Here is a 288,358-nt window from a genome sequence, read left to right as displayed (position 1 = left end):
CCACATGAAAGAGACTCGCTTCAATCAGGAATACCCATTGTGGATTATATGGACTTATGTTTAAACCAGTTACTCTTTGGTGGTTTGTTGGCTATGCCAGTCACTTTCTCTTCTTTCAACTATTGTCCTTCCTCCATCCAGCGGACAGAATAAATCTAGGTAATCCAGGGATGAGGGCTCGTTAAGATTGAGAAGATAGAAACAGGGGGCCTAATATGTTATTAATTTCTCACCTAGAGCTTTTATTTCACTTGAGAGTTTTTGGTTCCCTGTGTTATTCAACAGTCATCTGCTAGAAAGCTGTGTTATTGCCACACGCTTGTGGTGGCATGTACAGCTAATTCTTTTTCACTTCCGTAATGTCACCTAAATGAAATGTCACAGTTTAGAATCATTTCCATGTTAGAAATCTATGAAGAATCCAATCCATAGGCCCCACAACTTGTCAAGGAAATTAACACTCTAAAGACAGTATCGATATTATACAATTAAAATGAGAGCTCTTAACGTATTTAATTTCCCCCCGACCTGACTTTCTTCAGTCATTATGGACAAAAAGTATGAATTCATTACTTGCAAATAGCCTGGATTGCTTAATATATTCTAGAAGGAACGAAGACACCCCCTTGCGTGCACATGCACACACATACATTCTAGCATACGTGTCTCTCTAGCAAGGGCAAAAATAATAATGAAGGTAAAGATAAACAACTATAGTAAGTTGTTAACCATGTAGACTCAGTATAGCGGAATTATAAATGTATTTTTAGTCTATATGTTTGATTCTGAAGGCTTTCTCATTCTATAACACTCATGATGAAGAAAGAAAGGGAGGGAGGGAGGGAGGGAGGGAGAGAGGGAATGAAGTAGGAAAATCAAAAGATTGTTCAATCTCTCCGTGTTACTTACTATAGAAAGGATCCCACGTTTTCCTCCCTATAAACGTGTATAAGGAGTCTATTTGGGGGTGTTTGGGATTGTTGTGTTTTTAAAAATTTAACAATCATAGCTCTGAAGCTTAATCACTTGTATGTGTTACAAGACCAGATGGTTCAAGTGGGTGTTTGTTTACAAGCTCTTTGCATAAGGTTTTTAGCTGCTTTTTAGACCAAAGCTGAGTATTTCAACGAACAAAGGAGGCAATGAGGAATCAATGAGAAAGCACTGGATTTCATAGGTCCCTGGGCTGCTAGCCTTCACTCTGCCATCACTCTGTGCACTTTTACAAGGCTGTATTTAGGGCCCAAGAAACAATAACATATGCTTAATGTGCTTTGAGTTCTTTATGGAACTCTGCCAGACTTTGGAGGAGAAAGGTGTCTATCACGGACTCGATGCTATTCGGAAAGCTGTCAGTAAGCCAACTAGAAAAGAACAGAGCACGCTGCCTTCCCAACACCTTCCCCATCCTGAAACTCGAGAATTTAATGGTTCCTGTTTCTACTGGCTTCTTGAACTGTGCTGTTCTGACCAGCCACATCCACCTCCTGCTCCCTCCTTCTGGATGCGGATGAAAAAAGAGAAAAAAAACTTTCGTGGTGACTCCCCCATTCTTTGTTTCCTGTCCATTAACCACACAGTCACTATCTGCGCGGACACAGAGGATGCAGGTTTATTTACTGCAAAGTCAGTCACATAATACTAACGTTTCCTTAAAGGAGAATGAAAGGTTGCATCAAGGCACGAACTTTCATGGTTTTGAAAAGATGAGAGTGTATTTCTTGTTCTCTGGATGAGAAAGACCCCTTCTCCCAGTCACCATCTGTGCTCACACTTACCTTCCTTTGATGGAAACGAGGCAGTCAATGCTTGCTTAACTTCATTCTTAATAAGATTAATAATGATGAGCACGGTTGGCACACCTGGCATTAATATCTTACATCATAAGCTGTCTGTCCTTTATGGGTTACCCAAACCACTAACTTTCTTATCACCATCCAATCAGTTCCAAGAAATAAGGTGTCTGAGGTGAAAAAGGCAGTACGGGAATATCTGAGCATCTCAACGAGCTTGCCTCTGTCATAGTCTACAACAAACTAGCCAGAGAGTACAAGCTAACAAAAATGTGTTTGAGCTTTATCATTTCATGCCTTTAATTCACCTCTTTTATTAGTTTGGGGGTAAAAAATAACTCTTTCATTAATTCCTTTGGATTAACTCAGCCAAATGTGGTATCATTTGACAGTGTCTGTAGGATAAGGGATGTGTTGGATTCACTGTTAATTCTCCAGAGAGCCACGCAGTTTCTAGCACATAGCAGGTGCTCCTGAAAGTATAGTGAATGAATGAAGGAATGACTTACTAGACAGGGCTCTTCTCTTCCAACTGTAATGAACTCAAAGCTTAATTTAACATATGTCATTAGCCTTTACAAAGTAAAGTTAAAGCATCTTGATAAGTTAGCACATTCATGATTTATGTGACTGTTTGGCCCGTTGTTTATAGCCTTTAATAATGGGGAGTGCATCTGGTCAAATTCAAACAGACTTGAAATACTGTCTTGATTATCAACAAAAGAAATCAAACTTAGCACCTACACTTGTCCATGGCACCAGTGGCCACCACAGGCTAGTTGTTATGGATTGAGTATTTGTGCCCGTAAGTCAAATTCTTATGTTGAATTATAACACACAATGTCACAGTGGTTTGGAGGTGGAGACTTGGGGAAGTGATTCGGTCATGAGGGTGGCCCAAGAGAGCTCCCTTGCCCCTTCTGCTATGTGAGGTTACAGTGAAAAGACAGCTTTCATAGGAAGGAGACTACACCAGATATCCACTCTGCTGGCATCATGATCTTGGAATCCCCAGTCTCTAAAACTCTAAGAAGTAAACTTCTATTATTTAGAAGCCACCCAGTTTATGGTATTTTGTGAGAGCAGCCCAAATGGACTAAGACAGTAGTCAACCCTCCACAAAACTCGTCCAATGAATGACTAAACAACCGCCGGCTTCATATCAAGATAAAGACCCTGCCTGAGCGAAGATTATGCCAACCTTGATTCCTGATTTCCTAACTATCCTTTCATTACTGGGAACCATGATGATTTATTTGTATTTGTGACATAACATTCGTGGTCCTGAGAAACAAGAATGTTTAAAATCAAGACGTGATTCCTCTAATCATCTCCTTCTAGCAAACATGGGGAAAATCTAGCAAGGTCTTGGCACACATGGCTCTCCTTATCTGCAGACCCAAGGAGAGTAGGAACACCAGTAGTAGCCATGAAATATCACTCATAGTCACTATTTATGTTTTATATACTGTCAGCAGCATGGTCATTTAGCATCAGACACCGTTCCCCAAGGCACTTAGATGATGCAGCAAGTGTCAATACTGATGTTACCATTTATAGGCCAATAAACACCCTTTGAACAATATTAGTAATGTTAAGCTTAGGTAGCACTCCTAGTATTAATGCCTTAATACAGATATATTGCTATAAGCATAGTTTACAGCACGGAACATAAACACAAATCCAGTGATAATAATAAATCACTTTCTTGACTGCTTAGAAAACATACTGCCGAAGTGGGCTTTATGCATTACACAATGGAGCAGAAGGCAGCGATATATATTTAAATTTTCCATTTTTAAGCTGTCACTCAAAAACTTTTCATACTTTTTTTAGCTATTGATCTTACTGGCTTGTGATAAGACTTCAACTGCTTGGTTGGGCTGTTTTTAGCTTCTGCTTCTTATTAAAAGAGCTAAATCAGGAATCAAAAAATGCTACTAATTTAGTATTTTTCAATAGAAATGAAAGCTAAAAACAGCACCAAAATAGTGTAACTCTCTTCTTGTATTGCCCTAGAATCCCACATTTAATTACCATGTGGTGTAGCATAATAATGGGTATAATGAAGCCATGTATCACTATATATATATGAAAAGAAAAGCTTGTATTAAATGTGCTAAAATAATTATTACAGGTTTTCCAATACTTTCCATTAAATACTTTTGTACAGTATTATACAGATACTATGTATACACACACATATACGTTCTGTACCATATATTGGTTCTGCATGTGTGTATATACAAAGGGAGAGGTTCCACAGTTTTATTTTCCCCCCATTTTCTTTCATTTGCAAGGAAACATCCATCCTTAATGTTCTGGCTACCCCTTACTTACAATCTACAGGCTGCGTCTAAACAATCAAAACAGCATCAGCAGAACAGCTGGGGTGGTTGACCAGTTAGCTCCTCAAGCAACTCATGCAAGGCCTCTGAATACACACAGTTTGGGCTTTGAGTGGCAAATTCTGTACCACAATCAGAAAACTTCCCAACATTGATTTTGGACTCAGCACCTTGTTCTCTCAAACCCATGTCTGCTCTCCCATCAGACTTTCCATGAGCTGTTTGGCAGACTGTGATTCATGTCTCCCCTCAGTGCTCGGCCCCAAAGTTCAAGGCTCAGCGTGGACGAGGCAGTGGCCCTCCTAGTTAATTGCCCATATTTTGCAAAGGGCCGCATGGAAAGGGGAAGCCACAGCCTCCAAGGCCAGGATCCATAATAAACATTCCCATGACGAATGAGTCGCATGGTCGTGGTCGGGGATCTTAGGGTAGTCCCGAATCTTTCTTGCCCACTCCGGACGGAGCACTAGGTTTGTTTTGATTCCCCATGGTGCCTTCCTCTGATGTCCTCACCAGAAAGGGTGGGGGCAGCAGCTATCAAACAGCCATACGATTTATTCTCAGCAGCAATAGCAGCTGGCATTCTAGTTAACTGTCATTATACCCACCTTCTGAGAGGAGCGGGAGAGCTTGGAAAATAGCAAAATTGGTTTAAAAAGTACATATTAACAAAGGGAAGGAAAGATGGTTTTTTCCCCTTTTAGTGTCACTAAAAACATCACTCCTCTAGCAATATTTCTCATTTACTTGGCAATGCCTATTGTCAATCATTTGAAACTTCCCGCAGCATTTCAAACTGAGCCCCAAATATTTCCTAGCACTGCTCTGGTGCCAGCTCCTAGCAGGTAGACACCACCAAGAGCCATCAATTTTCTACAGAGCTCGCGGTTTCCTTTCTGTCCCCCTCCTTTCCACTAATGCTACTGCTTCTCTGAACACTGACTCACAATCCCTCACATTGGGCCACGTTGGTTTGTCTACAATCTGCATATGGATATGTATGTGGGAGTGCACACACCCAACCAGAGAGGCACATTTCCATTTCTCCTCCACATAAATATAGTGATGAATTGGCCACTCTGAGCTTTTCTGACAGCTGGGCGCAATGGTGGCTCCAGTGACCAGGGATGTCCGGGTTCCTCCTTGCAGAAAGGTATTCAGCGCACGTAATAATTATCCATCCATCTCGTTCACACTAAAGGCATGGCAATGCAATTTTAGCCTTATAATCAAGACCATATGACAAAACCCAAGGCCATTAGGGACCAATTTCGAGTATTCTCTGCAAGACAATGATTTTCCAACTGCACTTACATATGCTGAATAGTTACCTCTGCACGACCGCACCTGCTCTCATTTATGTAACCCCCCCTGTTTTCCGAAGCCTCTCTGAGTAATGCCATAGAGCAAAGTTTTAAAGGCTTGCTGGCTTTTTCTCCCCCCCTTCATTATTTTTTTTTTTTTCATTTCCCAAAGCATAGTATGAAAATGCTGAGGGTACAATGTCTGCTCATACCATGAGCAAATTTCAGGATTTGCTTTGCTCCCTTCCTTCCTGCCTTTCCCCTCTGCCCTGACTCCCTCAGCCTCCCGCTCGGCCCCGCGTGCTGGCCTTTGAACTGAAGCATGGTCTTCCAGGCCCATAATTACTTCACGTGTACTTCTGACCTCAGCACTTCGGGTTCAATGACATAATAATGTTGTCTCTGAAAGGACGTGATGTCATCATAAATCAAAGAGCTGTACGAGCACAGGCTCCGGAGAAGAAATGCCAAAATTATTTTAAAATAATATAAAACGTAGCTCCACTATTCTTTCAAGTCTCATTTTAAAATGCTTAGAGCAATGAATAAACCCAAGCCCTTTTTCAGATACAGTTGTAAATACTAAAACCAATAACATGGGCCATCCTCAACGATGGATCGATTTGGGGGGCAATGAAAAAAAATCATAAGACCAGGAGGAAGGAAAACATTGAAAAGCTTATGAAAAATGAAAAAATGCCCCAGACACTACATTTTACTGTCAATACTTAGGATTCTCTACTGGCTCCGTGCTCAACCCTGTATTTTAATTGCTAAAGGGAAGAGAAATTATCTCTAAACAACAATTAATTGTCATCTTGGTTCTTTAGCTTATGAGTAAGGTTGCATCATAACATCTATCTCTGGACATTTTTCTAAAATCATGACTTAACGCACTTGTTAATATGAGTTCCATCATTATTTTTTTTAAATTGCAAGACTGCATGGATAAAAAATGCCATAAGTAATAATTCAGTATAATAACATTTTTTAAAGACATAACTACAGCCCTTCTCCACTGAAGAAGTATCACACATTGCAGGTGGCCATTTTCAGGAATGTTCTGTGAAGGCACTCCGCAACAAATCCCTCTCCCCGCCCTGAAGCCATCAACACCTAGTTCAGGCTGCTTCATTCTATTCTCTGGAAATACCACTGTCACTCCTCTTACTTGCTGCTTAATTTAACATGATGAATCTTGGCCTGTTCTAAGAAAACAAGAGTGAAATGTATGAGGCAATTTTCAATACAATTCACTCAAAAGTTCCTAATTCCTTTGATCAAGGCCTGTGTAAATAGGGGACCTATAAAATGAGTCCATGATCATGCCTGAGTGTTCCGCCGGTCGAACAATATTCTGATTATCTAATCAGGTTCCGAATGTTTATACAATGTATGCCTCAGAATATCAAGGATGCCGTATATAAATGGATACAGTTCATGTTAATATATGTGCTGTTTCTTCAATGAAGGTGCTTGCCAGCTGACAGGCAGAGGAGAAAGTTATGACATCTCAGTAGTGCTCCTGCCTCAGCATGTGTGAACTTAGCTGTTCATCTGATTGTCACCTCATTGGAATTACTTGCATTGGCAACAGCACATGGAGTTGGTTTTAACTTAAATGTGACTCTCCTAAAATGCCTTCAAAAAGTATTGCCCTGTGGAGCTTCCCTGGAAATAAAGCCATTGTGTACGTACAAGCCGGCCTGTCACATGCTTGACAGCGCAGTTATGACCAAAGAAATCGTCAACTTCTGAAAGCTAACAGAGGTTGGTGTGAACAATTCCTGTGTCATTCATGTGCCAGTCAACTACCTGTCAGATGTTTTCAATCAAGGAATAAACAAAACTAAAATTTTAAACCAAATTGAAAAAAAAAAACAACAAAATAAATAAAAACAATGAAACCCTGGTATTCTACCATCATCTTAAAATTACACTTTTAATCCTAATGGTGGCAAAGATTTCCAGATTATAAAGACAGATTATGAAAAGCACTGTATCACTGGGATGCCAAAAGTATTGAGCAATGGATAAAACTGATGCCCAAGACACTAGAAGTGGAAAAGGCTCAACTAGATTCTTACCCTTCTTGGCTGAACTTTGGGGATACTGCTTTCTTTTTGCTCTCTTCCTCACTAGTTACTTCTTCCCAGTCTCCTCTGTTGATTATTCCTCATTGCTCCATCCTCTAGTTGTTAAGGAAGCTAAGCGCTTGGACCTCTTCTTTCATCTTCTGCACTCACTCCCTAGGAGGTCACAGCGAGACTCCACAGTTTTGAATACTGTATATATGCTGATAAATTCCAAATTTATAATTTAGCCAAGATGTCTCCTCTGAACTTCAGACTTATTTCTCCATCTTCCTTCTCAGGACAACTCATTTGGATGTTTACTCTGCATCTCAAAATTAACACTTCCACAAAATTTTCTATCTTCTGGTTGCTCAGACCAAAAACTCGAGAAACATCCTTGACTCTTTCTTTCTCTCACACCACTCATCACAATCCATATGGTTCTTCCTTTAAGTTATATCTAGAGCCTGCTGAGTCCTCATTGCCTCATCCTTACCACCCTGATCACACCACTATGGCCTCTCTCCTAGACCACTCCGATGACATCCCAACTGGTCTCCCTATCTCTATACTGGTCCTCTTCAATTTATACTCTATAAGAAGCCAGAGTGATACTATCTTCTTTTTCTAAACTAAAATATTAAGTTACTAATTAATTAGTGCCTACAATATAGATAATAAAAGTATAAATTGATGAGCTTTGACAAATGTATACATCCTTAAAACCATCTCAATCAAATTATAGAACATTTCTATTGCCCCAGAAAATTTTCCTTATGTCCCTTTCCAGTCAATTACCTCTCACACAAAGGCAACTAGTGTTCTATTTCCATGATCAAGCTTAGTTTTGCCTTTTTCACAAGTTCACATGAATGGAACATACATCACGCATGTTTTGGTGCCTTGTTTCCTTTTGCATAGTATAATATTTATGAGATTCACCAACGTTGTTGAGTGTATTAGTAGTTCATACCGTTTTATTGATGAGCAGTATTCCACTGTATAAATAGGCCATAATTTGTTCATTTTTTATTGATGGGCATTTAGAATTGTTTCCAATTTTTAGCTGTTATGAACAAAGATTCTATGCAGATGCTGTGCAGTTCTTATTCTGAACCTATGTTTTCACTTCTCTTGGGTAAATACCTGAGTGCAGGCTTGCTGGGTCATAGGGTAGACATTTTTAATTTCATAGAAACTACCTGTTTTCCAAAGTGGTTGTCCTATCTTATGCACTCACCAACGATGAATGAAAGTTCAGACTGCTTTACATACAAACATTCGGCTGTTGTGGATGGGGTGTTGCTGCTTGCTTGTTTGTTTCAATTTTTGCCATTCTAGTGGGTATGAATGGTATCTCACTGTGGGTATAGTTTACCTTTCCCTGATAACTAATGCTTTTGAACATATTTTATGTGATTGTTGACCAATGTGTCTACCTTTTGATGTATCTGTTCAAGTCTTCTGCCCATTTTAACAAGTGACTTGTTGAAAGTATGTCAGATCTTGAAACTCCTCCGCTCAGAGCAATCCAAGTTGTCAGCTCACTTAGTAAAAGCCATAATCTTTACAACCCCCACTAAGAGACCACACAACTTGCCACCAAGGAACGCCACGATCTCATCCCAACCACGGCTCTGCTTGCTCTAGCTGCTGCAGCCGCCTCTGTCCTCAACAACCTAGCAGGTGCCATGCTTCATTGTGCCCTCTGCAGGAACGTTCCCACCCAATATTTCCACCTGCCTGTTTACTCACTTCCTTTAGTGCCTTTTGGAATATTCTGCATGCAATAGCAGCCACATCTTCAGCATTCTCTCTTCCCCTTATGCAGTTTCACTTTTTTTCATAATACTTAGCATTAAGATTTGATTATTTTTAAACTTATTTTTTTACTTACTTTGCTCCTTCCCTCCTTTCTTCCTTCCCCCTCTCCCTTCTCTCTCTCTCTCCCTTCTGTCTCTCCCTCTTTTTCTATTGTCTATTGTTCATCTTCCTCTACTAAAATGCAAGCTCTATGAGAACAGGAAATCTTTGTTTGCTACTGTATACCAATTCATTCCACAAACATTTTGTTTGTTACCATATCCCCAGATCCCAGAACAAATTTTTAACTGTCTAAAAGTATTGAGAAGACTGCTTGCTTGGACTGTTTGCAAACGTCAACACATGAAATTGTAGTCTTCAACTGTAAGTATTTCTCTTCAAAATGTGCAAATAAATCTATTTAAAAGGAAAAAAAATCCCTTGTAACTATGCTTCCAAACACAAAGCTAAAATCTATGACGAGTTTTTTTGTTCAAAATGAGGCTAAGTAAACATATGAACCAGACTTTTTAAAATAAAGTGAAAAATTTAAATAATTTATATATAATATATACAAAATACGTGTGTGTGTATATATATATTATATATATATATATATATACTTATATATAAAAAAATATATATATTTTTTAAGTAGGCTCCAAGCCCAGCATGGAGCCCAACACCAGGCTTACCGGGCTTGAACTAATGACCCTGAGATCAAAATCGGAGCTGAGATCAAGAGTTGGATGCTTAACGGACTGAGCCACCCAGGCACCCCAAGAACTTATATATATTTATACACATACATGTACATACATGTATAGAGAGTTTATTAAATAAAATAATAATAAAATAGATAAATAAACTAATTTTACTGAGTGCCTACCATATGCTAGGAACTATTAATCCTCATAAGAACCCCATGAAAGACTATTCCCTCTTTACAATCCATATTACATATGTATATATACATATGTGTGTAAAGATTTAATTTGAATTAGAAATAAAACATTAAAGAAACAAGTCTAGAATATAAAAAAACACAATTCTAATCCCTTCGAGCTTTTAAAAATTTAATATCCACATGCTTTTATAAAATTATCATAACATACATATTTTTATAGTTTTTAAATTTTATTTTTGTAGTAGTTAATATAAAGATAATTTATGTATCACATATGTATATTATCAAACATACACATCTAATGAACTCTCATGAATCTCCCATCCGGCCTGAGGAAAGGGCATTGCCAAGGCAGTGAAAGCCATCATGGACTCTTCCTCCGCCACATTCAGCTCCATTCCTCACCAGAAGAAAATGCTATCTTGAATTGTGTACATATCATTCCTTTGTTCTTTTAGAAATCTTACTACAAGATGTGTCCCTAAACAATGTGTTGCTGAGATTTATTTCTATGTGATCTTTCAAGATAGTATCATGCTGCATGAGTCCTCTCTGGTTGTTTTTTAAAAATGTTTTATTTATTTTTTCAAGAGAGAGAGAGCGAGAGCACGAGCAGGGGGGAGCAGCAGAGGCAGAGGGAGAAGCAGACTCCCTACTTAGCAGGGAGCCCAACATGGGGCTCGGATCCCAGGACCCCAGGACCACGATCTGAGCCAAGGTAGACACGTTTAACAGACTGAGCCACCCAGGCGCCCCTCTCTGGTTGTTTTTTGTTTTCTCATTAAATGTTATGCTTCCAGGATTCCCATATATTGATACATAACTGTGGTTCATTGATTTCACTGCTCTATCATATTCCACTTTATGAACACACCAAATTTATTTGTCCATCCTTCTGCTGACTTCTATAGTCATAAGGACTTATTGTAAAACTAACGTAAGACAGTATGACATTTATGGGGCACCTGGGTGGCTCAGTCAGTTAAGCGTCTGACTTCAGCTCAGGTCATGATCCCAGAGTCCTGGGATGGAACCCCGCATCCGTCTCTCTGCTCAGTGGGAGGAGTCTGCTTCTCCCTCTCCCTCTGCCCTTCCCCCCACTTGTGCTCACTCACACTCTCTCTAATAAATAAAATCTTAAAAAAAAAAAAAGACAGTATATTTATACAAGGATAGACAAATTGATCAGTGGAACCAGAGAACTTAGAAACAGGACCACGCCAGATGGTAACTTGGTATCTAACAAAAGTAAGCTGCAGATCTGTGGGGAAAGGATGGACTCTTTCCATAAATGGTACTGAGATCATTGATTACCCTTAAAAGAAATCCTACCTTATACTATACACAGCAGCAAATTCCAGATGGATTCAAAACTGTGAAAAGCAAACCTCTGAAACTTTAAGAAGATAATACAAGAGAATGCCTTTATGACCTTCAGTTAGGAAGAAGATTATCTTTGACAACAGAGGAAGTGCTAATCATAAAAGAAAAGATTGGTAAATTCTATCTAACTAAAGGTATGAAAATCTTTTCGTCAAAGGATACCATTAAGAAAGTAAATGGAGAAGCCACAATTCTTAGGCAATGTTTACAACACATGAAATCTATTTCTAATTAAGGATTTCTTTTTTAAGTATAGTCCCATCTTCCCTGAAGTCATCGCTACTCGAGTACCTTACTGTTTCTTTGTCTATTTCTTCTTAGTGCTTTGAGGAATAGGCACTCCACAAACACCGTTGATGAGCAGACTTTTATTTTAGGCTCTTTTCTGTTGCAGTTATGTAAAATTTTACCTTGGTTTAAACTAAGGCTACCAACTATAGGTGGCATTGTTGTAACATACATCATGTTCTCAATTACCTGTATGACAGCAAAGACTGATACTAGTAAAACTTCATTTAAGTTTTTTAATTCAATTGAACCAGAAGGTCATTGAACCTTCAGTAATTGCTACTGAAAACCATTTGGCTAAAAGAGAAACACACACACACATATATACACACAGAATAAACTGTGACATAATCTTCACTACAGATTATTCACTTTAAAAGAATCACCTAGTACGGTTCTTCTTACAAGATCATTATTGCAATTATTTTACCTAATGCATTTGTTAATGATTCTAAAGTAAGAGTCAAACTTGGCCTCATGTATACAATCCAATAAAGAAAAATTGGCAGTGCTTTGTTCTCTTTAGTTCATGTTTAAGCTTTGTTCTAGTTCTAAACGGTGGAATAAACACAAAGGGATGGACAGAGCTAGAGAGGGGGAAGGAAGCAGCTGAAGGATGTGGGCAAGCAGCCCTCGTACCTCAGATGGGCAGCAGTGCCAACCCCAGGCTGGTGACTGCCGCGGGAGGTCCCGGTGTCGTCCACGTACCACCAAATGTTGGGGACCTGCTTAGTTCCACCTGACCGGGTTCCTTCTGCGTAAGTCTTTGCCTTTTTCTGATTTCCTCTGTTTTCATTCTAAGAAGACACGGCTTAGTAGACCTAAGCGCTTAAAACTCCCTTGTCTGTGAATGTTTAAAAACATGTTCCCACACGAAGGCACGACAGACAGAGGGATATAAATGAACATGTCAACCTAGATATTCACTCTGTAAAGCCCGGCCTCTGTCACCTCATCCATTAGATCTTAGGTTCCCGCAAGCAGGGACCTTCTTTTTTTAGTTAAATTGTAAAAGTCACTGTTAGGCTAACAAATCCTGGGGTTAAACAACAAAGCCAGCAACACGCCACAATGCACGAATAAAAGTACGCCGTGGAAGGAGTCCTTGACATCTAATCATTCCAAAGTTTGGGTTTTTTTTTTTTTTTAAGACACTGTTATTTCAGGGCTATGTAGCCAATATTACGCTTGGAAACCATATAGCCCAGAAAAGCACAGTGACATTGAAGGCAGGTGTGGAAAACAGCAACTGAGAAAACATACATCAATATGACATGATGGTCGTAAGCCAGAGAAGAACCAGGTAGACTACCACTCTTCTTGTGTACTGAGGTTGGCTCCTGATATCGGGAAAACAACTTGGGGTTTTGAAACGCAGACACCTGGGTTCAAAACCCATCTGCGTCATGTATAAGCCACGTGACTCTGAGTAAGTTCTGTCATCTTTCCAGGCTGTTCTGTGAAAGGGAAGGAAATAACACTCAGCACCCTGAGTTGTTCAAAAATTCAATGAGATGACATGCTTAAAATACTTTGTAAAGTGTAAGGCACTATATAAATGTGATTCATCTAGGTAAAGAATAGTTATCAAAACAGATTCTCCCTGAGGAAAGGACGAAGAGAACAGGCTTATTAAATTATAGCAAGAGGAATTTATATTAGGCAGCAGGAAAAGCACCCTGACCGTGGCACCGGCTGTAAAGGAGGGAACAGAGTTGCCTTCTGAGGTAAAAACCACCATCACTTGAGGGAATTAAAACAATCTTGCCTAGAGATAGAGGGATAGAATATGTGACACTTTCTGGTGCCACCCAGGATAAAAATTGGGCTCAAAGTCAATAAAATTCCTTAGCCAGTTCCGTCTTCTAACGACAGCCTTCTGTTGGGTTTTCTGGGACCCTGACGGCATCAAACCATATAGTTCTATTTACTGGCTCTCTCTTGTAAAAGTTGAATGAACACCTGTCTAGCCCCTACCATTACTCCCAAATGAAGCATTTTTAAATGAGTCACCAACCTCTAAAAGTAATTTGATGAAAAGCTGGCAAACGTTAAACACGCAGGGCTGTCCTTAGCAAAACTCAGAGAAGAGGAAAATTGCAATGCTCTCTGATTCTTCCCACAAGGGACAATATGGACCCACTCTGTGCAGGGTTCTAGGGAATGTACTGGGAAGACCGAGGAAAAGCTGAAGTAGACACAGCCTCTGCTGTCGAGGAGTTTCATTCCAATGGAGGGGCAGACATTACTCAAAGCCACGTTATTGAAAATAAGTGCCTTGAAAGTGTATAATAACGGGATTTGACCAACAAGATGAGGTGACAGAGCAGATATTTGGGGAAACAGTAGGTATTAACCAGGCAAAAACTGGAGATTTCTATGCAGAGACAACAGCAGGTGCAAAGGTTCCGTGGCAGAAGGGAGTATGTTGAGTCCAAAGATCTAAAAGAAGGCAGCCGGGCAGGTGCACAGGGCGGGGAACAGGGGTGAGAGAGGTTGGTAAGGCCAGACCAGACAGGGACTTTCAGGCCGTGTTTAAGATTTTGGTCTTCCTCCTTAGAGCAATGTGAAGTCACTGGTGCAATGTAGGTTAAGAAAAAAGAAAATCGCAGGACCTAAGAATTGCTTAAGAAGGGACAGAAATGGCCTTAATGCTTTTTGATAAAATGTAAGAGGATCAAAAACCACTGATGGTTCCTTAAGTCACAGGTGCGCTGCCAGCACCCTTATCTCCTCGCAGAGTGGACCATGCCGCCCGATCATGTCCATTCCTGTGCGCCAATGGCAACTCTGATGAGCAAGTCAGTCGTCCCCCACAGAAAGTGAATGATGGGGCCGTGGGGAGTGTAGGTGCTGGCAGTACATCATGGAATATGCAGTTCCTAAACCAGAACGAATGGGTGTCCAGAGGAACGAAGGTAGCAGCTGACACTGAATGCGGACCACCATGTGTCCACCTAACCCTACAGGGAGGCTTGGAAGGTGAAATCATCATCCACACTTACTCCTCTCTGCTCTAGATAATGGCTCTCTATATTACAAATGTTCCTACTATTAGTACGTCTGTATTTATAAAAGGAGAAGAGGAAAAAAAAAAAAAACTCTGGCAGGGAAATAATAACAAAATGTATGATCCACAGAGGTGGTGGGAAGATATAATGTTATTTTACATATTTGATATAGAGCCTAAATTAAGCCATAGAAAAGAGGCCATGAATCTTCAAAGCCTCATTATCAAGCCTCCCTAAACCTCAAATACAGAAAAATACATTTCATAAACAAAGACCCAATAGGATTTTAATAGTACAATAAATTTCACAGACATTTGCACTAATCACATTTCATTATTTTTTTAAAAAGAAATTCCATTTGATGGAGAGTCAGATTTTGAAAGAGGGTACAGAATATCTTTTAGGGAGCTAGCTTTGGACTAATTGTGAAAATGCAAGTCAAATTTATTATGGACACATCAAATATCATGCAACTGAAAAGTCATACACATGTCCCCCCTCCCCCCTTCTCAGATTCATTGTGGCAGGGTTCAATCACCGAAATCTCTCACAACATATCTTTCCTCCTGAATGACAGGAAACTCAGACCTCAGTTAGAGTTGTCAGCCCCTAAGGTATTTGGTGATCCTGGATGCCTTTCAATAGCTCTATGTTTTTAATGTGTAGATGAGTTTTCTAGGGCACATTTCCATCTATTCATTACCTGATTTGGTTGAAGACACTCTAGCTTGAATGCCATCACCACAATAATCTCATACCCAGAGAAAAAGATACATTTATCCAATATTACCCTTAGACCAGAGCAAGGGCTCTTATCTGAGCCCTGCACTTGAACAGGCCCTTCTCTGGTTATGCCCTTTTCCATAGCACAAGAAGTCTATAGGGTCATGGGGATATGCCCACCTAGAGTCTATGTCCAACCTCTAGACCCTCTAAGTCCTGGGACCCTAGAATTCTCTAGCCCTATGACCCTAAGCCTGATGGGTTCCTCCCAGTGGCTGACTGTGCCGTCAATGGTACATTCCTAGGCTCGAAGATAAGCCAAAGAGTGACTATTTCAATGGGTATGAATGTGTAGACTGGAGTATTCATTCACGTGTGCACAAGGCACTAGGAGTTACTGGAAGGAGCCAGGAGTGGAAAGAGAAGGGAGTCAGGAGAGGAGATGGAGGTCCAGAGACAGGTCTTGTCACATTACCACGTTCTAGGGCATTACTCCAAGAAGTGTGAGGACTGCACCTCAGAACCTGGCCTTCCAGGTCACTCTGAGCAGCACTTTGCAAAGCAGGATGTGCTGCCAGAATAGGCGGAGGTCTTGTTAAAATGTAGATCCGGACTCAGTAAATCTGAGGTAGGTCCTCGAAGTCTGCAACCTCGAGATTCAATAGGAGTTATTCTAAGAAGAGGGGAGAGTAAGAGTAGGAGAACATTTCTTGCAGAAGGAAAAGTGGATGGCAGCAGCATTTAGCAGCACCCCTCACAGTGAAATACTCAGGCGCTAATCTAACAAAATGTGTACAATGATCTCTAGGAGGAAAGTTACAAACTCTCATAAAAAGAAATTGAAGGACTAAGTAAATTAGGAGAGATGTCCCCTGTTCATTCAGGGGCCTCAGGAAGATGCTTAAATGAGGGAACTGGAGCGGGGATGTGCGGAAAGGAGGGAAATTTGCAAAGAAGAGTGTTAAATCTGAGATGGAGAACGCCTTTCCAAACTGAAATGGGTGGATTCCTCTGAGTCTGGGGGAAAGTGAGAAGGGCACATAAAAGAATCAACACCTTCTTTATTTCAAATTAAAATGCATCCCTTTCCCTACCCCAGATTCTAATTCAAACAGCTCCAATCCCATAACCCTTCACCAAAATCCAGTTTGATTGAGCCACTGATGGTGATTTTTTATAAATTTACTCCTTCAGGTGTTGCAAGAGGCAGCAAAGTGCCGAGAACCACTCACAGAAACATTAGTGAAGCCACTGAAAGTTTTACTATCAACTGGAAAATCCACAAATAAAAATGAAGATGAGAAAATGCATCACTAAAAATCTAATGCGCAGTTGGCTAAATGATAAACCAATTTGAATTAGTGAATACTAATTGAAAAACTGCATGACAAAGTATTTTCCCATTAAAACGCGAATTTGCTAAAGGCATTTTCAATTATTTATCATGCTTCAGTAAAAAGCTTCACACATCCTAACAACACAGTGTCTTCTTCAACTTTGCCTACTGATCGAATTTTTAGCACAACAGCACCTAGCCCAAATGACTTCAAAAATTATATGCCAATGACCTTGACAATGTTCTTCAATTTTTATGAGGTTCTTTTTTTTCTCTCTCTCTCTCTAAAGTCCTCATACCTAACTGAACAGATGCTTTTAACTTGATAACCTAATTATTATCTATGAGTGTTAATATTTTTAACCTTATCAGGGTTATCTGCATCCCAGAAACTCACAGTTCACTGGACTTTACTAGACAAGTAGAATATTTAGAATTTTAACCATCTAAAAGGACATTTTAGATGAAGGACTATCTCCCTTTGAAGTTCACAAATATTTGAATGTCCTTTCAATTGCTTAGATAACTTACTCTTCTCAAAATCAGGGCAGAGGTGACTGCTGGGAGCCAAAATTGTAGATTCCAAGCCTACAGGGAAGGGAATATATTTGGAACATAATACCCTGTTGGTACTCAATAAATGTTTATTAATGAGCCCCATTTTTTGACCCAGGCATGGAGAATAAATCCAAGGAAGGAAGATTATGCAAATAGACAGAAAGGTCACCCAGCCCTACATGGGGGTGTGGCCCAGGGTGGGGGCAGGACCAAGTCATTCAGGTGACAGGACATTCTCCTGGGTGTATAGCAGTGACCTCAGCAACCCCCATTCCAATAGTTATCTATTCCACTGTAAAGTAACATAGAAGGAACATTTTAGTCCGTGGCTGCAAAAACTGCTGTTTGAGAAAAAAATATGTAAAAAACGATCTCTCCTCATAACAGCTTAAAGAGATTCTTGAGCCAGAAGATTCTTGATGGAGAATAGAGTGAAGAGAATCAAAGCGCGACCTATAAGAACCATTAGTAATTGGTATGTCCACATCGTGTAACTGCAGGATAAGGGAGAGCTCTCATGAAGCCAGGCTTAAAAACATCTTTTCAGTGAACAGATTTATCATGAAAGTGACATGTTCGAAAGAATTACAAGGACTGGGAATTCACAGGCTCCAAACTGATGACATCAGGCAAGGGCTACTCCAAAGGCAAAATTAACAAAACAATATCACCTTCTCGGATATAAAAAAAAAGAAAAGCCACGAAACAGTTACCAAAATGCCTTCGAAGATTCATATGTCCTTTCTCTCCAATACTGCCGAGAAAAATGTCTGTATGATTTGGCACCAGTCATTAGCTATCTAAAATTATTGTTTTTAATCTAGTAAGTAAAACCGAAATTTGCTACAGTTTATTTTAATAAAATATGTATGATACTTCAGGAAAATAGCTAAATAGCTCTGATCTGAACGTGAACAATGAAACTGAACTAAATGGATATCTCTCCAGGAGGACGTACAGCTCAACACGCACGCGCACGCGTCTGTCACGTCTAACATTAAACTCTATTTCATAGACGTTCCTTCTTCTAATTGAAATCTTATCTGAGGTAGAGATTACCTCTTTTCCTTCAGCTACACTCACCTTTTCTAGCCTGAAGGCCCACAACCTGTGAATTATTAAACAATCATATTTGTAGTGGCAAATTGACTTTTGAGAGAATCCATATTGATTGAGATATTCAAGACTAATGATTTTGAGGTTAAGGTGTTTAGATATTATTACCTCTGATGAACTAAATTGGTAGGGCTTTTTTTTACCCTATTTATAATATTTTCCATTAAAAGACAGTCCAACTTGCTCTTCAGCCCTGAATCCACTCATCAGACCAAGAAGTGTGCCTAGTTGGCTTTCTCAACTGCAAAAGCATTTGATATGCCAAAGCAATGCCAGTCATTGCCCACACCCATAAAATGGTGGTAACCGTGATAGGTTCGTTAGCTGGTTAGCATTCTAACTCTCAGCAGTCAAAGTCATGTTTTTAATTGTTGGTTAGGCGAATGGGTCTTGCTCTAATTCCACACATTTCAGAAGGCATTCCTAAACCACAGATAACTGTCAGTGGAGTACATAAGAGTCACTACATGAGAGTGCAGTGGCCCAAACTGGGTAAATCAATTGCTAGTTACCAGAAAAAAAGAACACCAAGTTCATGGCCAGATGCAGTTTACTGTAGGTCAGCACCTCTGTCTTCATGGACAAAAGATAGTGCATGTTTACCTACCATAAGAATTCCTAACAATAGTATCTCAGATGTTTTGCATTGACTTAGCTCCTCAAAGGACTCTTCGGATAACTGAAATGCTGAAACCCCAGAAGCTACGGTCCTAGCACTTAATAAGGAAGATTATCTTTACGACACCAATTCTGTGTGAAATCTGAGTGTCTCTGCTCTGCCACTGATCAGCTATATAAACTTGGTCAGAGTATTTAATATCACAGGCATCTGTTCCTTAGTTTGAATGATGAGTTAATACCTATTGCCTAAGTTCAACAAAATAACATAGATAAAACCTTTCCAATTTTTAAAGTACAGTAAAGTGCACATCTATGTTTTTGTTGTTATCCCCAACAGAAGAGTGAGAAACTGTCTCAGGTTTTCAAGGTTGTGGGATGAGAGCCTGCAGTTCAAAAATTTTCTTTCCCTCTTACCCCATATCCAAACCACCACCAAATCGTGTTGGCACCTCCTTTCAGAGACTGCAATCACTTCTCCCCACCTCCAGGTGTACCTCAAGGGTCCAAGACACTGTCCCCTGTCCCCTAGATTCGTACAGTTGCCTCCTAGGGGGTTTCTCTGCTTCTGTCCCTGCGTTTCCTCAGTCTACTCCTTACACAGCTGCTGGAATGATCCTTTAAGAAGTAAGTGAGATCATGTCACTCCTCTCATCAAAATCCTCCAAAAACAGGCTTCGTCTCATTCAGATACAAGTCAGAGCCATGTCAGCGACCCAAATGACCCTACACATGTAGACCTGGCCCTATTTCTTCCCCGTCATCACCTCTTACTCTTCTCTCCCTGGCAAACTTCCCTCCAGCCCCATTGCTGACCTCACTTTCCTTGAACGTACCACGCACCTCCTTTCCTCAGGATGCTCGTATCTGCTGTTTGCACTACCCAGAAGTGCCCTCCCCACCAGCCACATAACTGCCCTGGCAACTTCTTCAGGTCTCTTTGCAAACATCATCTCAGTGGAGTCCTCCCTGACCACCCTAGTGAAAAGCGCATCTCCACCTTCCTTCCCTCTCTCTAGTTTTTCCTATCATCTGACATATTGCCTATTATCCTTCTTTGTTTACTTTCTTCCTAGATGTAAGCTCAATGTGGGCAGAGCTTCTGTCTCCTTTATTCACTGCTGTGTGCCCAGGAGAATGCTGGATTCATAAATGCATGTCAAAGAAGAAAAGAAAGAAAGAAGGAAGGAGTGGATTCCAAATCTGGCTCTGCATTCTAACAACATCTTGATTTTCATGAACCAGTAAATGCATGCTTGGTTTTTAACGCAGTACGTGATCAGGCAGTATCCAAACCTATGTTGCCCTAAGTGTCCCCACCCCACTGGTTACAACACTGAAAATCAATCACAAACCCTGGTGTAATTCCTGCACTTAAAGCTAAAGTGGAAAGAAATGATTATCATAATTACACTCATTAACATTTCTGTTTATTTAAAGAAAAAAAGTAGGTAATTTCCAACTATGTTCATCTTTCCAAAAAAAATTGCTAACTGCCTTGAGCCTCTGAAATGCCTGATGTGACAATAACCTGAACTTGACCCTTGCAGATAATTCATTTTCCAAAGGGGAAAAAAAAATAGCACTAAAAAGATCTCAACATTTCTTAAACTGAGAATCATAATATTTTTATTCCTAAACCACATATACATTAGTCTCCAAAGTTCTCAAGGTAAAGAATAAAAAGGCTGGTTTATAATTTTTTAAACAGAAAAATGGGCAGCAGCACTTTAAAACTTCTCAGTTGGAAAGGGATATTTTTGGTCAATGATCTATTTTTATTTCTGCTCTGCTGTTTCTCGAGGAGTCCAATGACAAGGACCTGTCCTTCAAAGTTTTAGTCTGTGGGCACAGAATTAGCATTTTCAATTACTTTCCCTGGATGAAGTATACAAGTTTTTTTCCCTTCCCACCCCCCTCCATTCTTTCTCTTCTTCTCTTCCCTCAGAGGACAGGGACGGTGGTTTCTGGGTTGCCCTTTCTTTTTTTCTTTTCTGTTTTTTCAGAATTATCTCAGCAGGCTACAAACATACTTTAAAAAGTAATTTATAAATTTCCCTCCCCCCCGAAAATAGGAGCTGCGGATAGGACTTAGACGTCATATGATGTATGCTTAAACAGTCGAGGCTATCTGCCTTAGTTAACACGTTTGTTTTGTGTCGTTCTGAATCAGCGGACGTATATTTTTGTTTCTCCTATTGATTCTGCAGCAAAGCTAGTTAATGTCATTACCTTGGATAATATACTTGGAACTGTTACCCTTTCAGACATTTTTAATAAAAACAAACATCAACTGGGGACTCAGAAATGAGATCAGATTGTTTATCAACCAAGGAACCAAGGAACTGTTCTACTTCACACTCTTCTTTCAACGTCCTATCTTGTACCACCTTCTTCATACAACAATCTGGTTGGATCAGGAACAGATATGGAAAGGGGGGAGACGAAAAGAAGCAGATTCTGTTTTGTTTTTGGTAAAACCAGTAGCCCAAAGTGGGCAAATCAGAAAGTGCAGAACATGAATTTGTCTCGCCAATTCGGTGGATGATGTTGGAGGGTCCTTCCTTTATTCTGGCCTTGATGTCTATCTAGCCAGAGAAGGAAATTATGCTCAAACACTTTGGAAATAGTGCCCGTTAAAGGAGGCACCCACAGAATTTGGGGAGTGTTCAGTTCTTTCTAGTATTCTGCTGCTCTACTTTTAAGCCTTGAGGGGAGGTGCTAGAGACACAGAGGTCTGGGATCTAACCTCTTCAACTGCAAAGAGCCCTCCTTAGATTAAAAAACAAACAACTGATGGAATATGCAGAACACCACGTACACTAATGGAAAAGGACCACAATTTGTTGAGCACCCACTACTTGCTGGGTGCTTTGTATAATTCTACTTCAAAGAACAGATACCTGGGACAAATCACCTTAACCCCTTCTACTAAAAAGCTCAGCATCAAATTGTCTTACCCTATGACAAAGACTGCAGAAAAGGCTGCTGTCCATGATAGGTCCAACCATTGTCTGTAAGTTCATTAGCTCTGCAATTCTCTCAGGGCTGAAGTCTATTTTTTAGCATGTTTCACCATCTATCTAATGCCAACTAATAGAAACATCCAATTCAAGTTACCTGGAAAGGTCTATCCAAGAAAATTGCTAGTGCTAACACAAAAAGTATGAAGAAGTTGTTAGGTGTGGAAGATGTATAAATATGTGAAATATAAATTACTTTAATAATTCTAAATTAATACTTACTTGAAGCTATAGGAGTATAATCTAGAATGTCAACAGAGAAAATGCTCTTAAAAGTGTGTGTGTATACAACACACATAGTACTTCCTTCCCCCATCCACTCCAGCACACCCAGGTTAAAAGAAAAAGAAGTTGAAAAGAAGGAAATGAAGACACTCCTCCAGGAGGCTGCAAATGTTTAGCTCTTGGGTGAATCTGTAAACCATGTCAGTGCCACTGGCTGTTTGATTCAGTTTACCTTTGGCAGGTGTAACCTTCATAACCCAGTGTCTCCAATGGTCTGACATTTACTTGGCAATATCTTTTTAAAGCAATAGCCTTCAATGTTAAACACCTCTTAATTATGGGCTCATTGAACAAAGGTAGCATTCATCCCTTCATTTCACAAAGACAGGCAACGGCAGCGGTGGTCGCAATTTTTATTTGTAGGAACCTAACTGCCACTTAGACTCATTTTTATTACTCTTCAATAATGAGGATTATGTTTTGTTTTGTGCTTAAATGATGGGTTGTACTCAAATGAATCTGTCTTTCCTCCTTATTACTCATATGACTTTCATAAAGAAGGAGAGAGAAAGAGTGTTTAGGCACATTCCATTCTGTGTCCAGCCTTAAATCAAGTGCCCTAGAGGGGAAGTAGGTGAATCCCACCCCTCTATTAGTTTAATCACAGTGGACTCCAGAGTACGGAGCATCTGGAGTGAAGACAGAATTATTTTCTACTTATACTATGCTCAGAACGGTTACATTTATATTCTTAAAAGGGTTAAAGGCAGTGAAATGTCATTTCCTTCTCTCATGTCTGCTTCTTACATTGTTTGGAGAAATGATACTTGATCCATTACTGGCTTAAAACATTTTTAGACGAAACTTTCTTTGCAATCTTCTAGACTAACACATTTCCTCCCTTCTGCTAGGGCACTAGATGTTATCTGCCAAGCCTTTGCAGTCAAGTTCTAATGTAACTCAATGATATTAGGAGGAAAAACTCTTACCAATTGGAGACTACACAAACAAATTTTCCAGTGAGGACTTGTGCTTCTGTTTTTAACCTAAGAAATGAAGGGACAACTTCATGCAATTTTCAACTATACTGTTAGTCTTACTCGTACTTCCTATTTGGAGACCCTTCTACACGGAACGTAAGAGCTGAAAAGTTCCTTAAAATTTGAGAGTAAGTACAAGGCCAAGGTCCCAGAGCTGGCCGGTGCCTGGCCCTCCAAGAGTCTAGGTGTCCTGACCTCCTACCCAGCCTTTCTTCATCTGGGAATTACTTATAATGCCAGGCACTTGCAACCTCCTCATTTGTTGGGTGAGAATAATTTACCAATGGGATGAAGGGGAAACAAGACATGGAGAAGTCAAGCCCCTTGCCTAAAACAAGGATTGGTAAAAAACTGCTGCTGGGCCAAATCGGACTCCCCTGATCTCCACCTCCCACCTGCACCTGCTTTTCAAATAAAGCTTTATTGGGATACAGCCATACTCATTACTTTACATACTGCCTAAGGCCATTTTTGTACTGTAATGGCAGAGCTGAAGAGAAAAAGGAAAATACTTACTATCTGGTCTTCACAGAACAAGTTTGCTAGTTCCTGGCCTAAGGTACACAGTCGGTGTCAAACTCTGTATTAAAACCCAGATCTCACTCTTTCTATACAGAGAATAAAACACCATCTATTCAAATGTGCTACCCTAATCCTACCAGAATCAGGAAGGATCTCCCGGACACTGCGTGCTGTCTCTGTAAAGTCAAATGCATTATCTATCTTTCGATATCTATCCACATTCTTAACCCCATGGCCACCCTGTGTCTCCGTTTCCCAATGCCACGTGACATGCTTCTGAATGCCAATCTCTTCAATGACAGGGCAGAAAGAGCCATCTCTACACACATACCCCATCGTGCCCCAGTAATGGACAGCTATGTTGTATTGAGTAAGAAATTTTTTGTGTATCAAGTAATGAAATGAAAACCATGGGCTATTTTGGCTTCTTGAAGAAGGAGTTCAAAGTCCCTTTCCTTTAGTATTCTCTTCTCCATTTCTTTCTAGAGGAACACATTTCTGGAGCTGACTTGCTACATGCTTAAAGGGGTGAACCACTCCAGGAGCTGAAGGCCACAGCAAGCAGGTGCACATGGGCTGGGTCTCTTCTCCTTCACTCATGTGATCTGACAGCCCACCCTAAAGAAGTTTGCTCCCCTGCTTTGTCTCCCTTTCCCTTCCCTTCTGTCTTGTCTTTTCTTCTGGAAGCTAGCCAGGTAGACTCACAGATGTAGCTTAGACTGGCTTGACTTCGAAAACTGAAAAGCTCCTCTAGCTCTCCCCCTTCCCTGGTACTAGCTCCTCTGGCCCCAGTTCCTGAGACCCCATGATGGGGACATGCCAGACAGGCCTTTCCCTGAAGGGTGTTAATGTGTAATTCAGGATAGGCCTTATGGGGCATTAAGTCTCTCCTCTGAACTTACTTTTTCTGCTCTTGGATTGGGCACTAACCACACAGCCGCAATATGGTATTACAGCATTACTGCCACCCCTGTCCCTACTCTAACCTATGATTTGCCAGTCATACATATCCCTTGAGATTCTCAAAAGACAGAAAGCTTGCTCATTGCCAGGAGTCTTCAATCCTTGGGTTACCTGGACATCGTACGGAGAGATAACACAGTATAGGATAGTGGATCCAGGACATCTGAATTCAAAATCCAGAATCAGTCACTTACTAGCTGCTTGACAAGTCACTCAAACTCTGTGCCTGTTTCCTCCTGTGTAAAAGGGGGATAACAAGAGTCCCTATCTCAAGGTATTGTGAAAACTAAGGTTAATAGATTCAAAGTATTTAGAACTATGACTGGTGACATATTAAGAACTAGAGTAAGTGTTTGGTAATGGGGTAAAAATTGAAATTTTATTTTAGGGGAAAACTGTCACCAACACATTAGGCAGATAGTCAGCTGTCCAGTTTCAGAAGAGGGCTTCACAGTGATTTAATGCTACTGCACACGTGTCACTGAGCCCCAAGTTCTTTTAAAAATAATTCCTAAAGCCCCATAACCTCCAGAAACAAACAATCCAATGTCTGAAATGGACATCTCCCAAGGGAAGCTTCTAAAACATCACATTGCTAAACCCAAGGACTTTGCTGTACAAAACTGTTGTTTCCCCTTCTTTCTTTCCACCCAATGGAAAGCCTAACTTTCTAGTCCCAAATCCCTTCTTACGTGAAGTCCTTTTAATAACCCCATCTGTGGCATACTGAAACCCTATTTGTCCCTCCGATTTGTGTCTCTCCGATCGGTGAACTTGTGTAGTACTAATGCTTGCCGCCTTCTGCATTCCACCGCCATGCACGGAATGATCACCTTGCTTAGTAAAATTCATCAGCTGAGACCTCCAGGTCTACTGATGCCTCTTTTTCCAACATGGTCTGTTGTTTAACTTGGAGTCATGTGTGTCCGACTGTCTTTTAGACATCTCCAGCCATGCCCCAAAGGAACCTCCAACTGAAAATGCTGACAAAATTAAACTCACAATGTTTAAGCTAAGTCTGTACCATTTTTGTATTCCTCCTCAAATTAATGGCACCATTGCTTACTGATTTTATTTTTCAAACCAGCAATATATCCTCAGTCTCTCCCATCTCCTCTTTTCCCATCTAATAAACCACCAGCCTCATCCAGTCTAGTTATTGACAGACTGCTTCAAAGTCTCTCCCACCTCTCCAACTCCACAGGCACCGCACCAGGTCACACTCACATAATCTCACTCAGGACCACTCTAGTCTTGACCACTTCCCCAACCCCTTCCATCCATCATCCAAGGTGCTGCTTCCCTACCTCAAAGGGACTACCTTTCCACTGTCTGACATTACTTCAGTGGTATCCTCACTCCTTCAAATAAACCCACATCCACCTGCGTGGTATGTAATGTCCATGATAACGCTACCATAAGCTGAACAATCATGGCTCCCCCTCTTGCCTACACTCCATCATCTTCCATTTTATGCTCCAGCAACACAGAACCAGTGTCGTTTCCAAAATAGTTCAGGTGGTCTCCTGTCTTACACATGCTTTTCTCTCATCTTGTAATCCCTTTTCTCATCCTGACCACAGGAAAACTTCTATTTATCATAAAGTCACAGCTCAAATGTTACCCATTTGAACCCCTTCCTGACTCTACTGTTTATTGAGTAACTACTAAGACAGCCAGATACCATTCTAGTCACATGAAAGCAATCTGGAGAGATAGGGATGCCTTTTCCTCCATGCCACCTCTGGCCCTAATGCATCTTTCTATCACAGTAATGTGCACGTCTGTCTTTCCACTCCACCATAATTTACCACAATGCTCAATAAAATACATGTTGAAAGAATGGAAAAGTACACTTTGTCTCTTCAACTAATTTGTCATCTGGTTTCATTGGATTTTCCAAAGGACATAATCTAATACAGGGCATATGGTCAACAGTACAGGCTTTGGAGTCAGACGATCTCAGTTCCAAATTTGGTCCCACTATTCACTAGCTATGGGACCTTGGGCAGGCTACTTATCTTCTATAAAATGGAGACAATAGTGGTACCCTGTTTCATAGGGCTGTTGGGAGGAATCAATGAGGTAATATACAGATATTACTCAAAACAACACCTGCCTCAAAGCAACTCTTCAATAAATGTCATCTGCATATAGAAATTGTGGAAATAAACAAAAATTAATTTCGTGGTTCAAGTAGTCACTTCCTTAACAATTTTTACCTCCCATAGGATTTCTGATTGCGTTGAACTTAAAGAGTTAAACACACACACACAAGCCTTTTTCCAACCAAGGCCTGTCATCTGAGGATGAGGGTCGGGGAAGGGAGTGCTGCTGGTTATGGATGTTAAATCAACAATTTTTTCTTACAACAAACCCCTGGCACCCTGTTCTCACCATGTCATGGCCTGTGATGACTTAGTGTCTCCCAAGCATGACCAAGCGATTAGCAGGGCTATGTCTGTGCATCTCGACAGTAATGGGAGCTCTCTTTCCATTTGCCATGTATTGAAGCCTGAGCGCTTCGCTGCCTCGTGCATTTTCAGCTTGATGAATTCATTATTCTCCATAGTTTTCTCCTCCCTCCTTCAGAGAAAACCTTTCCCTAAAATGCCAGGATTTTCCCCCCATTTTAAAAATGGGGTGTTTTTCTTTAAACACAAAACTTTGATATCAAGTCTATAACAGCTTACCTGTACCCAACACCACTCTTCAGAAGAAGAAAATAATGAAATGCAAGTTCTCTGATACAAATACCACAGTACTGCCTTTGAGAGAAAGCACACAGGTGAAGCTGGGTATTTTCTAACAGAAAAAAAAAAAAAAAAGGTCTTTTTTTAGATTTGCAAAGGAACAAGGCAAGTTATTTGTCCTAGATGGGCAATGATATGCTAGTCTAAACAACAGACCTGAGACCTTATCTCCCACTGTTTGCTTTTTTTCCCCCATAAATAAAGCCCAGCCATGTCTGGAGCACATCCTTCCCCGTTTCCCCATTCAGAGAGTGTCTGACCATCTTGATACTGTACTCATGGACACGGATGCATTTGGAGGGTGACAAGGGCAGTTTCTGAAGAGCCTGTGGTTTTATAAAGCACTTTCAGGAGAAAAGGGAAGGAAAGGAAATTATCCTAATGGAATGGAATAGTAGCTAGTCAAAGAACATCTTACTTCAAACTAATCTGTAGTTTCCAAACTTACTCTTTTCAGTCGTATGACTGGCTTTCAGTAACAAGAGAACTACAGGGGAGAACTCTACTCCATGACAAGCAATAGACAAAAAGCCTCTTTCTAAAATTTCTGAATCAAGACCTAGAGTTTAATGGACAATAAGGACTCTGCCTATATAAAGGGTGACAGGCTCTGTTCTTTCCAGCCACCTGCAGATGCCCAGGTCATAATCAATTTTATCTTCATACACACAAGATAACATGAACCATCAGAAAATCTTATCTGAGGGTAATGAGGATTACGGTTAAAAGCTCTGGCCCAGGGTTAGCCTACCTGAGTTTGAAACCTGACCAGTTCAGGGACCTTGAATGGATTATTTAGCTACGCCTCTGCTTCTTTGTCTGTAAAATGGGAATGTTACTACACACCTGATATGTCACATGGTGATTAAATGAAACAATACATGAAATGTGCTTAGCACCTATTTAGCTACTATTAAAATTAGTATCAAACACAGTGGCATTGATTATTTTTTCTTTCTGGGTTATTTCCTGATATATCTTCATATATTTATTTTCTCTTTTCAAAAGCAAATATACATCTTTCTGGATGAAAAAAATTGTTATTAGCCAGAATTATTCTTATTTTACCCAAATATGAATAAGAGGACCCTTCTCCTGTGGAGGTTTTATACATACATAAATAAAATAAATAAAATACATATATATAAAGAAAATAAATGATATATATATTATATATTTTAAGAATCTACTCCAAGAAGTTGGTAATACATGACAGCAGTGTTTTTTGCAATGAAAGCCAGATTATTACAAAAAAAGCTTCCTTCTACAAAATGATATTAAAGAGATCCTGTCTGCTAATTAAGTTTCTTACCTACAGCAAAGCTTTATCCCCCCGAGGGTGAAACTATCCCAAAAGGATATCTCCTCCATTAGGCAAAATAACCCCATATCCTGCCACACTTACAGGCACAACCTTGCTGTGGTTACACAGTGTCTGATGATGATGCTTCCGATCTAAATATAGGGTCCCGGTGCTGGGGGAGGGGCTGAGAATAATAAGAAAGGAGAGTAGGTGGAGACCCATGCGCTAAAAATAACCAAAGAGCACGACTACGTTTAGAGTCTCCCATGTGTAGGATTCAAGCAAATCTCATGCTTTGTTTCCGGAAACAAAAGAAACAAGAGCTATGTCCAGGTTTCTCTGAACCTCTGGCAGGAACATACATTTTTTTGTATTTTTTTCTTTTGAAGAACTGAGAGCTCAAAAGAAATCCCTGTGATCATTTTAAGACCTTCTAATTCCCCAACCGCATCCACACCACACTTAGGGAATGACCTGCTCACGAGCTGGCACTAGCTTCCGGAAAACAGTTCCCCACACATAAAAGTTTCATTGGGTGAAGTCTTAACAAGCAGAGCACATACTGCAGTTTCCAGTATCTGTTTCTCTCACATCTTCAAGATGGATGCTTTTTACAATGTTTTGGCAGAAACAGCATCTGTTTTGGGGATGACACCTGAGAATTTTAACCGTTCCTAGAATGGAAAAGTGCTGACCAGAGGAATGTTTACAGAGAGTCTCTGTGCAGTGAGGATGGCCCAGGTATCTTTGTCTGCTCCAGAAAAGCACAACCAACCAACGTCACTGAAAATCTCTGGGCTGACTCCCCTCAGCATTTTTCTAGGCTATCTGCTACAGAAGAGAATCTCTTATTGAGCCCCCTAGAGAATTCTCTGCATAAGCCGGGGCTATTCACAGATAATATCTGGTGACAAATCTGCCTTCCTGTCAAACTGAGAGAGGTCTACATGCCAAGTGGATCTGTGGAGTCCCAAGAGAAGTTTGGGACCATAACCCAGTGAATGAATTCCATTAATACATATATGTAGCTTTTCCATCTGTGACATAAATGACATTTTTAACTTGCCTATTTCTGAAGATTCTTTATTAAATAATAAATTCAAGAATAATTCCATACAAATCACCAGTGTATGTAACTATTATTCTCTGTGATTACAACGGCTTCCTCACAGGCAAAAGTGAGGCTCCAATTTCAAGATCGTGGTGGAGTTTGCGAGTGTGGGCCCTTTAATGGCAGGTCCAGATCCCAAGGTTACTTTCACAAAACCAAATCTGTCAAAAATCACTTGGAGAGAGTCTGTGAATGACTCTTAACGTCAACATGCATTTATGAGTATCAGAGGCTGATGAGGTAGGGCAAGAAGTTCTTTTGAACAGCTTTATAAACCACCTTTTGGTTTTTCCCAACCCTACAAGAAAGGAACCTTGGTAAAGAGATTCTTTAGCTAACAGAGGTGACTTTCCTCAGAGAACCTCCACACACTGGAAGAGGTAGGTCAATATAACTCAGAATAATGTTCTAGAAACTTCACCCTCATACCCATGCTGGAAAAGGAAGAATGGTGCAAATTTATCCAAGTATTTCAAAGGCAAACTTGCTTCCCTGATAACTAAATTCCAGTCAAAGGCTTTATACCTTCCTATGATGGAAAAATCCTCCCCACCCCTATATTTTTCATATAAATGATAAGCTGATCACATTTGGTTAATAAACTGCTTCTCCATAAAGCTAAATGGGATAAAACTCACCTCTTCCATATTGTAGAATGTAATAGTGGTCAAGCCTTGCTTAAAAGCCATTTGTCTGGTGTCATTTATGGTATCAGCTACCATAATCTTATCACTCACTTGTTGGGGGGGTGCTGGTGGGAGGGGACAGCCCTCAGGACAACTGAAGGCAAGCCCTAAGGGGGTAAATTCATTAAAACCTTTCCCTTAGACTTGATCCAGAAGAATCAGGTTGGATAGGAGAGGCTGCCACATAGAGACAGGCAATGATTTGGGAAGCAAAGGGTTAGGCAAGATCCGTACAGATGTATACCAGTCCTTGGGAGCCAGAATATAGGTCTCCCGGACAGGATATGAAATAAGTAAAGAGCATGATAGCTTCTAAAAACTGTACTGTGGGCAAAGGCAGTGGAGCTAAGGGGAATCTAAACTTGAGGTCTCCTTACCACGGAGATCCCTCCCAAGGCCCTTTGTATACACAGTTAGATATTTCGGTGACAGTTCCTAAGGCAAGAAATTTCAACGACGACTGAACTCCAACTTTCCCTCCACACTCTCCTTGGTTGGATGGCTTAGGAGTGGCCGCAGGCATTCTTGGCATTTGGCCAAGAGACAGATGAGTCGGTAATATGTTTAGCTTGAGTTTAATGTTTCTAACTATGTGGCTCACAATCATTTCCACATATAGTTAAACTACTGTTAGTCATCCCATGCAGGAATAACCTACCTACAAGAGGGCTCCCACCACTCCATCAACCATGGGTACCAATATGTCCGAGAATGCAGGGCCAAGGGTCATATAGAGATGTAAAGGGTCCTTTGGGGGCACTGACTATATGTGGCCATGGAAGAAAAATAACGTTTGAAATGTCTGAAACAAGTTGTAGTCTAGAAGATTCTTCTAAATCTCATAGCTCATATATGAAAGAAGCTTGAGTTTTTCCAAAAACTTGACAACAATCCTTAAAATTTGCATAACATTGCCAATAATGAGTACTGTAACTGAAAGAAGTTTTTTTAAAAATTATCAATAACAAAAAGCAAACTTCAGTCAACATGCTAGAGAAAAGACTAAATTATCTTTCTATTCTCTCTCTAGAAAATGATATTACAAATTCTTTGTTGTCATATGAAGAGGCAATCAAAGAGCATGAAGCCATAAAAAGCAGGAAAAACTGTTTTATAGAGGAGTGTCAAAGAGCTAATTAAATTTTTGTTATTTTTCTGAATTTTTAATATTTTAATATGTGTAAGCTTTGCTAAATTTAAATTTTGTTATGATTTCCCTTCTCGCGCTGAACAAATGTTCACTTTTGTAGCTAATTTTGCATTGTTAATCTTCTATCCTTTCTCTAGCATTGTTGTGTTCAAGACAGGGAGCATGCAGGCATGTTTGAACCAAAAATGTAAAAAGCCAACAGCTCATAAAGAGGCAGAATGCTAGGGCACCAGTGACTCTCCAAGGGGAGAGTCACCATTGCTGCCGCCTGGTCGAGCTTCCCCTTCCTGTTTGAAAACAGGTTTCCAGTGCTAAAGGTTTAGAACATCTTAGCGTGTGTGTCTTGTTATAACGGATGTGATTCCACTAAAATCATACTTCCTCTTTGAGGAGAAAACTGGATTTAGGGAGAAAAGGCCTGTGAAGGGATGTAGAAGGTTTTTATCTAAGCTGTCCATCTAGGTCCTATAGAAAAAGTCCAGGTGCAGAGTTTGATGAAGACACTCATTTCATGTCTACCTTTTTTTTTGTTTTTGTTTTTGTTTTTGCCATATGGGCTTAAGACCAGGACATTGAGCCAAGGTACGCCATGGATAGAGCAGAGGCTACCAGTGCCCTGCCTCTATCCCTTCTCCCTGACCAATTTGGTATAGGCTGCCTCAACTGCCATCACTTCCCTTTTTTTTCTGTTTTTTTGCCAAAAGGCATTCTCTGGCCACCATGACAGTTTGCTTGCTTGCATGGTGATGTGCCAAGGAATCAAACTCCCACCGCAGCCCTAACCAAGAAATGACAGAAGAGCTGGTGTGCGAATATTCCACCTCCTTCACTTCTTGGTGGATCACTCCAAGGCTTCCCAGAGTTTTCCAGCAGGACTGAGCTCTGCTTATAACTTCCTTGATTACAAAACCTTTTATTGGCTACCTTCCCTTCTCTGTCTTACTTCTTCACTTTTCTACTGAGATCACTTCCCAAATAAACTACCTGCCATTGAATCTTTGTCCTGGGGTCTGTTTCTGTGGGAATTCAAACGACGGCTCTAGGGTATTTAAGCCTCAGCAAAGAAAACACATTTGGAAGAGAATAAAGACACACCCGGAGTTGCCTAATTACTACGACGTTACTAATTATAATTTCGCCCAGAAGCTGCAAGCATCCATCATCATCTTTGCTTTCTAGTCACCTTGACTCAGAGACTTCAAGGGGAAAATGACTGACCATCAGCTATTCCATGAAAACTATAGAGACTTTTTGGACTATCTGTGACAGATTATTTCATCTCCCCCTGATTTCTGCCCAGGATCCCTCATACTTGCCCTTTACTTCCTTCCCTGTAACTTTCAACACTCAGGGCGGGCCTCTGCCTATAGATACAGGGAGTAGATAACAAGCCTACTGCCCCCCACCTCCTGCTTGCTTTACGGGGCTTTCTTTAGCTTCCTTGTGTGTCCAGCACTTGGTTCTGGCCGCCTTCTTAATTGCTGCCATTTTGTTTGGGAATCCCTTCTCTCAGATCCAGGGGTTCTGATTTGATGGCTTGACTACTCAGTTCATACCTGGCTTCTCTTTGTGGGTCACTCTTTGGGTTCGGTAACCTCACACATGTACCTTTCCCTGGCTAAGATTCTGATCCTTACAACTGCTACTCTTAGTATCTTCCCAGGGGACCTATGCCTTTGGGGAGCAGAATCAGACACTTCTGGGCAGCCTTCTCCTTTATCCCTAATAACTTGCTGCACCTCAAGAAGAATGTCTGAGTATTTATTCAGATAAAACCGAACGAGAAAATAGATGTGCATAAAGAACAAGAAAAAGCTTCAGTATGCAATTTTGGAGTGCCTCAAGTTTTTGACTTCATTCAAGGGAAGGCCAAGAGTTAACTGTGGTCCCTCAGCCATAGCTCTCAATTGGAATGGCAACAATCACACCTCCGCCATGATACTGGAAAGTTGATGTTGCAAAGGGAGTCCTTGCCTGCCCAAGAGCCTACTGTTTGTATTTCATTACTTGTCTGAAAACTGAGGCGTAGGTAATTCCTGTCAATAGATGAAATTAAACACCAGACACCAGTATCTTTTCATTCAAAAAGAGAGATTTCTAGATTTACCTAATGCATCGCCCTCTCTCCAGTTAAATTCATTAAGCAATATATGAAAGTATGATTTTTTGAGATACCACCAATCAAAAAACTCAGCCCACATCCTTGATAACATGTATACATGAGTGTGTTTAAATGCAGCCTCTAATTCCCTTCCTCCCCCTCTGAGGTGTACTCATTATTCACTGTGCCCAAACATTCAGGGATGGCTCACCTCTTCCTTCATATTCAGGGAAAAGAGTGTTCCTGCAGCTAGCTTGCTGCTTCCCGGCAGTGAGTCTTAATTTCCATGAGCTTCCACTATGCCTCAACAGCAGGTACTTAGAAGACTGGGAAGAACTGGTGAGAAGAAAGGTATTCTGTATCAGTAATTGCTGGGATGTTTGAACAATTGCCTGAAGTTTACTTTCTGAGAGCAGTGGTCTGGCTTTAGCCTAGATGAATGATGTGTGAGGTGGTGAGGTTCAGGGGGAAAGGAGACATCCTGAGCCTTTTATAATGACTCTTCGTTGGAATGTGGATGATTAACAAGCTACATAAATAACCTACAGCAACATGAAGAAGATCTCTGTCGTATCCAGCAAATTCTCTTAAAACTCTCTGAATTCACAAAGGAATGTCACTATTAGAGATTTTGCCAGCAGGGGTCTACTCTTGGTTCAAGCCATCCAGATTTTGTCAGTAGTGTCAGCAAAGGATATGACCTGAAGAATAGCATGAAGGTCAAAGATGATGTCGCTAGAGCAGTGGCTTTTAATCAACGTGCACCCCCACTCTAGAACATGGATGCTTTGTAACCTGAATCAACGAGTCCTACTGTTAAAGCTGAACAAATAATACCCCTTCCCCAAAAATTTTTTTAAAAAGTTTTTAAAGGTTAAAAGTATACATAATTAAAAGTAATCAATGCAAATGACTTAGCCCCATCCATATGGTTCTGTTAACATTTGGCACATAATACTACCTTCGTATCATCAAGTTTAGAAAAAATAATTAATTACATGTGTCACTATTTCATATGGTCCTAAAAAGAGCCCCACGTGCTCTGCCATCTAACATACATTAGACGCCTTGCTCTGATTTCACATTTTGACTCTCCTTAACCAAACCGTCTTGAGTCCCAAGGGTTTTATGGTTGGTACTTGCTGCTCCGACCATGCATCACCGCTACACCTCATTAATTCAGCAAATATTCCTTGGGAGCCCACTCTGGGCCAAGCGCTGGGCCTACAAAGGTGAATAAGCAAAGTTCCTGCCTTTTCAAGGCTTACACATATAATAGGATCCACAGCCAACGAATATGTAAATGCATACCCAATAGAAAACTACAGAAGAGGATAGAATAGAACAGAATGTTCCTCTGAAGAGCAAAAACCGGAGAAGGAAGGTAGCGTGGTTAGCCATCGTATGTTAAAGCGAGGGCGAGCCTCTCTGAGCAGGTGCCATGTCCGGTCCCAAACCTGAACTACAGACTTTGCAAATAGCAGGAACAGAGCCTGGAAAGCAAATTCTAGGTGTGTTTTATTTGTGCCATGGGTTACACCCCACGTGCCTCCCACGTGCAAATCACTTTCCCCAAATTCTATTGCATGCCAGCGCTGAAATGCACCTAGGCTGAGATTCTCATCCCTAGCTTTCCCCAGACAGGGTGTGATGGGCTGCTTACAACGGCCAAAGGATAACAAAGGTTGCCAAGTGAACTTTGGATTCCCATGTAGTCTGGATTTTTTAGACCAAATGAATCAGTTGGACCTGATGACCTCACTGAATATGGGAGTAGGGGCTTCACTTGGGCCACACATCCCTAAACCACAGAGAGTGCTGCAGTTTCCAAGCTGTCAGTCTGGGTGACTCCCATTCAGCAATATTTAACTACTTGTGACATGAGATTCTGAAAGCTTTTGGAAAGTCTTATTCACTAATGGAAAAGCCTCTTACATATTTTATAAAACTAAACAAGCATCAAAGTTAACACTCAAATGCAACTTGTTTTTTTCTACACTCTCCAGAGCCTTGTCAGCATATAAGTCCTTCCTGCAGTTTCTATTCAAACAGTGCAAGAGTCCTGAATTATTAAGGGAAAAAATAAGATTATAAGCTTCCTGAGGGCAAAGTCTCAATTTTACATTTTTATTTCCCCAGGGCATGACACGACATAGGTAGGCAAGAAATTTTTAATTGTAAAAAAGTGGGGGGGGGGAATCTCAAGATATTTAACCACACAAAGCAATTAGCTTTTGTTGATTTTCCTTCGAAAAGGACTAGCTATCTCCAAAATTAAACTGTAACTGAAAAGATCTTTCTATATACAGATATAGAATTCCAGTATAAGTGTGCCCTAAAACAAAAACAAAAACAAAAACAAAAACAAAAACAAAAACAAAAACAAAAACCTTCCTAATATATACTTTATAGACTCCCAAATTTTCAAAAGGGCATGCAGGCTTAACATATACCATTATTATCAAGGATAATGATGACAGTATTTGTAATAAAAGTGATGACTGATTAAGTGCTAACCGTGTGCCCAGCCCTGTGCTGGAAGCTTCTCTATACCCTTCCCTCTTCACGTTACTCAGGCGGGCACTGAACCAGAGCACCTCTCACATCAAAGAGGCTTCCCCTTATGCAGAATAGCACGACCAGTCGGTCCTCCTCACTTGACCTGGCTCTAGCACCCACCTGCCCAGGTTTTACATATTCATTTGTTCAGTTGTGTATTCGATCTACTCAACCACTAGAATGTAAGTTCCATGAGAGCAGGAACTCTGTATTATTTACTTTCTTCAGCAATTAGTAAAAACTCAATACCTACTTGATGAGTGAATGAATATATGAATGATTTCATTCACGCTTTAAAACAAGTCTGCAAGGTAGTACGTTCAGCCCCAAGGGACTGCCCCTCATATCCTCCAAGTCCCGCATTCTTCTCGATACCCCACACTGACGAATGTTGAACACACAGACAAGGTGCGGGGAAGCCATCCCTCCCTTTCCCCTCCCTCCTTCTCCTACCTTTCCTTGACAGAGCCCAAGCCTCCGGTTCTCTCTTCACTGGCACATTCTCAGAGGAATCAATGAGCAAAGTCCACACAGATTAATCATTCCCCGTGTTATTTTTAAATAACTTATTTGCAACCCAAGAAAGAAAGGTTATATCACTTGGAGTTTGGGAGCAGAGACAGTTGAATTTATGAGCCATCTCTGAGTCACCTGGAGCATCACTGCAGCGTGGACATGGCCTAAGGCACGGACCGGAATCGGAGAAGTTGATTGCTGTGAACTCACCGGGAGCTGATGACGGCACGTCCAAGGTTAAGGTGACGGATTTTCCTGTACCGCAGTCTTGCCCATTTATATCCAAGACCCTCCACCTCTGAGGTACCCTGTTGAATGACTCACTCCTGGCTACATTTGTGCCTCAAAAAATATTGGGTAGAGATTGCGCTCACCCTGGCTCCTGTTCCACAATGATCTCACTCCGGCTCCTGGTCCATAATGATGAGGTTCTGCCTGAATTATAACCTACGGCACATTTTCAGTTACTTCTTTCAGAAAAAAAATGCACTTTTATCTTCCTTATATTTTAAATTTTATCTCCAGGTAAATATCACTTTTTCTCCAATATATTTTTATTTCATGGGTATGATGGATGAAAACAGGAGCCAATGTTTTAATTGCTCTAATAAAATGAATCATCTTTCATGCGCATTCTACTCCATGCAAAGATTTTTTTCTTAAGTCTGTAAGTGCATTTCTGAGAGATCTTAAATGTAAGCATATCTGAGCTTGCTAACTACATTTCCCATAGTAGACTATTTAAAATGTATCTGTAAAGTGGATTATGCATCTCAGGGGACTGGTAATGGGCTACGGAGTCACTCACTTTGAAGTCACCAGTTCAGATTTAGTCCAGACTTTAGGCCGTGAAAAAAAAAATCACTATAACTGACTGGCTTACTTTTGTGGAAACGGGTTAGTGGCTCCTCTCCAGTAGCCCCTGTAGTATCCACATCACAGGCACCACCGGCATCTCCTAGGCATTAAATGACATCCTCCCAGGGATGGGGCCACTGGAAGATATGTATCTCCATACACAAACACACACATGCACACACACACGTGCACATTGTGAATGGACAAACATGAATAAACACATGTGCACACACACACGCACGCACGCACATCCTGGTACAACAATTTTGACTGAACTCATCCATAAGGGACAGTAAGAAATCTCTTTTAACCATTTATTTGACAACACGCAATTCAATCCAAACTGCTCAGCAGCGTGAGAATATGTCCACAGCTGTCTATGGCCCTGCTCTAGCTGTGAGGATTTCTGCAAACAGACGAGAGCACCTTCAGAAGCCAGCCCTGCTGTTCACTGTGATGAAATAGAAGATGGCATTAGCCTTCAGGGATGTCAATCTGGGAGCTTTTAGAACACTGGCCTGTACTTAAAGACCAAAGATAACTGAGATGACTCCTCAGAAATACCTTTCCTCAGAGCCCAAGAGACTGAATGCCATTCTTGACCCCCTACTCTTCCTTCATCTCTTGCATCCAATACATCAGCATGGCCTGTGCCTCTAACCTCCTCATATACCCTCAGTTCCTCGTCCCATCCATGCTCACCATCATCACCCTGGGCAAGGTACGTACTGCCTTCTCTCCCCTTCATGACTACAACCTCCTTACTGTACCCAGCTGTGATTTTGCTCCACCCATTCTCCATCATACTTCCAGAGCATCTCTCCAAAACACCACTGCCCTGTTTAAAATTCTTCGGTGGCTCTTCGTTGCTCCAGGATGAGCTCCGTACTCCTTAGCATAGCCAGTAAGACCTTGATGGTTTCACCCCCATGGCCTCCTTCCCTGTATTCACATCCCAGAAACTATATGCCTCAGCCATGTTGTTCCTGCAATGCTTCCAACTGCCAGATATGGATTACTGCCTTCCACCACGTTTCCTAGTTACTAATAAATTATCCTTCCTAACTCAGAGTAACTATCATTTCTTCCAAGGAGCATATCCTGATCCTTCCAAGTTCTGGGTTGGGTGCCATTCTTACACTCTTTTCACAGCCCTTACCACACTATAGTGGAATATTATCTCCCTTAGGAGGAGTCTAGTCTTACTCACTGTTGAATCCCTGGTCACTAATATGGTATCTAGAGTTTAATTCATTTTAATGAATAAATCAATGAGGTCAGACTTTTAAGAATGGCTTATAGCATTTTTTTTCTCTTTCATAGGTACATTTTCCCATACTTTTGGTTCTACTATAAGCCAACCTTATATTTTGACCAAATTCTATTTTGTTTTTATTTTTATTGTTGTTATAAGGCCTCTCCGCATATAAAGCAGAGGATGACAGAAATATAGAAGAGACCGGGGTCTCCAGTCAAAGCCAAAATTCAAAAGGTAGGTCCCTATGGAAAGTCAAACAATAGCCTTTTGGGGAGCGTTTTTATTGACATTTTCTAAAAGGACAGTTTATCCTGTGCTTGAAGGGTTTTAGGCAAGGTCTTACCTGAAGATAATGGAATGGATGTGATGAACGGTTGTCATAAACAAATCTGAGCAAGGTTTTGAAATGAAGGTGAAGCGTCTGGAATGGTCCCTTACATGATTATGTCTCTGCTTCTTTGGACTTTACAGGGAGGGAAAAGAAGGATGGGTAGGGAAGGAGACAAGAGGATGTATTCTTGAATAGATAGTGTAAGATGTACATATGCAGAGGACTGGAAGTAGAAATGTAAGTTCTAGGGGAGATCATGGGGGAAAAGTGGGAAGCAAGAAGAAAGTAAGGCGATGAGAGGAGGAAAAAGTAGATGACAGGGAGAAAGGTAAGATCCAAGTGAACAGAAGAGTAAAAATTAAGAGATGCATAGATGTATCAGAGAAGAAGTGAAAAAGAACAGTCAGGAAGACAAGAGAGGGGAAAATGTAATATAATTTGCACATAGTAAGGTCCTTATTTTGACAGATGAATAAACAAATGAGTGAAGGGAAGATGAGAAAAAGTCAAGGAACATTCAAAAATATTTGGACTTTGATTTCAGTCTATCATGTTATGCATTCACTACACCCCCGGAATGCTGGGCTCTCCCCCCGCCCAGACAACAGAAGGGAACATCCTATTTTATATGACTACTGAGAGTCTAACGTGATTAGGTCTGAATGCTGACATCATTCATTCATTCACTTAATCATTTTCTTAACCAACAGTTACTAAACACTCTCAGTGACCAGACGCTGTACTAGGTGTTAAGAATCCGACTGTAAGACCTATATTACCTATGCCCCCAAGGAGCTTGTAAAAGAAAGCATTAAATCTCTTTTTTCAAACTGGAAAGAATCTTCTACTTTATATTGCACAGCCTACATAATCTGTGAAAAAAAAATATCCAAATCAAAAGTAATAGTATGGCTTGGCCAAAAGCCACAGGAAACAGGGGCATTTTTCTCAATAGAATTAGATGACATTATGACATGTGCCCATTTAGAATGGAGCTGCAAATCATAAAAATGCCAAAAACGTGGAGAAGAAAAACATTAAAGGAGCTAACAGTAGAATATTAAAGACAGACATAATTAAAGAGAGAAAGGCATAATAAATACAGGGTACTTTAAACTCTCTCTGTCATAGGGTTCTACTGCAGTTTGACTCCCAATCCCATTAAAGTCATTCTAAATTGATTCCCTCGGTATAATGAGCCCCTCTTGATAACACCAAAACACTTGGCCTCTCAAGAGCTCCTTCAAGGCGGCCCTGCAGAGCCTGCCACCAGCAGCATATTCACGCAGGGAGGCAGCAGCCACTTCACTTGACAGCCCTGAGGACAGAAACACAAACCCATGTCCAGCTTCTCCTCCCTGGACGTTCAGACTCTCCTTTTGCTGTTCAGCGGGGCACAGACGAGAGACTGAGATGCGTATTTCAGTAACACGCTTCTGAATCCCCAAGCTTTGAGGTTTTCTGGCTACGGATGCCTTAAACTTGAAGAGTTGTGCCATTACATCACAGGTTTCTTATAAGAAACACCCCTTGCTAGTTTTTATATGAGCGACAGACTGCAGCTTCACATCCACCATGAATAAAAGGGAGAATTTATACAATTTCCTCACCGAGGTCATCTCTCCTCTATCCTTGGATAATTCTAGATAGAGAGAAACGTGGAATAAGAACAGAGGGATTCCCAATAGATTTTATAAGCAACGCCAGGCTCTTCCACCCTACAAAATGCCAGCGAATGTGAGGGACACACAGTATAAGTCAGTGGGACACCCAAGAAACCCAAATTATCACATTACCATTTTCCTGGACCCCATTAACCTTGAGAGAACTGTAAAGGTCATCAGTTTACATGGCTAAATAGCTTCCAGCTATTTCTCTAAAAATGTAGCACCAACAGCTCCTTCACCTATGCTCAGTTTTTTCCCCCTTTTTTAATCACTAAAGGTATTTGCATGAAAACAGGATCTTTGTTTCCTACAGATTGATCCACTTGCTATTTAACCGATGCTGCTTCTCCACCTTTAGTGACATCATAGTTCCTGCTAAGGAGCTAATTTTAATATCACAAAGGATTGTGATTTCAAGTGGAAGCCGCTACCCTCTTATGAAACAAAGGCCCTGTTTTCAAGCAATTGTTTCTTATAATAAAATGCACGGAAAGCTAAATACCTCAAATGTAAAATAGATGATTTAGCTGAAGGACAGACACCAGCCTGACTCTCTGCCTTAAAGCTGCAGGAAAAAGTTAGGACAAAGAAAAAAAGAGAAAAAGAAGGAAAGAAACTAAAAATGAACTTCCAAACGTTAACATGCTTTTTCTACACCTTTGCCAGTGTTGTTTGCCTCCCAACATGGGACAATTATATTCGTACTATTTTACTATACTATCCTCATTTCGCTGGGATTTTAAAATCTAAAGTCTAAAATCGGTTTTGTAAATGGCCTATTTTACCTAGACATTACTTCATTTTTGCAAATATAAAGCCACTTATAATATTTTCTATTGTTCCATTATCCCTACATAATTTAGCATTTTGCTCACATTTTATTATTTATATCATCACAATTAAGAATTAGTTTTCAGTGATTTTAGGCTCAGCAGTGTGCGTATATGAGTATACCCTTAATCACTCTACTTATAAGAGATAAGTGGAAATATTCCTTCATACAGCATGAAATAAACCAGATCTCCTAAACCCCAAGGGATTTAGAATGCATTTCAACACCTTTATATGATTTATGACAAAATTATAAATGACCATTAAGAGAATCTGGGTGATATCCAGTCTCTGAAGCAGATTTCACAAATGATAACCAAACATGGACACTCACGTTTGCATGGTTCATGCAACCCGGGAACCTGGGCTGCAGCCAGTGTACCATTTCCTCCTATCCTGAGTGCTACTCAAATAATCATGCGTGGCGCGGTCTGTTACCCCTGATTATTTGTGACTCTTATGGTGGGTTGGGTACAGAACAGGTCAGAAAAGAGAAGGGAGTGGATCTGACTCTTGTGTGAATCTACTCAGTTTTGCCCTCTCTCTTGACCACAGAGTCCCCATTACCTCGGATAAAGGAAAAACTGGGGGAAGACAAGAGCTGCTACTGGGTTCACACCTCATCATTATTAAACGAAAGCAAGCTCAAATGCACCAGCCGTATCAACAGCACAGTTTAGATGTATGTGAAGATATTAGTCATTATATGCACAGTTTTTAAAGCTGATTAAATCAAAAGAGCCATTAACGCACACTTAAATGCTCGGAACTGTGTTCCATGCTTTACACACATGATCTCATACTTAACAATAACCTTGCAAGGTATTCTCATCTCTGCTATGAAGATGATGTGCCTGAGGCCTCGAGGGGTTGACCTGCCCAAATTCACATAGCAAAGTGGGGGCACACTGGGATCCAGGCCAGCCCATGTCCATTTTTCTTCCTACCCCAAGTAGTAAAATGCTGAACTACTTCAACTAATGAAAAATATCTCATATCTAATGATAAATATCTCATATTTTACTGAAACTCTAACGACTGGCTTAAAACCTTTTTAGGCTCATTGATTCATCCGGCAAACATTAGTTGAGTAGCTACTCGGTGATGATTCAAGAGTGGTTGGGAATCTTGGATCAAGGGTCCTTCCTAGCTCCTGTGGTCCTACTGAGGCAGACTACTTGCCTCTAGTTCCTTCTTCTGTAACATGAAGAGAACAGACTAGATCATTTCCATGTTTGCTCCCAAAGGGGTAATACCTCTTCACGCCTCTGTTCTAATACCCAAATAATATCTATAATCATTTTGTAGCAGGTATATCGATATCAAGCTATTGTAATTCACAAACAGCATTCCATGGAAATGTGAGTTAAATAATTACTTCATTACATGAGTTTAATCTTTTCCATACATCTTGTACTCAAGTTTTTCACATCTAAAATGTGCTAAGTTGATTGCTTGGTGTTATCCGCGTGCTGCTAAATGCCTACTTTAAGATAGATAAGTGAGCAGTTACTATATTAGTTCCCTTGGGCTGCGGTGACAAAGTGCCACAGATGGAGTGGCTTAAGCATAGACATGTATTGTCTGTCACAATTCTGGAGCTTTGAGGTCCAAAATCAAAATGTCACCATGGTTGTTTCCTTCACAGGGCTGTGAGGGAGAATAGGTTCCATTCTTCTCTCCTAGCTTCTGGGGGTTCACTGGCAATCTTCAGAGCTCCCTGGCTTATGGCAATGAAAACTCGTCTCCACATGCCATTCTCTCAGTGCCTCTCTCTGTGTCCAAATTTCTCCCTTTTTTAAGGACACCAGTCATATGGGCTTAAGACCTACCCTCAACACCTCATCCCATCTTGATCATCTACAAAGGCTCTGTTCCTGCTTAAGGTCACATTCTGAGGTATTGGAAGTTAGAACTTCAACATTTGGGAGGGGGATACAATTCAACCCAAAACAGTTATCTCCTATATAGTTTCGATTTCTGTAGATGTTTCATAAATTGGAAAAGCTCAGTTGCCTCTCACTGTATTCATAGCAAATGAAGGACCATGGAGGGACAGCTCACTGGAAACTCACAGAGGTGAAGGCAAGACACAGCTTCAGGGTGAGGGACAGCGGAAGCTCAGCAAAGCACTCAACTCACATGGGGAGGGGGATGCACTCTGTTCCCACTCCATGGAAATTCATGCGGTTCAAAATCCCAGCCTCGAGACTGTCCACACTATGCACATGTCAAAGACAGATACACCTTTGCATTCCATCAGAGACAATTCTGTTCACATGCACCAAAATGAACCATGCGGTGTCATGTGGGATGGCAGCCTCAATGAGATATATCTTGATTTAATAGAGAAATAAAAGTAATATAAGGACATAAGCTAAGATCATCATAAAGTACAATGCAGGCACCCTATACTTTACTACCCCCCAGCTGCTTTTTAACTCCGAGTGAGACAATTTGCCTAATGTCTACGGAAATGGCTCAATTAATTTCCTCCCTTAAATAATATCAACCTGTTCCCTATAATATGCCTTAGTAGAAGTGTTTTTCATCTCTTCTGTTCTTTTTCTGTGTTGGAACTCTAAAGATATGAGGATGGAAATAGTGCTGATTTCTGAATGACAGGAAATCTCCCACAGAAATAAAGAACATTCACACTTGATCACTATGTTTAGAGACTCTTTGCAAAGACCAATCACCAGTGTCTGAAAATGAGCCAAGTGGATGATACCAAACTGCCCTGGGCAGTAAAAAGCAGCATCAACACCTCCCTATGCCTTCATTACTAATTCCTGCGAACCCCTACCATGTGTCAGGAACAGTGTTCTAAGCAGAGGGCAACAATTTTCAACAGAATGATCAATGTAGACCTCACTGAAAAGGTAACATCTGAGAAACACTTGTATTATAGAAGGAGTTCATCACAAGGATATATCAAAGGGTATTTCAAGTAGAGGAAACAGCCAATGCCAAGGCCCTGTGGCAGGAGCAAATCTGGTTCCTGGAATGGAAACATGAGGGGAGGGGAGTTAAGAGAGCAGGAGAAGGAGACAGGGGCCAGTTCAGGGCAGACCTTCTTGGACATTATAAAATACTCTGACTTTACTGGGAAAACTGGAGAGCTATAACAGCATTTTGAACAGAGTGAATAATCATACTTATGTTTCAAAATCGTTGACCTCAGAAAAGTCACCTGCTCATCAAAAGTGAATCGCTGAGCACTAATAGCTTACCCCAGCTCAGCACAAGCAAATGGCCCTTCACAAGGAATCTTTCCTAGAAACAAGGGAAGCTCAAATCTCCTACTGTTAATGAGTTTAGCATACACACACACACACACACACACATTGTTTCTTTGTTGTTTTCTTTTTATTTTTTAAATTCCAGTATAGTTAAAGTGTTATATTCGTTTCAGGTGTACAATATAGTGATTCAGCACTTCCATACATCATCCGGTGCTCATCACAACACGTGCACTCCCATGTTTTTAACGAGAGACCAAGATTATACATATTGTGTATTATTCATTTTAAGGCAGATTCTTCCCTAAAGTTATATGAGCATGAAGAAGTCTTGGATTCTATTTCCTACTCTTTAAAATTAAGAAGTTGGTATCAATATAATATAATCTATAAAATTACATATACACAGTATTTGCATCTGTGATAGCCAGCCTTCTTTAAGGCCTGTGACGACTTTTGTCTCCTGATATTCGTATCTTTATGTGAGCTGTGAATAGTGAATTAGGTCTGGCCAGTGTGACCACTTCAATATGGCTGAAGTGATAGAGTGTGACTTCCAAGACTAGGTCATCAAAGATTCCGAAGCTTCTGCCTCATTCTTGGGAATCACTTGCTCAAGGGGATGCCAGCCTCCGTGCCATGAGGAAAGGCCCATATGGAGAGGAAGAAACTCGACAGCTGTATGAGTCACAGCTTTGGAAATGGATCCTCCAGCTCCATTCAAGCCTTCCTTTGACTGCAGCTTGGCAAACGTCCTACTGCAGGTGACAAGCAACCTCATGAGTAACCCTGTGTCAGAATTTCCCAACAAAGCTGCTCTTAAATTTTCAAACCACCAGAAACCATAAGAGAGAATAAGTCCTTATTATGGTTTGAAACCACTAAGTTTGGGGGTTAATTCATTCCTAAGTGATAGATAACTGTCATATTTTCCAACATTCAAATATTCTGGGGATCATCAGTTAGCTACTGTTTACAACAGTTTTTTTTAATCAAACATGCTTTTGATTTTCTGAACTGAACCCAAAATTGGTAATAAGATCATAACTAGACAAAACTATGTTGGGAGGTTACAAAAATATAGACCGAAAACTTTCATACTAAAACTAATAAGTACTAATTTGGAGCACTGAATGTTGGAGGATGTATGAACTTTGGACTCAGAAAAAAAAAAGGTTAGGAATAATGGTTCTGCCACCTACTAGCTTGAGCAAATTACTGAAGCTAATCAGCCCTCAGTTTCTCAATCTGCAAAACAGGCAAAATAATGCTCAGCTTACGTGGTTGAGAAGGTTAAGGAAGGTAATGTGTACAAATAATTTTCTTCACCAAACATCAGTTTCTCTTTTATTAAAATGAATCTGAGCTATGTTTGTTTTGAAAAGGCAAACACTATAATAATAATAAATTAATTTGTGTGCGTGTTATTTGCTTGTCTCATGGCTTGTATTAATACTAACATTAGGCTTGTTTCAAGCCTAACATTAAGCTAACCAATACTCAGAGTATTTATAATCAGTAATTCACTTGTTATTGGTCATTGCAATGTCATTTACATCTGGGGAAGGGGAAATATCCAAATAAATACTTTGTGGAATCAGCTACTGTATTTGATCAGATTTGAGATTCATTTTTAATCTGATGATTGCCATGAGAAAAGTTAACTTCAGTGACTAGATGACATATGAGTAGTTACACGGTTGGACGAAAACAATGAAAAATTAGAAGTCATTATTAATTCCAATAATACAATTAGCTGAATTGTAACCTCTGGTTTGGAAATATGGCTTAACTCACAATGAATACCCATAATTATCTTATTAATCACAATCTCATGAATGAATAAAGTACTAGGGTTAAAAGAAAAATGAAATTAATACTAAAATCTAGACCTGATATCCATGATATTTACCAATGTCCTGTGTAATTAAACATGGCCTGTGTAGGGGCGCCTGGGTGGCTCAGTTGGTTAAGCAACTGACTCTTGATTTTGGCTCAGGTCATGATCTGGGGGTCCTGCAATCGAGCTCTTCGATGGGCTGTGCACTGGGCATGGAGCCTGATTAAGATTCCCTTTTTCCCTCTTCCCCTGCCCCTTCCCTCTCTCTAAAAAATTAGAATTAAAAAAAAAAAATAAGAGGAGTGAAATGAGTTCACAGATGATAGAGATTAAGCTCACAGAACATGCACAAAAAAAGCAAAAGGGGTATTTCATCATCTCTGCTACATATACATACAGTATTTTAATGTAGTAGAATGTCCCACCATCCCTACATGTTAAGACTTGCTGAAAATTGACTCCTCAATTCATCTGAAAATTATGGGGGGGGGGGGGTCGAAAGAGAGAGAGAGAGCGCCATCACCATATAGTTTCAATCTAAAATTTTTAAGACATTTTCCCATGCTTTCATGTAATTGCTAATTCAATAACTTTAGTTTCTCTTTCCAAAGAGAGAAGAGGGGACAAGAAAGAAACACTAAGTCAATGGCATTTCCAGAGCAAACTTTGGAAGGTTGTTATTGCGCTATTGAATAATTCAAGGATATTATCCTTATCTTCAGCTCAGTGCCTGAAAATATCAGCACTTGTGAGGATTATTGTAAAAAGAAATTTGTGACTTCCTTTTAAAGGATTAGGGAGTGAAAACCTTCAGTTTTGTAAATATCTTTATCAAGGCAGTCTCCATTAAACTTCTCCCCTTCCTGTTTCATTGTTAGGTGGATTTTCTTTGATAAAACCCCAGCTTTCTAAACCTACCAAAGAAGTGGACGTCTTTCTTTCCTTCCTTTCTTTCCTCCTTCTTTCCTTCCTTTCTGCCTTCCTTCCTTCCCTTTGCTCCTCTCTCCCTCCTTTCTCCCTTTCCTCCCTCAGATGTTCATTCAGTGCACATGTACCGAACCTTTACTGTGTGCCAAACCCTGTTCCAGGTGCTGAGGAAGAGCCAGGGACAAACAGGAAAAACAAGCCACAGCCCAGTCATGGGCTCACGGTGGGGACAAATGCACTGGAAGAAAAGGATGGTAAGTGGTCCACAGTGTGTCCAAGAGAGAGCCATGACACCAACAAGAAGAACCTCTACGAAGGGGAGTCAGAAACAGCTCTTGTGCCCTGTGCGCCCAGTCCCACATCACACTCTCACCTTTAACCCATGGTGCTCAAAACGTCCTAAAGGAACGAGGCACTTAGACAAAACAACTACAACACCAACACCACAAACGCAGCGCCGGAGACATTAAAATCTCCACCGCTACAAACCATTCACATTCTTCCAGCCCTTTGAGCCTGACGGCCAGCGTGTGATATGGGCAAGCTAAGTCTTATTATCTCCACTTTACAGATGAGTACCTTGACACTCAGGAAGTTCCAAAGGGGTTGTTCAAGGTCACAAGGCTAAAAAGCAAAGCTGTCTTAAATATCAACTTCTGATTCCAAATGCAGAGCTCTTCCCATACGCTATATTCTTTCTCCCCAATCAGAATATATCCTCAGTGTAAGGAGAGAACAGCTGAATCTAAACTCTTGCCTCCAGTGACCACCCCAAATCTCGACACAGTGGGATACTGGGTGGTAACTGGAAGGGAAGGAAGGTTTCCTTGAAGTTGCATGGGAAATCCACCGAATTTCCCGAGATTGTCCGTACTCTCTGGCTGGTGCTGCCAGTGGCTGTCAGAACTCTTGGAAGGGGAGTAGGAGGGTAGGGAAGACCAGTACAGATAATGAATGAACCCCCAGGACAGCACAGGTGTCTATGACAAGCTGCCGTGTCAAATACCATCCCAACTGCCACCTCCAAAAATTTTACAAGTATTATTCTATTAATCAGGGGCAGGGATGCCTGGCTGGCTCAGTCTGTACAGCAGGAGACTTTCGATCTTGGGGCTGTGAGATTGAGCCCCACAGTGGGTGTAGAGAACACTTAAAAATAAAATCTTAAAAAAAAAAAATCAGGGACAATGACCCTTGATTTATACCTAAGTCCACACGTCCAAGGTTCTGCACTGCGACTGAGTTGAAACAAATCCCACTTCCTTCTGAGGTAAAGAAACTTATCAAAACAGACCAGTGTTACCCAACTAACTGCTACATCATCCCACCAGACACGAGGAATACTTTGCAGGATTTAGAAACTCGAGAAACAACTTTCTAAAATTTCGACCAAAGACTTTAGGGGCCACGTTTCCATGTCACCTGATACAAACTCATTTGGGAGGATTATCTTGCAGATGTCCAAACTTTTATTTGAAAGCAGTTAAAACATCCTCATTCTTCATGGTAAGAAAAATATTTTATGTCTCAACATGTTACATGCATTTCCAGCTCCGTAATTTCAGTCAGCTTCCTTGTCACCAAAACAACTTCCTGCTCCAGTCAGTCTGATATAAATTCTACATGTTTAAGACTAGGAATTACCTCCTCCTACTGCTCTCAGAGCACCTAGCATAATGCAGGGCTCACAGGGGCATACTGTGTCTGGCCAACTTATTCCTTGAAGGTATGATCTCCAAGGTTGCTCTTTAAAATTCACTCCACAGGATGCAGATATGGACACTTCTGCTGAAACTGGTCTAGAGTAGATGCAACTCCTTTGGTGAGGAAGTCACTGGCTTTAAGGCTTTTAAAACTCTCAAATCCCAAATATCCAAAGACAAGCCCCAAGCAACTGAAGCTCATTATTTTATTTGACTTGAAAAATCAACAAATAAAAATGGCAGGCTATAAAACAAATGTAAACATCCCATTGCTTTATGATGCTCTGCGAGTACAGCAGTTCATTGTCTATTGTTGATGGTGTTTGGCATGAATACTTGTGATCTAAAAGTTGTTTAAGGAATGCTCAGAGTAGCAGACCTCTACATTCATGTATCTCGTGAGCATATCCCATTGAGTATGGTTTTCCAGTTTTAAATTGCTCTAACTTACACTCAGAGCATAAACATCAGACCAACCATGGGGATTTTTTTATTTATGGGGTACAAAATGAAGAGACCTCACTGCAGGGGGAAACACCAGCAAATCAGAAGAGCAGAGATGATCCCAGCCAGCCCAAAATGAGAGGGGCAGATGTAGTCATTAACACAGTTTCCGATGAATAAACATACCCTTTTGTATTATTTTGATGTTTGCCTGTTCTTGCATGCTGTGTCTCTTTGGCGAAGGAGAGCCAATATCTGTATCTGAAAATGACTGTTAATCACATTTTTGAGAAACATATTTTAGCAAAGGATGAAAACACTCACAAATGCAGCTGGAACGCAAAAAGAGAGAGAGAAAAGCAGCCACCCCTGCAGCCAAAACAACTCAGTGTGGGAACAGTGTCATGTTGACGCATCTCTGAAGCCCAACTGATTTGTAAAATCATCAGAAACGAGGCGGCTGGCTCTGATTACCATTGTGATTTGGGGGTGTATTTATCCTTCGATAGAAAATCTGTTCAGATGAATTCTCCCACATATATGCCACCCGTCAGGCAATGCGCTAACGCTGATCTTCACACAGAACTGAGCCTCGTGAAAGGTTATCTTGTCATTCAAAGGTACCGAATGAAAGGGGGAGATGTAACTTCCCACCAAATTTTGCCCTGTGAAAAGCAGTCCTTGAATGACTGTCTGAATGGCGAAGAGAGTTTGAGTAAAATAGGCAAGGACCAGAGAAACAATGACCTTGACTGGAATGTGATGGGAAATAAATGAGGGATGTAGTAGAGTCAGGGAGGTTGAGGCAGAAAAGGGGAAGACAAGAAAATTCGATTCTCTGCTCTATGATGTCAGCCCCTAACCTCCTTACCCATCCCTTGAGACAGTTCTGGCAATGCCTTTGATCTCTGGTTGACAGGTTTCAGCACCAATAGGCTAAAATATTCATAGGCAACAGCCTGCAAATTCCAACAAGCCACATGAAATAATTAGATATACTCACGACTCCAAGGTTACCCACCCGACGCCACCAACTCCATATGATCTGCTTACTATGCAAATATCTACATACGTGCAAAGTCGTATTATTATAAATAACTCATTTCCCAGCTGCATACGCACTCTACAGAGAAAATGACACATTGCCTGACTATCGCTAGAAGAAGCCAAGTGAAAGTGATGTAAAATGCTGGCCTCCAAACCTGTTTCTCCTGCTTTTAGGTTTTATTTGGAACATAGAAGGAAGTCCCAACTGAAATGAGGGTTCTCTAGCATTCAGTAAACAGGTTTAGAGGTGGGTATTACAATGCCAGAAAACAAGGCTGGTCTTCTCAGAGCCTATCTGAGTGTTGACTTAGAAAACTGTGACATGAATTGAAACTATTCACCGGCTCTGGAGGGAACAGAGGCTGTGAGGGCTAAACTCTTGTGTACCTCCCGGTTTCCTCTCTACATGAGCTAACTGCTTGAGTGCCTCCCTGCAAAGCGCTTTGCAAGATACTCTCCCAAAAGGATCTAAAAAAACCCTTACCCCTCAATTTAATTAGTTGAGAGCTTACTCCCTCCTCTCCTTGCTTTGGGATTGGTTTCTGTCCTGGAAAGGACTTAAGAGATTTTCTGCACACACACACACACACACACACACACACACACACACACACACACCACCCTCCATGCCCCACAGAAAGCCCCTCACATTCAGATGTTCATCTAAATTCCCCAGGGAATTCCTCCATCGTCCCTAACTGTCCACCTTCAAACTATAATCGCCTTCCTCCTCTTGTCCCAATTTGAACACTAGTCCCTGAGCTCTTGTTTCATTTGGACTATTCATATGTTTGGCCCTGACTTTTGTATTCAGCCTTGTTCTAACTTCCCCTTGCTCTGGCTTCCTGCCCCCTTTGCAGGATTTACTGATTACTAGAAGACCTACCATCACCAGAACCAGGCACACATCCAGGTTTTGAGGTGCCTCAAACATATCCATCAGAGAGGGACTCTCTTTAATTAAAATAATACAAAAATACACACGTAAAATAACAAACAAAGCTTTGGAAGGAACCCAGGCAAGGGAGATGATTCAGCACCTAAATTTCACCAGCTTCTCAGTAAACCCAGCCCTACCTAGCAGTCCATAATTCTAGTGGATTGCCACTGATTTTTTTCTGGGGGGGGGCAATCTTCGGAGAAGCCCACCTATTTCCATAATACTTAAGACTTTGTTTTCCTTTAGAACTTGAGAATTTAATAAAATGTGCAAGTGTTTATGCCCACGAGAGGCATACAGTCAATATGTACTGACGTGAATAATAAACGTGATGATAAGATGGCATCGGAGAGGCCCCAACCCACCAATGCATAAAATTAAGCAAAAAAGAAGTTCCTGCACCCAGTGTATTATCTTGGAAACAGTTACTGATGCACACCTAAGCTGAGAGCATTTGAAGCAGCTCCTCCCCTGACAGCCTTAGAAAAACCCTGGTTTTGAGTTTTGAGTTGAGTTACTGATGCCAAGAGGCTGACACGGAGATTGGTAATTTAGAAAAGGCAAATTCAGAGGCTGAGTTTAGGCTAAAGGAACTGGAGCGTGTGGGAGCATTTCTCCCCTTCCTCCTTCCACAGTTTTCTCAGTGTGCCTTCCCTTCCCCGGCTCCCCACATTTGCCCTCAGGAACTATGCTCCACAGCCTCTTTCACACACTGAGCAGTGAACAAGGCCCGTTGCTCTCTCATCATTGAGTTCTCTGAACACCACCGAGAGTGGACCCTTCAGACTTCTCTTAGTTTGCTAGGGCTGCCGTAGAAACTACTACAGCCCGGGTAGCTCAAACCACAGAACTGTACTGCGGCAGTGCCAGAGGCTAGAATCCTGAAACCAAGGTGTCAGAGGGGTTGGTTCCTTCCCAGGGCTGTGGGGGTAGGACCTGTTCCAGGACACACCCCTTGGCTTGAAGATGGCGGTCTTCTTAAGTCTCTTCACGCATGTCTGTCTCTGCATCCGGATTTCCTCTTTTTACAAGGATATGAATGCAACTGGTTTAGCGCCCACCCTAATGACCTCATTTTTACCTGGTTACCTTTGTAATGACCCTATTTCCAAACAGGGTCACGTCTGAGGTGCAAGGGGACACAGCTCAACCCACAACAGGCTCATCACATGCTCTCTTTATTACACGCTGAGAAAAAAGATGTGCAGCTAAGGTGACCCTATACAAGTGAGCTTTCTGAGCATATGTAGCTTTAGAATGCCAAAGAAGTGTTTGAAGAATGCATTTCATTAATAGCAAAGAACAGAGACTTAGAAACTGATATGATGTTGAATGACAATTATACTAAATTTGGCAAATAATGTGAAATTGTGTAACCCTTGTCCGTTTGCTTCCACCTCCACAGACATTTTAACAAGTTAACTCAACATGTTCCAACTTTGTGAAGGATAAGCTTTCTATAGTCTCTGACAGACTACAGTTCCTGAGACAGTCCCTCTGCTAAGAGACTTAAGACTCACGGAGAGGGAAGTGAAGTCAGAAGACTTACCCCTGAAGTATGGTATTAGGCTTTAAATGTATTTAAAGATACATTTAAATGTATCTTATTTCTGGATAAAAGAGGCAGGAATGCTTAGTGCTATACTCTCAGAGCATACTTCAGCAATGTAAGGACCTAAAATGGCAGGTGAGATCACGCTAACTGCCAAGAGCGCCAGTAAGTGATTGTTTAATGCCATCCCCCCGGAAGAGTGTCCAAGCATGTTCCTCCACCCGACTGGCTATAAGCACCCTGTCTCACCCCATGCCATCAAAATGAGGGGCTGGACCATTAGCACACCACAGGGAATGGAGAAGGTGAACATGATGTGATCGCGAAAATAAAAGCCATGCATCAAAGTAAGAGGAAAAAGATACTGAGGGATTACAGCTGATGTTCCTCTAGGTGAATAATGCTTCATCGGGTAACACTAGGAGAGGGCTGAGGGGTGCCTATCCTCCCTCCTTTTCCTTCTTGCACCTGCTTTTGGAGAATTTCTTTGGCTCTTGTTTCTTTTTACCCCCTTTTCTCTCCTTCCAAAACAAGATTTACTTTTGTGACTGCTGTGGGTGTTTGGGCTCTTATTTTAATTTATTTTAAATTTTGATTTAAATTTGGAACCTGCATAAGACTTTTGACATTTATTTCTGGGGGTGTTTTCTGAAGCTCGATGAAGTGGGTGTTGATTGACAGGCAGGTTGCTATGGAGATAGCTGTCACTGCAGAGACTAAGGCTTTATTTCGTACTCTTCCTTTGTCAGGCAAAGGTTTGTGGGATATTTTAAAAATAGTGTAAGTGCCCCAGAATTAATAGGAAATCTTACAGTGACTTTTTTCTAACATACCTATCAAAACCTGCAATTGTTTTCATTCTGAACTATTCTGTTCTGCATATGTATTCATACCTGTTTGCTTTAAAATGAGTGCTTTCCAATATTGCTTTCTCTCATTGGTTACTTGTTCTTCACATTTCCCCTATGATACTGGCCCCTGCGAAATTGTACAGGTAGGGAAACAGAAGTAATAAAAGGCACTGAAAAGTTTTCCCAAAGAAATTTCCAACTAGTACAATCGTGGAGTGGGGCAGCCTGTCAGCTCCATGCCAGGGCTATATTTACTGGGCAAGTTCTTCATCTGAGGCTTTTAAGGAAGAAATTTCAGAGATAAGAAAATGCATGTATGCCATTAAAAGAGAGGCATGTTAGTTCCTGTAGATTTAAAATGGGTTCAAGTATTTTATTTCTGTTTGTTTATTTATCCTCCACTTTTACTAGCTCTTTGGACAGTTGGGTATATGATTAAATAAGATGTAGGGCTTCCACACCTAATACTAGTCAGACCCAAATCTCCTACTTCCCATGACCCTTACTCCCCAGACATTCATTACAGCCCAAAAAGCAACTGAACTCTGAATACCTTCCGAACACCACCAAGAAAGAGAAAAAGCAAAAGCAGGAAACCCACAGAATTATAAGGCCTGCAAATAATGAAGAGTGACCCTGCTCTAAAGTCAGCTTCTTAGAAATCTGAATCCAAGCATCTATTTTCTGTATGACAGTCAACTCTCTAAAGGACTCCACATACCACTACAGCCCAGGACCCCAAATAGGTCAGTGCCTGGGTTTCTGAAAATAGTGCAGGGGCTGAGTGCTTGTATTACTTTGTATTTTTCTGGCTGCAGCCAATTTCTACCATCTTTTCATTGGTCTTCTTTAGCTCCCTTTTTTATGAATGTCAAATATTGCATTTAAGGACCATCATCCAAGACCCCTGCTGGAAAAGCAAATTTTCGCCTTTGGCAATGCTGCAGATTTGTACTGCCTACATATGAATTGAACCCAGAGGTTGGAGGAAGTATAAAATATATAAAAACACAGGTTTATTTCCTTGAAACCTGGCTCAAACTCACACAATGTCTTTAATCCTTCCATTGTGGGAATTTATAGGAGGATTTCTTTTTTTTCTTTACACAAAGTCTCCGTTTATGGCATCTTGATGTATGAAATTTTGCTTAAACTGAAACCATATACTCTATCATACTTTTTCACTAATTGAAAATATATATAATACCCAAGAAGGTATAAGTGAGGATCTTAATTATGCATGAGAGAGCATGGCTTGACATTTCAGGGACCACAGATGGTTTTGGTGAGCTCAGGAGTGAGAAAAGGAGAGCAGTGCTCGGAAGGAGCCTTGAGTCGATCTTACCTTCTCATTTCTATGGCTGAAAATGCTGATATGGGGAATGGGCTGGAATGCAGAAAGTCCAGTAAGTGTAATGAAGAACAAATCTTAGAACTTAGATAAAGATGGTGGGAAGATGGAAGAGGTCAGGAAAGTGAAGGAGTGAAGTATGTGTTATCATAGCGTAGACTGAGATGCTAGTAACTTACACACCACAAGCGCAGCACTATGCATACATCTTACGAAATAGGTACCATTTCTTTTTTTTTTTTTTTTTTTAAGATTGTGTAATGGGACAATTACTGAACTTTGAGTCAGTGAGGTGGAATTTGGCTTCTTGAGTCATTAAATAAATGACCTTATGGAAGTAACAGTTTAGTTGAGACTGAATCTCATACTTAAAATGATGCCTTGCCTACCTTACAACCTCTGAGAGCAGGTGAAACTGTAAACTGCTCTCCAAATTAAGTTGTTATGGATATTTTTCTCCTTCCTCCCGATCTTCTCCATCCTCCTCCAACTCTGACTCCCCATTATCGTCCTTCTCCTCATCATTACATGGGGTAAAAATATAGGCTGGAGATCACGTTTTAGCACTTGGTTCCTGCAGGAAGAGAACCCTCAAAAGATATTTCCCTTATATCCCCTCTCTTTGACTCTACTGATCATGTCTCCAAAGCTAGTGGTTAAATTTTGCTGTAAGTGACTCCAGTTTGGCTAACGTCAGTAAGAAATTCATAATCTGAGCAAAATATGGGTGTTTACAGAATTCATTTGTAAAGTATAATTACCAACTTGGCTATCTGATGCCTATATATCCAGGCATATGTCTATGTAGTTTATCCTCACACAATGCAGGAAAAGTGAAAATCCAATAAGTGAACACTTTCACTGAGAAACATAACCCAAAATAGCCTGTTGTCACTTTTTAACAGACTGCAAATCAATAAGTGATGTAGGGTTTTACTCTTTGGAAACATTAGGTTGTTGACTTCAGCAGTAAGCATGGTATAGATCAGAACTTGGGACAGAATACTCCACGATGATATACAAGTAAAAAGCTTCTTATTTTAGACCCGTAGATATCGGTTATCTTATCCAATGACCAGCACTGCAGTGGCTCTATCTTGTGGGGGAGTGTGTAATCTGTGGCCATCAAACTACAGTGGCTAGCCACGGAGGGGAAATGCAATACATTACAGTGGAAATCACCAACACACAAATGGAGAAGAGCGTAATTCCATACAAACAACTCTTCTCAGCCTCATTCGCATGGAGGATAAATGAAAGTGTTGTTATTCATGCTGCTGTCAGACAGGATCACATCTGAGTCACGTCAGACACAACGGAATCTATCTTGATTTTTTACTTAGAAGATCCCTGGAGAAGTCTACAGAACTAAAAAAAAAGACGAAAAAAAAAAAAAAGAACGGTGGGGGCAGGTGGGAACCTATTCTGCTATTTGCAGTGTTGACTATCAGGGCATTTGTACTGATTTTGTTTAAAGTTACCTAAAAAAGAGAAATCAGAGTTAATTTCCTGGTTGACCCCTTCCTAAATATGTTATTTTTGGCAAGTCACCTAACTCGATTGTGCCTCGGTTGTTTTTTTTTTTTTTTCATGTATTTAGATGGAAGTAATAATAGTATGTATCCCATGAGGTTTTCGAAGAAGTCAGTTAAAAATATTAAAATGTCCTAAAAACTCCATTATGCTAGAGAAATGTGAATTGACAGCGATGGTTACTGGTGACAGGGTTAGCAGCAATGGCAATAACAAAAGGCTACACTATCGATTACATAACCCTTCAGCAGGGCCACAAACACATTAATATTTCTGCAGCAAAAGACAGAAATAATCACACTTAGTGGAATAAACAAAAGGCCATAATTAGCCTGGTGTCAGATCAGGTCAGATTTTGCTGCCAAATAAGTCTTACAGTCAAACTTATAAAATAAAAAAATAAAACCAACAACAGCATCTTTTGGGTTTCAGAATTGTGGATAACAGATTTTGGATTTGAACGAATCAACTGAATGAAACTTTACCATGGAACTAGGATTGATTATTAAATTTTCCCCTAGCCTTTCTGCATCTTGACTCAATGATTAGGCATTTCACATTCCTTCCCGATCTGATTCCCCCACTCTTTCATCAGCCCATGGTCTTCTTTCACAATTCTCTATAATCTCCGCATTGTTGGGCCACATTCACCTGCACGATGGGGAGACAACTATGTAAAGGGGGATCTTATTCTGACAGTTCTTTCAGTTTCCATGCAATCCATCCTCTACCCAGTACGAGTGATCTTTTCGAAATGAAAATTGAGACTTGTCACCTTTCTGCTAAAATCTTTCAATGCCCTTCCATAATTCTACTCAACACAGATCAAACTTTTTAAGTATAGTGCACAAAGCCTTTTGTGACCTGGTTTCCTGCCTCTCTTTTCAGCCTCACCTTCCTGATCAGGCCACTACTTCCCAATCCACAGACCCCATAGCCCAGTCTAGCCAAACGATTTGCAGTTCTTTGAAAATAATTTCTTACCTCTGCCCTTTTGCCCACACTGGGCCTTGCACAGTGACTGTTATCTCCCTAGTTAGGTCCCGGTGGGGGACTATTGCTATCACTTTGTACGTTCTCCCAAACAAAGTTTCATCTGCGAAGTCTACCCTGACCTCTTCACACTTCCTCAGAGTTCCCACTGCATCTTGGGCCTGTTGCTGTCATGCACTTGCCACATCGCCACGTGGGCCACATTATGGCACAAGGACATTCTGTAATTATGCGTCTACTCGTCTTCCCTGACTCTTCAAGCAGGAGTCCTCAGTACAGCAACCAGTACGGACACTTTACAAGGTGCACGCTTAGAAAATATCTGCTTCATGAATCAAAGGGCTTCATAGAACTTTTCACCGAAACTGGAGACATTAAAGGTATGTGAAAAGCCATCAGCCACTAACATTCAAGTTGGAGAAAAGTTCAGATGTCATTTATTTACAAGATAAATTTGGGGTTTATTCTCTATTTGTGGTTCTCGTGAAAGAACTCTCAACAGTTCAGTACTCAGGCTGAAGAAAATTCTCTGCTTTTGGCCTTGCTTTATTAACCAAACTAGAAACACACAGCATTTAAACACGTAACCCCAGCAGTAGAAAAAGATTAGAATTTGGTCAATGAGACCTTGCTTTATAGTTGCTTTAAAGTTTCCAACAGGGGCGCCTGGGTGGCTCAGTCGTTAAGCGTCTGCCTTCAGCTCAGGGCGTGATCCCCGCATTCTGGGATCAAGCCCCACATCAGGTTCCTCCACTGGGAGCCTGCTACTTCCTCTCCCGCTCCCTCTGCTTGTGTTCCCTCTCTCACTGGCTGTCTCTCTCTCTGTCAAGTAAATAAATAAATAAATAAATAAACAAACAAATAAATAAATAAATCTTTTTAAAAAAATAAATAAAAATTAAAAAAAAAGTTTCCAACAGACAAAGACATGGAGGGGGGGTCTTAGGTCCACAGAATTTTCCACAAATGCCTGACTTTCGCACCACCTCCAAAGGAGATTTTTTACGCATTGATAACATTTGCCTACAAGCTAATGCCTGAAAAAATCCTGACAAGTATTTTACAAGCATCTCTCTGATAAGGAGAAATATGTTCCAAGCAGAACAATGTTTAGTGTATACAAAGGATACTATTGAAAGGTTAGCCTGGACCAAAACATTCATCTCAGGTATTCAAATACTATGTAGTGAAACTACTAACTAGTACATTCTAAGTGAATCTGGGACCAATCATTAAAGAAGATGCTTTATATATTAAGAAACATGGAGCCTGTCACATTTGTCCTTCTGTTTTCCTCAACTTTATTTTCTTTCTTTCTAGAAATAAGATTTTTTTCTGTCATAATAAGAGGACCATAGCAAGCACTGGTGGGAGTCCCTACGTCTTATTCATCCTCGGTGCCTGGTACAGTGGCTGTTCCATTGGAAGCTCTAACTTTGTTTACTGAACAAAACCAGAAACTTCAACTTGGAGAACAAACTTAAAAAACATCTTTCTGCATCTTAGCTGTAATAAGGAAGTATTTTGAATTTACTAATTTCAGTGGTTGCTTGGCAAAGGCCAAGGCCATACTGTGACTTATTCATGATGAGATACCTGGATGAAATACCAGAGCTCCGGTATCCCTAATACCACTCTCTTCGTGGACCTTCAGCCATAGGCTCACTCAAAGCCATAGAATAACTACATGGCATCTCCCTCTCCTGCTCTTCCCTGAATCTCAAAGGTCCAGGTACACCCTCACATAATGTTTTGCTCAAATCAGAAAAGAAGCATGAAAAAAAAAATCCCTGGGGGAAACAGCATTTAAGTGTCTCATATTGAATTTTAGGAGATATTTTCCTCTTTATTTTGGACCTGGGTGTTAACCATTAAGGAAGGCTGGTAGCACAGTGCCACATTTTAAACAGAAAAATGTAAAAACGCAGGAAAATGGAAGACAGTTCCAAACCTTCTGAAAAGCATTTGTAAAGTATTCACTTATGCCTCAAACTCCGTCTAATCATCCACGTTACCTGGAGTATACTGCTAAACTCTCAACATTATCTACCATGACATTTCACAATGAGGAAACCCAGCCTTGAGCAGTAACTTCTGCGAGTTCACACATTCTAATATCCAAGGGGAAATATTGTCTTCCTCTTCTTTATACCAGAGTTGTCAGTGATGACACCTCTACTTGAAATGGGAAAAGAACTGATACTTTCTACCTTCCACGTAAGATCCTTCAAAGATGGAAGCAAGAATATACATTTTAGTGGGCCCCAGAAGAGTAGCTTGGGGTAGCAAAGTGGGAGAGAGAAAGAAGTGAAATGGTTCAGAGGATCTCTTGCTCTTGTTGAAGCCTTATAAGGTACTGTTGAAAAATCTACAGATAAGCATCTTAAATCATGGTAAATTACACACTGCATGCTGGTGACTCGGTCATGGAAAATTATGAAGCTACGTGATGTCTCATTTGTTGTGCTGAAAACAAATGTAAATAAATTACTGGGAGAATCTCATTTACATTTAGAAATTCATCCTGATGCATGACATGACTACTGATTTTTTTTAAAGATACTTTGAGAAGAAATGCCACTCATTAAACCCACATGATGAGGATCATAGTATCAGCTGGATTTGGTACAAGCTTTTCAAAGCGAGGGAAAGCCACCTTTCCATAACTGTAGAAACACCCACCCCTACCCCAACACCCTTCCCAAACCCTGTACCGCAGCCCGCGCCCCCCGCCCCCCACAACACACACACAGGGGAGGACAAGCCGCATTAAGTTCATGGTTCTTCTACTGCTTCTAATGCCCCATCTGCTGCCACTCAGAGAACACTCTTGACCCACTGTCAGTGGGACTAGTTGGCTGCCCAGTAGTGGGGATGGTTTGCAGTGAGGCATTCACACTCTCTCACCCCATTCCACCCGTGACGTAAGACAGCTGGCAGGGGTTAATGGGACAGAATGGAGTTAACTGGCTCCTGCAGGGATCAAACCCATGACCGATCTCATTAACACTCTGCTTTGACCAACTGAGCTGCAAAGCCATGGACGCACGGAATAGGAATTGGTCATCAAGTGGCACAGATGCCCTGCACTAAGATGCAGCTGACCTGAAAAGGCAGATATAAAATACAGGAGATTGATGGGATTTGAGCAAAAACCTTGAAGGGCTTCAGGTCTAGGGTGGCTGTTAGGCTTGCTGCCATACTTAATTTATCCCATCCACCTCTCCATGACTCCATTCAAATAACCCAGGGCAAAAGCAAGGACTTAGGGAACAGGGACAGAGTTACAGCACATTGAATGCAATGACAGCAAATCGGGCAAGCACTTCACAGAAAGTTTTGAGAACCGTTACACAGAGCTATAAAGCTACAGCTACAAAAGATTAGACTGTCGTTCCTCGTTGTTATACTACACGTAGCCCAGTCCGGCACACTCGGTGCAATACCCTTCCTTCCCCACCAGACACAGCAACACATCCGAACGCCCTGCCTTCCAAGTGAGGACCTGGAACTACCTGCCTGGCTCGGCAGCTGTGACTGTGGACTCACTTTCCAGCCATCTTGTTTCTTCCCATCTTTTTTCTCTTCCCATTCTAAACAGATATCTCAAAAAGTTGTTGAGTTTTGCCTTCCACCCCACAAGGGTGAAATACAACCATTTCCTAAATAGGGATATTATGGTGTGCTCGGCTTCATCCACAGCAGAATATTTACATAAGCCTGAAGAGGTCTGAGAGTTTATTGGTTAAGGGAAAAATAAGCAGGCCATGAAATAATTATTTTTCATTGTGCCCTGCCAAAGCCATTCAGCCAAAGGCTAAATTGAGCTGCTATTGTGATTATTTGAACTGTGGAGCCAAAAAGTCTTTGCTGCAAAGCATCCCAGCTGTCCTAAATTTTGTTCTGATGGCTAGTTTTCGTTCTGGCTCAGACCCTGCCAAAAAAATGGTCCCCAAAATAGGCGGGTGGAAGGGCTGCTTTATCCAGACCCACATCAATTACAGATTTAGGGCCATTCAGAGAACTTGATTATTAACAAATCACTTCCTGAAACTGTTATGACAGGGTCCCCATATGCAAACGGCAGACCGCTCGTATGCACGCAGCGAGGCGGGGAAATTAAAACGAAGACTTCCCCAATTTACCGATGGTCATTTCTTTCAACGCTCATTGTACTTTATAGCAAATGAGTTCTTCCCAACGGTCCTCACGGCTGGGAGGCTGCAGCAACAGCATGACGGGGCCGGCTTAATGGGGGCATCGACCCCATGCCTGCCTGGCACCTTGACAGGTATGTCTAGTGACCACAGGATTTCACAACCGAGTCAAATGGCCCTTTCAGGGCTTTCGGAAGCAATGCAAGCTCCGCGCGCCGAGCGTGGCACCCTGAGCATCTGGAGCAGGGACTGCCCCCCGCGGGCACACAACACACACGTGGAAGGGGAGGAGGCTGGCAGGCCGACAGGCCAGTGCGACTAAGGCATCCTGTCACAGCTCCTCTACAAGTATTTCTTCTGTGTGCTCTGACTGACACATCGCTGAAGACTAACGCAGAGTGGAGGCGCGGGAAATCGCCAAATCAGCTATCGTCAAGCACACGATTACATCCTTCCACTTAGACCAAGATCCCTTCACCATGGAGAAAAGAAGCAAAGAACAGTTGGCCCTTGAACAAGGCCGGGGTGAGAGACACCGACCTCCCCGCCCAACCCCACACAGCCAGAGATGACGGGTAACTTTTGACTCGCCCCAAATTTTACGAATAGCCTACTGCTGACCAGAAGCCTTACGGATAACACAGAGTTGACTAATGCGTATTTTGTACGTTATATCGCATCCTGTGTTCTTAACAATCAAGTCAGTGAAAAGAAAATGTTATTAAGAAAATTATGAGGAAGAAAAACTACATTTATCAGTACTTTACGTGTTTATTGCAAGAAATCCACATATTAAGTGGACACACACCGTTCAAACCCATGTCGTTCGAGGGTCAACGGTACTTTAATATGATGCATCATTCTATCAAAATGGATGCTAGGCTTGAACAAAACCCGGTGTGCCTCTAAAAGATCTTAAACTGTCCTGCCGTTTACCTCTCAATATATTTTAAGAAATAAACTCAGCTGGATTTGTGTATCAATTCCCCGTCAAGCGATAAAGCCTCTGTGGAGGGTACGGGAAGGAAGGTGTGCCGCAGAGCTCGGGAACCACTCCTGCCACCAAGAGCCACACGGTGTCCAGGGGGGTTTCCCAGGGCCTCAAGTTCCTCCTCCTTTGGGTACGACAAGTTCCGTTGTCCTCAGCCAGTTCCTCAACGCGGGGAAAGAGCCTGGAGACACTGAAATCGCCAGAGTGAGGGTGAGTTTTTACTGTTTCTTGGAATTACTCGGAAGGAAGGCAAAATCTTTAAGAGCTAAACTTACGTAACACCAATTACAATTTCCAAAGTCATGTCCCACCCATATTCAAACGACTCTGGAAATGCCCTTCTTCAAGATGCTTTCCTGGAACAGCTACAGGAGTGGAGACTTCCTTGACATGCTTCTGTTGTGACAGGATCCTCTCCCCTGCCCTCTCACCTTCCCATCCCATGGGTCCCATGGTGGGGGTGGGCAAGGGCAATCCTCAGCCCCCCTGGACAACCGAGAACCTGTAACTGGTGGAGACCATCTGTGTCACACATCAGCTTTCCCTGACTGCCCATCAGGAGTAATGGGCGGTTTCAGATTAGTCTGTGAAAAGCAAGGGAGGAATGGACAGACTAGCTTTTAAATAAGATGGCGGCTGGAAGATATAGGTGTGACACAGCAAGAAATCCAAGAGATATCATAAACCTAAAAGTTGCATTTGGAAAACAAAATGATTTTGCAATGAATGGTGGAGACATAACGGTATATGGTTTCCAAGGAAATTTTAGAGCTGTAAGTACTTCAGGCTAAAACAGGTGGGTGGTCTTTGTCACGGCTGCTTCTGATGACACTACAGAGCTTAGAGCCCAGAGGTCACTCGCTCCACCCCCACCCACTGCACCCACTCCAATTTCCATGAAAAAGGGGCATCATTCAATCATTCACCACCAAGCGCAATTTTTTTCTTGATTTTTAATCTCTTTCTTTGCCCATTTTTCCTTTTTTTCTGTTTCTACTCATCTCCTTCAATCTTTATCTTTTCACTGACTGTGCCTCAGGTCTTCCTTCCCAGCAGCTATAAGAATAATAACAATAATGCCAAGATTTATACATCACTTATGAAGCTACGAACTCTTCTGAGTGTTTTATTATTCACCACCTCATTTATTTTTCACAGAAGCCCTACGAGGTAGGTACTGTTATTAACCCATTTTATTATAAATGAGCAAACTGAGGCATGTACCTTGCTCAGAATTACTCAACTGGTCAGCAAGAGATCTATTTTATTTTTTTTATTACTTTTAAAAGATTTTATTTATGTATTTCAGTGAGAGAGAGAAAGAGAGTGCAGGGAGGGGGGTGGGCAGAGGAAGAGGGAGAGAGAAACTCAAGCAGACTCTGTGCTGAGCCCAGAGCCGATGCAGGGGTTGATCTCATGACCCTGAGATCATGACCTGAGATCAAGAGTTGGACGCTTACCCAACTATGCCACCCAGGAGCCCCAGCAAGAGATCTATTGTAAAACAGGCAGGCTGGCTCCAGAGAGCTTGCTTGACACCGTTATACACAGTGCCTCAAGTACTAAATGTTACTGGGCATTACTATGCACTGGCCACTGTGCTGAGTATTTGATGAACACAGTTTCTGTTATTCCTCATGACCGCTATATGAGGTATTTACCAACATCCTTCCCATTTTACATAGGAGAAAGCTGCAGCACGAAGAGTTTCTGTAACATGCCCAAGGTCATACCTCTAGCAAGAAAGGAACCGGTTTTAAACTAGGCCACCTGACTGTGAACTCTGAGCTTTTAAATGCCTCCCCACCTTCCTCGACACTCTGCCAAGGACCATTAGGCTAGAAGGCCTGGGGGACCAGGATAACTGATGAAGGCAAAGAGCTCTATCAGGTTGGTCTTAAAGTCTACAGTGTCATCTGGCTCAAAAAAGTCTTCAGAAATCTAGGAAATAGGGAAAAAGCATCCACAGGGTGCTTTTCTGTTTTGTGAAAACAAGGCAAGAATTATTTAGCATGTGTCTCTGCACAGTGATTTTTGCCAGTTTCAGTCATTAAAAATAAAAGCTCAATAGGGTGACATCTAATTCACATAATTGTGGCCAAAAATAAATCTCTCTTTAAAAATCCTAAGTAACATCAGTCTAGGCCTTGTGGTTCTAACTTCTGGGGTAAATCAATATGTACTGTGGAAAAAATACACGCACAAGAAAATCAACTCAACTATTTGTGGTCAAGGAGAGTGGGGAAAGTCAAAAATGTCCGCAGAGAATAGAAAACTCCATTTTAGTCGTTTTCAAATGCTAATGTTTTTCCACCCCCCAGTAAGGCGGTTGTTCATCAGTAAAAGAGTGACATCTGCAAGCCTGACCTCTTCTCCTTGCCCATGCTCTATGCACAAGGGCCCAAATCAGTCCATATTTACGTGACACAGAAACCAAGGATCAGGACATTTGATGGTAATAGAAGAGAACTGGAGTGTCCTGAAAAATATTGGATGAGTGTTTATTATACTAATAAATCATTTTAAGAGGGAGGAGCATATCAAAGTCACAGGAGATCCTCATCCTGGAAAACAGCTAGTATAAGGTACATGATTACGATAGTCACAGTCAGTCACTTTCACTCTGATTTTCTATTCTTCCTTTTATATATTATTCCTATGAGGAATAATACATGGTCTAAAATGAGAGAAGAAAGAGCCAAAAAAGGAAAATCCTTGTAAAACGATAAAAACCTAAGCCGATGACCCCCCAGCAGAGAACAACCTTTGCCCCACTATTCCCCACTGAGGTCAGCCGTGCATGGTGACTTAACACCTTGCCTCTCATTTCCTGACCCCTCATCTGGCCTGCTGAGCCCCACGGAACTTTCAGCAACTCGTGATTTAATTCCTACCTGAGTTGGAGGCACGACCTGTGGCCTGTGAGACCGCCACCACTGCACCTGCTGACCGGATCCCCCTCCTGGATCCAGCCCATCGGCCCAACAGAGCCACAGAACATCCTTCCCTTTCAGGCAAAGAAAGAGAAGGAAGGCTCTATTTCAATTAAATGCAACAGAAAATCAGAACCAAACTGGTCACACTTATCGGAAGACCCTGCAAATGGCCAGAGTTTTAAAGACATTACTGCGTTAATTAAAGAGTATGCAAAATGTACACTTGCTCAAGACTATCCACTCCTTAACGAAGAGTTATGGATTCAGAGAAGGCCAGGGCTCCGGCAAAAGGATTATTAAACAGAACCTCCACCCCGCGTTCGGCTGACTTTTGTAATGTTTTACATGGGATAACACTTGTTGCTATCCACTTGGGGGTGTCTGACTTGGAGGGCTATTAATATGTAGCCTTTTCTAGCGAATCCGCCTAAGGGATTAGTAACCCCCCAAAAGTTCTGTTGAATATTAACCGCATTAACTTTGCCACCTGCAACATACTGCTACTCACGAACAGCCTACGGGGCCTTATGGATGACTTGCTTAACAAAAACCACGGCTGGAAATTTGTATTCCGTCAAAAGGGATGCCCTCCCTGCCAACCCTGGCTGAGGCCCAGAAGAAAGAGCCCAGCCTAGGGTATTAATGGTTTCACTCAATGGCCAGAATTTCTCGGACCAGGCAGGACCCCTTTCCTTGCTAGGTATTACTGCAGGCCACCTCCCCCGAGATTGTTTGAGAAGATGTATCATACAAGCCAAGACCTGGAAATTTTAAAAATATATATATTTCCCACTCCAAAGGCCACATGTTCATCCTCTTCCTAAAACATACTGTCCCCAGGAACAACTTCCTACCGACTCTACTAATTCCAGAAAAAATCACAGAGAATAATCTTGTTACTATTTCCGGTACCCAAAAAAAGAATGAAGAAAGCTCGAACTCCTAGGATAAAGAGAAGACATGGTCACCAAGCTTCTACCCAATGACAGGCACCAGTGTCGAGAAGATCAGCTGAATTATACCCCTCTCTCCTTAGACTCTAATTCTCTGTTACATGCCTTCCTCAGCCCTGACACCTCACTCTCGCAGAGGAGATTCGGTGTAATTAGAAATCAAGTTAAATCTTAGGGCCTGGGACCTTTTATTTTTTCATAATACTGTACACTTAATTGCCCCTGCCACTTAGCAATGCAATTATGTTGTCTAGAAAAGGAGACACACAATAGATTTTAGTATTTAAACAGGAACCGAAACTTCGAGCAGAGAGCCGCAAACCACACCATTAAACTGGTATTAAAGCAGCATGTGAAAACAAAAAGTTTCACTCCTGGCCCACCAGGCACAAAGAAGCTACCCATGGATCAGGAAGGGGTCAGAACACAGGAGGCAAACCCTAGGCTCCTAATTCAGGATGGGAGTATGTGAAAACCCCAGGCATAAAAATATGATGGAATAAAGCAGGCAAATAACAATACAGTACGACACTTGCCCTTTTAAGGGTTAAACACATGAAAGATGTCTTCTCCATCAAGGGTGTCATGTGCATAATTATTGTATCCACTTAGGCTTTCTCTAACCTTCATGCCTATCAAGGCTTTCTAGACCAATGCCTTATTATCAGAATTGGGAAAAAGAATCACAACCATCAGGGGTACCCAGCTGGCCCTATTGGTGCAGCGTGTGACTATGGATCTTGAGGTTGTGAGTTCAAGCCACACGTTGGATGTAGAGGTCACTTAAAAATAAAATAGAATCTTAAAAAAAAAAAAATAACAACAATCAACTAATATTTATCCCCATTTTCTAGAAATTGTAATAGGAATCACAAAAATTCAAATGATAAGCAGATTTGGCTTTGCATTTCCCTCTGGATCCCATTCCTAGAATTTCAGTACAATGCCCTTCACCCCTCCCTCCATCAGCCATGTACCTCTACTTAATTTAACCTACAAAGGGAATCAGACATTACAGAAGCGTGTCTTAGCTCAGCTTTATGGAAGGAAGAAATTCAGCCTTTATCACCATAACCACTCCAGGAAGAATTCTGGAAAGACTTGAAACATCCATGAAGGAAACAACCAGAAGAGATATTGCCAACAGACTCTTCTGCTGGGAAGCTATGCAGAAAACAGATTAAGAGAACCCACATCAGAGGCAGAAATTTTACTCATGCTTGCAGAAAACTGTGGCTGGTAGACCCAGCCCAACACTCCTTTCGAGGACAGACTTATGAAGATTTGATGCCAAGTTCAGAAGAGGCCTGCGCTTTGCCTGTTTCGCTGAATTTGCCACACTGTAGAACCCCTCATGAAAATAATTTCTCCCAGGAGAAGGGGGAGAGAAACTACAGGGTTTCATTTCGTGTTGTTAGGAATGGCAAATTTCAGAGTCAGCCACCAGTATTTCCCTCCAAATACACAAGTAGTTTCTCTGACAAAATAAAAGTAGGAAAGGATATTTTTTCAATTTCAGGAAATAAGCACAAAATAGGAAGGAAGGAAGGAAGGAAGGAAGGAAGGAAAGAAAGAAAGAAAGAAAGAAAGAAAGAAAGAAAGAAAGAAAGAAAGAAAGAAAGAAAAAAGAAAAGAAAGAAAAAAGAAAAGAAAGAAAAAGAAAGAAACCCACATGTAGTTAACGGGTTGTGCACAGACCATATACCTAATTACATGTAAACATGGTCACAAGTTCTTGAGTAGAATTTGTTGCAGACTCTGATTAGCCTCTATCCTGCCTTCTGCTTGAACTGAAAGAGCCTCTTCAAATATTTTTCTAGGCCTTGCCTTAAAAAAAAAAAAAAAAAAAGAAGTGTTGGCACCCTACGCCCCTGCTTTCTGACAGGCAAGGGTTGCACCAAAAGCCACAGTAAGCGTCCCCGTACTACCACACCGGGGCCTTCGGAAAAATATCTGCCTTGCACTTCCTCTTTAATTCAAAAGTAATTGCACATCACTAGAACTCAGAGTTTAAAACGAGTTCTCTGAAAAATTCAAAAAAAAAAAAAAGAAGAAGAAGAAGAAGAAGAAATTAATTCTAACCCTTACCTTTGGCACCTTATAAGACTTTTGGCCATGACTTACCTGTATAAATAGAAAGAGCTAATTTACTACAGAAATGCCCATGGGCGAACGTGTACTGGCTAATGAAGTGTTCAGCTTTTGCGTGATTAACCAGCTGGTGGGGGTAGTGTAAAAAGCAGAGGGCATAAAATAATAAGAAAAATTGATTAGCAGCCCTCTTTTAAAGTAGTCCATGAAAAATTCCTTTTTTTATACTCGCTAGCTTAGAAACTGACTGCAAGGGATGATAAACTTGAATGAGTCACCAGGAAACTGAGCAAGTCCCATGGCAGCTGTTTGTATCTTCAAAATTCACTCCATAGGGAGGGTCAGGAAAGAGAAGAAAAGACACCAAACTGCTTCCAAACTGACTGACTTACACAACAGGTCCTGCCACTTGTCATTAAGTTAATTTTCTAATATATTGCGAAACACGTTACATAAAGTTGAACACTGTGACTGGGCTTTCTGTCCATTCAATTTTCTCTCTGGAGCACTCTGCTAGACCACACTTGGCTTTAACTACCGCCAGACCAATTCATTAAGAAAAAAGGGTATAGTCTTGAGCCAGAATATTTATACACTTGACTCCGAAACAATCTATTCTAAGGGACATTTCCCCAAGCTAAATGCACTACAGGGCTTTCCTATTCATAAAATTCTTTAGCTGGTCTGTAACTCCCTTAAGCGGAGAGAAAAGGAGTCAGGTCCAAAAAAGAAAAATGCACACTGACCAAAAAGAAAGAAAATGCCCGAAGAAAGGCAGGGGTTTGGGCTACTTACAAAGCAATGAAACTTCTCTTTCTTCCATTTACTCTGATTACACGAGTAATATTTACTCAGCTTACTCCTTCCTTTAGCACGAGGGGCAAGCATTTCCCAGGCAAAGAAAAGAGAACAGCCAATGCTCAGGAACCTTGCCATCACAGCAGATGCCAGTCCCCAGATCCCACCCTTTATTTAGGATACTGCCTGGGTTCAAGAGACAATAAGATGGTCCAGAGGCAATACCCCATAAAGATACATGCACACACACAAGCATGCATGATGCATGCCCACGCCCACATATGCTTATCTGCCTGTCTGCTCAGATGATCAAAACAGGTCTTAACTTCCCTTCACTTCCTCTGGCCACAGACACCACCCTTTTTCCCAGCCAGACCTCTCACATGTTTGCCACAAATCACAAATGGTCGCCAACACTGGGCTATGCATAGGTAAACACACCACTGTGACCAGAAAGTCAACCATTTTCCTGATGATCCCCAGGTGCAGGGTCATTAATAGCAATTTTACAAAACTGAGAGATCTTACAGTGGTGGGAAGGCCCCCGGCAGGTCCAGAAACCTGAGTCCTAGTATCAAGTCTGCTACTAAATTAGCTGTGTGAACTTGGGCAAACTACTTAGCCTTTCCGATCCTCGGCTTCCTCATTTACAAAATCAAGTGTGAGACTAGATGATCTCTCAGCCACATTCCAGTTCTAAGATCTTCTTGTTTTATTTTGTGTCTGTGCTCACTGAGGTGGTAAAGGACTAAAGGAGAAGGGCTGAATATTTGCCACATTATACATTATGAAGATGTTCCAGTGCTGTGCCATCCAACATGGTGGCCACCGGCCACATATATGCAACTATTACATACTTGAAACGTGGCTGGTCTAGACTTCCAGGATTTGGGGTCCAAAAATGCAAAATACCGCCACTAATAATTTTTATATGGGTTACATGCTGAAATGGTAATATTTAGGACATACTGGGTAAAATCAAATGCATTAAAGTTCACTTTACCTTAATTTTTTTTTTAATGTTGCTACTAGAAAATTTAAAATAAAAAATGTGACTCACATTGTATTTCTGTTGGATGGCAATGCTCTACAGGGGAGTTTGGCTTAGAGGCCAAATCTGGTCCACAACCTACTTTTATATACCCTGAAAGCTAGAAAGAGTTTTTTACATTTTCAAAGAGTTGTTTTTAAAAAAGAGAGAGACCGTGTTATAGAGACTATGTGTGGCCAGGAAAGGCTAAAATATTTACTAACTTGCCCTTTACAGAGAAAGTCTGCTGACCTTCCCTCACTCCTGTCCTCATGGGGTTTGGGTACTATTGTAATACTCCAGTCTTGAATGCAGTGTCAGAAAAATTATGCTTGGAAAGAATTCCCCCACCAATCTTCATATTTCCACCATTGTCCTAAATGTGGTGGAGAGAAGATGAGGAAAATTCTAGAAGATCAAAAGGATAGTCCAGACTCACTGCTGCTTTTCAGTTTCCCTCTTAGGAGAAAATACCTGAGCATGAAGAAACTTAGTTTCTAAGGAAAAATAAGACAACTTGAACCTAATAATGTAGCTTTGCTTTTTTTTTTTTTTTTGCCAAATTCAGTGTGACCAACCACCCCTGTTTGCCCAGGACTGAGAGGTATCCTGGAATTCGAAGCATTCCCCACGCTAAAGTGCAAAAATCAGGACCATGCTGAGCAACCAGGAAGAGTCAGTGACTTTAAATTTTACGAATGAAAACTATGCTACTATGTTACATAAAAAAATGCAAGGCCTACCCCATGTTTTTCTAACAGACATACCTTCTCTAACAAAGTTGCACCCTGAATTTTTACCTCTGCTACTTTCATTGTCTTTTAATTATGGAAAATTAAATTTTCAGTAACTTCTCACCATTCAGTTCACTTTATGATCTCGAACCAAATCTCTTATTCCCACTGGACCACATTTTTTCCTCTATAAAATATCTTGAATAAATGGTGAATTTTTTTTCCAGTGACTTCTGTTGGAGGATAAAACAACAGACTTTAAGAACCTCAAGGGAAATGGTTCTCAATTCAGGATTCCTGTTCAATTCAGGACCACTGGACAACCACTGTCAATAGGATGGAATTTTTTAAGTATTTTAAACTGTTCAACACTGTAATCACTTGAGCTGGAGATAAACTAGAACCCAACAAGGTTTGATTTCCAAAGGAAAGGGTATGTATCTGATACTTCAAACCCAGAAAAGTTCTGTATGCCATATACATGACCACAAATGGTGATATTTTACTATTACTTGTTTCATTATTTTGGGGTGATTGTTTTCAAAATCATGGATGAAATGATAGTACATATCACTTTCGTGAACAACTGAAACTTTCTAACGGCCTGGAAATGTTCTCATTGTTTAGGAGAAGAGGGTGTCATTCATTGCATATTAAACACACACTCTCTCTGTTTCATTGGGGATGCTCTATTGTGCAATAATTGGTCCCCATTGTTACATGCACAATTTGGCTGCTCAGATGTAAAAGTAAAACCTCTTAAATAGCTATCTCCACTGATAGCCTTAGGCATAGACGGTCCCCTGTGGCCACGTGCCTGCAGCAACCCATGACTAAGGCTTATGGCAGGAAGGGGTAGATGAAAAGGGGGTGTACCTGTAATCTATTTATATTAGAAAAAGCACCCCCCAAAACCTAATTAGCAATGGCTGAGTGCTGCGTCCGGTCCCCAGCAAGGACCTTCTGCCAGGAGAGCAGCCTGATAGAGGAGGTGCCGGGACTGGCCAACGCACCCAGGACAGAAGGAGGACGGTGCAAGGAAAGTATTCCTGCCGGGTCCTGGCCCTTCTCCCCACAGGAGCACCTGTCATCCTCTCTACAGTGCCTCCCCCAACTCCCATGCCCCCCCCCCGGCACCCGTGCTCCTTCCAGCCCCCTTTCCAAACCCACAAGTCCCAGGGACTGTTCCCCTGAGGAGCTATGGGTGTCCTCCCAGCTCTTTGACTCGAGACAGCCTCTGAATATTGAGGACATTCCCGTTTCTCCCATATTACTGAAATCCTCCCTTTTCAACTCTGAAATCCTTTTATGTCAAAGTCCGACTTTGAATTTTTTTTTTTATTGTTTCGACACATATCTTTTTGAAATGTCTTTGTTCCCCTTGGTCTGTCTCAAACCCTGCCACTCCTGACTCTGAAGTCCTGATCGGCCTGAGGGGACTTTTCTCCCCAATTCGGCTTAGTCCTGTGAACCACTGGGGGATCTGGCACTCTCTAGTAAGCTTCACGCCGGCCACAGAGCAATTAAACACATTGTCCTGCCGACCGGGTGCTGACATCTGAACCACCAGGACAAACGCAGCTTCCCCTGAGACAAAAGCCAACTTGCTCCTACAAAACCTTCTAATGCAGGTCGACAAAGATGGGAGCCAGCCGAAGGCACGGAAGCAAGGTGAGTCTTCCCTCTCCTCCTCTCGGGTGGCGCTCGGGGCTCTATGAGCACAGAGCAGGAACCAGGCTGCGGAGTGCCCTGCAGACCAGTGAGCTCACTGTGTGCTTCCTGGGACTAGAGTAACATGGAGGAGCTGTTGGCAAGCAATCCAGAATGGAACACCCCACCATAAATGGGGAGGGTCAAGAACGAAGATTTCCTGCGTTGGATGGAAAAAATGGGAAGTAACATCTTCTATCTACAAATTACTTTGTTTTTTAATTTTTTATTCAAATTCAATTTAGTTAACATATATTGTATTACTAGGTTCAGGGTAGAATTTAGTGATTGATCAGTTGCATAAGGCCCCCAATTCTCCCTATATCACATGTCCTCCTTCATGTCCATCACCCAGTTATCCCATCCCGTCACTGGCCTCCCCTCCAGCAACCCTCAGTTTGTTTCCTAGAGTTAAGCATCTCTTATGCTTTGCCTCCCCCTCTATTTTCATCTTATTTTATTTTTCCTTCCCATTCCCTATGTTAAATTACTTTGTTTTTTAACACATTCAAAATATTTGAAAAGGTTTTCTAATTCAATGCGAGGACAACACAGAGCAGGCTAGTCCTGAGTTCAAATGCCCGTGGTGTAACTTTGGCCAGCTCACTGAACGTGCCTGGCTCTCAATTTCATCACTGTGGAAGTGGGCCTAGCAATATCTACCTCATTAGGACTGCCCGGACAATTAAATGGATGATGTACAAAAAGCATTTCATGTACCTGAAATGAAGATAATGTTATATGTCAATGATGTCTCAATTTTTTTAAAAGGTATTTAGCAAAATGCTAATGCACTTTTAGAATAATGAATGGCTATTGTCATTACTACCAGTCTTGGTAGGTGTATAAGGGGAAGTTGAGGAATGGGGCCAGGGTTACTCAGTGTGCCGATCCAGAAGCAGGCCTGGATTCTCGCTAAATGATCTTCAGAGAGTTTTCTCCACAAGGCCGGCCCCTTCAAAGACCTCCAGTCACCAAACTGAGATCTATAGAGAAGAAACTCGCTAGGCCCTGCAATATTTAACAGGATGTTTAGGTTTAACACGAAAGTCAACAACATGACTGAAGTTAAAACTCTGGTGACTCTGTAAAAACAAAAAATCTGAGCTGGAGGCAGAGCTATTCCAAAGAAAGACTAAAGTACTTCTCAGAATTTAAAGAAGATCTAAAACTCTCCCTATGAGCCCAAGTCACACGGGTGCCTCTGGCCAAAGCCCACACCCCATTCTATCCGCATCCTACATGAAGTCAACCAGTCAACATCACGGGATTTCTTCTTCCTGTTCTTTGTCAGCTCTCTCCAAGTGATACCAGAGCTGTGAGCTAAGCAGCATCCTCTCTTTGAATCCCAGCTTTCCAGACCCCTAGAGAAGACTCCAGCCTCCAAGGTCAAAGAAATCACTTCCAGGCTGCTTGCCTCTGGGCCGCAGGCTAAGCGTGTTCGGTAGAAAGCGGGTAAGATATTGACAAATGCGTCCAGGCGCCTGACTCTGCCTCCCCATGACAAATATTTTGCCTTCCCTTTTACATCTAGTCTCCTGAGATTCACCTTAAACACCCAGATGGGGGAGATACTTAACAGCCCCCTGCTCCACCTTTTTCAAGAGTATTTTCACAACTCCAGAAGTTTTGGGTTTGGTTTTGGTTTTTTTTTTCTGATTTAACTAAATCTAGTATGAGTTCCCTTTTAAAACATTTACACACACAAGCTTCACCCTACCAATTTCACAAACTTTTACTGTGTTCTCACATGGCATCTTGGTATGTTCTGTTCCTGCACCATGAATGGTGCTCCTACTCTCCGAAGATAGTCTCTCTCTCTCTCTTTTTTTTTTTTTTTTACTTTTTAGCCCTGTCTCAATGCCTTCTGAATAGGAATATTCTCTAACCAGTGATCAACATGACCCCACCAACTCTGTCTGAATCTCTGTAGCCTGGGCTCTATGGGAACTCATGGAGATACTACAGATCAACAACACACACACACACACACACACACCACAAAACACCACACTCACAGGAAAGGAGAGGAGAGGAGAGGAGAGGAGAGGAGAGGAGAGAGAGAAAAAGGATGACAAGAAGTACTAGTTTAATTTTCCTATGTAGTGACATCTCCCACGACACACATACTTGGCTTCACATTCTTGGCATTCTATTTCATAAGAACTATGATATTATTTTCCTTTAAAATTTCAGACTAGTGCTCTCAAAGTGAGTTATGTAAGTAGCAATGGAATAGATTTTTTGGACTGGTCATGGAAGAAAAAAGTCCCTGAACTGGTGACTTCAAATTCTGTCTCTTTAGCAGCTTGGCTGAGAAAGTTCTGAAATCACCGCCTTGTCTACTGTCTACGGTCTGATGAAGAAGAAAACTGAGAGGACACTGTGTTATCTTGACACTCCCTTTTTCTTCCTTTCCACATTCACCTGCTCTCCAACTGGAATTTTCTCATTCTTTTCAAATTATTCATCTTATTACTGTGGGATTTAATAAGTAGAGCTGTAGCTTTAGTTAAACTTTTATGGCAGTGAGTTAGCAATCAAAAACCCTTTTTTTTTTTTTTTTTTGGTCAACTGATGAGAGCCTTAGTTTTGAAATATTTCAGGATTTTTCCATCAACAATTAAATTTTTTCTTCTCCTGTGAAATACCGTCACAAGGCTAGTACACCTTCTATCTTTAAAAAAGAAAATCCTGAGATGGTTTGTTTTGATGATGAGGAAACTGTGAATTAGGGAGCTCAGGTATTTTGTCCAAGGGAACACACTATGAGCAGTGCTTGGCTTGAGATTCAAACCAACCTAATTTGACTCTAGACTCTACTCCCTATATCTGTGCTAGGCACACAGTGGTACTCAATAGAGGCTGTGGGCCCTACTCCACTCAACCCAAAGGGAGGCTCAGAGATTTGTTAGGTTTAAAGGAAAGACATACCAGATCGAATACTTCAACACCAAGCCTTATTTGTAGCTTCTGGCAATACATCCCAATGCCCTAGAGTATATTCAGATCCTTTCCTCCACACTGGGCTCCCTCCACAGCTAGGATAGTCTCCTGTATTAGTTCATGCCCTCCCCCTCAATCTCGACTTAAAACTCTGTAGAGAGTAGGTGCTCAGTAAAAGCATGAAAAATGTTCTCATTTTTTTTTAATGAAAAAATGAAATCCCAAATACCCGGGGATGTTTACTTAAGAGGCCCCATAGTCAGAATCACTGAAAAAAGATCATAGCTGACACCACAGTTGGTGAAAGTAACAGCCTGCAAAGCTGTGCCAACAGCCCTTTTTCCTCATTGAATCCCTCCATCATTCTTCTGATACAAGACAGCAAATACATTAAATCCTTTAAACATTCATTGCAAGTTGCTATAAAGGTAGTGCATTTTTAAGAGTTGAAAGAATGTCTATATACATAATCACACACATACACACATACAGACATCCATCGGTATATAACATGGTACACAGTTCGAAAAGGACTGGGCTCGATAGAGACTTAAAATAGTCCTTTAATCTAATTAATCTCGGGTGTAACAGTAAAGAAGCTAGCTATGTCCAGATTAGATCTAAGAAGCAGATTTTTCCATCTTCCACATCTCTGGGAGAAATCAGTCTCCACAACAAGGCCAGCATCGAGAGTATTTGTTTATTGTTTCTAGTTTGTTTCCTCCCGGGAACATTAAGTGGTCTTGGGTATTGGAGAGTAAACAGGCATCTGACTGCCACCCTCCCAGCTGGCGGACTCAAGTGTCACAGCTCAAGCCCACACCTGCTTGGTTTCCTACAGAATCTCCACTTTAATTAGAATTAGATATTGGTCTGTGAGTCTGTGTTCTAATTTTACTTTTTATTTTAAATCTTGCTTTGGCATGCAATATCTTTTTTACATTCTTTGAAAGGAATAACTATGCTTGTCCCAAGAAATCATCGAGATTCTATTCAAAGCAATGCACCCAGTGGGTTCTCCGCTGACATTTTATGATCTGGAATCAGTGAGAACAGGGCAGAGTTCTATCAGTCGACCACACGGCTGTCATCTTTTTGATGATCCCTGATAGCATTCCATTTCAGTCTGCAAGAAACCGTCACTTCACTAGGTGGGCTCATTCTAACCACAGATATGTATTTCTGCTTTGATAAAATGTAGAATTATTTATATTATGGATAGCTCTCCCTATTTGTTTTTCTTGAATCACTCAGCTATACAGTATGCTGAATGACATATAAATATAGAAATTATGGAAATAGAGAAAGCATTTTATCCAATGCAGATCCTGAGTTGCTAAAATTAGTTGCTAAAATTTCTCTCTAGGGTGTCATTTAAAATCTAACCTTGTCCCAAATAACTGACCACCAATTCTTTGATTCCCAAGAAGGGAGAGAGCCCTGCAGTGTGACGCAGGCCAAAGCATTTGCTAGATGGGCTGGAGGCATCCACCTGGGAGGGAAGTAAAGAAAACATTCACACACCCACACCACACACACACAAAGTGCTCACACACGTACATGCACATAGGCGCACTGCCTGCACTGTAGCGACCAGGAGGAATAAGAGAACATACAAATCGAGGGGCTCCGCCACCCTCTCCACCCCCATTTTCTGTGCCAGCACAGCCCATTCCAAAAATGATAAACATGCACTATTGATGCAGGTGTTTGTAAACAAGTGAGTTTGGAGAGGTTTCTAATTATAAGCTGTCACAGCTAAAATTAGAAACCTGATCTGTTCACTTAAAAACAAAACAAAACAAAAAAAACCCCAACCTCTCCAAAAGGATTTATTTAAATGAGAGCAGCCAGAAAGCTCTGATTTGGCAAGGACTGATGAGCTCTGGTGACACAGCCAGGGAACTGCTGTTTGTCAACTCTCCCCCTGGACTGTGAGGTAGGCTTCCCAAGTTCCTAGTGAAGAAAGCCATGACTTTCATCCATTGTCATGGTATGCCCCCACCCTTCTCTAGAATGGTGTACTAATCACCCAATCGTCTGGTATCTCCCCCTGCATCTTCAAAAACACCTTCTCATAAATTCCTATTTCTCTTTTTGCTCCCAAATCCAGTTCAAATGTAAAGCCGAGCGTTAAGCATTTCTTGGCATTCACAAGCAAAAACAAACACTCTATAATAACCTATGTATGGACGCTCAAGCCCCAACATCCATTAGAAAACTCAGCAAAGAAGACGCTTCATGCATCTCCGGGACAATCACTGCACTTTCCACTCCTGGACACAGCCAACTGAACACCCTCGCTGGTTGCAGCTAAATTGGGCCTCAAAGACACTTTCCATAAATGGAAAGAAGGAAGCTGGGTTTGGTTGCAGAGAGGAAGGCTTTCTCTCTCTCTCATTTACACAAACAATATAAAATCACCAGACTCGACCTGAAAAGTCTGTGTCATTTTCAAAACCTATCAATAATAAATGAATATTACATAACTTATCTCTAGTTAACCAAAATTCTCAGCCATACTTCCTGAAATGAAACACATCACTGTTGACCCTTTTCAGTCTTACAAGAGCAATAAATAATCTTGTGACAACAGTGTTCCTCAATACTTTTATTAAAGAGCCATTCTCTTAAACCAGAGTTTTAAATTTAGCTATTTTTGTCCTTATTTTCATTACTCTCATATTGAGCCATCTTCTCAGGACAAGAGGCAAAAGAATGACGTTTATTCGCACCCACATCCTGGCTCTTAAAAACACACATAGATGGTAGTTTAAGTCATATTTCTAAAGCGAAAGCGCTAATGTTCTTTATATAGATTGTGCCCGTATGGGAACAAGACAAAAACTAAGAACTCAAAGTGGAGAGCTAGAGATCAATTGTCTGGGGTTGCAGAAAATAGGGATAACAGCCTTTCCTGGATATTCACCCACGTGCATATTAGCAACAGCTGCAATCTCATCCCTTCACTCACACCAGTACCCAGAGTTCTGAACCACCACCACCACCACCACCACCACCACCACCAGCCCACAAAAAACAGCTGCCAGGTTTAAATTTTACCTTTCTCTCTTCAATTTCTAGAAGAGATACCAGTAACATTTAAATAGTCAAAGGCAAGAAAAAAGGGGAAGAAACCAACGATGGAACCTTTGATTATTGCACCCTGGATAATCTGTCTTTAAGACAAGACTTAGTCAATTCTCTGAATAAAGCAATAATCACCTCTCAGTGGAACTGGGTAGCAGACCTTGAAATGCAGAAGCTCAAGACATTTCTTCCCCCTCCACAGGATGACCAACAGATCCTTCTGAAATCATTCTGTCTGCTGACCACCTTCCCTTTGGGCTACATGGCAATCCCGACCCAGATTGGCCTCTGCGATCAGCCTCTTGAACACTAGCCCTACTAATACCTGAGGCTCTCTGGTTTACCTAACTTTCTCAACCGTGAGGCCCCTCCCACCATCAGCATGCACTCAGTTCTATTCATTAACCATGGGACTATCCTAGAAAGATCCATGGAATGACTCAATCCCATCCCACTCCAAGTTCATTCTGTACAAAAATCAAGTGGCCCCTCCCTGGATATCTTTAATCCACCTCTTATTGGTTCCTAATATAATCCACATACTCACTACTCCAAACCTAACCCATACACCTCAAATCTCTATACTGACCTCTAGCTCGTATTACAGACCAGACATCAGGTGCAAAAGAGCTCCCGAGAACTTACAAAGAGGCACACAATCATTGACTATAATTGACACATAAAATCCCAGGCCATTTTCATATTTTCTGACTGGCACTTTTAAAAAAACAAAACAAAACAAAAAAGAACCCCAGTCCCTGGGAAAATGGACTTCCTGCTGAAAGTCTCAGCAAAAAACAGCCACCAGAATAATTCACTGGCACTGGGTTATTAAAATCCCTGACAGGTATTACTTAAGATGTTGGAAAATTATTCAGGCACATGTGTACACATATATCTACCTTCTGTGTTTGTGTGCTCACACACACACACACACACACACACTCACATTTTTAGTAAGTACTCATTAAGCTATCTGAGATATTAAAACTAATCACGGCAGTTTTCCTTTAATGTTATCCTCAGCATAAAGAGAAATGAGCCCATTGTCATTTATTTCAAAATCATTCTTTATAAAAAATAGCTAATCTCTAGAAGCACACCTGGTTTATTGAAGTGAATACAAAGATGCAGCATATAGCCTTAATGTGCTCAGCTGGGAAAATATATTTTTTAAATGAGCATTTGTTAGGGCTTTATTTGCAAATGCAAAACTATCCAAGGCACTCTTTGTGCACGTAGGGATTTTTCATTTCAAAAACCACAGTAATATAGGAGGGTTCACATCAAACACTAACAGCAACAAAGAAAATTAACCCCTGCAGGACTGGAAAAACAAACAAACAGAAAAGCCCCATAATACCAGGTTAGAGGACATTCAAAACCCAGGAAACTATTGACACGGCCCTGAAGGGCCTCTGGTAGGCATTTTTAACATAACACTGTTCCAGCAAAACCTCCTGACTCGTATATTTAGAGTGCAAGTTTCTACAAAGTTGACTCAGGTCTTAAAAGTGGGAGAAAAGGGAGAAGTGCTAGGTTAAATATTAGAAAGAAAAGATCACCCATTAACCACACTTGGGAACTTCCGAAGGAAAATAATGGCAAATCTAGAGCTTTCCCTAGTCTTCTGAGATGGCCGGTCTCCATGAGGAGGCACGAGGTTACCCCAGTTGCCAAGGATGGGATATTGGAAGGCTTTCACAGCAAGGCCGTGTGGGAAGGAGTGTGTGGCTCTTGGCCATGTTAGTTGGGTGTTTCCTAGATACGATGGCAGGTGCCATTTTTTTTTCCATTTGATCAGGGAATGTAATACATCTTCAAAACAATTTTCACCCAACTGGCCAGAGATGTTAAAACCCAATCCTGAAAGAATCCCTTTGCCACTTTCACTCAGAGGTACACTCTCCTACCCTGCCTTGATTCTTTTGAAATATAAAATTTTCACACAAAAGTCTTGGGTCTGTTTGACTCTTCACTTTTCTGTATTTAAAAATAAAATTAAAATATATAGTTGGTATGTATTGAGATGCTTTTCCATTAGGGATCTAAAGAAAAATAAAATAATTCTGCTAAATGGCAAGCTGAACACACGAGAACAAGTAGTCTGGAAATGATAATGTTTATGGAGCTTGTCATGATCTGAAAGGGTTAAGGCACATCTTCACTAAAAGGAGTGATGTCAGGGACCACCGACATCCTGTGCTGTGCGCACTCCTTTACAAACCAAATCTAAAATTAGTGCTAACTTTTTCTACTTACATCCCAAATGGATATTAGCATAATAATTGGAGATATTTTTTTACCTTTTAATTTTATATCCACATAGCATGCAGCACAGTAGCTAATACAAAAGAGATGATCAATAAATAGGTTTTGAATTGACTGCATGAATCAACTTGCTGGCACTAGATCAAGGAAGTCATGCTTGACAAGCACACTCACAATATGTTACTCACTCCTTGGCTTAAAATCCTTCAATGGCTCTCCATCACCTACCTTTAATAAAGTCCAAACATCTTCTGGTTATTTAGCTCCTACCTACATTTCCAGCCTCATCATTCAGCAACATTTTTGCAAGTGTTGGGGGAATACAGTAACAACATAAGTAAAATAGCATTCTGAGAGTCAAATCTTAAGAGCAACACAAAATGGGATCAGAACAGAGAGATACGCAACATCGTTGGAAAGAGACAAAATTGATCTCTAGTTGTTAAGATTTGCTGTAAACAGACTGAATATATTAATTTATGTAAATGAAGGTTGTGTCCTTCAAAGAGGAGGCAGAGTGGTGAACCATGGGATGTGGCATGGGAGAGAGAGAATATTAATCAGTAGACTTATTCATCATCTGGTCTCCTCGGTAAGCCTCTGCCGACGGTGTGATGGTTGCATCAAACTATCTACCATTTGGTTAATCCAGTTATCACTCCTCTAATTTCCTACTTAGCCACCAATGTTACCATTATGATGTGATTTCCTTTAGAAACATTCATATTTGAGCTATAAATGTGTACATTCTACTGACTACTCTCTACTTGGATGTCTCACAAAAACTTTAAATTCAGCACATCCAAAAGTGGTCTAGTCCCCCCAACCGATTCTTTTTCCAATGTTCTGTATCTTAGTAAATGGCACTGTCATCCACCCACACAAACCAGAAACCTTGAGATTCTCACATTTGATCCATTCACCTTATTTCAAGCACCAAGTACTATCAATCCTAACATCTAGATATTTTTCTAATTCATTAATTTCTCTTCATGTCCACTGTCATCACCCAAGTCCAAGTTACAAATATCTCTCAGGAGACCTTGTTCCTACTTTTAACGGAGAGTATTTTGGTGATGTAGTAAATCATAATCCTTAGCACCTATCCAGTTCCACAGCTAAGCATGAGGATAACCGACCCAGTGTGAGAAGGAGATGGAAATGACCAAGAAGAAAGAACACATTTCTTAGCTTTGAGTTTCAAAGCTTATTTATAGGACTTCTGTAGATAGAAAACTCAAAAGTTAAGCCTTGGAGAGTGCAAGAAGGGGAATTCTCGATTCCATAGCAAGATCTTTAGCTTGTATACTAGATTTTTGTGTTGACTATAGGACAAGAAAGAGAGAGTAAAGAATATGGAACTAGGGAGAAAAAATCTAGCCGACCTTTCCAGCCCAGAGTATCAGGGGAGGAAGACCACAGTCAGAGACAGCAGTATCAGAGACCATGAAATATGTGCCTTGACTCACTTCTCTGGAGTGAGGTTCTGGAGCAGGTAGGCATTTAAAGAGTTGTTCTCCACTTCCTGTTTAGGACCATCTTGCCCAGTGCTCCCCAACTTCCAACTTGGAGCAACCCAGCAGAGTGCAAGTTGAGGGAAACACGGGTAAGCGGAAAGGAAGACTGAGTCTAATGACTTAGTTACTCCCTTGGCTTTCGTGTAGTATGGAAGTACAGAAGGTCCCATGTGCTCTGTGGAGGGACATGGGCAGCCATGGATGGTGCTGGCTGGAGAGGCTACCAGGATCCAGGGCTGGGAGGTGGTGGGTACCATACTGGAGTCTAAACGGAACACAGAGCTGGACTTCAGCCATGATGCCACAATGCCAGAGAGAGCTCAGGTGCAAATGAGGCAGTGAAGAGGACCCCAGGCCCTAACTGAGCCAAAATCCAACAGACAGTGAGTTCATTCGGCAGAGAGTCAGCAGCGACCAGGCGTACAATGAGCCACTGTTCCTACAGAGGACAGTAGTTAAGAACCCAGAAAGTCACTTCGAGTGAGACCGATATGCAAATACCAGGCACTGGAAGCTTTCCCATTCCACCAAACTCTCTTGGGGAGAAGGAGACCAGGTGGGTAACTTTGACTCAGCACTTACCTGGAAGGGACCATTTTAAATGAAAGGAAATGGTTTAAAACTGGAAGAGATTAGGATATGAAGTTATTTCCCCTCCTACTCATTAAGAATAGGAACTTCCAGTGTGAGTAAATTTTCTGCCTGCAACATACACTGTGCCTCTGCTATCTGCGATCAAGTGGTAGCCAGAATGGTATTTTGACAATGAGTATTTAATTAAGCCATGCAGATTATGAAAACCCTTCCAAGGTTTTCTTCTGCCCATTGGGTAGAGATCAAAATCCTTAATATGGCCAAGAGGCCCTTCCTATCGGTCCCTCCTATATTCTCCACCACCTCCTCCTGCTTCATCCGGCTCCCCTCCCACTTCAGTGCACTATTCTCCAATCATAATAATGGTCTTCAGAATTTCTTGAACTTGCATACTCTCAGCCTGTATTATTACAGCCAAAGTCCCTCCCCTACTCCAATTCTACTCATCCTTTAAGTCAGAATTTAACTATTGCTTCTTCAGGCAAGCTTTCTCTGAAATTCCCAGAGCCTTTATGATGCCATTGTGAATCTCCAAGAAGCAGGAAGGGACATACACCATTTCCTAAACCTTTCTACCTGGAACACTTGTCTGTCTCAGAGAATCGGTACCTTCAAGAAAGCATTAGGTAAATGCTGACTCATGAGATTCACAGAATCAAGAATCGTGTCTCTTCGAAGAATAAAGAATAACTAAAGTTGGGAAAGCTTCTTAGAGAAGAAATACTTTTCCCATGGTGGGAAAATTCCCGTGTTGAATTTCTCTTGAGGAGGTGATAAAGTGGTAATATAGCACATGAGGAAAAAGGAAAGAATAACTGGTGTGCCCAATGGCCCCATCAAGATCTCCAGGTGCCCGTGTGGGTCATTCATGATCTCCCCACTGTCCACTGCCCTGCCCCCAATTCCACGGCCCTTGGCTGCAGCCTGAGCTCCAAGCACCTTCTCAAGCCACAGGCTACACTAGAGTGGGTTCCAATCCAGGGAAACTAGCCAGTGACACTCATGAAAAGTCAACAGCAGCTATTTGGGCAACCAGACGACAGAGGCCACAGGAAAAGAAATTAAGGCAGACTGGGGTAGAAAGGGACATGGAAGGTGTTCTTCTCTGCTCCCACTTGTGAAGACTATATGTTCCGGGAAAGAGGTGGCATCATTCTGGATAAGCAAAGTAAGTAAACCTACAAATAGCAGAAATCTGAGAAAACTTTCCATGAGAAGATTTATGACATTATCCACATGGAGCTAACTCACTGTAAGTTAGATGTGCTTGAACCCCATTCAAGGGAATTTAGTAAGCGAGACGTCAAAGAACCTTATTAGAAGGCAATCCTACCTATGTGCTCCTCTGACCTGGACCCTGAGGGTCATCTACAGTGACATGCCAGGATATGTGAGCCAGGGTGGTGGGAAAGAACTTCTGGCAACACAACTTAATAAATGGACTTTTTGGCCCAGGGAAGTTGCTGATGTAGTAAAACCAGATGTGGTCCAACAAAAATTAGGTTACACATGAGAAAGATCTTGATAAAATATAGCCCTTCCCCAGCAGAACCACATTATTGTCTATTAGATGGGACAGACCAGATAACCTGTGCAACTTTATCATCTGAGGTCATAGGTCATTTGGGGACAACTCAAGTTTGAAACACAGATGGGGGTCAGACATTCTGCACGTGAATGATCCCTCATCTGGAGGTTGCTGGCAGGAAAATCAAGTATCTCCTTCTGCTTGATAGAAACTCACAGGGAGGGGCACCTGGGTGGCACAGTCGTTAAGCGTCAGCCTTCGGCTCAGGGCGTGATCCCAGCGTTCCGGGATCGAGCCCCACATCAGGCTCTTCCACTGGGAGCCTGTTTCTTCCTCTCCCACTCCCCCTGCTTGTGTTCCCTCTCTCACTGGCTGTCTCTATGTCAAATAAATAAATAAAAATCTTTTAAAAAAAGAAAAAGAAAGAAAGAAACAAACAAACAAACAAACAAACAAACTCACAGGGAAGGTGATGATTGTGGATCAGTTGAAGAAACGGCAACCTCCAAAACCCAACACTCTCAGAATAGCCTTATGGTTGGGAAAGCAGGATCTTTAGGGCAAAAGGAGGAGAAACAGAGATGTAGATCTGGTAGTCACATCTCCTCTGCTCAGTTATCGTCTGTTCTTTCCTCAACATGCTTGTTTATAAATGGTCACAACAAATGGGACCCCCACCAAAGTAAATCAGTCACTAAGCCAATAATCAGGAAATTCGGGGATAGTCATGGCCTAACTCACTGTGTCACTAGAACTTGAGTGCCTGCATCCACTATTAAAAGACCTTTCTAGGGCTCCAAAAGATAAAAATAGTACTGTTTCAAATGACTGCTCTGGTCAAGGAACATTGCTTTGGCCATCAGGTTATAAGGAGCCAGGTGTGGGGAAGAATCATGAACAGAACAGACTCCAAGGTAGAAAGAGACTTTTTTTTAAGGCGTGCATATAGGCTGACAAAGGGGGAAAGACGAACTTATGGAAGGAAGGTTTTTTCCTCCTTATTTCACACCCAGGATCTAAGACCTATGCAATGAGCTGAAGTCAGCAGTGGCAGGTTCTCAGGTGGCTCTGAGACGGGAGAGAAAGGCATGGATGATGGGAGGCGGGGGAGTAGGTAAGATTGGGTCATTTGACAATTCTTGGCTTGAACCAAGAGGGTTTCCCCTTCAGATATTATCCTGAAGAAAGCTCCAGGCAACCTGAGGCTGATTCTTTACTTGTCACTTCTCAAAGGTGAATCAGTTCATGCTTACAATGGCTAACTCTGTGCTACCATTCAAGTTCACATGCACCTTCTAATTATAAGGAACAGGCTTCATGGGCTTCTCCAGGCAAAAGCTGAGAGGAAGCCAACATTATTTTTGCTGTTACTGCAACATCCAGATAATTTTCCATCTGTTAGAGCCTCAAATTAAAAGGGCAGTGATTAGGAGTGAGCACATGCCCACTGGCATGGGCCATCATTTACTTATGCTTCTGAGACAGTCACTGTGCCATTTTCTGGATTGAGTTGACAGAGAAAAGAGCCACCTGGGCGACGACTTGACCTGAGAGATAAGAGAGCCAGGTCATGTACTGACGACGCTTTTAAACAGCTAAGTGGCATTCTGCAAGAACAACTTAACCCATCTGGAGTCCTGTTTCCCATTTACAAAATACTCAAAAGTTCTGTGGAAAAAACAAAGGCTAGAGTATGGAAAGCATTTTGAATAAAGTTCCCTGTTAGAACCGTTTCAAGGTGTACAGGAAGATGTACTTCCTGTACCCATAAGAATACATAAAAATGTAAAACGGAAATATACTTTGGATTTTGAGACCAAATTTTAAAAACTATAGAGAAAGAGTTTATGCCACATTTGAAGAAGTGTCACAGGATGAATTGGGGTGATTCAAAACAGATTGAACTTCGGACCTCGTAAGAAAGTAATTGCACATATCCAAAGACACTGGGGCAACCGTGAAACAGACTCTGGGACAAGTTTCATAGTGACTGAATGCATCACCATCAAGGGACCCTCCATCTGTAAATTATTCCAAATGATTTCCTTGTTACAAGGGAAGTACTAACCATATATTACATACATGTTACAATGTTACTGTCTCACTCACACCTTTCTAAAATGATCTAAGAAAGATCTCTGTGTTCAGAACCAGGTACTTAAGAACATCTCTGACAAAATATCCAAGAGTCCTTCAAACAAACTGTAAGTTCCCCTTGACTTGATGGAACGTTTCCAGACTCCCTAAGGGATAACTGGTAGTCAATGACCAAATAAGCCCTTGGAGAAAAGGACAGTTGGTTATGGGGGTGGGACAAAAGAAGGACCATAACCTCATAGACTGAGAGTTAATTACAGCAGGGCATTCCTTAAATGGTTTCTCAGAGGCACTTTAGGGCAGTTGGTTAAGGAATCCCATGTCTTCCAGCCAGAATCCATGGACTTATCACCCTTAAGCACTAAGAGGGCTCTTGCATATTATGGGACTTTTGATGAAAATAGACAGGCTACCCAGAGTTGAACATGGAGAACAAGAGATCCTTTTCTTTCACCTTCCTTCCTTCATTCTTCCTGAATCAGAGCAAAACTACATGTCTTAAAGCAATTGCCAAAAAAAAAAACAAAAAACCAACAACCCTTAAAATGCTGTAGAAAAATTGTGCGATCCTTGTTCTAGTCATTAGACCTCCACAGAATTATTCAAGAATATTAAAGCAGAACTTTTATATGTGTTCCTGAACTTACTTCTTTTGTTCCAAACGATTTGAGTGATGTGATAAATAAATTAATGGTCTTGTTCCTAAAATATGGTGATTGGTTTTGCCCTGTTTTGTTTTTCACTCTGACAGTATAGAAGAGTGTTTTAGTGTTCTTCTGAGAGCTACCAAAGGGCTGGCTACAGTCATGGTTATTATCACCAGAGATTGGTGCAACATGGTAAGGAGGGGTTGGCACATTTTTCCAGGAGTAAGGGCATTTGGAAACTCCATGGAGGGTCCCCACGGCACAAAGGCTCTTGTGTCCAGTACTGCTTTACAAGAAAGGCTCAGCCGATTTCTCGGCAGCTGTGAAGTTGTCAGCCGTGGCATTCTTTACAAAGCTGGGTGGCTGCTCACTGCTGACATGTTCAGTTTTGAGCTCTGGAAAAAAAAAAAAAAACCCTCACTGGAATGTTGAGCTAGGCAAAGATAGCAGATGCCCAAAATGAAAAAGCCCATCATACATCAGGTGCTTAGGAACCTTCTGGAAACTACTGAAAAAACATGAGTATTTTTCTACTAAGGTTGCACTTAGCCATTTCAGGTGCTTTTCATCCAAATCCCTCAACTTTCCCCTCCTGAACCTTGACAGCCAGACTAGAGACGATCCAATAGGCTATCGATCATATTCTCTTCTAAAGGTCACACTGGGAGAAGCATAAATGCCAGACAAACCACACACTTCTCTAAGGAAGATGCACATTTCATTTGCTTTCCTATTTAATCTCCTACAGGCTTTCAGCAAGACATGCAAATATCTTGGAAATGACCATGTTAGGTTTGATCCCACACTTGTGATCATTTTCTAAGGTGTTCTCAGACTGGAGCTCAAATGAAAGGACAAAATGCATGTGGCAATCCGCCTAGACTCCCATCTAAGCAAAGACAACTCGACAGCAAGTTTTGGTATCTTCTAATGGAAGAAAAACAGTCTCCCTCTGAGAGCACTGCAACACCGGTTCCTAGGACTATATCTTGCCACAACAGTGTCTATTTAGGTAGTAATGACCCGAACAAAACTAAATGTATGGCTACTGTGGTTATTATAAGGGTGCCTGGCAATAAAATACTATGCCTTAGCAAATAAAGAGACATAGGAGGTGAAGAAAGGTCAGAGAAAAAAACAGATGAGAAATCAATGTCAAAAGAGGTCACTTTATGAGCTTCAAAGGGAGCTACAGTCATTGATTATAATATCACTGAAACAACACAGGCCCTGTGAGATCTGAAATTACATTTCCAGTCTGAATTTATAGAACTCACTGCAGACTCTGGTTGGGATTGTAGCACATTAATGGCAGCCTACCAAGTAAGCATGATTTAGATGGGCGCAGGCAGGGGTGAATCCAGTTTTTCCTGGGTTTGTATAACTAGGTGTATGATCAAGAAAGGCCTGGAAGAGGTTTCCTCTGTAATTTCAGAGACATTGCTGGTAATAGCTGGGGGCCAGAATTACCTTTCAAAAACACAGATTGGATTATGGCACTCCCTTGCTTACAAACCACAGATAGCCCCCTTTTCTTCATGCAGGATAAGGGGCAGAATCCTGAGATGATATGCAAGTCCACTCTCATAAGACCACCACGGTCTCTGACTTCATCTGGTACTCCAACCACACCCAAACTCTCTCCGTTTTCCAAAGCCAACACATGCTTCCCTATATCTAAGACTTTATACAATTGTTTTCTGGCTGAAATGCCCTCTCTATCCTGGTAAATTATTTCTATTCTCTTTTCCCATTTCTTCACCATGGCAGATCCTGGGCTCACCCAAACCCATTTCCTTTCCTTTCTGGGTACACAATTACACGACCTTTTTCATATTGCCTTGCTGTCAAATAGTTTTACATGCCTGAACTATGGCCAGTGGTATGTGGGTAGAAATGATGTATGTATGACACCACTGGTCCCTAAATCCTCCCCTGGGATTCTCTCTGACATCTCCCTTCCAGTGCTTCAGACTCTGAGGCCCTTGGGGATGGCCCTGGGTCCCTGAATAACAATGTGAGCACCCTACTCACCCCACCCTCCAATCCAAGTCAGATGCAGCATAAATGAGAAATAATTAAAGACACCAAGATGTTTAGGATATTTGTTTCAGCGGGTAGTCTACTTTGATTAATGCACCCTACCAGATATTATTAATTGTATTTTATCTCTTATTATTGTGGTTATTTTTATGGGTCACCGTGTGTTGGTTTTCGGAAGAAGTTTAGATATAAATGGAAACTCATGTTTATTGAAGGAAAGAAAAGCTGAACTTACACCTAAACAAAAAACAAAACAATGCAAAACTTTTTTCCATATCTGAGCTGACTAGCTGAGATGCTTAGAACATGGTGCCACTGAAATTGTGTTCATGGGTTACATCCTACTGGATGTAGTCATCTCATAGAGAAGAAGGCCTTCCTGGAGAGCCAGGCTGCTTCCCTTTTGCTGGGCTGCTGTTTCTCAGATGCATGCCACTAATCAGATAGGGCACTGCTTAAAGGACCATGAGGGAAGAAAATGATAGAAGCACGTTGTCAGTAATGGTGGCCAATCCTTTGGACAAAATAAAAATAGAACGACTAGACAACAAAACCCAAAACTCATGGAGAACTTTTAAAACAAAACAGGAGACAAAATTTCCTCATAAATCCCAGATCAGTTGATTGGGCAAACTACCAAGAGTCACAAATCCTACGTGGAATCAGCATCTGGATGGGAGGAAGAAGGAAATAATGGAGTGGCATCTCATGGACCCAAGAACAGGAGAACCAAAAAACAGCCTACAATACTCACTGGAAAGTTCAGTGGGCCCATCTGAAACAATAGCTATAACTGGGAGAGGTTTTGTCCTTTTTAACACCTAAGGGCAAGGGGCCCATCCATGTTAGCTAGAACTGAAAGAAACAGAACAGTTTAGTTGCTACGAACTATCAAGCCATCAGGGTTCCCTTCCGGAGTAGCTCCCCCTAATGAAAAGTTTCTGAAAGTGCCGTCAATGCTGAGCAGTACAGAATAAAAGATCTGAAAGAAACAGAAGGTTTAGATCAAAGTGGCAATGAGGAAAGCTGACAGAAAGAATCTACCATATTTTTGTATACTATACTACAGACACACACACACACACACACACACACACACACACACACACACAAAGGGAAAGCTCTGTTTCCTGAACCTATACCTCATTCTAAAAGGTCAGGAAAATTAATTTCACATAAATATGAACAACAGAAAAGTATCAAGGTCAAATCCTATACAAAGTTATTATAATTACAAAAAAGAATAAGAACAGAAAAACATCCCTAGAGACCACAAAAGCATGCTGGAAAGATATTCTCATAAAACAGATCAAAACTATACCCTGTCATTTCAAAAGAAGTTTAAAGACATTAAGAAACGATATAAAATATAGAAGAACACCATGATCACATGAGAAGAATTTATGAATATGGTGACAGGACTCAGAAAAGAATTAGAAATAAAAGGAAAAAATATAACTTCATAAATGCCAACTAAACTAGGAACTAGGAACAAACAAACACAACGGGTAATTCTGAATAAATATAAAAGATAAAAAGGAGGGAAGGGAAAAAATAAAAAAGAAATGAAAGAGATAAAAAGGTTTGAAAAACAGACAAATAGTAAAGATAAGCAAAGAAATCGAGCATATGGATAAAAAGAGATTCTGAAAAAGAAATCAAAGCAAGGGAATATAATGAATACTAATGACTATAATTCAAAAAAATTTCCTGAAATTTTAAAAAAAGCTTGAAATGACATTGAATAATTATACCATGTACCTGACAATAGTGACCCCCCAAAACCAATAATGATGCATGTGCTAATAAAATCCTTTGGGTACATGACTTACAGTGTAAAGAAAATTAAATTATCATCACATTTTTCTAAAGCGATGCTTTAGGCCAGAAGAAAATTAAGTTGCCTATTTGATATCCTAGAAGAAAGAAAATAATTTTATAACCAGCAAAACTGACTTGCAAGTATAAAGGGTTCAAACAAACTCTTCTGGATATAGGCCAGAACTAAAAGAGTATTGTTCCCATTGTTCTTTCTAAAGAACATACTAGAGAATGAGTTTCAGGCAATCAAAACAATTAGAGAGACCATCAACATAAAGACTGGTGGTGAATATTAAAATATATAGTTGCCTGTGGAATTAAGATTAAAAGTATGCTAAGAGGTAGAGAAGCAGAGTATCTAATGGCAATATGTTCTGACGAGTTAGATACAGCACAGCTATTTTTAAAATGAGGGAAGGATTGGGGGGTGGGACTATATGCAAAAAAAGTTTTAATGTTTAATGTTTTCAATAACTGCATTGGTAGTAGTATAAGTATGGCACTCCTGAGACTAGTGTGTGCCTAACATGGTATAAAACAAGTGGGTAACAATGGGCTATTTTAATTCTATTATCCCCCGTGTCCTTGTCAATCAAGATTCTTGGGAAAGGAAGAATATATAAATGTAATGCAGAAGAGATTTATATAAACTCTATAATCTCAAATTTGAATTGCAGTATTCATATGAACTCGTAAGTTCATAAAACATTTAATAAAATAAACTCAAAAATATAGGTATATCTACAAATATACATAGATAGGGAGGGAGGTAGATAGATGGATAGGTAGATAGATCAATGAGCACCCAGAAGCAATGAGCATCCCTAGCACCCAGATTGCAGTCTTGGAATAACATTTCTTACCTAAAGAAATGAGGGCTTCCAGGAAAAATAGCTGATTCCACATCTAGGACAGGAAATGTATAAGATGATTCTGGAACTTCCTGTATTATCAGATGGCAGGGAAGTTATCAAAGGCTTTGAAGGCAATGACAAAAGGACTCAAGATCCAACTTGAAGAGGTCCTCACTGGCTAAAGTGGGACAATATGACCTTCAATAAAGATTACCTTGCCAGCCACCACCTATAGGCTTGCCAAAGGAATCAAACCTGAGGGTAATCCAGTCTCTGGATCCAGCTGCCCATTTGCAGTAAATGCAGGGGACAGGGAAATGTGTTAAAGTGCGCTGAGTATGTAGTCAGTAAAACTCAGGCTCAGGGAAAGTCTACAGGTCAAACGGCCCAGGTTCCTCAATAAACTGTAAGGAGATAAAAGGGATTAAGGAGGCACTTAAAAGTAAAAGAGATTTACAAGGCATAGCTGGTTTTTTTAAACGGGCAAAACGACACTGTAGCATTTGGGGATGCACACTGGGTGATGGGTGTATTTCTAAAAATATATGAAATGATTATTATAATAGGATGATGATTACTTATGGGGGGGTACAAAAGGCTGTGACTGGGTGAGGCTTATGGGCAGCAAAATTCTAGCTTTTGTCCAGGCTAGCACACAATACATACACAATTTTCCTATACAAACACACACACATATATAACATTTTAGACAATATATAAACAATATATAAAATGCAATAATCAGGATCTTTGTTTGATTTATATAGTTTTTCTATTTGTGTTTTATTTACAATAAAAATTTTTTTTTAGAAAACTGCATTTCTCACTGCCATTCAATCTCCTACTGAGAAGGCATCACAAAACACATGGTTGAAGTAGGAAAGAATCCTAGCAAACGATGATTGAGGTCATACTATGAAGGTCAAAAAAAATCTTTGCAGAGTTATATTGAATTTGGAAGCTAACGTAGATCCACTTAAAGGTTTTTATGAGTCCAGTGATTGCCCCTCTCCCCTGAACTTCTTAATGTCTCCATCATTTACTTGATTTTCATATTTATATAATTAAGCTGAGACTGCTGAAGGAAGATGATGCAAGATAAACCGTGACAATAACACTGTGGTCTTACGTGGGTGAAGGCGGATGCCCGAGCGCCCTTATCATGGTGGAGCTACCCTAAGCCCGTTTACTGGAATCTAATAGAAACCTGCTCATTGTGTTTCATACATTAAATTGAGCTCCTCCAGAGGGTCTGCTTCCCCAGGTATCTAAATTACTCTCTTTCTCAGGGAATATGCCAAGACTCATGAGAAAAGGGTCCACTTTGAGTTATAAAATCAAAACTAGATTGAACACCAGAGACAGACAGACAGACAGACAGACACAATGCCTGAACAGCCAAACAAATTTACAGGTGTTTTCCTGAGACTGTAGAAAAGACATTCCTTAGAAATGATTCTTTTGTACCCACTATTCTACTTTAAAATATACCAAACTTCCACAGATAGACTATCATATTTAGTATGCTAAATATTTTTAGTGACCATAAAGAATAATCTTAGAGATTTTGTGGATTGGTTCTTTTTTCCCCCAAAAGGTCTTAAGTTCTTCTACTCCAAATTATCCATCCAGGGGGATTTTCAGGAGGTAATAATGTGTAAAATTCTCCTCATTCAAGACCAAGACAAAAATGAAGCTTTTAAAATTGCCAGTGTCACAGTTAGGATAAAATGGCCTGCCAATCACCAGAGCACAATTCAGCCCCATATTACAAAAACACCACTTCTCAGGTCTTTCGGAAATAGGTGAAACCTTAAATCACAAATAAAGAACAAAATCTAACAACAAGAAAGAGAAAATACAAAGCAAAGTAGCTACGTGCATGTAAATAAGTACCAAATTTAACAGACACGAGTAAAACAAACCTCTCAAGAGCCATCTTTCCCAGGACTGCTTTCATGCTTCTAATTCAGAGGAAGTAAATGGGCTCATCCCACCCTTAAATATGGAATAAAAAGATAGTTGTGCTGGACCGCAGAAGAGGTAAGCCCAAATTCACAGAGGTTTTATTAAAAACAGGAAAAGGTCAGTCCTCCTTCCCCCAAAGGAATGTCCAGGGCTTGTCGGAATTATTACTCCAAGATAGTTTCTTTATTAAATTCACTGTGCAGAAATAGAAAGACAAGGCCAGGGAGAACTAGAAAGACACAGGAAGTCTTACTTTAGTCTAGCCACAAACTAAATGTAATGCAAAATACAAGGAATCAGCATCTTCTTCACTGAATCTACACACCAGATATATTTTAAAGCCTAGAGTAAATCCTTAATGAACTAAGAAATGATGTCATGAAATAATCCTTACTCTCTCGCCAAAATAACTTAGAAGTGGTAGGCCAGGTGTAACAGGTCCCCGTCCTCACTGCTAACCAAGGACGGGGAACAGCCATCTACTTTTTAACCTGTTTTGTTCTAGTTAAAATCAAGTGTTAGTTAATGAATGCGTTTGAGCGAATTTATAGATCGAGGGCAGCCCAGCCCTGCCTTGTTTAGCAAACATTTTTCAACATGAGCAGTCACGGGGAAATCTCAAGCCCAAGTTAAGTGCCACCTTAAAACGGATTCCCGAGACACCCCTGGCGTGTGAATTAATTCTATTTGTATTAATATTTGGAATGTCACGCAGGATGCCGCCGCTGGTTTTGCGTGACGCTCTGGCACTCTCTCCCCAGCATTTTTGTCATTAAAATGACCATGTTTTCAAAGCTGTGGCGTACTGTGTGAGAGACTTTACAAGCCTGAAAAGGATGAAGAGCTGAAAAGTTCTCCCCTGGTCTCTGCCTATTAAACATCGTAGCTTCTCAACAGCAGGCTACGTTCTGGTGTCAAAGAACGGGGCACTGTATCCCATTTCAGTGCAGTGAGGGTTTGAATAATCCTGTCTCTTTACATTTCATATCACGCCACTTACAGAAAAGTCAACATTATCAGCTGCTCCAAAACCATGCCCACCCCTCAGGTCCCGCAACACAAAAATACTCCTTGCAAGTTGGTAAAAAATAAAAGCAACCCCTGGCAGAGAAAAATGTGTCCTCAAGAGCTCCGGTCAAAGGGGAATGGCAGAGATGGCAGTCTTTCTCTTCGGATACCTGCAAACCAGCGCTGCTGTTTTTGTGGTAACGGGGACAACGAGGCCGGTTTGGATCAGCAAGAACGGGGTAAAGACAAATACCTCTTTTTGGTCTCTAGTTTCAAATGTTTCCTAACATCAAACCCCTTTGATGGCTTAGAAATGAAAACATCACCTGATTTGGGTTGTATTTCGTTCCCCTCCAAGCTTCTGGTGGAGATGTCAGTTAAACTAATGTGGTTACAGAGATGAGGAAGAACAGTCAGGACAAGGCTTGTGCTCCTTCTTCAACCCTCAGCCACTCAAAAAGGAACTGAGTACATACTGATGTGACCAGCTCTTCTCTCCCTCAGCCGAGATCCAACAGCAGGATCCGTTCTGGGAGAATATCTGATGTGGGCTTTGGGGTTTTACATATTGTTACCCCTCCTCTCCTCCTCCTCCTTTAATGGGTTCTAGAAAAAGCACCGGACACTGCCATTTCAGCAGACAGGGAAAAGAGGGTTGATATGCTTTCCATAGTTATTTTTATATTTAATCCAAGAGCAAGAAAGGCCTAAGCAACCCAGCTGACTCTAAAAAGCATTTTAGGAAGTTGGCAACTGAACAAGCCACGTCCTGCTATCTCCCACTGTGAAGTAACTGTATCCGGGGTATAGATATGTTCGTCAAAGATATCAATAGCACAGATAATTAAGTTAGTGCAGCAAACTATCCCCACGCTTTGAAGTGTGGATACAGTTGGTGTGCTAACCTTTCCCTCACCTGATAGGCTAAGCCTACAATCTCCTCACACATGTTAACAATCTTGCGACCTTTGGTCCACCCTCATTATCACATTATTTAGGTTCCCCAACCATGTGGGGCCTACCATAAAAAGGACTGCTTATAAACTGGGAGAGTGAGTTCACGGGCTCAGAGACAGACTTGTCCAGGATGAGAAGAACCTGCAAGTAGAGAGCCTAGAATTCTCTAGAAGTAGCTATACTGCAGCAGGAGGGAAAGAGCATTGTAGAGTGGGAAAGGCTGTAGGCCAACCCAGTCCTCCTCCAATTCTGAAGTGTATGAGAGTCACATGAGGTGTTTCTAAAAATACGAGTTACTGGATCCCACTCTCTAGAGACTCTTGTTCAGACCATTGCGCGAGAGGCACGGAAATCTGCATTTTAATGAGTACAGAGGTGATTCTAAGTTTGTAGTCCCTGGGCTACATTTTGTACAAAGCTAAGGTCAGAGTCAATTCTCCTAAGACTCCGGGAGCATATCCAGTCGTATTACCCCAGAAACCAGCAAACCTTTTACCCATTAAATTTTGGGCTTTGCATATTTAACATCATTTAATCTTGTGTGTCTATATATTTAAGATTTGCTTCATTTTACAGTCATGGAAACTGAGCAATGTTAAGCAATTTGATCCAAGGTCACAAGTTAATAAGTGGCAAAGCCAGGCACAGAACCCAAATCTGCTGCTACCAAATGGAACCAAATGTTAAAGGGAGAGCCTCCTATCCCTGGAAAACTCTAGGAAAGAGACTCAGAGGACAACCAGCTGAGAAGGTAAGGGCAGCAGGTGTGAGGGAGAAGTCTCAAAGGAGCTACAGTCTCTCCTGATGTGGATGCAATTCACCTGCATTTTTCCTCCACAGAAGACAAGAGTGAAGGGGAGCAGGAGCTCAAGAAAGGGCTAAAGCTGGGGCGCCTGGGTGGCTCAGTCGTTAAGCGTCTGCCTTTGGCTCAGGGCGTGATCCTGGCGTTCTGGGATCAAGCCCCACATTAGGCTCCTCTGCTGGGAGCCTGCTTCTTCCTCTCCCACAGCCCCTGCTTGTGTTCCCTCTCTCCCTGGCTGTCTCTCTCTCTGTCAAATAAATAAATAAAAGAAGAAAGAAAGAAAGAAAAGAAAGAAAGGGCTAAAGCTAACCTGTGCACAAAATATCAGAAGTCCCCCAAAGCAGGAGCATTCTTTCGGAGCATTTTACTGGAACTTGATGAACAAAATAACCTATATGAGTTGCTTGTAGGAATCAGCCTTTAGACACAGAGAAGCCTGCTATGCAAAAAATGAACAATGACTATCCTTTGAAGCAGAAGATGAAGAATATGTGAATTGGGCCTCTTTCTAGACCACTCTGTACCCCAATCATGCCAGTCTCTATAGAGACCCCCGCAAACATGAATATATCCTGTGTTCATTTCAGGTTTTCAATGAGGAAGAGAAAGAGGCAAAAAGGTGAAGACGACATGACACAAAAGAAAACAAGAACCCGAGGGCCATCTTTCCTCAACACCACTACTACTAGGCTTAGGGATTCTCCAGCTCCTTGACGGAAAGACCTTTTACAGTAAGAAAAAGGCAGATGTGTTTCAACTGCTACAGGAAGATAAATAGCCTAAGATATCCATTAGTGCCCCATAAATCCTGCTGCTCAGAATGCTGATATATTTCTAGTGATTTGTGATGTTTTCCTTTCCAGGTTTTGATGGCAACTGAGGTTTAATACAATAGACCAGTTTGGCAAGGGTAAGATGAGTCAGCTATGACAGAGGTAACTCTCTGGACTCAAAGCCCTCAGTAGGTGTGAAAGAAGCAAACCTCGCTAACTTCCCAATTCCTACAAGAAACCCCCTCTGTGAATATGACCTTCACTGTGGCATTTCCAGGGAAAATTCTATTGCTCAGTGTGTTCTTGGAGAATCTCCCACGAGGCTTGCTTAGAGAAATTTTACCTATTTTTCTTTCAAACATGAGGTTTGGTGGATTAAATCCATCTGATGGTAAAAAAAAAAAAAAAAATAAAGACATTTATTTGAGAGAGAGTGGGAGAGAGAGAGAGACAGCATGAGTGGAAGGGGCAGAGGAAGAAGGAGAAGGAACCTCAAACCAACTCCACGCTGAGCACAAAGCCTGACACGGGGCTCAATCCAGGACCCTGAGATCATGACCTGAGCCGAAATCAGGAATGGTACACTTAACTGACTGTGCCACCCTGGCTCCCCTCGATGGTAAAATGTTAAAGGGAGAGTCTCCTATCCCTTGAAAACTCTAGGAAAGAGACTCAGAGGACAACCAGCTGAGAAGGTAAGGGCAGCAGGTGTATTTCCAAGGCTGAGCTGTCATTTACACATCACCTAAAGACCAGTTCCGTCAAGAATAACTAGTAGACAGGGAAACAGACAGGCATGGGACCCAGTGCAAAACTGGCAAGCAGTGAGTTATAAAACCTTTTTCTTTTTTGCCCTCTAGAAGCAAATACAAACCTGCTTTATGATGGCAATCCTAGTTTCCCAGAGAAGCACTTTTGCAATAATAGCACCGTAGAGTAAAAGCTTGAGCAACCAGGGGCATTTAGAAAACTAAAGCCTTCCTCTTTCCAAATATATTGTTGTCAGTGCTGCCAATGCTCTGTTCCTTACACTTCCTGCCAGGGGCTCACCTTATTCCTACAGACTCAAGTATTAAAGTGTCTGGGTACTGAAGGGCACAGACAGGGTAGCTCTTCAGTAGAGTTTCTTTGAGGATTAACTGAATCACTGTAAGGACAGACACTCTGGACAGCGTCTGGTACATAGTAAGCACTATATGAGTCGTAGCTATTAATATTGTTGGAATTGTGATTGTTATTTATAGCTCAATTAGCCATATCACATATAGTACATTCCAAATACTTTTTTTAAGCAAATATGTGACGTGTTTGCCTTTGCCAACTTGACTCTATATCCCATGAGGGAAACTTCTAACTTTAAAAGTCAACCATTTAAAAAATCTGAAAAGAGTTGAGCTACCTACTTTCTCCTTTACCTTTAAAATTTGGAAGAATCTAGAACAAGGCTTCTCAACACTGTTGACATTTTAGGTTGGATAATTGTTGTACGGGGGCTGCCCTATGCATTGTATGTTCAGCCACATCCCTGGTCTCTACTCAATAGATGCCAAAAGTACCTTTTTTCCCAGTTGTAAGAATCAAAAATGTCCTCAAACATTGCCAAATGTCCTTGGTGGGGGTGGGGGTGGGGGCGAAACTGTCCTTAGCTGAGAACCACTGGCCTAGCATTTTGAAAGAGATGAGTGAACTACAGACACGAGTTCTCCAAAATATGCTTTGAACGTAAGATGGTGTGCCGACGCGAGGATTTCACTTATGCCACAAAGAGCATTTTACTAGCAGTGGAGTGCAGCCCAAAGCCTGACAGGAACAGTGAGATGCTAAGCACTAACGAGCTATGGTGAGCAAAAGAGTCCAAACTTCTTCACATACGCAAACTCCACATTTAATTTTCTGCAAGATTACCCACAATAATTACAAAGTTTCTATAATACAGCCTCAAAAGCTTGGAACTATGAGATCCATAAGAATTGATCTTTTATCTTTTACCTTTGCTGTGTACTGTCTCTGTGTAACATAGCAAATGAATGTAGGCAATATTTTCCTCTAATTTCTAGGAGTATTAAAAGTGAAACTTTACTAAAATTAAAATGATTATTAAATAATCCAATGGAGAGAAATACAGAGTAAACCTCCGGCGTACAAACAACACTGAGGTCAACCAAGACCGACTTTGATTTTAAGCAGGCATCTTGTAACTGAACGTATTTGTCGTCTCTATGAGGACTAATCGTTTGACATTCTAAAAGTAATGTTGAAATATTAGCTGGTAGTTGCTTCTGGTTAATGATGGTTTGAGGGCAAAAAGCTGACATCTATATGACACTGGTCTGTTCGCTCGGCCAGTCACGTAGAGTACTTTTGAAGCATTAGCGATAGCTTGAATGGACTTCTACCGGGAATCTATGGTCAAATGCTGACTAATGCCAGATCAACTTGAAGATTTCGCAGCCATTATCAAATACATAATTTCTCTGTCCTGGTCTTAGAATTAAGCCCAGCCAAGAAATTCACCTTACTACTCAGAGCTGTATTAGGATCTTATTTAACTGGTGTTAATAAAATAGAGCTCACATGAGAAAGAGCACACATTAACTTCACCTTCTACTATCCGTGTGACATAAGGTTTCATTCCAAAGGGGAAAAAAAACGACACTTGTATTTTAATTAAGTATCAGATCAACACCTTTTTATCGTAAGGGTATTAATAGCTTTGAGGAGGGAATGTTGCACCATCTACCCTCATAATCACTTAGCCATCCCTTCACTTTTGAGATGATGTTACGGACAAGCATGACTTTCTCTGACATAGTAAAGTGGGTGGGACTGCAGGTAAACATGGGAACAAAGCTTCCATGTACAAGGTCATTTCTCTCTTACTTAGAGCTGCCTCAACTCCATCTTCTGAGAGGCCAAGAGTGTATTTCCACTCTCTTGCCCGACCTAAGAAAGACAGGAAAGCCTGAGGACGGGGTAGAGGGAGGTATTCTGCATCGTGCATGCGCCTTCAAGGGGGTACTTCCCTTTTCCCTCACTTTTCAGTGCAGGACAAAATCAGAATCTTTGCACCATCGTTAGCCCTAGATACCACACTCAACACAAAACAAGACATCGCAAGTATTTCTTCTAACATTCTCAGGGTGTTTTTCCCCTTCGTAATTTTCTTCACATTCATCTTTAGTCCTATCCTGCACTGGCCCTCTAACAAGACTGGAATCTCTAAGAGGTAGAATCAATCCAGACCTGGAGGTCAGAGAAGGCCCAATTTCTTGTCTTTGGCTCCCTTTCTAGCGAACTGTTACTCTGAACAAGCCACTTATTCTTGCTAAGTTAACTCAGCTGTAAAAAAAGGAGATGATAATTTGTGACTTCATAAACTTTCACTACACAAATATCATGTATTATTAGAAGAAGTACTTAAATTTGAAGAAAGAGTGGAAGGGAGTCATTTTGGATGTGATTTCAGTGAACATGGTAAGAAAAAATTTATTCATCAACAAGCACAATTATTCTCAGGCTTCTTCAGTCAAAACTGGTCATATGGTTCCATGACCTTCTAAGGAAAAGATGGAAAGGCAACACATTTTCTCCTTTCAATCCTTCCTCTCCACTTCCATTGTTGTAATACTTAAAAAGGGTCATTGCACAGATTATTTGTTTGTTTGTTTGTTTGTTTGCCCCAAGAAGGACCCTGGGGTCTTTGCCTCATGGCCTAATCTTAGGGATTTTGATTACACTGATTTAAGAAGGTGGCCTGGCTTGGCATCAACCTTGGAAATTTCAAGCATTTCCCATTCTCCTTTTTCCTTAGACTGCATCTCATTGCTCACAGAACCGTTTGGTACCTCCCTCTTTTCCTGGTCCCCTGTACTCACCCAAACCCACATCCTCAAAGCAAACATGTGGAGTGGGAAGTACCTCTCAGAAGGGAGCTCCATCTGCTCTACAAACAGAGTGCCAGTCGGACATAATGTGGGAGCAGCAGGCTACTGTCTGGGGAAGACACCGGAGCGTCTGGTAGACCCCAGGAGGCTAAAGCACAAGAAAGCACAGGATTCTCTCCAGTACACAGCCTGGAACCTAGGGGGCAGAAATGTTGTAAACCATAGCCCTCACACCAGTCCTTCAAGATCAGATGATGGTATTCCAGACTGGAAGGCAACAGCACAACCTGCATGAAAGGGTCATCCTCTGAGTCCATTTCCCAGACAGGCCCTCATTATGTACACCAATGTGACCCTTCTCTATCATGTGTCCCCAAGTTCTTAGAACTCAATTATGCGATAACCATACCAATTAGAAGAGGTCATCACAGGAAAGAGAAAATCTTTTTCTGGAGGCTCAAAACCAGAGAATGGTTTTCACATCTGCTAGAAGTTGCTATGATTTTATGGAGATCATTGAATCTCTGCATAATGCAGTTTCTTCATCTGCAAAATTGGGAAGAAAATGTGATTTATTTAACTCATAAGATTTTCTTTTTGAAAATCAATTCACTAACAGAAGTAAAAACTACTTTTAAATAAAAAGCATTAAACATTACTAAACACCTAGTCTCCTACATGTAGATTAATCTAACTTATGCCTATAGTTGCAAAAGCACAACATGACTTTAGAAAATCTTCAGTGTTACTATCTGAAAAAGCAAAAGATGGTTCTAACATGATTTGTCCCTCTGTCAATGAACCCATAAATCTTTCTTTCCACATGTCTATCTGTATCTTTGTGTACATCTTTGTGTCTCCAAAGGTAGCATGATGAAGCAGAAGAGTCCGCTGGATTTAAAGGTACGATATCATAAGGTAAATCCCAAAACCATTATTTTCAGTTTCATTCTTAGAAAAAATGTCTAGAATCAGGATGATGATCCTAGACCATCTACTTCCAGGATTGCTTCAGTTAAATGAGAGGCGTCTAATTATGCCTCTGCCTCATTCTCTCTGTCTCTGTCTCTATCTCATCTTCCTCCTCCTCATTATCCATGATCCTTTCCCACCTCTGTCTCTCATCTTTTCCTGTCCATAAGATAGAATTGTTATATTTCTAGATTTTCTGATTAGTAACTAAATTAAGTCGCTTTTTACGATCATCTTCTCTGTTTCTGGTCTGAGTCTTTTTTTTTTTTTTCTTTTCTTTTTTCTTTTTTAAAGATTTTATTTATTTATTTATTTGACAGAGACAGCCAGCGAGACAGGGAATACAAGCAGGGGGAGTGGGAGAGGAAGAAGCAGGCTCATAGTGGAGGAGCCTGATGTGGGGCTCGATCCCAGAACGGCGGGATCACGCCCTGAGCCGAAGGCAGACGCTTAACGACTGTGCCACCCAGGTGCCCCTCTGGTCTGAGTCTTTTGAATGTGCTAGAGTAAATCCATTTCATGATTTCTCTTTCATTCCAGAAAATACACCTTTCCCACCACCTCTGCAAATTGTCTCCAACTTAATGAGGGAATGTGGGAAAGATGCATAGGAAAGATTACACATTTGAGGCTTGGCTCTGTCACTCATGAGCCGGGTAAGTTCTGTCCCCTCTTGGAGGTTCAATTTTCTCATTTGTAAGATGGGGGTAACACTATCTCATAAGAGTAATGGGGGAATTAGATCAATTAAGATCCCATATAAAACACATGGCATAATGCCTGGTTAAATGGTGAGTGCACAATAAAGAGCAGCTTTTATTATGTTAAAACTAAAAAGTCGGTTTTATGCATTAATGACACCATGGATAACATTAATAATGGCAATTTGGGGAGAGAATCTTAAGATAGGAGACTACCCATGAAATAGCCTGGAGACAGAAACCTCTAAAAACTGCTAGTACTGAGCACGTACTATGTGCCAGACATTTTTCCTAGTACTTTACCCATTTAATCCCCATAACAATCATATGAAGTGGGTACCATTATTGTTCCAATTAAAGATGAGGGGATAGAGATTTATAAAAGTGGTTCACTCACTTCCATAGATCATCACAGCTAGTGAGTGGTTGGTCCAAATTTCAAACCCATGGAGTCTAGTTCCAGAGCTGTGATGTAAAGCATCTTTCAAAATCACGTTCCTCCAGGAAAGACAGTATCTTCTAGGCCAGCCGGGATGTTGCCAGTAATTTGTTACCAAGAATAAAGTACCAAAGGCTGCCGGTTATTTTTTTTCATTGAAATGAGCATAGTTGCACTCAGAATGGCATGGCTCTTCCCCACCACCATTCTGATCTCCTCTCTAGCACAGGAAAGAAAGCAGCACAATTCAGGCCAAAGCCTTGGAAGCTGCTCAGACCCTGGCTCATCCATGGTATGTGCACATCACCCATCAACATCAGCTTCTTTGGCACCATGACCATCACCATTATTGTCACTACCATCCTATCATGACTAATGGATCAGTCTACGCCAAGCATGTGGTAATTCTTCACATTCGTTTCCTGTATGTGTTGCAACAGAAGAAAATGTTGAAAACCACTGAGCTACACCACTCCAGGTGCATATGTAAAAACCCCTTCTCATGATTCTACCATCCATGACTCCACCGCTGACCTTGGAAAGGGAAGAGGAATGGCAATAATGTTTACTGATATCTGTCTCGTGTCAAGCATTGGACAAGGTTATATCCATGTGTAATCTTACTGAATCCTCAATACAACCTAAAATACAAATGTGATAGTTACTTTAATCTCAGTTTTACAATGAAAGAAACCACTGCTTGGAATGGTTAAGTGTCTTTACCGAAGATCACAGCATCTCTAAATTATCGCTTCAGAATTAGAACCAGACCTATATTACTCTTTGGAGAAATCCTTTAGCATAGACTCACCATTTCCTAAGCTAGATTTTTTTCCCCACTGTGATATAAGCTCTCTCTTTTGTAGTCTGTACACCAGAAGGCAGGAGCCCTCCAAAAAGCACAAGCTTGGGCATCAGAAACCCCAAGTCCTAGCCCTGTTTTCACAACTCATATGTTGCATGACTTTGAGTAAACTGCCCATTAAAATGAATAGTTTCCAGCTCTAACTTCTATACTCTATGATGTCCCTAGAAATAGATAGCAGATGCCTATTGCCACTTATATGATATCAATTCTGATCACAGGCTTTTTCTCTGCCCTTGGAAGAGAAGAGTACAGAGAAAGGCCCACTGCATGAGTGAGCTTGTTGACCAGACCATCAGACACGGGTGGTGAAGGAGAAGGTTGGCTGGGAAGTGTGAGAAAGTCATCCACCTTGCAGCTGTCCCTGCCTGAACAGTACCATGGATAAACAAGAGTCCCTCTCTAGAGATCTCTGTTGGCACCTTGTCTTCATTCCTTTCGGGAAAAAAAATTTCATATCCTTGTGAAGAATGTATTGCCTTCTACATGCAACTGCCAAAAACCCAACTGTAGGCAAAAATCCATCTGACAAAATCCCTTAACTGCTTTGATTCAGTTCTTAAAGGAGATTAGTTGTTGGAAGGTCACAGAGAAGCCATCCTACTGCACATGGCAGCTCGGGGTTTCAAAGCCTTCCGTACTGAGGGAATCTCCGTGCTTGATGTCCCTTCTCTCCATGCCGTTTAATCAATGAATCAACAAATAGTTACGGAGCAAGGCTTCCCTGGGGTCTGCAGGTCACCTCAGATGTGCCTCTCCAGCTCAATAGCAGGAGAAAGAAAAACAGAGTTCTCTGACTCCTCTTAGACTTTCCATTTATAAAATCAGAGCTAGCATGAAAAGACCATGGGTCTCCTGTTCCTCTTTTTTCTCTTCCTTGAACCTTTATGGTTCACAAAGAAAAAGAAAATGCTATATAGCTGAGATAATATATAAGAACTAGAAGAAAGGAAGGGAGGGAGGGAGAGAGGGAGGGAGGGAGGGAGGGAGGAAAGACAGAAGGAGGAAAGGGAGAATCAGGCCTTTAGGTTTCATGAAGGTCAAAGGACACAGTGACCATGTCTACAGTCCTCTCAAGCAATGTCTCTTTAGTAACATGTAACCTCCATGTTTACTAGCCTGTTAATTATTACTACTCTTTAGTACATATAATTATCTACCGCTAGTTTTAAGCTTTTAGGATTGATGCAATTATGAATCTCTTATACCTTGAAGTGTCCTTCTGCTCTCAACTCTAGCAATAGGATCACAGACAAAATGTGCCTGTCGCCTCAACACCCAAAGCATCAGAAATCCTAAATTAAAAAAAATAATTTTCCTAACTAATTTGCAAATAAATGAAAAAAATACAGTAATAAGAGACTACGTGTGGCTTTAAGTAAACATTGTATAAAACACTGCACGATGCTACAAACTGAATCGCCATGTCCTAAGTGAGGACGAGTTACTGCAGCATACAACTGTAGAAAAAGGCCAACTTATGATGTGAATGCTGTCTTGCTCCGGTTCAACACTACTAGCAGGATTCTACTTAAGCATAAGTTTCCTCAGTTAAAAAAACAACGGAACCGGCAACAGTTTACTGGACACTTGCTATATGCCAGACATGGTATGAAATACTTCCTATGCATTAGCTCCTTTAACCCTTTCCTTCACGCATGGGTGTGCACTACTTTCTTCAATCTACAGAAGAGCAGGTGGAAGCTCAAAGACATGAAGAAACTTTGCCCCAAATCGTAAGCATAGTGGGCTCCAGAGAAAAGACTGCAACCTATGCCTGACTCCAAAGATTTTGCTCCTAACTACCCTGCAGCTGACCCTTTATTCCTATCCTTCAACTTGGAGAATCAAGGCCAGGGAAAGTAAAAACAACGCAGTTTTAATCATAATTTACCCAAAACCCTACTTTGGAGTCTCCACATCTGCTTTGAAATTGCTCTCTTTTCCCTCAGCATGAACTACTAGAGTCTTCTCTTTCATTTATTTTTCATAAGCAAAGCTGGTGTTAGAACAGTAAGCCATGAGGTCACAGCTAACCATGACATTCTGAAGCATGTTTCAGTCTAAGCATGTAGTGAGGCACTCCAACATCTTAAAAAGCTTGATTTTTTAAAAAGCTTAAATATAAACACTACATTAACACTTGCAGGTTTAAAGAAACCCCCAGTTGACTAGATAAAACTCTTTAGGGTATATAGAGGGCTGATGTTCTTACTTCCTACTGAGATTCTAAATTATAAGCCAATGCTTTCTCACGTGCTGATTAGGTCCGTGGAAGGGGAGGCAGTAACAGAAAAATCAACACCTGAAATTCCATTACTCCCTATGACATCTATACACATACAATTACACATCTATTCAGAAGCATCTGTGTGTTAAAAGGAGGTAAAGTATAAACACAGCATTATCTTTTGTTCCGAGATGATGCGATTATATATACCATCTGCATGTGGCAGGAGGTGTGGCTCAAGAGACCAGTTCAGGTCTGTTTCACCTTGAGACACAACACACCTAGCGACAGTCGTTCGCTTCAAGTGCCTGTGGGTGTCCATGGGTCTCCGACACGGTGACTGAGCCCCTTCGTTCCTGCACACCAGGGACCCACTAGGTCCGCCCTCTGAATCTGGCTTCTAAGGGCCCCCTTCCTCCCCCAACTTTTACAGCTAGAGTTTTTTCTCTCATTTCCTTTTTAATAAGCATAGCTGATATCAGTACGCCAAACCGACCATAAGGTTAACACTTCACACGGGTACAAGTTGCTAATATTTCTTGGTTGGAGGCAAATTTATGAACATAATAATTTTCACATACAGAACCCATCTCTACCAGAGAAATGCAAATGGAACTGTAAAACTCGGTCCTTGTAGACCTCAGCCAAGGTGTGCCTGGGTGAGAACCCTGAAGTTGGGCACAGCGCTGCTCCCAGTATCTGCGTGTGCTCATTACCATACTGCAGAAGTTGCTTCTAGAGCAAATAACAGTTTTCAGAGAGATCGAGGTTACAAAATAATCCAGAGACTTAGGAAGGGAGAGAAAAGATAACGGTATCACAGTAAAGCTAAGGAACAAAGTGACCTATTCCTCTTCAGTCAAAGCCTGAGGACTTCTAGTCCACAATCAGTATGACCTTCCACGAAGGAAGCCCTGAAATACACAGATGTCCTTTTTGTTTCTAAAATGAAGGTACTTACCGGTGAAAATCCGTAAGTCACCACACTGTGCACAGGATTACACCGGCCGCCCTTCTCCATGGAAGCAGAGAGTGGGACGTGGCAAGTTTGTGAAGACATCTACTTGGGTTGACTGGAAAGAGGTGTGTGGGGGTGGGGGGCGGTGGGGAGAAAAGAAAGACTTTCCCTTTAAAACTGAACAGAAGCAGATACCACATCACATGACCTTTTACCGTAATTTCTATTAAAATCATTTCATGTCTGGTTGCCTCTGCTCTCCTGGCTCATTTGTATTGTTTACAACAAGTCATTGCACTGGCAGTTAGTGGTGGCTGAATCCATGGTTACCCGTTTTTACATTCACTAGTTAAATGGCATGCAGCTCTGCTGTGGGTTTCAGGGAGCAAGCTCTTAAGAAACCACAATCCAGCTATCAATCAGACTAATCTGAGAGAAATTAATCTTATAAACATAAGTATTGGCGCATATTAAAAATTGATAGCAAGGGGGCACGGGCTTTTATTGGTTGGAGTTACAAAAGTGGACAAGCTGAGATCTGACTTAGAGTCTCAGAGTATTCAGTCTGTGGTCCACATCTGACAGCCATTCATGTGGTGCATCTAAAAACCTTTCAAGGGTAATACGACCACCCTTTAAAACAAATCCAGCACCCCTCAAAATTCTGTGAGCCTTTATTCTATGCGAATGTTCTCAGGATCTACAGAGTGCCTAAATACAGATTTAACCAGACTGCAATCCCCGCAAAGTAACTTAAACACATACGTACAAGACAGTAAAACACCAAACAGACAGCACTGGGTAGGATTCAATTAAGACAAAACCTCTGTGGAATGCTCTTTACGAGTAAATTAAAACTGCAAACTAATATGTTTTATTGAGAGCAAGAACGGTACAAATTCATTCTATTGTCTGTGAATTTATGTGGTTAATTCTTTAAAAACAGTCCCCAAAGCAAACTTGTTTCTCAAGATGGACATGACCAACAATTATAATTGCTAATAATAATTTAGAAGTTTTATAGTTTAATGCCCACAATAATTGTCCCACAAGTCACATCTGAATGCTAAATGAGAACAGCAAATAGTTAAAGCTAACATATTACAACCCCATCTACTGCAAAGTCACTGTATCAGAAGCTAGAATTGATTTGTTTCCTCAGAACGAATTGAAAATGAATGTAACATAACGTCGGAAAAATCCCTCCTGCACTGCTAATCGGATATTGTATAATGGTTGATTGCAGCTTTGCCCTGTGCTATTGCTGCCTAAATCATACATACTTACACGTTCTGGGTTCTTCCAAGAGTTTGGTGCAGTTTCAAGGACAAATGTCTTAAGGAAGCCTCTCTACTGTGCAGCAGGGAGCCTAGCTCGGATCTGATGACAAGAGCACAGTGCTAAATCTGACAACAGAGAAGGAAACTTCCTGCGCGAAGAAGAGATCTTGGAAAGTCTCAGGGTTAAAAAGGCTGCTTTAACTGTGCTGGTTGATTTGCTCCCTGGTTGTGTATACACAGTAGCAGCTGATCTGTGTTTGCAGCCCTGCAGAAAGGAACCTTTACTGAAAACCAATGGCATCACATTTCAGCGGAGCTGGTGCCAAGTGCTGGAGAGCAGAGCAACCTTTGACAACTTCACACAATTCAACCCAGCCGACTTACCACAGGTCAGGGAGGACTGTGGAAAGTGTGTCCCCCCACTGGGTTTCATCTCGGGCATGTTAGTGCAGTTCCTGGGAAACCAAACACTGTTACCAACTGGACTCCGGCAACAGTGTAAGGTATTCTCTGGACTTATCTTAAATATGGTCTCTGTCTCTGCTCTCCCTACCTACCACAGGCTGTATTGTCACAGAATTTTTTTTTTTAATGCATCCCAATTTTTAAATTTTTTTCCCTTCTGTTTCTTATATAAACCTTCAAATCCACAGTGTGTTACTAATGAAATAAACGGAGGGGAAAAAATAGAGAGGGTGGTGTGGTAACTCATTCTGTGTTCTGTTCCCCAACCCAGAGTCTGGAGCTTTAAAATTATTGTTTTGTCGGAGGCCATTTTATTATTGTTCATTACAAACTGGGCATGACCGCAAAACTTCACTCAGGAGAAGCCACTGGTATCATGAGGCCGTGAGGAGACTGACAGGAAGCAAGCAACAAGAACAGGGAATATGCTCTTTGGTAGTGGAACTACCTTCTTCACCACCCTTAATATGGGAGAGAATGGAAACGCTAGCCTTTGCTGACTCTAAAAGGGAAAGCAAGAGAGTGTAAGAGACAGAGTGAGAACAAAAGAGAGGGAGAGAGAGAGAGACTGACTGACTTACTGGTTACTGTAACAAACTTAATCCAAGTCCCTGGTTAACCACTTTGTTAGCTGTGTTCCTCGCTGCCCTTCTTCTCCCTTCTGTCCCTAAGACAAGTCTAGGTTATGGTATATTATATGGAATTTTCTCACTATTGTGCATTTTACTTCAAAGGGCAGAAATCAGAACTGACAGTTTAACAAAAGGCCATGGTAAATGTGTCAGACAGCACAGGGAAGTGTTCTCCTACTTATCTGAAAGCCAGCCCAGGAGCTGCCTGGGCAACGGGTATGATATTATCCAAGGCCTTGGCTTTTCATTTTGGCCACACTATTGTTCAAAAATTGTAATTCCTTTACATTTGAGAGCCCACGTAATGTACTGAAAAGAATCTGGGCCCTGGTGCCAGGTGGATTTAGCTTCTCATCCTGACCCTACTACTTCTTACTTGCATGAGGGTGGGAACTGCTTAAAATCTCTGAACGTCTGTTTCCTCGTCTATGAAATGGTGACAATGTATCTACCGCACGAGATTACTGTGAAGATGTAAAAGATAACATATGTCAAGGGCTTGCCACAGTGTGTGGCATGCAAGCATTTACACACATTTCCTGAGCCTCCTCTGGGAGACAAGGCACAGTGCCAGACATGGGGGGGTACAAAGTCAACTGAGACACGGCGGCCCCACGCTCAAGTGCAGTCTGCTCTCTCTTTCTTCCATCCTTCCCGTAGTTTGTATCATCTCTATCATAAACCAGAAAAACACTTTTAAATACTCTTCTCATTTGAGCCTCCTCAGAGTCTTCTAAGACAGATAAAAGTGTACCCAATTTGCAAACGGGAAAACCACAGCTTCAAGAAGCAAGTAAAGGACAGCCTGAATGCCAACCCAAGCTCCCATTCTGTTGCATACTTTTCAGAGTGTATATATACACGAATTTGTCACAAAGAATTCATTTTTTTGCATAATTCTATACTATACTGTTATCTTTATTATACTATTTCATGTATATATATTGTACTTCCCTAAAGATCCACTTAGCGTGACTATATCTTAAAATTACTTTGTATTCTCTGACATATCTAGCATGATACTTGAGCGTAATATGCATTTAAAATTTTCCTATATTTAAAAGAAACTCAAGCTGAGTCCATTTTACAATCTATAGTCAATGTCACAGAAAAACAGAACTCCCCATCAAATAAGGATTTGGAGGCAATTTGTGGCCTTCTGGTACTCATGCTATCTGCGTCTTCAACTATTTCCAAATAATTATATACTTGTCAAAGTTTTTTAACACTGACACAAGATTAAACTTCCCAAAGATTGTTTTCTTTGTTTCCTCTTCAGCATATATTCTCTACATTGAGGGACTAATGAATTTTGATAAGAGCCATTAAATATTTACTTTTAAATTCAGACTTGATCCCACAACATCCTGATTTCTAGGTTCACTTCAGTTTCTAGGTTAACAGATCACAGACTGTAGAATTCTGTTGATCATTATCTTGTGAATCAGAGCAGAGCATCGGGCCGGGCTCAGGTAAAATCCCAGCAGATTTCTGTATCTGCTATTTTTTTTTTAGTATACTGTCTATAAAACAACCCAAATTTATTGAATCATTGTTGATCTACTCCTTCATGTTGTGCGTTAAAACGTAGACCACTTCTGATGGAGGAACTGGCCAGCCATTTATCAGTGAGTCATACATAAAAATAAAAATATTCTTGAAAGAGATCTGTATAGTATCTAGAGCTGGGAGTTCAACTCATGTATTACATTAATTAGTTCTGTTGCATCCTGAAAATCTTTTTTTAATGGAATTTGTATCATTATTTATAAGCACTTACTGCCAAACAATGATTCCTTCAGCGTTAACAAAAATCCAGGAAATTTAGATTAGTATCAATGTCATGGCAAAAGTACAAATGACAGGCAGTGTTTGAGACAAGGAAAACCATTTCTGAAGACACTGTTTTTGTTTCCAAAATCATTCATTTTTTTATTTTTTGTTTATTCATTCATTTTTTTAGACAAGCTTTAGCTATCTGCCAGGGAAAGTAAATATTCTCCTTAGGTACTGACACTGTGTAAGTTAGGATTATCAGGCTTGCTATATTCAACTGGCCAGTGCAGGCTATTTCCCGCTTCCTCCCTAAATAAAGTAATACATAAAGTACATCCGGTTCTTGGACCACAGCAAGCAAGAAATATGCCTACCAAAGACAACTCTGGAGGCAAACAGATTGACCTGGGACTCCGTCAAACCCGGGCTGACCCAATGACTTTTCCTCACCACATAAAACTATAGCTCTCAAGCGCTTTATACCCATGAGCCTCACTCAACTCTCAAAGCCAACTTGGAAGTAGATGCTTCTATTATTTACATTTTTCCAGATAAGACAAAGTAGAGAATGTAATAATGTCACAAGATCATAGAGGCCATAAGTGACCCAGCAAAAACATTAAAATGGATGCTCTCACTCTAATTTGTAAGCTTTTCCATATAATCAACAAACTGTAACACACCGTATTTCCCTTCAGGAAGAACGTGCACACATTAGTTTCCCCCTTTTTCCTTTTTATTTCTCGTCCAACCATCAATTAAACGCAGACCAGGCTGTCTTACACACACACACACACACACACACACGCACACGCATCGCCTCTCTTCTCTACCTTCACATGCCTTCCGTCTTCCCGTCTCTCACATCTGGGCCAATTACTTCAGAGAATAATTTTTCTCTCCATTTTTCTTCACTCTCCTGCTTTTCAGTGCATTTGGGTGTCAAAAAACAAATCTTATCACAGGTGATAAACTTAGAAGTAGTGTAATGTTACACTATTCTGAGGGAAAGAAAAGCCATATACCTTGCAACCAGCCTCTAAAAATCCTGAAAGTTTCTAAAAATCCCTTTCACATACTCTGCAATAGTTTCCATCTATCTTTTTAACTCCCCGTTATATGTGCATTTCTCTTAAACATCAACCCTCCAGAGTCTAGATAAATGATAAACTATCATTCAGTTTTATTGCCTTTATGTTATGTTTATCACTTGTATCATAATAGAACTCTTTTTCATATTTTTCCATCACTGATATACATTACTTCACTCCAATAAGTTAACATAGGCTCTTACAGTCTAGCCTAGTGAAAGGAGTCAGTATCTAAGATTGTTTTATGTAGTGAAAAAAAGTGTGTTTTGAATAGCTAATAATTAATCTACAAATGAAAAGTTTTCATGTAAATCGGAATGCCTAAGTTTCATGAGGCTTTCATTTCAAACCACTAAACCTGAGCTCATTTCTTACCTACTAATATTTCTGGTCATGGCAAAGGCCAGACTTCAGTAAACAATTAGTTTATAGAACATAAATAAATAGGAGTACAATTAATTGGTTGATTCATTACTAATCAATCATTTAATGCAAAATCACAGAGGTGAAGTAAGTTGGAGACTGTCAAGTCAAACGCCTTTATTTAGAAATGAAGAAACAAAGGTTCACTGGTCTCGGATAAAGAAGACAACCAGATCATACTATAAACTATGCTTACGGCCATTTCGACTGATCCTTAGCTGAAGATCGATGTTCAGTCATAGACACATTAGCTAAAAAGAGCAAATTTCTAACTCTGAAGGTGATTGATCCAAAGGATCATCAGGTATTATGTCCCATTTCTGCAACCTTTGGAAAATAAATGTTCATACTAAATAGAAAATGAATTTCTAATAACTGAATTAAACTGTTCATCTAAATAGCCAACTTTGGATTTCTCTCCACACATAATAACTTGGAAAAATATATAGCCTGTGTTTACTACAGCACTCTAGCCACAGTCTCTAAGAAGAGCTATAACTCGCTAACAATTCTCCTGATTTATGTTTGAAAACATACAGGGCATGAAATGATTTCTGCAACCTTACATTTTCCTCAAGAACACTGGTAGACAGAAGATATATTCCAAAAATCACGTTGGGTTGCTTGTCAAAGCTCCTTTTTTTAATAAAAATGTGTGATAAGCAATTATGCATGCCCCCACCCCCCCCCAAAAAAATGTCTTTAGATTTCTTTTCCCCCATTAAGAGAGGAAAGAAGAGAAAAGGAAGGGAGAGAAGGAGGAAAAGAGGAAGGAAAGGATGGAAGTAGGGAAGAAACTCTCATAAAAGAATCTATTTTCTTATAATGTTTATATTGTAAAAACTGATTGCCTTCTTGAGTAAGAAAGTGCCATAAATATTCTTCCAAAGAGCAGCTTATGGATAATGTGTGGTTATATACTGTAACTCAGTATACAATGTTACTTATTCTTATTCTTAGTATTTAACATATATGGAAGTTTGCTTCACAATCTATAATTGTGCTAATAAAAACAGGTATTTGTGAATATAAATTATATTGGTCATAAAATCAGCCTTATTAACCTAATATATCTTAGAGCAAGATTGAATTTAAATGGGCCACTCTGGTAACACAGATATGTGGAAACACTGTTTATTCTACTGCATAAGTATCTATCAGAATAATACAAAAGTTTCGCTATGCTTCACAGAAGGTTAACATCTTGAATTTGAATCTTCAAAACAGTACAAAATGACGATGCCAGGGATGAATATTTGCCAAGTTCAAATAATGTGTTTGTATAAGGGAAGTAAAATAAGCACATTCATTAATTAGCACCCTTCCTAGAGTCCTAACCAGGTTATTATTTTAGCAGGTGGGCCATCTGAAACAGCCATAAGTGTCCCTAAGTAAATAAAATATCTTTGAATCTCCAGTGTCTTGCATTTTATCAGAGATTCCAAAGACATTCAACCTTCTTTTACGGTAACTATGATCCTTCCCTTGTCTAAATGAACAAAGTATCCGTCATAAAAGAAATATAAACAAAGGCCTGATCTTAAAACTATCTATGATCCTTCTGCACAACTACAGGTATTATATCGTGCATAATGGTATAAATGCACTGTTAAATATCTGTATAGGGTGTACCATTTGGAGGGAGTATGGGAGGTGGGCTTTATACCCAATGCAAAGGAGGAGGTAAGCTAAGGAGGTGGGGGCCTTTCACCACTGGAAATCATCAGGATTAAGTAAATGAATGGTACTTACTCTCCAAGAAAAAGAAACTACCCTAGCTATGTGGTCAAGACCCACACAGACTTATTATCGCACCGCCTACTTCGGGTATTGGTATTTCAAGATGTGCAAAGATTTCTCCAGTCACCTGAATCCAAGACCATTAGACTCTGTGTTTACATTCTATGTCAAAGGCCTGTATTACTTTCTGCAATCATCTCTTAAAAGAAAGCCCCACAGGCCGTGGCCCTCCTTTCTGGCCACCATCACTGATTCTAACACAAGGTACTATTATAAATGAGGCTCAAAACGAAAGAAGATCATTCCAGAGAAAGGTCCTTAAGCTCTCTTACAGCACCTCACCCCCACCCGCCAGCATGACAACATGACGAGCACATAGGACTTATTCATAATTCCTGCGCTGATACCCAAGGCCCACTTACTCTACTGGCATGGCAATGTTAACCTTAAAACCGAACCGCAAAGCTGAATTACCTCACAGCTTTAAAAAACCAACAACAAAGTGACAAGACAAAATTTCTTTGTTTGCACCAGGGCCGAGTACGTGATTTTTTTTTTTTTTTTTACTTTATAAATGATTTTAGTATTTTGAAGGAATTTTTTAAAAATCACAATATTATAAAAGTAATTATTACTTCAAAACGACAGATGCTATTGTTCATGGAGAAATTTTCAGTTGGTTTTCTCATACCAGTGGTTCAATTGAAAGATTCACCAACTGCTCCCTGGAGAAAACAGAAGATCTGCATTTAAATGGAGATACAGTATTTCCAAATGCACAGTACCTAGAAGGCAGATACTGTCAAGTTTTCTTAGTGAGAATAACTCAAATTGTATTAGGTACATCTCGATGCTGTAGTCATCTCCATTCTCATAGGGCTCTGTCTGTTTCCAACCCATTCTTTCTCCTTGGTGCATTCTTTGTAACATTTGCCCCAAGGAGTTAAAATTAAACCTTGCTCCACAGCAAAATCCCCACACTAACAACTAGTGATTACTACTGTACATATCATTTCTGATGTGTACAGAAAAAAACCACAGAAGATAGGTTGGCCAGAAATGTTAAATAATTGAAAAGTATAATGACTTAATAGAGTAGTAAGCTTAGTTTACAATGCAGCCAATTTAAAGCCATAAAAATACTGTGTAAAAATTTTATCTTGTGGTTGACCATTACATATCCTATCTATTATTCAAAAGTATCTCAACACTGTTTTTCTTCATTAATGTGGCTTTTGGCATTTCCCTCAAAATCTTTTGTTCCCGCAGTTTTCCAACAATTTTGAAACAAATACAAAATTCTTACGTGGTATCATAAATTCACCTCAGCAGGATAATGAGCTCTTCAATGTCTAATTGAAATTAATTTTATAGGTCAATCTGTAAGGCATACTTTAACTTCCTCGAAGATGATTTGTTTTGCATTTAAGGCAGTCAAGCATGCAAGACATTTTAAGAAAGAAACAGGACTATAGCTACTTGTATTGACACATCTGTAAACCAAAGGAGAACCCCATAAATAACCCCCTTTCCTGCGACACACTAATCCAGGGATTTGTCTATATTAGACAATGTCATGGGGCATCAGCAAAGTTTTGGCTTGAATTTTTGGCTAAGGTGTGCAGAGCATGTCTGTGAAGGAGAAAAAAAAGACACTTAGGATCAATTTCAAACATAAGCCCATTATCACTGGCAGGCTCTTGCTAAAATTCTAGCTGCAACCAAAAGGTCTCTGTAAACAAGGTGACTGAGAACAGCCCCAGAAATTCTCAGCGACACTTTTCCCGTCCCTCAGCTGTCCGCCTAGTTAGTTATACCTTATCTTGCTGCCCTGCCACTCTCATGCTGATTCAAATTCAGAACTCAAAATGAAAGATGAAATATCTTGAAGATCACTTAATATTGAAATACTGTTGGAGTAATAAGTGGTGCTCAGTTGGAGATGGGAGCTTGGTACTCTCTCGGTAACCTTTTAATTTCTGGAAAAATTGTACAGAATAAATTGAGTGGCACACATGGAAACCTAATCGATTGATCTGCTCTATTTTGTTAAAGCACCACCTATCAGAAAGCATCTTTGCTCCCGTCGCAATTCTTGTTCAAGACAACCAGCAGATTTCGGTCACACTGTGCACAAAGATTTAAATGCTATTTTGATTTATTAAAGAAAATAAATCATCTTTCATCTGCATTCACCTCCCCAGTCAACGGACAGTCTTCTATGCCACCTGACACCATTCTCAGTACACATACCTCTCCGTCATGTGAGTTTGAAGAGTTACGAGAATAGTTTGAGTAAAAACAACAGTCATGCATAACACGCAAACACAGGTCTGAAAGGTCATCTGGGCCTGTTTCATGACATACTTGGCTCTTTTCCTACTTGAAGGGGAAAAAAGCCCCATCACTGTCACTTGATCTCCATCAACGTTTTCAGGCACCTTATTTCTGCCGGCTATTCCTCAACTCAGATTTGAGAACTGTTTAAATTTCCCTCTCTTTCCCACAATGATAGGACTGTTTCTTAGGTTGGCTACCTCATTCTGATAACATCAAATCTACTGGACAGGAAAAAAACAAAACAAAACAAAACAAAAAGCACCCTGACTCTCTTCCCCAATCCCACTCCCTGATTCCCCTTGAGGACATTTCTTCCTTTTTTCTTTCGCCTGCTGCTTCTGAATTTGGGCATTTTCCAAACACACTCCCCTATTTGGTCTTTGGGCAGCGTGAGAAACAAAGGAGAGTTTCTCTACAAAACTAGACCAAGTCATTCAGCTGCTCTGAAACACTTCAAAACATCCGCAGGTCTCTTGATCCTGACTTAAAGTATTAAGCAGTAGTGTTTTGAAAGTAGTAGGAGGTCATATGTGGACCTAACAGCTTCTCTTAACTCACATGCTGGGCATTTTTCTTTTTTCTTTTTTTTTCTTTTTTTTTTTAAAGAGAGAGAGAGAGAGAGAGAGAGAGAGAGAAGGTGCTATTTTCAACATTGCCCTCCGGTTTACGTTAGCAAAATCATTTGCTTTCTGTGTGTGTCTGGGTCTTATCCCACGGCCAGTGGCTCTGGGACTACAACACAAACACAGCAAATGTGCCTCCCTAGCTCAGACAGACCCATGTGGCAATTCACAACATAACCAAAGCAAGCACAATAAATAAACACATACATAATCATTCCACAGCACTGAGGCAAGCGGGGGTTTCTCCAGGCCCTTCCGGACTCTTCCAGAATTGCTCATTAAGATTCTGAAAGGGGGAGGGAGTGCAGCTAGGAAAAGGTTGCCGGAAGGGAAGAGAAGGGGAGGAGGGGGTATTTGCCCTCTGTGTCTTTCTCTCTCTGAGAATCTCCCGTCACCAAACATGGAAAGGGGGGGCTCTATCCTGCAGCCGCTTCTGACATACTTGAGGGGCAGAAGGGGGTAGGTGGTTTGAAATACTTAAATGACGGTCGGGTGACCTCCGTGCAACTTCAGAGACTCCCTCCCTCTGGAAGGTGAACGGGTTGGGGAGCCAGGAGGGAATGAGGCGTAGAGGACAGGAGGAGACACCTAAGACTACGGCAGCAGCAATCACCACAGGATTTTCCAGCCCACGACAGCAGTCCTCAACTCCTGACACCGCCCTCTCCCCCAACGACCCCTTCCCCACAGCCCATCGCCCCAGAAGACCCCGAGGACTCACCCCAACCCCTCCCGGTCCAGTGCCCTAACTCTGCCCTCACTCTTTGCCACTTTACCAAGCACTGAAGTCTATCCAAGGAGGGGGATGGGAGAGGTGTTTAAAGAACAAATCTCATTGAAATTAGAATTTCTCTGTGTCTCCAGCACACACGCTGACAGTTTTGCAGTCATGGTAAGGCAAGTCTACAAGAGGTGGACGGTACTTATGGTTGTGTTATTGAGGGAGGGGTGGTTTTTTTTTTTTTTTTTTTCCAAGAGACTCTAAACAAGTGAAGGGGGAAGGGGGTAGCAATAGAGATTTCAACCAGGACTGCAAATCAAGAATGCCCCAGATGCAAATGTCTGTCTCCAGATGTTGATGATAAGGATTTGGACCAGTTACCTTGGCAGGGTCAGAACTGCAGCAGGTTAATCAGGTGAGTCGTCGGGGATTTTAAAGAAGCCGAAGCCGGTTTCTTTGGCTATGAAAGTCTACAAAACCCCCATGCAGGAACATTGCACATCTTACACACGCCTCCTTTAACTGGGCTCCCCGGGGTCCGCGTCCCGAGGAGCTGTGCACTCACCGAGCCGGGCTGCGAGGGGCAGAGGGGCGCCCGCGGCTAGCCGGAGCGCCGAGGCGCCTCCCTTTTCTCTTGGTAGCGTCGGTCCGCACTCCCTGTGACCCAGGACGTCATGATGCCTGTCTGTTTTCTCAATGATAACTTGGCAGAAGAAGAGAGAGGCTGCCAGGTTCTCCTCGGGTGGTTACGTGGTATGTGCACGTTTCTGTTTGCATGCGTTTCTCTCTCTCTCTTTTTAAAAATAAATATCTGTGTTTAAAAAAAAAAATTCCCGGCACTGTCATGATTTGATTGCATTATTGCGTTTGCATAATTGACGCCTCTGGGTGTGTATATATGTGTGTCTGTGCGTGTGGGGTTTTTTTCCCCTTTAAATCCTGCTGCTCCTGCCGCCGCAGCAGCCGCTGCAAAGGGAAAGCAAGCATGCGTTCATCTTTTGTCTTTCATTTTACCTTCAGGGTGACATTCAGTGCCAACTGCTCCCTTTTGACCGTCGCCAATCCCCGCCTGGGCAAAATAAATTTTAAAAACGTGGGGGGAGGGGAAGGAACGGCCCCTCAGCCCCAATGCTGGGGTGGCGATTCCTTCCGTTAGCAGACCCCAAACCTACCCCGACCCACCTCCCACCCCTGAAAAACCATTTTCCCTTCTACCCACCGGGCCCAGGCAGAGAATCGGCACCAAGACAGCGAGGAGCATCCACCCCGGGCCAGACACTCATGTTCGCGGCTCGCACTTGCTGACTTGCATCTCAGATGCCTTCTCAGTGTGTAGGCCTCTCACAACTGGAGCTATTTTTGTCTCCCAGAGATGTTCTTTAAAGCCTTTTAAAAATGGGAAGGGGGCAGGGAAGAAAAAGCGAGAGAGAGAGAAAGAGAGAGAGAAATGAAAGCCCAAGCCCCCCCCCCCATGTGAGGGGCTCTACCCACACATCAGGAAATTTGGGGGGCTCCTGGCACCTGGCCCACCAGGGGAGTTTGAAAGGGCAGAAAGGATAACTAGCTTTTTATCTGAATTCCTCTACAACAGCAGGAAAACTTTTTCTTCATACAAAGATATTATTGCTGGCTAGTCACTGCATTTGTCATTTTTATAATTAACATTCTCTAGAATCAGTACGAAAGGTCTCAACCATAACTCTTGGTATTTATTTCTGCAAACATGAGAATGTATTTTAGACGGTGTGACCACGTAACAGGTAAAGCAGAGTTCACGTCTCTTTATAATATTTAGTTGCTATTATTTGTACATCGGTGTGTTTCCTGCAGCTTCTATTAATCATAATATTGGGCATATTAATCACCATATGCACATTACTGAAAAATAAATATAAGTGCCAGGTTTGGCAAATATTTTGCCCTTCTTTATCGCTAATTCCCCATCTGGAGCAGAAGAATGGGTTTAGGAATTTTTTTCCACACGGTTTTTTGTTGTTGTTGACCTTGGTCACCATCATGGATTGGCAAAGTCACTATTCCCACAGATTCCAAAAAACCCCTAAAAGATGACAGCACGAGCCAGGGTTGCAAAAAATAAAGTGTGGAGGAGAGTGTCACGTCTGAAAAGCAAAGCTGATTAGGAGAAAAACTTTTTCTCTCATCCAAGATCATCTGCGGCTGCTGTAGGTTTAAGACTAGTTTACCTATTTGAGAGGTTGGCTAGATTGAATGAAAATAGCAAGTAAATTATTAGGTCTTTTTCCTTTAGAGACATACACCAAGAATCACTAGCAAATTCCACAGGGAGGATATTGCAATTATGCAAAGACCAGATGATCAGAATTGGAAAAGAGCCTCCCTAAAGTAGCCCTGAGAGTGTCTGAGAACTATTGACGAATAGATCCCAAAACTTGAACGGTGCCTCGTCACCCTTAACATTTGGACACAACTCTCTGGCTCTGCGTATCAGTCTCCTTAGAATGCCAGACAGATCAACTGGTGCAGTCTTGTCCAGTGCTTAGAGGTCATCAGTGTCAAAGATGATTCTAAAGAAGGCAAGGGCCTATTCAGAACTCGAGTAGGTACCGTCTATTGATGTTATCGCTAGCATTTTAGTAATCGTCCAAGAGAGGCTTGTTAATATTCAATTTACCAACCTGCTCCTCCAGCTTTATTACTTATCGGCCTTAGAACCAGACCTTTAAAGAGTCACTGCAGAAAGAAAGAAAGAAAGAAAGAAAGAAAGAAAGAAAGAAAGAAAGAAAGAAAGAAAGAAAGAAAGAAAACCATAAAAATTTGACTAACTTTAATTCCTTGAAATCCATTTTTATTTCCGGACAAATGCCTTCCATGCTGTTTGCCACCAAGCCACATGTCACTGCAGGCAGCCAAGGGGTGAGGTGTTTGAGCAACGGGCTAAGGGTCGAGGCAGAATACTCCAGTTCTCTGGAGTTTGAACAGATCCTTCCTAAACCCGGATTCTGTAAATCCACCTCTGGCTAAGAACTGCTCTTGTTGTTTATTCAAGTCCAAACTCCTCAGACGACATTTGAGTCTTTATTTTCTGGCTTCACCCTAAATATGATAGTTAGTATTGTTGTAGCGTGTTTGGTTTAACTTTCCAACCAAACCAAAAGGCAAAAAAAAAAAAAAAAAAATGCTCACTAAGATGGATGGGATGAATGGAAGTTGTTGTCTTAAACTTTGCTTGTGTTTAGAACTTGTAAATCTAATTAAATCTTCTCAAGAAGAACAGGAGAGAAGGATTATTGGTATTCCCATTCTACCCAAGGAAACTGAGGCACCGAGAAGTTAAGTAATTTGCCCAGAGTTACACAGCTGGGATTCAAAGCCAAGTGCCTTGAGCCCTCACTATCAAGCTCTCCGCTTACCTACTGATTCAACTTCATTTCTACCTCCTCACAGTCAGGCTGCTCACCCACTGCCCACTTCACCCTTTGTTAACCCCAAGGTCACTGCCCAAGCATTCAATGCCCCCTTCTGCCTCTTTGCTGTTCAAATTCTATCTATTGGTCAAGGCCAAGTTCAAGTCTGACTTTGCCCACAAAGCCATTATTTACTATTATTGGGTGTATTGATCATTCTCTGTTCCACACTGTTCACTTCTACGTGTGACATCACTGTTCTCTGATTCTGGGGTTTATTTTTCATCTTTTCTTCCTCTCTCAATTCCTTTCTGACAGCATTATGCATTTTTCTCTGCCTCTTCGGTTTGCCTAAGTACAACACCAGCTGTCCTTAACTCGCTTCTGATGTACTGATGGACACAAAACTGCCCTTTGGAGAGCAGGGATGCCACTTTTCAATCTGACAGAAACTGCAAGTTTTATGTAGCAAAAGTTTAATCCTTTTAACTGAGAAAATTTCAAGCTTGTTTCTCCCTATTTTAGATACTCCTTAGAAAACAACTAATTAAGCTCAGAGGTGGAATTATTTAATTGGAGAAGCATATTAAGATGAGGTAGAATGCCATGAGTGTGAGCGGTGGTGGACAAAGCTTAATCACTGTAGCTTTTTAGCGGTTATGAGCCTTTTTCTGCCATATTTTGAATTTTCCGAGTGTCACATTAATTTTTCTGTTTGGAAAGATAGGAAAATAAGGGGCACCTGGGTGGCTCAGTCGTTAAGCGTCTGCCTTCGGCTCAGGGCGTGATCCTGGCGTTCTGGGATCGAGCCCCGCATCAGGCTCCTCCGCTGGGAGCCTGCTTCTTCCTCTCCCACTCCCCCTGCTGGTGTTCCCTCTCTCGCTGGCTGTCTCTCTCTGTCAAATAAATAAATAAAATCCTTTTTAAAAAAGTGGTTCCTTTAAAAAAAAAAAAAAGAAAGAAAGAAAGATAGGAAAATAAGTGAAGACCAGTAACTGTGAGACCTGTGATCTCATCTTGCATCTGCTACTGATCAGCTGTATGTAACACTCCGGCAAATTATTTAATAATTCTGGGCCTCAGTTTCCCTCTTGCACAAGAAGAGATTTAACCAGTCTCCAAGGTCCGTCCAACTCTAAGCTTCTACAAGTCTGAAACAGGATGTGGGAAAGAAAGAAAAAGAGGGCTCAGCCTTAGAAAGACTGGTTTTGGGGGGGGGGATAAAAAATATGCTAAGGAGCTCAGGTAAAGGTAACAAAGATCATATTTCTAATTTCTGAGTATACTTAAGGGTAGCTCAAAAAAATCCATATACAAAAATATGTTCAAACTTACATTTTCTAAGATGGTCTCTTTTCTATGAGATAGAATAATTAGCTGACTATACCAATAGCCCACCATATCAGCTAAAATGTTATTGGCTATCATGCATGCTTGTCTATGACTTGCTTTCTTTCTAACACAATCAGATTCCTATACAGACCTCATTTGATAGGAACTGATCCAACCATTTTTGCCTGGATGCCTCAGACTCATATTTAGCTTGAATTAAATCATGAAGTTAGTTGAAGAGCACAGGTTTATGGTGAAGAGACCCAGGAGCTAGAACCAAAAAAGGATCTCCTATATATTTCCTCTTTGCAACTAACTCTGAGAAAGCCTTTCTCAGTGTTCCTTTCCTTATTTATCCTTACTGAAGACTTATAACTCAATGACCTTCTCACCGGTTTTTGTTAGGATAAATGAAATAGCAGAAGCAAAAGCACTCTTCCCACACAACAAAATATTATCATGGCAGATGGACCGTGTTTTACACCAGAGTTGCTTTTCTAAAAAATTGTGCAAAGTTAAAAGAACATAAGGTCCCCTGGCTGAGAATCTAACTTGATTTCTACTTGCTAGTTATAGGACTTCACAAAGTCTTATAGCTAGCCAAGGGCAGAATCAGGATGATTGTGCAGAAATCACTTTGTCCTAGTCCATCCTCAAAACCTGGTACAAATTGTGGGCAAATATTACAGCTAATCACATTAATTAGGACCAGGTAATCAGAACACCTATTTAAAACAGGAATTTAGGGGCACCTGGCTGGTTCTGTCATTAAGCTTCTGACTCTTGATTTCAGCTCAGGTCATGATCTCAGGGTCATGAGACAGAGCCCGGCTTTGGGCTCCATGCTCAGTGCAGAGTCGGTTTAAGATTCTCTCCCTCTCCCTCTGCCCCCCACCTGCTTACTTGCTTGCTCACTCTCTCTCTAGAACAAATAAATAAAATATGAAATTAATAAATAAATAAGAAAATGAATTTATACCATGCCTCTGACATGAAAAAATGAAAACAATGTCATATGGGACAGGGGTCCTCAGGCCAGATTGCATGAAAGCTCTAAGGATCCATGGATGGAGTAAGAGTCTTAAAGTTGTAGGCAAAATGCATATGTGCATACGTGTGTGTCCACATTGTTCTCAAGAGAAGATCCATAACTTTTACCACATTCTCAGAAGGGTTCATGACTCCAGAAAGGCTAAGAACCATTGGCGTAAGAACAGTTTATTTTAAAACTGAACTTAAACTTTAAAAAAAAAATATTTTATTTATTTATTTGAGAGAGAGAGAGTGGTCGAGAGAGCTTACAGGCAGAGGGGAGCAGCAGGCAGAGGAGAAGCAGGCTTCCTGCAGAGCAGGGAGCCTGACGCAGGGCTCGACCCCAGGACCCAGGGATCATGACCTGAGTCGAAGGCAGTCGCTTAACCAACTGAGCCACCCAGGCACCCCAAGAATAATACATTCCTTTACGCCGAATGCTATGCTGACTGCAACATGGACAGTGTATAATAATCACCAGTGTTCAGAATGATGGCCTTGAGACACAATAAAAGCTTCAATCATCAAAGAAATTTATCATCAAGGTATTTTACTTAACTGACTCAGGACAATGTACCAGCTTTTTAGAAAGATCTGAATATTGAAATAAAATAAGAAGAGGTTTCTGGTTTTGTTTAAGATGGCTGGACAATTCTCTGTGTGCTAAGAAAGATGAATGAAGTGTAAGAAAATACTCATTGTTTCTGGGAATACAGTTAAGGTCTACTCAGCTGTGAGGAGGAAAGAACGAAGGCCTGGAACAGAAGCGTGGCAGTGAGGTGGGGAGGAGGATTGGAGGGATATTTGGCAGGGACCTGGGATCAACAGACTGAAGGAGCTGGCTTGGACAACTAAATTAATGGTAGCATGTTAAAGAGGTACAAATTAAGCCTATGTTAAGAAAATAATGAATTTGGTTTGAGATATGTTGGGTTTAAAGTCCTATGAAATAGCTAGATTCCACTGGCCTGGGGAAAGATTTAGAAGAAATCTGTGGCTGGAGAAATGTATTTGGGAATTATCAGTGAATTGGCAGTGGCGTCAGCTGGCAATAAAGATGGGGGGAGGGAGGAGGAATGCAAATGATTTAGGAGCATCTGAAATAAAAATTGCATTTATTTGAATAAAGTCTAATTTGTAAAATATGAAACTATATAATACCCAAGGCAAAAGAGTGCTGGTGATTTTAAATATTTATAGACACCTGTATTTGGACCATAAATTTCTGAATAGAACTATACATCTCAGATTCTATTTTATACCTAGGGCTTTCTGGAGCTCTTCATTTCAAGGCTCTCTTTTCCATTTGAGATAGTGCATTCACTGCCTGGGTTCAGAAGGGAGAAAGACTTTCCTTTGGCAACCAGGTTCAACTGGAAAAAATAATCAAGATGTCACCTGATGCCACATGTTACCGACGACGTTCTCAGCTACGTGGCCCTGCCAGCTGCTGAAGCAGCAGAGGAAACTCGGTGTCATGGAAAGAAGACTAAACTCGGAGTCAGAACACTTGAGCAGGAGTCTAATGTCTCCCTCTTACTGTTTTTGTGACCCTGGCAAAGTCATTCAACTGCTTCTACCTTGCATTTCCTCTTTGACAACTGCCCTACCCACCTCGGGGGATGAACCCTCCAGCATGGGTGTTCCCATGATCACCAAAGGGGTGGAACGAGGGTACCCAACCACATGCTTCGAAAAGTCCCCTCCTTGATGAACTACTCCAGGATGAGCCTCCCACTGTCCTCCCATGTGACGGCCCAGTGGGGCCCACCACCCCTCCTCTGCGCCTCCATCAACACACTTCTATGACTATAGTCACCATATTTTATTGTAATTATTGTTTGTATGTCTGCCTTTGCTACTCAGTGGTAAATGCCTTTCGTGTCATAAATGTTTTAGTTATCTTTTCACGTCTAGTGCCTAGCACACAGTAGGTGCTCCATGAATGTTAAATGAATAACCTGTTATCTGGGGAGAGCATTTGCCTACATCTGTTCCAACTGCATGAAAATTCTTTAGATCATCTGGGAGGTGGAAAAGCAGGGCCAGCCTTACTGACACACAGCCCTAAGCTATCCTGTACAGGTGCTTTGCTCAGAAGGGCCCCCCTCTGCATGATATGCACTGCTGATTATGCTACCTTATGTATACAGTTACTATTCGGCAATGAAGTAGGTCATTTCCTGGTCATATTTAAATGTAAAACTGCTCCTTCCTCCAAAAAAAAAAAAAATGTATTAACTCTGACTTTGTTTGGCACGGATACATAAAGCCTGGATACCAGGTTTTGCCAGAGAGCGAAGGAAGGGAAGATGAAGAGGTGGGAGACAGCACTGGGAACACCAAGGAAGGCTGAATGGCTGTCACAGAGTGGTGGAAAGGACACAGAACACAAAACTGAAGGTCCTGTTTCAAATTCCTGAGAAATGACCTTAAGCTCTATGCAATCAGTTATGGCATCTTTAAAATGGAATCATAATGTTTAAGTAACAGAGTTACTGAGATAATGGATAAAAGAGCCAAATGCCCTGTCAAAACAGGTGCCTGATAAAAGCAAATTCCCCTCCCTCCCTTTCTTCCTTCTTGCCTGTTTACCTTCCCAGAAGAAAAAGGAATCCAATTCATTGACTTACAACCATGATCAACTTGTAAGCTTTACTCTTGGCCAGGCTACTAAAAAAAGAGGATCACAGGGATTAGCTTAGACCAGTGGTCTCCAAACCTTGGGGCATGGTGGAATCACTTGGGAAGCTTTAAACAATCTTGATTTGCAATATGCGCCCCACAGCAATTAAATCAGAATATCTGAGGGTTGGAGCCAGGCAAAGGTATTTTTTTAAAAGCTTCAAGTGATTCCAGTGTGCACCAAAGTTTGAGAACCATTGGCTAATGTAGAGAAATGGGCCTTTGGCCAGTGAATTAGTCTAATTAGAGCCTGAGGCTAATAAGACACAAGTTTGGGATTCTGGTCTAGGAGAGTAGCTCTTCACTCTTTCACAGACTCAGAATACTTATTCCTTCCCCTTCACCCCTCCTTTGGCAAGCTCTTTATAAATGAACCCTAGACAAGGTAATAACAGTAGAGCAACTCATCCCAAGTACCAAAAAAGCAAACAGAAAAGCACGTAAGACATCTGTATTTGTAGTACTACACCATTTAAAAGGTGCTCTAACCCCTCATTTTATTTACTCTTCACTACAAACTCGCACAGTTGATATTATTATTAGGCCCAATTTGTAGATGATAAAACCAAAAATAAGAAAAGTTCAACTCGCTCAAGGACAAAGTGGCAGATTCGGGTCTCACACTTGTGTCCAGGGTTCCAGAACGGATGCAGCTTTCCTGGACCGCACCGCTTTGGAAGCCTCACCGATGCTCAGTCGGCGGGGTCACATCCCATGTAAAGGATGGCTCGGAGCTATAGCCCAGCTGCTGTGCCAAGCTGGGGGAGGAGGGAGGACCGGAGGGCGGGAGAGAAGGAGGAAGGAAGGAAAATATTTTAAATACGTTTGAATTAAATAGGTTCCTTTCCAGCAGGCTTTTCAAATTATTTAATATGCTAACAAGCACTGTAAATATCTGGAAATTATTATTTCCCAACTGATTGAACAGTGAAACCGTTTTTAAACTCAGCATTTCTTAGGACTAATGTCCCTTGGAATGCCATTAAATAACAGAGGCTTTCCTCACCTGTCCCCAAGATTTAGTTCAGGGTCACCCTTGCAGAGAGGAGCCCTCCCCCCGAAGCACCTTATTTAAAACAGAAGGGGCACCTGGGTGGCTCAGTCAGTTGAGCATCAGACTCTTGATTTTGGCTCAGGTCATGAGTCAGGGATCCTGGGATCAAGCCCCATGTCGGGCTCCGTGGTCAAAGGACAGTCTGCTTGTCCCTCTCCCTCTGCTCCTCCCCAGCGCACGCCCTCGCACGCTCTCCTGGGCGCTCTCTCTCAAATAAATAAATAAATAAATAAATAAATAAATAAATAAATAAAATCTTTAAAAATAAATAAATAAAACAGAAACACCACCTTCTTCTCCCCAGTCCAGTCCTCCCCACCTGCTTTCCCACTTTGTTTTCCCCACAACCCTTAACACCTTCTAATATAGTGCACAGTTTACTTATTTATTTTGTCTACTATCTGTCTCACTCTCTCTGCCTGTGTGCTCTAGGAGGGCAGGGCTTTTTCTGGCAATGTTTTTTCCCCACAGTGATATCTTCAGCAGCTAGAAGATATCTTCAGCACCTGGCCCAGAGTAAGTGTTCAACAAATATGTGGTAAAGGAATGAAGGAAGGGCCAAAGAGAAATGGTCCACGGGAAAAATTCAAATGAAGGTATCTTCTCCATACTTAGGGTCCCTTTAAGGATATCTTTTCTAATTATAGTTATCCCTAGAATACAACCTAATGAAGTGGATATGATCCCTACCTTATAGAAAAATAAAATTAGAATTAAAGCAATTAGACCTATAAGCAGAGCAAAAAATTGGTTAAGCAAAAAGACTGTTAAACTGGAATTGATTCATTTTAATTTTCTATGTAATTATTGTGAGATAAAGTAGACATGGGAGATGTTTCCAACAGTATCTGTGAAACTTCATATAAACGTGGATAGCCATGAATTAATTGCACCAAGGCCTAATGTACCCGGCCAGGAAACTATTTTCCATCTACCAAAACTGACCAAGCTGAGATATAAAAATTCAGCAAGCCCCAGATATAACAGTGCTAATCACTGCCTGAATTCAGATTCTCCATAGGTCAAATCATATTCTGAGAAAAGTTCTATAGAATTCTAATGGAAATCAGCCTCTAGCTCAGGTGTTCGTTGGGTCCTCCTCCACCATTTCACAAGGGCTCCGCTATATAGTAACAACACTTGGCATCAATGTAGAGCTGTTCTCTGTAAAGGTCAAAGTGCTGTGAACAATTCAGATATAAGCAGGGATGATGACGGTCCGTGGAGCTCAGAAAATGACCCAATTGACCGATTCCTCTCCAAACACAAGAGTAACAATGAAGTGGAGAATACATAGTAATGTCGGATGAAAGCTCTGCTCCTCTGTTTTCCTTTTTATCCAGAAAAACCACATTTATGAAGTGAGGCTCTTTTAGCAATGAAAGTGGTATTTATTAAACACATCAGAAACTACAAATCCAAATGAGCATTTCCCTACAAAATAGTCACTTGGGGAGGCTGTGTAATTACCTCCGCGATCCTGTGATTGCTCCAAACATTCTGGGAATTCCTCTTTTAAAATCACCTTCAGAGCTGGTTTAAAACTCACAAGAAAACCAATATCATTCTTTTATGGCTGCTCTTTGTGTAACAAAAATACCACATTTCAATCCCAGTAATCTTGGTGGGTCAGAGGAGTGGGTAAGCAACTGGTTGCCCATCACAATCTCCCAGGCATTTATTAAAGGCACTGTGCGCCAAGGCTGACCTTGATTTGCTGTACAGCAGGTCAGGACTGGGAATTGGGATTCTGTTGATGAGTAACCTTCCCAGGTGATCCTGATGCATCCAATTTTCCTTGCGAACTGGGGGTGTGAGCGCCTTGCTGCTAGGACAAGGTCTGGCAGCTGAACCCCGGCCTGAGCCAATTAAACTTCCTCTACTTTATGGCCACAAAGCCCGAACCTCTAACATCCGATTACACATTCTCTCATCCAACAACTATTGAGCCCTTCCTATTTGTTTTGCAGAGCGGAACCTGTTGGCAAATGAGAAAGCCCCAAGAGGAATAGTGTGGATGGTTATGTCAAAAACATCTCATTGGACATTCTTTTTCTCACCACACTTTTTTTGACCAATCTCATGGCTTCAGCCTTTGCTGTGGAGACAGTCCAAAAAGAATTAAGAGTGCAGGCAACAGAATAAAATTGCCTGGAGTCAAACTCTTGCTTGACCACTTAATCAGGTGACCTGGGACAAGTTACCTATCTGCTCTGTGCCTCACTGTTCCCCATCTGAGATGTAGCTGATCATAGTACCTACGTCCTAGGATGCTGAGAGGATTAAGTGAGATAATATGTATTAAATGTTCAGCACAACGCTCTTAGTTTTCAATCAACTATTATTATTTTTAGTTCTTAGATGCTAATAATTTTTAAATTATAAATTCTTCATCTGAAATCCCAACTTCCTTACTTACCCTGAATATATAGATACCCATCACCATTTCAAACTTACCAGATAAAAAGTTGAAATAAATATTGGCCCAACTTTTCAAATTTATTCTAGCTTATTTGCTCCAATCTTAAGTCAAGTTCTCATTACCTGTAGGCTCATAAGGTCTCCAAACCAATTTATCTCAGATTTTTATCTCCTACCTTACTCTACCTCCCATGCCAACAAATACACATACACCCACAGACACGTTCACTTAATTATAAAGTCATATTGACTTTACCTCAATAATTTTTCTTTCCACTTGTGTATGTGTCTCTGTATTTTTTTAAAGATTTTATTAATTTATTTATTTGAGAGAAAGAACAAAAGCACACATGAGCAGGGGGAGAAGCAAAGGGAGAGGGACAAGCAAACTCCATGCTGAGCATGGAGCCCCAGACAGGACTCGAACTCCCAACCCTAAGATCATGACCTGGCCAAAATCAAGAAGAGTCAGTCACTCGACCAACAGAGCCACGCAGGCACCTCTTGTGTGTGTGTATATATTTTAAACCAATGTTTATTAAGACATTACTAAATGCCAGGTCTGAACACTGTACAAGCGTTAAGTCATATAAGTCTTACAACAGCCTCATGAATTAAGTGCTATTATTATTTCCATTTTGAAGATGTAAAAACCAAGGCACAAATAGGTTAGGAAACTTGTCGAAGTTCAACCAACTCTGGGAATGGGGAGTCAATGTTGGCAGCACAGCACAGAGCTGTGTTTTTTATCACTGTCCAGGATTGCTGCTAGTATTTTTAAAATAAAAATATGTGTTGAGTTCTCAGCACAATATACCCTCACAACAATCCTATGACATAGTGTTAAAACTCCTCTTTTGTAGATGAAGAAACAGGGGCCCACAGAGTATGACCTGCCACTTCTCCAGTTCAGGTTTCCATTATGTGTTGCTGGGCTAATGAAATGACCTCTTGTCTCTTCTCTGCACCTCCCAGTTGAAATGGTGCTAGGAAAACTGGATATTTACATGTAAAAGAATAAAACTAGACCCGTCTTAGAACATTCACAAAAATTAACACAAAGTGAATTAAAGACTTAAAAGTAAGACCTGAAACCATAAAACTCCTAGAAGAAAACATTGGGAAAAATCTCCTTGACACTGGTCTTAGCAACAATTTTATGGGTAGGAACCCCCAAGCACCAGTGAAACTATATCAAAGTAAAAAGCATTTGCAGAGCAAAAGAGTCAACAAAATGAAAAGGCAACCCATGAAATGGGAGAAAATATTTGCAAACCACATATCTGATAAGGGGTTATTATGCAAAATATATGAGAAACCCATATAAGTCAATAGGAAAAAACAAATAATCCAATTTAAAAATGGGCAAAGGATCTAAGCCAAGTCATTTTTGCCAAGAAATGATCAACAGATACAGGAAAAGATGCTCAAAATAACCAATCACCACAGAAATGCAAACCAAACCACACGTGCGTTGGAATGGCTATCATCAAAAAGACAAGAGGTAACAAGTGCTGGCAAGGAAGTAGAGAAAAGGGAATATTTGTACACTGTTGGTGGGAATGTACAGTGAGACAGCCAGTATGGAAAACACCTCCGGGTATATATTTATATCTGAAGGAAATGAAATCACCATTTTGAAGAGATACCTATGTCCCCATGTTCACTGTAGCTTTATTTATGATAATCAAGACCAGGAAACAATCTAAGTGCCCATCAGTGGATGAATGGATAAAGAAAGTGTGATTGATTATATATATATATATATATATGTGTGTGTGTGTGTGTGTTCAGCAAAAAAAAAAAAAAAAGACGGAAATCCTACCTTTTGAAACAACATGGATGAACCTTGAAGGCATTATGCTAAGTGAAATACAGAAAAAGACAAATACTTAATGATCTCATTTATATGTAGGGAATATAAGAATACAAAATTCACAGAAAGAGAAACCAGACTGGCAGTTACCAAGGCTGAAGAAATGGATGAAGACGGTCAAAGGGTACAAACTTCCAGTTATAAGTTGTGGGAATGTAGCGTACAGCATGGTGACTATAATTAACAATGCAGAATTGTATATTTGAAAGTTACTAAGAGAGTGGACCTTAAAAGTTCTCACCACCAAAACAAAATTGTAACTATATGAGGTGATATAGGTATTCACTAAAATTATGGTGGTAATAATTTCCCAATAAATACGTACATCAAATCATTACGTTGTACACCTTAAACTTATACGTTATATGCCAATTTATCTCAATAAAACTGGAGAAAATAAAATAAAAAAGAAGAAAGGGTTCTCTTGGCAGAGGGGAAAATTTGCTGTGAGTAGGAGATTCCAAATTATGCTGTTCAGCATGGCTCCTGCCATTCTACGTTGAATGGGTTTAAGGACTCACCTGGAAGGCATAGGCTGGAGATCTGTCTCAAAGCTTGGTTTGCACATACGTACACAGTCTTTATACGTTTATTATACATTTATTTGGGCTTGCTTGGAGTAAGTGGGGAGCTGATAGAGGGTACAGGGCTAAAGCATCCTCCCTCAGCCACCCTCCCTCCACGGGCATTGCTAGAACATGAAGCCGAGAGGAGATGGAGAGCCCTTGGTCAGTTCATGGGGCCTGGATGTCATGCTGCGATGGGAGCCTCGGGAGGTTTCCGAAAGGGGAATGACATGATGGTATTTATGTCAAAGAATGGATTACGCAGGTGACTGATGCCACTCCCTGACTCACAGTCCTAAAGGGGCACGTCCTCACACCCAAAGAAGGAAGTGTAATCTCGTCAGCATTCCCGGAAGAAACACCAAGTGTAAAAGGTCTTGAGGTGCGTGCATATTTGCTCTGTTCAAGAAGCAGCAAGCAGACCCAAGTGACCGAAGCAGAAGCAGAGGGGAGAACAGGGTAGAGCACTGGAAAACGAGAGGGAATGTGAGCAGAGAGATGGGAGTCTCTGGTGGGTCCTGAGCAGAGAAGCAACCTGATCTGACTTATTTTGCAAGAAAAATCACTATTTACTCCGATCCTGAATGCCATCAATAATAATATACGACAGAGCACCTGGGTGGCTCAGTCGGTGAAGCATCTGTCTTTGACTCAGGTCATGATCCCAGGGTCCTGGGATCGAGCCCCACATTATGCTCCCTGCTCAGCGGGAGTCTGCGTCTCCCTCTGTCCTTCACCTGGCTTGTGCTCTCTCTAGGTCTCTCTCTCAAATAAATAAATAAATAAAATCCTTGAAAAAATAATAATACACAACAACTGTGCCTGGAACAGGGCTCTGCACCCAGAACATTCTCAGACATGGCTCTGCCCTCAGTGCTTACTCCTTTTTAAGCTTCACACATGCTTCCATCTGTCATATGCTTTAGCTTTGAGCCAAAAGGAAAACAAAGTCGAAGACAAAACTGTCTCTTTTGTCCCCTACAGCCCTCCGAACGGCTCTGGTGTAGAGCATCTGGAGACTTGGGTGCTGAGTGCTGGTACCTAGTACCTAGTCAACTGGCGAAAGCTCTGGAAGCCACCGTTTAACACGTGAAATGGGAGGGGGGCAAAGAGCAGCCACCATCAGCTTGCAGTCAACACAATAGCGTGGAAAAAGTGACAGAGCTTGCATTACAAAAACCTGGCTTCTAGACTTGGGTCTATCATTTACCCGCTGATGGGCCTTGGGCAGTCGAACTAACTCAGCCTCATGACCTCATGACTGCTCCACGGACATGGTTCCTGCCTCACCACCTCGAGGAGGGAGACATACATGAGGCCTAAGGGGCAATGCACTTTGTCAATGATAAAACGGCTCTATGAGAGTGAGACATCACTATCTTATCAGCTGCCTAGTCCCCAAGCAAGGTCCTGAAGTCAGAGAACTGGAGTGGCTTGAAGTGGAAACGGAGATGAGAGAGAGTCTAAAGCAGCAGGTGTTGGGTCTCACTGGGCTTCAGGGGAAGGAGAAGTGGAAGAAAAGAATGACATCATCGTGTGATGGAAAGGAGCATTCTTCCTATTCATGATATGTTTCGTATCTGATCTTTTCAAATTTTGCAATAAAAAACAATTATATATAAACTCTACGATTTGAGAGTCATCGTAAAACTCTTCCTTACAGATGAGGCCTCTGTGTTGAGAAACAAATCCTGGGGAAAGTTCACATAATGGGTTACTCCCTGGCAAAGAGCTTTCAAAGGATTATGGGTTCCGTGTGAATTCGGTTGGGCAATTAAAGTGAGTGCACTCTCCCATCTAGCTCCTAGCCCCTGTGACACTCTCATTCCTAAAGACACCCCATCAGACCCACGAGAAAATCAGTTCCATCCAAAGCATGATACCCATTCTGACCCCTAGTCAGGGGCAATTCAACAAGGCTAGACGTCATGTCATAGTCATCGTTCTTCCGACTCCAGTCACAGACGGAAAGGGGTAGCCTGACTCCAGGAACTGAACTGTTTGTTCCTATAATCCAATCCCCACATTGCTCTAGGCATAACCCTAATAACCAATTGTGTATAAAAGCTATTGTATGTTGCATTCTTAGTGTGGTTCAGGCATGTGCTAAGTTCATTACTATTTTTATCATCACAATAACCCTATGAGGGAGGCACTATCTCATTTTTATTGGCTTTACAGAAAGTAAAGAGAGATTAAATACCTTGGTCAGGGCTGTGAGTAAGTAAGTGGTGGGGCCGGGATTTGGGTTGAGCTATTCACTTCCCAAGCCTTAATCAGAATGGTCTGGGTACTCTGCCTGGGCTCCTGAATGCTGGCCATGTGCATGGGTCCTCTCTAAAGGCCAGAGTCGGCCTGGACTGATGCTGACTGCTCTCTCCCTTGGACAACTTGGCTGGCTGGACTAGCCACCCCCTACCACTTGCCGGACTTCCCTGATGCCAACTCCCACAGCAGCGCTGGCCTGTCTCCATGGTAACAGATTCTGTGCACTATTCTCCTGCTTAGACATCCTCCCCAACCCACATGTGGACGAGCAGCCCAGCACCTGCCCCATCCGAGTAGCCACCCTTACCAAATCTCAATTTTTCTGGCTGGTGATTTCCAAGCATGTGAAGCTATTAGGCTGTGTGAACTTGGAGTCTCCTAAGGGGAAAGAGGAGAGGTTTCATGAAGTAGAAACTAATAAAAATGCTCACGTTCACCTTATTTCACTTTCTAGATAAATAAAATAAACCTTGATACCATATAATTATCACTTTAAGAACTAAATCAGTGACTGAACTAGACTGTAGTAAATTCATTTGCTGTGTAAAAATTAAACATCAATGCAACACCCCCTAATTGGCAACCACAATGGTAGACTTAATTGCTAAAGAGTTAAAAAATATGTTTTCTTTCAATGATTATAGAAAAAAAAACAAAAACAAAACCTTGAGATTAGGGAAGTCTTCAAATGCAATAGCGTCTGAGCAATAGATCTCAAACAGTTTTCAAGCAAAGGAACCAAGCACTATCTCTGAAAGTGATGGTACTGGGAATCGGGAAATACAAGAGATCAAAGAGGGGTATCTCTGAGTGAATAGCAATATGAAAGCCAGACCTCCTCTAGGTTATCCCTCTCTGCTTCATCACACAACACCCTCAACCTCAGCTAACACACACACACACACACACACACACACACACACACACATACACACTTACAACACCTGGGCTCAGTAGGTTTTTTGGTCATTTTGAAATGATTCTATGATTAGTTCCTAAAAGTATTTAGTTAAGCATGAATAAGATGACAGAGTTGCAAAAGACACTGATGATTTTACTTTAGGGACAGGATATAACGAAAGAAGAAAAATTCTGAATTGTGTAGGATAAAGAGGCTCACTTTGCAGAAGAAGGGGTTTTTTGAAACAAAAATTCCCTTCACAGTCCCCCTGGTAACATCAACTATCCTGTTACAGGCTGCTCGGCCAGCCTGAAGTTTTGCTGAAATGGGACACTTGGCCTTGAATTCTGCCACCCTCCCCCTGTGACCATGACCCACCCTCCAGCCTTACTGCCTTAGTTCTGACACTCTCCTTTGCCTGACTCTGAAGCCTCCCAAACTTACTCCCGTTACTCTGAAGGAGACAGTATTGTAAAAATCCTTCTTGGCAAACAACAGATTTTCCCCAATTTTATGCTTTTACCATGTTCTACATGCCTATCAGGATTTAAAAACTTGTCTCTCCTCCCTCAGTTTACCCACCTACCTGGAACTGAGAAATTTAAAAAACTAGAACAGTTAAGACAGTCTTAATAGATCTAGATGTATTTATTAGACTGATCACTTTCCATATATTCATGCTTTGCAAACTAGGCAAAGATACTACAGCAGAACTCAAGTGTTGACTAATCGCAATATCCCCCGGCTGATGTTTAGAGTGTGGCTTAATCTTGAAACTTGAAAAAAAAAGCAAGAAAACCTTGCCTCTGTGTTATGTTACATCAGAAAAGTTAATGATAAGTCAGTAAAAGTATAGCAGTCTCCCCTTATCTGCGGGAGTATGTCTCAAGACCCCCCCGTGGATCCCTGAAACCACAGATAGTACCAAACTCTACATATATACTGTTTTTCCCATCCATATGTATCTGTGATTAAGATTACTTTATAAATCAGGCCCAGTAAGACATAAACAACCATAATGATTAAATAGAACAGTTATAATACTGTCAGAAAAGTTATGTGAATGTGGTCTCTCTCTCACCCCAAGTATCCTTCTGTACTATACTCACCCTTCTTGCAACGACGTGAGATGACCAAATGCCTATGCGATGAGGTCAGTGAGATGTGACACAGTGCTAGGCTACTGCTGATTTCCTAATGATTCCTCAGGAAAAAAAGACCATCTGCTTCCAGATCACAGTCAACCACAGGTAACTGAAGCCACGGAAAGCGAATCCCACAGATAAGGGGCCACTACTGTACTTCAAGTCTTGTCTTCCTAAGAACACTTGGTAAGATTCTGCATGACTCCAACTTTTCTGTCTTGGATTAACAGCTTAGGTCACACTAATTTTTATTAGTGATGACATTACCCAGCATTCAAAGCACGACCGTAACTTTTGCGTGACAGGATCAAATACCAATGCTTCCTTAATAGAGAGTCCTGTGTGATTTCTAACCATCTCCTTTAACCCGGAAGCTGCAAGTTATACATAGATATTGTACTTTTTTCCCTTTGGGCTTAGTTTGGAAAGTTTGTTTATTAGTCAACAGACATAGGAAAAAGTTCGAGTTCTTCTTAATAGTTGCATTTAAATGCATATATGAACATTTCATTGTAGGCAATAGGGCTGGAAGTTCACTGAGAAGTTACCTATTAGATATATGGTCTGTTTCTAGGCCCAAACTTAATGCTGAAATGTATTTTAAAAACGCCCCTAAAATTCAGTGTGAGCTACTTATGCACAAGGGCCATGGGATTGGCCTCCATACAATTATTTAAGATGTTATAAAGAGTGTTTTCCATCTTTCTTATGCTTGGAAATAGTTAGAAAATATAATTTTATGCCATAAAATACAGCCTTTTCCTTTGGCTGTGGAAATTTATATGTACATATTTATGTGCTTATATAGATAAAAATCTTCATAAACAGAGTGGCCTATGTCAGATGAACTCTACTTAAAGCATGTCGTTCCCAACTCTTGATAGTATTACAGCTATGCTTTAAAAAATTCAGTACCTCCCCATAACTTACCAAATTAAAAACAAATACCCAAACTGACATTCAAATCTCTCCACAATTTTTAAAAACCTTTCCTGGCTTTTGTCCTAATTCTTTACCACACACACTCTTAACCTATTCAAACAAAACCAGATACGATGGCCACTATGTCCAAACTTTTGATTCCCTCTCAAACTCCACCGACATTTCTCTTTGTCAAAATCCCACCCATCCTCAAAATCTCTTCCTAAATACTACCTCCTTGTGTCATTCCCCATCTCCTCCTACAAATATAATTGCTCTACCACATGGACTTCCATAGTGCATGATAGCTCTCTGATGGTATTGGCCAGAACTCTGATAATTAAATCAAATGGGTCTTTTTTAAAAAAATCATTACAGTAATTTATTTTGAACAGATTGCATGGGCATATGATATCTGCTAGCCTGTACCCCAAAATATAATCTGATAATCTAAAAGACAAGGACTTAACCCAGCAGATAGATTTGGGACAACAGCAAATGCACAAGAGCTGAGCATCAGCTTGATTTTCCCACCCAGGTGTTCAAGAATGAATGTGCATAATTAGTGAAGAAAAGATTCCTAGAGAAATTTATGGCATGGAATGGGAATTTCCTTTCATTTGGATGCCATGCAAGGCTGCTTTACATGGCTATTGAGCGAAAACACAAATTGGCTACAAACTCTACACTCCGTTCCATATACTCCCTCTCAACACCTACAGGTCCAGATCCAGAGACCATCGCAAGCCCAGGCATGAAGTACAAAGCCAAGGTCCTTTTTCTTTTCCTTACAGTCAGATACATTCAGATATGTTTGCTTGCTTATGTTCCGGACTGAACTAGGTGAAACACCCAGTAGTTCTGGATATATCATCAAAGGAGCCTGGGAATAGCAAACATTCTCAATTTTTAACGGTGGTGGAAGGGGATACTCTCTCCAGGTGCCGTATCAAAACCTGCTTAACGTAGTTTCTGAAACGACACATTTCCCAATATCAGCAGACACACCCCTGCCCTGCGGGTTGTTAGAGGAGGTTGCTTTCATCCACCTGCCCTCAGAGCAGAAGGAACCAAATACTATAAATGAAGAAATCCCAAGTCATCCAATGATCAAGAAAAAATGCGGGACAGAGACAGGTGAGGTTAGCAAAATTAAAAACATCAGTGGAAGAAAAGGCCAAAAAATCCCAAAGGCCAGTGGTTACATGGCCATAGTTCATGAATAGCTCTGGTGTTAGTATAACTCTGAGAAGTTTTAATTTCTGGCTTCCAGACCCATCATGAAGGGTCTTTAAGTTCAGATACATGAACTGTGACCTTGTTATGGGGTAAATCATTCCCGTTCAATTAGTTTCTAATTTCAAGCCACTTCCCCTCTCGTACTTTGTTGCTCACTAGAGGGCTTTCCAAGATCACATCCTGAAGTTCACGTGCCAGCCTCCTCTTCATCAGCTTGGCCACAGATGACACCACCCAGTCTCGGCACCGTGACAGACACTGGCCATCAATGATGGCACCCTTTCACGCACATACCGAACATGGCCTGACTTGTTCTCAACATATCACTCTGGAAAGCAATTATCAGTTGATCAGAGTGAGCTGAAACCACTATGCCACACTTGTGGCAAGGAAATCCCTTCAAATCACCTACACTTGTCCATTTGGCCCTCCGATTTGTGATTGCTTCACCACGTTGCCCTCCTGATTCACAGAACTTCAGCTTGTCCTAACCATGACAAACACCTGCCTGTTCGCCCCTTTCTTCATCTCATCCTCCAAACCTAGTTTATTGTTGACCACAGGGAATCACTGACTTTGATTTTGGCCGTGATTTCTCAGCTTCCATTGCATGAGCCTGATCATGAATTTTGCCCAAGTGACTCCTGGCTTTAGTCTCATCCCTGCTGGCATCAGCCCTGCTTCCACTCACGTCTTGTCTTTAATCTCACTTGGGGTTAGAGGTCAAATGTCCAGCCTGCTTCAGAAAAGTCCTGAATTTTCTTTATTGTTTGCTCCAAGTGTGCAGCCATATAGAAAAAGTATTCTAGGGCTAGGTCCTTTTTTAAGAAGTAGGATGGAACTCAGTCACTGGGGACCAGGAGCCCAAGATGGCACAACGTCTGACAAAGACAAAGGTTTACTGAAAGTGCCCTGGGCTGCCTACTTTCACCCCCTCCAACATACACCTTGAGTGCCATTAAGCCTCCATGGCTAGCATAAGCTCAGGAGCCTGCCAAACCCCCTCACACAGGGGATATAACCACAGTGTTTTACCACTCTAGCCTTCTTAGCACCCAGCTCTCCAAAACAAAAGGTCAAGATTTTGATACACTACTCTTAAAAGGTCACTGAGTCCTGGTGAAGACTGTAAAATAGGACGGACTGTCCAGCTGACGTGAACAAATGGACCATTCTGACAAGGAGTCACATAATTTCAACATTTATGTGCAGATTAGTCCATGGCATTCAAAATACAGGAAATATGAATGAGCCACAGAAGAAAGAAGGCATCTTGTAAAGCTTTGCAAGATTTCATAAACTTACTTTTTCAGGGCAAAAAGCTTCCAGCAAGAAGACTTCTCTGGATTGGAATTCTTTGTGCACCTCCCCTAGACCACAGATTCCCCTGAACAAGCTCCCAAATTTCCAGATACTGGCTCTCAGAAAGCACACATGTCACCACTATCTCCCCAAAAGGAGAGAGGCTTGGGAGGGCTCTGAGAATCAATGTGGGAAATTAAAGAGGGCTACAAATTATTTGTTCTTCTTCTCATTGGAAGGATAATAGTTCCATCCATTACACTTGAGCTATTAGAATTCACCAAAAATGACATTCTGGGACTTTCAAAGCTGAGTCATAAGAAACTTTGCAGCAACTCTCTGGATCTCTTGGAACATTCTCTCTCAAGGCATTCCCTCTTAGAATCGAGCTGCCATGCTGTGAGGAGCCATGACACAAGGAGAAGCCATATATGGATGCTCAGGTTGGCAGCCCCACCTGAGGTCCCAGACAAGAGCCAGCATCAACTGTCAGCCTTGTGAGTGACACATCTGGAGTTCAGCCACATCATAGCCCTGACCAACATCTGACTGCAACTTCGGAAGAGACCCCTAAGCACCAACTATCCAGCCAAGCTCTTTCCAAATTCCAGATCCACAAAATTATGAGCAAAATAAAGTGATGGTTTTAAGCCACTAAGTTCTGGGGTGAGTTTTCATATAGCCATATACAACTGAAGTAAAATTTGTTTCCAGAAGTGGGATTCTATCTAAAAAAATCTAAGATGTGTTACATTGACTTTGGGACCAAGTGGCGAACACTGGCTGTTAGGGCCTCAAGGAGATGGGTAGTGAAAGCTGGAAGGGCCTCGTGAAGATGGGAAGTAGGACAGGGGAATGTGTGGGAGGCTGCAGAAAAGGGCACCTGAATTATATATGGGCAGAACAGTTATCAAACCCTTGCCTCGAATGATGTGGGAAACAGAAAAAAAAAAAACAGAGTACTTAGTGATCTTGAGGATATGACTAAGATTTCTGGGGAGATTGTTGAAAGTGCTAGCTGGCTTCTTCTAGCCACCTCTAATAAAATTCAAGAAGACAGAAATGGATTAAAGAAAATACTGTTCAATTTTTTTTAGTGGAGTTTAGATCCAGGATTTGCTGGGTTTCAAAAGAAATGGTTTCTCATTTCTAGCCTCTCTCGAAAAAGGATTCTCCAAGCAAGAAATGCTTAATTGTATCAAGATAAAGATCAATCCTAGAGTCTGTATTAAGATCTCAGAATGATGTGAGCTGGTGCCCCACAGAAATTTTCAGCTCTGGGGCGCCTGGGTGGCACAGCGGTTAAGCGCCTGCGTTCAGCTCAGGGCGTGATCCCGGCGTTACGGGATCGAGCCCCACATCAGGCTCCTCCGTTATGAGCCTGCTTCTTCCTCTCCCACTCCCCCTGCTTGTGTTCCCTCTCTCGCTGGCTATCTCTGTCAAATAAATAAATAAAATCTTTAAAAAAAAAAAAAAGAAATTTTCAGCTCTAAAAAGGGCTTTTTAAGGTTCTAAAAGCAAGTTTCATAAACCCTCTCTGTTAAACAATGGAACTTCTAAGCCTCTTAGGCGTTACTCTGCATACTAGCCTCACACATGACTCAAGACCAAGAAGCCTGTGTGTTGGAGGGATATGTAGGTGAGACTTTTGACTAACAGAGTAAATGCCAATAAGTCACAGGAAATCCATATGTTTTTAAGAGAATTGTATCAGAAGGGCTAAGACAGACAATACAAAATGAAAAGAGCCTTTAGACTCCCAACCCTCTACCAGCAGGAAACAGGCTGACAAAACTATCCAGTTGCAAACATGGGCCTTGTTTCTTTTTTTTCTTTTCATGAAGGCTGACTCAAAGGTGGAACCAAGATATCAAAGGGTAGAGACCAGACCCTCAGAGAATCGTACTCAGGGAGCAGGCCTGGACTGTAAGCAAGGAACGGGCAGCATGAGACCTGCTCAATTTCAGAATTGCTATGGGTCAGTAACTACTGTGTACCTCCCAGCCCCCCTCCCCCATTTTGCATGCCAGTGTGTACAGCAGTCATCTTACCCCTGCACACCCTGTATATTGAGTGGGGAATGTGGGTGGGGCAATAGCTTTCTCTCTTTAGTTCACAGGTCTTCAGATTAAGAGAAACCATTTTCAAGGAACTGCCCTCTGGGGAGCCCCATCCATGTGTGGATCTGACTTTGATGAGAAAATCCTAACGTTTACACCAACGCTACAATGGGAAAAGTTTCTGAGGGCCTTGGGAGGGAATGAGAGTATTTTTCATTTGGGAAGAATATAATTAGTTTGTTACTAGAGGGCAAACTGTGGTTGATTAAAGATGCCTGAAATTCCTTTGCTACTCCTCCCTTTAAGAATTTGGACGAAGAGAGTGGCACCCCTAACAATAGTTAAAGATAAGGCTCACCACACAGATCAGAGATCTTGCCTTACAGGGCACCACAAAAAGACAAATGGTTAAAATTTGAAGCTTCCTGCCAGTTTGATGTATGAAACGGTAACTAAGTGCTAGGTAGAAGAAATCAACCAGGAATAACCAAGAAGGAAAGAATCAATATGCCCTGACCTGGATGCAGAAGGCAGTACTGGCCTGTCAGCCAGAAAGATCTTATACTCTTGCGACGCAGCAACGTGGGCAAGGCTGAAAGCAATTAGTGCTCCCAGACCGAGGTGTCTAATTACGGCTATCTCTTACTGCGCAGGGTGAGAAAGTTTAGCCTTACTGAACCAATGTGAGGTGCTTTTTCATTTCACAAGATAAGTCACAGATTTATTGGCATCACTGATGACTTGGACTTCACCCTGATTAGGGCTCACTTGGACCCAATTTCAATTTATTTACAACTTTTCAAGAACTTGATCAAGAACCTTTTCAAGGCGATGGAATACACTGCCACTTGTGCATGCCAATCTAAAATGTTGGAGAGCTAACGGCGTCTTCTCTTCTCCGGAGAGGTGTGTGGCAGGTGGGGAAGTGAGGAAATGGGCAGTCACTTGCTGAGAGAGGGGGGTCTCATGATGTATCACTGTGAGCCTTCCCTCAGCTACTAGGAAAAATATGGCTGGGCCAGACCTGTGTAAGACTCACTTGAAAGAAGGAAGTTGAGAGTGCAGTGTTCTTAAGGGTTTTTAACTTTTCTATCTTCTCTACCAGACTGAATAACTTGAGGAAATATATTTATCATTCTTCTTTGGGCCTCCAGAGTACAGCACAGTGCATGCCATGTGGCTGGTATTCAATAAACATCAGTTGAAATGAAAAGAATGTCATCCACGCATGTTCCCAAACAGCTCCTCTCTGCCCACACTCACCTGCCTTTGGCATGATCAGAAGTCAAATTCTACAAATTCTGACCTACAGCGCCCCACAGAACCTGTAAACCCACCACCCCATACTCCTCCTCTTGCTCACTGTGCTCCCGTGTCAGGGTCCTCCTTGCTCAAACGTGTCAGGCTGCTCCTCCCATGGCACCTCTATTGTTGCTGTTCTCTCTGCCTGAAATGCTCTTCCCCCCAGAAACCTGTAAGGCTGGCTCCCTCATTTCCTTCACGTCTGTACTCAAAACTCGCTTCTCGTTGACGCCTTCCCTGTCCACCTGACCCAAATTTCACCCTCCCAAATATTTCATATCTCCTTTCCTTTTTTTTTTTTACTTCATAGCACTTACAATGATCTTATATCCCATTTACATACCTACTCATATTGTTTGCCAACTGTCTCTGTACTAGAATATAAGCTCCATGAACTCACAAACTTTTGTCTGTTTCACTCACTCCCCAGCACCTGGAACAGTATCTAATATTTGATAGCTGTTTGAAATAAATCTAATGAATAAGTGAATGAATGAATGAATTTATAGCAGGCGAATTTCCAATCCATGGGCTATTTCTCAATGGTACTTTTTGGATACAGAGAGGAAGAAAGACTGAATGAAAGACTTATTAATATGAGGGTTTTTTTTCCCCAAGATCCTGATCTCATACTCAGCCTGTTAAAATGCCTGCATTCTTGGGCCACCTGGGTGGCTCAGTCAGTTGAGTGTTCCATTTTTGATTCTGGCTCAGGTCATGATCTCAGGGTCACTGAGATCGAGCCCCACATCAGGCTCCACGCTGAGTGTGGAGTCTGCTTAAGATTCTCTCTCTCCCTCTGCACCCCCCTGCTCATGCACACACTCTCCCACTCTCTTCTCTCAAAAAAAAAAAAAAAAAAAAGTCTGCATTCTATGTAAGTGTTATAGATAAAATACATTAAGATAGGCACTTTTCCATTTTCTGGATACAAATATCTTAATTATCTTAAGAGGAATGCACATATAAAGCCATCACCACAGATAACAGTGATCACTGGCAAGTCCTAACTCTGGTTGTCATCTCATTGGCAAGTTCCCAATTACAGTATAATGATTTGCTGCTAATTCAAACCAAACTAAAAACAACCCATGATCTGCTTGCTGTGTTTAAAGAAATGTGCTAACTCATGCAGTATCTATTGGACTTACTGACAATATTTATCAAAAAGCTGACCATTGGGGCATCTGAGTGGCTCAGTTGGTTAAGCATCTGCCTTTGGCTCAGGTCATGATCCCAGGGCTCTGGGATCGATCCCCGCATCAGGCTCCCTGCTCAGGGCAGAGCCCACTTCTCCTTCTCCCTCTGCTGCTCCACCTGTTCTCTCTCTCTCTCTCTCTCAAACAAATAAATAAATTCTTTAAAAAAAATAGCTGAATGTTCTGACCCTAATGATGCTTTCTTGAAATATGGCATGCTATTACATAGGATGATTATCATGTTTTACAAACTCATGGGGAAAAGCAGGTCTCTATAACCCCTTAGAATTTTAACACCCACACACTCAGAATATTTTTACTAAAGTCTAACTTAAATATTTTCTGTTATAATTTTGACATCATTAGCAAAAAACAGAAAATAAAAGGAGTTAGTCATCAGGTCATGGAGAACGTGAAAACCAAGTTAGATATTTCTACCTTGCAGAGATAATGCAGGATAGTTACAGCTCTGCATTTCTCTCCACTTGCTGCCTGCCCTCCTTGAATCACTTTCCCACTGGTGTTTCTGTCGCATCTCCTTCTCCCTACATCAGCCCACTGGGTCCGTGATAAATATGGAATTGGCAAGCATATCTAATGCTAGATGGTTGTGGATAAATTAGAAATTTTGGAGGCTTACAAATGGGGTATGCAGCAACTGAATCATCCTGGGAAAGTCAATCGACTCCATTAAGCCTCCACTTTCCTATCTGTAAAATCAGGACTTAAAGAATACTTAACTCACATGCCTTTTTTTTTTTTTTTTTTTTTTGGGGGGGGGGGGGGAAAAGGGGGGGGGAAAAGAGAATCCCAAGCAGGCTCCATGTCTACATAGGACCTAACACAGGGCCTGACTCAGGGCTCCATCTCACGACCCTGAGATCAAGACCTGAGCTGAAAGCAAGGGTCAGTCGCTCAACTGACTGAGCCACCCAGGCACCACCCCCCATAGGGCTTTTAAAGTGCTTTAAGTGCCATACTGATGATCCTTATTAATATATATAACAGCATAGAGAGAGAAAGAAATCATAGTGGTTAAAAATATTGGCTTTCCAGTTTATCATAACTGTGTTCAAATCCAGATTCTGGTATTAAACAGCTTTGGAACTTTAGAAAGCTACATTACCTCTCTTGGCCTCAATTTAGCTATATATAAAATGGAGATAATATTTTGTGAAATTTTGTGAGAATTAAATGAAGTTAAATAATTTTTTAAATTAAGCAACATTAGGGGTGCCTGGGTGGCTCAGTCAGTTAAGCATCTGACTTCAGCTTGGGTCATGATCTCAAGGTCCTGGGATCAAGTCCCAAGGTGGACTCCCTGCTCCCCGCTGAGCAGGGAGTCTGCTTCTCTCTCTCTCCCTCTGCCCCCCACCCCCCCACTCATGCTCTGTCTCTCTCTCAAATAAATAAATAAAATCTTTTTTAACAATGAAGCAAAATTAAAGAATTAAGTGAAATTAAAGTTCTTATGGTCTAGTAAACACTCAATAAACAGTTGATATCATTATAATTATTAATAAACCCATTTCCAATTTCACCCGGGTAAATTTCCTTTGGCTTTCTCTTCACCAAACTGAATTGTCTTGAGGCCTTTACCCTTCACTAAATGACACCTATATCTTCAACTTCTCTAGAATATTTTTTGATACTTGCAATACTTTCAGAGAGTATTTATAGAAAGCAGTCTCTACAATAATTCAGTTTCAAAGGTCAAGAGACGATGTATAGTTAGTGCTTCACCAAAAAGTTCAAAATTCTTTACATTTCACCAAGAGTTGCATGGATCTTGCTTTCACAAATCTTTTGTCTCTACAAAGCCCACATCTTAAGCATCTTGCTAATGTAATAACAGTAGCTAGAAATTATTTAGCACTTACTGTGTATCAGACCCTGTTGAAAGCATCTCACTGATATGAATGCCTTTAATTCTCCCCATAGCCCTGCACAGTAACTATATTACTAACCTCATCTTAATGTGGGAAAACTGAGAAACAAAGAGTTACGTATAGCTGGAGGGCCAAGGTTATACCACTAGGAAGTAGCTAAGGGAAGAAATGAACCCGGGCAGTCTGATTCTGGATCCCGGGCTCTTAACCACTCTACTAAACTTCTTAATGTGAACACCAACAGTTCTAAGATTTTATTCAGCGTGGCCAACTTTGTGGCCCGAAGTTACTGGAGAGCTGCCAGGTCTACACTTTGCACGGTGTAGACCTGGCCTCAGAGTCTGTAGCTGTATTTAGTAGTTCTTGCCACAGCCAGTCATTAAAATTGATATGATTGGACCACCAGTCACATGATACTCTATTCTGATTCCCATCATTAGCGTCTACAGGAAGAAACTCTGGATTCACTCAAGCCAACCACTATTCCCTCTGCTTACGTTAGATAGGGGTCATACAATCTTACAAAGAAAGAAAATGAATCACACAAAAATGCATAGAAAGAGGGAAAATGCACACTTTGGTCCCAGTTATCTGCCTATTTCATGTGGGGGTGAGATAGGTATAGGGCCTTAAGAAATACAGTTGACCCTTGAATGACACAGAGGTTAGGGGTGCCAACCCCCCAAATGTAAAAAATCCACATATAACTTTTGACTCCCCATAAACTTAACTACTACTGTTGACCAGAAGCCTTACTGATAACACAATTAACACATATTTTGTATCCTATATGTATTCTATACTGTATTCCTACAATAAAGTAGGCTAGAGAAAAAAAATATTGAGAAAATCATAAGGAAGAGAAAATACAATTACAGCACTGTATCAGATTTATTTTTTTTTAAACGGACCTACACAGTTCAAACCTATACTGTTCAAGGGTCAGCTGTATAGATTCCTAATAAAACAATAAGGGATGATTTATCCCATTTCAGGGTTAGAGTACAAAAAATTCTCATTCTCGTCTGGGTTAATGAAACTGAAACCACACCATGCACCACCGTGCACAAACAGTTCAAACAAGACCTTGCACAAGCCAGTTGTAGGGGGCCCACATCCCAAACACGATACAGGGCATTTATAGACTTTGCTTGGTTTCACTCTAGGTAGAGGCTGTTTGTATGACTGCTACTAAATTCAACAGATTCAAATACTGTTTTATCGCTCTGACTCCAAGAAATGGTGCTAGCCCTTCCACCTGAATCCCCTCAGATCCATGCTGTGAAAATAACCCAGCAACCATATAAATGTCTGAGTCCCTCTCCAGATCTGCCCTAATGACTGCATGCTAACCTCCAATATAAAATGAAAAGAGAGTGAAAAAACACATAGGCCTGGTTACATTTCCTTTGTATCTGCCAACCCTCTTCCAATAGATTCATTTTAATTTCATTTAGCCCTGTAACATAAAGGCATAGTTCATTTTCCAAGTATGATCTCTGTGCTTTTCTTGTAGCTTGGCTGGCTTTGATTTACTTAGGAGAGAACGTCCCTTGAGTAAACATTATATGGTCTTAAAAATAACAAAAGCACTATTTGAAAGAAAGGTTGAATTGGAGAGTAAATGTAAACTTAAGGTTTAATTACATGTTGTGTCATAATGTAACTTCTTAGCCAGGGACTGAAAACACTCTACAGTTGAGTGCCAGCTTGCCTTTCCAGTGTTTTCCTGCCCTTATTAGTGATGTGGGAGAAATTGTGTGGGCTTTCGGGGTCAGTTAGATCATTTATTCACCAACGTTTACTGGGAAAGTATTATGTATAAACTATAGTAATAGGTACTAGGGACCCAAAAATGAATATTAATAATAATGTAAATGCTGCTTCATTCCTTCAGAAAGTTCAGTTGAATAAAAAGAAATACACACAAAAGTAATTATAATGCAGTATACGTGAAGTAATAGAAGTACACTTAAGATACAATGAAATGACTCCTCCTAGATATCCCCAAGGCACCTCACGTTCAAACTCTGTCCAAACTAGTCTTCTTCTAGTGTTCCTTATCTCCATGACTGGCTTTGTCATCCATCTGGAACACAGGGACCAGCCTTCATACCACTTCTCCCTCCACCTAATCCTAAATATGAATTATTTCATCCCTATTATCACAACCCTAATTCAATACATCTGTATCTCTCATTTGAACCAACAAATCTACCATTATCCACTCAGCTCACTCTCAGACTCATGCTTCACACTGTAGCCAGGATGAATTCTTTTAAAAAACAAACAACAACCCTGATCATGATCTTCTGTCTCATTTTAAATGGCTTTCTATTCCTCTTAGAATAAGAAGAACCCTCCTTCACACAGCTTATGAGCTTTTTCAGTGTCTAGTCTCTAGTTACTTCTGCCTCGTCCTCTACCTCATTTCCCCACCCATGTCCCTACTGAACCTGGTCTTTATTCAATTCCTTCATGTATTCGGATGGCATTTGGGACATGCTACCCAAAATATGGTATCTTGGCATATTGAATATTTTAAGCTGAAGGAGACTAAGCAAACAGCAGAAGCAAGAAGGTCTCTCTGACCTTCCCCCATGCTTCTCCCCTGAAGCAGATCATAAGCCCCTCATGTGAGAGGTACCCTGTCTGTACCCATGGGAAAGGAACATTCTTGTCTCCCAGATGGAGGGACAATGGGAAGAATCCAAATGAACAGGCCTTGTTTTTCCCAGTTTACCACACTAAGCTCATACTCTTTGCCCTATCATATCTTTCTACAGCTTTCCACTCAAACCTAGAACAAAAACATTCAGGTTTAATCATTTCTTTGGGTCTTCATTTCCTTATGAAGGTTCCCATGTCACATAAAACTTACATTAAATAAGTGTATGCAATTTCCTCCTGTCCATCTGTCTTTGTCAGTTTAATTTTCAGACCCATTCAGGAACCCCAAAGTATCAAAGGAAACATTTCCTCTCCTAGAATCCCAAATTCCCTCTTAACATAATGGTTTCATACACACTGCTACCTCTACCTACAATCCAATTCTCTCACCCAGTGAATTTTTCATTCCATTTCCATTTAAGCGCACCTCCCTGGTGAGAGTCTCCCCCGTACTCCCCTACCAAGTCAAATTCTCCTATTATGGGCTAACCCTGTGCCCTTTTCTGTTTTTCATAGTTATTATCACTGTTGTAATTTTATGTTTGTTTGTGGGAATATCTGACCAATGTCCAACTCTGCCATTAGACTATAAACCCCACAAGGGCAGGGACCGTCTCTCCTTCTCCCCATCACATCCAACACTCAGCACAATGCCCAAAAGGGACAGATATTCAATAAAATCCGTGGGATACATGAAATGACAAAGAAACAGTGCTGAACTTTGCCTACAGAAAGTTGAGCTATGCCACAGACGAGGTGTCAGCTGTGTCGGGTGTTAAAAAGTATATAATGATTCATTAGGCAGAAGGAACACATGAGCAGAGACACAAAGAAATGAAACAGTCAGACATAGCTCAGTATAACTGAAGCTGTGGGTGTGATCTGTTTGGAGGAGGGGAACAGTAAAGTGTCAGAAATGAGGCTGGAGAGACTCGGGGACTAAACCACAGAGGGCCTTTTGTGCTCTGCAAAGCAATTTGGACTTTTGCCATGGGAAATCACTGAAGGGTTGTAAAAAGGGAGTAAAATGATCATCAGATTTGCATTTTAGAAAAATCACTCTCATGGTAGTGTGAAGGATGTCCTTGATAGGTTGATATTGGAGAAAGGGTGACCAGTTAGGAGGCCATCCTACAAGTCTACGTGAGGGACGATACAGCCCAAAACCAAGGCAGTACTAGGGGATTAAGCGGAGCAGGCAGCTTCAAAAGATACTGAAGAGATGAAAACGACTGATAATGGGGAATAAGGTAAGAGAAAAAGTCAAAGTATACCAGTACTGCGGTCTCTGGGCGTCTGGGAGGGTGGGGCGGCCATTCGCCGAGTTAGGGAGTACGAGATGAGAACTCAATTTGGGTAGATAGCTGAGTGTGTTTCTGAACCCACTGAGGCTTACTATCTGAGGGCCTTCATGCCAGAATGATGACTGTCCTCTGACATCCTTCTCCTCTTTCATCTAATGCTGTTTCAGCTGAGCACAGAACCACCTACTAGTGACCACACGGCTTGGCCTCCCTATGCCCATATGACTAAGTTCTTGACAATGGAATAGGAGCCAAAGTATGTAAGCTCTGTGTCATTTGCTTAAAAGGAAATTGCTTGTCCTGGATTTCTTCTCAGATAACCAGGTGTTGGGTTAGCAGGAAAACCATGGAAAGAACCGATGGGTCAATGAAGCAGACAGGCCAGACCAAGCACTCCATTAAAAACCCTTATTCTACAGGGATCTTTTATTTTTACTTAATCCATTGCATATTGGAATCTAATTTATTTTTAAAGATTTTATTTATTTATTTTTCTGAGAGAGAGAGAGAGCACACACACACACACAAGGGGCAGGAGGAGCAGAGGGAGAAGCAGACTCCCTGCTGAGCAGGGAGCCCAATGCGATGAGGGATTCATCCCAGGACCCCCGGATCATGACCTGTGCCAAAGGCAGATGCTTAACTGACTGAGCCACCCAAGCACCCTGGAATCTAATTTAAAAGCATTTATTTTATGCCGTAATTAATACACACTTTCAAGTAGAGAAATCTAGTAGGCATCTGCCTATAGCAGTCTGGACCTCCAAAAAGAAGTCTGGACCAACAGTGGAGAACTGATACCTATTAGCATACAGATAGTAGTTACAACTATGGGAATAGAATTAAAAAAGAAGCACTCTGAAGACAGACCTGGCTTGTATCCTGGCCTCACTTTTATCTATGTGATTCTGAGTGAGTTACATCTATAAGCCTATAGTATATAAACCTGTAATAATATCTGTATTAACTAAGGTAACTAGCTGCTATAAAGTTAAATCTCCACATCTCAGTAGCTTAACACCAAGAAATTTATTTCTCATTTATGTGAAGTTCAACTGCGTACTGAGCAGGACCCAGGCTCCTCCATCCAGTAACTCTTGCTCCCCTAGGATCTTGAAATCCTTTGTTTACAGGCTTTTCCCTTCAACAGTCCATGGTAGAAAGGGCACACATGCTTCCAAACCACGTTAGCCTGAAAGTTACTGCATACTTCATTGTTGAAAGCAATCATTTGGCCCCAACTAGATGCAAAGGGACCTGGGAAATATACTACCCCTTGGCAGTCACTTCCCGGCGGAAATACTACACAAGGAAATGGTACACATATTCTGATGAACAATGGCCTCAAACATAAACTTCCCTGCTGTCTTGAAGATGAAAAGCAAAAATGAATGGATAATACACCTAACAGTATGTCATGTCTAAGGGCCCCTCAATATATTAGATCCTATCTTCTTCCCCGTTACTTCCATCCTAAACTCACCTCTGTGTCCCAAATAGGCCTTATATTTTCCCATTTTCATGCCTTTATTCACATTCTTGTCTTTATATACAAAACCCTAAGCATATTTTTTGTCTCTTTTCTGCTACAATTCCACGTCTACCCATTTTTAAAGACTAATCTCAAAGCAATCTCTGGGAGTCTGCTTGTTGTAATTCTTCATGGCCATTAAAGTCCCTTGAACCACCATCACCATACTTAGGAACCTTTCGTTTAGCATTTATCAGGTATTTGTTTGGTATTAGAACAATATACGTACTCACCCGGCCTGACTACCTCCAAGTCTAAGATGTAAGCTCCCTGAAGACAACAACTGCATTTAACTCCTCTTGTTCACAGTGATTAAAAAAGCAAACTGAACTTAGACTCTGAACTTAAGACACCGACACTTCAGAGATCGGGGATCTCCTCAAAGAATGAAAAGGTGAACACTTACTCCAGCAACTCTGGCAAGGGGGAAAACCCACTTGGTTTCGAGTGTTTACATACTCAGGGGATGACTATCTGAATTACTGGGATACTGCTACATTTCTTTATTTCACTTTGTGTATCCACGGGGAAGCCTGTGTGGTGAAACCTGTTTATGAACAAAGCACATACTTAACGAACAATTAAGCAACATATCTTTCAATATTATCATAACTAAGAAAAACAAACAAATCTGAAGAGGCTTCTTTAAGAACTCTCCACATGCGTGAGTCAAGGTGGTGATGTGGCAGTTCTCTGGGTAATCTGATAAATGTCAACAACCCAACTATTGAAATCCATCCATCAGGTGAACACACGTCTCTGAGTTACCTGAGCAGTGGCCAAGTCACGTTGTTCTGTTTAGATACAGCCATTGACTCAGAAAAAGAAGAGAAGAAAAAAAAAATGGGCAGTCATTGGACATGAGGTGGTCCACTGAAAATGCCTATGTTTTCCTTTCCCTACAACAATCCTGGCAAAAGTAGACAAGACATAGGCAGGCAGGCAGCAGGGCTTTCTCGGCAAAGAATCTGATCGTAGGCACCTAACCAAAGGCTGGGTATTCCTCAATTAATTAATTCCTCAAATAACACACAGTAGAGAGACTGGTCTATGACCCCCAGGAACACTACTCTTCTCACACCAGATGCTCCCAGATGGTCTCAGGGTCCCTGAAGGAACCTGAAGCCATCCTTCCACATTTACTCCCCAGCTGGAGAGAGCAGAGGCATACCCAGGGATCCACTCCATGTTCAAATTCATTACCCAGTCCAACTCCAAGACAGCCTAAAGCTCATCAAATTCCTGGACACTAGCTCTTTGACTAAAGTCTGCCTATCCCTTATCCCCGTGCTCATTAGAATATCAGAACAAAACTACCCTGGGCGGGGCCTGGGGGGGGTGCGTGAAGTGAGATTCCATTGTTAAGATATGATTCAAATCTATACCAGTGCCACAGATTTGGGCCTTTGGGGGGGGGGGGCGGGACACGAGGGGACACAGGATCTCACTGAAATGTGTAAGCAGAGTGAGATCCAAAAGGGATTCTGTAGAACACGAGCCCTAGGAGTTGTTCTGTATATGAAGGATCCTGTGATGAGTCTGGAAAACATCACAAACAACAGTCCTCTCCCAGATATTCATAGCACATACTAGTACATTGAAGGTTCTGACATTTCCTACCATGACGACACCTATTGAACCCAAATGTATTTGTCTACATGAAAGCTTCTGGGGCGAAACACTTATTTTTTTTAAGATTTGATTTATTTATTTGAGAGAGAGAGAGAGAGAGAGCATGAGCAGCAGGGAGGGGCAGAGGGAGAAGCAGGCTCCCAGCTGAGCAAGGAACCAATATGGAACTCGCTCCCAGGACCCAGGGATCATGACCTGAGCCGAAGGTAGATGCTTAACCAACTGAGCCACCCAGGCATCCCTTTTTTTAAGATTTTATTTATTTATTTAAGGAAGAGAAAGAGAGCTAGAGTATGAGCAAGGGGAGGGGCAAAGGAAGAGGGAGAAGTAGGCTTCCCCACTGAGCAAGGAGTCCTGCATCCCAGGACCCAGAGAGATCATGACCTGAGCCCAAGGGAGAGGCTCAACCAACTGAACGACCCAGGAGCCCTGGGGCGAAACACTTACTCACATCTTTCCTCAATAGACTGTGCGTCCCATGAGGTCAGAGTCCACACTGCTTTCTTCAACTGCTGTTCCTCAACTGCTTAACATAGGACTGGATACTTTAATACCTGATGACTTAATGAATATCCTGTGGAAGTAGGGTCCCACAGAACATGCTTTATAAAACTATTTACATCTTTATGGAATAGTCTAAATAAAGACAACCTCCCCACATAGGAAGATCACTTCGAATCACATATTTAAATCCCAGTTTGTGAGGTTACTGTTAAGAGTACACGGGCATTTATTGTTTGTGGTCAGAAAATTTCTCCTTTGTTCTCAAACTATCTTCTGTTAGCGTCAAAATAACCTGACCACATATTTCAAAATTTTTAGTATCTAGACCAGTGATGCTTACAAACTTAACTGTGTGTAAAAAATCTACTGAGGGACGCTTGGAGTGGCTCAGTTGGTTAAGCGTCTGCTTTCAGATCAGGTCATGATCCCAGGGTCCTGGGATGGAGTCTTGTGTCAGGCTCCTTGCTTAGCAGGGAGCCTACTTTTCCCTCTGCCTGCTGCTCCCCCTGTTTGTGCCCTCTCTCTCTCTCTCTCCCTGGCAAATAAATAAATAAAATCTTAAAAAAAAAAATCTACTGAGGGGGCTGTTAAAAATACTAAGTCCTGGGGATTCAGTATTTCCAGAGTTTTTCTAGAGCAGAGCCCAGGACTCCACATTTTACACAAATATTCTAGGTTATTCTGACACAGGTATTCCCGTGGAACGCACTGTTAGAAACGCTGAACAAGAGACACTTGTTCTGACAAGAAGAGGGGTCCTTGACTTGTTATCAGAAGCCTGGTTTGAGGCTCAGCTCTGCATCCCCACTACTCACGTGGCCACGGCATTAATCACCCAGCTCCACTTCCCTCTTTGTGGGACTCATAATCCACTTCCTAACCTAGATACCTAGCTCCTACCCACCCACCTCATAGCACTGGATAAGGGGAAAGCATTTATGACACCCTGCCCTGAAACCTAGCAGGTACTCACACATATTGTTTAACAAATCAATAAGTTCACAGTTACTTTAACGTTCTATGGTATTAAACAAGCTCTATCACAGCAAGTGTTCAACACAGAAAGATTTTCTGCTGATTACTTAAAGACAGACAAAACAGAGCTGGACCAATGGTGTATGCATCTGTATCAGTCAACCCAGCAAACTGTCCCTCAGAACATTTGGCTCATGCTTGTGGACACGGTAATTAGCCAAAGCATGGTGAAAGCCAAACTATGTGACATTGGCCACCACATACAGAATGTTAAAAAATTTCCTCTGCTTGGTACCAGACCTTCAAAAAGTAAACTCTTCATTCATAAGTGGGCTAACAGCTAGAGTTAACTCTTTAGTTGGCATCTATGTATTTACATAGGTGGTTCTTGCTTATCAAGTACCCTCATTAATAATAATCATTGCTCTTGGGCAGCTGGGTGGCTCAGTCGTTAAGCATTTGCCTTCAGCTCAGGTCCTGGGATCGAGCCCCGTGTTGGGCTCCCCGCTTGGCAGGGAGCTGCTTCTCCCTCTCCCTCTGCCTGCTGCTCCCCCTACTTGTGCTCTCTCTCTCTCTGCCAAATAAATAAAATCTTTAAAAGTAAATAAATACATATATAATTATATATCTATGAATAAATAAAAATTTAAAAAATAAAAATATTAATCATTGTTCAAAAAGTAGAAGGCAATGGAATACACGTAACAATTATCCAGTACTCAGCATATTTAATTCTCTCTCTCCATTCTGAAGACTCTTCTGGAGCCTGTAGCACCCAGGGTAATCGCTATGAAAACTGCTCAATCATCCTACAAGAATCCTTTGAAAACACTACAGATGCTGTCGATCGTTTCCTAACTTTGCAGTATATTCTTAAGCTGCCTTCTGACACAGATCCAGTATTATTTCCCTTTTCTTTATAAAATAAGAAAACAAATTCTATGACTGAAAAATCTCTGCCTAAAAGACGATTTAAAATTTCCAACTAGTGGAAGTATTACCATACTTCCTATATATTAATTTGTCATCATTTTTTGGTGTTGGTTTTTCTTGCCCTGCTGATGTTAAACTTTCAAATTTTAAGTGTTTATCCCACCGTTCAAGCATTCGGAGGAAACCCAATACATTTTGTTGGCTCATTGACCTGTTGTGAATGATAGCGGCAAGAGAACTTGGAAAACTGAATTCATGCCATGATGTTTATCATTGCCTTTGTGCTTAATGTTCTGGTTGCGATCTGCTTTCCTTGCCTGTGTCTCATGTTAGCAAGTAACAAATGTGATTGATTATAGGGCTCATGCAGGTAAACAAGTAAATGAATCAAGCCAAGTTTGGTGACCCCATCAAAAGATGGCAGTGACAGCTGGATTTCGGCTAACTATTGCCATGAAGAGAATACAGTAATGCAGTCCCGGCATTCCTAGATCTTCCAATGTTTCCAGAGACTTTGGGCACATAATAGGCACCCAATAAATATTTACTGTATCAATTAATTCAGAGACTCCAATTTTCATCAGAAATCTCTAGATTTGAGGGTGCCTGGGTGGCTCAGTCATTAAGCGTCTGCCTTTGGCTCAGGTCATGATCCCTGGTCCTGGGATCAAGCCCCGCATAGGGCTCCCTGCTCAGCGGGAAGCCTGCTTCTCCCTCTCCCACTCCCCCTGCTGGTGTCCTCTCTCTCGCTGTGTGTCTCTCTCTCTGTCCAATAAATAAATAAAATCTTAAAAAAAAAAAAGAACAGAAATCTCTAGATTTTAGACGTAAGCAGCAGAAAGCAGTAATAAGAACACAGACTCTAAAGCCAGACTGCCCAGGCTCAAAATTTAACTCTGTCACTTATCAGCTACATGACCTTGAGAAGGTTATATAAAACTCTGTACTTAGTGTTCGCATCTGTAAAAGGGGCAGAAAAGAACAGTATCAACCTCATAGGGTTGTTTAAGAACTTAATTGTTTAATATTTATTAAATCTCAGGACAATAGCTATTGCAAGTGCCACATATATAAGGAAGCTCACACTTAAACTTCAAAATGCCTTATAATTTTCACACGTGTTACCCCACCTCTTCCCCACCGTAACTGTCGACGAACGTGCTGCTGGGTAGACAAGGACATGGACTTTCCCTCAGGATCCTTCAGGGCTGTTCATGGCTGTGTGACTCATGCAGGAACTCTGGGCGTGCACACTTAGAAAGTGTCTGGTAATTTACCCAAAAGCATATTCCATAAAATAACAGATGTAGAAATCGGGTCCCAGACTTCTAATGGACGGAATCAGAGATGTCTCAATCCGCATTCACCATAAGCCTTCTTACTCAATAACTAATGAAATAAAACAGAGATCTGATACAAACTACTGTCTGGTTATTTTTAACCCCTACCTTAATTACTCAAAGGCAGCCAATTTGAGAGAATAAGCAAAACCTTTACATTCAGTAATGTGTATCGATATTCCTCCCCTTTTATTAAGTTTTGCTTTTAAATTGCATTGCAATATTTTAGTTTCTCTTTTCTCTGACTCCAAGGCCTTTCTCCCACGCAGGGACTTTACAAATACATCACCTGACTACAGGCCTGTGCGTGGCTGTGTATAGAAACTGCTAAGTTAGGAACACCCTGTCAACCTTTTCTTTGATTTTCCTGGTTGTTGTTGGCTTAAGGCAGATCCTTAATGTCATTTAAACAGAGGAGACTATTTAAAATTTCTTGGTAGATGAATTTGATAATGATAATTTTTTTAAAAACAACAATTGTCTTCTTGGGATAAAAGATTTCATTCAGCAGGGTAGACACCTTATCTGAATAACTCAAGACTTCTTCGAAGAAAAAGGTCAATGTAGCCATACCTGTTTCCTTGTCTTGAACAACAGCAGTAACTGTATGTAGTGCCTGATAACCTGCATCGCACAAAGTCATCATCTGGGCATTACAGAAAAGTCTTCTCTTTTTTAGGGTTTAGAGTATTAAATATTTGTTGTGTGTTGTGTTTAAATATGAGTCTTCTCATGGAGGAGAAAAGCACTTACTGTCAAAAATAACTATTGCTAAATTGGACTTTATACAAATTTAAAACTTTTATGAATTATGGGGCATTATCAAAAAAGTGAAAAACCCAGAGGTGCCTGGAGGGCTCAGTCCCTCACATGTCCAACTTGTGGTTTCAGCTCAGGTCCTGACCTCATGGCTTCTGAAATGGAGCCCCACGTCCGGCTCCACACTCAGCGGGAGTCTGCTTGGATAGTCTCTCCCTCCGCCCCCTCCCCTGCTCATGCTCATTCTCTCTCTAAAATAAATAAATAAACAAATCTTTTTTTAAAAAAGAAAAGAAAGTGAGAAACCAGAGAATGGGAGAAAATATAAGTATTTGCAAGTCATATACCTGATAAGTATCTAACACTCAGAATATATAAAGAACTCTTACAGTTCAACAACAAAAAGACAAGGAACCCAATCAAAAAATGAGCAAAGAAGGGGGAATGAAGCATGAGAGACTATGGACTCTGAGAAACAAACTGAGGGCTTCAGAGGGGAGGGGGGTGGGGGAATGGGATAGGCTGGTGATGGGTAGTAAGGAGGGCACGTATTGCATGGTGCACTGGGTGTTATATGCAACTAATGAATCATGGAACTTTACATCAAAAACCAGGGATGTACTGTATGGTGACTAATATAATAAAAAAATATTATTAAAAAAAAATGAGCAAAGACAGTGAGAAGTCATTTCTCCAACAGAGATATTCAAGTGGCCAATAAGCACATGAAAACATGCTCAGCATCGACAGTCATTATGAATATGCAAATTAAAACCACACTGAGATACCACTTACACCCCCTAATATATTTTTTTTTAATAAAAATGAAATAAATGTTGGTTAAGATGTAGAGAAGCTAGAACTCTCAGATGTTTCTGGTAGGACTGTGCCATTGTACAGCCACTGTGGAAAGCAGTATGGGGCTTGCTCAAAAGTTCAACATAGAATTATGGTACGCCCCAAGAATTTGACTATACCCGACAGATCTGAAAACATACATTCAAGCAAAACCTTGTAAGCGGACGCTCATAGCAGCATTCTTCGTAATAGCCCAAAAGTGCACCAACCCAGTATATACAAACAAAATGTGGTATATCCATAAAATCCAATATTATTCAGCCATAAAGAGGAGTGAAGTACTGACGTGTGCCACAATATCGATGAACCCTGAAGCATGATGCTAAGGGAAAGAAGCGAGACACAGAAGGCTGAATGTGAAAGGATCTCAATTATAAAATGTCCAGAACAGGCAAATCTATAGAAACAGAATGCGGATGCGTGGCTGGCAGGGATGGAGAGGAGAGAGGAACAGGGGACTGCCTTGTGGGTACAGGTGATGAACACGGACTAAAGCAGTGGTGTCGGCTGCACATCATTGCGAATCTAGTAAAATGCAGTCACATTATATGCTTTAAAATGGCTTAAATGTTGGGGCCCCTGGGTGGCTCAGTCAGTTGGGTGTCTGCCTTTGGCTCAGGTCATGATCCCAGGGTCCTGGGATCGAGGCCCATGTCAGGCTCCCTGTTTAGCGAGGAGCCTGCTTCTCCCTCTGCCTCTCCCTTTCCCTTTGCTTGCCACTCCCCTCACTTGTGCTCTCTCTCTGACAAATAAATAAAATATTTTTTAAAATAAATAAAATAAAATGGCTTAAATGTTTAATTTTATGATATCTGAAATTTTATCTCATTAAAAAAAAATACTGGCTTGAACCCTCAGTAGGAAAACAAGCAGCTGCTTTTTCCCCGTACAAAGTAATTTCACGTGGTATATCACCCAAATGATATTAAGGAGAAGATCAGTGGCTGACAAGTTGTCCTTATTCCATTTATTTCACTGTGCCATTTACCATTAGCCTTTTGCTCTTGAATGGCATTTTTGGTTTGTCAGTTTGCCCGTAGAAATTTCTTTTCTGATGTTACGTCTCCATGTCCAAAAGTTTCTTGTCAATAGTTTAGCCAATTTGGCCATCACTGATTAATGAATAGATATGGGAACCTTCTAAATTATATTATATTCTCCCTTCTAAATTATATTAAAATGTTTAATTTGAAATAACAGAATGTTGATGACTCTGGTAAGGGGAAGGATACAATTTATCATAAGTCAGTAATTTGTATCTTTCATTAATTTACAAGAGATTAATAAGAAACATGGATATGTCTAATAGAAAAAGCAAAAAAAAACATTAAGAAAAAACTGATTATCCAGTAAGCCTCCTCCCAAAAGAGACACACATTTGCTCCCAAAAAGAAATGTCTTTTTTTACTATTAAAATGTTAACAATAAAATAGAGATTATCTAAATGGGTCAGAAGAATATACTATGTGCTCCAAATTTATTTTTGCTGTCCTGCAAACTTTCCTGTCAACTGGGTTATACAATGGGAAATGAAAAAAAATTTAAGCTGGGAAAAAAAAAAAATCTCATTTGAATATATACTTGTTAAGAAGTTGAAAGCAGACTCAGTTAGATCAGAGGATACTACTGTAACGAATCATGACAAACTTACACTGAAAGTTCTAAAAAGAAATCTAGTTGTCAATGAATTCAAAGATACAATTTCCTAAAATTATGTTAAACAATTTTAACATAAGCCATGATTTTTTTAATCTCAAAGGAAACTTCTATATTAAAAAGTCATGTTTACATTTTATGACAGAACTATTTAAAAGTTAACATGGCCAGAATTATTCCAAATAGGCAAAAGGGGAAAACAGAGCAAGCACTTGAATAACTCAAGTTTGAAACAAAGAAACCCACTTTCATCTCAAGTATGTGTCTCATTGAGGTGAAAAGTAAAGGCAGTTTTAACCAGAACTACCTGGAGAATTGTGGTGGGAATAATCCCTTCTCACAGAAGCTGAACAAATCTGGTTCATGTACTGTTATTGCAAGGAAATTTGAGAAATTTAGAAACTAAAACCAACCTGTTGAAGGTAAACAAGAATGTGATGAAAAGAAACGCTTATATTTTAGGTCAAAATTAAGGGAGACAGAAGAGTGCATAGAAGACTTTGCAGGTAGCATTATATATTCAGTGGCCAAATTTTAAAAACACTCAGGCAGAGTATATGTCTGAACATTTAGCCAAAACAGTCATCTAAGCTGAGAGTTTTATTTTTTCACTTAAGGGGGAGAAATGGAGCTAAACAGGTGAGAAAAAAGAAGAAAGCACTGAGTTAATGGAAATTCCTTGTCAAACAGAGTCATTTAGCTCTTCTTTCTGCTCTCCAGAATTCCCCTTCTCCATTTTTCTTTCAGGCCTCAGGTCTTTTCCCAGATTTGTGTTAAATTTAATGATAAATGGAATCCTGAAGGAGACAGTATTCAACTCCTCTAACTCTCACTTCCTAGGAAAAGCAGTCTCTATAAGAGAGAACACATAGGCTAGGAATTACCCCATAGCTGGAGTCCTGAGGCTTCTGACCCAAGAAAGATTGTTCAGGTCGACAAGGAAAGGAGTTGCCCAAACTTTTAGGGAAAGGTGCCATTACCTTCATCCATCCACACACACCAGTACAGTACTTTTTGTTTCCAGTCAAATCTCTGGCTGGGGAAAGGGAGAGGGGCAACTGGTGTTGGTTCTAATACCAAGTAGTCCGCAGGTGACCCAGCTTCACTGTAGAGAGAACAGGATGGTAGCCAAGGGATTAAGGGTGAGGCTGAAGGAGACAGGGATTGGCAGAGTGCCACTGAAAGTTTTAGGGCTCAGAACACTCTCTTGGTCTGGGAGGGTTTAGGCTGATCTTCCCACCCTTGGGACAGAGCTGCTCATGGCACCATGAATACATGATTTAGGGACTGTCAATTGGGGAGGGGGAGGTGCACGGCCAAATCTGTGGAGCCCTGGTACATTGTTTCCCTGCTTATGGCCACTTCTCAAGATTTATAGGTCATAGATCCAAAGAATTTAAAGAGCCAGTCCCTTATCCTGCCACTTTCCAGACTTCCTTGAAAACATGAACTATTCTGGAGAAAATAGTAGTTCTTCTGTTCACTGGTACGTCTGGAAACAAATAGGCCTCCTCCTTCTCTGCCTTCACCTCCCTTCATACACTAAGTTTACTCTCTAGTTTTGTCTGGATGGTGGAATGTCATCTTTACTCACACTCTGGTAGAAAACTTAGGGTCCTTCCTATCCAGGACCCCTGCCAGAGGGGGGGAAAGCCCCAGGGGTCCTGGAGGCCAGCAGGTGGCAGAGACAGAGCACAGAAGGGTGGGGCCAGAAAAGAACCTGAAGCCTGGCAAGAACTAGGGTCCCACAGCACAGCAGCAGAGGAGAGAGCTAAGCCAGAGCTCGGGGCAGGTTTATTTTACTTCGCTAAGCCAGGAAGCTGCCAAGTTCTAAGATCCCATCAGAGACCGGAAAAAGCCCTACGGGTTCCCAGAATTCCTGGTAGCAGAAGGCTTTAGGCAAGCACTCTTCCCGCTGAGCAGTCCGGGAGCCTGGCGCGCCCCATGCACCTTCAGGCCCCAGATCTTATGCCCAGGCAGAATGGCTGGGAGTGGGAGAGAGCAAGCTCGGCCTTTTCATCTTCACCCAGCTTCTGAGTAACTCGTGTCCTAGAACCCTGGGGACAGGGTCTGGGAATGTGACTGAGGACTAGGAGCTGAGGAGGCTGAGAAGCTCAAGTCAGTCACTGGGAGAGCAGAGGTACCCACTAGCCAGCCAGGGCCAGAGACCTTGGGCTGGGGGCTTATTGTCTTGGGCTAAGCCACCGCTCCAGAAACACTGCATTCTTTTCAAAGGAGACAAGGAGTAAAAACAGCTAGCTAGAGGTCATTCTTTTTGCCATACCTTACCCTTTACCGCAGCTTTTCTCTCATCTCCTCCTCACTTCCACCTTTCTTTGATATCCTCCTCTGCTTCCTTCCCTGTCTTCTTCTTAAGACTTTTGGAAAGAGTAGATGCGCAGACAAATGCGGGACAGGAGAGCTGAGCGGCATTTACAGTCTGGGAATGGGGCTGGGGACAGATACTAAGACATCACACCCCCCCAGGCCCCGAACGCATTTACAGGTCCCTGTCGCTAGTCTGCTCCAAAGTTGCAGTAAGTTTGACATCTACCCATAACCCCGCATGCGGCCCAGGGATAGTAGCAGAAATTTGCTTCTGCTTCCAACTTGGCCCTTGAGTGTCTGAAAGCTGTTTTGGGCGGGCCGGGGAGAGAATCTGGACAGCTCGGAGCCAGGTGTCGGCGGCTCCCATCCTGTCTGAACCAGACTGTCCCTGCAGTGCCAGCTCGGGAGCGAGGCAGGGACGCAGGCTGGGAACAGACCCCTCCCCCATCTCTGTGACAGGGCACTCTGGGTGCACACACACTGGACAGTGAGGTCCCCTCTCCGGGGCACTGCCGCAGACTGGTCCTGGCTCTTCGCTCCCTACCAGTCTATCCACGCGGCAGACTGAGCGCTTTGGAGATGTGGCAAAGGGGGACTCCAGGTGTGACATCCACGGTGAGAGCACAAATTGGAGGCGGGTAAGAAGTTAAGCCGGCGAGGGCACAGGGCCCTGCGCGCGCGAGAGGCGAGGCCTCAGTTCTCTCCTCCCTGGCTCCTAACTCCTCCCCACCTCCGTTCTGGGGCTCTGTCCTTCGGCCAAACGGATCCGAGCCCCGGGTTATTTTCAGTCACAACCTCCTCCACCTCCGCCCCCCCCCCAATGTCGTGCCTCGGTTCCGGGGGGGAGGGGAGGGCAGTTGGACCGGTGGTGAGCAAGTCTCCCGCCTGCCGCGGCGCGCCTGCGAGAAAGCCGGCCTGGCCGCGGCTCGGCGCGCACAGCCCTTCCCCGCGCCATAAACGCGCGCCGAGCGCTCCTCTCGCCCGGGACTCGGGGAACGCTCCAGCCGGCCCCGCTCTCTGCCCTCTTGACGTCTCGGTTCTCAAACACAGAAGCATCGTCCGCGGTTCTGGCATTTATAAAAAGAGGACAAGGGGAGGGCCACGGACCGCCGTGATCTCCTTGCGCCTTTTCTGTCTGCGCAAGCGAGTCCTGTCCGCAGCCGCTGGGGGAAAAAGGCATCGCAGCACCCAGTTCCACCTGGAATTTAGGGAACTGACTCTGACCCTATTTCCAGGCTAGCCTCATCCTGTACTCAGGTCGTTCCCTCCTTTCTACCGGGACGGTTCCGAGATTTTAATTAAGACATCTGGCCCTGCACCGCAGGGGGAGGGTCCCAAATGGCGAGGCTTCCAGAGCACTTGGTACCCATCCCGCGATCCGTGCCACGGCGGAAGGAAAGGTCGCGATCCAAACGCTCCTAGTTCCCTCCCCCAACGCGCGGGGCCGCGCTCCAGGCCTGCTCCATCTCGCCCCTCCCCCACCCCAGCCCCACACAATTTCCTTCTTTATGAAGCACACACGCCCAGCCCACCCCGCCTCCCACGTAAAGGCCAGTCCTGTCTTTTGGTGACCAGATGCAAACTCAGCTGGAAGTTGAGAGCAGGGCAGAGTCAAAGATGCACGGAAAGAGAGAATGGGAAGAGAGAAATCAAAGGGGAAGAGAGCGCAGAGAGGAGCTGGAGGTCGCAGGGGCAGGGGCAGAGGCGGAGGACAGCCCGAGCGGAGCGGGCGCCGCGGCTGAGCCGCAGCACCTCCCCCGCGTCTGCCACCCGCGCGCGCGCAGCGGGGTCAAGCGCGGACTCACATGGTCGGACTGCAGAGCCGCTCTCAACTACTGAGAATGGGTGGTTTCGGGGCTCCCCGAGATCTTCTCCCCGGCTGCCTGCGGTGTGAGGGCAGAAACAAAAACAAAACAAATCACGGGACACAATCAAGACGGGCCGTTCGCCGCCACGGGGACCTCTCGCACTTCGCGCAGGAAAGCGGGCGCGGGGATTGGGGCGGCCGCGTGTAGCCTATAAATAGCGAACTTTTAGACGGAATTAACTAACAAATGAGAGTAGCGGGCGTAAATTTGCGCACAACCCCCCTTTCCGGGAACTACCCGACCACCCCTCCCGTCACCCTCTAGGCAGGATTTGGGAGGGGACAGATTCGGAAAGGGAGGTGGAATTTAATTTTATGAGAATTTGCAGTTTTGTTATTTTTGCAACGGAGGCACTCCGCCTTTTTGACCCTCTTTCTCCGCCTACCTTTGCAGCTTCTTCCCCGCCCCCCGCGCCCCCCACCCCCCCGCTAGGCACTGCAGGTACCTGCTAGGAAGGGCAAAGGCCCTGGAGAGCGGAGCTCCTAGGGGTTGGCTGTAGAAGCGCGGAGGAGGAGGGGAACACGGAGCCGGGGTTCCCCGGGGATTACTGGAGCGACGGAAGGAAAGCGTAAAACTGCCAGTATTTGGGGGTTTCCTCTGATGCCAGGACAGGAATTTAGGTTATCCCGAGTTTGGGAGGGAAGTGCGAAAGGGTGAGTACAGAAGGCACAAAGGAGTTCCTAGAGGGTAGGTTTCCTTTCCCAGGGCACCAGTAACCCTCCAGTGCTAGCAAACCCCCCTCAGCAACTTTACTTGAACCCTCGGCCCTGACGGGGCCGGGAGAGCGAAGGCGCACGCCGGGGTTAAGTCCTTGCTTGCCTTGGGGGCCGCAAGCTCTCGCAGAAGCGCGTCCTGCCGGATGGTGCCCCAGGGTCTGGCTCGCTAGCTCCCCGGGGCCGGACGCCTTTTCGCCGAGCCCGCTCACACCTGCGGACCGGAAGAGATCTATTACACCGGGAGTCCTCAGCACCACTAGCCGTCCGCCCGCCCCCTTTCCTTGCGCCAAGGCCGGATTGCCAATGGTGATTGGGTTAGTTCGATTTTCATTTTCTTTCTAGGTGCTTCTTCGAAAATAAAACCCCCGAGGACGGCAGACACTGGCTCTCCACTCCAAACTCTCTAGTTCAGGAGGTTGCTTGACTAAATTTTTCCTAGATGTCACACGAACCACAGTCAATAGGGTATCCACTGGGGCGGCAGTGGGGGTTGGAGAAATTGAGGGCCCGCAGGTGAAAGGAGGTTACACTGATCCCCTTTGGAGGCTCCATTCACGCAAGGCCTGTGGAGCGGGGGGCAAGCCCGCTTCATGGGCCTAAAGGCGGCCTCTAGCAGGGAGGAGGGAGCCAGAGAACGGTGCTGTTTTTTCTTTCCATTGCCGGCCCCAGCCCTACGCGACCATCCCGCCCCCTATTAACGGAAATGTCAAATGCGTAACCAATACCCCTCTCCCCCGGGAGAAAATCAGAGAGGGTTCCCGACGCAGTTGGTGTGGGGGCGTTGGTGCTCCCACAACACCGCTTCCCGCCTGTTACCTCCCCATAAACGGAAAAGTTATTTTGTTTTTCCCGGATACCAGCCAGGGTTGGAAGGACAGGGGAAAAGCAGAGGTGCTAAGGGGTTACAGCAGCCACTCACCCTGCGGGGTGTGCCCACCGCCCCCGACTCCACGCGAGTGGGCCCGCAAGACATTGGCAGCCCCCGCGAAGCCCGCGCCGCGGGCGCTCGGCGCGAAGGCTGCGCTTCGCGCGCTTCCCCAAGGTCCGGGCCGGAAGCGCACTTGAGGGTGCTCCCAGACGGAGTTGGACGGAGCCCGGGGGTCCCGAGGCACTCCAGCCTGGCTAGCGCTCCCCTTGCTACGTACCCTGTCCTAGCCTCCCGCTCCAGTTGCTGCCCCGGCTGGGGGACCCGGCCTGGAGCCCGCTGCCTCTAGCGGAACCCGCCCCCGCCCTACCCGCGCGCCCTCGCCCTCCCGGACGCTGGGCCAGGTATGGGGCGGTCTCTCGCGGGCCATTGGTTTGGGCCACTGTTTCGAACTGGCTTCGAGCATATCCCCAGATTTTGCGGCCCCTTTGTGGGCTGGGAAGAGAGCGTCCAGGCCAGCGCCTTACCTTTCAGCCCACCCATACCTCCCCCATTCCCTCGGGTTAACTCCGCAAGGAAAGCGGGTGGAAACTCCTTGCGGCCGAGTGTGGAGGTCAGATGAGTGCGGCTTTTCTCGAAGGTTCTGGGTGTTCGTACTAGAGGAACAGGCCCTACGGAGACAGAAAAGACAGACGCACAGGCAGCGGTCCCGTGGCTGTGTTCAGCGCGAAGTTCACGTCTATTGTTTTCTGCCTCGGGGAAAGCTGCCCAGTGTGATAGATCTTTTTAGAGCCCATCACTGGAAGAAAAATCCTGGTGATAACGATTATCTCCCGCTCGCGCTATCTCGCCATCGCCCCAATTCATCTCCCTCTCGCTCTAGCCCCTCGGGGAGAGGAGGAGAGTAAGGGGCTGGGGGGAGGACGGGCCAAGCCGCTGCCCTCGGATGGAGCGGAGAGGCACGAGGCCACCTCATCCGTCCCATTCTGCTCCGGGCTGGGGAGAGAGGACACCGCGGATTTCTTTCCCTGCCAAGCCTCACGCTTCTTTCAAATGATTTTAGTCTGGTGCTCCGGTCTATCCATATACATTTCCAATCTCATGGCTCATAAACTATTAGCAAAATGGTTTCATTATTCACCTTCTGTATCCTACAAAAGGGAGAAAAGAAGGGAGCGGCAGGAAGGCAGAGTGGGGGTGGGGGGCAGCCGTTGGACACTAGTTAACAATGATACTGCCCGTGTTTAAATCATGGTTCAGACTGCCTTCTTCAAGCTGACATTCAACAAATCTGATCCGTTTCCAAGGATCTGTAGCCGACCCCTTCTCTCCCCCTCTACCCTCCCCTCTTTCGCACTCTCTTTCTCTCCATCCATCACTATCCATCTCTCCTTAACACCCAGGTTTCTAGAAAGACCAGATGAATAGCTAAGATACCGCAAATCCATTATTTGCTTCATTAGGCGTCATCAATAAGGCACGCCCTTCAGATACGACACATATAATTATTTGGTTAGAATGGCTACCCCCGGTACCCTTACGGGTGGTGTTGGTGATGGAATCACATATCATCCCTAAAACCAAGCCATCCTAAGTTACTAGTATAGGATGATAACCAAGAAGTTGGCTGAAGGCTCAGTGTGCGGCGTCAGTGTACCCAACTGGGCACAAAGTCCTCATCTGGCTTCCGCAAGACCGGGGAAGGGAGGAAGTTGCAAAGTGGGGTGTGTGTGTGTGTGTGTGTGTGTGTGTGTCCCTGCGTGTGTGCGCGCGCGCAAGCGCGTGCCCGTGTGAACGTGCATAGAGAGAAGAATGGGAGGGGTAACAGATCGGGGTCTTTGTTTGCCTCTGAGAGATGGCAAAAGAAAAATATTTTGTTTTTCATGAGTAAGTCCGAAATAAAAGACAAATAGAAACAAACTGGCTCGTGGAGACCCGAGAACTCTGTGCGTGGGGCTAAATAAGGTAGAAAACTGCGGGCAGGCGTGAATTGGCAGAAGCAGCCTCGGGCGCCTGGAATCCGACCGGCTTCTCCGCTGGGGGCGATGATGATATTAAGTGTCCCCACCAATACTTTTAACTTTTCATAAATTGTATCTAGAATGACTCTATCACCACACACACACACACACACACACACACACGCTCTTCCCCTGCACTTTTTGAAAATGTTAAGGACGCTAGGCAAGTGAGAGTGCGGTAATTATCCCTGGATGTAGAAACCAATCTGGCTGCGGGAGGCCCTTCTGCAATCGCCGGCGGCGGCGGCGGCGCGCGGACCGCGCAGAGGCCGGGGACTCCGGGCGCTCGCTAGGTCACCGCGCCGCGCGGCCGCCGCTCGCCGGCTGTTTAATATACATGGAGTGGGAATGGAGGGAAACGGATCTCAGGCCTGCACGTTCTGCAGAAAAAAAAAAATCAATTTGCTATTTATTTTTGAAAAATGTAGATTTAGGGAATTATTTTTTCCTAGCCCGACCCCCTCCAAGAACGGCGGCCCACATTTAATTACGTCTTTTAATGACTTTTCCCTTATTTGCCATTGCTATTTCACGTTAAGGGCGGGGGCGGGGTGGGGTTTCTTTGGGGGGTTTTCAATTCTGGTATCTTCAAAAAGATTTGCCTTATGTGTTAATTGCATGCTGTTAAGCACATCTGGGACTGCGTGCTGACCAACTCGGACCAACTTTTAATTAACACATTGACCCGGCGAAGAAGCAGCCGCCCAGACTCCCCCTTGAAATATGTATATTAGCCGCGCGGAAGCCGCTCTGCCCGCGCCGCCAGGTGCGTGCGAGGAATTGCCTGCGTCAAGGGGCGGGAGGGGGTGCAAATTGCAACCGCTCTCTCTCTTCCAGCGAACATTTTCTCGCCTTACCTCTAGAAAAACAAAGGAAAAAGAGTAAATGACCTGTTCCAGAAGGAGACTTCTTATATCCTTTAATGTGACTTTACCCTGGGCGGGGAACTTGGGAGGATGGAAAGGAAGACCTCCGAACCATTTCTAACCAGCCTAACCTGGGCTGTTTGGGCCTGAGCTGAGATCTGGAGCCTGAGCTCTTTAAATGGACCGAGTTCTCTGTTAATGAAGAGAAGCGGTGGCCAAGAAGCCTGGTGGAAGGAGCCACAAACTCTCAGGCCCCCGGTCTGACAACGGGGAATAGGTGTCCTGCCTGCTTGGAGCTCACTGCAGTCAGGAGGGCAGAGGAACTAGTGGCTCATGGTAGGGCTCTAGGCCCAGTCGCCGAGTCTAGACTATTCAGGGGTGATCTTCCAGCCAGGCCAGTCAAATCCCGGCTGGAGGGAGGAGGAAACCCGGAGCGCTCATGGACGATGCTACCTGCAGATATGCAATTCCACCCTAAGTAATTTCATTCGGAATTGATGGCGTTTCACTGGAGTGGTGCCTTCAAAGTGAGTGCCTAGCCTGCTTCCCCGTAGAGCGCAAATGCGGGTTAATCCCCAGATACGTACTCATTTTCTCTTTCCGCATCTAATCTCCACGGACGCGATCTTCCAAGTGCTTAGATGCAGCATACATCCCTATAAAAAAAATGTCAAAGTGGTATTCCTTCTCCCAGCCATAAAAAAGTTGGAGTGAATAGCTCCCAAGTTACCGTTTAACGTCCCCTCCAGGTAACAGTTGAAGTTTCTTGTTTGACATTTTTCATTCCCCAATACAGAACTTTTCAATAAGTATGTGCTACCAGCACGAGGAGAAGTATATGTCGCAGTAAATTCATGGCTATATGCTCTAACTATGTCGGTGCTTTGCAAAATTTAATGTGATGAGATTGCTCCCCAAATTCCTTCCATCTCTCTGTTTTTTCTTATTCTCATTCTCCTTTTTTTTTGTCCTTCCCTTGAATCTATTTTTCCTATCAATTTATCAGAGAATCTGCACAAATTTAAAACTGAAAAAATAGAGAAGATAAAGACAGGAGAACAAAGTTCTGTTCCTCAATAATTCCTCTGAGTTCCTCCAGATCTTTTTATATTCAGATAAAGGTATAATCAACACACATCTTCAGTTAGAAAAAAAAAAATCAGTTGGTAAATTACAATGTCCCTTTGCAGAGATAAGGCCTTCGGAAAGTTAGCACAAGCATTACCCAAATGGCTTTGAGTTTTAGTGGACCACAGCTACTTATTTCAGCTCACAAATTGATCTGCAAAATTGCAGCACACACCTGATATCCAGGGAAAAACAAGAGTTGGTAACTCCAGCTGGTTCTTTTGATTTACTCTGCCTGGTAAGATGTATGCTGGGGTGTTTTGATAAGAGAAAAAAAAGGGAGTCAGCAGTTTGATTTGGAAACTCTTTTATTGCTGAATATGGTTGCAGGTTTAAACTAAAGAATGTGTTTCTGCTGGGGACATTTGCATGACACATCCATATGCATTAGCAGCTGCACGGTGTTATATCATCAGTTCCTGTGAGCATTTATCTTTTTTCCCCCTTCTGTCTTTCTCAAAGGAAGCTGGTAAGTGGCTTATAGGAGACCCATATAGACTTTAAAGATACATGAATCTTCCTGTGTCCTTCAGGCCCTCAGCACCTAATTGGCCTACAGCAACTTGTTTCTTTTGAGGATTTTGGAATATATGAAGTACCTCACCTCCCTGGTTACATTTTTTAACCTATAAGGATGGATTGACTGGGTATGAAATACAATAAAAATGATCCAAGGAAAGGGGCCTTGGCAAATCATCTCTGTGTTTACGAAAAAGGTGTCATTAACATTCCTCTGCTAACTTGCTTTGTGACTTAACAGAGAAACTTTTCATCAGATACATTCGCCATACAGGCATTAGTTTTCATTTCTTGGTACTTGATAGAGGTGATATGTTTGAATCAGGATAGCTAAGACCTTTCCACACTGGCATGTAGTGATGGCGTCAGAGACCGCAAGAGCAGATCTAGAAAAATGTGAGCTTCTTCAGACACTGTATGAGCTGTGCGAAGGCCATTGTCTGATATCCGCAGCAATGGTCTGCTTCTAATCCTACGTGAACTTTGTTTCATATGTCTGATTCCCTCTAAATTCCAGTGATCTGTGAACAGCAGGAACCACAATGTCAAATTGAAATCAGAAGGAAACTGAGTTTGTATTTGGTCTGCTTCTGTTCAGCCACACGGCCGATTTATTAAAAAAGAAAACCGTACTTTTTTTTTTTTTTAAAGATTTTATTTATTTATTTAACACAGATAGAGACAGCCAGCGAGAGAGGGAACACAAGCAGGGGGAGTGGGAGAGGAAGAAGCAGGCTCATAGCGGAGGAGCCTGATGCGGGGCTCGATCCCATAACGCTGGGATCACGCCCTGAGCTGAAGGCAGACGCTCAACTGCTGTGCCACCCAGGCGCCCCAAGAAAACCGTACTTTTAAACTGTAGTCATCAAGTCAGGGTGACTAAGTAGCATATAGACCCAAACCAAGAGACTAACCTAAGCACATTTTTAGAAATCACCCCGTATCTGCACACACTCAGTGTTTGGTGGAATTGTTTGAGAATAACCATGCTCAAATTTTTTAAGTATTAGTGTATTACAGGTGTATTACAAAGTGAAAAAATCTTAAACACATGCACACACAGCAAATAAACAAAAAGATAATAACCCTTAGGAATTGCGATGGCCAATGAAGATATCCTACTAGAGGTATTATGGTTTTTTTCTCCATTTTTTTGTAGCTTTTTTGGTCATCAGAGAAGATATTTAGAGGAAAAAAGGAACTGACAATAATTAGTAAAATGGTGTCATCCGTTTTTTCCCTAAAACACTTGGAACTAATATGCACTACTATACAAGTGTGCATGCACAGTGACACATAAATATACGTGAGCCTCAGTAATAATCTATTTTTATGTCTTGTTTCCAGATGTTTGCAAATAACACTGGTGCGTTGGTTTGACCTAACCAAAAGGTAGCTAAGATCTCTGCCATTCAATTGAATACTAGGTAAGTATCACAGAACAAATTTCTCCTGCCCTCCGTTGCGCAAAATTGTTGGTTTTTTAACTCTTCAACTTTAAAACAGTAGTTCAGTATAATGTGGATGAAAGTAAAAACAGTTGCTTGATATTATGTAATGGAAAATTAACCAGCTGCATCGCTTTGTTGAATTAATTATTTCAGTGATAACCAGAACAGCCCGTTTTTAGGACTGGTGAGCTTAGTTGGTTAGTTTAGAACATTGGCCAGAATTGATCCTGTGGCTAACTATGCTCAGGGGCTCCATATTACACCCCAACTCTGGCCAGCCCTGGACAAGTATGTCCCAGAGGTGACAAAAGGAACAAATAAGAATGCAGATGAACTTGCACAAACCAAGAAAAGGAATTTTATTTTTTAAAGTAGACATCTTACTTATAGCATTAAGTGCAGAAGGGATACATGTCTATAATTCAAATGAAATCTCTCTGGCAAGATTTACTATAGAACAGGGACAGGGAGCAAAAGGACCTAATTAAGGCTACAGGGAGAGCTTTGGTATGATGAACAATGCTTCTCCACCTGCCTGCTACTGGTATGTCGTTTAAACCTCTTACAGATTAGGTGCTACTGCTTCAGTGTGTATTCGCTTTAAGATGAAGAAAGAATTTGTTTGCTTTCAGATTGTATTTTGACATTAAACATTTCTGGATGCATTAATGGCGTCAATAGATTTTGGGATACAGGGAATCTGGAAGAATTACTTATTTGCTTATCCATTCATCTCTTGGTTATGTTTTCAAAACAATTCTATTTCTTTCTCTAAGCCTTTCCTTGTCACAGGACACAATATCGTAGGCTCTCTGAAACACGATGGCTAACAAAGAGAAACCAGAGGTCATGACAGCAGATCACCTTGATTCAGCAGACCTAAACCAAACATCAGACAGAAGTCTTGTTAAGTCTGTATTTAACTCTATGGCCGTTTATTCATACTCATTTCCAAGAAGTATGAACTAGGTAAAATGGATATTCGAAAGCCAATGAGTGTAGTCTGGCCTGTAAGGAGCCCAGAAGTTGCTACTCTGTTCTAACAGGTACAAAAACCAAACGATCTCCTTAGATCCACCAGAGAAGTGAGGTCACAGGGCAAAATTCTGCCCCCTAAATTGGAAAGACAGACAGATGAAAACAAATGATCACAACTTATGGCAACAAAATCCCAAGTGTGAAAACCTCCTTGGAAACCAGGACTGGGGTAGGAAAATAGGAACTGCAACTGGGAAATTTCTGGAGGCTCAGTGTGGACAAATCTGAGAGCTAAGAACTCCAGGAGGAACTAATCACAGATGGGACCCCATGCTTTTATGACTTTTATTTCCAGGAGCTCTACTAGGTCCTCACTGTGAATATCAGATAAAACGGCTCGTACTGCTGGCAGGAGGAAAGGTAAAGGAACTACTTTTTAATATGTTTGTTTTGTTTTGTTTTGTTCTGTTCTGTTCACAAAGCCTTCCATCAGGAGAAATTACTTGGCCAGGCCTCACCTTCTGGGGCATAACAGAGCCTAACCTACCTGAGAGAAGGGAAATACCAAACTCCAGCCCCCACTAGCTATCATGTCCTACCTAAGGGGGTGAAACTGAGATGCACTGGTGAAATTCACAGCCCAGGGACATAGGTTCATCAAAACGCTGAGATCTAATCATAGGACTACAGAACCTATCCAGCACCCCAACACCTTACCACCACATTACTAAAGACCTATTGACTGCAGTTTCTTTTACCCAGTATATCATGTCCATCTCTCAATTATAAGGCATACTAAAAAGCAGTAAACACAGTTAAGAGACTGAACAAGCATTAGAATCAGTCAGATGTGGCAGGAATTTTGGAATTATTGGACCAGGAATTTTTAAAAAATGACTAATGTGATAAGGGTTTTAATGGTAAAAGTAGATAACATGCAAGAGCAGAAGGATAATGGAAGCAGAGATATGGAAATTCTAAGAAAGAACCAAAAAGAAATACTAGAAATCAAAAACACTGAAAGAGAAATGAAGAATGCTTTTGATGGTGTCATTAGAAGACTGGACACAGCTGAGGAAAGAATTACATCTGATGTCTCCTCAGAAACCATGCAAACAAAAAAGAGAGGGGAGTGAAATATTTAATGCATTGAGAGAAAAAACTACCAACCTAGAATTCTGTACCCTTTGAAATTATCCTTCTAAAATGAAGATGAAATAAAGACTTTCTCAGACGAACAAAAGTTGAAGGAAATTGTCGCCAGTACACCTGGTTATAAGAAATGTCAAAAGAAGTTCTTTAGGGAAAAGAAAAATGGTATAAGTCAGGAACTTGGATCTACATAAAGAAAGGAAGCGTTTTAGAGAAGGAATAGTGAGTATAAAATAAAAACATTATTTTTATTCTTAATTGATCTAAGCGATAACAACTTATTCAAAATAATAAAAGCAGTAATATATTTGATGATTATAGTTTATGTATAAATGAAAATGAAGGACAGCAGTGATACAAAGGACAGGAGGGAGGAAATAGGATTATTTTGTAATTATAAGGTACTTGCACTAACCATGCTATCGTGTTACTTGAAAGTGGACTTGGATTAGTTGAAAATATATATTGCAAACTCTAAGGCAACCACTTAAAAAATAAAACAATGTGCATAACTGATATGCTATGAAATGAGAGGAAATGGAATAATACAAAATGCTCAATTAAAATCACAAAAGCAGAAACAATTAGAGAAGACAAAAATAGGGACAAAGAATACGGGCAAAGAAAATAGTAACATATACGGTAGATAGTAATTTAACTATGCAATAATCACTTTAAACCCCCATGCTTTAACCATACCAATTAAAAGACAAATGTTGTCAGAGTAGATCAAAAAACAAGGTTCAACTATGTTATCTATAAGTTACCCACTTTCAATATAAAGTCACACTTAAATTGAAAGTAAAGGGATGGAAGAAAATATGCTAACACTAATTAAAAGAAAATGGGAGTGGCTATATTTTCAGACAAAGCAGAACAAGGAAACTTGTCAAGGATAAAGAACAACATTACATAATGATAAACGGCACAATATACTCTTTTTTTTTTTTTGGTAAGATTTATTTCAGAGAGAGATTAACTTCTTAAGTTCATATGGAACATTCACCAAGATAGGCCCCATTCTGTGCCACAAAACAGAACTTGACAAATTGAAAGGAATAGAAATTATATGATGTTTGTTCAGAACACAATCGGATTAAACAAGAAATCAACAACAAAAATATAGCTGGAAAATTCCAAAATACTTGGAGATTAAGCAACACTCTTGTCGATAACTCATAAGTCAAAGATGAAAGCTCAAGAAAAAAGATATTTTGAACTAAATAAAAATGAAAATACAGCTTATCAAAATTCGTGAGATTTGGCAAGAGCATCACTTAGAGGGAAATTCATAGCATTGAATGCATATATTAGAAAAGAAGAAAGACCTAAAATCAATAATCTAAGTGTCCATCTTAGGAAACTAGGGGGAAAAAGAACAAAATAAATCCAAAATAAGCAGAGGAAAAGAAATCATGGAAATTAGAGCAGAAATAAATGAAATTGAAACCAGGAAATCTAATAGAGAAAAATCAACAAAATTGAAAGCTGATTCCTTAAGAAGACCAATAAAATGATAAGCCTTTAGCCAAGCTAATGGGAAAAAAAGAGAGAGAGAGAGGAAAAACAAATTATTGATATCGTAAATGAAAGAAAGAGGGAGCATAATTACATATCTCATGGATATTAAAAGAATAATAAAGGAATATTATGAACAACTGTACGTCCACAAAGTTGATAACTAGATGAAATGGATTTTGATATTAGGGTGATGCTGGCCTCATGGAATAAGTTAGGAAGTATTTCCTCTGCTTCTATTTTTGGAAGAGATTGTAGATAATTGGTATAATTTCTCCCTGAAATGATTGATGGAATTCACCAGTGAATTCATCTGGGCCAGGTGCTTTCTGCTTTGGAAGGTTACTAATTAGTTATTTAATTTATTTAATAAATTTAGGCTAATTCGAATTGTTTATTTCTTCTTGTGTGAGTTTTGACAGATTATGTCTTTAAATTTTTTTTCCATTTCATCTCTCCATTCATCTAATCCAACAATGTATAAAAAGATTTATATACGGGGCACCTGGGTGGCTCAGTCGTTAAGCATCTGCCTTTGGCTCAGGGCATGATCCCAGTGTCCTGGGATTGAGCCCTGCATTGGGCTCCCTGCTCTGATGGGAGCCTGCTTCTTCCTCTCCCACTCCCCCTGCTTGTGTTCCCTCTCTCGCTTTATGTCTCTCTCTCTGTCAAATAAATAAATAAAATCTTAAAAAAAAAAAAGATTTATATACCACAACCAAGGAGGATTTAGTCCAGATAGACAAGGCTGGTTGAACATTTGATAAAACAATTAATGTAATTCATCGCATCAACAGGCTAAAGAAGAAAGTCTCACGATTGTACCAATTGATGCAGAAGAAAAATATTTGACAAAATCTAGCCAGTTTATGATAAAAATTCTCAACATACTAGGAAAGAACTTCCCCAATATAATAAAGAATATCTACCAAAAAAAAAAAAAAAACCCCACACAAAACCCTATAACTAATATGCTTAGTGGTGAGAAACTAAAGGCTTTCCTGTTAAGATCAAGAACAAGGCAAGATGTCCCTTCTCACCAATGCTTTTCAACATCATACTGGAAGTCCTAGCTAATGCAATAAAAGAACAAAGGGTCATAAAAGGTATACTGCTTGGGAAAGAAGAAATAAAATTGTTCATAGATGACATGATGTAGAAAATATGTAGAAAATCTGAAAAAAAAATTAAAAACCTCCTAGAACTAAACCAATTATAGCAAGATTGCAGGACACAAGGTTAATATATAAAAGTCAATTGCTTTCCTATATGCCAGCAATAAACAAAAGGAATTTTGAATTAAAATTACACTACCACCTGCATTAGTGCCAAAAAGAAAAAAAGAAATACTTAAATTTAAATCTAACAAAATATGTGCAACATCTATATAAGGAAAACTACAAAACTCTGGTAAGTAGAAATCAAGGACAAATTAAATAAATGGAGAGATATTCCACGTTCATGGATAGAAAGACTCAACATTGTGAGGATATAGTCCTTTCTGACTTGATGTATAGATTCAGTGCGATTCTAATCAAAAGCTGAGTAAGTTATTTTGAGGTTATCAACAAACTGATTCTAAAGTTTACATAAAAGGGGCCAAGACTCAAAATAACCAATGCAATATTGAAGGAGAACAATGTTGGCACATTGACAAACTTGATTTCAAGACTTACTATAAAGCTATAGTACTCAAGACACTGTGGTACTGACAAAAAAAAAAAATAGACAAATAGATCAATTGATCAATAGATCTACGAGATCAATAGATCTACGTCCCCAGAAATAGATATCTATAAGTATAGTCAACTGATCTTTCACAAAAGAATAAAAGAAATATAATGGAGCAAAGATAGTCTTTCCAACCAATGGTGCTAAAACAACTAGACATCCACTTGCAAAAACAAATCTAAACACAAACTTTACACTGTCAACAAAAATTAATTCAAATTGTATCAAAGACCTAAATACAGAACACAAAACTAAAAACTCCTATTAGCTAATATAGGAGAAAACCTAAATGATCTTGAGCATGGTGCTGGCTTTTTACATACAACACCAAAGGCACTATCTATGAAAGAAACAATTGATAAGGTCAGACCTCATTAACATTCAAAACATCTACTCTGTGAAAGACATTCTCAAGAGAATGAGAAGACAAACCGCAGATCTTTAGGACTGTTACCTAAATATACAAAGAACACTTAGAACTCAATAATAGTAAAAGTAACAACCCAATTAAAAAATGGATAAAAGATCTGAACAGACACTTCACCAAAGGAGATACACAGATGGCCAGTAAGCTCATGAAAAGATGTTTAATACCATATGTCATTGGAGAATGGCAAATTAAAACTATAATGAGATAACACTACACACTTACTAGAAGGGCCAAAATCCAAACACTGACAACAACAAATGCTGCTGAGGATGCAGAGCAGTAAGAAAACTCATTCAGTGCTGGCAGAAATGCAAAATAGTGCAGCCCCTTCGGAAGAGAGTCTGGCAATTTCTTACAAAACTAAACATGTTCTTACCTTATGATCCAGCAATTGAATTCTTTGGTATTTACTCAAATGAATGGAAAACTTACGTCCACCCAAATACCTGCACATGGATGTTTATAGCAGCTTTATTCTTGATTCCTAAAGTTTGGAAGCAACCAACAGGTCGTTCAGTAAGTTAATGGAGAAATAAACTTTGGCTCATTCAGACAATGAAATATTATTCAAGGTTAAAAAGAAATGAACTATCACGTTAGGAAAAGGCATGGATGAAACTTAAATGCTTCTAAGTAAAAGAAGCCGATCTGAAACGGCTACATGTGCCATAATTCCAACCATGTGACATCCTAATGTAAACTATGGACTTTGGGTGATAATGATGTGTCATTTGTATCAAAAGCACCACTCTGGGGCAGGATTTGATAGTGGGCGAGGCTGCACCTGTGTGGGGGCAGGGGGTGTATGGAAACTCTATACTTTCTGCTCAGTGTTGCTCTGAAGCTAAAACTGCTCCATAAAATAAAGTTTATTAATAATAAAAAATCAATCAATTGCTATGATTTTAATAAGTTGTTACTAGCATATCCTAGCTCATTGACTCTAGGTCTTGCTGCTTTGCAAAATCTTTCTACAACTATTTCTGTTTCCACAATCATGAGGGAATCGCCTTGTGAATAGCATGAATTAGTAGACAGACAAAGAAGATGTTTTGAAGTACTTTAGTGTTATATTAAGTGGAACACAATATACTTATACAACTGGGAAACACCAATTAGCTTAGTTGGGAAAAAGGATAATATTCATTTTCCTCCATCCCCACAGTCCCCACTGCTGCCACCTGCCCTATCATTTACTGAGTGCTCCCATGGTGCCGGACACTGTCTAGCACTTTCTATGACTTTCCCAGTTAATTCTCACACAGCTCTACGAGGTAGGCTCCATTATCCCTGGTTTACTGTTGAGATATCGAGATGTGCTCTACTCTTGGACACCTGCCAGTCAGCATTAGGAATTTGTGGGTTCGACTCCGTTTCATTTTTTTTAACAGATTTTTATGTATGCCCGTGCACTGGAGAATAATATCTATTGTTTTCAAAAAATGTATCTGAAACACACTAGGTAAGGGAAAGCCTTTGTATAAGGCAGTCATCTGGGCTGTTTATCTGGTCTGTCCACTCTATTTATGATAAAAATAAGTTTTACTTTCGGGGGGGGCATCTAGCCCACATACCTGTCTGCAAGCATATCTAGCGAGAATGTTTAGCTAGGGACAGTGGGCAGGGCTTGAAGGCAGGAGTGAAATTCTCCCAACCAATTTAGAAATAAAGCAAATGAGGTTGGTGGCTGAGAGAGTGATATGTGACAATGCAATCAAGCCCTGGGAGTCCTACCAAGGACTTGTCTATAAATATGCCAAGTTAGGGAGCACCTAAGACTCCAAATGAGGTGGCACAACTATATCCTCAAAGACAAGCACGAAACGTGATTTTTAATTTAGTATGAACAAGACTGACCGTTTTTTTGGTATCTTTTCTGAGGATACACCTTCTGAACAAAATCAGGGAATCAGGTAAGAAAGGACTAATGGTCCCGAAATTGGACAGCTATGACCAAGACTTGGATCCCAGAACAGTTATATCATTATTCATTGTCAATTCATGTTTCTATATCCACCATTTATTAAGTGCTTACTGTATGTCAGGCAGTTTACATACATTTCCCAAATAATCTTTAAAAAAAAAAAGGTTTCAAAGCAAGTTATTGTCTCCACTTTGCTGGGGGGAGAAAGATTTGTGCAGGTCAGACAGCTAAGTATATGGCAGAGTCAGGATTCAAACGCTAGTCTGTTTCGTTCTAAACACACACTTCAAAGCACTGTCTGGTTTTATACATCAGTCATTTGTTAGTTGTAATGATATGAGTCTAACCCTTGGAAGTGGACAGTCTTGACATAGCATCAAAATCGAGTTTCTGAATTTAAGAACCATATTTTGGACTCCATGAATTCTCCATGAGCTATGAACCTATGAACGGTATCTCCAGAGATCTCTTGGCAGGCAGCTGGCTGACCTTTTCTCTTTCTGTGTGCTTTCATTCAAACTGAAGCAGGAACTTTGTAAAGGCTATAAAAGGATGATTTATATTACGGGCGGGTGTGGGGGTGAGTTAGTATCAGCAAAAAGATACTGTAAGCAATTACAAATGGCATAAAGTGAGCATGTGAACTTCCACGTTTGTTTTCTAATTATTAAACAAACTTTGAAACCCTTATCCATGGTTTGTGTTAGGAAGTGCCTTTATATTCTTCTTCCTTGGTCCTTTTTTTCTTGTGGGTACAGCTGTCATGGATTGAAATCATTTCCTTGTACAAGGGCTTTTAAGAAAAATTGCAAAGAATGCCCAGGCTCTCAAATGTTAGCGTTCGTTCTCCAAAGTTCATAGTTCATGCAAGGCCTTTATCACCTGTGCTGCTAAACCGTAGCTGCTTTCCAGATCTGTTCAAAGTCGGCATTTAAGAGGATCGCTTTCCTTCAGTGTGTCCTGCAAAGTGACTGCACCAGCATTAAAACCAGCAAGTAATTTTGGTCTGTAAAGCATTGTAATTCTGCCATCTGTCTCTCCTACCTGTGTTCTGTTTTGTGGGGGCAGAGGCTGGACATTGGGAAGGCATAGTTTATAATCTCCTGGGAAGAATGGTCCCCAGATTGGGATTAAAAAAAAAAAAAGAAAAGATCTTCTCCTCTCTCCTTTCATCTTGCGAAAATATAGTTTCTTCCTTATATCTGATCTAAACAGAATCATCCTGTTTGGCTACAACTGTCTGGAAGCTCTATGCTTAACTATTTCAGATTTGCTGGAATAGGAACTACACACACATGTATCTATCTATTTCTATTTGTAAGAGCACAATTGTATTCCCTATAAGACTTTAGGCGTCTGGACAGCTCAGTGGGTTAATCTGGCCAAAGAAGCAGCTGTGGGGCTGGTATGGTCAATCCTTTGCATTTGGTTTCCTGGTCACAGAGGGTCTCCTATGCTTTGTTCCAGTGCGGAGATTTAGATAGAACCCAATGGGCACGACCCCTTAGAGGCAGGGATTCTTTCTTGTAACACCAGTGTTTAATGTGGGGCCACATCCAGGGTGGTGGTGTCATAAATAAATGTTTCTTCAGTGAATTTAACCGATATGAGTGACTACAGATACAAAACATAACAAGTCTCACTGCTGGACTTTAAAAAAAAAAAAAAGAAGAAAAGAAAAAGAAGAAGAAGAAAAAAGGATGTGTTGTGACTTTTAAACAGACTATTGACTTTTGCTGGGGTGCACGGCTCACACAGTGATTAGGAGTCTGAACCATAATTGTTCTTGTCATCCACACACTGGGCTATAGTCGATACCTTTTTATCATATACATTTTTAATCATGTATTAATAAACAAGAAGTTTGTATCTTATCGATGATTGGATTATATTATTGACTAACTCCACAATTCTACACATGGCTTCTGAAAATACCAACAAGGTCAAAATGCTTCAAAGACATAAAAATTAGACTTTTCTCTAACTCTTTGTGTGACTCTTGTGCAGAGTGATTCTAAGAAGAGTGGAGGAGTTTTGAAAGTAGTTACTAATTGAATAAATGCTCCAGTCCAGACTAAAGAGAATAATATAAATAAAAGTGAAACTCAAATTATTTTATCATCCTGGAATACGGAAGGTGTTTTTGCTTTTCAGACATTCTGGTTGGGACTGAATTGCTGCAGCAGAATTTGGTCTGGGATGCTTTAAGAATTCTCACTGAAGTTATAAGGAAATCAGGCCCCTGGCAAGCAGAAGATGTTTACTTCACCACTTGCCAAAAGGATTAGGATCTTCTCCTTCCAAGGCTGGGCCCTTCATATTACGATTCTCCCTCTCCCTCTCCCCGGACACCTCGCTACTCTGCGATACCATCCTTCCCATCTATGGAGTTTATTCCTGGTATAGGTTGCCCAGACACTGGGAGACTTAGACAAGCTATGGGTAGAAAATCTCAGCATGATTCAGTTCAATTTGAGACACTCTCATGTACAGCATATATGTTAACCATTCTCCTTTCTTCTTCACTCTTCATTAAAAGCTCTAGTGTAAGCGTCACAATGTTTCTTAGATCATCTTAAGTCACTGAGAAACTGAAGGAGACATGTTTCCTGGACCCACCCCAAACACCCGCCGCCACGCACCCCCTCCCCCACACGTTTGGCCTGTGAACTTTGTCTTCGCTCTTCTAACCACATTCCCACTCCTTCCACTTGACCTTTCTTTTTCTAAAAACTCCCTGTAATTCCCTGCCACTCCTGAAACTTGCATCTTTAGCTTTCCTTTTGAAGTCTGGTTAATTGTGCCAATGTCTCTTTCTTGGTTCCGATAATGTGCTCAGGTTATGTGAGATGTTTCCATTGGGAGGAAGCGAAGTGATTGATATGTGGGGCTTCTCTGTGCTGTTTTGCAACTTCTTTTGAGCTTGTAATTATTTCTAAATTAAAAAGATTTTAAAAAATAAATCAGATCTACATGTGCTAAAAGCCAGTCTCACCTACAGCTCATATTTGCATGTGAATAAAAATATTTCTGTACTTGCTGGGCATAATCCTGTAACTCACAATTACATTTTTGTTGGGGACGGGTGTCGGGCAGAGAGATTACCTTTTTTTATTACAGGCCTTATCTCCTATTTTGCAGTTTTAACTACTTTCAGAGAGGAGATTTGGGGGCAGGGTGGTAGAGCATGAGGGGACAGGAGGACAAACAGACTTTAAGCAAAAGAATAAGAAAATGATTACCTTTGGGCTAGACTGGAAGGAGATAAGCAAAAGCACAAATACCTTGAATGTTCACATAAAGTCAAGTCCCATCTTTTCACAATGAAATGTATTCAAATAGAATTAATACTCCTTTGGAGTTCTTCATTTGCATCCGTTAAATATGATAATAATACCTTATGTATATAGTGATTTCCACTTCTCAAAATTCACATTTTTATCTCTTTGGTCTTCATAAAAATTCTGTGACACAGGCAAAGAGTGATATTATTCCCATTTAAATACGATTGCAGATCAGAGAAGATCAGTATACTTTCTTAGGAGAAGCTGAGCCTCGAACCCATGTTTTCCAATTCCTAGTCAGATGCTCTTCCTACTTCTCTGTGCATTAGAATAGCCAGTCTGGACTTTCCGTTTTCATCTGCTGTGGAACAAGAACCACAGAAGTTGTTTACTTGGCTTGGGAAAAAGAATCACTTTAAATAGTAACAATATCCTGAAAAATCACATGCTGTGAATGTTACTTAATGAACATTTTCCCCTTATATGTCTCTTTGTGACTTTCTAAGTATGAAACTGTCTGGAGTCTTTCTCTGAAGCTCTTCCTCTTTCTGGTAACACTTTTCACTCTCTTCCCTTCCCCCGCTGGTAGTCTCCTTTACCTTGGTTTAATGTATAAGGTTTTTTTTTTTTTTTTTAATTTTTTAATTTACTTATTTGAGAGAGAGAGCATGAGTGGGGCGGGGCGGAGGCAGAGGGAGAGGGAGAAGCCAACTCCCGGCTGAGCTCTGATGCAGGCTTGAGCCCAGGACCCTGAGATCATGACCTGAGCCAAAGGCAGACACTTAACCAACTGAGCCACCCAGACGCCCCTACATTGGTTTAAAGTAGAAATCAACTCTATCTTCCCAGTCTGTAGCTTGCCTTTTAATTCTCTTAATAGTGTCGTTAGCAGAACAAGTTTTTTATTTTGATGAAACTCAGTTTATCAATTTGTGTGTATGTGTGGTGTGTGCTTTTGGTATCATGAATAAGAACTTTTTGCCTAACCCCAAGGCACCAGGATTTTCTCCTAGAAGTTTCATAGTGCTACAGTTAGATCTGTAATGTATTTTGAGTTCATTTCTGTACAAGGTGTGAGGTTTCGGTTGTGGCTCATTGGTTGTTCGATACATGTCCAATTATTCTAATGCCGTTTGTTGAAAGGAGTGTGTTTTCTCCACTGCACTGGCTTTGCATCTTTGTCAAAATCAACTGGCCCTGTTTCTGGGTTCTTGATCTTTTCCATTAGTCTCCGTGTCTATCACTCTGTCAATACCCCCACTGTCTTGATTTCTGTAGCTATATTGTAATTCTAATCATCAGGAGGTGTGATTCTTCCAACTTTATTCTTATTTTTCAGAATTCCTTTTGCTAGTCTACATTCTTTCCTTGTCATTCTTTCTTTCCATATACCTTTAGAAGCAAGTTGTCTCTATTTATGAAGAACCCTACTGGTATTTTGATAAGAATGACATTAAACCCACAGATCAATTTGGAGGGAATTAATTTTTTTCTTATGCTGAATCTTCAAACGCATGAACATGAAATGTCTTTTCATTTATTCAGGTTTCTTTGATTTCTATTACCAGCTTCTTTTAGTTTTTAGCTTAGCAACCCTTCCTATGTTTTTAGGTTTATACCTGAGTATTTCTTTTTTTTTCGAAGATATTTTGGATGTTATCATTCTCAATTTTAATTTCCAATTGTTCATTGTTTGTATATAGAAATATGACTGATTTTGCACGTTAACTTTGTATCCTGCAACTTTGCTGGACTCACTTATTGGTTCTAGATTTTTTATAGATTATTTGGCATGTTTTTGCATAGACAATCATATTGTCTGCAAATAATTATATTTCTTCCTTTGCAATTTGTGCATCTTTTTTTTTTCTGCTTTATTGCACAAGTAAGGACAGATAACCCAATCAAGTTTCAATGTTCATTTTTTTTTTGGTCCAACATAATGTATACTTTCTGATCTCATATGTTTTAAAGTTGTTTCTTACAGATTTCATCATATGAGATTTTTTCTCCTTCAATAATAGTTTTCTTTTCTGTTTGTTTGTTTCCAACCTGTGAGTAACCAGAAGAGACCAGCTAAAATTCTATTCATTCTTTATTAATCTTGAACAATTTAAGTGCCCCTACTTTCCATAAATATTGAAGCCATGCTAAAATCCTTTCAAAAAAACACAAATGATCCTAACAAGTCAACAAAATTCTAAAATTCCTATTTGTTTGGCAGTTTTCAAAACGAAGAGTTTATCTTCTAAGAAGACTAGGATATTATAGATTTCTTTTTTCAGTTTCATTATAGATGAGACACCTGCTATGTCACAGAATAAAAGCAAGATAGGTTAAATTGAGTCACCTTGCAAGCGAAGCAGAGTATGGGGAGACCACCATCAGGAGATGATCAAAGCCCCTAGGTGGCTCATGTTAAGGAGTGCAGAGAAAGTTGATGTGCCAAACCTACAGTTAGGCAACTAGGATGGACTTTGGAGCTCAGATTCTAGCCTCCAAACTGTCAAAAAGTCAAAAGCACTCATGCCGTATGACTGAAGTCAAGGTGGGTTACTGAGACAGAAAACCGGTAAGAGCGGGGTAAGTTGGAACATCAGTCTTCAGGACTCCAGTGATCAGAGTGACTCCAGGGGCAATACTGGATTCCAAGGTGTTGGGTGAAGGTCTTGCTTCAAAGTCAAGACTGATCGTCAAAGAGTGAATTAGGACATATAGGTGAGTTGGGGGAGTGACCTGTCTTGTGGGAAGAGGAGGAACGAATAGGCTATGAGTCTCGGATTCTTTTTTTTTTTTTAAGATTTTATTTATTTATTTGACAGAGAGAGACAGTCAGCGAGAGAGTGAACACAAGCAGGGGGAGTGGGAGAGGAAGAAGCAGGCTCCTAGCGGAGGGGGGCTCGATCCCAGAACACCGGGATCACGCCCTGAGCCAAAGGCAGATGCTTAACGACTGCGCCACCCAGGTGACCCTGAGTCTCAGATTCTGATACCACAAACCACGAGTGAAAAGTTTCAGTCACCTTCGCTTTTTCCTTTTTCCTCGGATTGTGCAGAGAAGTCATTTTCTTCCTATTTCAAAATCAATTTTTAAATTGGAGGTGTTTAGGGGCACCTGGGTGGCTCAGTTGGTTAGGCGTCTGCCTTCAGCTCAGGTCATGATCTCAGGGTCCTGGGATCCAGCCCCACATCATGGTCTCCGCTCAGTGGGAAGTCGGCTTCTCCCTCTCACTCTCCCTCTGTGCTCTCTCTCTCTCTAAAGTAAATAATAAAAATCTTTAATAAAAATAAATAAATAGGAAGTGTTTTATTTGAAGTAAGTTTTATTAGTTTCAAACACGTAGACTTATGTAATTAGCGCTCATCAAATAGAGCAAGAATTTTAGGATTAAGTAGCTCTGCAACGTCGCTTCCAGACAAGGGGTTTCTTTCATTATTAGCATTTCTACGAAGGCCTTTTTTCTTGAGAAAGAAAATTGTTTAATCACCCAGTAGGTATTTTGGAAACACACAGAGTGCTAATCTATGGTAAAGATCTGGTATTTCATCTAGCTGATTCCATTATTAGCTGCAGCCAACACATCATTTCGTACAGATTCTTGGACAGAAGAGCTTTCAGATTATGAAAAAAACAATTTATTTCTCTCCTATATCACATCATATTAGGTCATGACTCAGTCTTAAATATGTTCTCATTTTACGTATAGGTGTAGACCTGCCGGATATAAAGGAATGTGATAAAACGGGCTAAATGGATAATCCATTCTAGTGGTTCCATAATTCTGCTCAGGTCTCCTCGTACCATATGTCCCTCATCTCGTGGTAGGGTGTTGAAGCACCCGATCGTTTGCTGGAGATTAGCTCTCTATGTCTTTCCAAAATACCTACTGGGTGATTAAACATTTTCCTGCCTCAAGAAAAAAGTATTTCTAGAAATGCGAAAAATATATCAAAATCCCTTTCTGAATTCAAGTCACTCGCATCACTGGTTTGGCTCTTACAGCCTCCTAAAGGTCACCTGTGTGGTTATTTGCATTCATTGTGCCATCAACAAATATAAATTAAGCCACCTGCAAGAAAAGGAACTTTAAATTTAGGCAATGGGCATAGACTGGGCCCAAAGGATCCATTTCTGCTAAATGAGGCTATAAAAACTAAACATGACCTAAGCATTCTTCTGCCCTCCAAAATAAGGCTCAAGATGACAGTAAAGCCAAGAAAACATACTACTCAGAAGAAAGCAAAGGACAGGACAAATACTTACTCATCCCATCATTTCTCGGTACAAAAAAGCACTGATAAAATACAGGTTTGGAAAGAACTACTGGTGTGATGCATTAGTGTTTCTTCTATTTCTCAAATGCCATTGCTACCAGAAATTCACACACGCGCGCGCACACACACACACACACACACACACACACACCCTTTCACAGGAAAATATCATCTCTAAGATGTATTGGCAGCAAGCACAACCCAAAAGACACAAAACAAGAGTGTCCGAAGGGTCATTACTTAGATATAGTACAGCATGCATTGCCCTTCAGTGCAGGCTCTCGGTGTGTAAGTATATGCAGTGGAGACTCTGCACTACTTTACTCCAGTAAATTCATGTGAAATAGTCTGCGGCGACCCCACTGGGTCAGCGGGTGCAGCACAGGGTTGGAATTCGCCGAAAACCCAGCTTGAGAGCCGTGAGAAGAAATAAAGCAGCACTAGATGTCTGCTATCCTGTCATTTCCTGCCTTTATTCTTTTGAGGAATCGTATGGGCTCTTTGTCATAATGGCTTTCTCTTAGAAATTTTGAACAGCGTTGTGGTTTCCATTATATTAATTAACCACAAAAAGGAAAATCCCCTGGATATTTTTCTATCATTGAACAGTTAGATCCATTTGCTTCATTCAAGACCAAACTAAAATTCTGTAAACCAACCCTTCCCCAAGGAATGTTATGGGAAAAAAATTTTAATACTTACCTATGTTGAGAAAATATTGTTTTGAATGAAGTTCAATGGGTTGCTTTACTCGGAGGCTTTGCAGCGCCTGTGATAGGCTGAGGCACATTCCGAACGTCCTAGAGGGAGACACGTAGTCAGTGTTTCCCAAAGTTGCTTGGCCATAGAATCTCTCTCTTGCGGAGCATCTCGCTTGACAAGTCTTACCCAGAACACAACTGAAGAAAATGCTGTTTCAAATGGTTTCAACAGAAACATCCTTAAAGCCAGGTGATCTTGTTACCACTGCTCCTTGCTAGCTAGCCCCAGGCAATCGGTGGCCGGGCCACACTGAATGTAACCTTGTTCCTTTTGTTTTCCACACGTGAAAGGAGCCTGTGTATCAGCTGCTCTGTTTGGTTTGCTTTTACAAACAAACCTGACCAAACCTACGTACCCATCAGGGTACACAATCTGGGGGATTCAAAAGAAGCATGCAGCTATTCCTTGGTTGATTGCAAAAAAGGAATTGCCATGGTCATTGGTCCTAATATAAAGTGTTGCTGTGACCAAGTCCTGAAGATTTGTCCTATACTATACTATTTTTGATGTTGTTGTTTTGGGTTTTTTTTTGTTTTTGTTTTTGTTTTTTTTCCTTGCTTACCGTGAGTGGATTCATACAAGAGGTTTTACTCTGTATGTGTATATCAGTATAAGTAAACTCTTGGTAATAATTTTATCTGAGATATGCTGATTATAGAAGATATTCTATACTGAAGAAATTCTCTTATTTCACAAGAGCAGTATAAAAATCTCATTATGTGCAGAATGAATGTGGATAGCGAATATCCATATTTCTTCATGTGGAAATAAATATACATATATATTTATATACCACAAATATTCTGAGATTAAAAACAATTCTTTCTCTACTTCCTCCCCACAAAACAGTTAAAATGGTCATTTCATATCAGTAATTCAATCAAGACTGCAAATTCAAAACATGACTTGTTTCAATTTTTTTTTTAAATAAATCCAGTTGTTTGGCATTTTGTAGGTAATTTTAGAGATCTAAAATTTTACTTTTCAACCAGTTCTTTTTAAAAAAGGATTTTGTTTACTTATTTTAGAAAGAGAGAAAGAGTGAGTGTGTGAGCAGGGGGAGGGGCAGAGGGAAAGGGAGAGAGAATCTCAAGCAGACTCTGTGCTGAGTGCTGAGTGTGGAGCCCCATGCAGGGCTCGATCTCACGACACCAAGATCAGGACCTGAGCTGAAACCAAGAGTCAGATGCTTAACTGACAGAGCCACCCAGGTGCCCATCAACCAGTTAGTTTTCTATGGCACAGACATAGCCTGTGTCAACACTGTTTGAGCGTACCTAATGAATATAGACTGTAGTGATGCTTTGTCTTGTAGAAGGATCCAAAGAAAGTGGTGCAAGAAGTCATTCTGTCAGCAGTTGATTCAGTTAAGTAAAAGGTTTGACTGATTTCGTTCCTACTCAATTGATGAGTTGTTTGGCGTCTTCTAGCTTCCGCCTTAGTCTCTGTGCTTTGAGGAAGTACAAATACTTAAGAACACCTCAAAAGGACAAATCTGACTCATGCAAATTAACAGTGCTCACAAGATGCTGAATTGAACGGAGACATTTCTGGAGGAGAGAGGTCGCCACCTCCCTCTTTATCTCCCTCCCTCTTCCTTCCCCTCACAAAAAGTAGCTTTTAATTAGATTTTAGAGGAAAAGTGAGGACAAGGCTTAATGGAAAGATGGGGGAAGCATGTTTCAGTCATTCACAAAAGGAAGACACCTACCAAGTGGAAAACAAATGAATGCAAATAACAAACCAGAAGTTTGGCTAGAGTAAGTCCCAGAAAATGACTATAGGTGGGTAATTCAAAGATGAGAAGCCTCAAATATGTATTGACACTTTGGTATTTCGTTTGGTGGATGACAGGGGAGAGGTAACTTGAAGTTTCAGGATATAAGTATATAGCCTATAGCTGTATTTATCCACAGGTAGATATACGCAGTATAGGTAGATATATTAAGGTATATTGTATATATGTATTTGTGCAGGTAATCGAGAGCAAATGAGGTTATAAGGGTGGGGCCTGATTCTGTAGGATTAGTGTCCTTACAGAAAGAGGAAGACACATCAGCTCTCTCTGCCTCTCTCTGTTTGTCTGTCTTTCTCTCCATGTGCACAGAGAGGAGGCCAGGTAAAGACACAGTGATGAGAAGCCAGGAAGGGAGATCTCACCAGAAACTAACACTGGAAACACCTTAATCTTGAACTTCCAGCGTCCAGAACCATAAGAAAATACATTTCTGTGAAGCCACCCAGTTTGCACTTTTCTTCTATGGCAGCTGAACAGACTAATACAACAACCATTACTGTATTAATTGGTTCCCTCCCTTTCTCTATCATTCCTTATTTGATCAGACCCCTCTCATGTGAACTGTTAATACAGGAAGAAGAAAGATGAGTAACTGAAGTCTCCACTAAGAGCAACAGAGCTTCCTTAAGGCTTTCCACTTAAGAGACTGCATGTGGGCATTAGTGATGCCACCTTAAGAGCCGAGCAGCCATCGGAACACTAGGAACATTTGGCATCCTCAGGGGTCAAGGAGAGCATATCTTTTTGGAGCACTTGAAACGGTTCTTTTACTACAGAAAGTACTTAAACATGAGCACTCAGCTAAAGGACACTACAGGCTAGATGGAACTTTTCTTAAGGTGCCTACGTGAACTATGCTGTGGCTTCTCCATATCCTCCAAGCAAGTTTCTTTGAGGGATATACAACACATTTGGGGATATTCTATAGACAGCCTCGATATATAGTTGCTTCTGAAATGCAAGGTGGAAGCAAAAACCAACAGACCTGTTCCAGTCCACGACTAACACTGTTCCTTTTCTCCCTGGACAAAGACATGGCTGGCCAATGAGGACAGGGCAGCATCTGGTCACAGGTCACCCATGAGCCTATCATGTGAAGTGAAATTACCCAGGCCCCACAGTACTGAATATAATCTGCCCTCTCTTGGCATTGACTATTTTTGTCCCAAACTTCCATAGTCTCAATAGTATGTCATGAAGGACATCCAGGGGACAGAATCAACTTTAGCACCTTATTGGTGGGATGGAATCATCACAACACTGAATGCCCTTAAATTTATGGGGCAGAGTTTCAGAGTATAGGTAAGGATGGGTGTAAAAATCAGCTACAAGCCACTAGTAGCTACAAAGACTGTAAATACGGAGTATAAACCGCTGGACAGAGACAAAAATTAACATCCCTGGAAAGTCCAACAAAACTTGACCTTTTACTAATGACAGCCTTCCTTTAAAAAAAAAAACAAAAAAAATCCCAGACACCATTATTTCAGTGTTTGCAAAAAGTAAATGCTTAATTTTATTTGATGCTGGTCTCCTATGAGAATGGCTCCTAAGATCACTGGTTCCCCGCTTCCCCTCTCATCACTGCATGCGAGCCTGTGAACGCAAGCACACACAAACCCCTACAGAGTTTGCTTCTCAAAGTTCCGGATATTTAAACAGCCATCCTTATCTCGAAAACTTCATAGTAAACATGTGCAAATTTTCCCACAACTATAACCACTATGCCAATAGTCTTTTGACTCAGAGGAAGTCAAAATTCAGTGATAGCACAGGAATGTAAGACATCAAGTGGGCCCCATCCCCCAGGACCAGAGGCGAACGCAGTAGGAGGTGGTGTTGCGAGTGTCACCGTACCCAGGATTGTGTAGACTTTTGTTAAAATGCAGATTCCAAGGACCCCCAATCCGCTTTTAACAAGCTCTCCCGTTGCATGTTGTGCACGTTGAAACTCTAAAACACTATTGAAAATGTGGACAGACATTCCCTTTGCCAGGGAAGCAGAGAAGTGGGTTAATGCTTAGTAAACTACATTCCGTAAATGCTTCCTGGGCTGAATCCATGACCTCTCGGGTCCCTTTGTGTCTATCTCTGAACCTAATCATCTTCGAGAAGTCAGGCAACTTTCTTCTCCACTCTGCAGAATAACATCCCCACGCTGGAACACGACTTCGAGCTTCTCAGAACAGGCTGGCCAGCCTGCCCGTTTCACTCCATTACCGTAGGAATCACTAGCCTGAAAAACAAAGAAAATGCTGCTTCTTTAGTACCTTTCCTTCCCCTCCTGCCTTCTTCTTCCCCGTTCTAACCAGCACCAGAATATTCATATCCTCTCCCTTCTGTCTCCCAGCTCGAGGCATGCATAGAGAAGGAACGGCCCTAATAGCGTCCTGTTATCCTGTTATCCAATTTTTCCCCTTGGCTGTTTACCCTTCGGGCCCATATCTTTCTGACAAGGAAGGTGCAGCCCGGTGCTGTCAAAGCCTGGCTCCGTCTGGCTTGGCCTCACCTGAGTTTAGCCGCAGGTGCGAGACCGTGCGGGCGAGTAGCCGTTTCCCACCTGAGCTGCCTCTCTGTCCCCTGCCCGAGGCTTGCTCTGGTCCCGTGCAGCTCGCCGCCTGGTAAGCATGCGCAGTCCGGAAGTGCACATCTGGAAGTGAGGTTGTTGCTCTTAGGGACAACTCTCAGCCAGTGAGGGGTGGGAGTCCGCGGGCACGTCCCCCAACCACCCCACTTCTCCCGATGCTCACGTAGGTTCCTCAAGGCTTCCCAGTTTGTCCCACTGAGTTTGAACCCCAGTCATCCGTGGAGGTGGCTTGTCCTCTAACATACCCTCTCTTGACATTTCTGCCTTTTCTTATTCACACGTGTTTCCCAGGATCACCTTCCAAACAAACCGCCTTCCCCCATGAACTTGTCTCGCGGTCTGCTTTGGGTGCCCCCCACTAAGACAAGTACCATGCCCATCAATGAAACAGCATCTCTACTTATCAAAGGGGCCGTATACTGGTTCCTAATGGAATGCTTGCTTTGTATGATATTTTCAACAAAATTTACATGATTTTACAAATCATACTACCACATAAATCTAGATTTCTGGCTTCTTTTAAAATGTTGTTGTATTTATTCCCACGGGGCCCACAGCAGCGGGCTGCCTCTTCAGACCAGTCCTGCCCTCTGCAGCTCACCCAGGCCTGCCCGCTCACCCCGGGAACGCAGAAGGCATGTCTATCCACTCTGCTCTCCTTCCTCAGGTACACAACCTGCTAGGCTCCTGGAGGCAGAGTCAATAGTGGGCGTTGGGCTCATGGCTTTGTCACTGATGAATAGGGGGGATAAATGCCTGTGGCCCACTGGGAGTCATGCTTTCCCTGGGGTTGTTGGTTCTGGTGAATAGCGGCCCCATTCTCAGCCCAGAAGTGAGGAAAGCTCAGAAGCTTCTTTCCTACCTCATTCCTGGAGCCAGGGTTACATGACTGGTGGAAAACCCAGCTTTTGGAGAGTGCCTGGAAAGGAGCACAGGAACGTGAGGGCCTGTGGGAATCACACTGGCCTGACATGGGGTCCATGAAACTGAGCAGTTCCCTTGCTGGCCACGTCCAGTCCTGTCTTGGGGTGTTTCCTGAACATAACAAAGAAGTAGACATCCTCCAGACCTCAAGAAACAACAACTCTAGGGGCGCCTGGGTGGCTCAGTCGTTGAGCGTCTGCCTTCAGCTCAGGGCGTGATCCCGGCGTTCTGGGATCGAGCCCCACATTAGGCTCCTCTGCTGGGAGCCTGCTTCTTCCTCTCCCACTCCTCCTGCTTGTGTTCCCTCTCTCGCTGGCTGTCTCTCTCTCTCTGTCAAATGAATAAATAAAATCTTAAAAAAAAAAACACCTCTAGTTTTCTCCGGTTTAGGTTCTCTTTTTATTTCTCCTCTTTACTAGAGAAGGCATTTAGAGGGGCATTGAGAAGAAACCACGATAATCAGGCTGAATCTTAGAATGAGTTACATTTACAAGCTTCAACAATAACTTTGTGTGTAGGGAGTGAGGAACTCAGTTAACCTCTCTGTTCCTTGGTATTTTAATTTGGCCAAAAGTGATAATCATCATATTTAGTGACCTCGCAGGTGCCCTGAGCATTAATGAGACAATGTGAGAAAATTATCAAGTAAGTGCTATGGTAATGTTAGTCCTAGTTCTACTTATTTTATGCCTCTCATTTATCTTTAAGGAAAAATTTGTTAAATGGAAAGGCCTAGTACTACAGAGGATGCAGAAAAAAAAACAATTATCAAAAACAACTTTAACAAAGGAAATAGCAATTTTACACAGCTACAGAGGAGACCCTGCTATGCCCACTTCAAAAGTACCGTCTCTTGATCATTTCTGCCATGCTGTTTTTGGAACACGAATATAGCTTAATTTTGGAAATGTATATCCGTTCCAATGTTCCCTTTCCTCAATGATGGTAGTTAATGAAATAGATCTAAAATATCCCTAGCTATTTACATACAGTAGGTGCTAAAAAGTATGCTAGAAGGAAGGAAGGAAAAAATTTTCACTTGTTTTACTTTCACAATATCAAAGCAGAGGTAGAGAGGTCAGGAACAATGGAAGAGAATTAGGAATGTGCCCTGAAATACTATGACACTCAGAATCATTTCTCTCCACTCACCAATCAAACGATATTATAACAGTTTCACTGCCCAACACAGGGAAAGTCAGAGACGTGTAAACTATGGCCCCTCCTTGAAACAGTTTAAAATCTAGTGGGAGAATCATAGCAAACAACTATGCATATACAAACATGAAATCATTACAAATGATGGGATATAAACGCGTTACGACTGTACACACAACAGACATTCAGAGAAGGGACAGGTCACTAGGGAATGATACAGAGAAGCCTCCTGAAGGAGATGGTGCTGGAATTGGGCTTTCAGAGGAACTTGCTTATCCCCATCTATTCCTCACATTAGCCCTGTGAGGTTAATCTCTTTTCATAAATGAGGAAACACTCAGGCAGATTAAGTCACTTACCAAGGTCACACCACCGAGGTCTGTCTGACTGCAGAGGTCTCTCCTCCGCACAGCACTCTTCTCTGTAACGTCCGCATTGTTGCAGTAACAGGATAAAAGCCAAAGCTGGCCTCTTCCGGGGTGGCCCCGGCTCCAGGTAAGTCTCCTCGCCCGCCATTCCTCCACATGCTTTCTGCTTCAGCCACACCTGTGGTTTAGGCAGGGGGCTAGCAGGAATCGCATGGCACAGTGAAGTCAATTTAACTCAAAGTAATTTAATGAGGAATTATTCTTAGAAAAGTGGAACTAATTAGGGGAACTAATGAAGCCAGTGAGGTACCCAGAAACTAGCAAGAGCAGGAAGCCATTACTACTCCGGGACTGAAGAGGCAAGAGGAATAAGTGGAGATCGCAAAGCCTGGGGAATGCTAGAACTAGGAAGGGGGTCAGGTCATTGGAGCAGTAGCTCTCCACAAGCACTCCTGAAACCAGAGTGGGAATAGTGTCCTAACCTCCCTCCCCACCCGCCCGGCATCCTCTGCTAGTGTCTTCCATTGGTCACACTTGCGGAAGACAGAGAGCAAGGGAGTCCAAGTGATGCAGTCCACAGACATCAACCCCCCAGACACAGAGAAGGGAGACAGAGAATACAGCTTAGGGGCGAAAGAGGTACAAAATCTTCCTGCCTTTGTGAACACTGCCGCTGCCCAGAAGACCGTCCATCGAGCAGCTAACTCCTCCTCATCCTCGAAGACGTGGTTCGAGGATCACCAGTCCTGGGAGCGGTGTATTACTCACCCCCCCGATTTGAGAGCCTCTCCTCTGCACTTTCAGTCTCCGTGCATTCCATTGTTATTGCCCGTTTGTGTTGTTGAATGGACTCCAAGCAACCCGGAGGCGTTAGGAGCCAAGGAAAATTGCTACCTTAAGGCCACTAAGGGCACACAAGAGAGCTGATGAAAGTGAGCACTGAGTGACAAGCATGTATTTCCCAAATTGTGATTTAATTTTAAACTTAGAGAGAAGTTGCAGAATAATAAAAGGAACTTTCATGTTCCCCTTTTGCCCCATTTGTATTATTATTCTCTGTCCATACACACACACACACACACACACACACACACACACACACACAGATGTGAATTTTCCCTTTATTATTTGAATTTGGGAATGATTGTATTCTTTTGCCCCTAAATACTTCAGTGTGTGTTTCCTAAAAACAAGGACGTCCTCTTATATACTTAAAATACAAAAATCAAACTCAGGAAATTTAACATTGATATAATGCTATTATCTAGTCCATAGTCCATGCTCAAATTTTATCATAATGTCCTAAATAGCTACGCCTTCTCCCCTCCCCCAGTCCAGAACATGGTACAGGATCATGCATTGCAATTAGTTGTCATATAGCTTTAGTCTACTTTAATCTGAACACTTTTTTTGTCTTTCTGGGTCTTGACCTTGACATTTTTGAGGAGTATGGAACACTAATTTTATCGAACGTCCTGCAATATGGCTCTAGCCGATGTTTCCATATGATTTGCTTCAGCTTCTTCATTTCTGGCAGGAACACCACAGAAGTGATGTGTCCTTCTCAGTGCCTCATTGAGTGATGGCGGTCTGTCCTGACACTGGTGATGTTAACTCTTATGATTGACTCAGGTATGTCTGCCAGGTGTCTCTATTACTAAAAGATAGTATTTTAGATTTATAAATAATTTGGGAAGATGCCTTGGGACCATGTAAATAACTTGTTCCTTGTCAAATTACAACCATTTTTTTTTTTTTAAAGAAAAGGGGACAATTCACTGAGTATAGTGGACATAAAGGAAGTGATACTAACCTTCAGTCACTGCTAATCTCCTGTCCCTGGTGGCAAGGCAGGTCATTCTCACTGTCTAGGTTTTTCCCTTTTGAATCACAGCTTGTCCCTGCTGGATCCCTGTGAAAGCTTCTGTTAAGAGAAAAGTGAAGGGGTTGATGTGAGTCTCAACAAAAAGAAAAAAACGAACCCTAACAGCAGCTCCGTGGAATCAGGACTCAGTCCTTTTATCCTTCTCGTGTCTCCTCCTATCATCAGAAGCAGGGATCCCTTCCTGCCTATTGCAAGTTAACAAAGTGTACATCAGAACTGGGCAGGCTTTCCACGGGCTTATTTACTTCTAAGGCCTGAGCGGTAGAAGCATAGCCTAATTATTATTGACCCAAGTCATTTTTCTTGCTTAGGAAATGATTTAATAGTATTAGGAGCTGAAGTCTGGTAAAATTGGAAACCAAAATAATCTTGTCCTTAGACCTTGAAGACTAATACAAGGTTAATGTCTCCACCTTTTTTAAAAAAGTATGTATTTTTTTTTTAGGGTGCTTGCTTTCCTCTCCCTATCTACCACAATAAGATAATCACAATGAGAACTTTAAATCCCCTGTAAAATATTGCACTGTAGCTGTGAGTTGAGTTGCTTGTCCCGCACTGGAGTGAGATCTCCGCGAGGCCAGGACTGGGCATCATTTATTGATGTGTGGTTCTCCTTCTGTCTGACTTACCGCCCAGCACGTCAGGGGTCCTCAGGTTTAACTGAATAACTGAATGAATTAAATGGCGGCCAGTATTATAAACCATTTTTCAATGCAGTCTGTTTCTTTCATTAAAATATTTCTGTCCAGGGACAGCTGGGTAGCTCAGTCGGTTAAGCATCTGCCTTTGTCTCAGGTCATGATTCTGGGGTCCTGAGATGGAGCCCCACATCAGGTTCCCTGCTCAACGGGGAGTCTGCTTCTCCTTCTGCCCCTGCCCCCACCGCTCATGCTCTCTCTCTTAAAATAAGTAAAAAATCTTTTAAAAAATAAAATATTTCTGTTCAGGAGCGAAAGGAATTTAGTTAGACTCTATTTCTTTTGGGGAGGGACTATACAAAATTATCGAATTTTATTGAAAAACATTTCAGGACATCTAAATAAATGTACAAATAGCATTTTTACAGAGAGAATCTCTTTTATACTATTTTGTACTCTTGATTTTAAAGAGTTTCACACTCGCAGGAAGTTACCAAAATGGTACATGGAGCTCCTGCGTGCCCGTCACCCAAGCTCCCCTCACTGATAACGTCTCACATAAGAGAGTGCATTTGTTCACAACTGGAAATTGACTTTGCTCTAATACTAATAACTACACAGCTACTCTTACTTGAGATCCACCAGTTTTTACAAGCACTTGTTTGCTTGTTTGTTGATAGTTTTCAGAAAGGTGATTCCATGTACAATTTGGGGGAGCCATCATTGCAATCAGAACACAGAAATGTTCCATCACCACAAAGACACTTCCTCATGCTATTACTTTATAGTCACACCTCACCGCCCCCACCCCGCCCACCCCACAACAAGACTAACGTCTGGCAACTTTTGATCTGTTCTCTATAATTTTGTCACTTGGAGAGTATGACATACATGGGATTATGCAATATGTTATGTTTCATGATGGGCTTCCCCACCCCCCCATGAAATAATAATGCCCTTAAGATCCACCCAGGGCTCTGCCCTGAGTCTCCTTCCCATTTTAATCTCCACAGCTTCTCTAGGTGATTTCATTCGGTCTCATGGCTTTAAATACCAACTTTATGATGATGATTTCCAAATCTATATTTCCAGGTCCTCAGAAATCCAGTCTTACGTATTCAGACATCTACTGTACGATTTCATGGATGGCTAATATATTTTTCAAAACTAACCTGCTTAAAACAATTCCCTTCAAACCTCAGATGATTAGAGAAACTTCAAACTTTTTCATTTTGACACCCACTATTTGCCAAACCACTCAAGACAAATATTGAGGAGCTCTCTGATTTCTGTTTCTTTTCCTTTTCTCATTAAACTTGTTTGTAATTCTGTTGATTTCACCTATAACCATATCTTGAGTTCGAATGCATGTTCTCTCTCTGGGAGAGAGTATGGAGCAGAGGCTAGAAGTTTGTAGGCTGGGTCCGAACCCTGCATCTGCTTCTTGCTAGATATGAGACCTTAGTTCAGTTGTTTCTATACCTCCATTCTGTCATTTGTAACGTAGGGACAAATGGCACATACCTCATTGAGTTGTTGTGAAATTAATCAATTTAAAGTATGAGCCCTTTTTAAAAGTTTTGTTTGTTTGTTTAAGTAATCTCTATACCCAACATGGGGCTCGAACTCATGACCCTGAGATCAAGAGTCACATGCTCTCCCAACTGAGCCGGCCAGGTGCCCCAAAGTATGCACACTTTTAACAATCCCTGGTAGTTAGTAAACACTCAGAAAATATTAGCTACTCTTAGTCATTTGTTCACAAATGCTACTGAATAGCTATTATGTGATGGGCACTATTGCAGCTTCTGGCGATGTAACAGTGAACAGAGCAGAGATTCTGGCCTTAGGGAACCTACATTCTAATGCGGTCTGGGAGGTGGTGATCGAAATGAGCAAACACACACAACAGCTGTGTTTACTACAGAAGGGAGTCACTGATCTTCCTTGGAGAGAACCAGCTCTGAGGAGCCCATGTAGCTGGTGGCCTCTACTTGTCATTCCTTCGGACCACCTACTGGGTCCACACGGAGACCTCCTCCCGCAGGCTGATCCTAAACACTGACTGGGCGAAGGTGCCGGAGCCCTGTTACTCTGTTCAACGTGGGACTCGACTAACAGGCCTTCTTTACCTGAGGGCTCCCCATCAGCCTGGCCAAGACTTCCTCAGGCCGCACTGCAATCTGAGGTCCTCTCTACCTGTTCCTCTTAACCAACCCTCCCCCCTTTCCTCTCCCCTTTCACGGGTGTCAGATCTGTCCTGCAGGCTAGAGACCCTGCCCGTCTGTCTACTCCTCCTCGCTCTCACTTCCTCCTTCTAAGGCATTTCCCCCAGGAGGGCTCTTGTACCTCTAAATCCACCTTGGCTTCGGCTTCTTGGAGGCTGCAAAGTGACTCAGAGGGGAAAAGAAAGATGAAACAGGGTCAGAGAGATAGAAAGTGACTCAGAGATACACAGAATCATCGTAGAATACATAGGATTGTTGAATGCCTTTTTAATCAGATAGGTAGAATCCATTGCTCGTGAGTAAAGGAGGTGTGCAAATACCTGGAGAGAGTGTGTTCCGGGGAGAGGCAATAGCAAGTATAAAGATCCTGAGATGGGAGCATGCTTGGTGTATTTAAGAACCAGCAAGGAGCTGAGACATCTGGAATGACTTGAGCAAGGGGGTGAGTGAGAGGAGATAAGGTCAGAGAAGCAGCACAGAACCAGACCACATAGGGCTTTGCAGACCCAGAGGAAGACTGGATTTTTCCTTTCACTGAGATGGGATGACATTGGAGTGTCATCAGCAGAGGACTGATATGATTTGACTTTTTTTTTTTTTTTTTTTTTTTTTTTTTTTTTTAAATAACAGGATTACTCTATCTGCTACTCGGGGACCAGAGTTAAAGTTGGTGTGGTAGACAGCATTCCAGATGGGCCCTGAGAACCCTGCCCACTTTGGTACATATGCTGTATAATTCTCACTCATGGAGTGTGGGTGGAAACTGTGAATATGATGGGGTAACCCTCCTGTGATTTTGCTCTTGATCAATTGACTCTGAGCCGATCACAAGGGAGATTATGCAGTTCAGGCCTGAGCTGATCAGACCCTTGAAAGGGAACGAAACAGCAGCAGGTACAAGCCTGCTAGCATGGAAGAAGTCGAGGAGCTATGTTGTGAAGCATCTAGGAGGGCCCCGTGGTGAGGAGGGACAGGCAGCTGCCAGGAGCTGAGCGTGATCCCTGGCCAACAGCTCACAGGAAGCAAGGGCCTCGGCGATATAACCACATGGAATGAAATGCTGTCAACGAGCTGTGGGCCTGAAGACACCTCAGAAGAGATGGCTGGCACCCTGATTTCAGCCTGATGAAACCCTGAGCGGGAGACCCTGTACCTGGACTCCTGACCCACAGACTGAGAGAAAATAATTTGTTGTTTTCATAATAAGTAGTAGACAAATACTGTAAATTATAAATAGGTATTATTTTCAGCTACTACCCATGTAGTAATTTGTTATGCAGCAATAGAAAGCGAATCCAGCTGGCAATGGGGGAAGAAAGCAGAGATGCGTTAGGAGGAAAGAGCAATGATCCTAATGGGAGAGGATGATGGCTTGCAACAGCATAGATATCGGATCAATGGTACATACGGTGATGGTCGAGCCAACAGGACCTGCCGCTGGAATGCATGTGGAAGGGGAGAGAAAGGTGTTCAGGATGACTCTGAGGTGTTTCGCCTGAGCAACTACAGGTTTGGGATGGTCAGTTATTGAGAATAGGAAGATTATGATGGTGGAATCCGAGGAATCATGGATTTTGTTCAACTGGAATGCCAAGTAGACATCAGACTGTAGGCATCCAGAAGGCATACATGTACAAGTCAGGAATCATGGATGAGGTCCACACTGCACATGTAAATTTGGAGTCATCAGCCAATAAATGACATAAAACCATAAAACTGGGTGACATTGGACACCTCGGTGGCTCAGTTGGTTAAGCATCTGCTTGCAGCTCAGGTCATGATCTCAGGGCCTGGGATCAAGCCCCACATCAAGGTCCTTGCTCAGCAGGGAGCCTGCTTCTCCCTCTACCTCTGCTTCTCCCCCTGCTTGTGCTCTCTCTCTCTGACAAATAAATAAATAAAATCTTTTTAAAAAACTGGATGAGATCACAGCAATTGTTATTGCTAATATTTTCAGACTTGCCCAAACCCCCTTCATCTCTCACTTGGACTTCTTCGTTAACTTTCTAACTGCTCTCCCTGGGCCCACCCTCCATACTGCTGCTGTGGTGACTTAAAAAAAAATACATGCAAATCAGATCTGGCCACTTTGTTTAATATCCTCTGGAGGACTCCTGTCACGTTGAATTAGTTGCTGCAGCCGAGGTCAAAGAGGTTGTTGCCTGTGTTCTCCTCTAGGATTTTCATGGATTCCACTGTCAGTGGGAATGCAAGCTGGTGCAACCACTCTGGAAAACACTATGGAGGTTCCTCAAAAAATTAAAAACAGAGCTACCCTATGACCCAGCAATTGCACTACTAAGTATTTATCCAAAGAATATAAACATAACGATTCAAAGGAAACATGCACCCCAATGTTTATAGCAGCAATGTTAACAATAGCCAAACTATGGAAAGAACCCAGATGTCCATCGACATCTGAATGGAGAAAGAAGATGTGGTGTATATATATACATATACATAAAATGGAATATTACTCAGCCATCAAAAAGAATGAAATCTTGCCATTTGCAATGATGCGGATGGAACTAGAGGGTATTATGCTAAGCAAAATAAGTCAGTCAGAGAAAGATAAATACTATTGGATTCCACTCATATGTGGAATTTAAGAAGCAAAACAGATGAACAGAGGGGAAGGAAGGAAAAATAAAATAAGACAAAAAGAGAGGGAAGCAAATCACAAGAGACTCCTAACTCTAGGAAACAACTGAGGGTTCTAGGAGGGGAGGTGGGTGGAGGGATGTGGTAAGTGGATGATGGGCATTAAGGAGGGCACTTGAAGTAATGAGCACTGGGTGCTGTATATAACTGATGAATCACTAAATTCTACCTCTGAAACTAACAATACACTATATGTTAATTAAACTGAACTTAAATAAAAATTTTTTAAAAAACAAAACAACAGGGGCGCCTGGGTGGCACAGCGGTTAAGCGTCTGCCTTCGGCTCAGGGCGTGATCCTGGCATTATGGGATCGAGCCCCACATCAGGCTCCTCTGCTATGAGCCTGCTTCTTCCTCTCCCACTCCCCCTGCTTGTGTTCCCTCTCTCGCTGGCTGTCTCTATCTCTGTTGAATAAATAAATAAAATCTTAAAAAAAAACCAAAACAAACAAACAAAAAAAACAAAACAACACTAGAAGACCATATGCTGGGCTGCCCTGCCTGTGGGGCAACGGGAGAGGGCCCTGTGTTGGAACCACTATAAATCAAGCCGTGAGGTTAAAATTTTTTGAGACAGTTTTGATTTGAAATTTTAATTTACTGTACCTCTCCTTTATTCTGCCCATATTTAATTTTGATGTATTTGGCTTGTACCTTACCCAACCAGCTTCGCCATTGACAACTGTTAGTTTATAGTGATTTGCAGTAGGTAAAATAAAATCTCTATGATAAAAACAAACAAAACTAGCAGAACCACAGAAACAAAATAAGAAAGAGGGGAAGAAGTAGAGACAAAGACTGCAGCTACTCAGAAAAATGGGGGGGGGGAAGCAAAGATAGAAAAGGGAGATAACCAGGTCGTGGGAGCAATTATGGCCACTGGCGGTTGTTTTTGGTGTTGGCCCCCGTGGGCGTCCCTGGGAAACAGCCTCTGCTCTTGTGGCGAGGGGAGGAGGGGCTGCTTGGTCACAGGGGCTGGGGAAGGGGTACAGGATTAAACACCCCTTCTGCAGACATTCAAGTAATTCTTCTGTTGTCTAGCCCATCTTGCACCCAGCCTTCATGGGCCATGGGGTTTGCGATGACAGCCAGCTCCCTTCTTGTGGGTGTTTTTCCTGCGGACAGTTAGAGTCCAGTTTCCTCTGTTTGTTCTCTGCCTTTAGTGGCCACTTGGGGGTCACCGTGGGCCACAAACCCTTGGTCCGGCTGATTTCAGGGCAGTGGTGGACAGTCCCATGCACATTGTCTGGGTCCCATATGCAGCTTCGCCTCAGCCTTTCTGGGCTGTGCTGCCCAAGGGCTGTCTGAACCCCTTGTCTAGAAGCAGCCCAGAAATGGGATCGTTTTAACAGTCTTGGAGGCAGCCCTCATGGTTGGGGAGGGAGTCATGAATACACGCTCTCACTGGCTCTGAGCCAGTTCTACATGGTTCCACAGCAAGCTCCCGAAGGACCTGAGACCCCAGGTAGGCACAGCAGGAAGCAGCTCACAAGCCCCCCTTGCCTGTCTCACATTCCCCACCCCGTCGTTTCTGCTGTCTTGGTTCACTTCCCATAGAAGGCCCTTCTCATCCTGTTTTCAGGGGAACCCAAACTAAGACTAGATTTCCCAACTTCTAATATCTTGTTAAAATGGCTGCTGTGGTTTCTTCTGCCATTCTTTTTGTCCTTATGGGTTATAGTTTTAAAGTTCTTATTGTCATTTCTGTGGAGTTAGAAAGAAGTAGAGATAATATGAGTTTTCAAAGTGTTCTTCCTCCCTTTGCTGACTCCTACCCAACCCTCAGCTTCAATGTCCCTTCGTCGGAGAAGCCTTCCTGGATCTTCCCATCAAAATGAGGTCCCTCATTTTGTTTTCTCATGATAGCCTACATTTGTCTTCATCACACTTAACACAATTTGCACTATATCTTTATTGGTTGGTTTACCCACTGTCCCGGTAGAATCTAAGCTCCATGAATCAGCCTGAATCTCTTTTATAAACATCTATGTGTTTTTATTAGTGAACGAAGGACTTTCCCCTGCCCACCACGTTCTAAACAAATCCAACCTCCCTATCCTTCTGTATAGTGGTTAGGTAACCACGCAAGTCGCCCACCTAGAGATCCTTTTTACACCTCTTCTTGGAAAGGCTCAGCTTTGAGCCCACTCAGAATTATGTCATCAAGGACTGGTTGTCAACTAGCAAAGCCTATGAGCATAAGACACGAGTGGGCAGCTGATTTAGGGGATGGAAAAAAAAAAAAAAGAAGCATAGGATCACAGAGCTAGACTTGATTTTTTCCCCCACCATCTGCTCTGGTTAACTCACTGCCTGACTCCTAGAATTTTATGATTCAAATTGCCCTTTAATGTAGAATTGTACCCCCCACCCCCGTGTTCCTCTTCCTGGGATCCTGATACTGTCTTATCCCTTGCCTGTAGGGATTCTGGAGGGATTCTCTCCCTTGCTGAGGCGCCCAATACCTGCTCAGCCACAGACTTGAGATACCATCTCCGAAGACAGAACCCAGATGCTCTGAGACCCACCTTCATAAGACCTTCGACCACACAGTGAAAGAGAATGCGAGGATTGTGCCTTTAAAGTCTTCTGTAATTGATGCTTCTTGTTTGAGGGACAAAAATAAATGCGTACTTCAAATTAAAATATTTGAGATCATTTACAGAGCTAGACCAAAGATTATTTGGTGTAAAGAACTACTAACACACGACAAAGGGATTGAGAAGGTGTCCCCCCCACCTTTCCTGAAAGTCCTTCATGTGACATCCATCTTCACACTGCACCTGCTTTTAAAACTAGCACATGTATGACATATAATACAACATTTATAAATTAAGGAAGCCCACCTCTTTTAAGTAATATTCTTTAAATCTCTCTTTCTGACAGTCCGACTATTTGCACAGTAACTGTGATAGGCGCATTTTTCGGAAAATAGTGAATAAAAACTGACAAGCTATCTGGGGAATCTGAATGTATAATTGATAGGGGCATAAATTAATATGATTAGGCCTTTATTGGGTGCAGTGGCTGCCAAAGCTACAAAAGGGGCCTGGAATGAAACATGGCTGTGGGCTCGGCGCTGATAGACATCAATATGTAATGTGGATTATCTCAAGCCTTCTCATGTGGTCTGCTTATGACAGCACTGAGCCTAATTGAAATTTTTATCTTTTTGTTGCATACAGACAGTTTTGGCTGGTCACTTCCTTTGGAAAGAGGAGCAAACCAGGTGATAAAGAAAAAAAAGAAGAAATCACGGTTTTCAGTGAAGGTCTTAATAAAATCATTTTATAAAGGCTTTAGAAATTAGTCCTTTGTAAAGGCACTTCGGAGAACCCGACTTCTGGAAATTCCTTTGCACTATGATTTTTTGAATATTAAGCAGGCATGTCCTAACCAAAGTAACAAAGACACAGAAGGTTCAGTCACTTCTGTGGAAATGGATGGGGTCCTCACCACATCATGGTTAGTAGTTTAGCCCGTAACGCTGTATAAAAACCATTTCTTGATGACCATGCTAAAATGCATCTTTGCAGAATAACATCTGTATTTCCATAAGTAAAGAGCAAAATAAAATAACAAAACTAAAATGATTTCCATTCTAAACAAGTTCACATGCTTCAGTTCTACAGTTATTATCTCTATTTCTCAGTATTGTTGCTTATTTATGGTTTTCCACTGTATGTTTTAGGTTGTAATTCTACAATCAGAAATAGGAGGTTGGAGTTGGGGTATTTACAGAATGACATATGAAGCTTCATAGATCAAATCACATACCTCTGTAATTTTCCAGAACTTCATCATTTTATAGCATAAAATATTAGCCACGTTTCACATCTGCCCTTGGCAGTAATAAGTTTAGGATGTGAAAGAGGCTCCACATGATTTTGGGGAACATTTGTGTACTGCAGCCAGAAAGGTCATATGTTTTATGTACTTTGTGATAAAAGTGAGTGTTGGTATCTGGGGACTGGACAATGAAAACTAATGGGGCATTGGAACTTTCTTGGTGACCTCATGAAGCAATTTACAATCCTTTTATCACCCCTAATATGATGTTGTCATAAAAATGATCTTTTAATTAAATGTAACAGGAAAACTCTGCACCCTCGTTGGGGTGTTTCTGGTCCTGGTGAGTTAACATTTTTAACGGCATACCTTAAGCAGTCGGCAATGTTAGATTTATAAAATACTGTTCCTCTCGCGTACTTTCAGAGCTATGATCTCTGGAGCTGTATCTACCCAAGAGACTGAGGAATAAAAAGAAATCAACTGGAAGAGTTTCTCCAAGAGAAAGGCAGTAGAGTATCATGGAAAGACAACTGGACCAAGAAGAGAAATGGACCATTCTTTACAAGGTGCCTAGTAGGTGCTAGGCATTCCACCAAGAACTTTACCTGGATTCTATTTCTGACTCTGCCACTATTTGGTTGTATGATCTTGGGCACGTAACTCTGATTGCAGCATTCCCCTCTGTAAATGGGGTGGGAGAGAAGAGAATAGGACCAAGTGTTTCTAATTCCAGCTTTAAATTCCTACAGAAGAAATAAAATAATGAGCATAGAAGACTGAAGGAGAATCAGAGCAGGGGGCATGACTGAAGGTGTCCTTGAACCATTCATTGCCTTGGGGTTTGGAGACACAGATGATCAAAATATAGTCCATGCTATTAAAGAATTTATAGTTTTGTGGGAGAACGCCATGTTAGTACAGAAAGATATTCACTGGAAATGACAGAGCACGGAGCGCTATGAAAACAGAGGTGGAGGCTCAATTCAAACGAAATGTTTAGGGAAGGATTCCAGAGGAGATGATGGCTAGTGAATCCTTAAGTAATGAAGAATGTGACCTGGGTAGAGACAGGTGGGAATGACGTCCCGTGCCAAGGGGAGTCTTAGAGGGATGAAACAGCCTGGCATATGCAGGGAACTGCAGAAGGTTTGCTATCACCAGGGCATGAAATGCAAGCTGGGTAGGAGGAGGAGCAAAAATTGAAGACAGAAGGGGCACCAGTTCATGAAAACTCTTGCAAGTTGGGCTAAGGAACATGGACCTTATCCCACAGGAAATGGGGAGCCACAGACAGGTCAGATTGAGTTGTAGAAAAATGACCCCGGCTAGCATTAAGGGAGAGAACTAAAAGGGCAAACATGGAGTCAGGGAGGTCAGGTAAGAAGCTACTGCACCATTTGTTGAAAGATGCTATGTCCCTAAACCAGGGAACTGGAGTGGGTGTTAAAAGGAGAGGGCAGTTACCAGGGCTGTTTGGAAGGGAAAATCAGCAGAGGGTGTGGGCTTAACTGGATGTGGGGTCAGTCTAAGAAAAAAGGACAGTCTGGACCAATGCACTGGCCGACTCCTTCAACTCGGTGAAACTCAAAGTCTGTTAATTTAGTGGAAACATTCAATTACACACTTTCTTTGTAACTGTGATCTCAAAAAACCAAAAACAGTTGATTAACTGAAATCTTTGCTTTTCACCAAGTGGTTGGCATGGGCCTCACTCTCACTTGTCTTCTCATTTGTGCCTCCACTTGGCAACTGGAGACAGAGAAGGCCTGGGATGTGGGGTGATATGCCACCATGACCGTGGGTGCAGAGGAGGAAGCTAGAGCCCCGGCTCCTGGCCCCACACCATCATTCCTTCCACAACTTGTCTCCTCTGAGACAGGGGGTCTTAAAGCAATTCTTTTCAATTAGTATTGGTTGTTATTAGCATTCAGAACTTTAAAAATATATAAATTCTTTTCTCTGATACTATAAAGACTTATAACCGATTGTTTTCCTTAGGGAAGAGAATTGTCCTTAGATTTAAAATTTGTTTAAGTTCTTACATATTTGCCTGAACAGTAACAAGTAGTAGCTACGATACTATTTAAAAATGGACGCATTTAAAATATCAACACCTGTCAACTTGAAAAAGGAGCCCAAAATAATCGACTACACACTAATTTACATGAGATGTGTTCTATTCACAGAAGTGTTCTTGACAGTGTGACTGGCTCTTGATTTTCCATGGTGATTGGGTAATTGGAAAAACTAAACAATCCCAAGTTTCTCTCTAACTAATATTTCCAACCTTCTCGCGTACCAACCCTTTGCCACGCTGCAATCAAGTAGCAAAATTAATCTGCTTGAGTTTTATCTTTTTTCCACTTCAAGACCTGTTGAGGATTCTACCCTGGGACACCAGGAAATAAGAAACACAAAGGCCTTGCATATTAGCAAACAAGATGCTATGTAGCAATGACCATCCGCTGCATTTAGTAAGTCACTGACAAATTCGTTAACTCTGCCCTGTATCTTTCAATCTTCTGAGCTACGAAATCCTAACAATTCAAATCAACATTATTTCGGCCCTATGTTAATAAAAGAGTTGCTCAGGGACCCGAGTCAACAGCCCAAGAATTAAAATCAGGTAGGAAACAGCAACATATGGCTGCAGCCACAGTGTTGGAATGTGAACATTAATAACACAGTACATTTGGTGCCTGACATGTGAGTTTTATTTAGCACAATTCTATTACTTTTCTCTCAGAAGGTTGGCAACAAACGAATTCAGGAGGCCAAATGGTTCTCACACTGACCATCTCTCCACTGTTACTGGTTCCAGCCACTTTGAGGTCTTGAATGGATTCTTGAAACATCTTCCTAACTCATCTCTTTACTTCAGGTTACTTCTGGAATACCTTGCACTCCATGTAAGAATTGTGATCCGGACTTGTCCTCACGTTTCAGTACTTTTCTATAGTGTATACAGTAATGCAAATGCCTTTATTGGTATGGAACCCATTTATGGTTCGTCCTATGGCTACACGTCTAACCTCCTATCTTGACCCTTTCCTTCACAATCCCTGTTGGTCTTCAAAAAATACTACTTTCTCTTATACTTACCCCAACTGGCAGAGTGTGAGCCTGACAATCCATCAAGAATAAGCTAAAGGCTTACCTGCAGAGGCCAGTGATGCTGTGTGGCTCCTTAAAAGAAGTAAGGGTATGGGGGCTAGAAAGATGTGGGCTGGAATCCAGACTCCACTGGATTGGCTGCATGAGCATGAGGAATTACTTGTCTTTTAACTATCAGAATCCTTACTGGAAAATTAGGATAACAATAATATCTACATCACAGGGATGTTGAAAAAAGTTAAAAAGTAAACGTATGTAAAGTTTCTACATAGCTTCTACACAGCTTCTAGCAGTGCCTGGCATTGGGAAGGACTCAAAGTATTAGGTGTTAAAATATTATTAGCATTAATTTTTAATCACCCTTCCCTGCCTCCCTCAAGTCCAAATGAGTAGCCAGCCATATTCCTAGGCATTTGCTTGCTGTAATTGTTTGAATGTCTGTCTCTTCTACCACTCTCTGCAGGATCTGCGTATCTCACATGGAAGGTTCAAGACCTGCCTTCAAATAAATTAATGAAGAAAAGAAACCTTCACTCCACTGCTCCTGGAAATGTAGAATAGGGTACATTTTTTTTTTCACACCCTTTTCAACTCAGGAAGGATTCTATATGAAAGTTTATAGCACATTATTAATCTCATTTTTATTTGAAAATGGGCTTTAATTTTTTTTCAAGAATATGTGAAGGACAGCTAACAAGCCCATGCTTCACTGATTTGAATCACATACATTGCATTCTGTAAAAAAGTATTTTTATGGCACATTTTAGCAAATTACCTGGCATCTTGGTCGTGGAAGTGATGATGTTACTTTGTTTTTATTTAGTCATCTTCTGGAATCTTCCTTCCTGTTACTTTTAACTACATTCTTCTTATAACCTCTGTTTGCTTTAGCTCTTCTTGTCTCTCTCTTATGTTTTGGTCAGTGGGATGAGGTCTGTGAGAAGAAGGTGAAGTGACACTGAGAAGGCACACACAGAGCCACTTTTCAGAAGTGTCTAGTCTACCATCTTGAGACGAAAATCGACATTTTACTTTTCATTTCATTTCATTAATATATAATTTTGCAGGTAATAAAAAATCAATTTTCATTGTATAAAAGCCACCACACAGAGACTGAATCTTCCCTGGCCTCCCAGATCCTTTCCTGGGCTGTATTAGAACATGTATATAGGTATATGTATGTATCTCTGTATTTTTAATAGTGTTTTTATACTGAATGCATAGTTCTTTTTATGAGCGTTAAGTTTTTAATACTCAACCATATCTCTTGCAGAGCTTTCCATGTCAGTATATAGAAGTCTTAATGTTTAAAATTTTGCATAGTATTCCATTATATAGCTATACTGTGATTTATTAAACCAATCCACTGGGTACATATTTAGGTGATTTCCATGTTTACACTCTTACCATAGGGCTGCACTAACACCTTTGTACATGTCTCCTTGTATACATGGATTTATATTTCTCTGGGAGGAGATACAGAGAAGTGGAATCGCTGTGTCATAGTGTTTGGACTTGGAAAAATGTAATTTTATTCAATTATTTTTTTCAATAAGAATACAATCTTACTGTATCAAATTCAGAAGTTATGAAAGGGTATTTACCTTCCTATACCTGTCCTCTGGTCACATAGTTCCCTCCTAGGACACAACTAGGTGTTACCATTTTTTTCCGTATGTCCTTCAAAAGATATTTTTTCCCATATTCAAGCCAAGAAATAAATAAATGTATTTATAGTTATGTGTATATTATGTAAGCAAAGGGGTGTGTAAGTGTGTTGGCCAGTCTAAATTCCTTACCTGCCCTTCTGAAAAATCTCTCTTTACAGTCTTATGCTATCTCACCTGACATGAATTTTCGAACATTTTACCTCCAAAATATCCATATATTTGATTAAAGGGTGCTGCTTCAGGCTGTGCAAGGGGTATAAGCTCAATAATGCATTTTTTAAATCGAAAACATTCTGAATTTTAAAACCACCTGGCCTCAAGGATTGCAGATAAGAAATTACAGACCAGGGTCTATTTTTTTTCTATTCTTTGACCTCTTTGATCCCAGAAATCTTAATAAATTTAACAATATGCACTTTGTTGCTTCTCACTGTATTTAGAAATATTGTCATATTTCACAAAATAAAATGGAAGTTTTACATGTAATTTATCTTAGGTCTATTTTCATATAATATTATAAAGCACATTCTCAGTGTTTTGAATAGATATATATGACATCCTTGTATGGATGTACCATAATTTGTTTAATGAGCCCCATATTTGATGGTCGTTTAGCTGACAAAAAATACTACAATGAATAAAATTCTGAGTCAAATACATACATGTTTATATTCTTATAGATATGGCCAAATTGTCTTCTATACAAGTTGTGGTGGGTTAACGATGGCTGCAAAAATCTCTGCATTTCCACATCAAGAGGCAGAGTCTGTGTTCCTGGCCTTGGAGTTGGGGCGGGCCCTGTGAATACTTTTTGACCACTAGCATGCCTTTGAAGTAATACTGTGTACTTTCTAAGGCTGATCGTAAGAGAGCTGCAGCTTTTGCTTTTTCGAGCTTGAAATGCTCACTCGTGTGGAACCATACGGAGGAGGACCAAAGTGCTCTGGTCAAGAGCCCCATAGGAACTACCTGGCAGCCAGAACCAGCCAAGTCAACCAGCCTCTTGGATGTTCCAGCCTAGTGAACCCTCCAGGTAAACCACCCTACTGAGCCTAGTCAACCCATAGTATCATGAGACGTAGTAAATGGTTGTAATTTTAAGCCATGAGTTTGAGAGTGATTTTTAAATGCAATAATTAATACATTAAAATACTATCTCAGCATAATTTCAACTCTCATTTTTATTATTAATAGAGTTGAGCATATTTTTGTATTTTAGTTATTTTGAATGACCTTGTATCAAAAGCTTGAGCCACCACTGGTCTGATGGCTAGAGATATCCCCCCTTCCCACTCCCAATCAAGTATACCTCAGTGATTCCTGGGGAGTCCCCTGGAGAGGGCTCCCATACAAGCCTGTGAACTCCCACAGAGTCTTACTGTTACTACCACGGTAACTTTTTCATCCCACACAGACCCAGACCTTCTCGAGCCAGTTACAAAATAAGGTCTCCATGCTTATCAGTAGCTGATAACATACTCAGGACCAGAAAGTCTTGGTGGAGAGTTATTTGCACCAACAGCTTTAGGGCTCTGATTCTGCCAGTCATGAGGTCCCTGCAGCATTTAGAGTTCAATGTGGATTAGTTCAATGCTCTCACTTTAGATATGAGCAAACTGCTCCTAGAAAGTCCGAGATATTGATTCAGTGTTACAAAGTAAGTCCATGATAATTTTAGACTTAGGGTGAGGGTCTTGACTCTAATTCAATATTCAATATATCACTGCCTATATTTTTCAGTAAATTTTTCTACACTTTAGTCTTTGTTCTGTCATGTAAATTCTGCTATATTCTATGTTTGGTAATAGTTGGCACTCTTTTGGTTGCATGTGACAGAAACTCAACTCAGACAAGCTTAAGCACAAGAGACATTTATTGGCTCTAGTACCTGAAAAGTCCATGCATGGCGGGATTCAAATGCCCAAAATGTATTGTCAGGGCTCTGTTTGTTTTCATCTCTCGGTTTTGCAATTAGCTTTTGGCTGCATTCCCAGGCAGGCTCTTTCTATGAAGTACAAAGAAAGCTACTAAGAGCTTTAGTTTTACATGGTCTTTTTACTTTACCATCCAGAGGAATGTATCTCCTGATGTCCTGTTTCAGTCACATGACCTTCCATGACTCAAATACTGTAGCTAGGGGGATGAAATACTCTTCCTGGATCTGGGTTATGAGCCCGGTCTTGGGAGCTGGGGTAGGGAAGAGGCAATATCAGCCCCATACAATTTATTTTGAGTCCACTGGATAATTATAGCATGGGGCAGGCAGAGTGTCCAAATAACAGGGTATTAACTAGACAAACCCTATGTACCCACTAAATGTGTTAGTATCTCTCTGGTCCCTCTTCTACTAAATGTGGCAAAGACTTGTACTTAGTTGAGGGTTCTTACATTTCTGTGGGTAAGACTTCCTAACTAAAACTTTAGAAGGCAAGTGAATTACCAGTTCATATACAGGATTGTCTCTGCCCTTATTTGGGTAAAACAAGGGAGGGGAAACAATAACAAGCAAGTGAATAGCTGGGATTACTGGGGTTCTCAAATGGACATTCCACATTCAGCGGTGCAGTGTTCGTCACACAACTTATATAACCATGTGCTGTAGCCCTGGTTATCACTCTCCGGGATCCTGAGAGGTTAAATAATCTTAGGACTGAAATTGCGATCTTTATAAAATCTGCTCATTTTAAATGTCAGTCCCATGTAGTTTCATAAATGCATATAATCGCGTAACAGCCATCCAAATCAAGATATAGAATATTTCCATTATCCCAGAAGGTTCCCTCACTCTCCCTGTCAGTGAAACCCTTCCCCACTCTGGTTTTCAGCCACTTTTGACCTGCTTCCTACAACCATAGTTTTTATCTATTTGAGAATTTTCTGTAAGTGAAAAAAATATGATCTTTTATAATGACTTCTTTCATTTAGTATACTTTTGAGATTCAAACATATTGTTGCTTGTATTTGTAACTTATTCTTTCTTACTGCTGAGTTATATTGCATTGTATGGGTATACCACAATCTGTTTATGTATTCACCAGTTGAGAACAATTTGGATTATTTTCAGCCTTTGGATATTATGAAGAAAGTGTTGCAGCTTTTTGCACAGGACATATTTTCATTCCTCTCAGGTAAGTATTTAGGAATTGAATTATTGAATTTTAAGTTAAATATAGATTTAAGTTTATGAGAAACTGCCAAACTTTATTGCAAAGTGGCTGTTCCATGTTGCATTCCTACTACTAATATATGAGGGTTCCACTTGTCCACATCTTTGTCAACACTTTGCATTATCAGACTTTTTCATTTTAGCCACTCTAGCAGGTGTGTACTGATATTGCATTGTTTTCATTTTTCATTTCCTTAGTTAGTCCTAAGGAAAGTGTTTCTCATGTCTAATGGTGTGAACGTATTTTAGTAGCTTATTGTCTATACATCTCCTTCAGTGAAGTGTTTGTTCAAATCTTTTGTTTCTTTTTAAATCAGGTTGTTTGCCTTCCTGTTATTGAATGGAAAGGGTTCTTTATGTATTCCCACATCATTCTTTCAATTCATGGGGAAGTAGCATATTTAAGGCATTTAGATTCAAGATAAAGTTATAGAAAGTGGTTGACTATATATATCCCTAGTTCTCTGTTGAGGGAAAACTTATTTTCCTCTGTCTTCATAATACCATATAGAGGCAGCACCCTTAGAGCTACCTTTCTGCCTCTTGCCCCACACTCCCGGGGTGGGGGGCAGGGGTGTGCGTGGGGGGGCAATTAAGAGAGCTATATCGTTGGTGAGTTTGAAAGAAGTTCTGAGCATGCTCAGTTAAACCCCTTAATGTTCCGGGACCTGTTGTGTCCAGAGAATGTGTCTTTTGTGCTCCTTCCCACTGTAATAGTGTCATAGCCTATGGTTTTCTAGCCACTGCCTGTGACTGGGAGGCTTCATTGAATTCAGAAGGTTGTAACAAGCCTATTTGGTCCTCATACTAAGCTTTGTTTTTAAAAAATCAGCTTTTTCAGTAAGGTAAGCATGAGACTGACTATCCCATTATCTTTGTCCTATAACATTACCCAATCAAGGGAGGGACTATCCTATCATATTCACAGGTCTCAGCTACACTCAGGGAAGGAGTTTCTGTAGGGCAGGTGGACCAGGGAAGGGGAATGTTGGGGACATCTTAGAATTCTGCCTGTCTCAGTACCTTATACCATGAGGATATGAAACTGTATCCAGGAGGCATTTGGAAAGGATCAGTTTTTAGGGGATTTTACGTGCATCAGAGCAGATGGTGAATTCTTTTAAGGACCCCAAGGTAAATCAGACCCTACTTCAACTACTGATTTTGGAAATAATCAAAAACTTATATATCAGAACAGTAACAGAAGATTTCTTTTAGGATTGATTTTCCAGTGTAATCAATATATCATATTTACCTATGATACATGTAAATTACATCATACATATACATCACATATATACATAAAGTCATCAACTACTTCTAATAACATTTGCTTCCTTTCCTAATATTTTTTCTTTTTTTTTAAGATTTTATTTTTTTATTTGAGAGAGTGCGAGAGTGAGAGAGATCACAGAAGGAGAGGAAGAGGAGAAGCGGACTCACCACTGAGCAGAAAACCTGATGCAGGGCTCAATCCCAAGACCCTGAGATCATGACCAGAGATGAAGGTAGATGCTTAACTGACTGAATCACCCAGGTGCCCCCCTTTCCCAATATTTCTAATGTCCCTGCCATATCATTTCTGTTGTATAGACTTCTATTCTTCATTTCTGTTTCATAGAAATGTTGTAATATTTTCCCCTGGTACTTCTGGGATCTATTTTTGTACCAAATCACTCAAGATGGATAATTCCTGAGAGTCCATGTGTTCAACCCAGAACTTGGCAGGTCCTTAGGAAACAGATCACAAAACACTACTGAAGTCTAAACTGAAAACCGAATTTCTTCCAGAATGACTACTCACCATCTGGCTAAAGGTGGGCACCTGCCGACCAGAGGTTCTCAAGTGAAGGTTCCCATGCAGCTTTCCTGTAGGTGTCTGTCAGTTTTGTGAAAATGAGCCCCAGTCACTTCATTGGGAGCGACCCTACATCCCAGTTTTCTCAAAACAGTCTTAGTTTACACCTGTATTCATGCAAGAGCTATTCATCGTGCACTCTTCTACTCTCAGAAGTGTCTCAGTTTGGACAACGAATGACGTGATCACTCTGTGCTATATTGCAGAATACTTTCCAAATTAAAACAGAACTTACACACACACACACCCCAAAAATAGCTGCTTGGGGATATTTATTAATAAATTCAAACCCAGTCAGTGTTGCAAAAATTCCAATTATTTGACAATTATTAAATAATCATTCCATACTTGCTATCTTCTGTATTCCATGGATTTTATGTATTCTGTGGGTTTTATTCTCAGAGTGAACACTAAAAATTTTTTTAGTTGGAAAAATCACAAGCCTACCAATAAGTATTTCTGTGTATTCAAATTTCAGTAGTATTTTCTGAAGCCAATCAATGTATCTATCTATGTTTTTTATGTATATGTTGCTAGAGAATCATTCTCCAACTCTATTATGTTGGTGCAAGACAGGAAATGCTACACCATGGTCTGGGATTCTAAAGATAATTAAGGATCAAAATAAAATTTAGAGAAAGAGAAAGAAATGGGGGCCGGGGTGGAGGAAGTAAGTCCACGTGTCTAGCTAGGTCAAAGGACATGTACATATCTGGGTCAAAGAAAACTGTGAGTCCAGGACTGACACAAAGATGAGTAAGAGGTGAAACCTTTAAAACTGTCCGTGTGGAAAGGTCACTCAAGCAACGGAAGTCAAAAATGAGGTAAAGAACCAATGGCCAAGAATGTAGAAATATCATGGATAACAAAGGAAATCAAGTAAATCTAAGAGCTAAAACATGCTTTTGACCAATTTAACTATTACTTCCCTCCCCCTCTGGTAGAAGATAATTCCTGATTGGGATAGGACTAACTACCTGCTAGGGATGCCAAGTGAAGTTAGATGACATGATTTGAGATGTTAGATCAGGGACTAGACACCGTTTTTACCAGACACAGTGTCTGGGAATTATCTTATTTGTTGAATATACTTTCCACAAATATTTGACTGCCTGTTATGTCTAAGCATTATGCTAAGTGTTGGATGCAAAATGGGGAAGAACAGAAAAAAAACAAGAGTGACAACAAAAGGCAAGATGGCTGCTCTTAAGGAGCTGATTCCTGTCCTTTAATTTCTGGTTTTGTTCTGTTGCTATGTCCACTTCAAATGTTACTGCGTTAATTGACTAGACATGATACCTTTCTTATCATTTACACGTCCCGTTAAGTATTTAACAAAAAATTTTGTGCAGCAGATATATTTTGGCCACTATCTTTGATGCTGGGGCCCAAGCTTGCATGTGATTACTATAAGCTAAAGCTCTAAAATAGTCTTGCAAGCAGATTCTAAATATAACCATAATGGTATGTTATTTGGTGAAAATGTCCATTTTCTAGAGCTCTTTTTTCCCCAAAAGCTCCAGACAATTACACATTCATTGCTCTCCTTAAGTGCTATCAGTTACATAGCTTCCAAATAGTATTTCAACATGAGGTTAATTGCAGCTAAAGAAAAGTTTATGATTAGTCCAGACAGGTATTTTTCTTCATTGTCTAATGCCATAAATCCATTAAATTCCTATCCATCTTGTCATCCTCTCCTTGAAGACTTGCTTATATGACCTGTAATACTAGTTCAGTTTCGTGATTATAATTGTGATTGGCAGAGAGCGTTCAGAGTTGCAATAAATTTTGCCATAGGCAGAGAGGGATTTTGTACCAACCCAATTCTATCATGAAATCTGAATTTTTAACTATCTTATTACTGGTGAACAGGATCATGGGAAGAAAGAACGATAGCAGTCTTCTGGCTTTAGTACTTGCAATAATTTGCTTTGGAAGATGAAGTTGGAAGTAGCTTACAGAAATATGGCTTTTCTTTTTCTTATTTGTGACTAAAACATACCACACTACCTTTTACCCCATTTTCTGGAATTATCCTGTGTCCTTACATTTTTTTATGGTTTTTATAGCCTACAGATAATCCCGGGATAAGAGAAACAAGGTAGAGCTCTAGTCATCGGACGTGGACAACACATTTTCCTCTGTATTTTTTTTTCTCTCTGGAAAAAAAGGGCAAATTTCAGGGACTCTCCAGTGTATTTGTATATGTGTGTGTGCACGTGTGTGTGTGTGTATAAACAAGTAGCCCATAGGCCCATGATACATGTATTCCTCCTTGAAATTTCCGTTGTTGACATGCTGGAAAAATTGGGTACGTAAATTATTTCTGCCCCCAGGCACTTTAACTTGAACGCCCAGCAGTTACTCAGCTGACCACCATAGGTCTCCCTGTCCTTGGCAGCATTACAGGGGTAATATTTTTTAACATGGTTGAACAGCTCTTGAAAATTTCTCCAATGTATTAAGCATGAACAAGCCTTTCTTCAACATCAGGCTTGCATGTCTTTCCTCCACATTTATTTCTCTACAACAAACATATTTATTGGGGCCATTATGAGAAAAATCTCCCTCTCCATAAATGTTTGTCTTCCCCTTTGTCCCTTTTATAGGATCATGAAGAAATGATGGAGAGTCTTGTTGGGTTGGTGTGTGTGTGTGTGTGTGTGTGTGTGTGTGTGTGTGTGTGCTTTTGAAGGGGAACTCCCTTTCACTGAATTATCTCCAAGAAGACACTAGGTTTGGGTAGTTTGCTTTGGGATGAGAAATGGGCTAAGCAACAAAAGAGGTGTAAATAAAACATGGGTATTCTCTGTACCAGCATTTTCCAAATGATTTCTTGTTCTAATGTGTTAACTGATCACCCTCTGGCCAAACAGCTATATAAGGCCAGTTTACATTGTAGAATTCAAGTAAACAACTGCTCAGATATTAGTTAACTTTCAAAATTTTTATGATTGGAGATGCAGCTGAGAGAAAAGTAATAAAATTTTTTTAACAAGCGTCGAGAGCAGTGATCTCTGTGGTACCAGACAACATTGCCAAGATGGCTTGATAATGTCTGTTGTCACAACTTCTTGACTCATAATTAAAAAAATAATTCAGGGTGTATTTGAATCCTACTTGTACAAATGGCTATCATTTAAGATTCTGTGGAATCTAGGGTGAGAGCTGGATAATTTAGGATGTGTTTTCTCTGGTGCCTTATAGCGGGAATGGAGAAAGCTATAGCTTGCAGCCATTCCAACCAATCCCTGCCCCCATTTTGGCCAGCCTGGAATCCATTCCTCTTCTACAGTACTTGTTTACTACTGGCTGGTAGTCAGGGGGTAAGGCAGTGGATAGGCTTTCTTATATTAAGTTCTATATCAAGATTTCATGCAATTCCTAATTAGTCTGTTGGGGAGCTGGGCCCGTTGGGTCAGAGAACAAAAACACATAATTATGGTTATGATTTTCCAGGTGAATTTGGGGCACACCTCCCCCTCAAATACTCATGTTTACAATCACGTTCCATCAGATTTAGTTAGGGAGCAGACAGTCCGAGTGTGTTTCTTGGGGGACGTTTCTCAGAAAGCCAGTGACCTGACTAACCCTTGAATTGGCAGCCTCTGTAAAAGCCATGGAGACCAAATGACCCACTTCTGTCTTCAAAGCAAGGCTGAGGGGAGATGGGAACAGAGATCAATCCTGGGCTCTAGCTGCCGCGGCTCTTCCTGCTGCTGCCTCATGGGCAGGTCTATTTCTAGGGAAATTTAGAAGGTTCTATTTTTAATCCTCTCACCTTTAACGTATAACTACACCATTGCATTTGAAGACGTGAGATCAGATTCTGAGTTCTAAAGAGAGCCTTTCTATTAAAAATATATTTTAAAACAGGTTGAACGTGGGCACGTATCCTAGAGCGCTTTCTGTTTTCTAAGACTAAGCCATGTATCTTTTAAAACTTTAACTTTTTAGGGGCGCCTGGGTAGCGCAGTCGTTAAGCGTCTGCCTTCGGCTCACGGCGTGAGGCGTGATCCCGGCATTCCGGGATCGAGTCCCCACATCGGGCTCCTCCGCTGGGAGCCTGCTTCTTCCTCTCCCACTCCCTGCTGTGTTCCCTCTCTCGCTGGCTGTCTCTCTGTCACATAAATAAAGAAAATATTTTTAAAAAAAACTTTAACTTTTTAATAAGTGAGGGAAAATTTTCACATGTGAAGTGTGTAGATCTGAAGTGCACAGTTCAATGACTTATGACAAACGCTTGCACTTGCATAACCAACAGCTAACTCAAGATAGAAAACATTTCCTTCAACCCAGAAAATTCCCTTGTGCCCCCTTCCAATATTTCCCCACCATCAGCAACTACTTCTTTAATTTCTGTCACTCTGGATTACTTTTGCCCATTCTTGAACTTCACATAAATGTAGTCACATAGTAAATACCCTCGTGTCTGACTTCTTTTGCTCAACAGAGCGTTCTAGAGATTTATGTTGTTGACTATATCAGCAGTTTGTACTCTCTTATGATTAAGTAGTATTGCATTATACAAGTATAATAGAATTTATTCCTTCTCCTCTTGATGGACATTTGGTTTGTGCACAATGTATTCTTGTAAATTCTTTCTGTGGACCTGTGTTTTCATTTATCTTTGTTCAGGGGTAGGTAAATTTTTAAGTTCCTAAGAAGCTATTGAACAGTTTTCTGAAGTTGTTGTACCATGCGTTCCGGCTGCTCCACGACCTTTGCCAATATTTGGCATTCTCAGCCTTTTTATTTCTAGCTTTATTCTTAATGTGAAGTGATGAACCATTATGTTCTTATTTTGACGTTCTCTAATGGTTTCTCTTCATGATTTAATGTTGATCAAACTTTCATGTGCTTTGTCGCCATTCATATAGTTTTTTGGTAAAGGGTTCAAGGTTTTTCATATATTTTCATTGGGTACTTGTCCATTTGTAATGGATTTGTAGGATTTCTGTCTTCTAGAGAGGTCTTTTGTCACATATGTATAATGTAAATATTTTCTTCCACTCTGTAGCTTGCTTTTCCATTTTCTCAACACACCTTTTGAAAACAGAAGTTTTAATTTTGATGAAGAACATTATGACTCATTTTTTGTAGTTAGACTTTTTGTGTTCTAAGAAACATTTGCCTATTTCAAGGTTACAATTGTATCCTGTTTTCCTCTAGAAGCTTATAACTATAGCTTTTAATTTTAGGTGTACAACTTAAACTAATTTCTGTGTATACTGTGAAGATGAGCTTAGTTCATTTATTTCTTCATGTTGTTTCCAGTTGTTTCAGTGCCATGTATTCATAAAATTGTCTTTTTCATGTTGAATAGCCTTAACACATTTATTGAAAATCACTTGAAAATTTATGTGTAGGGATATTTTCAGACTCTACTATGTTCCAGTGGTTTGTCTTCTTCACATTAATACCATACGATCTTGATTACTATTGCTTTATAGTGAGTTTTGAAATCAGATAAAACATGCCTTCCAAATTCATTCTTTCTTTTTTTTTTCGCTGACATTTATTGAATATTTACTGTTTATCAGGCCTGGTTGTTCTAAGCCTTTCATACGTATTATCCAATTTTGTCCTCATACTCTAATGCAGAAAGTCCTCCCTTGGCAAACAAAGAACACAAGGCACTCAATTTAAACACAGATTACAAAGCCTGTAAGTGATTAAACCAGGATTTGAATCCCAGCAGCTTCTTCTCTTTTCAAATTTTGTGTTCAATTTATTTAAACTAAAAAATGAAAAACACAGAGTGCACCCATTTTCCCCACCCTTCACTACCCATCTCTCCTAAACATGGGTCTGTTCTTGAGCTTGTTTCTTCCTTCCTTCCTTCCTTCCTTCCTTCCTTCCTTCCTTCCTTCCTTTTTTTATTTTTATTTTTATTTTTATTTATTTATTTGTTTTTTTAAAGATTTTATTTATTTATTTGACAGAGAGATAGACAGCCAGTGAGAGAGGGAACACAAGCAGGGGGAGTGGAAGAGGAAGAAGCAGGCTCATAGCAGAGGAGCCTGATGTGGGGCTCGATCCCATAACTCCAGGATCACGCCCTGAGCAGAAGGCAGACGCTTAACCGCTGTGCCACCCAGGTGCCCCTCCTTTCTTTTTTTTAGAGAAGAAGAGAGAGAGATACTCTCAAACAGGCTCCACGCCTAGCCCAGAGCCCGGTGCAGGGCTCAATCCCACCCCCCTTGAGATCATGACCTGAGCAGAAATCAAGAGTTAGTCACTCAACTGATTGAGCCAATCAGGAGTCCCTGTTTGTTTTTACATTTGTGTTGTTTGTTTGTTTGTTGGACTTACTTCATTTAGCATCATGCCCTTGAGGTTCATTTATATTGTGGCAAATGGCAAGATTTCATTCTTTTCTGTGGCCGAATAATGTTCTGTTTTATGTATATGCCACAATTTCTTTATCCATTCATCCATCAATGAACACTTAGGTTGTTTCTAGAAGTTGGCTATTGCAAATAATGATGCAATGGGCATAGGGGTGTAGATATCTCTTCGACTTAGTGTCCTCATTTTCTTTGGATAAATACCCAGAAGTGGAACTGTTGGATTATATGGTAGTTCTAATTTTAATTTTTTTGAGGAACTTTCATACTGTTTTCCATAGTGGTCTGCCCTAATTTCCATTCCCACCAACAGTATACAAGGTTCCCTTTTCTCCACATGCTCACCAACACTTGTTATTTTTTGTCTTTCTGATAATACCCATTCTAACAGGTGTGAGGTGATATTTCATTTTGGTTTTGATATTCATTTCCCTGATAATTAATGATGTTAACCTTTCTTAATGATGTCAGTCACTTTTTCATGCATCTGTTGGCTATCCGCTAAAATCTCTCTGCTTCTTAAGGGCAAAGGCTCCATCTTGCTCGATGCCATATCCCACATACTAGTGTTTAGAACCTAACAGTGTTCAATAAATATTTTGACTGATTGTGTCTGATTTGTTGTGAATAATCATCACCACTGAGTGTATTACAACTAAATCTTCACACAAAAAGCCAATCCTGATTTAAACACTAAGGAAGTTGGAAGGAAGAATTGGAGAATCTGAAGTTACTGCCACATAGTATGATTATTAAAAACAGATGGATTCTCACTGTCATGGGCCATCCCCATCCACTGTTATTATAATATTTTAGCTGTCTAGCACTAATATTTCAGTGTGTGTGTGTGTGTGTAGTAGGGAGAAAGTGATAGTGGCAAGTCAAGGTCATGCACTTGAATGTTACTTTCAGCTATGATTACCACTATCCACCTGTGTGCCAGAGTTCTCAATGTCACTCATACTCATAACTTTTATCTATTTTATTTTTTTAAAGTAGATTCCATGCCCAGCATGGAACCCAATGCTGGGCTTGAACTCACAACCCTGAGATCAAGACATGAACTGAGATGAGGAGTCGGACACAACCAACTGAGCCACCCAGACAGACACCCCATAGCTTTTAAATCAAAAGCATACCCATGGTGCTTGATCTGCTGGATTAAGAAATTTTACTAGTCATAGTGATGTACTATGCCCAGAAATTACCCTTTCCCAAAACAACTTAGGTCTTGAAATTATACTATTTTGTTTCCTTTTGCTAGCTATTTTAGTCCTCTTTTCTGCCCAGTGGCTTCACTCAACAGAGACTGTATCAATGACCCAGTCTGGCGGATTTTTTGCAATACACGGAAGAGAAATGTTCTCTTTATATAAGGACGCATCATCATTGCAGAACGATACCACTGTGTAAATGTTAATAAATTTCCTTTTACAAGGAATAAGGTAGAAACAAAGATTTGGGGGACTGAAGAGGTAGGAAAATGTTTGGATTGTTGTATTTTAGCCAGCAATAATAAAAAAGTTATCCTTTGTTCTTGTGATATGACGACAAAAGGTCAAATTAATGGAGCCCTGAATAAAATGACAGCATTTTCAGATATGCCTTCACATTCCACTAGTGAAGTGAAGAAATCCTGAAGTGAATCCTGTTGCTCTCCAAAGTGGAGCTGATATTCCTTAATGTTAAAAAGTTAAAAAAAACCCTCACAACCCTGTTTTCAGGTATGCCAACCACGATGAATTGGTGACTTATTTGGGACATTAGGTGAATTATTTGGAATGCCACCATAACTGTGGCTTTCCTTTCCATTTCCATTCACTATAGTACATTTTCACGGCTCAATTACCAGACCAATTATAGTCTTCTCTTTTTATTTGTTCCTCTTTATTGCCACCCGGGACAGAAAAAAGAGAACACTGGTGACAGTCATCTCATTTATGGAAGGCTTTCAACATTACTGATTAGAATGCTCTTCAGCAAGTCGACTTGCCAATGACATACTACAAAAACAGCTTTTCAGATTAGGATCTTCATGGCAATGGAGATATTCTCGCTAATGGAAATTTACAAATGTAAACTGACTCTCTGAGTGAGGGCATGAGGTCTCTTTCAGGTGGAAGTCTTACACCCATTGCGTTTTTTTTTTTTAAGATTTTCGTCATTGACTTGGAGAATGGAGCATGCTCCTGAATGTTATGGAAAAGCAACTGAAATTCAAAATTATCTATGTTTTTAGCACATAGTTAAAAATAATAGTTCAAAAATCAGGTTTTTTAGTACTGTTTTAACGTCTGAATTAGATAGTAGTATGGTTAATCATATTGAATTTGTCCTGAAAGAGAACCGAAATGAAATGTCTCTCTCTCTATATATATATACTATATAAATGAATAAATATATATAATGAATATATAACACGAATTAATAAATGAATGATATATATATTCTATATAAATGTGTGTATGTGTGTGTGTGTGTATTCTAGTCAATTCAATGATCACAGGTAAGTAGAACATGAGTAAAGTGAGAGCTCAGAATCATGAAATTGAGATCAAGTGCAGTGGTAGCAGAGAGAGGAAACTATCCACACAGGGCTGGAAAGGGAAGAATCACAGTCACTACCAAGCAAATAATGAGGTTATAGCTTTTAATGATGTGACAAAACCAGAGTAAATTCACGTTGGAAGTCTGTTCAAAATATTATATTTTCATTGTCAGAGACACTGCATGCTGTCTGAGAAGCCATTTGTATTTGTATTTGTCTAATTGTTGCCAGGCTGTTTACATGCTTTTCCTAAGGCATGTGCTGCTTGATTCCTTCACCTGTAAATTTTGTCCTGTCTCAATTTTTAGGATAATCCTAATGTCTCAGTGTCCCAGCCCTAAAAGTGGGAAAAGCCAGATAGGTTTCCAGATTTTGGGCTGGAGCCCAGGGTAGCTTGTGATGGGCTGGTCATGGCAAGAACATCCAAGATGGTAAAGTACTAAGGAGAGCCACTGGAGGAGTCCTAGCCTTGAGTAGAGAATTGAAATGCAGAAAGAGGACCAAGATCACAAATAAGGAATAGATACAAGAGATGGGCACTGGTGGGCTTGAATGCCAAAAAGAGTCAATGACGTCTTTGACTATTGCCTCATCACTTTTATGAGTATGTGGTGGTTGGATATGTTTTGCCTGCTTAAAAGCCAGGAAAGACAATGTCTGAAATTCTTCACCATCAGGCTTTCTATCAAGTCTGGCTCTGACCTGTGAGCCTCCTAATTAGATCATCATGCATCTCATTCTTCCTGACTTCAGTCCTGCTCTCAATCTCAGTTTGGTATTTGAGAACTTGCTTCCAGACTCTTTCGCTTCTACCTTCTTTTGTTCTGCCTGGTCTCTCCATTGCTATCTGTTATCTCCTTGACGTTCCTTGGTTAGATGCTTTTCAGGACCAGGGCTTATCATCTGTGTCTGCACCCTTCAGATATAGTGACCTTCCCGCTGAAGGAGATCCTTAAGAACGCTTTCTCAGAAGCATACATGTAAGGCATCGTAGATGTCCATCCCCTGATAAAGATTCTGGGTAGCAGGAAGGTGCCGGTGTCTCCCTGAAATATTTCTTAGCACACTGGCAATCGATGCCTAGAAATTTGGGCAACAAACATTTATCCATTAAAATATAATTCCATGGTAGCATTAATTATTATTAGGTCTTTGTACTTTGGTGGGCTTGGGGGATCCAAGAGAGAAATTTTCATGGCGGAGAGAGGGAAAGTAAAAAGCAATTCTGGTTACCTAATGTCAATATTATGGAGGAAGTAAAAAAAAAGAAAACAAAAACAAAAAACCACAAAAACCCAGAAGACGATTTTACTGTTTTGCTTAAGACTGGTTCTGAATGTTTTAGTTGATTTGACATAGCAGCTGGCCACAGAAAACCAAGCAACCAGGCAAAAAAATTGAGTCCTATATTCTGCATACATAGTCACATGCTGTGCTCTAGGCAATAAAATACATCCCTTATTCTCTACCAATTGTTCTGAAATCGTTGTTCAAATCTTTCCCAGCCCCCCATCCACCAGGGTTATTTCCCTTCCTCAACCCACCCTACCCCCCAGCACCCCTGCTATTGCTTTTCGCACACTTATCAGGACTCTCAGCTGATGTTATGTTTCAGTAATCCAAGCTATGGTGCACTGTTTCATTATGAACTTTCATTTTTGGCTTTCACTATAGCCCTTGCAGACCTAGACGGCAGAAAGACTCAGGACAGAGTTTAAGACGGTGGGCTGACACAGCAAGACCAACTATAATAGAGGAGCTCACAGAGTTTAGGTGCATTTGCCAGAGAAGTATTTTGAGCAGTCTTACATGGAGAAATTAGAGGTGAATCTAATGAATGCTGGGTATCTTACATTGATTTTAGAGTCTACTTCGAGGTTTTACAGAACCACCTATTTCAAATGGTTATTCTCCTGTAAGAATGAGGTACTTCGGTACTCCAAACACATCATATTCTCTCTCGTCTCTTCTTTTGTATGTATTGTTTTCTGCAGCTCCCCTTCCCCTAACATGTTAGCCTCTTTTGATCTCTTCTACCTGGCCTAGCAATTGTCTTAGTACTTAATGTCAATGTATAGTTGTGATTTCCAATAAGGAATCATTCTTGAACTTCCAAGACTGGGTTGGGAATCCTTCATACGACCTATAACACCCTATTCTTGCTCCTCAGACAGCATATACACATTGTAATGTTACTACACTTCACTTGCCCAGCTCTCCAATGAAACCAAGACATTTTTGTGTGTGTGTGTCTGTTTCTGTGTCTGGTTTACCATAAGATCCCTTTTGCTGAGTTCCATGCTTACAACAAGTAGGGGCTCAGAAATAGTTGAGCCATCCCTGCCGTGTCTGACATCTATAACCAAGTGTCTTCCCTACCCTTCTGTTCTGTGCCATCTTAGACGTGAGGGAGTAGTATTTATAAAATTGTGCATTAATCTCAGTAGAGATGATTATTATAACATTCATAGTCTTATTTTCAAGGGTATCCAAGAACTTAGAGCAAGTCACCAGAAAGAGCACATTCTTACGGGTGAACTTGGGGCTGGTAAGTTGAGTTCGAGGAGGTGGCTAGCATTACTGCTGTCACCTCCAAAGCACTACAGCAAATTCACGGCTATCCAAAGAGTGCAATCTGGAGGAAGGGTTAGCATCCGGAGTCTCTGAAGAATATAGCTCTATTACCATGGTCCTAGGAAGTTTTATTAGATTGGAATAAATTTCAAAGAAGTAATAAGGTCTACTTTTTGAGAAAGAAGAATGAAGCAGAACTAGGCAGGGGACCAGGTCTCCAGACAAATGCCGATGAGTACTAAGAAACTGGAACATAGCCCGAAAACCAACATCGAAATTCTATTAAGTGGCTTAGGCTCACAGAGTGAGAGGCGGGGATGGAAGCTGCAGCTGTGTGAGCACGTGGACACCCAGAGACTCACACTGGGCACATTAGACACCATTCAAAAGGTAGTAGTCAAATGCTCACCTTCCTAATACACCCAGGAAAGGACCAACAGGTGCTTATTTTGCAAAAACTGTTATAACAGGGCCTTTGGCAAGAACCTCTTTCTCATAAACTCGAAGATTGCACCAAAATGGAATTCAAATTCAAATTACTTTCCAGCAAGTAATGCTGTTACGAGCATGCATACCAAGGAAGGTTGAAGATAGTTTCTGAACATCACAGTATGTTGAATTGAAATGAAGTCATTTTTTTTGCCATTTAAAAATCAGGCCAGTTTGAAAGCGTCAACTCTTGGATTGTCCGTGATCCAACGCGCTCCACAGATACAAAATTGCACACTAAAATTACCATAAAACCCTTGGCCAAAAGGAGTAGGCCAAGTTCATAAAATTGTTGAGCCTGTTTGCTTTACAGACTATTTTTTTTAAATCACCACTGAGAAGAGAGAAACGCTTCCCACAGCGACCTGCCGCGGACCAGCTCAGCGCAGTGCGGGCTCTCGGGGCACAGCTCTGCCACCGCCCCTGCGTGTTGTTCTGGATTGTCCTGTTTTGCCTCTGTCTCCCTAGCAGGTTAGGAATTCTTGTGGGATCTAACTGTGTATTTTCGGTTCATGACGGCCCACATTCAGTCCGTGTGATAGAGACCAATAGCTGTCCTCTGGCTTTCCTTTCTTTGGCCACAGAGCAAGATTTCAGTTATCTGTAATTTGGCAGTACTCTTCTTTTTCTTTTTCTTCTTCTTCTTCTTCTTTTTTTTTTTTTTAATTTTTGTTCCAGCAAAGGTAACATAACAGTGTTGTATTAGTTTCAGGTGTACAATAGAGTGATTCAACATCTCTATACATGACTCAGTGCTCATCACGGTAAGTGTGCTCTTAATCCCCCTCTACCTATTTCACCCCCCCCCCATTCACCTCCCTTCTGATGACCGCCAGTTTGTTCTCTATGGTTAACAGCCTGTTTTTTGGTTTGTCCTTTTTTCTTCATTCATTTGTTTTATTTCTTAAATTCCATATATGAGTGAAATCAAATGGTTATTTGTCTTTCTCTGACTAGCTTATTTCACTTAGCAATAGACTCTCTAGATCCATCCATTTTGTTGTAAATGGCAAGATTTCATTCTTTTCTTTTTTTTGGCTAAATAATAGTCTAATGTGTGTGTGTGTGTATCACATCTTTATTCACTCAACTATCGATGGACACTTGGGCTCTTCCATAGTTTGGCTACTGTAAATAATGTTACAATAAACATAGGGGTGCATATATCCCTTCCAATTAGTATTTTCGTATTCTTTGGTTAAATACCCAGTAGTATGATGACTGGATCATATGGTCGTTCTATTCTTAATTTTTTGAGGACCCTCCATACTGTCTTGCACAGTGGCTGCACCAGTTTGCATTCCCACCAACAGTACGTGAGGATTCTTTTTTCTCCACATCCTTGCCAACACCTGTTGTTTCTTGAGTTTTTTATTTTAGCCTTTCTGACAGGTGTGAGGTGATATCTAATTGTGGTTTGGATTTGCATTTCCCTGTGGTGAATGATATTGAGCATCTTTTCATGTGTCTGTTGGCCATCTGTGTGTCTTCTTTGGAGAAATGTCTGTTCATGTCTTCTGCCCATTTTAATTAGATTATTTGGTAAAAAACTAAAAAGGATGTTGAGTTGTATAAGTTCTTTATATATTTTGGATACTAACCCTTCATTGGATATGCCACTTGCAAATACCTTCTTCCATTTAGTAGGTTGTCTTTCAGTTTTGTTGGTTGTTTCCTTTGCTGTGCAGAAACTTTTTATTTTGATGGAGTCCCAATAGTTTATTTTTGCTTTATTTCCCTGGCCTCAGAAGACATATCTAGAAAGATGTTGCTATGGCCATGTCAGAGAAATTACTGTGTGTGCTCTCTTCTAGGATTTTTGTGGTTTCAGGTCTCACATTTAGGTCCTTAATTCATTTTGAGTTTATTTTTGTGTATGGTGTGAGAAAGTGGCCCAGTTTCATTCTTTTGCATGTGGCTGTCCAGTTTTCCCAACACCATTTGTTGAAGAGACTGTCTCTTTCCCATTGTATATTCTTGCCTCCTTTGTTGAAGATTAATTGACCATATAATCATGGGTTTATTTCTGGGCTCTCTATTCTATTCCATTGATCTATGTGTCTATTTTTGTGTATTTGGCAGTACTCTTAAGTCATGCATAAATATGCCTTAACTTAGTGCTTTGGTCTCAAGACAGGAAAACCAAGTTTCATCCATTGTATTATAAACAAATGACATAGACAAAACCTGGCAAATTCTCAAGGACATGGATTGATATGGTGTCACTATAAACCCAAGCCAGTCACAATCATTTTATGAATATATTCAGACCATTTTCCTAGCAGCTTACATGAATAATGTTTTAGAGTTGATTTTCCTAATAGGAAATGATATTTTTAGAAGGGTTATGATGTACAGTAGGGGATTTTAATAATGGACTCATATGAGTAAAAATGTGCTTTTCTCTTAGGAAAGACTACAGTAGGCTGTGTTACCTCCAGGCAAGCATATTTTCTAGTCTTTACCCTCTCTTCTGCTTCTGCCCCTGTTTCTTTACACACATTATTTCTCGTACCAGAAATACAGCCTAGCTCACATTCTTTATCTTAAAAACTCTACTCAACATTTATTTGGGGGTAATAAGAATGTTTTAGTCTAGGAAGTGTATATTTGTCAGCATAAATCACATTTGATCTTTCCATTTGTTTTGAGAGTCTTCTAGACCTTGGGTATATATGAAGGTCCTTGTAATGAAATCACCTTGTTTGGAAATTGGACAAATATTTTGAAAACCAGCAGCAAACTTTCCAAGTACCAGAAAAAATCTGATTCAGGGATTGAAATAAATGATGACATTAATGTAAAAGTCTATTTTTCTTTAGTCCAAACAATTAACTTAATTAACAAACACTTATTGAGTTGACATAGTAAGTTCAAAAATAATGACAATAATAAAAAAGCTTTTATTTAGTTTCAAATCAATGATATTAATTTAATTGGTTCTAAACCCATTATTACTGAACTCAATACTTAAAAATTAACTTCATAATTTTTAAGTCATAAATAAATCTTCTGTGTTTTTAAGCAATAAATAAAGCTTCTGTACTTTCATAGGTCATGTCTCTTAATTTGCAAATGAGCCATTTTCAGCCTTTGATTATAGCTTATATCCAGGTTAAATTACATTGCAACAAATCGCATTGCAATGAAATCTCGCTTTAGAGCCAGAGAATTTTAACTCTTATTTCCCCCTATTTCAAATACTAATTGTTGCAACAAAATTCTAATACAAGGAAAGTTTGACTGATCTCTTGAGAATTTTGAAAAAGTTGTTTACCTGTACTTATTTTATTATTTTATTTTTTAAAGATTTTATTTATTTGACAGAGAGAGACACAGCAAGAGAGGGAACACAAGCAGGGGGGGTGAGAGAGGGAGATGCAGGCTTCCCACTGAACAGGGAGCCCAATGTGGGCTCAATCCCAGGACCCTGGGATCATGACCTGAGCCGAAAGCAGATGCTTAACAACAGAGATGCCCAGGCGCCCCTACCTGCACTTATTTATAGCTTTCCCGAAAGCTATAGTAAGAAAACTTCTTGTGCTAAAGGCATAGCACATATATGAAGAGGAATAAATTCAAGCCAGTTCTCTAGAAAGAATAAAATAATTAGGTTTGTAGTTTATTTAAATTAAATATAGATAAAACTTCAAGCACATATTGAATCCTCTCTTTTTGATTTGGATTTTATTTGGTGGATGAATAGGCATGCCACAAATGTTGTAGATGGATGTTGTTTGTGAGATCTACAATTGTTTTGAACTACCAACCAGTGCTGCTGGGACCCCAACCCTATGGAAAGTTTCCTATTGTTGGTGAGAGGAGTGTTGAATGATTAGAAATCTCTGTGCATCTTCTGTTATAACAGACAGTAATCTCTGCACCTTGGAATCACCCAAGTCCTTCTACAGTGGATCATTTGATCAAACATCCATGTGTGCAGCCTATGTAAACCATTTATTGATAACAATGGTGAAACACAGCTTGTTGGCTATTATAAGGTGACTTAATGAGACAAATAATTATTAACAATAATTAAAACAATTTTTCAATAGATCTAATTTTATTACCTGTGTTTATATTAAGCATGGAGTTAAAAGTATTGGTGCTGATCAATAATCAAATTGATAAAAATACTAGCATTGAGCACAGTGAATTTTCTCGTAAGTATATGATGAATTCCCCATTTTTCATATAGACGTAGAGCCAATAGCACATCAAGGTGAGGGAGGTTGGAGGAGTACATGCTCCATAGTTCCATTTTATCCAAGGAAGTGGAGGGCAGGGTGTCAGCTGGAAGTATGTTAGAAAGCTCGAGGAGACAGATTTGGGGACTAACCTCTAATCAAAATAAAAGAAAAACTGTCCAAGTGCAAGAAAAAAGTTTGCTATGTTTTGAGCCCACCTAACATTGAAAAACCATAAATTTAGATGCAATTCCATAAATTTTTAAACACCTATTATATGCTTGATTGTTCTAGGCAATGGTGATTCAGTCAAGGTCTCATGGAGCTTGCCTTCCGGATGGATGATGGTTATGTGATTTTCCGTGGCATAAGAATAAGGAAGGCTGGTTGCTTAATTGCTTCAGACTAGGGAATCTGAGGGGCAAGTATGGAAGAAGGGAAGGGATTTAGTTTTATTTCATTGCAGGAAACATTTATGGAGCACCTCTAATATCCCAGCTACTCCAACAGGTGTTCAAGAGTCAAGGATCAAAAAGTGAAGTCTCTCTTCCAGAAGAGATTCTAAGATTACTGGGGAAGACAGAAATGTGAGAGATCTTGTCACTAGCGTGTGATCAGTACTGTGATGGCCATGAGAGCAGCATGTGAAGGGAGAGAGGTCCTTAGCTCAGTGGGGGAAAGGCCTGAGGAAAGTGTCAGGGATGAATCTGAAGTTAGAGGGCGTCTGAGCCAAATCTTCAGACAGTATGGCAAGACCCAAAAACATAGACAGCCTTGCATGATGTTTTCAGAGATCTGTAAGGGAGTCCATACTCCTTCTGTGTAGAGAATGAGGCACGCCGCACTTCCTGTGGGAAGGCTGGAGGTGGAATCAGGGTACCGCAGAGAGCGAGGATGGTAGAAAACAAACCAGCTGGTCAATTCCAGGGTCCAAGCTGGACAACACATGTGAAGCCTGGAGGGCTCTGATAGATTGTAAAACCATGAAGGGATCGAAGGACAGGTCTCTCTCTGGCGGAAGAGAAGGAGAACTGAGACAGCTGCAAGGAAAGTATATAATAGCTTGAATGAGATGTTTGAGTGTAAGAAGTCTGACATGGAGTTGCTCTCGATGAAGAGAATGTCCAGAATGTGACCTGGAGTATAAGGGACTCTAAGGGGCTGGAAACTGGGAAGCCCAAGAACTCACCCATTCGCTGTTCATTAGTGGGCACGTTCTAATGCCTAAGAATGATGTCAGAAGGTGGAGGTAAAGAGGAAATACAAGGTAATAACTGGGAGATCAGTGGATTATAGTTATATGAGAGGAGGAAGTTTGGCTTATCTAGATGCCGCCGACCTTAAAAGCAGAGAACTATGTGTGAGAGTTTTCTGCAGATCCCCTAGGACCCCAAGGCACCCAATGCCCTTGGAAGGCAGCTGGGTACATCCTCGTCACCAGAGAAAGACACACTCCTGGAGCTCTAACAGATGCCTGGTTAAGGGCTTTATACTTTTCGGTCCTATCTGGATGTGTGTCTTGTCCACACAGACACTAGAAGCATAAATGAACTCTGTAAGCTTGTATAGGGAACCAGTGCTTGACCCAGGACCAGAATGAAAAGTTTTGCCTGTATTATGTTATACTAGACTTCACTGTGGTTTTTTTTTTATTAGATTTCGTGCTCAGACAATGTTTTTCAATAACAAATTATTCCTTTTAATACAAAAGTACTGGTGAAAATTATTTTCTTGGAATTATAATTATGCAACCTAATGAAGCCTTGCCGGTAAGTGGAGGAACTCTCTTGGCCCCTGCTTTTCCCCCGGGGCTTCTCACACTAACATCACGATGCTGGGAGAGTTCATAGCCCCCAGCATTACTGCTCATCTAGCCAGTTCATCCAAAATTTCATTTTTGGATGCAACCTGATTTTTTCCCCTTTAATTTGATAAACGTTATTTTATTTTATTTATTTATCTATTTTTGATAAAGCTTATTTGAATACCTCTATCAACTGGAACTTTTGCTCAGTGTAGAACCAACCTCCACATCTGGCTCAAAAGCAGCCAACACGTTCAATGCTGCAAAATTTCTAAATATTGACGGCTTACCTTTGTATGGGTATTGATTGATTTCATTTTAATTTGAATACTTTGATATGCTGTAATTCCCTATTTTCTTTTCTCAGTCTTCCCAAATGGAGCTGATTCCCACAGTACGGAAAGCTTCTGGAAACCCTCTTGACTTGGGTCTGGCGGGTACCCTTCTCAGAATTCCTGCTTGCACGGGCAGATGAAAGGGACTCAGCTACTTCACGAGGGGCTTTCCCTGGTCCGCTGTTGTCTTTCTGGAATACACTGATTGGTTTTCACATCCATCTAGCAGTGTTTTTAGGTCATGCCTCTATCAGGTCCGAGCGGTTGTTCTAATGGTGTGGCTGCCCCTCCGTGCTTTCCGTGTGACGCTGGTGTCACTCCTGCTGGCAAACTTTATGGTTCTACGAGCTTGTATTTTTGCAAAATATGATTGCCAACGTGATCATATTCCATCCTCAAAGCATCCGTCTGGGGCGGAACTGATGCTTTTCTCCTTGGTTTACCGATGAGGAGACTGTTATGCACAGAGACGAAATAATTTTCTCAGGCCTCCAGACCGCTGGGGGCAGAGCGGAGGCTAACCAGTCTTGGAGGAATTGAATGGGCAGCGTACTTCCTCTCCTATTTGATACAACGAAGGTAAAGATTCAGTTCACATGATCATCTAATACGTATCTGGTTGATTTTATAAATGATTTTCGTCCATTATCTTGTTGAGTCTTTCAGAACCAATAAAAAACTAAAATGTAGGTGTTTGTCCAAAACTCTTTACTTCCCATCTTGAATCTGGCAGAGAAGACTTATCTTTCTAAGCTTGTCTTTATACTTCGTCAAATGAAGCATGCTTCACTTTATTTCTAAAAGGGAATGGATGCAATAAAAGAAGATTTTAGAACCTTTGTGTATCAGGGTGTGGTGACTTTTGTTTTGATGGTCAACACTTAACAAAGGGCCATGAAAAGTCAGCAACCCTCACGTTCATTTTTAAAAGCTAATTTTTAGATTCTGCTTCAAGACGCATAAAATATTCCTATTTATACTTAAAAAAATAAACTGGTATCTCCCTCTTTCAGAGATGCGTGAGAGGGTGTTCAGGGAGAAATACGTGACCACAAACAAATTGAACACCCACACTCCTGTCTTCATGACACTCCGCCAGTGGGTTACGCGACAGTTATCACAGAGAGTGCGAAGTTATCAAAGTTAAAGAAGACGTGATTTTTAAAAATTTCTCTCTCTCCAACCTTAGCCATAGGCAAAAAAGAGTCTATTCAAATGCACTTTCTACTTTCCTTCTTTTCTTGTTTTTTTTTTTTTTTTTCAGGCTTTCCTCTAAATTGTCATTTATTGCTAGCTGTGGCAAATTTGTTATTCCTTGTTAAGAATCAACTTTATCGAACTGGAAATCTCATCCTCTTACTATTTATTAATATAGTTTTAGAAGAATCCTCCCATTTTGGTTGGTGGCTGCTCCGTTGGGTTTCAATGTGATGTACTTGTTGGCTGTTTAGTCCCATGGGGACTGTGCTGAGACAGACTTACCCAGGCTTCCTTTGAACACAGAAATGAAAATCAATAAACAATTTGAACTTCTTCGAGGAGAATTTTTCTTCTCTAATGAATATACAAGCTTGGTTACAGCTTAATTCAAAGGTTGAATTTAGTGAGTGTTTTTGAATGCACCATAAGCATGACAAACACAGGCCGCAAACAACATGCCCCCCAGGGAGACTTAATGTTGAAGAAAAATCATCATACTCTCCCATTCGAAGCCCACATAACAATGAGACAACTCAACTGTAATAATATTTACTTGAACCAGTCTTGAGAAATGGCCCAGTGAGTGCCCAGTGATGATATCATTTGTGCCGTCTATACACAAGGAGTTTTGAAAACAAGCACAAATACAAATCAGAAAGAGCCCAATTAAATCAACAAGTGCTTATTTTATCAGGATTGTTTTATAGTTCAAGTGACAGAAAACTCAGCTCTGGTTTTGATTGAGACTTGTTCCAGGGGCTCATGTGGTGTTACTAAGACCCCCTTCCTTTGCTTCCCAGCGTTCTCCCTCCTGCGGTGTTCACCTCATCCTCATTCTCCACGGAAGCAAGGCACTCCCGCATGACAGCAAAATGGCTTCCAAAGAAAGCTTTTCTCACAAGAGTTGACAAGGAGCCCAGGTCTTGTCTCTGGCTGACTTGACGAGGGTCGTATGTTCATTCTTATCTCTGCATGCAGAGGGATGGGATGTCCTGGTGGACATATGGCCATCAGAGTTCATTTTTTGACATGGAGAATAGTATCAGTGGCGAGCATGTCTTGAAGCGTTTGTTAGAGGTGATTTCTCAGAAGAAATTTGAGTTAATATTTTACCAAAAGTGTGGTCAGAGACTCCCATATGACCAAAACCACAGATAGAGGCAAGTAAAACAGATCGGAGGAATGGTTGAATAAATTACTTAGTTAATGGTACTATTAGAAACCATCCCTAAAAGTGTGGTAGTAAGTTGAGCTGTACCCATAATTTATCACCAGTAGCTTGTAATATTAAACACACATGTTAATGGACGACAACATTTTTTAAACATGTAAGAACAGAGGTACATGTGTATAAACACCAAACCAGGATCATAAATGAACTGCTTTACCAGAAAAGTCTATTACTGAATACTTGTGAAAAATAAGATTTTGTACTTCTTATTGAAGTGACTCCAGAGATGTAGTTTCTTTTTTCTTGATAGTTTGTTGTCATTAAGCTTCTGATTTTTCCACATGGTTTAACAAAATACACAGTGGGGCCTTGAAAGGGAGAAAAAGTTACACCGTATATTCTCCACCCCCTATAATTTTCTCTGATGAAAGAGAAAGGGCTCCCAGAGAGAGGAATCTGTAGGACTGACCTCTCTTAATCTTGTGTAAATCAAGAAAACTATCCTTCTGCCGGTTTATGACAAGGCCCGTTGAAAAACCCACAAGTGAGAGAATTCAATTGTTTAATGGTGGCTGGTCATTTTGGGGTTTACAGGTAGAAACAAACCACATGTCTTCTTGAGCCTGGTGAGAAGAACACGAGTTTTTGTGTTCTAATGCCATATTCTCACTTGGACTCACATCTACTGTCTAGTATCTGTAGTGGGTTTATAATATGCTCGCAAATTCTTCACTGCTCCTCCCTCTAAGTGTTGGGGCCCAATTGCCACCCTCTTGCATGTGGGTTGGCTTTATTGACTTCGAATGAATAGCACGTGACAAAAGTGATAGTATCTCTGTCTTAGGTCATTAAAGGAATCACAGCTTTTTCCTTCATCTCACTTTCTCCTTTGGACCACTCCCAGTACCGGAAGCCAGTGGCCCTATGGTGAGGACACTTCAGCAGCCCTGTAAGAATCCTTGTGTAAAGGAATAAGGCCCCTTGCCCAACGTCAGCAAGAAACCGAGGCTTCCAGGGGGGCCTGGGTGGCTCAGTCGGTAAAGCATCCGACTCTTGATTTTGGCTCAGGTCATGATCTCAGGGTCATGAGATTGAGCCCTGCGACCCAGTTTGTGCTCAGTGGGGAGTCTGCTGGAGATTCTTTCTTGTTTCTCTTCCTTTGCCTCTGGCCCTCCGCCCATGCTCTCTCTCTCTAAAATAAATAAATAAATAAATATTTTTTAAAAAAAGGAAACTGAGGCTTCTGGCCCACAACACTGTGAGTGAGCCATATTGGAAGTGGACGCTCTCTAGCCTCAATCAAGCTTTCTTTCTTTCTTTTTTTTTAAATTTATTTATTTACCTTGAGGCGCCTGCATGGTTCAGTTGGTTAAGCGTCTGCCTTCTGCTCAGGTCATGATCGTTGGGCTCCCTGCTCAGGGGGGAGCCTGCTTCTCCCTCTCCCACGGCCTGCTGCTCCCCCTTCTTGTGTGCACACTCTCTCTCTTTCTCAAATAAATAAATAAAATCTTTTAAAAATTTATTTATTTATCTTAGAGAAAGAGAGAACACAAATGCGAGGGGCAGGAGAGGGAGAGAGAATCATGAGCAGACTCCGCACTCAGGGCAGAGCCCCACCCAGGGCTCGATCTCACGATCCTGAGATCACAACCTGACCTGAAACCAAATCAGGCGGTTAACTGACAGGGCCACCCAGGCGCCCCCAAGCTTGCTTTTGACTATAACTTCAGCCTCTACTTTGACCTCAGCCCCGTGAGAGACTCTGAACCAGAACCACTTGGCTCAACTCTTCCCAGATCCTACAGAAAATGTGTGAGATAATAAGCATTTGCTGTCTAAGCCTTTAAATTTGGGGGTAATTGGTCATGCGGCAGTAGATCCGTAATTCAGTACCCAAACTTATTTCCCATTGCTTATCAAACTCTCCTGACACGTATCAGTCAATAAATTAGCCCCTAAGGCAGTCAACCAATTGAGTGTCTATTCACGACTCACTCCTCCCCTGCCCAGCATTATCTCATATTTAACCTCAGCCCCTTCCTTGTCTCATCTTACCTTCTTCACATGTCTGGTGATTTTTTAGTCAGTGGCATGCAGTTGAGCACATAACGTTGCTTTAATTGACTTATATATGTTATATTTGGCCAATTTCCCAAAAGGCAGAGGTCTTCATATTTTAAAATATTTCTGAGTGCAATTTCTGGACTCAATAAATCTTAATTAAGTGAAGTAGCAAATTAGTTCCTTCAAATTGCTTGACTCCCAGGAAAATTAAAGAAATGGTTCTGTTTGTTTTGGAGCAAGTGGTGTGTTGCAGTTTTAGGCAGAGAACAGTCTGTTTTGCCCCTATCCACCACCTCCCACCTTATTCTTGTCTAGAGCAGGGGTCAGCAAACTGTTTCCATAAAGGGCCAAAGAGTAAATATTTTTGGCTTTGCAGGCCAGATGCGACTACTCAACTTTGCTGGTACACTATGAAAGCAGTGATAGACAAGCAAATGAATGGCTGTACTGCATTCCAGTTAAACTTGATTTACAAAAACAGGTGACAGAAGAGTTTGGGCCTATGGGCTCTAGACCCAATATAGGACCCAAGCCCTTGGGTATTTCCCAACACTACCACACCGTCATAAGAATCACGTGGAAAGCCTGTTTTAAAATAAACACATGTACCTGCAAATGTGTTTTAAATAAATGCCTCTGGTGCTCCATATAATCGGACAAATTTGGAAAACCTGCAGAAAAGAATCAAACTTACTGATTCCTTCCTACCGGGGGATACCTTCCCCTGTGAGGTGTGTGAGAGAGAAGTGAGGCGGAAATAAAAAATCACATTTCTTGATGACTGGGATTCCTATGATTGGCAAGGCCACATGCCTCGTCTAAGGACTGACTATGATGTGTCTCAAAATGACACAGCTAAATGCTTTATGGCAGTAAAGACAAACAAGGGGTGAAATCATCCCTTCCCTATTTCATGAAGGAAAACTTAATGTCCCAAGGAAAACTTCTGGGTTTTCCACTTGGTTTAAAGGATGCAGTCACCCTAACTACTCTTCTATACAAGGTGGGATTTTCTTAAAAAGAGAGTTGTTTTGCAAGATTAAGATTTTGAAGATACAGAATTCAGAGACATAACACGAAATTAGATGTAGGACAGAAACAATTAAATCTGACCTAAGTTCGACCAAAGAGGTGTCTCATACCTGCAGTGCTGTGCTGGGATTTCAAATGTGTGACTTATCTGTTAAAAATAAAATTTTAATTGCAGTTTTGGAATGGGTTTCCTACACACATTCTGGGTCCCTGTCCTAGTCCATATGGATGAGTTATATAGTATCCTAAGGTTGTCTTTCCATTCCTTTCTGAATGAGAATTTTATGTTATAATTTCAATAAATATGATCAAAGAGAAAAACTAACCCTATTAATTGCCCCCAATTTTCCACATACATATTCAGATATAACATATCATAAAGTTGTGGAGAGCATGGTTGGGTTCAACCTTGATGCTACTGACATTCTGGAACACGTTCATTGTGGGGGCCTGTCCTGTGCATGTTGTAGGCTCATGATTAGCCTTCATTGCTTCTATCTGCTAGATTCCAGAAGCACTCTCAAGTTATGAGATTTAAAAATGTCTCCAGACATTGCCAAATGTCCTCTGGAGTGGGGGGCAAAATTGCTCCTGGTTTAGAAGCGTTGACATCAAGAGCCTCATCAAGCAAAGTGGAGAATAGGGATAGTTTTCCAATCATCTCATATTAAGTCCCTGCCCTCAAATTTTCCTGAAATCGGTAGATAAGGAAAAGAAGGGTTCATTCAAGCTATAATTATTCAGGTAATTGACTCAATTCTTCTCTTTGTTTTCCATGTGTGAACACCAACAGCGGTACTTAGCTCTCCTGGGAGCTGCACTGGGAATCAATTCTATAGGAACACCTGGGGACCATCATTTGTGGGATCCCTCAGTAATGATTTTCTAACACCCAGATGTTAGAAAAACCATTTCAACACACTGACCCAGACTCACTGCATTTTAACAAATCTACACCCAGAGAATGCCAGGGAGTATAAGCGAGAACCAGGCAGCATACACCATCTGGCGTTTTAAAATATATATACCACAAGCCCAATGAAGAATTTATTTTTAGGCTACTTATGAATGGGCTTATTTTGAATGAAACAGGAAAAGCCTAACCCCCAAATAAATGAACTAGCTCAAAATTTTCTCTTAAATTGAATTTATTGACATTATTTCATAATAATGAGATTTTAGAATGCAGTGTAAGGAATTGTTTTGGCTGAATTTTCTCTACCTGCCCCCTGCCAAATTCATATGTGGAAGGTCTCTCCTCCAAATTTCAGAGGGTAATCATGTTTGGAGATCAGGTCTTTAAAGAGATAATAAGTGAAATAAGGTCGTCAGGGTGGGCCCTAATTCAACATGACTCATGTCCTTATAAGAAGAGGAGATCTGGACACAGACACCTGCACACACGGGAAAAACCATGTGAAGGTACAGGGAGAAGGTAGCCATCTACAAACCAAGGAGAGAGGCCTCACCAGAAAGCAAACCTGCTGACACCTTGGTCTTAGACTCCTTGCCTCCAGAAATGTGAGAAAATCAACATCGTTGTGTAAGCCACTCAGCCCTTGGTATTTTGTGATGGCGGCTCTAGCAAAGTAAGATGAGTCATTGTATTTGTTCCCTCATGTCACATATGACATATATGAATAGGATCACTATGATAGGAAAATGACCAAGTCCCTAAAATCATCCCTGCTAACTCTCCACTCACATCAAGACAGTAAGTCAACAGCATATCACATTCCCAAAGCAATGGCAGAGTTCAGTAATATCATTAAAAACCAGAAGAATGCAGGCGTGGTGGTCTCTCAGCTATCCATTGAATCACCTGTTCGGTCTCAGCAAAACCTAATAGATTTTAGCAGATGGTGGTGAACTTCTGCAAACTTTGCTAGTTGCTAGACTCAGCTGCAAGTATTGTCTGGATACAGAGCCTCTTGTACTTGGTATGCAGGTATTGATTTGACAAATTCCTCTCAAAACTGTGTGACGGGGAGGATCAAAAGCACTTTACCTTCACATGGCAGGGATAGGACTTACCTTCGTTATCTTGTTCATGAGCTAGTTAATTCTCCTGCTAACGTAATCCGTGGGCCTCAGTCATCCGTATATTGCATAAAATTTCACACCAGTCCACTGTATTGATGATATCATGTTAACTGGCCTCGAAGAGCAAGAAATGTCAGGTATGCTGTAGTCTTGGTTAAGACATCGGAACACCACAGAGAGAAAACCATAAAGATTCAGGAACCTACCACACTGCTGAAGATGTTAAGCGTTTAGTGGCCTTGGGCATGCTGGGATAGCCCATCTGAGATAAAGGGCACATTGTTGTACCTTGTCCTTTCTACCCTCAGGAAAGAAGTTTCATCTTTCGGATCCCTTTGAATTCTGGAAGCAATGTTGTGCTGCCTTTGGGAATACTATGAAGCATTTGTGAAGTTTCCTGGTCTTGAACGAAGCTCAGAGCAAGAGGGAGCTCTGCGTAGTCTGGGCTGTGGTGAAAGCTTCCCCGGTGCTTTGGCCGTAGCAGCACATCCCGTGGAGCTACAACTTTCTGTGATGGATAGGACTGCTTGTGTCGCACCCCGGGCAAGCCCCTATAGGACAGCCAGAGTTCAGAACCTTAGGGTGCTAGGATAAGATGATGCTGTGTGCGCCAGAGTTCTAGTCTGTGTTTGTAAAACAGCTCCCAATTCACTGCTTGGCTGTAGCAGACACTGAGCATCTGAACACAGGCCCAATGGCTCTTGCACCTGAGGTACCCATCATGAGCTCCATGTTACTGGGTTCACTTACACATTTGAGTGGACACAGCAAGTACTCATTAGGAGAGGCAGAGATGCATGCAGGACCAAGCTCAAACAAGCGCAGAAAACACAAATAAATTACCTGGAAAAATAGCCCAGATGCCCTTATCACCCACCCGTGCTGTTCTACACAACACTTCTTTCAATCCCCACCATGCCCTCATTGGAGGTGAGTATGTGTGTGTTGGGGGGTGGAGGATGGTTTGTCCATGACCAACCAACAGAAAAGAAAAGGACATAGGTCTAGTTTATAGATGGACTGGTGCAGTGTTGGCTTTAATTGGAGATAGATCGTTGCTGCATTATAGCCCCACCTGAGGAAGCCCTGGAGGAGAGCAGTCAAGGGAAGTCCAGCGGGTGGAGCTTTGAGATGTACATTTAGTTGTACATCTTGTATGAAGGGGGGTGGTCTGAAGTCCAAAATACAGATATGTACTGATTCCTAGACACAAGCAAATGGTTTAGGGGTCATTGGTCAGGGGCCCAAAAAGAGTAATACTAGAAGATTAGGGACAAAGAAATCTAGGGAAACACTATGCGATTGGACATATGGGGGCGGGGCCTCCAAACATCTTTGTGAAGATCTTTATGTCTTAGTTTGATGCCCACCAAAGAACATCTCTCCTGCAGTAGAGATTCTCATCATCCTGCCAGGTGGACAGAATAATCTTTCCTAGGGATGTCAGTCAGGCTTTCTTAATGATCACTTCAGTGTAACAGGCCCATGAACAGAGTGGCCATGGTGGCAAGGATGCAGATTATTCTGGGCTCAGTATGGGTCCCCTTTCACTAAGATTGCTCTCGCTGCTGACACTGCTGAGCGCCCACCTTGCTGGCAGCAGACCATCATGCCGAGCCCCCTGATATTGGCCCAGTGACAAATCAGTCACCTGAGAGTAGGTCAAAGGTAGCTCTGCCCTTCTGCCTTGAAAAGGCAGACATTCATCATTCTTCAAACTGATACATAATCTGAATCTGGGTTTTCCTTCTCTGCCCTCAATGCCTCTGCCATTCAAACACAGAATCTGAGGGCTTCCAGAATGCCTTAGCCATCAATATCATAGCCCATACACTAAGCCTCAGACTAAAGGACTGCTTTTGTTACAAAGATGTGATATTGGACTCACAGTCATAGAGTTCATTGTTTTTACCATGTACCCCATTATCCAAAATCAGTCAGCCGTTGAAGGCTTAGCTAAGGTGCAGCTGGGGAATATCTTATGGGTGTGGAGTGCCATCTTCCAGCATGAAGTATATTCACTGAACCAAAGGGTGGTATATGGATCGTGTCTCTAATAATTCAAATACAGAAATTTGGGAACCAAACAATGAATATTGGAGTGGACCCTCCCAACTGTCACACTCAGTGACTCACTTGTGGAATATGTCTCACACCCCTGCAGCCTAAGGCTCCACCAGAGCAGATACCTGGCTGTCACAGGTGGGACACTTCCTGCAGAGGAAACAGGAAGGAGTCCCTCCTACTGGAAGCTTTGACTAGCTCTTGGCCACTTTGGACTTCTCAGGCCAGCACACCAGCAGGAGCTGTTAGAATAATTGTAGCTGATTATCATGAAGAGCACGTGACCCTGATGGCCACAGAAGTTTGGCTTGCTACTCCACACCGTAAGTAGACAGGGAGGGGTATGTCTGGATCCCAGGGGGGTCGTTGTTTTTTTTAAATTTCCGGACCCAGGAATACTGTTCACGGACAATTACAACAAATGCAACCCAGTAACGAAGGGTGAGTCATGTCTCAGACTCCTAGGGGATAAAGGTCTAAGTCACTACATCAGGCCTTAGGTCTTTCAGGAGTTTGAGTGGCTTATCATCTTGAAGGGGACTAAGAAACTGGACTTGTGACTCTCCTCTCAGAAAGAAATAAGGGCATCTTATTCACGGACACACAGACACACACGCGCGCACGCACACTGGAGGTTCCATACTGTGGTATGGGAACTGGATAGGAACTGAGAGGGTGTCCATGTGTCTGAGTGGCACAAAACTTGACTGTATTAAGCACATCTAATCTGCTTCTTCAGATCTCTTAGCTTTTCCTGCTTTGTAGAACATCAGTGAGACGTTCTGCCTGAGACATCACTCTGGCCTAATCTGTGGTTCAGCCACCTGAGCCATATCAACCACACACTCAGAGTTTCTGACTTCTTTGACTTCCAAATTGGATGAAATACCACATCACAGAGTGAGGAATCTGGATTCCCAAGTAGTTGCCCAGGGCGCCCAATTCTATGCAGAAGTGGAAGGTAGTTATCTCCCTATGAAGTGGAATTTAACCAATGCCAGGAGATGAGGAGGAACCAACTATATCAATTCCTTTTCTCCCAAAAGAATTTATTGTAAGCATGGTTTCTCATTAGTTAGCCTGTGGGAACGTATCCTATTCCGCTTAGTCAGGGATAAAATGGAGCTGGCCCCCACCATTTTGTGAGAGCAACTTGTATGCATCCCTTCCCAACTATGCATTCAGTGATGTCATACTGGTAGCTTCAAATCAGTCAAAGCAGGAGTATTTATCCAAGAAACTAGAAACACTAGAAATCAGGGCTTTTCCTCCACGGAGAGCTGGTTGTTAAATACTTATTACTCCATCCACCACTGAGCCTAACGGACACACCTGCGGAATGACTTGGCGGGTCTCTTCCAGGCTCATCATGAAGCCAGAGTGTAACTGTAAGGTGTCACCTCCCATTGCTACCTACCTTTTGCTGCTCAGTTTTCCTCCAACTTTACTCTCAGTGCCACCATGTATCACTTCCCAAATAAATCATTGGCATTTAATCTATTTCAGGCTCTGTTTACTGGGAAACACTGAGACCGGAATTAGATGGAGTCGAGTGAAAGGATTTCAGAGCTTTGTTAACACAGGCTGTGGTAGAACCCATGTACGCACTGTGGAAACTTTCTCTAGCAGCTACGTGCCAACCTGGGAGCGAGAGTGAAGACAGTTGGTGGGACTGACTCAGGTTTGGATAACTGAGAGATGGTCCAGTATGAAAGAGATTCTGGGCTGCTGTGTTTCTCTAGTTGACGTGGATGGTCTGGATTTTTACCATGTTTACAGGGTGAAATATGGGAGAAGGCAAAGGACTGGGGGGGTCAGAACTAAAACTCAGCAGAGGTATTGAGGAAGAGCAAAAACTTATTTAATAAACAGGGAAGGAATAAGAAACTTCCCGGAAAATAAAATTTGCTGAATATTTCTCCAAAACCTATCAAAACATATGTATAAATCCAATTATATTAGCCTACCATTTTTTTTTGTACTTATTCTGCTCTAGCCAGTGGGTCTTCTTGCTGTTTCTTAGATAAGCCAATCTCATTCTGCCTCAAGTGCCTGGTAGATTCTATGCCCAGACATTCACATGGCTTGTTATCTCAATTATATCGGGTGCAGTTCAAATATCATCTCCTCAGAAAGACTGTCTGAAATTGCCCTACCTAGAATATTCCAATTCCCTCCATTCACTTACCCAGATTTATTCCTTTTTATGACCCTTAGTTTGGTATTATTTTATATACTTGTTTTGCTCTTTGTTTATTGCCTGTCTTCCTGACTAGAATATGTGCCCTATGAAGACAGAAATAGTACTAGTTTTTCATCCCCAGACTTTTAAGAGGGCTAAGTACATGGTAGATCCTCTGTGAATATTCGTAGAGTAAATGAATAATTGAGTATTATTAACTGTTGATTAAATTATGTGTAATTCAGTAATCATTTTTTTAAGTAGGCTCCAACGTGGGGCTTGAACTCACAACCCTGAGATCCAGACCAGAGCCAAGATCAAAAGTCAGGTGCTTAACCAGCTGAGCCACCCAGGTGTCCCCAAATAATCAAATTTTAAAAATTAAAAATGATTAATTAATCAAAGATGCCGCATGTGCCTACTTCTCCGCTGGGTAAGGAGACTGTGATGTTTAAGACTTAATTCCAACTTTTGAGCAGCTTGCAGCTTCTTTGAGGTGAGAAGGCATGGGCGCACACAACACCTACGCACACGGCGGTCTAGCACGCGACACCCGTCAAGCTGATGATGAGTTTGATATTTGACAAGTGTTACAAGAGTTCAGAGGAGAGAGAACACAGTGCACTGGAGCAGCTAGAGATTTCTGGAAGAGGTAGGGTTTAATTGTGACCATGAGCACTGGTTTGATATTGGGGGTAAAGGATAGAAAGACTACCATTTTGGTTCCCCTCTCATCACCTTACCAGTGCTGAATTTACTGGTGTCCGAGCAAGCAACCCATTAATAAATCCAAATAGCCATTTGTCCAATTACTTTGTCTACATGACACAGGCACATACAAAAAGTCATCTAAGAAATAAGACATACATTTAAGTTAAATACTTAAACAGCTCTCTGTTAAATTTTTAACTCTGTTGCATTGAGATGAATAAGTATTGATTGGTTTAAGTGAAATAAGGACCACTTGATTCAAGTGCTGAGCTGTATCTTTATACCACTTGGGGAAGGAAAAAACAAGATGGATTCCATTTGTCAGGGACTGACTGATGTCCAGTCCAATGTCCTCAGTTGGTGTCAGCCTCTGATAAAAATGAAGCCAATTGATTTATTGGAGTATTTTTTCACTCTGACTATTTGACAAAAACCCATTTAAATTGCCTTCATCAATTGTACTCTTTTATCCTGGTTTCAGTTCTTATTTGTGCTGTCTTATCTTCTCAACCCTGGTATAAATTTGCTTTGCTTTAACTTTAAATTTTTGAATCCAAAAAATTTCATGCACACTGAGATTATTTATTTATCCTGGTTTTGAAAACTAATAATTCAAAAAAATGAATCTAAGCCTCCTACTCCAAAACACTGTCTACTGGCTCCTGAGGGTTTAAGCAGTTATAGATTGCGGTTCCCAGATGGCATCCCGCACACACTCCTTTTCTCCCCTTGAGCTGATTCACTGATATGTTAAGACCAGGAGCGTTCTCCTCCTTGCAGAATCAGTCCTCATCAGAAGCTCCTGAAGGAACATTGTTGTTTTTAGTGGCATTAGAATGGGAACTAGAAAGGTCCTTTATTTCTAAAACCATTTTTTCTTATCCCATTAAGGTCTGGTATATTAGTAACTCTGCGCAGGGCAATAAGGTAACATCAACCCAGACATTAAGGGGTCTGTGTTTTCTTCTCCCATAGAAAAGGAAGGGAAGTTCAGCTCTTACTAATATTTAGCAAGGCCACTATGGGAATTATTCAGAAGTGAGACTTTCTGAGAGGAAAATGCAGTTTTCTCTTTTTGGGTTAGGAAAATGTCATAAAGGTATACAATAAGCGTTTTCCAGAAATCTGATGATGTGAAGAGTCATTCCAAGATCAATAAAGAGCCAAGTAAGATCGGGAAGGCAAGTCATGGTAAACTGAAGTTACGCATGAAAGAGAAGCCGATCAGGACAATACTACTAAATATTTCAAGAAACTTGAACTTAGAACTAAAGGAAGAAAAACAGACACTCAGAAGAATAGGTAAGTGCTGAGTTTTGATATAAAAGGATATCAGAAAGAAGGAAGGAAGGAAGGAAGGAAGGAAGGAAGGAAGGAAGGAAGGAGTCAGTAAACCTTAGAGAAAATTTTACTCATTGCTTAAAGTATAAAAATTGGTGAAAACCTAGATTTACAGCAGCAAGGTGTGTAAATCTATATCCCTGAATGATGTAATCCCGCTGCTATACTCACTGAAAAAGTATTCCTACTTGAGGCCATAAGGATTAATGTTGCTCTCTTGGTAATACACCAAGAAACAGTTCAATGTCTTTTAAGACAAAGCAATATAACACTCTAAATGTACAAGCAACATTGCTCCAGGAAACACATTTGTCTGCCAGAGCCAAATAGTAATCCTAATTTAATGAACATCCCCAGTTTGCTGAGCCCATCGGGAAATGAAAGAGTCTTGTGGGAAAGCCTGAAAATGAACTGCGCCAACTGATTAGGTAGCTTTTTATTTAGAGGGAAGTTTAAGTGCCTGAATACTTGACTGAAAGATTTGAGAGTTCTCTCAAAATGGAGTCTATTACCCAAGATTATCCCTCCACTGTTGAGGGAAGGGGAAATAGTCATCTATAGTTTAGATACTTGTCCTGCTTCCAGACAAGTTTCTTGTATCTTTGTATCTCCAGATCACCACAAGACAGACTAGCCACAAGGAAAAACTCCTGTGCACGATCAAAAACGGAACAATATTAGATCCATTTGTTCATTCATTCATTCATTCATTCATTCATACCTGAGCTTCAGGAAATGCTTGACGGATAGTCTTTTCAAAGGGCTCATTTATAGATGATTGCATGCCACAAGGCAGGACCAAGAAAATTTAAAACAACTGGTATTTTCTGGAATATCTTGATTGTCATGGTAATGGCAGCCCTGGGGCTCACTGAGCAGGCTTTAGTCAGCAGTTATGTCAAACTGTATGTCATTATTCAGAGGGTCCTCACCACCTCTCAGATGCCAGCATCCCTCTCCTCCTTCTGAAGTCCTTTCTCTGGCAGTGACTGTTGGTTTTAACAAGGGAGACAACATACTCTTTCGGAACTGGTAAGTTGTACCTCCCCAGTCTAAGGAGATACGTTCTGTAGTCAGACTTCTTTGGACTACGCTGCACTCTGTTCTCCCTGGATAATACTTTCACTGTTCTCTAGGATTTGGTATCTCTTTTTCTACAGGACTCTCTGGTGGTGGCCCACATTGCCTTTCACCTTAGAACTTGTGTAAGAGAAGTAGTGCCCTCTCTTTTCCTCTTCTGTGGCGTACGTGATTTCTGCGTTTGGATATTTGTGTCATCTGTCGATGAGGCTGGACACTGGGGAGGACACATATGTATCTACGTGCCAGGATGTTGAGAGTGCCCAGATCTACCTGGCAATTTTTCCAGTGTTTAGGAGCAAGTACATTTTTCACATGACGCCGACTGTTCCTGAGCAACAGCTAAAAATGAGATCTCAATTCATAACCTTCTCTGAATTGGAAGCTAAGATCACAATTGCATGTTTATTTCTTCCAAATCTCTGGAGAAATCATCCTATAGCATAGTATGGGATGTGGATTGTTACAGTAATTGGGGGTGGGGTGAATTGTTCATGTAACATGAACAGGGGCAGAAACCATATAAATCGTTATGAAAATTTCTTCCTGGAAACTGGACTTGTGATATTTTATTGCCTGCTCCCAAGATGCCAGTAAGCATCGTGAGATCAATAAAATTCCCTGAGATTCAATGAGCCAAACTGGTCTTTGTCTTCACTACATTACCCTGGATCCCAGGGAGGCTATGGTGCTGCGTGGGGGTCCTGGTAGCTCTAACTGCCATTTACTTAAAATAACAAGTGATCTGTGAACATCCTCATGCAGAGGGAAGAGGGAACAACAGAAGTAAGGAATAGAATTTACTTCTTTAATACCTACTGTATTACACTTCTCTGGCTGCTGTAACAAATTACCATAAACTTGGTGGATTAAAGCAACAGGACTTTATTTTCTCCTGGATCTGGAGGCCAGAAGTCTGAAGTCAAGGTGTCAGTGGGGCCAGCCTCCTTCCGGGGAATCTGGGAGAGAATTTCTTCCGGTTTCCGGTGCTTGTTGACATTGTGCCTAGTGGCACCATTTTAGTCTCTGCCTCTATGGTCGCACTGCCCCCTCCTCTGCTACCCCTGTCTTCTCTGCTTCTGTCTCTTGTAAGAATACTTGTCATTGGGTTTCAGGCCCACCCAAGTAGTCTGGGATGATCTCATCTTAAGATCCTGAACTGAATTACATCTGCAAAGACCTTTGTCCAAATGATCACATTTCCAGGTTTTGAGGATGTGGACATGGACCTATCTTTTGGGGTCACCATTAAGCTCTCTATGAACCCCATGTGTCAGGTTCTCTTCTGAATAGTTGATGTATATTATCTTTGAATTTCAGAAATCAAACTCTATGATAACTCTTCCAGCAGCTGGCCACGTTACCGTGGACATGTCATTCACCTGTCTGGGTGGTAGCTTTCTCATTTGTAAAATGAAGAACGTGGATTAGATACTTTCTGTTGTTTCTTCCAGGCCTTACTTTAGTGGCCGCACAGAGGAGGCTTTATTCAATAGTCCACAATGTGAAAGTTTCCTCCTAGAGATGTGCGATGTGCTTCCCATCTCGGTGGTCGGTGTTAGCAAGAAACCCCCCTACCCACTCTTCTCCCCAAGTCCCATGTGTGTACCTGAGATTTCAAACATCTCCCCAACCACCTAAATATGACCTGACCCCGCTTCAAACATCTCCCCACCACCTAAATATGACCTGACCATTTGCACTTTGATTTAATGCTTTTTATTCTCTTATGTTTCTGGCAACATAGTCCCAGAGCCACATTACCCATCTTGAATTGTATTTCTAGATTTTATTCTATACTGTATTTCTATAGCAGCAAAACTACATCTATAAAACTTTCTTTCTATAATGACCAACACAACATCTGAGAAAATGATATCATCATAATAATGATTGGTATCTAACATCCTGTTAAAGGAATTGAAATAATACAGTAAGGCTATACAGAGCCTTGATTTGGGAAGACTTAAAATAATTTTGTTCAGTTCTACCTAGGTACCAATCACCCACAATCTTCCAGGTGTGGTACTAGGACTATAGATGCATGTAAGACCCTGTCCTTCCTCTTACACGCTCACCTTCTGAAGCAAGCAAAAACATAATACTTGTGTCCAAGCTTTGGCACTCAAGTACGGGAAGCTGAACAAAGTTCTCATGAAAAAAAAATAACAAATTGAATGAGGGATAAGGCTGGGGAGAAGGAGCACGAGGCAGAGCCAAAGCTTGTTGGCTTCGTTGCTAAATCATGAGAAAGTGAATGCCAACCGCACTGCCACTGAAACCCCAGAGGATACAACAACTCGTGACCATCAAGGGATTAATGGTGCATTTAAATTGTTCTCTCCAGAGGTTATATACGCACTGAGGCACCGTGGAGGTCAGAGCTGCATGGCACCTCATGGCAAACTTCAAAATGCCCCTGCATTTTTCTGAGAAGGATTGATAGGAACCAAAGAAGTTGTGGCAAATAGTCAGATGAGACATCTAAACTCCAAGAAGGCCTCAGGTTCCATGAGACTGACCAGTGGGTTCTAGAAATGTGTCCATGGGAAACCTGTCCCCTGGCCGATGGAGGTTCAGTGAACATGTGCTTTGGTTCAGTGAACCCTCCCCTGCAAGGAAGGAATTAGTCGTCATAACAACAACAGAGGGGACAGGGATACTGTGCTAAGTGTGCCGAATGTCTCCACTAAACGTCAGGGTGAGCTGTGAACTTGGCAAACTCCTCTTCATGCCCAGTTAACAATTCTCTCAAATTCCCCAGCAGACAGTGTGGCCTGGTTGGCAGCTTGCTCATCAGAGACCCAGAAATACATAATCTGTTCAGCTAAGCAAACCTTAGAAAAGAGATTCACAATAGACACAAGGCTGCCCAGGTTCAGCCCTAAGGAGACTGACAACAACTTCCCTTCTGGAAATGGAAGGAACACCTGGAAGCAGCTCGCACGGCAGAAAGCCAGTAAGGCTCAAGCGCGTTTGCAACGACCACAATTTCTCTCTCATCGTGAGAAACAGGCTGTCTAAGGGAAAGCTCAGCATGGAGAGACGTGCTCACAGCAGCCTGGGCACATGACAAATCGAAGAGCCACAGGTGGATAATAAAAGAAATCTATAGTCATGCTGGTTGCCAGCCTCAGAGAGTGCCACGGAATGTGAACGCATGGCAAAGCCTAAGTACTTGGAATAACTTTCAGGTGGCACACAGGAGATGTTTATGGTCTGGGCCTAGCTCAAAATTCATAGTGCCTTGCCCCTAATGACATTTTTTTTTTCTCCAATTAAGTGAGTGACTGGGAAATAGAAATAATAATAGTAGTAGTAATAATATTAGGTTTAATCAACTCAGGCTGCTGTAACAAAAGACCATACACTGAGTGGCTAAACACAGTTTATTTCTTACAGTTCTGGAGGCTGAAGGTACGGATAGATGCAGTTTTTGATGAGGGCTCTTTTCCCCACTTGCAGTCGGCTGCCTTCTTGCATCTTCACCTGGGAAAGAGGGAAAGTGGGGTCAGGTCTCTTCCTCTTCCTATAAGGGCACCAATCCCATCGTGGTGGCTTCACCCTCAAGACTTCATCTAAATCTAATCACCGTCCAAAGGCACCATCTCCAAATACTATCACATTGGGGATTAGGGCTTTGATACACAAAATTGGGAGGATACAAATATTCAGCCGATAATAAAAATAATTAATAATTAATAATAAACAGATACTATTCCTGCCCTAAGGAAGCTTACAATCTAGAGGAGTTATGGGTGTTGATCAAATTGTCAAAAATATGTGAAATTACAATTGTGCCAAGTTTCAAAAAGAACAGGGACATGAGGCTATGAGGACACATAATGGGGGGATTTGCCTAATGTGAGGCCAAAGATACTCCTGTCAGAAGGTGACAACAGAGCTGAAGTTGAAAGACAAGGAGGTGCTAGCTTGCGGGGTCAGACATAGAATACAAGTAGCTGCCAAGAGAAGGGAGGTAGACAGTATCCAGAGGGACCTGTGGGGTCCAGGAAGTGTGTGTGTGTGTGTGTGTGTGTGTGTGTGTGTGTGTGTGTGTGTTTTATTTTAAGGAAGAGACTTGAATGGCCAGAAGGATGGAGCTGAGCTTCATACCGCCACATGAGGGGCATACCTCCCACGGGCTTTCTAAGTCTTCACATTTGAGTTGAAAAGATTCTTCCTCAGTGTGGAGGAAATTACGGAAATATTCTTTATTTTACTGAGGCCGGTCTTGTCTCTGTCCTCATGTAATGTCCACGTCTGCCCCTCCCTACCTCATGCCCTGTCCCAAGCTCCTCTCCCACCCCCTTTCTAAAGCGCTCAGTGCACAGATCCCTAAAAACTGACTTCCCGTTCTGTGGTGGAGACTGTGATTGTGTGTCCATTTCTTGGTCCTTATTATCTGAATTGTAGATATTTTAGGACTTTTCTATTAAAATGAGTTGTAATAATCACGGAAATATCATTATAAATGGAACAAATGTTCCATTAGAAGACAAATTAGCTCCTTGGAAAAGAAATTCTTTGTAAATAACATTAACATGTTGGCTATTTTTTGTATTTTCTTTTTTGAGAACAGCTCAAAAAGGGTCATAGTTCAATATTTCTGTGGTCAAATTAAGCAATGAATTCTGTGAGACATACATACTTTAAAGAAAGGGGGCTTCTTAAATTGAAGACAAGGAGTCTTACCAATTGGACTTCTAAAAAAAAAATCCATCAGGTAGTTTGTCATATACACTCAACCTTATACAGGATGTTCTGAATGGGCACCAGCATGCCAGACACTGAGTGAGGCTAAGAGGAGCAAAAGAAGCACAAGACAGAACCTGAGGGCACGTAGTCTAGGCAGAGAAGAAAAATCAAGACTCATTTATTCATAAATATTCTTGAGCACCTATTAAGTGTCGAACTAGGAATAAATCCTCCCTGCATTGGCAGAGATTAGAGTCTGGCCAAAGCAACACACTCAGAAAAAGAGAAAGACAAAAGCTTCCAAACATGACTCCTAGCCAACTTCAACATTTTCTGTTAACACAGGGACAAAAAGAGTAGTATTGTGACTTTGTCATTCTATAGACAAACTTATTATACAGGCAATTTATTTAAAACCAAATTCCTCACCATGTACTACTGAAGTTAAACATTTATAGTTCGATATAGAACCAGAATACGATTGTCAGAACATCCAACACGAATGACCCAACATCGATGTTTAGGAAATTCGTGTGCTCTATAACCAGGAACCTCCCATCAACTAATGTGTCTCTTCCTTACAATAATTACATATAAAGACACTGACTGATGAATGAGACAAATCATTAAAGCTTGGACTATGTCCTTCCAAAATTCATACGTTGAAGTCCTTACACTCAATGTGACTGCGTTTGGAGACATGACCTTTATGCAGGAAAGTCAGGTTAAACAGGGCTGTAAGGGAGGGGCCCTAATCCAATAGGACTGGGGGCCTTATAGGAAGAGGAAGAGATGCCAGTGCTCTGTGTGTGTGCATTGAGCAAAGGCCATGTGAAGACACAATGAGAAAGTGGCCATCCGCAAGCCAGGACGAAAGCTCTCACTAGGAACTGTATTGGCTTCATCTCAGACTTTTTGTCCCCAGAACTATGAGAAAATACACTGCTGACATTTAAGCCACCGAGCCTGTTGTATTCTGTGATGGCAGAACAAGCAGACTGATAGAAAAATAAACTAATATTTATTGAGTACCTGTTATGTACCAGAATCTGTGCATAACAGTCAATATTTATCAAATACTTACAAATAAAAATATTCTTAGGGCATTATCCTCTTTTGCATAGTTCAAGATGGCTTAAACTACAAGATGAGAAAAGGAAGGGGACAACCCCTCTCTTCAATTCTCCCCCCAGAAACTGCACACTGTATTTACTTGCATCCAGTTAGGAGAACATAATCACATAGCTACCCTCAACTACAAGGGAAGTTGAGAAATGCAGTCTTTATTTTTTTTTTCCAAATCAGAAGTTCTATTACATAAAAGAAGGAAAGAATGCATATTGAGTGACATCAATCAATCTTTCCTATACCCACACCCTCACATGGACTTAGACTTTTCTGAGTAAAATATTTAATGTTTATAACCCTGCTGCTATGTTTCACCCTAGAGCCTCTGATTAAACCATTGGATAACGTTACCACTTAGTTGGGGCTAATATTTTCTATACATCTTAGTTACTGACTCCTAGTGCAATGAAGCCCCCACGTCCTTTTGTTGATTAACCCCAGTTGTTTATTGCCCTTATAATGGAAGAAACACAAATTTTTCTCATAGCCATAAAAGCAAAGTGATTTGCTTAAGGCTTCACATAGGTAGTAAATAGAATAACTGGGATATGAATCAAGACTTTGGCATTTCAAGTGCAGTTTTGTTCCCACTTAACTACCAGATGATTTAGAAGTGCCTCCTAAAACACTCTAAGATTTACAAACGAACTAGTCTCTACATAATAGAAGATATCAGGTAGGCAAGTTGGATGGTAAAGACCAACCTGAACAAACGGGAAGAAATTTTTGTATGTCATCTATTGCTTTTTTCTTAAATAATTTGATTTTCAATCACTAGTATTTCATGGTGTGAATGTATCATGTCTTACTAAATATCTTGTTACTGTCCTTTCAGATTATTTTCATTCTTTTTCACTGTTATTATAAACCACACTGCATTAAACCTAACTGTGTGTAAATATTTATATGGGGTGGATAGTTCAAAAGTTATACACATTTTTAAAGCCTGTTGACTGTCTTTGGCAATTGCCAAGCTGCTGTCCAAAAAGACTTACTAATATGTACTTACATCAACAATATATGACACTAAGGATTGAGGTCTTAGATTGGGTTCTCTGGAAGCAAACCCGATATGAAGATCCTCAGGACAGGGAAAGAAAGGCAGCCAGGCAGAAGTGTGCTATCAGGCAAAGTGCTATAGAGCTTAGGCTTCAGCCCGGTCCCTTGGGAGAACCGTCAAGAATAAAGTAAACCTCAGAATTGTCCCAAACGGAGGCAAGGAAGCTGGACTTTCACATTCCAATGCCTGATAGTCATTCGTCCAAGGCCAGCTTGGGGGAGACCTAAGTCCCAAGCATGTATGTTTCACAGTAAAGCAGTTCCAGAGCCTGAGGGCAGTCTTCCAAACAAGAGCTTCAAGTTCTAGACATTAAAAGCACACAGAAGTTGGGGCACCTGCTTCTCCCTCTCCCTCTGCAACTCCCCCTGCTCATGCTCTTTCTCTCACTCACTCTCAAATAAATAAATAAAATCTTAAAAAAAAAATCAAGCACACGGAAGTCAGTGGTAGAGTCACTGTAGGTTGTATCTAGCAAATATCATAAGAAATTTGAAAGGATATGAACAACGCACTAATATTTTCTGCTACAGTCCACCCCTTGCCCTGCTCAACCCTCTCACATTCCCTGTTCACTCCATTCTGGTAAAAATTCTTGACAGTGACAGTGACTCAAAATTTCTGAGGAAAGATTGTAAATTTGAGAGTTAGTTGAACAAGCTACGATCTCTACAGCTGCCATTGGTCCCAAAGTGATGACATTTTATCATCTCCCTCTTCTACCACCTATTCTAGATTTTTCTCAATGACTACTGAAATCAACAATGATGCTACACACTACTGCCCAGCATGTTCTTCATTGCCTTAGTGAAGGAACTTCCCTCTGGGCCTTATGTGGAACAATCATGCTTATACCTCTAAATCTTTTGATCCTTTTCTCAATACTTTGTCAGGTCATGATTTGTTCCAAGCTTCTAGGAGCTGTTCCAGTGGCATATTAGGACCAGCTCCAGGTGTCCTTGCCAGAGTGTTAAATACTGAGTCACAGGACAGAGTCCCTGCAATAATGAACTCTCCCTTATCCACCATCTTGGTCTGGCTTCCTCAATATCTACTTCTAGGCATCCTCCTCCTAGAAACCTGAGAATACATATTGCCAATGCCCTACAAATCTTTTAGCAAATAGTTTCTTCTTTCTTTAATAAGACCTAAATTTCCCCAGTTAGATCATGTTGAGGCTGGACCCTAGTTATTTAGCTACTGTCAGGAAGAAAGGTCAAGAAGAAAGGTAGGGGGAGATCACAAGGATAGCAGGTATTACTTTTCGATGCATCTGCCTTAGTTGAGCCTTCTGAATCATCTCCAAGCATGAAGGGGAAGATTATCCTCTAGAAAACAAGAGTTGGCAATTTTGCAGGCCCAGAGGATTCAGTAGACTCTAGAGCATATCCACTCAGATGTATCTATCTTGAATTTCATTGGTCCCCTCCTTCCTTATTAAGGCCCTGATTTTGGTGGAGGGTATTTGCTAGCATCCTTAAGTTCAGCCTTTTCTGAAATTTTATTACTCCTACAATAGAGCCCAGTGCTTGGTCTTCAGCATACTCTTTCTTCTGCCTAAAGGATGTGAAGATCTCTTTAAACACTCTTAAAGGGCAGCTGGGTGGCTCAGTCGGTAAAGCGTCTGCCTTTGGCTCAGGTCATGATCCCAGGGACCTGGGATAAAGTCCCATGTCAGCAGGGAGTCTGCTTCTCTGCCCCTCCCCTGGCTCGTGCATTCTCTTTCTCTCTCAAATAAATAAATAAAATCTTAAAAAAAAAAAAAAACCAAAACACTCTTAAAGTTCTGCTGGCTTTCCTACTGTATCTTAAGTTGGTAATTGACTGCCCTCACCCTGTATTTGTCTCTCTTTGATGCATTAATAACATTCAGCAAACCATCAACCAACTTCACAGTTATTGTAATCACAATTGTTCTCATATCTTTTGAATGCAAGTGATGTTGTACGAGTCAGGGCATCCTTGCCATCTGTAGGCCAGCCCAACCTAACACAGGTGAAAATCTTAGTAACTGCATGCTAATGCCAACAAGGTACTACTCCACTTAGCACCAATAAAAGAGCCTTTGTGTTCAAGTGGCCATTGAATAGCTAATTCCAGAATCTGGTCCCCAGAGTCTACTACCTGGGACCACTGCTGGTACCAGCCATTTTAGGGGAATTCTGCAGAAGCAGTCCCTGCGATGAGGGTTTGTATGTGAACAATTTCAAAAAATCCTCCCGGGAAGACTAGTAAAAGAGTGGGGAAGGCAGGACAAGAAAGGGAGGAAGAAATATAAATATCTGAATTTTGCCATTGCTTGAAGTAAGGAGACAGTAAATACTGCCTAAAGATATAGGATTTTTTGTATTTTATATATTTTAGCTAAAATTATATCACTAGAAGATTAAAAATAGAAAACAGACATGCAGGGGGAAAAAGTCTTAAAAAGAGCAAAGAAAACATAGAAATACAATGAAAGATAGGAAAAGGCATAAAAATAAGAATAAGAGAAAGGTAACATAAAACTGAAAAGTATATTTCATATCAATAAATGTAAATGGTATATGCTTTCCTATTAAAACATAAAGGCTCTCAAATTGTACCAAATGTAAAATCCAACCATATGACATATAAACACACACTTAAAGCACATTGACAAAATAACGTTGAAAATGAAAGAATTCAGGGACACCTGGATGGCTCAGTGGGTTAAGCAACTGACTCTTGATTTCAGCTCAGGTCATGATCTTAGGGTCCTGGAATCAAGCTCTGCACTGGGCTCCACACTCAGCAGGGATTCTGCTGGAGGATACTTCCTCTCCCTCTGCCCCTCCCCCTGCTCGTGTGCTCTCTGTCCGTCTCTGTCTCTGTCTCTCTCTCAAATAAATAAATGAATCTTTAAAAATAAAAATAAAAAATTTACAAAGGTTTACCATACAAATAAAAAGTTCACTGGAAAGGACATAAATTGGTTTTCAGTCATATGAAAATATCCTAACCTCTCAATAAGAACAATTCAAAATAAAACAACTCTAGAGAGGGTATTCAGCTATCAAATTAGTAGAAATCAAAAGTCAGATAACGCACTGGTTGTTGGAGGTGAGAGCAAACAGGCACTCCCGTACATGTCTGGCTTGACTGTAAATTAACCCAGCATTTATGGAGTTGTAACTTAATAGTACCTATTGAAATTACAAATATATTTGCTCAATGATACAGCAATCCCAGTTTGACAAATTTATCCTAAAGCAATCCTCCCACATATGTACAAGGATATTCAATGCAGTACTGTCTGTAAGAGCAAATATTTGAAAGTAATCCAATATGTCCATTAACCAAATCTATGAAGCCATTAAAAATAAAAATGTAGCTTTCTGTGTATGTGTATGAAATGAGCTTCAAGAGTAAGGGGGAGGAGAGTGTCCCTCTCAAGGGTCTGTGCTAGCCTATGTGTTGTCTTAGTGCAAGTTAGAAAAAGATGCCACCTTCTTCTGCATGGGCATGCCTTGCCTGGGCCCACGGTCTGTAAGTGGAGCAGAAGAGGATCTCAGCCACACTTGCCCCTCAAGCACATACCCTTATGAAGGACAGAGCCATATGTGGCCATCCTGACTCCGAAGCAAAAACGTGCATTACTTTTTCACATGACATTTAAGAAAAAAGGAACATCACACCTTTATTCCTATTCCTCTAGTACATAGACATACTATCAAACATTTACCTGAGGAGGAATAATGGCTTGAAGATATCTTAATGTACCCCACAAGGAAAATAATAACTGCTGCATCATTAAGGTTTAATCATCTAGTGGAAAGAAGAGCATTTTATTTACCAGATGATCTCAATTTGTTTTCTGAATTGAATTAATTGATTAGTTAATTTAGTGCTTAACACCACTTGTTACCTTTGTTTTTTTTTTTTGTTTTGTTTTGTTTTTTTAAAGATTTTATTTATTTATTCAACAGAGATAGAGACAGCCAGTGAGAGAGGGAACACAAGCAGGGGGAGTGGGAGAGGGAGAAGCAGGCTCCCAGCAGAGGAGCCTGATGTGGGGCTCGATCCCATAACGCCGGGATCACGCCCTGAGCCGAAGGCAGACGCTTAACCGCTGTGCCACCCAGGCGCCCCCACTTGTTACCTTTGAACAGCAACACTAAAACTTTAAATTAGTAAAGTTTGTAAACAATGAATTAGAGGACGGACCACGATATCACAGATTTGCATCAAATGAATGTTATAATGTATATTTCTATTATGCTAATACATTCATATATGTAAAACACTAAAAAAAAGTCAAGTCAATTATCTACAGGTTTGGTCCATATCATGCTCAGATATTGCTTGTATTAAAGCTCTTAAAACAAATACCAAAATCTCGGTAACCTAACATAATATCCCAATGCGGTTGTTCCTGGCTGGCTGGTGGCTTTCCCCTTGACAGATCTGGATGCACAGACTCCTCATCTTGTGCTCAGCAGGGACCTTGGGCCTTGGAATCCTCCACATATACCTGACAGAACAGCAAAGAAAGAGTGGAGAAGCTTGCCTCTAAAAAGCCTCAGACAGGAAGTGACGAATATCACTTCCCCTATTATTACATTGGTGAGATCTAGTCTTATGGCCACATTCAAATACAAAGGCCTCTAGAAATGTCTGTAGCCCCACAGCTGTCAATCAGAAACCAGCCTACACCATGAAAGGGGCAGCATGAATTTTTGAACAGCTAAATATCTCTGCCACAGAGTTAGACCTTGTAGGGCAGTTTCTTTTTCTTTCTTTCTCTCTCTTTTTTTAAGATTTTATTTATTTATTTGACAGAGACAGCGAGAGAGGGAACACAAGCAAGGGGAGTGGGAGAGGGAGAAGCAGGCTTTCCTCAAGCAGGGAGCCCGATGCGGGGCTCGATCCCAGGACCCTGGGATCATGACCTGAGCCGAAGGCAGACGCTTAACGGCTGAGCCACCCAGGCGCCCCATGTAGGGCAGTTTCTGACTGAATTACTTGCCCAAATTTAAGTGCTTGCCATTACATGAACCCAGGAGTGGCCTACACATGGAATGAAAGATCTGAACCTAACAAATCACTGGATGATTCTTCAAAAAAAACTGCCTCCATGTGTAGTCTACTTCTCATTGGTTTTTCAACCCACTTCTACCTGGTGTTTATCTCAAAACTTCACCTGACAATATTGGTCAAAAATATATTGAACCCTTCAAACCCTTCCTGTTTGAAACTCACACAGCATTGTTAGGTCTTTATGTTGATGGAGCTTCACTGTAGTGACACTGGTGACTGCGTCCTCCTCTATAGTACCCTCGCCTGTCTGTCCTTGCCTCTTCTCTTACTTCTTCTGGACATCTCACCTCAGACCTCTTCCTGGCTTTTCTCTTCTAATATTCCTTAACTATTAGTGTTCCTGAAAGGTTAATCCTGACTCAACTCTACTTTTTCCAAATCTTCCTTGAATGGTCTTATCCTTCCTGTGATTAGAACCATCACCTGAATGCAGTTAGTGCTCAGATTTGTATCTCTAGACATTATCTGTAACGTGAGTTTCAGACTCTGCTTCCATGCTAACCATTTTTCTGGACATCACACAAAGACTTATAATTCATTATGTCCAAAGATACCTTTTTCTAAATTTGCCTTCCCCGCATTGGTTCTGGCTCAATAATGAGACACTATCTACCCAATTATATAAGCTGATAACCTAGAGTTTATGCTTGACAATATTTATTTCAACTCTATTAAATTAATCATAAGCACGGTTGGCTTATTTTACCTCCTATATGTATTTCAAATCTATTCCTTCCTATTCATTTCCTACTATTATTGTCTTAAATTGGGGACTTCAAAATTTCTCCTCTGAGTTACTGAAATCATCTCATTTTGGGTCCTCTGCTATATCCCCCTCTCTTTAGATTTTACACCTTAGCTAATAATGATTCCATCCTAGACCTAGTGGCTCAAAACATTGGGTCGTGGCGCCTAATTTGAGATTGTAAAGAAGATCCTAGGTAATTTTATTATCAGCCAATTTTGAAAATTACTGCCCTAGAATAAGGCCTGTGGGCAAGCCCCAAGTAGCAGTTACACAGCAAACAATCCCTTTGTATATTTTCAGGTCTTTATATATCATAAGTAACTTTTCTAAGCCCTGAAAACAACAAATGAGTGACATTGAGGCTCTGACGTGATAAGTCTAGTTACTTCAACAGCTTCGAGTTCGATTCAGTTATCATCACTACACAGTAGTTGTGAATTTGAGAAACCCTTGGATCACACTGTGTATTTTATATACACCTGTGTTCAGAGTATTAGGTCAAGACATTTCTTGTCAGGTCATGTCAGGCAAGTGTTAGGGGATGAATCAATGTATTGGCAAACCAAAGGAGGCTATTGTATAACCTCAGTTGTTGAGCTATGAATGCCATTACTTAATAGAGAACAGAATGAGAACTAAATGAGCGTGTATCAGGGTTTCTTAGATTCTTAGATTGGCTGCCTTACGATGAAGCGCGTTTGTTGGAAGGATATTGGAGAACTCATTAAGTTGGCTGGAGATGGAAAAAAAAAAGGCTAGTCGATGAGCAGAAACCAGGGAAGCTGAGAGGTCTAGAAAGCATGAAGCCGAGTGATCATCTCATTAGCAGGAACAGGCTGGTCAGGACACTTGCCACCACCACTGCTCGACGGAAGACCTCTAGGAGTTCATTTTGGCCTCCTCTACCTTGTTTAACATTCAAAGATCTCAGACAGGGTATCTAACTGGTCAGACTTAGGTCACTGCCAGCCCCCTCGATGATGCCAGTGCTAGGGAGAGGGCGGATACAGGTCCCCAGACTAGGGCTGGTCACAGTAAAGAAAAGCTCGCTTTCCACAAGAATTTCGGGGTGCTGTTAGAAGAGAGAATAAAAGCTAACAAATATCCCTTGCCAGGCACATAAGGAGAAATGAAGGCGGAGTAGGAAAAAGGACGAGGAAACAAAAGATTGAGGAAGGGAGGAAAATAGCAGGTCCCAGCTCACACAAACAGCCACGTTGGAATTTTATTTTGCTTTGCTTTGTTTTTATTACTTTTTAAATTAATTGAAAGAAAATCTCTTATGGACCTGATAACAATACATCTGGTCCTAATAATCCTAGAAATCTCTATTTATAGACATCGAATGTGTTGTTTGAAATTAAACATAATGCATGAACCAAAATTTCAAGATAGGTTTAGGTTTTGCTTTTTCAATAAAGTATACCACAAAGGGAATAAAGAAATTCTTTTCTCAAATTAATGGTGAATTCTTTTGTCATGAGAATAGGAGTTTATATTCATTTCAGTGAAAGCACATAAATTGTTCTCGACAAGAAAAACAAAACTAGCCCAAGGCAGTATTTTCATTATAGAAAAAGGCACATGTCCATGAATATCTAGTTTAATATTAACAAAAGTCATTCAATTAGCTATGCATGTGCCATTGTTATGAATATTTATTCATGTCTCAGCTAAGTAACACTGATATCTTTTATTCACTGGTTCAGAGATTCAGATGTTATAAACATTACCCTTCTTGCCCTGGTGTGACATACGGGGATTTGAGTCCAAAAAAGACCTGACACTTCCCAGCACTGGAAATGCAAATTTCTTTGGAACTTTCAACTTTATGTTAAGAAAATTGCCTTTGTTGTGTGCTGATTTTATTTCTTCTCTAAAATCATTAAAAGGGAAAAAAATACTGATACGCTAATATAGCCTTTGTAATAACAATTTTTAAAGAACTAAAAAATGGTTTCCTCTTCCTTGTCTTCTGCCATAGCTCTAGGTGGCCAAAGGGGAATGTGAGCAGGGATGTTTTAGGGCAGGGAGAGCAAACACTGGATACACAAACTATCACACCACTGTTCCCTAGTCTGTGACAGGCTTTGCTAATCAGTTAGGATGCTCTTTTCTGCTAAGCCCAGATACAGTGATTTCTGTATCCTACACTCAACTCGTAAGCATGTGTTTTTGATCCATTGGACATGTCTTGTAAAATGAAATATACTTGCCATACATAATTTATGTCAATTCAACTTATTGAGAAAAGAAACCCAAGTCTTCGTGTGCTACCCTATTTGGGAGAGATATGCAGCACCAATGACTTGATGGTCTCAGTTTCCACCATTTGGAAAGTCTCACACTGTCCAACCATCAGTGACTTAGAACCTCATATTTTTCTTTCCCCCCTCAACCTTGACATTTTCGCCTATCACCATGGAGAATGCACTATTTCAACTCTTGCATCCTTTCCTTTCTGGGTTTTTATCCTCCTTCCTGATGGCCAGTCATTTCTTATTTTAGCAGCTTCTGTACTAGAAGCAGAACACACACACACACACACACGCACGCACGCACGCACACAAATTATTTGCATGTGCTCCAGAAAACTTTTGCTCAGAGAAGCAAGTAAAGTGTTTTCTAAAATAAATATGTGTATTACCTGCAGATTACAATGGTCTAAGATTTACCTGTTCTCTACCCCCTTAAATACATTTTACTCACTACCTACCATTAAATTATTAAGTTTTATAAATTTGTGAAGTTTCATTTCACACACTAGAAATAATCTATCAAAGATCTTTTTATGTTCCAACAGATGTACCTTCCTCCTTGATCAGCCAATAAGAAATGCTATCAAACAAAAGAGGTCTTCAAGACGGCTGAAACCTACTCTAGTTAGGCTCAAACACCGCCTGCCTTCTTTAGCTCGTCAATTCCTATCCGTCTATATTTCTATTTCAGATATAGTTTGAGGGTCACTTCCTCAAAGAAGCTTTCCTTCCTTGACCTCCTAGTTTAAAGTCTTTTTGTTATTAGTGACGAGTGACTAGTGCATAAACTGACATTCTTCAATTTATCTCAAGTTTATGTGCACGCATTTATTGTTGCAGTTGTTTTTCTGTTAATATCCATTTCTATTATGAGACTGTAAACTCCATGAGATTAGGAGCTGGATCCTCTTTGCTTCGCATTATCTTCCCAGCGGCTGGCACAGAGTGTGACCTGTACCTGTGGTTCAATAAATAACGGTTGAATGAATTATTAAGTATTCAACTTTCAAGCTATGGATGATTAATGATAGTTTGATAGGGCATATGTACTAAGTGAATTTGCAGACTGGAGGAGAAAATAGCTTAACCCAAAGGAATCTCCAGTGGAAAATTTCCATCATCTGCAACAGAACAGAGAGAACACTTCTGCTGGTAGGAGGCGCAGTTCCTTCCGATCACTCGTCAGTGGATGCACATAAGGGGCTCCTTAGTTCTCTCAGCAGAGTGTCTAGGAGAGCTGCTTGCTTTCCCAGAGTGCTTCAAATTCCAGCTCTGTTTCTGTGAATGTGAACGCTCATCTTCCTCCCAACGTCCCCTCAGGGGCCTCACCAGGTTGGTGGGTTTACAGCAAGCTGCTGGGTTTGAGTCAGGATATAACAGAAGCAATGGGAGAGTGATGTTCTCCTGGCCTAGGGCTCAGAGTGACCTGGATAGCACAGGAGCCTCAGTACTGCCGGGCTCCCTCGCAACCTTTCTTTCTTTCTTTCCTTTTTTTTTTTTACATTTGGGTCAACATTATAAAAGGGACTGAAATTGCTGTCCTCGGTTGGGATGGAATTAAGGAGAGACTTTGGTCCTTATAACCATTGAAGTCTTAATTAAGTCAAAAGTGGGAACTCATTACCTCCTGTGTAGCTTGGGATCTAGCTTTCGAATTACGTCACTGCCCTTGGCCTGGCCCTGCAGGCTCCACTTCTCACCACAAGGCACTTGGCCCTCCAGAGAGCACAGCAGACAGCCCCATTTCTTCACAAAGGTAGTGGTCAAATCCTCCCTGGACACTCTTTCCCTTCTGATTGTCCGATTGGATGGGAGGGATACAATATTTGAGCTTCAGGAAAATGCTGGAACTTAAAATATCTCGAAGCACCGTGAAAGGCAAGTTATCAACTCCTTGGGAAAAGGATGTTCTTCCCCATTTCTTATGACCTGCTCAGTGCCTTGCAGCTGTTGGTACTAAGTAAAAATTGTTCTCGGTTCACTGGTTGTTTTGTGTATGAATTGGGTTGACATCATTAGTCCGGGGATAAATAGGACTTGAGATCAGTGGTTCCTTGGAATGCTGGTTCTAGGATTATATCAAAATCACTGGAAGAGTGTTTAACAAGAGCAGATGACCAAGCTGTACCACCCGAACATGATGGCTCAGTGGGTTTGGGGCAGGGCCCTGAAAGCTGTATTTTATAAAGTTTCTCTACATGAGTCACCATGTTTCATCAAATCTAAAAATACCATCAATTATGGTGGGAGCATTATTTGCCTATCTCCAAGAAAGAAAAAAATTCAATTAAACCGTGCCATACTACTTACGATGTCATTGATCGTAAGCTGCTTCCCAACTTTTGAGCTGTGACCACGTACAAACGTGAAAACACCATTTTAGAGCACTTGGAGTGAACCCGAGGAAACAGTGACGTTGGGGTTAATCATGAAGGAACAACATGGAGGCCAGAGAAGCAGGATGGTGAATAGGTAGGGGCATGCTATTAATCTGAGGAAAACTTGCAGAGGGTTCCTATCTATCAATAAATAAGGCTGCAGATTGCTAATGTGAATCTATTTTTTTTTTTCAAAACTCAGAACACCAAGTCAAGCAAGGCTTTTGGTTTGATTTAGAAATTTATTTAATAATAAGCATAATGAAAATAAAATAGCTAACCATATGTTGTTATTCATTTAGAGGTCTTTTTTGTACCAAAAAAATGTACAAAAGTGTGACAGTCTTATAATTATAGCCTATATGAATAGGAAGTGATGTTGATATAATTGGTAAGTGGACCTAATGACATGGTTCTGACAAGCCACGGTAAGTGGGATAGCCACTCCTTTATCGGCTCCACCCAATAGAACTGTAACATGAGCCATACTGAGACTACATTTTCTAGCAGCCCTCTTTAAAGAAATTGAAAGAAACAGGTGAAATTAATTTCAATAACATAGTTTATTTAATTCAGTGTATCCAAAATACTGTCATTTCAACATTTAGTCAATGCAATAATAATGAATGAGATATTTCCCATTTTTCTTAGCATCTTCAAACTTGGGTGTGTATTTTATACTTGAATCATGTATCAATGTTGACTAGTCACATCTCCAGGGCTCAGTAGCCACATGCGGCCACCACATGGACAGTGTAACTTTACGTTCTCTCTGGCAATTCACGTATCTCCAGGTGAGAAGAGTATTCATCCCTTCATAATTACTTCATGGCAGAGCGATGGGAAAACTTGTTGGCACGGATGTTGAATTCCCTTAGAGGAAAGATTCTAGACCATTTCTTATTATCATAGTCTAAACATAAATACAAAATAAATGTGATAATGTGCTAATGAAAATGAGGTTTGTGCGTATACCTTTAGCTAATTCAAAAACATCTTACTTTAGCATAGCTTTATGTATTCATAGACATATTACTTGTAGACACGGCAGAAAAATTTGTGTGTATATGTCAGTCTCAAACTCAGATTCAGATTTTTTTTTAGAGAGGAAGGGAGGATGGGGTGGGGCAGAGAAAGGGAGAGAGAGGGAGGGAGAGGATTCCAAACAGGATCCATGCCCAGCATGGTGCCCAACACAGGGCTTGATCTCACCAACCCTGAGATCATGACCTGAACCAAAATCAAGAGTAGGACGGTTAACAGACTTAGCCACCCAGGTACCCTCAGTTTCAGCTTTTGCTCATAGAAGACTAAATTGGTAGCTCAAATTTAAGAGGATACAAAGAAGTGTAAGACACAGTCTCTACTCTCTGGGAATTTACACTATATTTAGGGAGAAATTTATGAGGCCCAATCAACTCTGTTCAAGTTACTTTTGCACATTGGAATTCTGTGATGCTAAAATATAACATGAGAGAAGCCGGATATTAACTGGGTTTTATATATCCTTTTGGCAGGTAGGAGTTTTCATTGCAATGAGTTCATGTAACGGGATACCCCAAATCATACTGAGTATCAATTCTGATGCCTCAGAGTTTTGATTCCTCGGAGGATTTCAGAGCAACTCACGGCACCACTAAAACAGCACTTGCTGGTTATTGTATTAGGTTTTATATTGGTTCTTTTTTAAAAATTAAAAAAAAATTAATTCCAATATAATTAACATACACTGTTTTATTAGTTTCTGGTGTACAAGATAGTGATTCAACAATTCTATACATTGCTCAGTCCTCAATGTAAGTGTACTCTTTTTTTTTTTTTTTGAGAGAGGGAGGGGGTGAGGGCAGAAGGGAGAAGGAGAGAGAGAATCTTTAGCAAGCTGCTCTGCCCAGCATGGGGCCTGATGTGGGGCTCGATCTCACAACCCTGAACCCTGAGATCATGACCGGGGCCGAAATCAAGAGTCAGATGCCTAACCCACTGAGCCACCCAGGTGCCCCCATAAATATACTCTTAATCTCCTTCACCTGCTTCACCCATTCCCCCACCTCCCCTCTAGTAACCTCCAGTTTGTTCTCTAGATGTAAGAGTCTGTTTTTTTGCTTGTCTCTTTTCTCTATTCCTTTGCTTTGTTTCTTAAATTCCACATATTAGTGAAATCATATAATATTTGTCTTTCTCTGTCTGATTTATTTCACTTAGCATTATACCCTCTAGATACATCCACACTGTTGCAAATGGCATGATTTCATTCTTTTTACGGCTGAGTAATATTCCATGGTGTGTGTGTGTGTGTGTGTGTGTGTGTGTGTGTGTGTATCACATCTTTATCCATCCATCTATTGATGGACACTTGGGCTGCTTCCATATCTTGGCTATTGTAAATAATGCTGCAATAAACATAGGGGTGCATGTATCTTTTTGAATTAATATTTTCATAGTCTTCGGGTAAATACCCGGAAGTGGAATTGCTGGATCATATGGTAATTCTACTTTTATTTTTTTGAGGAACCTCCATGCTGTTTTCCACAGTGGCGGCACTATCTTGATTCTTACAGATCGCCAAAATATGGACTGATTGATTGTTAAAAAAAAAAAAAAAAGCAAATTTAGTACTATGAACCACAGTCTACATAAACATGTCTTAAATTTAATTTTTCCTTTAGAGGAATTTCCAAGGCAAAGGAGCAGCACGCAGGCCCCGGGAAACCGTGTTCTCAGACCCCGCCAGCGGGCTGCCTCTGGGCTGTTGTTCAACTCTTCTCTTCCTTTGACCCGCCTGCCTGGTTACTGCTAGATTTGTACGTTCACAGTCTTTTGCGGGTTCTGCAAAATGCCCTGAAGAGGAAAAGGAAAAGAAAATCCCCTGTTTATTTCCTTGTTTCAATTTAATGCCAGGATAAGAAATCCTGCTTGCGAGGGAACTCGGTTTTCTGAGCTGATCGGTCAGACAAATGGGAGTATGAGAAGCCAAACGGAGAAATGCCGTGATAAAATATCAAAGATTAAAGGCCCATTTAGTTTTGGTTCTTTTGAATCCACTTGCGCTCATTAGTCTTTTATTTTATATCTTTTTCTAAAATTGCCTGATGTCTGATGGTTCTGAGGAGAAAACAGAAAAGGTTCTTGGCATCTTATCAGAAGCCAAATTATTGAGGAGATTTATACCCTCCCATAATGTTGGCTTAGAGATATGTATGTCTCCCATCAAGCTCATATAACCTTCCCACTGACTTAAACTACAGGTAATCAATTCCACGGCAATAGAAAGAGACTCACCTATTTCTTGGAAAGGAATAGAACAAACAAATGTTTGGACAACCACAGCAGTATTAATATACATGAGAAAGCAACAGCTAGTGTTATTCTACAGAAATGAATGAATGAATAAATAAATAGACTCTAAGCACTTTATTCTTCTCACATAATTTCTTCTCAGTGACATTATTGAACAGGCTGTGAAAACAAACATCGTTAAATGAGAAAAGAAGAGCAGCAGCCTTTCCTATTCCCAGCTGCAACGTTTTCCAATGACGAATGCTCCCTAAATGGGATTGAGCTTTTTGAAAAGAAGTCAGAGAGAAATTTGCTGTGGCCCCCTGACCCCTGGTAAGCACATGTATCTTCACCTGTCACATAACACACTGGCACTTGCTTACTTTTCAGCAAAGACTATTGATTTTGCTTATTGGCTGCAGGCGAGTCCATAAAGAACAAATTACAAAGTCAGAGGTCCACAGTTAGCAATTGCTTGCATGATAACAGGGGCCTCTCTCCACCCCCACCGTGTGCCATTAACATCCTTACAACCCCAGCCAAAGGAGAAAGCTGGATGAGAAACCCAGGATGTGTTTTCAGCCGCCGTCAAGTCAATGATAAATACGAAGGTTTCTGTAAAGTAGGAAACTACAGAAAATGGGCACCAACTCTAGAGGGGGTGAAGGCAGGTGTGCATGCCCACGCACACATGCATGTGCCCGCGCGTGCGCGCGCGCACACACACACATACACACACACACACACACACACACGTACTGAATATGAAGCAAAAGCCTTAGAGTAAAGAAAACATTCCTTTCTGGATCTAGAAAAGGAACCATGGAATAGGCATTGGGCGCAGCTGTAAAATGGTCTTTTCTTGAGGCTTAAAATAAAAACATGTAGATTGATATAGATATGTTTCTGCTTGAAGGCAGTTTCTCAAGATAACTGCCAGGCCGAAGAATCTATGATTGTTCTTTTAGAGATTTAAGAATGGCAGAACATGTTTCCCCTATAATTGAACAAAGCCTGTGGGTTGAACTTTTAAATAAATAAACCAAAATAAGACAGAAAGCAATGTGATTCAAATCAATGGGAAGCCACCGACGTGGCTGTTCTCCCATCCATTCGTTTCTATCCACACCTTAAATAGCTTCGTGAACTGGATCGAGCATACGGGGAGCTGAAATTGTCGTTTAAACTTCTCAAAACTGCTTTCTCATGTGACAGTTTTCGTCAGGGTTATAATCCAAGATTTGACTGTCACTATCAGATAACCCCCCAAATTGGGGGAAATTAGTGGATGCTGCTTACAATAAGTTGATAATCTGACATTTTTTGGCCTAAAATTCAAATTGGCCTAATTCCAAAGCCTAAGCACCACGACAATGATAATGAAAATACAGAAACATAGGATTTTACAAAAATACATGTCCTAAAATTCATACATCATTCCCATAAATGAATCTCCTGGCATTTCTAATTCTCTAGAGGGCAGACGCTAGAGAAACAAGCCCTGTACTGGAGGTATAAAATTACTGATGGATGTAGAGATGGAAAGTGGCTTCACTCAGTGTTTTCATAGAGCTTGATCAGGAAAATAAATATTTGAGAAATGTATCTGAAAGTTATCACTAGGTCATGTTGACCACACAGATAACCAACAATAAAAACCACCGCACAGCCCTGAGGTTGAGGTGTGGACTTCATTTCCACCTTGTCCCGTAAAAATGAAGATTTGGTTTGCCTTTGCCACGTATTTGCTGGCAGTCATCTTCTCTAGTTGAGGGGATGCCATGCTAAGGAGACCGATCCACGCGCCTTAAATAGCTACGCGGAAAGGAAAACTTCTAACGATACCCTCCCATGAGGCAGGGGCTCTTATGCATATGACTGTGCCTGAACATTACTTTGACGGAACCGCTGAGCTAGATCGCCGTTTTAAATGAAAACTAAAATCCTGGTCACTTTATTTCCGATGACACCGTTGAGATTCCCAGGTAAACCTACCCCAGAGAGAGTTTGCAAGAAATGTTTGGCTATGCAAATTGCCTGCTAAAATGGATTCAGATGCAAAAGCTTGCAGGGAAGATTATGTGAGTTTGGAATGAAAATGACAGGTCCAGCTTGGGACTCAGGGTAGGAAGCTTGGTGGAGGGTTATTGGCTGCCCTCTTAGGCCCTATAAAACCTACAGAATGTTGAGCAAGGAAAAGTCTCAGACTTCAAAGCCAAACTTCCTGCCCTCCAAGGATGCTCCCCTTAACCTCCCTCCTATCCCCCTTGACACCCCCCAGCCCTCAAGCACATGGCCTTTTTGCACTGTCAGGTGGATGGAGTAAGGTTGTCATCATCTTCAGCTAGGAGTAGCTGTGAACCGGTTTGGGGATTGAGAGAGGAGTTGGGACATTTATGATCTTCCACAATGATTGCTGTTGCTAATTCTGCTGTGAAATATGTAGAGCATCTGGAGAGGGAATTCAATAAAGTGTGGCCAAAATAGCACTCACTTTATGCCCTCGCTTCTGGCACCGTTTAAGACAGCACTGAGACAGATCATATGACCCCAGCCCTTGCAAGACCTCATCACTTTTCATGGGAGAACTGAAAAGTGCTGATCCTGGAGCGTTTATGCTGATGGAACACAGATAAAAATCTGCAGGTGTAACTTTTTAAAAATTTAGTACATGAAGCATAAAAAATATATCAGTACCACTATACATCATCCAGACTCAACTTCAACACCATGTTGTAGATATAAAAACACTCATCAGGCTCTTTCAATGTGCAAGAATTCCAATAACAAATAAAAGTTTAAAAATGCTCCTCTTGTAATTTTTAAGGGATATCGAGTGTGGTGTTTGCTCAGGATAACCCTAAGAGAACACATCTTTTCAATATAAAGATATCAAATATTATTGACAGGTCATCATCTAACTTTTCACTGGGTAAGAACTTGTTATCTAGGATACTTGAAAGAAGTATTGAGGGAAGGAAAAAGAAAAAAATGAAGATGGATAATCCAGTAAGAACTGGAGGTGAAAAATAGCTAAGCCATAGGTAAGTGAAAAAAGAGAAAATATGAAGTCCTAGTTAGAGGATGCCCTTTGGGGGGGTGGGGGTGGGGGGCACTGAGGTTCCTCACCTATAAAGTGAATTAAACTAGATTTTGAAGCCAATTCAAAACTCTTCCCTAAGAACTCAATCAAGAGAATGAAGGCTGAGCACACAAAGATCATTTGTATGCTTGGGAAGTATACAAATCCATTTTTTCCTAACTTAGAATGGCTTACAGTGAAACACAGATAAAAAATGAAATTGTTTTGGAAAATAATGGACATATTTACCTGATTCCTGAACAAATTCAAAGCACTTTATCAAATGTATGCCATTCTGTACTGGATGAAAACATGATGGTAATGTCTTCTCTAGAAAAAGAGAAACAATATTGAATCTGAGTGGGAGAGAATATACAGGTAAAAATCCCACCTAGGTGTTTGGCATTACCTGCTACCAAGTTTAGATTCTCAAATAGAAATCTTCAGCTCCTTCCACCTCCTTGAATTTAAAATGTCCCAAATTCACACCATCTTCAACCCTACCCTGCCACTCCAACATCGTTCTCTGCCCTCAGTTCCATGCTCCATGAATGGGACAATTACTATTTGAGATAGAAACATGGGAGTCAGTCCATGAGCCTCCTGCCCCTTCTTTATCCTACATCCTCAGTCAAGAGGGTCCCACAAATTTTATGCCTAAATAATCTGTCTTGAAATTTTCCTCTCGCTTCCCTTGTCTTAATGTAAGCCCTCTTTACGCCTCTGGATTATTGCACCTCCTGTTCCCAACACCATAACTCAACACCCACCTCTCAATAAATTATGCTCACTCCTGCCAGAGAAATCTTGCTAGAAGAAAATCTGCTATATTACTCAGCATTAAATCTTTCAATGGATCCCTATTATCCTTTGGAATCAAATCTGAATTCCTTAGGACGGCATGAAGGACACTTTATCATCTGACCTCTGCCTCCCTACTTAGCCTCATCTTCTTCTAAAGCCCTACATTCACCCACATTCCGATCCACTGCTTTGAGCTAAAGGAAATCACAGACTTGCCTCTTCCTCCCTCCACCTGCTTCCCTCAGACCGTTCACTGAGCTTTAACAATGAGCACAGAAAGAACATTGAACTAATAGACCAAAGAGTCTCAGCCTCAATTTTAAAATAACACCCAGGCAGACCATGTTTTTAGATTCTCCTAAAATGTGTCTTTCTCATAAACGTGACTCTTACAAACCAAATGTCCTTCAAGTTTTCAGATCATTATCTCTGTTATGGGCTCTGAAAAACTCATTCTGAAGCTCAGAGCTCAGTTTGCTTGTGAAAGGCTGACTCTGCCTTGTGTTTGAAGCCATGAATGATATTAATTCAGTAAAGGGAAAGTTGTGTGTAGGTCAACAAAGAAACTCTAGGAGCTCCCAGAAATTAAAAAGACATCAAGTGGTATTTTAGGATTAGGTTTTCTACAATAGAATCTTATCAGGAAAACAGTAGGCTCTGGTCTAGGGTATCTGACTCCCTAGGAAACTGCTGGACCATTTCAAAACAATGAAAAACTATCCCTAAAATTCTCAGTGATTTTGTGTCTGTGAAGGAAATCCTCTAGTAAACACCAACTTATACTCTCCAGATATAATACTTACGATAGACTTAGAATTTTATGGAAGAGAATGTCCAGCCTAACACAAAGTAAATAGTATACCTCCATTTGTCTGTTGACACGTACAGGATTAAAAGAAGTATGAGAAACAAACTGAGGGCTTCAGAGAGGAGGGGGGTGGGGGAATGGGATAGACTGGTGATGGGTAGTAAGGAGGGCACGTATTGCATGGTGCAGTGGGTATTATACACAACTAATGAATCATCGAACTTTACATCAGAAACCGGGGATGTACTGTATGGTGACTAACATAATATAATAAAAAAACATAAACAAAAATAAAAAAATAAAAAATAAAAGAAGTGTATCTTTCCATGTGCCATTGGGTGGAGACTGTCTGGGTGGTCCCTGAAGGGAAACACTGCTGAGTACACCGAGGAGAGAATTTTGCTTCTCTCCTCAAGACCAGTGATGAGAATATCTTTGCTTCTGTGTCTCCCAGAGACGCTTTATTATGTCCAGAGGAGCCAGAAAGGGAGAAGCAGGGCGGTGGGACTGAAGCAGTCAAAACCAAACAAGACAAAGTGATGAAATGTTTGTTGGTGCCTTTACTAATCTCTTGTAAGATGCCTAGTTCAATCCGGAAGTGAGAAAAACAGAATTTTACAAGTAACAAAATTAGCACCTAAGGGAACCATGCAATTTGTATTTTTTTTTAAAGGCACTTCAAGAAAGAACTCTCTTATCTTGAAATTCAGTTTCAGTTGATTCAAATTCAGTTATTTCTTCACTCATTACCATATATGTAGACTCAACTGAGATTTTATTCATGCTTTTCTGCTATTTGATCCCCATTCAAACTGTGAATAATAGTTTCATCTCTATTATTACCAAATGACATGAAATTCCTAAAGTGGTTGTTTAAGAAGCAAACATCCTGTAAACATGCTTTTTTCCAACTCTCAAGGCAGACGTAAAATAACTTTTTTTTATTCTGAAGCTTGCAAATTTCCTAATGGATTATTAGTTTTACCTGAATTTCCAGAAGCACATCCTATGTGGTAAATTAACGTTTCAGAAAGTGTGTGTAAGAGAAAAAATGCTTACATTATATAGCTCTCTGCCAGAACCAGTGATGTTGCTTTTACATCAAAGGACATCCCGTATCTTTACTTGGGTTGCTTCCTTGGTTGATTCAGAAGCAAGCAAAGGATAGCCCCTTCTTTAGCTAATTCCTTTGTTATGGTTCAGCTCATCCCTGGGTCCTAAACTGAAGAAGTCCAATCAGAAGCCAGGCCTGCTCGTTCCTGCGTTATAATTCGTACCCTACATCCTAAGGAATTTCTGCATGTAATTTATTGCTCCAAGAGTTCTGGGTACCACAATCTGCCCTTACTTCCCGCTTTCCAATTTGAGTTTCCAAAAAAGAATTGTAGGAACTTATGTTCATTAGAAAAATTCTTTTTTTAAAGATTTTATTTATTTATTTATTTTATTTACTTATTTTTTTTAATTTGAGAGAGAGATGGAGATAGAGAGAGAATGAGCTGGGGAGGAGGGGCAGAGGAAGAGGGAGAAACAGTCTCCATGCTGAGCAGGGAGTCTGACACGGGGCTCGATCGCAAGACCCTGGGATCACGACCTGAGCCAAAGGCAGACGCTTAACTGACTGAGCCACCCAGGTGCCTCATTAGAAAAATTCTTAATTCGAGAGTATACAAAGAACTTCTCAAGAAATATCATTGCTCTGTTTCCTTAGTTTAATATCTATCAAAGGAAAAAAGAAACCTTGTACAGTTGAAGGTTTACAAATATCTTATTTAGACTCCTAGATATGAGATCATTGGGGAACTTTGATTTCCAGAAAGTTTCCAAGTACTCCTCCGTAGTATATTATCATGCTACTAATAATAGCTTACACTGATTGAGTACTTATTCTGTGCAATGCTGTATCTTATTTAATCCTCATAGCAATTTTATAAGGTTGATACTCTTACTATCCCTTATTTTTACAGATAAAAGTAGGCTTCCAGAGTGCTGCTAGTACATTATTACCAAGACTGTAAGTACCCATTAGCAAGTCCCCACGTCTCCAGTGGTGATGCTGAAGGAGGTCCTCCAGAGCTTTCGTGTTCTACCACCCACGCGGTGTTTCCATAGTGCAGCATCTCCCCTCACGGTTCCCAATCCTGTGTAAATCTAACGTTTCAGAAAATGTGATTCCTCTTAAAGACAGTCCTCATCCGGTGGATATCAATGTTCACTGTCTCTGTGGAATAAGTGCTTTACTTAAAGAAAAAAAAAGTGCTTTGGTGAACATGCCAGTCATAACATACGTTCAATATTGAATACTGTTGAGGCTTACCAAATAATTATGATTACTGTTGATTATAATGATAAAAAAGGAGAGCCTATAATCAATAATAGTTAGTCTTAATTTTTAACATTTCATGTCATTTATATCAAGCTTTTGTGATAAATATCAATTAGCCATCACTATAGATAACTTCAGTTTGTCTACAGAAGAACTAGTCTTCCTTTTCTTCCTTGAAGATTTATTTATTTGAGAGAGACAGAGAGCAAGCAGAAGGAGGGACAGAGGGAGAGAATCCCAAGCCGACTGTCTAAGGTGGGGCTTGATCTTACAATCCATGAGATCATGACTTGAGCCAAAATCATGAATAGGATGCCCAACCGATGAGCCATCCAGGTGCCCAACTTGTCTTCCTTTTCAGCATGCCCATAAGATTCTCTATACTGACAAGGAGTCACAATCAGATATGGAACAATTTCTCTTTGATGGTTCACTGATACCCTTACTATGCCCACCCTGTGTGCCCAACTGTTAAGTCTTCTGACTATAGAAATCTTTCATCCAATAAGCTTGTTTCACAAACCGGATATTAACCAGCTTGTATTGGTATTTAATGGAGTAGCCAGGGACCCAACATTTCCTTGATCTGGTTTTATCTCTCTTGAAAGTTTGAATCATAAGATTATAGGCAAGTTGGAGCTGGAAGGAGGCTTTGGGATGATTTCCAGCTCCCACATATTATAGAGAAATGGAATTCCAGACAGATCAAATGACTCATTCGTGGACATACATGATTAGTAGTTGTGACTCATAGTTTATATCCTGTGCCACTTTTTCACATCATTTCATGATTGGTACTCTTAAAAAGAGAAATGAAATGTTGGTTGAATTGAGTAAATACAATGCATGGAGAGAGGCATCCTGCTTATATATCTCTGAAAGGCAGGGTAACAAGACACCAGTGGAAAAGTAGCTCCCACTTATTCACAGACTCCACAGACATTGTACAAGGCAGCCCACATCTGTTTTCTCTTTCAAAACACACAGTCACGCTGCAAAGTTTTACATATAAGGATATAGAAGCTGGGAGAACATAGCTAACTTGGCTGAAGTCAGAAGTAGTAAATGGCCTGCCTGGATTTTGAACCCAAATTTTCCTGAGTCCAAACTCGGTTCTCTTCAATATAACACATTGCTTGGCTTTTGGAAAAAGGGAAGTGATTTATTGTTTTAAAGTAGAGTGATGTGTTGAAAAAGTGCACTAGACCTGAAAACTTGGTGCTCCTTTCCAGCTCTGAAACAGACTGCAAAGTGAAAAGTATACTGGATGGGGGCTGTTTGCTCGCTAACAGTGTGAGCGTTCTGTACTTTTTATTGTAGCTCTTCGATATTTTAGGCCTATTGATCAGGTGATTTTTCTGACGAGGTGCTTTATTTTATGCATTGTTTCAGTGTCCAGCTGTAACTCATTTCAGCAAAACGACATGCCTCTTCCCTGCCGAAGAGGACGTAATGTAACATGACTCATCAGAAAAGTAACATGACACATCAAAAATAAAGCTCCTGACTAGTGATTTAGGTAGCTAATAAAGGCAAGAACACTGTATTATTCATGTCTAGATAATATTCATGGATAATTCAGTATGCCCAAACCCCTAAGGATGAGGCTTCTAAGGCAAATANNCTCTTTCTGTGGACTTTGCTAAATCAAACCAGATGTGCTGCAAGATACATTTTTATCAAAAGCTTTACTTTATAAATAGGCTCACCAGCCAGACTCATTTTCATCCTGTACACTGTCTCGGGTATTATAAGAAACAATCTATTTCAGAGGACTGAAGTTTCCCATCAGATTTCTTACTCTGAACCAGAAAGTTTTTGAAGGCCTCACCCTCACTGCTTTCCTCAAAGCAAGGGTGGGAAGACATTGTTAAAGAGTAGTGGGAACCACTGGCCCAACTCTTGCTCCATTGGGCTGAAGGATAAATGTATTTGAATAGAACAACAGATCAGTTCGACAAAGACGCACATTCATGGAGGTCCCTGACTCGAATGTCCTTTTACAGTTGCCTACCATTTCAATAGCTTCCGATGTACTAAATTGCCCACAGAACCTGTGTACTTCCTTCCTTTTATTTGGACTTTTCCACGTGTTCCCCAGGAACACAGAAAACCTGATGGAAATGTCTATACAAAATAGGAGGCCATCAATCTAGAGATTCAGAGCAGGGTTTTGGACTAAGGCAGACCTTGGCTCAAATACGTGCTTTGCCATTGACTAGGTGTGAAATCCTGGACAAGTTACTTGACTTCTTCAAGCCTTGGGCACCTCATCTATAAAATTCTACATTTTAGGGTTGCTATGAGGCCTGAATAAGATAAGACCTACATAGAAACTTTCACATAATCATTGCTCGGTAAAGGTAAGCTATTTCTGGTAATAGAAAGCCCAAAGATCTCTTATACAGGATCATAAATAAGGTATTTATCAATTTTCTACCATTTTAGGGATCCTCAGGGAACCCAAAACTAAAGAGGAACAATCTTCCCATTGAGAAAATTCCGTGATACATGAGAATTAACAAAGTTCGCAACAATTACTTTCTCCTGACTGGTTTTTTGATTTGTCATGTTTGGTGATTTAAAAAATTATTTATTTTTTTAAATTCCAGTATAATTAACACACAGGGTTATATTAGTTTTGATATATTATACAATATAGTGATTCACCAATTCTATACCTTACTCAGTGCTCATCATGATAAATGTACTCTTTACCCCCTTTATCTATTTCACCCATCCCCCCACCCACCTCCCACCTCTGGCAACCACCATCATTTTTGACGATTTTAAAGCAAAATATACAATGTATTGATTTTACACTGCCACTAGTAGCCATATTTATAGCACAAATTATGTAAAACTGTTTTTGTGAATTTAGATTCTGTCTTTCCAAACAGACTGTTAGCCCCCAAGGCAAGAAACTCGATTTTACTTTCTATTTGCAGCTCTTTTCATGCAATCTGGCACAGAGTAAGTACCACGTAAGTGTTGAGAAAAAAATGAATGGAGATATTATTTCCCCCTTTTCTAGAGAAGAGCTAAAAAGTGACAGTACTGTTACATGAAGAATAATATAGTTTGTTCTTACCAGATCATCGCACTGTGTTTGCACGCAGGCATTTGCGAAAGCTTATGTGGTGTTTAAAATCATAAAGGGCCTTTTAATTTTTAAAAAATTTTTTTAGAGTGGGACAGAGCGCAGTGGGAAGGAGATGTAGAATCTCAAGCAGGCTCCATACCCAGCATGGAGTCCTACACGGGGCCCAATCTCACAACCCTGAGATCATGACCTGAGCCGAAATAAAGAGTAGGACGCTTAACCGACTGAGTCACCCAGGTGTCCCATAAAGGGCCTTTTTAAAAGCAATATTGATAGACGCTTTTCCTTGTATTAATAGTTCTTTGTTTCTTGCCTTTATTATGATTTCTTTTCTTCATAGTTATTCTGTAGTGTGTGTGCGCGCGCGCACGTGTAACCAAAAGCAGGAGGATTTGAATTTGCCAGCTGCCTGATCTCTTAGGTTCGTTGTCCAGCTGCACTAGACAAGGTCTTTCTTCAACTAGACCTGAAGGTGTGTACACACTTCTGACTGGACTTTCATGGAGCTCACCTCACAGAATGCAAACCTGATGGGAAATGAAGCACCATCAGAGAAATCTACATTCTAAGTCATGCTATTTTCTGTATGGAATTTAAAAAGTACGGATTTCTCAAAATTTTGTCATTTACTAAAAGCTTCAATCCCTAAATGGCCGGTCCATGACGCTCCTTGTCACCCGCTGTCTGCCGGTACATCATTAGCAATCCTTCAAACAACCAAGGACCATGACAACGAGCTGTAGTTTGCATGGCACAGAAAAGAAAAACCCTAAACAGATAAAAATATTTTTACGTTGCTAACAAATCAAACTGATTTGAAAGTAACTATTTCCTTGATTGACCCAAGGGGAATGTGCATTTGTTTCTGGCCTAGCATGGTGTGTGGCACAGAGGAAGTCCTCCGTGAATGTCTGTCGAACTGAACTGTTGAACCGAGCAGACATAGGCAAGGTGGTTCAGGTTTAGCATTGGCAATATGGGGGCCACCTCGTCATTTGACCCTGCAGGATAGGGCCAGTTGTACAGTAATCTTATTCGAACTTGGTTTTTAAAAATCACCTAGTTGAATCAATACCTTGTATACAGCATCCATTAGAATCCATTTATGATAACTAACAAACCAAAGAAAGATTTTTGCTGTGCTCGACAGGAGCACTGCAGTGTGTTTGAGCAAGCCGGGGAAAGAAGTGGAGAACGAAACAAAGCCGAAGGTGATTTCAACTTGGGTGTGGAAATCGACTCACAATAACGATGTGAGGAGCATCACTACTGGCATTCAGAATAAATTCACAATTTTTAGCCAGGAGAAAAAATATTTCTATCATTGCCAAGTAGTTCTTTGCTGCCATGAAATGGGACAAACTATCCTGAGCAGTGAACTAAATGTTCTTGTGGTCTGATTATGTATAGATCTTTTCCTACATTCATTACTATAAAATCTAATTTTTTTTGCTCTGCTCTTCTCTAAACCCTGTCTTAAGAGAAAAATAAATTCTGCAAACTATCTCAAATTATGATAACAGAAATGATAAATGCAGCCTCTCTCTAAACATTCTCTCTGGCAATCACTAGCTCGAAATGCAACAAGAAGGGCTCTTGCTGCAGAGTGAATTTGGAAGACAAACTTGAAATCTGTCCTGGAACCATATAATGCATCAAATATGACACCCTAAAGCAACAATGTGGAAAATGTTGGAGAAATACATAGAAGATGAGCTAAATTAAGAAGTATGTGTTTACTATCCTGTGCAAAGTGTCAACTATGGGAATTGGGCTCTGCTGATGTTGCAAAACTATAGCACATTTCTTATAGAGCACATTCCTTCAAGGATTCTACAAATGGCCTTTTGGTTCTGTTGTCGTACGAGAAAGACAACAAACCAAACTGAACAGAAGGAATGGCGAAGGACTGTTACCGATGAAAAAGAATCGTGTTCTTGCCCCTATGAATTCTGAGCCTGTTGAGGAACAAGACAAGAGTCAGCAAATAAAAGCAAAATATCACTTTCATTAGCGATAAAGGGTAAGTTGGGCAATACAGCGAATGCAGTATTTGGACCCAAACGGACCTGCTAACTAAACAAGGGAGCCAGGCAGACGTACCTGCCCCATCTCAGGTGGGGGCAGGGTGATGGCAGCCCCATGCCGTCTCCACCTGCCTCACCTGAGGAGAAAACCCTCCTGCCCCGAGGGAGCTGAGGAGAATGTCTGCTTCTGTGAGCCTCTTGCTCCCAAGATGGAGGAGGACGGAGTTCAGTTGGGCATCCCCAGTTTATTCTTTCCAAGTATACCAGTAGTTACGCAATCTTCCTCATGTGAGAAAGGTTATGGAGAAGCCAGCAGTTATACTGGTACATGTCATGGAGTGACAGTGTCAACTGGTACAAAATTATTATGTTTCTTCCTGCCTATCTAAGGTACTACTTTGAAGGACACGACAAAAAGATTTTTGTGGAGAGGAATTCTGAGTGACTCTGGTAAAATAACAGCTGTGCTGCATTAATTTATGAGGAAAGGGAAACCTATGTAATGATTTTTAAGTTCATCTGGAAGAATATATTTTTCAAATGATAAGAAGGAAGAAATCTAAAGATAGTAAAAAATGCATTGCAGTGCTAATTAATTGAGTAGAGACACAACTTGTGTAAGGACAAACAGAAATGACACAGAAGACAAAGTCCAGAAACATTCTCAAATATTGGTGGTTTTTCATTTCAATGGGGAAAATATCTGGATTATTCTTTGAAAGGTTCTGGGACAATTGATTAATTACTTAAATAAAAAGAGAGAGAGAGAGAGAGAAGAGTATCTTTACCTCAAACTACAATGTAAAATAAAACACAAATAGATTGAATAATTAAATATAAAAAATGAAATAATTTGCTTTGGAAGGTATTTATAACATAAAAATAAAAGAAGAAACAATAAGGCAAAAAACAGATACATTATACTATGCTAGATCTTGAAACATATTAAAGGATCCATGAAATTTAAGGGAAACATTTATGACATATACAACAAAATTTACATTATTAATACAGAAAAAGAATTCTTATAAAGTAATGAGAAAAATAGAAAATATCCCCATAAAAATATTCAAAAGTTACTTTTTAAGTAATTTACAAAAGGAGAAGCATAAATGGTCAGTAAACATAAAATGTCAACCTGATTTCAATGAAATTAAGGAAATATATTCTTCCCATAAGAAATTGACAAGTATATAGAGACCTTTATAAATTTGAAGATAGGACACATGGTTTATGAGGACTTGGATTGGCAGTTGGTGTGGAGAAGTGGCATTCTCAAAGACAGTTGGAGTTTAAACTGATGTAATCTTTCTAGAATGTAATTTTGAAATGTGAACGAAGAGCCTTTTTAGGCTCTTCATTTCCTCTAACCCAGCAATTATATATCCAGGGACTTTTCCTAAGGAAACATTTAAGGATGTCCAAAATTATTTCAATACAAAGACATTTATCTCAGAGTTATAACGGCAAAAATTAGAAACAACCTAATAAATATTTAAGAGTAAGAGACTGGCTAAATAAATCACAGTGAATCTCACAAAGGAATTCTAGATACCCAATAAAAAAGGTGTTTGAGAAAAACAGGAGAAAATTATTATAATATATTCTTATTCTTGACTTCAAAAGTACATTTAAAATGTGATCTTCAGGATGGTCCTAATTTTATTTTAAAAACTTGATTTGCAATCATCTTAAATCACGGGTTGGCAAACTTTGTCTGCACAAGGCCAGATAGTAAATATTTTAAGCTTTGCATGATTTCTGTTGCATGTTCTTTATTTGCTAACAACCCTTCAAAAATGTAAAGACCATTCTTATGTCTAGGGTCATTCAAAAACAGACCACTGGTAGTAATTTGCCCACTCCTGGTCTTAGATAAATGGGCATAGTAGTCAAAAATTAATCGCAGTTATCTGTGAGTAATAGAATTTGGGATAATTTTCATTTTCTTTCTGTCGTTCCATATTTTCTAAATTCAATAATAAATCAGGTATCATTTTAAACTCAAAGTTAAATGCCAAAAAGTTTTGAAAGTACCTAAAAAATCTAAAAAGTTAAACCTAGATATTTCCATTTCTACAGATTACCTCTGAGATTGGATGGTGAGAATTAGGCTGACAATGTTATTGCTGATTCTTAAGATAAAAAGGAATTCTATCTGCTCATGTTATGGTTTATGTAAGTTTTCACTGCAAAGAAACAAAAGATGTCCTTTTTCACATGCCCTCAAATGGTGTGTGTGCCTCTGTGTGCACGTGCGTGTGCGCGCGTGTGTGTATGTGTTTTCAGCCTCTTGAAACCTCTTGGTTTCAACCTCTTCGAGAGTTTTCAACCTCTTCTCTAGCTACTTCTTCCTGTTGAGTTACAGTTGCAATTGGCATATGAAATAATAAAATGGTTGTAGTAGAGTAGTCATTATATTGAAGAAGAGTGCCATTGTGGAGAGAAAAAAAGTACAAGTTTATTAAAAAATAAATTGCTGCCAAAGAGAATCCCAGAGTCTTAAATCATCCAGTTATCTGGGTGTAGAAATCCCTGGGATTCAGGTCTACTTTCTCTCCTAACAGTATACATTCCTTTTCTTTCTGTGGAATGATACATCATCATAGTAGATCATAATTCTGTGGAGAGAGATGATAAGCTACTTTTTCAAGAACCTTCTATTCCCAGCAGGATGGGCTCCTCACATTCCACACACATGACTTCACGCCCCCACTCACATTGTGTCTTCCTGCCTAAAATGTTCTTCCCTCCAAAAGAAACACTGCCTTTGTCATCAGTCATTGATTTGGAAGTCTGGTTTTACCACTGTGACACTGTGTTTTATAAGTAATATCTCTTTGGTCAATCAGAAGACCAAAATCTATTTGTATATTTGGTCTTTTTCCAGTTCCTGGCTCACAGCTCCCCAAACCCTTAGACTTACCTAAGTGTTGAGAGTGATAAAGATGTCTTATGTTTTATTAATGAGGGTGACTTTTGGACCTCACCCAAGGGTGGGGGGCTGGCTGCCAGGAGGAACAACTACGTGATTAGAGAGCTGGAATTCCCAGTCCCACACCCCCACCTCCCCACCCCTCACTCACCTCTGGAGAAAGGAGAGGGGCTGGAGGTTGAATCAACCAATGGCCAATAACTTAGTCCATCATTTCTATGTCATGAAGTCTCCATAAAATCCCAAGAGGACTGAATTCAAAGAGCCTCTGGGCTGGTGAACATGTAGAGATTGGGTTGGGTGGCATGCCTGGAGAGGGCAAGGAAGGTCCACGTCCTTTCCCCATACCTCGTCCTATTATTTCCTCATATCCTTTAATAAGCTAAATAGAAGTAAGCATTTTCCTGAGTTCTGTGAGTGGCTCTGGCAAATTAAAAGAACCTCAGGAGGAAGTTGTTGGAAAGTGCAATCTGTAGCCCATAGGTCGGAAGCACAGGTTCCCCCCACCCCCCACAAGCATGGGGCTTGCGACTAGAGTCTGAAGAGGGAGATGGAGGTAAAGTCTTGTGGGACTGAGCACTTACCCTGTGGAATCTGATGCAATCTCAGGTAGATAGTGTGAGAATTGGGTTGAATTCTTGAACACATTACTGGTGTCTGAGAATTGCCTGGTGTTGGGTAGATGGGAACCCCCATTGGAATTCAGTCCAGGAACCCAAGAAGAACCACTCAAATTGTGTGACCTTGAATCTGTCCATTAACTCCTCGGAGCCCTAACCTCTTCCTATGTAAACTGTGGGTAATAATTCCTCTTTTCCATAATTACTATGACATTTAAATAAGTAATATATGCTGCAGTATGTAAATTGCCCATAATGTATTTAGCATAGAGTAGGAGCACAGAGATACATATTGGATAAAATTCCATTCCTCTACCTTTCTAAATTGTACCCATTCTGCAATGTCCAGCTCAAGTCTCAATATCTACGATTTACTCTCCTCAAAAGTTGAGAACACATTAATTTCACCTCTCTCAATTTCTATAGTGTTT

This window comes from Ursus maritimus, unplaced genomic scaffold, assembly GCF_017311325.1.
Source record: "Ursus maritimus isolate PB19 unplaced genomic scaffold, ASM1731132v1 scaffold_2, whole genome shotgun sequence".
Lineage (NCBI taxonomy): Eukaryota > Metazoa > Chordata > Mammalia > Carnivora > Ursidae > Ursus > Ursus maritimus.
This window is presented reverse-complemented; position numbering follows the sequence as displayed.